General features: G+C 49.2%; 8 protein-coding genes, 4 long non-coding RNA genes and 2 other non-coding genes across 27 annotated transcripts in view; 7 read left to right on the plus strand and 7 right to left on the minus strand.

The window, feature by feature from the left end:
* Positions 1–6,508: 6,508 nt before the first annotated feature.
* On the plus strand, positions 6,509–19,032 carry C5H21orf58 (chromosome 5 C21orf58 homolog). Of its 2 annotated transcripts, XM_074072457.1 has the most exons (10): positions 6,509–6,563; positions 7,124–7,191; positions 8,089–8,149; positions 9,161–9,234; positions 10,571–10,735; positions 13,331–13,442; positions 16,947–17,062; positions 17,189–17,403; positions 17,737–17,801; positions 18,639–19,032. In XM_074072457.1, exons 2-9 carry the CDS (start codon positions 7,132–7,134, stop codon positions 17,780–17,782), a joined length of 849 nt encoding a protein of 282 aa, XP_073928558.1. In that variant the 5' UTR covers positions 6,509–6,563; positions 7,124–7,131; the 3' UTR covers positions 17,783–17,801; positions 18,639–19,032. The 2 variants fall into 2 exon arrangements, with proteins under 2 accessions (XP_073928558.1, XP_073928557.1); XM_074072456.1 differs by having other exon boundaries at positions 17,737–19,032.
* Positions 19,033–21,009: 1,977 nt separating this feature from the next.
* On the minus strand, positions 21,010–28,988 carry Ybey (ybeY metalloendoribonuclease). 2 transcript variants are annotated; one of them, XM_020179897.2, is made up of 5 exons: positions 28,855–28,988; positions 28,214–28,463; positions 26,625–26,753; positions 22,557–22,625; positions 21,010–22,160 (listed from the first exon to the last, which is right to left on the minus strand). In XM_020179897.2, the coding sequence occupies exons 2-5, from the start codon at positions 28,421–28,423 to the stop codon at positions 22,074–22,076; spliced, it is 495 nt and encodes a 164-aa protein (XP_020035486.2). In that variant the 5' UTR covers positions 28,424–28,463; positions 28,855–28,988; the 3' UTR covers positions 21,010–22,073. The 2 variants fall into 2 exon arrangements, with proteins under 2 accessions (XP_020035486.2, XP_020035485.2); XM_020179896.2 differs by lacking the exon at positions 28,855–28,988 and adding an exon at positions 28,590–28,780.
* On the minus strand, positions 27,869–27,962 carry LOC141423702 (small nucleolar RNA SNORA69). The gene has a single exon (XR_012448526.1). It is a non-coding gene; the product is annotated as a small nucleolar RNA SNORA69 (small nucleolar RNA).
* Positions 28,989–29,090: 102 nt separating the features above from the next.
* Positions 29,091–71,388, plus strand: Mcm3ap (minichromosome maintenance complex component 3 associated protein). Its single transcript, XM_020178662.2, has 29 exons — positions 29,091–29,531; positions 30,353–31,677; positions 31,884–32,107; positions 36,109–36,187; positions 36,447–36,591; positions 38,397–38,587; positions 40,109–40,248; positions 41,428–41,625; positions 42,185–42,453; positions 43,561–43,723; positions 45,715–45,875; positions 46,593–46,834; positions 47,196–47,401; positions 48,169–48,269; positions 49,118–49,249; positions 49,617–49,730; positions 50,347–50,499; positions 52,121–52,318; positions 54,230–54,298; positions 54,379–54,513; positions 57,770–57,923; positions 60,687–60,945; positions 61,169–61,266; positions 62,453–62,843; positions 63,203–63,460; positions 63,898–64,027; positions 65,979–66,182; positions 69,684–69,834; positions 71,093–71,388. The coding sequence occupies exons 2-29, from the start codon at positions 30,456–30,458 to the stop codon at positions 71,249–71,251; spliced, it is 5,946 nt and encodes a 1,981-aa protein (XP_020034251.2). The 5' UTR covers positions 29,091–29,531; positions 30,353–30,455; the 3' UTR covers positions 71,252–71,388.
* LOC141423168 (uncharacterized) lies at positions 35,024–82,361 on the minus strand. 4 transcript variants are annotated; one of them, XR_012447810.1, is made up of 5 exons: positions 82,155–82,361; positions 75,087–81,490; positions 71,450–71,713; positions 65,977–71,332; positions 35,024–50,513 (listed from the first exon to the last, which is right to left on the minus strand). It is a non-coding gene; the product is annotated as an uncharacterized lncRNA (long non-coding RNA). The 4 variants fall into 4 exon arrangements; XR_012447809.1 differs by having other exon boundaries at positions 71,450–71,743; XR_012447811.1 differs by lacking the exon at positions 75,087–81,490.
* LOC141423596 (U6 spliceosomal RNA) lies at positions 69,519–69,624 on the minus strand. Its single transcript, XR_012448441.1, has one exon. It is a non-coding gene; the product is annotated as a U6 spliceosomal RNA (small nuclear RNA).
* Positions 72,154–74,209, plus strand: LOC141423169 (uncharacterized). The gene is made up of 2 exons (XR_012447813.1): positions 72,154–73,465; positions 73,751–74,209. It is a non-coding gene; the product is annotated as an uncharacterized lncRNA (long non-coding RNA).
* A 216-nt stretch (positions 82,362–82,577) lies between the features above and the next one.
* Lss (lanosterol synthase) lies at positions 82,578–113,515 on the plus strand. 3 transcript variants are annotated; one of them, XR_002213263.2, is made up of 23 exons: positions 82,578–82,713; positions 82,893–83,061; positions 83,793–83,931; positions 85,213–85,321; positions 86,079–86,200; positions 87,691–87,787; positions 89,878–90,013; positions 90,606–90,714; positions 91,125–91,243; positions 92,149–92,246; positions 92,856–92,883; positions 94,395–94,451; positions 95,055–95,126; positions 96,131–96,181; positions 96,754–96,903; positions 97,504–97,600; positions 98,220–98,325; positions 108,882–108,947; positions 109,453–109,533; positions 110,190–110,360; positions 111,564–111,642; positions 112,229–112,416; positions 112,513–113,515. XR_002213263.2 is itself a non-coding variant. In XM_020178663.2 (22 exons), exons 1-22 carry the CDS (start codon positions 82,700–82,702, stop codon positions 112,358–112,360), a joined length of 2,202 nt encoding a protein of 733 aa, XP_020034252.1. In that variant the 5' UTR covers positions 82,578–82,699; the 3' UTR covers positions 112,361–113,515. The 3 variants fall into 3 exon arrangements, 2 of the variants coding, with proteins under 2 accessions (XP_020034252.1, XP_020034253.1); XM_020178663.2 differs by having other exon boundaries at positions 112,229–113,515; XM_020178664.2 differs by lacking the exon at positions 108,882–108,947 and having other exon boundaries at positions 112,229–113,515.
* A 5,284-nt stretch (positions 113,516–118,799) lies between these two features.
* Spatc1l (spermatogenesis and centriole associated 1 like) lies at positions 118,800–135,277 on the plus strand. The gene is made up of 4 exons (XM_020178667.2): positions 118,800–120,090; positions 127,888–128,235; positions 134,481–134,632; positions 134,847–135,277. The coding sequence occupies exons 1-4, from the start codon at positions 119,889–119,891 to the stop codon at positions 135,171–135,173; spliced, it is 1,029 nt and encodes a 342-aa protein (XP_020034256.1). The 5' UTR covers positions 118,800–119,888; the 3' UTR covers positions 135,174–135,277.
* LOC141423170 (uncharacterized) lies at positions 130,322–142,172 on the minus strand. Its single transcript, XR_012447814.1, has 6 exons — positions 142,103–142,172; positions 137,636–137,807; positions 136,549–136,700; positions 135,399–135,569; positions 134,449–135,191; positions 130,322–133,042 (listed from the first exon to the last, which is right to left on the minus strand). It is a non-coding gene; the product is annotated as an uncharacterized lncRNA (long non-coding RNA).
* On the plus strand, positions 140,592–155,626 carry Ftcd (formimidoyltransferase cyclodeaminase). 2 transcript variants are annotated; one of them, XM_074072459.1, is made up of 14 exons: positions 140,592–140,749; positions 141,541–141,724; positions 142,690–142,818; positions 143,908–143,996; positions 144,106–144,285; positions 145,370–145,507; positions 145,590–145,721; positions 149,813–149,874; positions 150,658–150,787; positions 150,955–151,116; positions 153,668–153,711; positions 153,890–154,028; positions 154,945–155,040; positions 155,243–155,626. In XM_074072459.1, exons 1-14 carry the CDS (start codon positions 140,696–140,698, stop codon positions 155,609–155,611), a joined length of 1,908 nt encoding a protein of 635 aa, XP_073928560.1. In that variant the 5' UTR covers positions 140,592–140,695; the 3' UTR covers positions 155,612–155,626. The 2 variants fall into 2 exon arrangements, with proteins under 2 accessions (XP_073928560.1, XP_020034250.2); XM_020178661.2 differs by having other exon boundaries at positions 155,223–155,450.
* Positions 155,627–161,493: 5,867 nt separating this feature from the next.
* On the minus strand, positions 161,494–189,139 carry Col6a2 (collagen type VI alpha 2 chain). Of its 2 annotated transcripts, none has more exons than XM_020178657.2 (28): positions 188,984–189,139; positions 179,711–179,863; positions 179,024–179,622; positions 178,790–178,810; positions 178,020–178,085; positions 176,648–176,701; positions 176,512–176,556; positions 176,149–176,175; positions 175,909–175,935; positions 175,775–175,819; positions 175,337–175,390; positions 174,793–174,855; positions 174,154–174,216; positions 173,856–173,945; positions 173,221–173,283; positions 172,609–172,671; positions 172,333–172,395; positions 171,841–171,903; positions 171,354–171,404; positions 170,920–170,955; positions 170,519–170,581; positions 169,812–169,874; positions 169,588–169,623; positions 169,287–169,332; positions 169,028–169,180; positions 168,391–168,843; positions 168,250–168,288; positions 161,494–162,547 (listed from the first exon to the last, which is right to left on the minus strand). In XM_020178657.2, exons 2-28 carry the CDS (start codon positions 179,829–179,831, stop codon positions 161,949–161,951), a joined length of 3,066 nt encoding a protein of 1,021 aa, XP_020034246.2. In that variant the 5' UTR covers positions 179,832–179,863; positions 188,984–189,139; the 3' UTR covers positions 161,494–161,948. The 2 variants fall into 2 exon arrangements, with proteins under 2 accessions (XP_020034246.2, XP_073928562.1); XM_074072461.1 differs by lacking the exon at positions 161,494–162,547 and adding an exon at positions 162,572–165,231.
* A 26,564-nt stretch (positions 189,140–215,703) lies between these two features.
* LOC141423171 (uncharacterized) lies at positions 215,704–230,205 on the plus strand. 5 transcript variants are annotated; one of them, XR_012447819.1, is made up of 4 exons: positions 215,704–215,828; positions 226,060–226,333; positions 227,902–228,033; positions 229,819–230,205. It is a non-coding gene; the product is annotated as an uncharacterized lncRNA (long non-coding RNA). The 5 variants fall into 5 exon arrangements; XR_012447818.1 differs by lacking the exon at positions 215,704–215,828 and adding an exon at positions 220,704–220,808; XR_012447816.1 differs by lacking the exon at positions 215,704–215,828 and adding an exon at positions 221,285–224,574.
* Positions 230,206–269,884: 39,679 nt separating this feature from the next.
* Col6a1 (collagen type VI alpha 1 chain) overlaps positions 269,885–280,383 on the minus strand; it is a 22,503-nt gene continuing 12,004 nt past the window's right edge. The window contains exons 21-35 of the mRNA XM_020178658.2: positions 276,686–276,748; positions 276,310–276,372; positions 275,948–275,998; positions 275,716–275,751; positions 275,357–275,419; positions 275,145–275,210; positions 274,664–274,699; positions 274,143–274,179; positions 273,781–273,789; positions 273,194–273,327; positions 272,703–272,812; positions 272,419–272,602; positions 272,137–272,317; positions 271,483–271,512; positions 269,885–271,287 (exon numbers count right to left, since the gene is read on the minus strand). Of these exons, the coding sequence (XP_020034247.1) occupies positions 270,665–271,287; positions 271,483–271,512; positions 272,137–272,317; positions 272,419–272,602; positions 272,703–272,812; positions 273,194–273,327; positions 273,781–273,789; positions 274,143–274,179; positions 274,664–274,699; positions 275,145–275,210; positions 275,357–275,419; positions 275,716–275,751; positions 275,948–275,998; positions 276,310–276,372; positions 276,686–276,748 (1,686 nt within the window). The 3' untranslated portion in view covers positions 269,885–270,664. The remainder of the gene's footprint in view (positions 271,288–271,482; positions 271,513–272,136; positions 272,318–272,418; positions 272,603–272,702; positions 272,813–273,193; positions 273,328–273,780; positions 273,790–274,142; positions 274,180–274,663; positions 274,700–275,144; positions 275,211–275,356; positions 275,420–275,715; positions 275,752–275,947; positions 275,999–276,309; positions 276,373–276,685; positions 276,749–280,383) is intronic.

A 280,383-nucleotide genomic window follows, 5' to 3' on the forward strand; every position in this document is an offset into this window, starting at 1 on the left:
GCTTAGGGATCAAATGGTCACTTGTCTAGTGGCAGGACTAAAAAAGGCTGCCCAGAAGGTGGTTAATTTTGATAAACTCAGGGAGATCCAACAAGAAAAAGAGGAAAATCCAGCTAGCTTTCTGTCCCGACTCACAGAGGCGCTACAACGCTGTACAAAAGTTAACCCTGAAACTCAGGACAGAACAATCATTCTTATGACCCATTTTATCTCCCAGTCAGCCCCAGATATAAGGAAAAAGCTTAAGAGGCTGGAAAATGGTCCTCAGACCCCGCAGGTGGAAATTTTAAATGTGGCCTTCAAGGTCTATAATTACTGAGAAGAACAACAAAGGGCTGATAAGGAAAGGAGAGATAAGGCTTAAATTCCAGATGGTTGGCACAAGACCTCCAACAAAGGCCCCAGACCTCTTAACTCCGGAGGCCAGGGAAAATCCCAAACACCACCGGGCCCATGTTTTCGGTGTGACCTTGAAGGACATTGGGCCCGTGCATGTGCTAAACCCTGCTGCCCCAGGGGACATGTCCTAAATGCAAACAGGAGGGCCACTGGGCGATGGACTGCCCCTCCACCCCTCCAGGTGGAAGGTCTCAGCCCCCCTCACCATCCCTCCTCCCTAACTGATCATTAGGACTGGCAACTGCAGCTGACAACTGATGGAGCCCAGGACTCCCAAGCCCGACAGCCATAACTCTAGGGGACCCCAGGGTAACTGCCCTCATTGAAGGACCAACAAAGATAAAAGATCTCCTGCCTCCCCAAGATCCTGGAAGACAGCAACACATCCACGAAGACCCCTCAGGGTATAGGCAGGAGCCCTATGCCTAGGAACCTGCGTCTCCCCCGCTCACTCTTTATACCTCTCCCCTCCCATTCTTTCCCATCAGTGCCTGCTCTCGCTTTTACTCCTTCCTACATATAGTACACTCCGAGGTTCTCACCTTCCCCCACCCCCCCATCAATCTCCCTCCCTTTTCTTACCTCCTTTACCCATACTTTCTGAACTGGATAGGTGACCTCCACCTCCAAGGCACCTTCTCAGATTTCACTCCTGAAGAAATTCTCGTCCCCTCTCTCCCGAGTGTCGGCTTGTGGGCAACTTCTCTCCCTGACTGGAGATGGCCCCATCACGCAGCTCTCTGTCTTGGGTACCTCGCCCTGTGCGCCTTACTCCTTGTGCTCTCTTCTTTCTTATGACCTGTACCCTTGTGAGCCCCAAACTTCCCCCCTGCCCATGCACCTCATCCTATTCCTACCAGCATAGGGCTTGCTATGAGCACGCCACCTTATGTGAGCTGTGGGGTCACAGACCCTGGACAGGAACCAGTAAAGGTGACAACGCAGGCTATACCTGTTTCAGGAGGCAGGGAAAACCGGTGTGCTGGTCTGAGCTCACATATTACGGTATGTCTGATGAAGGAGGGGTCCAGGATCAAGCATTCCAGAAGGTCCTCCACACCTAGGTACCCAGGTTCCCGAAAACTTATTCTTTCCCACCAGAAAGCCCCTCAAAATTCCCTGCGCCACTCACTCCCCCTTTCTGAAACCCTTCTTGTCCAGATCATTAATACTACCAATCCCGCCCTGGCCTGAGGGTGCTGGATGTGTTTACAGGCTGGGTCCTCTCAGGTCATCGCCAGCCCCCTAAACATTTCCACTTCCTTCTCCCTGAACTGTTCTTTCTCCGGCAACACCACCACCCATACCCTCTCTCAGTCTCCCTTTTTCAGCCGGCACCTCTCTGCCTCAACAGTTCCTCAGGAAAAATTGAGGTGGGAGACCTGCCCCCTCACCAGTGCTTTCACACCATCAAGGTCACAAATCTGCTGCCCTCCTTTTTCTGAAACCCTCTGCTTATGCGGGCAGAGAATATATCCCTGCCTACCCCAAGCCTGGAACAGTATTTGTACTTTGGTATTCCTCGTCCCTGACAGACACTGTCACAGAAGATCAGGCATTACCTATCCCCTCACCACACATTTTCAAGCAAAAAGGGCAATTCAGGCCATTCCCTTGTTGGCTACCCTGGGAATAACAGCTGCCGTGGGGACAGGGGCAACAGGGATGGGGACCTCCATTTACTACTACCCAAAACTCCATAATCAACTAACAAATGACCTCCAAACAGTAGCTGAGTCTATCCTAACCCTACAAAAACAACTTGACTCCCTAGCCTCAGTCATACCAAAAAACCGATGAGGCCTTGAGCTGCTCACAGCCAAAAGGGGTGGTGTCTGCCTGTTCTTACAAGAGGAGTGTTGCTTCTAAGTTAACCAGTCAGGGGTAGTAAGAGACAAAGTTAGACAACTCCAGGAACAGTTAGAAAAGCGGAGAAAGGAGCTGGAGGGCTCCTAGAACCCTCTAGGAAACAGTATTTCACAGTGGTTCTCCTGGCTATTGCCCGTCCTAATGCCTATATTTCTTGCTCTCCTGCTCTTAAGCTTCCTTCCCTGCATCATAGATGGTACAAAGGTTTCTCTTGGACCACATATCTGCCATTACTAATCAAAAGTTTAATCAGTTATACCTCCAGGGGTATCAACCGCTTCAAAGCCACCCAGAAGACCTCTTTGAGGGGCCCTACCACAGCCCCTGGAAGCTGAGGATCTCACCCCACACAACACCCCCTATCAGCAGGAAGCAGCTAAAAGGCCGACACTTCGCCCAGATTCCTGATTCTCAGCCCTTACCCTCATCATTATTAAAGAAAAATAGGGGAATGATAGAACAATAATGTCGCCATTTTGTGAATCAGCGGCCATTTCACCCTCAGGTTTTCGCTTCTTGAGAAATGGAGCCTCCCCAGGCAGCTCCACTCCTAACGGAAAGTCCCACTCTCTAACTTCCTCAAGCCCATGCCTAGCCCAGCATCAGTGCTGTGCCATCTTTCCCTGGCCAGCCTGACACCTCGAGTCTGTTATTAAACCTAAACGTGAGTCTTTCTCATGAGCTTTTTTTTGTGTGTGTGTGTGTGTGTGAGTGGCGTTTTTCCTAACACAATTATATGCTAATACATAAAATTTTTTTAAAAAGGGGGAATTTCTTTCAAAAACAAAAAGAATGTGCTATGAAATTCCAGCTAGTAGGGGGTGGAGATGGGGGGATTGCGGTTCTAGACCAACCCATGCAGAAAGTTAGCAAGAGCTGGCGTGGTGATTCACCGTAAGACAGAAGGATCTCCTGAGGCTGGCCCTGGGCACAAATGTGAGACCCTACCAAAAATAGATGCAAAGAGCACCTGCCTGGCCAGCACCAGAAGGCCCTGTGTTCAAACCCCTACACAACAACAAAACAAATGTGCTGTATTTCCCATCTCTTACCTTTCTGTGAACCTATGATCCTCAAGAAAACCTATTTGAGTCACTCCATGTTGAGTACAAGTGCTGAAATAGAAAGACTACATCTTGCTTATACAGGCCACCATCTGCCAGCATACCATGAGGCCCAAAATGGTAATTTGTGCCAATAAACAATTACACTGTGAATATATCAAATCATATCAGAAATACCAGACACATGCGCTTGTCAGTCATACCAGATGAACTCCTTCACCTGGGACTGTAAAAGAAGGAACACCCCAAAACTGAGACAGGGAAAGCATGCTGACCTATCACCCAGTCCAAGAAAGTTAACCACAAGAAAGAACTCCAGCTGTCTGTCCCTGGGCTGCAGCTCAAAGTGACACAAAACTGCCTGCACCTGGACCTAAGTTTGACAACTCTGCAACCTGAGCATTTCTGCACCGATGGCTCTTAAAACTTCCTATCTGGTCTGTACAGAGACTCCAGTTCATCTGTATAAGCTCTCTGCCTGTGCCTCTAGCACAGCCCTGCAGCCTCTTTAACCCTTCTGTAGCCATTCTATAACATATATATATATAATGCAAATACATAACATGTGGTTACATAGATTACTGTGTGAAGTATGTGTAATCAAGTTAGTAATTAGGATTGGAATGGAATAAAAGAACTGTATTTCCAAGGGGCCACAAATACCAAGTGAAATCAGGAATACTGAGTGAATCAAAGCCAATGAAATTGACATAGCTTGTGGATTTATTGTTAATTCTGACATCGTGGAAAGACACAAATATGTTTGTGTTACTGGCATAGCTTGCTCGTGACACATCCTAAAGCCTTTCACAGCTCTTCTCCTTGCCATAAATAGCATCCCATTTGCTATTAAAGTAAAAAGGACACAGCCCCCTTTGTTTAAAACCTGTGGATGGAACTGCAGGGAGTTATATATATTGACAGTGTGCCTCAGATCCTCCCCATGTGGAAAAGTGAACACCCATAAACCCTGCAACCCGGCCTGGTGGAGATGGATAACATCATCCCCACCCCTCCACCCCTTGTGCCTGCAACTAGGAGACAGCAGCAGGGAAAACCAGAAGGTGCTGATGCAGTCCTGGCCTTTCTCTCAAACGGCCCTTCAGATAAACCTCACTGTTTTCCTCCATTTAAAGTGTTGCGTGGCTTTCTGTTTCTTGCTGTTCCATTCATCTATCCTGTGCCTTTGCTTGAGTACAGCTGGTGGTGGAGGACTGCCTACTACCTCAGACTGTTTCTCAGACTGAAACACTAGTGATGCCTCCCTTACATTGCAGAGTGATGCCAGCTAGTCCTGTACTTCAGTGACGTCCCTGAATCTAAGTGACTACACAGAAATCTTCAGGATGCTCCAGAAATGAGGTCACCTCAAGGAGGAGGCAGATCACAGCAAACATTACTGCTAGGAGCCTCCTGATTCCCAGACTGAAAGTTGAGTGGTTCATGCTAACTGAGGGATGGGCTCCTTAGATGATGGGAGCCAGGAAGACTGCAGGATCAGACTTTCCAAGAACAGCTAGACACCTAGATTTTGCCTGAATCTCTGAATTTTTAGGTATTTAAATACAGGGAGCAGGGGATAAAGGAGAATGAGGCTACATAGTGAGCCCCTGTCTCAAAAAAAATAATAAAAATCTCTAGAAACTCATGCCCACTAGAAAGGAAGGGTCACGAACAAATGGGAACACATCCACATCACACTGTCTGAATGTGTCTTGAGACTGTTGCATCAGGAAGACGCATACTGGTATCTGAACATCGAGATGGGTCTGCTGGTGCCAGCAGTGTCCACAAGGACCCCAGGACACCATCCTCCAGGGACACAAGGGGACTTCCAAGAAGCAGGCAAGCCTGGGCCCTCAGTAGCAAAGGCATATGGGGACACCAATGTCAGCAGTGAGCCTGGCCTTCCATGACCATTGGGAAGATTGCTCCAGCAGACCCAGGCGGAGGAGCTGCGTCTGGAGGACTCTCCTCAGATGGAGGATGGACCTCCACCTCTGCCCTAGTTCCTCCCATGTCTATCTAGGTTTTTAGAATCCATGTGGGTCAGATCAGACCTGCACATAAAACCACAACTGATGAAGTGTGGGTGATGTAAGGACGTGGAAGGCAGTGTTGGGGTCTGGTAGAGGTATGGGGTGTGAGAATCAAGTAAAGTCAGCTCTTTCTTGTCAAAGGAGTTTCTGTAAATGTAGCTATCACTGTGTAAGTGCCAGCTAGCCTCCCAAGTTGCTGCCTGCATGCTTTGTGAAACATTGCTTTACCTTGCAAGGTTCTTGCAGTCAAACAAAGAGCTGGTTATCGCCAGATGTCCTAATCTCAAACTGCTTGCTTAAAGATGAATATTACCCAAAAGAATGCTCTTGCTCTCCCTGCTTCAAGGTCCCCCTTGCTTCATGTGCCCCCTTTTCTAAGTAGACAATTAAGATTATAAACTCAAACCTGTCCATCAGGGTAAGGGGCAGAGTTGTGTTAAGAGATAAAAACCGAGCGGACTTCCTGCTTGGTGTACTCACCTGCCTGACTCTGGTCAGAGGTACACCCTTCTGCAGAAGTAAATTTTGGCTGGACACCAGTGGCTCACGCCTGTAATCCTAGCTACTCAGGAGGCAGAGATCAGGATAGTTGCAATTCAAAGCTAGCCCGGGAAAATAGTTCTTTGAGACCTTATCTCAAAAAACCCTTTACAAAAATTGGGCTGGTGGAGTAGCTCAAAGTGAAGGCCCTGAATTCAAGCACCAGTGCCACAAAAAAAAAAAAAAAGTAAATTTTGCCTTGCCCATCAGTTTTCAAGCATGTGTCTAATTTGTGTTCACAGCAGCACCCTGATACTTTTAACGGGGCAAGCTGGGTCACAAGGGTGTCCACCCTGCTTCAGTGAGCCTACCCCAATTTCATGCCTTCCCCAAGGGGAGGAATTGACTCACATGCCAGTCTGATGCTTAGAGCCCACATGCATGGTCTCCTTCCCCTGTCTTTGTCTGCCCCACACAAAGCCCTCTGTGTGTCCCCAGAATCTCTGCTGAGCTGGAGGGCCTCCGTGGGGGAGTCAGGCACAGCTTCTCTCTGGGATCAGATCACGGCAGAGCTGACCCCACCCACAAGAGTGGCTACTGGTAGCCCCATGTCATGTGAGATGCTGGTCACTGGCTTGTGTGAGTCCCACTGGGTGATCTCAGCCCCAAACCCCTCCTGCCCTGCCCTTGAAGAACTTCCTGAAGCCCTCAGGTAGGGGCCCCTTCCATGTCCTCCCAACTGTCCAGCTGCACTACCTTCTTCCTTTGAGAGTCCCTAGGAGGATGAGGGCACCCCAACTCCCTGGAGGCAGTAGTGGGTGGGGAAGGGGTGAGGGTAGCCTCCCCTTCCATTCTTCTAGGCTCTGTCCCCAGGTGGGTGTTGCCTGGGGGAGTCTGAGGTCTGTCCCCCTGGTCCTGCACTGCCCCTTTGCTTCTCCTTTGAGCCCCGCCTAACCACACCTACAGATCAGTGTTTATGGTAACACCTGCTTGGGGACACAGAGCCCAGGAAGGACTCTCAGTAGAAACCTGGCAACAAGGGGCTGCCCTTCCTCCCAGCCTAGCAACTGTCTCCTGTTGGCTCTGGTACTGCAGTACAGGGAGGAACGTGCTGTCCTCCTGCACACTCTTCTCCTGAGTCCAGTCTCCAGGAGGTACACTGAACCCACTGCCAGGGAACCCAACCATAACACCAGGATGGCTCTCAGATAACTGAGGACCAGGGTAGAGTGTGGGTCTCCAACTTCTGCCCCCTGTGGTCATCTCTCACAGTCCCCACAATGCTGGACTCATCTGTGGCAGACCAGATGACCCGACTTACACTGAGACTCCTGGAACAGGTGAGATAGAACATGCTCACTGCCACATTCAACTCCACAAAGGAGCTCAGCTTTTGGCTTATGAACTGAAAATTAAGATGCTTCACTCATGTCTCCTGCCTCTGCAAATTACCTGCGACAAGCTCCTGCTTCCAAAGCAAACCCTCTCTCTCTTATACTGGAAAAATGTGATTTCTGGGTTTCTTCTTTGTGGTTGTATCAAACCCAGTTGGTTCTGCAGTTTCTGCAGTTGTAGGACAAGCTGTATCCATCTACAGAGGACAGTCCTAGGAAGCTCCCACCACCTCCAGGCTTCAGTGTGTAAAGGGACCTCCCTGCTTTGGAGACATAGCCTGGCACTCCCAGAACAGTCATGCCTGTCTCCTCCACCTTTACAGCCATCTCTGAGGGTCTGGTCTGTGACCAAAATGCCTTTCCTCAAAGGTCACTGAGCATAAGACCCACATGATATTGATGTTTATGCTTGAGTCCTCTGTTCTGCCTGCATAGTTCCTTTTCTGCTGCCTGCCTCTCACTAACATTGTGCCCCAATCCAGGGCCCAGGTGGTGGTGATCAGGACAGCCACTTGCCAAGTGGGAGGTCTCATCTGGACAGTCTGTCCTGCAGTTTTTCTTCAGAAATGTATCTGAAGAAGCCCATCAGAGTCCCCTGCCCCCACCATACCCATCAAAGCCCCCCAGGACCCACCAGAGCTCTCACTTGGGTTTAAGATGGAACATGTGTGTTACATTGAATGCATGCCTAGGACAGTTCCTAAGAGAATAAAGTGACCCAGCTGGCTGTCTACCCACTTCACACACACTTCCTGCCCACTGCACATTGGGCACTCCTAGAGCTTCTGGGATGGCAGCTGGGCAGGGCAGGCCCCACTCATCATTACAATCTCTGTTCTACAGAAGCTGGAGCAAGAGCGAGAGAGAATGGAGGGGGGCTCTGAGGGCCCCCACCTAGTGCCAGGTAATAGCCCTGAGCTGCTCTGACCCACATGGGCAGGCAGGACAACAGTGAGGGAAGACAAGGGTAGTAGCCCCTGGGAACCACCTTCTCTCACATTCAGTGGAAGGGCTTTGTTTTCACCTGTAAAACAACACATCCCCTCCACCTTAGCCTGCACACCTAGAAGGGAGCACTCACATTGCCATTTTGCAGATGAGAAATGGAGGCACAGAGAGGTCAGACAACCACCCCCAGGTTGCTCAGCTGCAAAGTGGTCCCACCCAGATCTGATCACATCCCTCTGATTCCAGAGCCCTAAACTTGCCCTAAGGGTGGGTGGGGGGCTCAGTATTGCCCTAGTGAGTACCTGGTGATAGCATCCAGGTTCAGGGATACCTGGGTAAGGACCTGAGGAGGAATGTGTCTTGTTCTTTGGAACAAGAAGCAGGTGTGGCTGTGGGGCCCCAGAAGCTCCAAAGGTAGCTGGCAGAGCCTGGAGCCCCAAGTCCAGATGGAAAATCGCAAACCAGACCATGTGTAATAACAAACCCAATGGATGCCAATGTCCCTTGGGAGAGCATCTTTCCAGAGCCTCCTCTGGTGCACAGACCTTTCCTCCATGCTCAGTGGGCAGGTCTGTCCTCTCCGGAAGATTGGAATTGGACTTTCAAAGTACCACTGACTCTGTGGAGGCCTCCCCGCTCTCTGAGCCAAAGAGGGTGCAGAGGCACTGGAGTAGCACACTCCTGAGAGGGACCTGCCTCACTGACTTCCAGCTCCTTTCCAGAACCAAGACCCCAACTAAAAACTGAGCCCCCCAAATCACTCCTCCCCACTACGGCCCTTGCCCTCACAGCCACCAGCCCCATCTCCTCCTTCTTTGGGATGAGTATTTGTGGAGGCCTGAGTTCAGGAGGCTCTGAGTCATCCTAAGACCTGGAGGTGCAAGAAGTTGGGGTACTCTGACAGGGAATGCAGTGGTCACTAGCAATGACATGTTCCTCAGAGCAAGTTGTGTCTTCCTCTCTCCAGGACTTGAGAACAGGCTGGACGCTGCCCTACAGAGTGCTCTGAGGAGAAGGAAGGACCTTCTGCAGAGACTCTGGGTAGGGCCTCGCACTCTGCCACAAGCCTGGGCCGAGCTCCCTGTAACTGAATCACAGGCCACCACACTCAGATCTCAGGTCCAGGGAAGGTGCTTCTGGACTCCTGGGTCTGTTTTTCTGTCTGCTAATTGTGTGTGGTAATTGAATTGTGGGCAGCTGAGGGACTTCATGCCTCAACCATGTCCCTACGAAAGTGGGAAAAGTGAGGGTGGGAGGTGCAGCACAGTGAGCTCAGAACAGGCAGAGGTTGCACACATCAGAGTGCAACTGGTGTTGAGTAAGCAGAGTTCTCAGTGCCAGGTGGAACTCTAGGATGAAATCCAGGGGCTTTGTCCAAACTAAATCGTCCAGCAGCAAGAAGTGACCTTGTAGAAGGGCAAATGTGTCAGTGTTACCTACATGTACCCCAGGGACAGAGGTCAGCTCCTTGTGTCAAGTGAGGAGTAGATGTTGAAGAGCAATTTAGACTGTTGACTAGGGGAAAACAACAAGAAAACTTGTTAAAAAATTTTTTTTCATTACTGAGTTTTGGGTGCTCTCCCACTTGAGCCATGCCCCTAACCCTTTTTGCTTTAGCTGTTTTTCAGGTAGGGTCACATTTTTTGCCTGGACCATGAGTCTGATCCCCATGTTTATGTGTCCAGTGTAGCTGTAATGGCAGGCATGCATCACCATGATCAGCTGCTTCATTGAGACAGAGTCTTGCTAACTTTTTGCCTGGGATGACCTCTAACTATGATTTTGTTTTTATTTATTTATATTTGTGGGGGGAGGAGTACTGGGGTTTGAACTCAGGGCCTCAGGCTTACTAGGCAGGCATCCTACCAGTTCAGGCACTTCACCAGCCCCTTATTTATGTATTTATTCATTGCAGTACTGGAGTTTTAACTCAGGGCCTCACACTTGCTAGGCAGTACCCTACCACTTGAGCCACTTTGCCAGCCCTGTTTTGTGGTGAGTTTTTTGAGATAGGGTCTCATGAAATATTTGCCCAGATTGGCTTTGAACCGTGATCCTCCTGATCTATGTCTCCTGAGTAGCTACGGTTACAGGTGTGAGCCACCAGTGCCTGGCTATTTGGTACATTTTTAAAGTAGCAACGCTCTCAAGTGTGCACCACAAGAGGGCCTTTGCTTTGCTTTTGGGCAAAGTTTCAGGGGCTCCATGCTGAGGTGACGGAGGACCTGAGCACACGAGGGCCAAGTGCCTTGGGTAGTAGGGGGAGAGCACAAGAAAGGCATAGAGGTAACAGCCCATCTACCCAGAGAGGTCTGTGTGTGAACTCCAGGTCCTTCTGCTGCCGGCGCATGGCCAGCAGGTTCTGTTGGCCTCACAGGAACAGCAGCTACTGGACGAGCACTCCCAGGCCCATGCCTGGAAGGAGGCACATAGAGGAGCCCTTACACCAGCCCTGCGCAGACAGGTTACCCCTGTGGATGTCCACCCCACTGCCTCCCTGCCCACACCAGCCCCACAGCTGCCAAGGGTCATCCAGCAACCGGTAAGAGGACTCAGGCAAACACAGCAACTGTGGTGGGGATAGGAGGGTCAGAACTGAGACCACATAAGCAGTGTGGAAGGACACTGTGTCACAGCAGGCCATGCTGTCAGGGACCCAACTCACTCCTCTCCCAGGAAGCCCAGGAGTATATGCCAGTGCTCTGAAGAGGCTCCATCTGCTGAAAGCCAACAGCAGTGGCTTTGCTGTCCGGGGCACCATTGGGGCTTTTGTAGGTTCTCTGGTTCTGTCTTTGCAGGCATGCTGAGGGCTAGTTTGGAGGTTGCCAATGCTCAGGACAGATGAGAGGCTGGCCCTCTCACCTCTACCTGCACATCCTAACTGCTGCACTGGAAGGGTTAGGGTAGAAAGCCCTGAACCCTTAGAAGCACAAATTCATTAGCATTCCACAGTGACCAGGGACACTGAAGACCCTAATTCAAGGACAGAGTTAGAAGAGCCACAAGAGTGTACCTCTCGGAGAGTTCCACACAGTGCAGCCTCCAGCACTCTGGGTTGAAAGCAATCAACTTCTTCAACCAAAGTGAATACCTGGTGGCACCCAGAGGAGGTCGTGAGGCCAGGGTGAAGACTCCATGGGAAGTCAGCATGATGGGAGTGCAGACAGCAGGGGAAAAGAGGGGGCAGGTACAGTGGATAGTCCTGAGCAGGTTGGTGACCTGGAAGACATTTATCCTTTGGGCGGAGATGCTAGCAGCAGCATGTGGTAAAGGGATCCATGAGAATAAAGTCCCCTAGAGCCTTTGCCGATGGGCTGTCCGCACAGGGGTTCTGCATACCCTGGCCTGTGCCCCTACATATTGCTCTTACTGGATGCCATCAGAGCCATCGTGCACATGGATTTCAATCTCAGCCCAAAGACACCAAGGTGGTGAACAGGGACTTGGTCACTGATGAACATCTCAGCGGCTAAGCTCAGCCCTGAGGTGGAAGGTCCTGGCAGCCAGGAGAGGCGCAGCCACTCTGACAATGCCTCAGAGCCTCAGGGCTGGCAGCCTGCGGCTTCAGGTGGACTGGGTCCCCTACTCTGTGCAAGCTGCACAACAAGAGCAGTTTCAGTTCATTGTGCGCTGTTTTGTTTGCTGAGAATCAAATCCAGTGCCTAGCACATGCTAGGCAAAACGAATGCTCTACCACCGAGCTACACCCCCAAGTCTGGTTTTATTTTTAAATGTTTGCTTTTGGTTTTTTTTTTTGGGGGGGAGGAGGATTTTGAGACATGGTCTTATTATGTAGTTCAGGCTGGACTCCATCTTACAATCCTCCTGCCTCAGCCTCCTGAGTGATGCTATTACAGGTGTGTGCAATCACTTCCAATCTGGTTTCTTAATGTTTGTGAAAAACAAAGGAATAATACCTTATCACATAGGAAAATAATAAGAAATGCACATTTCAACGTTCATGAAATTCTACTGGGCCAGACTTGCATGTTCACATCTGTCTGTGACCATTTCCTGTTTAACAGGTAGCAAACACTCAGTTGAACTCATGTAGCCCACAAGCACAAACAACTTACTGCCCAAACCTCTGCAGAAAAGGCTTCCAACCCCTGGTCTAGCCATCCTTTCTGTGAACAGAGCAAGAAGGAAAAAGGTCATGCAGGGCTTGAATGTACAGAAGAGGATTAATACAGAAGGTCTTTCTGGTGTTTGCTCAAAATTGTTCCACATTTGCTTTCACTCAGAAGAGAAACAACAAATGACTTCCACAAGTTCCATACATGTCCTATAATACACAATAGAGCTACGGTAACTAGCCAAGTTGGTATCAGTACAAGGTTAGACTGACCAACTGTCAGATTATTCAGCCTTTCATCACACACATATGCCCCTAGACTCTCTATGCCATTTGTCATTGGGGAAATGAAAATGAAAACCATTCTAAATGACTACATTTTATATCTCTGTTAAAATGGCTAAAATTTAAAAGACTAGCCATTCCAAGGTATATCTATTAAAGCAGAATTAATGAAACCAGGAATTATCTTATCCTGCTGAAGACAGGAGACAAGAGAAACTTTAAAAAATACCACATCTTAAGTACACTCAGATGCACACACCTTTCTAGTTAATCATTTAAATTTCTCCTAAGATGGACAATGGATGGAAGGATAGGTGGATGGGTGCATGGGTACATGGGTGATGAGTGGGTGGGTGGATAGATGGGTAGATGGGTGAGTAGTAGATGGGAAGATAGAAGGATAAATCTGTTACCAGATCTGGGTCACTGGGTTTAGGGCCAGAAGTTTCTTGGTCTCATTAGAAAAATAATTTACTCACAGATAGATAAAACTTAAGCAGGAGCAAGTTTATTCATGCAAAGCAAAGTGAAAGTACACTCTCTAAGCAGGATAGCAGGCACCTCATAAATAACTAACTGGCTGCCCTGAGATTCCCAAGATCTCAAGCTTTTATTGAGGTCTATGGACATGGAGGTGATCACTCTTGGAAAACTGGATTTTCTGTCATCAGGTTTCCTAACTCCCTGCCTAACCCCTATGTCAGATGGATAAATGGATGGATGGATGGATGGATGGATGGTACTGCAGAACATGAGCACTAATGATGTACTCCTCAGGTCCCCCAGCCTCCTGCCACCATCATTCAGCAGCTACCTCAGCAGCCACTCATTGCACAGATTCCTCCTCCTCCGGCCTTTACCCCACACAGGTCCGGAAACATTAAGGAAGGTAAGTGCTCTATATTAGTATTGTTGTGGGTTTTTGAAACTGCATACTCAGAGTCAGCTTTTGGCTACTCAACATGAAAATAATTTTAACTTTCAGAAATCCACAGTAGAGTGCATGCTTAGTATGAGGGAGGCCCTCGGTTCAATCCCAAGCACCACAAGAAAAGAAAGAAAGAAAGGAAGGAAGGAAGGAAGGAAGAAAGGAAGGAAGGAAGGAAGTCCTTCATATAAGGACTCTTATATGAAGGATATTTCTGAGAAAAGAAAACAGGTGTAAGAAAGAGGACTGGACTGGAGTTGGAATAATTGTGCTCCAATCCCAACTCATTATTAGCTACACAGCCAGGCACTGGTGGCTCACGCCTGTAATCCCAGTTACTCAGGAGGTAGGGATCAGGAGGGTAGTGGTTTAAAGCCAGCATGGGTAAACAGTTCATGAGACCCTATCTTGAAAATACCCAACACCAAAAAAAGCTGGCAGAGTGGCATGGGGTCCTGAGTTCAAACCCCACGCACCAAAAAATAAAAGGTGCTACTGAGGTAACACAACAATTTGCACATTTTCTTTTCTTTTCTCTCTCTCTCTCTCTCGCTTTTTTTTTTTTTTTTTTTTTTTTTTTTTGAGATGGGGTCTCAATATGTAGCCCAGACTGGCCTCAAACTCTCCATCCTCCTGCCTCTGCCTTCTGAGTATTGGGATTACAGGTGTGTACCACCACATCAGGCCTATTTTTTTTAATTTTAAATTTTAAATTCTTTCTGTCTCTGTCTCTGTCTCTGTCTCTCTCTTCTCTCACCTCTCTCCTCTCTCTCTCTTTCCCCTCCCCCTTTGTATGCTGGCCATTAAACCCAGGGCTTCACATATGCTAAGCAAGTGCTCTACCACTGACTACACTCTGAGCTCCAAGCCCCAAAATAATTTCTGAACAGATATAAAGCATGAATTGTACTTATTTATGGAATGCTATGTAGTTCCTCAACAATGTAGATGTTGTGCAATGTTTAAATATATATCTCCTCAAACACTTAGTACTTCTTTATGATGGAAGCATTCAAAATCTTTTCTCTAGTTACCACATGGACAGCACAGCAGGACTTACTTCTCTGATCCAACTACAGCACCCACCTCTCCCCAGGCCTCCCTGCCTCCTCCTCTCCCCAGTGCCTGGTAACCAGCATTCCACTGGCAGCTTTAGATCAATTTGTTTCATTCCATGTGTCTTTCTGTGCCTGGGGAATTTCACTTAATACAATGGTCTCCAGTTCCATCTACGTTCCCCTAAAATGACAGAATTTGAATGTATTTTTTGGCAGTACTGGCGTCTGAACTTTGGGCCTCACACTTGCTATGCAGGTGCTCTACACTAGAGCCACTCTGTCAGCTCATTCATGTGATGGGTTTTTTTCAAGATAGGGTCTCATGAACTATTTCCCTGGCCTGGCTTCGAACCACAACTCTTCTGATCTCTGCCTCCTGAGTGCTAGGATTACAGGCCTGAGCCACCAGTGCCTGGCAGAATTCTATTTTTTTGGTAGTATTGGGGCTTGAGTTCAGGGCCTCATGCTTGCTATAAAAATTACGTTCTTTTTATGGCAGAATAGCATTCCATCATGTATATGCAGTGCATTGTGTCCATTCATCAGTTGCTGGACACTGAGGCTGATTTCTTGGCTGCTGTGGACAGTGTTGTAGTGGACATGGTGCAATTGGCTCCTCCATGCTCTATTCATCTCCTTTGGGTACAGACCCAGGAGCAGCATTGGTGCATCTGATGGAGGTTCTATATCTTTTTTTGTTTTTGTCGTGAGAGCGTCTCACTATGTAGCTCAGGCTGGCCTGGAACTTGTGATCCTTTGCCTCACTTTCCCTGGTGGTAGGACTACAGGCATGTACCACCATGCCTGGCTACAATTTGATAAGTTTGCATGTGTGTTTATATCCATGAAACCATTACTACAGTCAAAATAGAGACCATCTCCATTATCCCCTAATGTTTCTGGTCCTTTTTAATTTTTTGGTGCTGTAATTTAACCAAGGACATTGTGCATGTTAGTCACATGGTCTACACTGAGCCACACTGCCAGCCCCTCTTCTTAATCAATGAGTAACAGCTCCTTGTATGTATATACCAGCTTGTTACACATTCACCTGCTATTGGACATTTGGGTTGTTTCCTGTTTGGTGTGGTTACAAAAAACAAAAAAGGCTGTCGTAGACATTCATGGACCAGTCTCTCTGTGGACTAGGTTTTCATTTCTCTTGAGTAATACCTAGGAGTGGAAAATCTGAATCATTCCATGGGTATCTGTACCATTTTACACTTTCCCTAGCAGTGGCTCATCACTGTGTGTGGTGGCACATGCCTATAACCCCAGCTACTTGGGAGGCAGAGGCGAGTGAGCTTGAGGCCAGCCTGGATAGCTAGTGAGACCCTGTCTCAGAAAACAGAACAAGAACCAGATGGCTGGGGGCTCAAGTGGTAGAGTGCCTGTAAAGCAATGGAGAAGCCCCACGTACAATGCCTGCAAAGCAGTGGAGAGACCCCGGGTTCAATCCCTAGTACGAAAGGTGGAGGGAACCTCACAAAAAAGACACGTGCAGTTAACTTGATGGAGAAGATACCTGTCTGGATTGACCTGGAAGCCTTTTCTCTTCATCTTATCTCAGGCCATCCTTCCAGAATCATTTCCCATCCTTGCACAAGTGCCTTGTGTTTCTCTCGTTCTTAAGTATGAGCTTTGCCAGGCATTCAAGTCTAGATTGATAGTTGTTTTCTCTCAACATTAAGGACACTTGTGATGACCTTGGGCCCACAGAGAAAACCCAGGATACACAATTCTTTTTTTGTCAGCACTGGGGTTTGAACTCAGGGCCTCATGATTGCTAGACAGGAGCTCCACCACTTGAACCACCATTTTGTTTTGGATTTTTTCGAGATAGGGTCTCCCGAACTATTGCTGGGGCTGGCTTTGAACATGATCCTCTTGATCTCTGTCTCCTGAATAGCTAGAATAACACAGGTGCCCAGCATCTTTTTTATTATTTTTTTTTAAATTTGTGGTAAAAACACATAATATGAAATTACCATTTTTGACTGGGTGTGGTGGGCTGGGGAAATGGCTCGAGTGCTTGCCTAGCAAAGCGAGATGTCCCGAGTTCAAACTCCAGTACCACCAAAAAAAAGAAAAAGAAAAAGAAAAAAGTAAGTACCTTAAACTGGGTATGGTGGCCACCCCTGAAATCCCAGCACTGGGGAGGCCGTGGCAGGAGGATCTCGAGTTCTAGGTCAGCCCAAACTACAGAGAGAGTTCAAGGTCAGCCGGGTTTCACAGTGAGAACCGAATCACTGGTGGCAGCAAGGCCAGTGGCCCAACCTCTTTCCGGCCACCTGTGAGCCGTGCATAAAACATTGACAGGAAGTCCACCTGTGGTCACTGAGTGCACCCGGATGTCTCTGTGTCTATTTCAACAATCTTGAGGTTTGCAATTCTGCTGTCCTTGCAGACATGGTGGAGATGATGCTGATGCAAAACGCACAGATGCACCAGATCATCATGCAGAACATGATGCTCAAAGCGCTGCCTCATGCGTCTGCGCCGGGACCGCGCGCGGCCCCGCAGGTAGGTCAGAGCGAGGACTTGCGCTGCACCCAGAGCTCACCTGCAGCCCCTCCTGCCCCTGCTCGACCTGGTCTACGATGACCAGGCGCGGCTGTCGCGGTCCAGACCCCCATGTGCTCCGTGCAGGACCCGCGGTGGGCGAGCCCTACGGCCCAGCGAGCCGACCGCCGAAAGCCGCCCCCGGTGCACCACCACCACCACTACGCGCCGCTGCAGGCCGGACCCGCGCCTGCCCTCCCTGTCGCCTACTCCGCGTGGCCTCCGCTGGTCGCAGCCACCAGTTTCCTGCCCCCCGTGCGCCCCGTGCCGGGCCCGGCCACCGCTCTGCCTCCCTTTGGCGCGTAAGTTTGGAGCCGGAAGACCAGCGTTCTGGATAGGTGGTGGAAGGGCCCCAGGGTCGGGCTTGCTGCTCCCCATCCCCTGCGGAGGTGCTGCCCACACCCCAGCGGCATGGGGTGTGGAAGGAGCCTGGAAAGACCCTGTGTCTTCCAGAAGTCCAGGTCAGCCCCAGTCTCCAGGCCATGTGGACCCGTGCCATTTTCTGGGAAGCTGACTGTGGCTGGGGTGTTTTGTCCAGCTCAACGACTCTCCCAACCTGAGGCACCCCTATCGTGTGACCCTGTAGGCCCGGCCTGGGCAGGGCACGCCAAGCATCACCCTCGCCTTTTCTCTAGGGCCTCTTTTGAAGGTATGTTGTCCTTCCATGCTCCGGGTGTGTGAGCCCCCTCCTTCCAGCCCGGTAAGCAGAGGGCATTCCATCTTTGATCACCTTCAGGGCCAGTTGGGATAGCCAGGTGAATAACTCACTCAAGTGAAATACCAGATTTCATCAGGAAAAAAATGTAAAGATTAATTCGTTGGGAGCCATAGAGCTTTAGCCACATAAAAAGTAAACATTCCTGGAGTGGGGGAAGGAGAAAGTCAAATTGAGACTGGGGGTGTAGCTCAGTGGTGGAGCCTTGGCCAGCATGTATGAGTCCCTGGGCATGTGCACACACAAAAGGAAAAGTCAAACATAGTAACTGGGGAAAGGTTTGCCACACGTGGAGAGGCCTCCTGGTGTTAAAGTGAAAGAAGCTGCAGTGTACATGAGGTACTCCTTTTGAGCCAAAGTAGCATGCAGCTATCCCTACACCACCAGCTGAAGTAGGTATGGGTTTGCATGCTGCCTGCAGTAGGTTTTTCTGGGAAGTCAAACACAGGCTGAACCCTGGCTCCTGAAGAGCAAGGGAAGGTAGCTTTCTATCTTATCTCTGCCTCCTGACAGTTAGATTTCTTCCTGTATGTACATGCTACCTTCACTCTTGCTTTATGGCTAATTTTTTTTGGGGGTAGACTGTTTCCTTATCGTTCCCCCCCACACACTTTTTTTTGGTACTGGGTCTCACTATGTATCCCAGGCTGGCTTCAAACTCCCTAGTGCTGAGCCCACACTCAGCTATCAATGGTGTTACTTTTAAGTATTATAAGTAAGTTTCACTGCCTTCCTTCAAGGTTAAGTTTGTAAGTTTGTTTCATTTGTTAAATTCCTCCCAAGCAGACCTTCCCTTGTCTTTGTATCCCTGGAACCTTGCAGGTTGAAGGTAGACCCTCTGGCCTCTCCTCTGGCTGACTGGCTCTCAGGCAAGAGGGATGCCCCTTTGGATCAACAGGAAGCAACACCTCCCAGGGAACTTTGGGTGGTGCCCTTTGCTTCCCTCAGAACCATCTGTCAGTGCACCCTGAGTGGGATTTTAGACTCTGCTCTTGCTAGAAGTATGAATTAAAGACCTGTTTCAACATCCTATTTTCACACGTTTTCTTTCTTTCTTTTGGTTTTTTGAGACAGGGTCTCGCTATGTAGCCCAGACTGGCCTGGAACTGGAGAGTCTCCTGCCTCGGCCTCCTAAGGGCTGAGATTACAGCACCACCATGCCTGGCATATGCAAACCTTTTTTTTTTTTTTTTTTTTTTGGTGTACTGGAGTTGAACTCAGGGCCTCAAGCTTGCTAGGCAGGCACCCTACCACTTGAGCCAAGCCCCCAACCCTTTGTTGCTTTGGCTATTTTTCTGCATAGTCTAGTGTTTTTACCTGGGGCTGACCTTAGACTATGATCCTCCTATCTGCCTCCCAGTACCTGGGGGCCTGGAGCCTAATGGGGGGGGGGGGGTAGGAACGTCTCTTGCTCAGGTCGGGAGGGGAGAGGAGAAGGGGCTTTCTTTGCAGGGACTCAGTGCATACAGTGCACACTTGTACCTGAGAGACATTAAAGATAACCTGCAGGAGCGGGTGGCCACCTACAGGTGTGGTAGAACTTTCATCATCAGCTGATTCATGATTTCACATAGGTCTCATCAGGACCCCAGGTTCTTCATGGCACTGAGTGTGAATCTGGAATACATACGGACTAGCAAAGGGCCAAGGACACCAATGCCTCCTGGAGTAGGTCAGGAGAGCCTGCCTCCAGAGACTTGGAACTGGGGCAGTGGGGCCAGGCTCAGACACAGCTGCTCACTCAACCCACAGGCATTGTTTCTCAGATTAGGTCAGAAGGACACTTACTCTATTAAGACACAGTTCTCTATTAAGAACTGGGCATGGTAGTACATGCGGAGGATCTGAGTTCCAGGCCAGCCTGGGATATATAGTGAAATTGTCTCAAAACAAACAAACAAACAAAACCCAAAACTCCTGGGTGCTGGGGGCTCATGCCTGTAATCTCCTGTCTGCTCAGGAGGCAGAGATAAAGAGGATCGCAGTTCCAAACCAGCCCAGGCAGATAGTTCCCAAGATAGGGAACTATTCAAGATAGGTCTTGAAAAAACCCATCACAAAAAAGGGCTGGTGGAGTGGCTCAAAGTGTAGGCCCTCTGAGTTCAAACCCCAGTACTGCCAAAACAACAAAACAAAACAAACAAAGAAAACAAAAAATAAGGCTGAGTGAAGTGGTTTGCATTTGTAATCCCAGGTTATCTGTAATCCCAGGTTATCTGTAATCCCAGCTACTTAAAAGGAGATTGGGAGGATGGCATTTTGAGGCCAGCCTGGGCAAATAGTGAGATCCCTATCTCATGTGGTGTTATGCCTGAGGTCCCAGCTATGTGGGAATTGTAAATAGAAGGAACACAGAACTGTCATTAGGGTGGCCCTGGTAAAAATAAGAGATCCCACCTGAAAAACAAACTAAAATAAACAAGGGCTGGGTGTATGGCTAAGTGCCCAGCAAGCTTGAGGCCCCTAAGTTCAAAACCCAGGACTGCCAAACACACTCACCCACCTCCACACATCAAACAAAAAACATCAAATTGAGAAGAAAAAAGAAAAATCAATAGAAAAACAGGCAACAAATAGGAGCAAAAAAAAAAAAATCTTCACAGCAGAGGAGACAAAGATGAGCCAGTCAGATGATTGTGATGGGGAAGCAGGACAGTCCCAGTGTACACCTGGAACACCCCTGCACAGGGGTCAGAACATAACCAGCTTCCTGTCTCGGACCCTGGGTCACTGGCTTCGGGCTGCTGAGGAGGAAGCACTGGGTATGCCCAATAAAGCTGGATCTCGTGACCCCAAGATCCCCAATCCCCGAGTAATTCTCTATGAAGCCCTACTCTCATAGTCTCCAGGACTCCAACCTCTAATAGCCAACAGGGGGAGCCTCCCTAACACCCAGAGGCAGGGCCTCTTCCTATCTTTTCAGAAGGATTGTGAACCCAAGTTATGGAGTTATGCCCTGTTAGACAGTAAGCAGACAAAAATCTTGCATAGCCAACAATGACTACAGGGACTGGTGGAGTGGCTCAAGTGGTAGACTACCTGTCTAGAAAGCAGGAGGCCCTCAGTTCAAACCCTAGTACCAGTACTACCACCACCACCAGATGCACACACACACAGACTGGAATGTCCTGTCCCACATGGAGAGCCATGGGAGCAGGTCAGGTTAAGAATAGACTACAGTGGGAAAGGCATCTTTACATTTCTAGACAGTTTAATGGATACACAAGTGATCTGAATCACAGTATTACCAGCTTTTGGGCTAATAAGGTTCTGAGCCTGTATCTTACCAGTATGAGCTCCCTACAGAAATCCACCGCACATGCTGCCCTCTCTGGCAGGGTGGGAATCTTGGAGGGGTCAGGGGCCAGCATCCTCCTGACCTGTCCCCCCCAAGGATATGGCCTTCATAAAACCTGCATTTACTCTGGACTCTGGGCTTATTTTAATTTCCAGGGAAATAGGAGCTAGAGATGGAGTGAGATTTCTTCAGCAAGGAGCTTGGGAGCTGGGTGTGTAGGGGGCAGTGGGGAGACTGGACGGACAAAGCAGAAGGTTGGCAGGCAGGGTGGTGGAGAGCCCAGGGCCCAGGAGCTACTGACTTTCCTGCGGTGGTGTCTGCAGTTGATGCCTCACGACAGATGAGGGGCTGCGAGGTGTCTCTGCACGTTCACTGACCTCGTGGGCCAAACACGGTGCACCTGTCACTGACAGGTGTGCTTTTGGATTGGCCACTGTCCTCTTAGGAACAAACAAGGTCACAGAGCTCCTGAGGGTTAGGGCAGGACCCCAGCCCTCTCTAGCCTGCAGATGGGCAGAAGTCCCCCGTCCCCCCACCCCTGGCCTTCATGGAGGGACATGGCACTCTGGCCTGCTCCTTCTATTTCTGGCAGGCTGCAGAGAGTAGACATCCTCTTCAAATCCGAGGAAGATTGGTAGAGGGGCTCTAACTCTCTTGATGGAGACCCCCTCCACAGGTTTCTTCTCCCCAGTAAAGCCTGTGCTGGCATATTACAAACAAAAATCGAGAACCCCCAAGACGCATATGGGGTTTACAAGGATGAAGACAGCCTTCTAAACTGGAAGGGTCTTTTATACTGTAACAAGCTGAGTTCCAGTGGTAGAATTTAGCCTTAGCATGGGCTGGCACCTGTGGCCCCCTGGACCACATAACCAGCACAATTCCATTCTGGGGGGCCCTCCAAGCCCTGACCCTTGGTCCATTGACCCTCTCCTCTGTGTCCTGGAGCGTCAGCAGCATCAGTAGAAGCCTCTGGTCAGGGGCTCAAGCCTGGCTCCAGTGCACCTGCTCAGCTCCTCCAGCACCTGCTTCTCCTGGCAGTACATCTGGAACACAGAGGCACAGGTGCTGGTGGGGTCTTTGGGGGTACCCTCTGGTTGGGGTCGCCTCCTCCCAAAGCCCCTCCCTGCAGCCTGTGACCAGAGCAAAGGCCTGGCGGGCTCAGCCTGATGGTCCCTGCACAGAAGCACCAGCTGCTCCAGGTCTTGTGTGTCTCCACCAGTGCCAGTGCAGTGAGACCTGAAAAGAGCAGCAAGCCGGGGCTGTTCAACTGAATTCCAATACCACCAGGTGGAATAATACTTAAATGTGGTACCTGGGAAGTCCAATATTTGAAAGAATGCCTGTCAGCCTGTTTTACAAAGGACAGGCCAGCTGCCTGGTTCCTGCTTTGGGCTATGGGGATAGCAGCCTGGGGGTGCCTCGTGGGTGCAGGCTCCTACCTTCTGCCACTCGGCCTCTGAATGGTGTGTGAAGCCCAGGAGGTGACAGAGTCCGTGGGTAGCTGTCACCTGTTGGAATAATTAAAAAGCTGGCTCAGGGGATGATCCAACAGGAAGCTACCCCTTCAGGATCACTCCTGAAGTGAAGGAGTGTTAAGATCAACTTGTGGAGTGGAAATATAATGGAGGGGTGAATTTGTTCCAAATGCACTGTGATTTCATTGTGGAATTATCACAATGAAATCCTCTCCTATTATTAATGCAAAAAAAAAAAATACTGAGTTGAATTGTGCCAGGATGCGGGGTACCTGTTCTGGGCAGGAATGAAAGTACTCAGCCCCAGTTCACTTCTGTCTAAGATCAGAACAATCCACAACTCATAGGGTAGTGTGGAGCAGCACTGTCAGGGGCTGGTCATGGGATTGGAGATGGGCAAAGAGGAGCAGCATTGTGGCGTCTGTTTAAGGAGTTAAGAAGTCTCGCTACATCTGCAGTCCCAGGTGGGAGCATTGCTTGGGTGTGAGACAAGGAAATGGACAGAACAGTAAATAATGTTTTAGCTTCTCACTGAGGTCACACAGCATAAAGACAGGGACCATCAGATAAGGCTCTAGGAGTAAGGTCAAAGTAAATAACTGAGTAGCCAGAGGGTCAGAAGAAAATCAATGTAGATAAGACTCTCAAAGATGTAGCCCAAGGCCTGGGTACTGCAATCCCAGCTGAGGCAGGAGGATCATGATTTGGAGGCCAGCCTGGGTAACATAGTGAGCTTGAGGGTGTCCTGGACAATGGAGTGAGAACATCTCCAAACAAACAAACAAACAAACAAACCAATCAACCAATCAAACAACGACAAAAAAGAAGCCCCAAACAAGTATGTCTCACTAAAGATAGAATGGCATGTCTCTATTAAGCGCACACTCAACTCTGTGTGTACTATTTTTTGCTAATAAATCTGCTTAAATCTCACATCTGACTGATCCTTAAATTCTTTTCTGTGGAGGAGTCAAAGACCCTCCCATGGCCTGAATAGAGGTGTCCTTCTGTTCTCTTGGGGATCTCCTTGGGACTCCACTTACCATGTGACAGGTCCAGGAGTTCAAAACCAGGTTGAACAAAGCTTAAGCAGCAAGGAGAGGGGGTGAGTGTAAGAAAGGGAGGGTGGGGTGGGAGGTACAGGTTGGTACTGGACACCCTGAGCTAAGAGGGAAGGGGTTAAGGGTCAACCCTATATCCCAGGCTCAATCCTGGGGAGGAGAAGATTCACTACTGGGGAGACATGAGAGTAAAATAGGGATCAGGGTTCTGGAACATTTTGCTGATGGCTCTGTGTTGAGGCTCCACATAGTGGGGAGGGCGAGGCAGGGCACGGGTAGGGGAGGTGAGATGCAGAGGCTGAGTTGGGAGACCCACTGTGGGCTGTCTCCACCTACAGACAGGGTTGGGCTGAAGTCCACAGGAGAAAGCCCAGAACTGGGGGAGAGGAGTAATGGGGGGGGAGCCCTGTGGCCAAAGTCAGGAACCCTCTGGAGATGGCTGCAGCCTGCCTGGGGCACCACATGGGAGGCTGAGGAGTGGAGTAGGGCAGGGACTATAACCTGTGAAAAGTGTGATCTCCCCTGGAGTGAGGGTGAAGGAGACATCTGATATAGGGAGGGTACAGCTGGAGCCTAGGCCTTAGCAGGGTTGGCCAGGCCTGTGCCCATGAAGATGGGCCCCTAGGAGCAGGCTGGCTCTCCACCAGGGGAAACAGGGAGCCCCCAGAGGAGGGAGTGAAGGGAACAGAATCTTCTGGAGGTGTTTGAATTGAGGGCCTTTTGCTAGGCAAGCGGTTCATCACTTGAGCCACTCCACCAAGCCCTTTTTTGTGCTGGATACAGGGTCTCATTTTTTTGGTGGGGGGAAGCTGGCTGGCCTCCAATCAAAAAGCAATCCTCCTCTGCCTCCCTAGTATAGGATTATAGGTGTGAACCACTTAATGTCTTTGTGACTACTAGATACAACTAAGATTGACATCCAGGTAACACCTGAAACCTACGATTTCCCCACCTTGCTGTAGCTGCCTACCTGATGCTCCCATCAATGTAACTAATAAATGTATTGACTTATGACTTCCCTTTGTTCTTTTGTCTATCCTATGAAACAGGATAGACTTATAAGATGACATGAAAATCATAAAAAAAAAAAAATATGACCAAAAAGCCAGATTCAGGAATTAAGACAGAAGTAGGAAGTAAAACTGAAGTCACTAGAACAACAAGGAATTGCACTGCCTGCATCCCTTCCAGCACCCTCCCCTCCCTCCCTTTTTTCTTTTTGAGAAAGCAAAGATTTATGGGGATGCCATTAAAAGGAGAGACAATACCAGCACAGGAGCACAGCACAGTGCTCTTCCCCTTCTTTTGATGCTGAGCAATTTGGTCTGAAACAGAAGGTATTTCCTTGACTAGAAAGGAATGCCTGAAAAGGTTACACCCATTATCTCCATATTTTGAATAACAGTAGTCCCACCCTAAACCAATTATCTACATTCTTGGTAATTTAGTAAAATGAAGGGGGCAGGGCGTTGCAGATTGGAATCCCCCAGCTCAGAAGATAAAAATGCATCCAGGACAAAGACTGCCATTTTGAGCCTCTTGCTCTCACCTCCTGTGTCAGGGGGTGCTCCTTTTCTCCTTTTCTATTTCTCCCTACTTTGCCCTGTGCTGCTGAATAAATCTTTGCTAACCTTACATTGTGGGTTTCCTTTTTTTCTGAAACCCCTTGAAATGCTTTTCATTATATATTCTAAGGGCCTTGGATTGAGAGGGTCATTGGGGACCTGAGTTGAAGATTTTACCCTTTCTCTTATTTGGGAAAACCCTTCCCAGTGACAACTATAAAACGTCATGGGCTAGACTTAGCCACACATGCCTGTAATCTAGCTACTCAGAAGGCAGAGACTGGAAAGACTGTGGTTCAAGACCAGCTGAGCAAAAATTAGTGAGACCTCATCTCAACAAAAAGTTGGTAGTAGTAGCACAAATAAGCAATCTAACTACACAGAAGGCATCACAGCTCATGCTATCTCTGGGCGAAAAAATGTGAGACCCTATCTGAAAAACAGCTAAAGCAAAAAATGACTGAGGGCATGGTTCAAGTACAGCATTCCTAGCAAGCATGAGGCCCTGAGTTCAAACCCAGTACTGCCAAAAAAGCATTCGTGTAACCTCTTCCATGGTGGAACATGTTGGAGCACTTGATCTTTGTTCTTGGGCTCTCATATTTGGCTCAGAATCAGCTACTTTCACATATTCTTTTTTTTTTGGCAGTGCTGGGGTTTGAACTCAGGGCCTCACACTCTTACCACTTGGGCCACTCTGCCAACTCTTTCTTATGTTCTATACAGTGCAGTTAGTTATTTTACCTTAAAAGGTGTAAAGACCCCAAGGTGTAACCCTGTGTTGAGCCACTTCTATCACTCTCAGGAAGAAAGTTTGCAACTTTCTCCTCTGTATAGCAGTAAGCCCCACCCTGGCCCCAGAGGGTGCAGTCAGGCAAAGGTTACAACCTTCACACTGGTTCTCCTGGAAAGCATAAAGATGCCCAGGCTGTGGCTGTTCTGCCAAAAGAAGGTGTCTCAAAGGCTGGTGGAGTGGTTCAAGTGGTAGAGTACCTGCCTAGCAAGTGTGAGGCCCTGAGTTCAAACCCCAGCACTGCCAAAAAAAACAAAAGTGTCTCGATTGAATCCGTGAACAAGCAGAATATGACTTAATGGCATCCTTCACTAGTCAGTTTTTTATTCCTTTTCCATCAAGCTGAGGAGACAAACCTGAAAGGTTCTGGAGGCTTATATCCTCCTCTCCATTTTGTAAGTTTAGTAAGAATCTCATCTGGCAGGCCTCTGCTGATATCCAGAGATAAAAGCTGAGAAGGCTCATGGGAATTCCTGTTTTTTGAAGGTTGTGCTATGGACTTAATAAGTTGTCCCACAGCAATGCAATGGTACCCGTGGACATTAGTGTGTCCACAGGGTCTCCTCAACCCCACTGTAATGGCAGGACAGGTAACTTCAGCAGCCCCACTTACAGTCAGCATGTCATAGTAGTCTTCGTCTTCTTTGCACTGCTGGAAGATATATTCCACTCCTAGGAAAATGTCTCCCAAATTATAATCCTCTCGAAAATCTGGCTGGGGAAGTTCACCTGCTTTCAGATTCTAAAAATGAAGAAACAGACTTGGAGGACACCGTGTTCAGAAAAGGTAACCCGACCACAGGATCTGGCTGGCTACTGACTGCAGGGCACCATCCAGGGCCTAAGGGGGGTGGCGGTGAATGGATTGCACAGCCACTACACACAAGTGTCCTCAAATGCTTCCATCTTGTTAAATGACTTACTTTCTGTTTCTTTCTCTCTCTCTCTCTTTTTTTTTTTGGCAGTACTGGGGTTTGAACTCAGGGCCTAATGCTTGCTAGGCTTGCTAGGCAGGTGTTCTACCACTTGAGCCACTCTACCAACCCCTTACTTCTATTTCTTTCATCCCTCCCAATGTGGAATCACACAGAATCACAATTTCTAGAGTTATAACAGCACATCAACAATTTTATATTTATTTTTTCTGCTTAGTATTGTGTACTGAACAAAGTCCTTCATTTCTGCAGATGCTTAAAGACCAGTCCCTCAGGTGAGAATTGTTCACACTAAGTCAGTCACCTGTGGTTGGATACTTAGTATGCTGCCATTTTTTTCTTATTACAGGAAACAAAAAGTGAACATTTTAACACATTTACATTACATTTATCATTGTATCATTTTTCCTTTTTTGGATTTACTTCCTGACACTAGTGGATTATTGATATGTGTTTGTTTAAAAGGCTCTCCAAGCACTGCATACTGCCCAATTACTTCAAAAGGACTGCTCCAATTTATGCTGCTACTAACAATGAGCAAAGCCTTGAATTTACATAATGTAGCTATCATATATTTGTTGAAAATATCTACCCTGGTTTCTTTTCACTTTTCCAACCCAAACATATTCATTAGGTCATGCTTAAAATTTTTGTTTTGTAACTCTGAATTGTCCGTGTCAAGTTGTTATGATTTTACCCTCATAAAAGCAAAAATCTAAAACAATCAATGTGGCTTTTTTTTTTTTTTTGTGGAACTCAAATTTGAACTCAGGGCTTCACACTTGCAAAGCAGGTACTATACGGCTTGAGCCACATCTCCAGTCCATTTAGATCTGATTATTTTGGAGATGGAGTCTCATGAACTATTTGCCTGGTCTGGTCTCTAACCTCAATACTCCAGATCTCAGCTAGCTAGGATTACAAGTGTGAGACACTAGCACTGGGTATGACTTTTCTTTCAGCAGGAAAATGGCAGGACTTCCACAAACTGAAGCACTGTGATTGCAATTTGCTTTCAAGCTTAAATTTGAAGAGGTACTTCTTTTAGTTCACCAACAGCAACAAGGGGCAGAGAGTGCAGTCAACTACACCTTTTGGAATTGTAGGCTCTAGGGGTGGGCATGCTCAATGGGGGTGGCTCACACTGCTATCTACTTTTGTGTATTTTTTTAAAATCTCAAAATCAAAATTAAGAACTACGTCTACTATTATCCAGGAAAGGTATTCTGGAGGGAAAGCTTGACAAGAAGAGAAATGTATTTTTTACCTCATGAAATGGGAAAGAAAGCACATCAGTTGGGGTATTTTTCTTTCTGTAGATCCTATTAATGTGCTGAATATTCTTGTTGTCAACATAGACGATCCCCAGGTCAAATCTCTGCACGCCTAAAATACTCCTTACAATCTCCATCTTCCTTCGAAGTGGCACTCTCCTAATTGGAATCGCTCGCTGCAAATTTCTGATCACCAGACTCATTTCAGGGAGAGCACCGCTCTTTCAAATGTTTGGGAGGACCCTGTGTTCAAGTTGAAGACAAGACCCATTAGTACTAGAAAGCGACAAATTCTATACACATGCATACACACGTAAACCACTTTACTTGGTGGGATTTGTTGACAGCTTTGAGGGAATTTTCATTTACCATAGGAAGTCATTAAAATGTTCTCAGCGTGGATAATGGCCATGAGGACATTAAGAAGGCCAGTGGAAGGGGAGGGCCATTAGCGGTGACGGGGTAGACTGCGGCCAGGACTAGGTGTGGGCACCGTGGGTAGGTGGAGTGGAATGGAGGAGGGACGGGGGAGGGGAGGGTGGCGCGGCGTGGGGAGGGAGGCAGCGGTAGATCGGACTTCCGGGCGCTGGCGGCGGCCCACGAGGGAACATAGGCCGACCGCCCAGGCACGTACGGGGGCCCGGAGCGGAGCAGCTGAGCAGAGCAGAAGGGGCCGGGAACCGCGGACGCGCAGGGGGCTGGCCTCCCGCAGGAAGCCGCGCCGCCGTTCGCCTCAGGAGCGGAAGCGGATGCTGCGAACCGGAAGTCGGTCCGCCGCGTTCTCTGCCCGCCGCGTTCTCTTCCCGCCGCGTTCTCTGCCCGCCGCGTTCTCTGCCCGCCGCGCGCAGCGAAAGGCTGCTCCAGCGGCCGGTGCCTGCGCCTTCCGCGCGCCCAGTGCCCAGCGCGGCGGGAGGAGGGTTGGGGCGGCGGAAGGGAGCCGAGGGCAAAGGGCGAAGGCGGCGGAGCGGCGAGGGCCTGGCCTTGCGGCGGGCGCACGGTGAATGCCGGACGGCCCGCCCCATCTCGGCTTCCCCGTCGCTAACGGCGAGGCCTGCTGGGTTCGGCCAAGCTGCCCGAGGTTTCGCCCAGCCCGCCTCTGTCATCCTTTGGGCCAGTTCCTGGGCAGTGACCAGCGCAGTAAAAAGCAGTGCATTTCTAGGCCTGAGAAAAGTATTTCCTGCTCCTGTTACAGGTGAAAAATTAGATGGTAGGAAGCACTGAAACAGTAACCTTTTACAGTGTTACATTGTAATTCTGTGGTCATGGAGACTGGGAGAATCCCGCGAAGTTCCCCTCTTTAAGTCGAAAAGTGTAAGTAACCGCATTCGTTCTTATTACTGAATGACTTTTCCCGAATTTATCAACTAAGTAAAATGATTTGAACTTTTAATTTTTGTTTTTGGCGGCACTGGGGTTTGAACTCAGGGCCTCACACTTGCCAGGCAGGAGCTCTTACCCCTTGAGTCACTCCGCCTGCCCTTTTTTTGTGCTGAGCTTTTCTGAAATAGAGGCTGGATCCGCGATCCTTGTGATTTTTGCCTTCTGGAGTAGCTAGGATTACAGGCGTGAACCATTGTGGCCTGCCGGACTTTTATTTTTATTTATTTATTTTGGTGGGACTGGGGTTTGAATTCAGGGCTTGCCCCCTTGCAAAGAAGGCGCTCTACCGCTTGAACCACACCTCCAGTCCACTTTGCTCTGGTATTTTGGAGATGGGGTGTGTGTGTGGTGTCTCACGAAGAACTTGCCCCAATCTGGCCTTGAATTCACTGGATCTCTGAGCCACTGACGCCTGTCACGACTTTTATGTGAATCTTTTTTTTTTTTTGGTGGTATTGGGGTGTGAACTCAGGGCTGCATACTTGCTAGGCAGGAGCTTTACCCCTTTAGCCACACCCCAACGCCCAACTTTTAATCTTAAAGGATCTGGCTTTTAACTTTCATTACAAAGTAATTTATTTGTATTATCTATCCGTGCCCTCCAACAAGAACCTGTTGGCTCTCAAACTGAGGGTGCTTGATCCTTTGTGTTGGCCGTCTTTAATTATCCTTAAGAATGTAACATGTGATTCAGAGCTTTTATTAGTCTTCTAGCAAGATGTGCTGTGATGATCTGAATTTTTGTCTTTCAGCTTTATCCTGAAGATGAAGGGGAATTCCCTAGATAACAAACTGTTTAAGGAAGAGAACTAGTTTTGTAAAAATATTTATTGCTTTCTAATTATTGGGTAAAAGATGAACCCGGGAAACCCTTTCAGTGGGCAGCAGGCTAGTGCTTTTGCAGTATCTTCTAGTAGTTCTGTAGGTACATTTCAGGCTAAGCCACCATTTCGCTTTGGTCAGCCTTCTCTTTTTGGACAAAACAATACATTATCTGGGAAGAGCCCAGGATTTTCACAGGTACCCAGCTTTGCAGCACCTTCCGGAGTAAGTCAATCCTCTTCAGTGCAAACGTTTGGAGTCACCCAGACCTCAAGTACTGCACTCTTTTCTGGACTTGAACACACTCCTCCTTTTGTAGCTACCTCTGGGCCTTCAAGTTCGTCTGTGCCTAGAAACCCAGGATTTAGTTTTACATCACCCAGCACTGGGATTTTTCCAAGTACTTCCACTTTTGGACCAGAAGCTGGAGAAATAGTGAGCTCTGGTTTTGGGAAAAAAGAATTCAGCTTTAAACCTCTGGAAAATGCAGTATTCAGACCAATACTGGGGTGTGAGTCCGAGCCAGAGAAAACTCAGAGCCAAATTACACCTGGGTTTTTCAAATTTTCCCACCCAATTAGTGGACCTGGAGGCCTGACCTCTTTTTCTTATCCTCATGTGACAAGTAGCTCAGCTACAAATTCAAGTTTTATCTTTTCAAAACCAGTTAATAGTAGTAATTCATCATCTGCTTTTACCCCTGCTTTGCCAAACCAAAATGTAGAGGAAGATAAGCGGGTACCCAAATCAATATTTGGAAGTTCTAGTAGTAGTAGCTTCAGTAGCTTCCCTGTTACATCATCTGGGTCTTTGGGAGAACCCTTCTCAGTTAGCAAAACTGGTGTCCGACAAGGGTGTGAAGATGCTGTTTCCCAGGTGGAGCCACTTCCCAACCTTATGAAAGGACTGAAAAGGAAAGACGACCAGGATCGTTCCCCCAGAAGACATGGCCATGAGGCAGCAGAAGACTCAGACCCTCTATCCAGAGGTGATCATCCTCCAGATAAACGCCCTGTGCGCCTGAATCGACCCCGGGGAGGGACTCTGTTTGGTCGGACAATACAGGATGTCTTCAAAAGCAATAAAGAAGTAGGCCGTCTGGGCAACAAGGATTCCAAAAAAGAAAGTAGTTTTGTGGAGTCTGGGGAAAGTGAACATATGGCAATCCCAGGAGGGAGTCAGTCTGCTCTGGCATCTTCCCGGCTTCCAGGTGTGAATAAAGAGGAAGAAACCCAAAGCAGAGAGAAAAAAGAAGGTGAGTTTTAAAAGTGTACAATCCAGAGTACATCCAGCTGGCAGGTTCTTGGTGAGTCTCCTGAGTGTTAGCTTGATTTTTCTGAAAAGTATTAGAGATTCTAATATAGGGTCTTGGAGCTTTTCCTTTGCTTTCACACAGTTGGTGCTTCCTGTTTCAAATGTTAACATCTGATGGGTTTAGGTGTCTGTTCTCTGAACCCCTAGATTCTCTAAGGGGAACTCCTATACGTCAGAGTAAAAGAAGTGAGAGCACGGACAGTCTTGGAGGCTTGTCTCCCTTGGAAGCCACAGCTATTCAGTGTAAGAACATCCCCGATTACCTCAATGACAGAACCATCCTGGAGAACCACTTCAGCAAAATCGCTAAAGTACAGCGCATATTTACCAGGCGCAGCAAAAAGCTTGCAGTGGTGCATTTTTTTGATCATGTAAGTATTCCCGACTTGCCACTTGTTACCACAAGTTTGAACTTTGTCACTTTTTTTTTCTTTTATTATTCATATGTGCATACAAGGCTTGGGTCATTTCTCCCCCCTGCCCCCACCCCCTCCCTTACCACCCACTCCACCCCCTCCTTCTCCCCCCCACCCCCTCAATACCCAGCAGAAACTATTTTGCCCTTATTTCTAATTAACTTTGTCACTTTTAAACATTTTTTTTCCCCTCTTCCATTGATCTTTGTTTGCTTGAATATGGAGTAAGCACTCAGATATCTCCTTATTAACCTGGAGAGGCTGATGTAGTACTGTTCATTTTGTAACTTGGAGTTGTGAAAGGCTGAGGTCTTTGCAGAATGCAGTGCTCCAAGAAAGCTCTGAGTGGCTCACTTGAGTTTAGTTTCTCTGAAAGGCTTGGAGTGGCTCCATATCCACACTCACTTGTTCAAACTTGAGTTTTCTGATTTTGGTTTTATTTGTTCATAGTACATGTTCGATAAAAACATTCAGACAACATAGAGAAAAAGTGAAATCTCTTATAATCCCATCGCCCAGATAACTTCTGGGTTTGCAGCCTTTCACTGTGCATGTGAAACATTGGTTATAGGGTATACATGCACATGCACTGCACACTTTAGGCAGCGTTATATCTTTATTATTTTTTCTAACTATTTTTTTGGGGAAAATTAAGTTCTATAGGCGTTTATGAAGTAGAAAGCATATTTTCCTTTTTTTTTTTGGGGGGGTGGATTGGGGTTTGAACTCAGAGCTTTGCATTTGCAAACCAGGCACTCTGGCACTATAGTCCATTTTTCTCTGGTTGTTTTGGAGATGGGGGTATTTTTAGAACTATTTGCCTGGGTGATCCTCCCAATTTTGGCCTCAGTGAGCCCACTGATGATCTTCCTGCCTCTACCTTCCCAGTGCTGAGAGTATAGGCATGGGCCACCATGCTCGGCTTATAACTTTTTATAGACATCTCTCTCTTTTTGTTTTTGCTTTTGGTGGTAGTGGGGTTTGAACTTACAGCCTCATGCTTGTCAGGGTCCAGCCAGTGGCTCACACCTATAATCCTAGCTACTCAGGAGGCAGAGATCAGGAGGATCAGGTTTGAAGCACACCTGGGCAAAACCCTATCTCAAAAATACCCAGCAACACAATAAAGGTCTGGCAGAGTGGCTCAAGTGGTAAAGTGCCTGCCTAGCAAATGTGAGGCCCTGAGTCCAAACTCCAGTCCTGCCAAGAGAAAGAGAGTGTCTTGCTGTGTTGCCCAGGTTGGCCTTGAACTCCTGGGCTCAAGCAATTCTCTTTTTGTTTTGGGGTTTGAACTCAGGGCCTCCATGCTTGCCAGGCAGGCACTTTACCACTTGAGCCACTCCATCAGCCCTTCTTTGTGTTGGGTATTTTCAAGATAGGGTCTTAAGAACTATTTCCATAGCTGACTTCAAACCTTGATCCTTCTGTTCTCTGTCTCCTGAGTAGCTAGCATTGCAGGTGTGAGCCATTGGCACTTGGCTTTCAAGCAATATTCTTGTTCTGAATAGCTTGGATTATAGATGTGTGCCTCCATGACTGACTTATCTGAAATCAATAAAAAGTTTCTATTAGAATAAGATTGTTTTTTGGTACTGGGGCTTGAACCCAGGGCCTTGACCATGCTAGGCAAGCATTTCAGCTACATACCCAGCCCTTCTGTTTATATTTTGATAGGGTCTCACCAGCTTTGCCCAGGTGGGCCTTGAACTTTTCTATCCTCCTACCACCTTCTGAGTAGCTTGGGATCCCAGGCATGTTCCACCACATGGGATTGTTAAATGCTATGTGGCACTTTATCCTGTTTACTTGCTTACCTGACTGTTTCTCTATTTTTGGATGTTATTGTGTATATATATTTCTCTCTCTTCTTTTTTTTGTAGTGCTAGGGATTGAACTTGCACTCACCACTGAACTACATCCCCAGCCATTGGCTGCGACAGCATCTCACTATGTTGCTCAGGTGGTCCTGACCTGGAGGTCTTTTTGCCTCAGACTCCCACGTGCTGGGATTATAGGTCTTGCTGATCACCATGCCCAGTACATGTTCATTATCTCAAACAGAAACTCTATAAACATTAAGCAATAACTCTCCTCTCCTCCAGCCTGTGGCTACCTCTAATTTCTGTCAATGGACTTGCCTATTCTAGATATTATATACTTATGGGGTCATAAATATTTGTCTGTTTGTGTAGCTTATTTCATTTAGCATTATTTGAAGGTTTGACTACATTTAGCATGAATCAGAACTTTTTTTCCTTTTATGGATGAGTAATTTTTCATTGTATGGCTGGACCATGTTTCATTATTACATTCTTGTGTTGGTAGATACATGGGTTGTTTCTACCTTTGGCTAGTGTAGATAATTCTGCTCTGATCATTGGTATATTAGTATCTGTTCGTGACCCTGCTTTACATGTTTTGTTTTGTGGGGGGAGGGAGTATTCTTGGGAGTGGAAATATGGTAATCCTCATTTCTAAAATTTAAATTTTTTTGGCTTTTTGAGACAGGGTCTTGCTATGTAGTCCAAGCTGGCCTTGAACTTACTATCCCAGTGCCTCAACTTCCCACATGCTGAGATTATAGGCATGCACCACCACACACAGCAATAATCCTCAATTTAAAAAAAAGTTTGCCTATGTAATGTGTTTATTCCCTCAGGTGAACCATAAATATTTTTATTATAGAACTGATATGAAAATACATTGCCATTGTACATAATTCACTGATTTCCCCCACCCTCAGTTACCCCGTGTGGTGCAATTTTTTTTTTTTTTTTTTTTTTTTAGTGGTATTAGGGTTTTGTCTCAAGCAGGCGACAGTGGAAAGTTGACCATCAATCAGGTGCTAAATGAATTAACTTAGGCAGGAACTAAGTTGCTCATACACACACTTTATTGTAGGGAGTTACAACCTATGCCCGATAGTGCCTCAGCCTTCCCCAAGCTGTGCTAACCTTGCAACATGAATCTTAGTCTGCTGGCGGCTGGCTCCGAACTGGTCCTGGCTAGTTCTCAGTCTCCATAGGCCTCCAGGACGCCCAGGGAATCTGGCGGGCCATGCAGGGTGTCCGGTCCACTTCGTCCAGGGGTTGCTTTCCACCGGTGTGATGCGTGTTGCCGGTCAGGAGGAGGTGGCGTTGGTCTCGTGGGGAGTGGAGTTTAAATATTCACAGTGGGCTTGTTTATCGGCACCAGCTTAGGGTTAGCTGATCTGCATATCAGCACCAGCTGAGGTTTGGCTGATTTGCATATCGGCACCAGCTGGGGGTTGGCTTATTTGCGTATCAGACACCATATGGTATTTGTTTACTTCATAGGGCATACAAGTGCACACAATATTGTTTTCCTATAGGTTTTACAATATATTATATTTTTATATAATTTTTCAATATGTTTAATGCACAGCAAACATAATACTCGTAACAGTTTGAATTCAGGACCTCCTGCTTGCCACCACTTGAGCTACTCCACCAGTCACTAGACATCTTTATAAGGATATCTATGCACATACATGCATAACATGTAGTTGGTCTTGTGATGAATGGTATCCCATGTGTATCACTTTGCATCTGCCTTTGGTGCTTACGTATGACTTGGTAGTCTTTCTGTTTCTGTATATGTAATCAACTGGTGAAATATTCATCTCACCAAATGCCAGGGGCCAAGTTCCTGGATTCTATCTCAGCAAAGTTGTTAATTTTAAAAAGGAAAAAAAAAATAAATAAAAAGGAAAAGAACACATACATGTTTATGAGACAGGTAAAGGAGATGAGGCTGTGGCTGCAAAAGCTAGAGGTAGATGAGGGCAGAACACACGGTGGGAGGAGGCATCACTGTGGTATGGAGGACAGTAGATACTCTTATTTTTGAGTGGTCTGTTCTACTCACTGCATTTGTGTGCCCAGGCTCACGTTCTTTAGTGTCCTCATACTTGGTGGGTACGGACTGTTTTACAGGCATCTGCAGCCCTTGCTAGAAAGAAGGGGAAAGGCTTGCATAAGGATGTGGCTATATCTTGGCACAAGAAGAAAATAAGTGAGTTTTCAATTATTCTTTGCATGATCTAATTCTCTGTGTGCAAGGCCCTTTGACCTGTGAGTTTGAATCCTTTCCCCATGACCAGTGAATGGGGAAGCTGGCTCTTGAGTGGATTCTTATGTCTCATAGTTTTTTCCTTGCATTCTTTTGTAACCCCTGTGACAACTGTAAGAATATTGCGTTCTCAAAAAGAAATTAAGAAGTCCAGTATGAGTTCTGTGTTGTATAAACTGTCTTCTGACTCCTGTGTCCACAGGTCCCAACAAGAAACCCTTTTCCCTGAAGGAGAAGAAACCTGGTGATGGTGAAGCCAGCCAGAGCACAGAGGACTCACCCTTTCGGCACTCTCCTCTTGGCAAGCCTGTTGTGAGGACTGCAGCCAGCAGCCTCCTGAATAAAAGGTAGAACTGGCCTTTCCTACTGGCCACGTTCAGGAAGGAAAAATGTCCTACTGTGACACCTAAGTAGGGATTTGGGGACAGGGGGTGGTGGGACAAGAACTAGTTGCTAGAGATTTTGAGGGGTGAAGGGCAGTGGTCCTTCTGAACCTTGCACCCACAGCCAGCATGAGCAGTGGGGATGATTTGGGACTGCAGGTCTGCACAGGGCTGGTGGTCCTGGCTGGAGAATTGGAGAATGAATTTTCTTCATTTGGACTTGCCAGCTTCAGGGCTGACTTTGTCTCTTTCTCAGATACCCTAGGACCTAGGTTGCTGAGAAGGTCATTTTGGGAGGCTGGCCTTTTCTCCCCCACCCTGGGCATTTTCTTTGTGAGAACCACATCACAAAGCTCCTGTAGCTGGAATGGTTCTCTTAACTGCAGCTGCAGAGGTCCTGGGACTCAGTTCCTGCTCAAGAGGCTGGTCACTTAGTACAGCAGAGCTTCTTTTGCCTGTGCAAAGAGTGCATGCCTCATGGGGTGCATGGAGTGTGCTGGTCATCATCTGCCTCACATGCAGTGGGGGCATGTCTCTTTGCTGGGCTAACTCTGTCCCACATCCCATGAAGTCACTGAAGTCACTTGCAGTTTTACCTGACAAGTAAGTGCACATGCTATAACTTTTCCTCTTAGATGGCCTGACTACAATAACTATACATTCCTAATAATCACATCTGACAGTTTCCAGCATGATTTTCTATGTCTAGCTTACTGCAATAAACCAGGCATTGTCTCTCATGGTAGTGGTATGCTGCCATATGGTGTGAGCGTGGTTGCTTCTCTGTCATGTGGCCACCTGTTTGTCTGGTGAACTGTCCCAGAAGTCTGTCCCTTTGCTTTGTGTTCTAAGACACCTGACTGCCATCACCTTTTCGTGCTCGGCCTGCTTCAACAAGTCTCTGTTTTAATGTCTTCTCATCTTTTGGCCAGCGCTAAAAGATTGTTTTCCTGATTTCTATTTTGTGATTAGCAGCCTAGTTACTGGCTGGCTTTTGCTTTTTCCTCTCCCATTCATCCAGTGTTAGATCCTCTTTGATGCTCAAGTTCATCAAAGAATGTTGGACACCAGCTGCTGAAATAAAGTTAGGTATCACAGCATGTGGTCAATGTTACTCATTTTGGTATTAATTTTTTTTTTTTTTTTTTTTAGTGGGACCGGGGTTTGAATTCAGAGCCTACATCTTGAGCCACTCCCCCAGCCCTATTTTGTGATGGGTTTTTTCGAGATAGGGTCTCTTAAACTATTTGCCCAGGCTGGCTTCGAACGGTGATCCTCCTGATCTCTGCCTCCTCAGTAGCTGGGGTTACGGGTGTGAGCCATGGGTGCCTAGCTCAAATATTGTTTTTAAATAAAAAAAGATGTAATCCCAGCTACTCAGAAGGCTCAGGCAGGAGGTCATCTTGAGCCCAGGAGTTTGAGACCAGTTTGAGCAAAATAGCAAGACCTCAAAGGAGGAAAAAAAAAAGAAAAGAAAAATAAAAGCTGGTGGCGAGCACAAAGTTGTTACATTGTTTATTGGCTTTTAATGATTTTTGAAATATTTCATTCTTTTAAACATTTATTGTTTTTTAATAATTTTGAAATATTTCTTCTAAGAAGTGAGATGAGCTCATTTAAACATCTAAGATAAGTATTTGTAGTCTTCTGTCTCAAAGATTACCAGCTATATGAAGGCTTATCTCATCTTGATGCTTATACTTTATTAGCTTGAGAGAACCAGAAAATGGAAGTAATACAAGGGCTTTAATGTGCTGTTTTCTCGATAGCTCTCCTGTGAAGAAGCCCAGTCTGGTAAAGGCCCACCAGTTTGAGGGAGACCCTTTTGACTCTGGGTCTGAGGGCTCCGAGGGCCTTGGTCCATGTGTGTCACCTCTCAGCACCCTGATAGGGACCACGGCTGAGACATCTGAAGAGAAGTACCGCCTGCTTGACCAGAGAGACCGAATCATGCGGCAAGGTATGGTGTATAGTGTCAGAGCCACCAGGTGGGGAGTGTTCACTTTCCATGGGACTCCACGGCTTTTGAGTCTTTGGGTCTCTGATGTGCCACATCTGATTGTTCTTGTCTGCCAGTCTTCCTGAAGGTGAGTGTTGTATGTCTGTCTACATATGTGGGTAGTGGTGGGAGAATGTGGAACTGTTAACACTGATTGTCAATGGAGAGGGAGTGGGTGTCTGAAAGATAAGTGGGGGGATGCTCCATTTCACACATCATTAGCACCTTTGAAACATTAAAATGTGTGAATGTATTAACTTCAAAAGTATTCAATTAACATTACAAATATACAGTGACCAAAAATAAAAAACATGTAGTCTTTGCAATTTTTTTCTCACTGTATAGCACAGTGTATTTTTTCTCACAATGTAGCACAGGCTGGCCTGGCATATTCTGTCTTCCTGCTTCAGACTTCTGAGTGCTGAGATTATAGACATGTAGCACTATGCCCAGGAGGAGTTTCCTTTTTTATTTTATTTACTTATTTATTTATTTTAATTATTATTTTTTAAACTTGCATAGAATTTAATATCAAAACAATCAAGAAATGGTTATATAAATTATTACATTCTTACTGGAGGAAACATTGTGCAGTCATTAAAAAGTTTATAAAGGTCACATAGCAACAGGAAAAATGCTTATGTCAGAATACTAAATGTTTTTTTTTTAACTTTTAAATTATTTTATTTTATTTTATTCATAAGCTCGAGTTTCCTTTTTTAAAAGCTGGGAGTAATTGGAATGATCAATGATTCCATGACACATATCCTTGCATGGTGATTTTTACATTCTAAATAAACTTACTCTAGGTATTGGAATTTTTCAAAACAAAAGTAAGATGTGTATATTGTGAGTGGTGAAGTTGTTGTATTCCATTTTATTTAAAAGATATATTTGTAACTTTTTTTTTTGTGATACTGGGGCTTGAACTCGGAGCCTACACCTTGAACCACTCCAACCATCGGCACCTGGCTCATTTGTAACCTTTAATTCTGTGGGTAATAGTAGTGGTATACCTAATCAGGACAGGATGGACCTAACTTCCATTAGGTGATTGTGAATACTGAGACAGAATTCTGGAATACTGGTATGTTTTGAATATTTGCATTTAACAAATTTATCCTTTTAGTAGACATTCTGCACCATGATTGTTTATCACTGAGGTCATGATAAGAATTAGAGAATGCTGGCAGTTGCACTCATCTTTGAGGGTGTGTCCCACTGTTAGTCTGCAGTGAAGGTCTGTGACTATTGGAGGGCAATCCTGGTCAGAGTGAGGTGGTCATCTTTGTGAGTTCGATGCCCACTGCCTGATGGGATAGGCCACAAGTCTCTTTCTCTGAGACCCAGAATTTAAAAGATATTTCTTTTTCTTTGTAATCTGTGACTTTTGAAAAAATTATCATTATGAAAATATGCTTTTTTGTATTCTTAGCACTCTTGTGGTACATACATCCTCATCTTTTGCTTGATGTCATTTAGCTCGGGTGAAGAGGACAGATCTGGACAAAGCGAGGACTTTTGTTGGGACATGTCCTGACATGTGTCCTGAGAAGGAGCGGTACATGCGTGAGACCAGGAGCCAGCTGAGTGTGTTTGAAGTGGTCCCGGGTACAGACCAGGTGTAACGCTATGTCTTCTACTGGGCAATTCCACCAGCCTCCATTTCTCCTCTCCTCTCTTCTCTTTCCTCTTCCCTCCCCTCCCCTTCCTTACTTCCCTTCCTTCCTCCCTCCCTCCTTTCTTTTTTCAGTAAAGGGGTTTGAACTCAAGGCCATTTGCTAGCTAGGCAGGTGCTTTAGCATTTGAGCCAAGTCTCCAACCCTTTTTCAAATAGGGTCTTGTGGCGTTGCCTGGGCCAGCCTGGACCATGATTTTCCCATTTACGCCTTCCGTTTAGCTGGAATGACAGGCATGAGACACCACACCCAGCTTATTGATTGAGCTGAGTTCTTGCTAACTTTTTTCCTGGGCTGGCCTTGAACTGCAATCTTTCTGATCTTTGCCTTCCAAGGCTGGAATTATAGGTGTGAGCCACTGTGCCTAGCCTCCTTTTGATTTTTCTTTGGCTAGGACCTAAGCATTAAATTACTGTATCAGACAGCATGACCTTTCCTGAACTTGAATTCAGTACATGTTCCAAGTGGTTTGCTTAGAAATCTGCACTAACCTAGATCCTTTAGCTCTTCAGTTTTGTTTGTGGGCTTCTCTGCCAGGCTGGTAGTTTTACCTGATGCAGGGTCCCTGGCCCAGCAGCAAGTGTTACCTTAGAGGCAGCTCAGGGCTTCTAAATAAGGACAGCAGATACTCAGGGCCCAAGCCTATAGACATCTCTACTTTCCCCTGTGTTCATGAGCCTGCAGCCTCCTTCGGTAGGTGTCCCTTGAGTCACTGGGCCCTGCTTCTGTGCCCGCACTGGTCCTCACTGTCTATCTCCATTTCATTTCCAGTTGTGTAGACTTAACTTGGTGTTTGAGTGTGGCTGAGACATTTTACAATGCTTAAAAGATCTTTACTTTTCACAACTTTATGTTTTGGAGCTGGGTAAGTATGTTTCACTGATACTCCTTCTTGTTACAACACCCTCTTGTCTTAACTCCTTGTTTTATTTGCCAAAATCAAGTTTCTCAATTTAAGTGAAGTCTTTAAATTTTTTGATTGTTAACTTTAACAGAAATTTTTAATTTAAAAAGTATTATTTTCAAGCATCAACCTAGTGTGTATATGTGATTTCCTCCCTATTTTAAGGTCCAGCAACTGTCACACAAGCAACTAGCTTGTTTTTGCTCCATGTTTCCCAGGTGGACCATGCAGCAGCTGTGAAGGAGTACAGCCGGTCCTCTGCTGATCAGGAGGAGCCTCTGCCACATGAGCTGCGGCCCTCAGCTGTCCTCAGCAGGACTATGGACTACCTGGTGACCCAGATCATGGACCAGAAGGATGGTAGCCTGCGGGACTGGTACGACTTCGTGTGGAACCGCACACGGGGCATACGGAAGGTATCAGCTGCCTCCAAGTTAGGAGACTAGGAAATGTGTGTATATTCTAAAGCCACACTGGTAGCTTTTTTCATTTTACTCAGATATTTTCATATGAAACAAAAATACACTTTTTCTTTTTTTTTTTTTGGCAGTATTGGAATTTGAACTCAGGGTCTCACTCTTGCTAGGCAGGTACTCTCAGCACTTGAGCCACTCTGCCAGTCCTTTTCTGTGTTGTTTTTTTTTTTTCCCAGATAGGGTCTTTTGAATTATTTGCCTGGGCTGGCTTTGAACTGTAATCCTCCTATCTCTACAAAAACCCTATTCCTTTTTTTTTTTTTTGTTGACTGGGATTTGAACTCAGGGCTTACTTGCAAATCATGTGCTATCTGGCCTGAGCCACACCCCCAGCCCACAGAACCCTATGAAAATGTGCTTCATGGGGTTTGAGGTCAAGCTGACTGTATAGTTTTCTCACAATTGACTCTGCATGGGAGCATGCCTTTGTGTGTGTAGGAATGTGTGCAAATGAGTGAAGCATGTGTAATGTATAATCTTCCCCCTTGGTTTTGACCAGGACATCACGCAGCAGCACCTCTGTGACCCCTTGACAGTGTCCCTGATTGAGAAGTGCACTCGGTTTCACATCCATTGTGCTCACTTCATGTGTGAGGAGCCCATGTCCTCCTTCGATGCCAAGATCAATAATGAAAACATGACTAAGTGTCTTCAGAGTCTGAAGGAGATGTATCAGGACCTGAGGACCAAGGGTGTCTTCTGTGCCAGTGAAGCTGAGTTCCAGGGCTACAATGTTCTGCTCAATCTCAATAAGGGAGACATCCTGAGGTGAGTTTATAGATTCAGAAGTTGATCTAGGATGTACAGAAAAGCCAGGTTCAACAGAAAAGGCGCATTTAAGATTGAGAGACCCTTGTGTGGACTGTGCAGTTGCCTAGCAGAGTGGGGAGTGGAGCAATGAGGACATGTGCTCTACCAGCACATCTGACATGCACCACTTATGTTCGTTGCTAAGAACTGTTGCTCTTCAATGAGAAACAATGAGTTAGGGATCCTCCTGATGACCTAGGAAGTGAAGCAGGACAGGGAAGCCAGGGTCCCTTATCAGAGTTGTTAGCAATTCACTGCTTCCAGGTAGTTTTGTCAAAGGAGAAAATTGTATGAAATGAAAGGAAAGGTTACTAAAATGAATGAATTTTAAACCTAGTTTGATACATAAGTAGATCTTTATAAAATGAGAAATACAGAATTCTCTGTGCCCATGTTTCCCAAGATTCCCTTATGTTGATTTTTTTGGTTTGTTTTTATTCTTTTTTCAGACAGAGTTTCACTATTTAGCCCCAGCTGGCCTCAAACTCACAGTCCTTTCCCTTTGCCTCTCAGGTGCTAGAATTACAGGGATGTACTACCATAAGCAGCTGAAATTCTTTACTAGCTTAGTGTTTTCTCCAGGAAGCTATTGCAGAATATCTAGATGTGTGATTAATTTTGAGCTTTAAATTAAGCCTTGTAGATAAACTGATTATGGAAAATGGCTGTGTAGTCTTTTCATATAATACAAGCACTTGTTTCCATCCTGAAAAATTCAGTCAAATTGATTTTTTTTAAACACAAAGTTAAATTTCTTGTTTCTTAGACTTCGTTGCTAAACATAGCTAGCAGTCAATTAGCATTACTTTAAAATAACTTTCTGATAATGGATTCTTAAATTGTTGTTTAGATTTATTTACTTTATCATCTCCTTAAAGAAAACATTTGCCTATCCATCCAGACTGAGAGTGGCAACTCTGAAGTTAGGGACCTGTGAATTCATTAATACCTGTGTCCATGCAGACTGTCTTTCTCAGCATTACTTAATTCTAGTTTTCAGATATATTCTTGTGGAAATGTTGTACAACAACAAGTCATACTGTAATCATCTTGTTTCCCTAACAGAGAAGTGCAGCAGTTCCACCCTGATGTTAGAAACTCCCCTGAGGTGGACTTCGCTGTCCAGGCTTTTGCTGCATTGAACAGTAATAATTTTGTGAGATTTTTCAAACTGGTCCAGTCAGCTTCTTATCTGAATGCGTGCCTGTTACACTGTTACTTTAATCAGGTGAGAGAACAGCTGCTAGCAGCATGAGAAAAAAGCGGCTATTACTGTGGTGTTGAAGTACTTCTCTTCTAGAGCTCTTCAGTCAGTTGGCGTCTAACTCATGGAACCACCCTACAAGGGGTTTCTGGTTTTACCTTGCTGGATGAGTTGGCACTGTAATCTCTACCAGGAGATCCTGTGCAGTGGAACTACTATTTTGTGTCTTAGATAAGAAAAATCTTCAGAATGACAAGTTCAGTGCTGTCATCTTTCATGAAAACAAAGAAACCAAAAAGCAGAAATCATGTATCATATGGACAAAATCCCTAACTTTCAAATTCTTAGCATTATTAATCTAAATTGTCGGAGTGAGGCTGATGATGGTAAATTCATTTCAGTAGGAACCTAAGTCCTTTGCTGTGCCCTTGAGTTACAAAGGCAATCTGAAGATTGCTCTCTTACCTAGGGTTTTATATAAACTCTTGGAATTTCTACTCAGTTCATTAGTTTCAGCCCTGTGGAAAATCTTGGGGATGCCAACAAAGCAGCCTCCTAGGTCCCTCACATGTATTAGTCTCAGTGAGATATGACCCGTGCCATGCATCGCTCCTGCGGCATGCCCTCACCTTGCAGACATTGTACTGCCCATCTCATCTAACATCTGATGGGGAGGAGGATGTCTGGAAGATCTCAGGGCCTGCACTTCTGGCTGTGAGTTTAGGTCATTTCTGTTTGGTCATGTACCAAGTCCTCTTGTCAGCAGCAAATAAGCCTATAGTCATATCCCAGGTAAGTTCCCTTGCTGTTGTCAGATTTGACAGTCACCACCAGAACTAAAATTCTGGAACAAATGAAAAGGATTCTAATAACCTGCCATTTGGGAAAGGAAACTCTTTAGAGTTGTTAAATGAAACTTATAGCTGATATTTTTTAAATGATGATTTAATGTTGTTAGAATGTTATCCATTATAAATAACTTGAAACTTTAAAAGAGAAACTTTAGTGTTTTTTCTTTAGAAAAACAGTGTTTTTACTAGCAATGGCCTGCACGGTCCCACTGTCTCAGGCCAGCCTCATCTCTTTGCCCTCCTTGCTTAGCTTCACCTGCAGTGATGCCTCCCTGTCCTCTCAGCTCTCTTCCCCCACAGGATCTTCCCACCAGTTCTCTGCCTTACAAGCCACATGGCCCTGGTGTTCTTACCTCTCCCCATCTTGGCTGGCTGCCACCTTAGGAGGGCCTACTTTGACTCTGCCTGTCAGCATTCCATGTTCCCTGTCACTTACCTTTCTCTCTATTGCACTTAATCACCATTAAATGTATTTTATATACTTCATTGTTTTTAGCACTGGTCACTCCCTAGCATGTCAGCTTCATGGGGATAGGGATTTTTGTTGGTTTTGTCCTCTACTGTACTCTGATCATTAAAAATAGTGCCTGGCATGGAGTGAGCACTCTAGGAGTTGTTGGTTGTTGCACTTGGAGAGGACAAACAAATAGGCACACAGAGGCTTGGTACCTAAACAATTTTTGTTAGAATTTTCATGGGTTTTTTTTGTCTTCTTTTTTTAAGGTACTTGTTAGAATGCTATGAAACAGTTTTGTGTCCCACTACTGTATTTAATTTCATGTCATGCATTTTTCCATGGTGCTCCACAGCCTGATAGCCTAAGTACCTTAGAAGCCTTTGGTTCAGTGTGTACTGCATGGTTTACTTTCATGCCCTTATTGGTGGATGGTTTATTTGGAGTTTTTCTCACAAAGGAGACCGTCATGGCCCATCTTTTCCTTTAGGACTGTTTGCTTATCACTCATTACTGGGCTGCTGCCATTGGGCAGAGAGCCTGTGAGCTCTAAGGTTAAGGTCCATATTGCCAGACTGTTCCAAAGGGACTGAGCTACAGCCAGAGCCTTTGTCCCCGTGTTGGCTGGCTGTGGTCCAGGGACAGATGACTGCTTACATTTGTCTGAGTGTCTCTCTTTGAGACTGCAGTGATTTGGCTTCTCCTTTCAGATTCGTAAGGACGCTCTTCGAGCACTCAACGTTGCATACACTGTGAGCACACAGCGCTCTACTGTCTTTCCCTTGGATGGTGTAGTACGCATGCTACTGTTTAGAGATTGCGAAGAGGCAATAGACTTCCTCAACTACCATGGTCTCACTGTTTCTGATGGGTAAGAGCCAAGACTACATCTGTGGCTTTTCTCTTTCCCTATTAAATTACCAATAGTGAGCTGTAAAGTGCTGGCCTTGCAGAAGGCCCATTCCACATGCTGCCTTCCTATTGTGCAGCTGGGGAATATTCCAAACTCACACACTGGTTGTTGGAGGATTGGGGTTCAGACCACATTCTTTGTGACTCCAAAATCAGTGATTTTCATGAGTTTCAAAGAATCCAAAGATAGGGGTTGGACCTCCCTTTTCTATCCCTTGATGATTGCCTTTGTTGATCAGTATAGTCACTTCTACCTCTTGTGGCTGAGAAGGAGACACAAGTAGGCCAGGCCATAGTGTTCTCTACTTTGAGAGATGAAACTCACAAACCCTTTTCCAGCAGATGGTGCCATTACACTCAGTGGCGAACACCTCCCTCTTGTTGCTCTTTCCTCCAGTCCTGTTGTCAGGAAACTGGGATAGCTTTTGGTGTGTATGGTTCCACATATGGCTGTTAATGCACTGGGTCAGATGCATTAACACCTGACAGGTGATACCTGCTAACAATAGGTATCAGGGCCTTGCTTTCCCTTGTCCTCTGTATCTGGCCTATGTGATACCGGACAGTGTTTGTGCTTTAGCCCAGGGGCTTCTAGCATTGCAGTTGGATTTGAGAAGGCCAAGCTGTCATCTTCCCCAGCTGACACCTCTCTCTGGGCTCTTTGTGGTCTGGGTAGCTGTGTCGAGCTTAATCGGTCTGCATTCCTGGAACCAGAAGGATTATTCAAGGCCAGGAAGTCAGTATTTATTACCAAGAAGCTGATGGTGTCCGTTGGGGAAGTTGTGAATGGAGGGCCATTGCCCCCAGTCCCTCGTCACATCCCTGTGTGCAGCTTCAACTCCCAGAACAAATACATTGGGGAGAGCCTAGCTGCGGAACTGCCTGTCAGCACTCAGAGACTCGGCATGGACGTAGCAGGTGAGTGAAGCTGTACTGCATTTTCCCTCTCAGAAACCTCTTCATAGCTAGAAGCATCTGTCTTGCTTTGGGGCTTGGAGACCTCACTGTTGGCTTGGTGGTCAATTATCTCTCTCTTTGCTTAGACTTGAGACTTTTGAAGTCCTCCTCCAGGCTTTCTGACGTGTACTGTTTCCACAGGAAGCACATGACAACCTTGCTGTATACTTTCAGGAGGGTTTCCATGGTGGTCTCAGGGAGAGCAAGGCAGTGCTAGGGTCAGTGTGGATGGCATGCTATCCCTGCATGGTGATAGCAGCACACATGGTGCTGGTACTAAGCGTCTGTAGCACCCTGTTTTTCCCTGTGTGTTTCCTTCCAGGTGGTGGCAGAACAGAGGAGTGTGGAGCAGAGTTGGATGTGCCACCACCAGGTTTCCTCCCACAGCCTCTTTCTGGCTCCACACCCTTACCTGCTTCTCTGCCTCATGTTCCATCACTGACCCTGGCTGTGGCACCCAACCTCTTCCAGCCCTCCATGCAGCCAGAGCTGCTGCCTCCTAAGCCTGCTCCCAAGTATTCTGATGCGGTAAGGAATCTTCTAGATCAGGGCTCTGAGAAACCCATTGTACACAAATGTCCTTGGCATCCACTTCTTTGTGTGTGGGGTCTTGTGTTGCCTGGTCTCAGGAGAGAAGCCAGAGTGGAGGAAAGAACCTGCCAACAGTCATGACCTCACGTGGCAGAATTGGGGCTGATGCCCCCAGAATAACTGTAGAGCCCCCTTCATCACAGTAGTTAGCTACACTTGAGTGCTTCCCACCACAGCATCACCCTGAGTCCCTGCATGTCTGTTGTGACTGTAATAGCATCTGCTTGTTTGAGACGGGATAGGCTGACCAGGACCTGTGGGATCATGGCAGTGCTGTGCCCACAGAAAAGGACAGCTTTAGGGTTGAGCAGGGTCTGTCTATCACATGAGTAGAAGACTCAGTTGTGTCGTGCTGGCCTCTTGTTTAGGTAATGAGCACTAATTCTATTGGGGGACTAAGGGGCCGTGAGGGGGGACATAAAAAATGGCCACAGAAATTGAGAAAATTCATTGTGGCCAAGAGAAGATGGACAAGGTACTATTGGAACTCTGCAGGGCTGTCATCCAGTAAGCTTTCCCTGGCCCTCCAGAAGGCACTTTCTGTTCTTCAGAGGAGACTTTTCCTGAAGCAACGTGGCAGATCCTGTGCTAGGATAATGCATCTTGTCAGTAGAACCTTCAGATGTGTGCAGTGACAGGTCTCACCCAGGATTTCTGCCCTGGGCATAATCCTTGTTTCAACTTCTGTGCTCATCTCTCCATAGGACCTGGTGCAGGTAGTAGATGAGCTTATCCAGGAGGCTCTTCAGCGGGACTGTGAGGAAGTCGGCACTGCTGGGGCAGCATATGTGGCTGCAGCTTTAGGGTGAGTACACCTGGCACATCATCCTTCCCTTCTGCTTGGCAGTTGTTTGCTCCCTGAGGACCTAAACCTATCCCTAGACCCAAAGTGCCAGTTTCAGCCTAAGTGTTGGCTCAAAGCATAGTTTCTCATATTCCTGACCCTCTATTTTGTATCAGCATGTAATTTCCATTTCCATGCTTTTTAAGCAACATTCAGTTGATTAAAGTTTATAAATGATAATTTTATGTTATATTATTATTATTATTCTGGGGATTGAACCCATGGCCTTACACAAGCCAGGCAGGTGCTCTACCACTTAGCTACATGTATTTAGATTTTTATTCTCCAACCTTGCTATACTTGCTTTTTAGGATTCTTTAGAATTTTCTAATATAAGATCATATCATCTGTGAATATAGTTTTATTTCTTCTCCAGTTTAGATGCTTTTTCTTTTTCTTGCTTAATTGCTCTGGCTATAACTTCCAGTAATATGTTGAAATGGCAAAGTAGGTATCCTTTGTCTTGCTCATGATGTTAGAGGAAGAGCTTTCAGTCTTTTACCACTCAGTGGCTCAGTCTTTTACGCTGTAGTGTTTCATATGTGGTCTTTATCATGTTGAGAAAGTCCTTCTATTCCTAGTTTATTAAGTGTTTATCATGAAATGTTGAATTTTGCTAGATGCTCTTTCTCCATCAATTGAGATGACTGTGTATGTGTGTTTGAACTTCATTCTGTTACTGTGGCTATATTAATTTAATTAGTTTTCATAGGTTGAATTGTGCTTGTATTCTGGAGACAAACCCTACTTGGTAATAGTGTAAGTGGCTTTCTTCTGAGTTTAAATATTATCTGTTTTGCTCTGTCCAGTGTTTCTAATGCTGCCATGGAGGATTTGTTAACAGCTGCAACTACGGGAATTTTGAGGCATGTTGCAGCTGAAGAAGTGGCTAAGGAAAGAGAGCGAAGGGAGGAGGAGAAACGGCAGGCTGAAGAGGAAAGGTGAGTATGTCCTGTCCCTGCAGCAGCACCAGGCTGGCAGTGTGTACACAGGGAGGAACTGGCCCTGGCAACATGCTCCTACTGCTGTCCAGTGCACTGCCATGAAACCTCAGCCAGCCCACCTAGCACCCTCTTATGCTTCTGCCCAGGGAATAGGTGGGGGTCCCCAGCCTAAGTCCCTTCTTCTGAGCATTGGCTCCCTGGCAGGACAGGCGAGGGTCGGGGGAGGGGAGACTGGAGTCAGGGTGGCCTGCCGCCTCAGACAGCATCCCTCTTCCCCATCTGCACAGTTAAGGAGTGAAATAGTAAGCATCCATTGTTTTTATACTTAGTTTTTTGTTTTGTTTTTTCTTCTTTTTACCCATAGGTTGAAACAAGAGAAAGAGCTGGTGTTAACTCAGCTGAGCCAGGGCTTGGCTGCCGAGCTGACAGAACTCATGGTGACAGAGTGTGTGTGGGAAACCTGCTCCCAGGAGTTGAAGTGAGTGAAGTGCTGGTGTTCTGAGGGCCAGGGGTGAGGCTGAAGGGAGGAGGGTTACAAGGTACTATGGTCAAGCTGCTGCAATCTGGGATCGATCTGCACTGAAGTTGAACAAGGAGCATATCTTTCAGATAGCCAAATGGTAGCATGCTGTTCCTATACTCCAGGGAATTGGAGGCAGGAAGGGCCTCCCTTTCAGTCTCCTTCTGTCTTGGACCCTACACTGGATGTGGGATGTGTCTATTAGCAAATTCACTGGTAGAGTCTTCTCCACACCAAGCGCTCTTTCCCTCTCTTTGAGAGGAGGGTCATGCTTTGACTCTGGCTCAAGTGATTCTCCTGCCGCATCGGGTTAAAGGTCTATTTCTGGACTGTTGCTCCTTTGGGCCTATAGACTGGTACCTTGTACCACTTTAGTCCTTTTTCCCTCTTATCTTTCCAAGTGTCTATACTTTTAACTAAAAATGAGTCTTAAAATTTCTCTTTCAGTGGAGAAATAATTACACTCTCACACTTTTTTTTTTTTTTTTGTGGTGCTGAGAATCAAACTCAGAGCCTTGCACATGCTAGGCAGATGAGGTACAGTGTCTCCAACACTTTACTGACCTTTTCCTAGGAGTGCAATGCAGACAGACCAGAGGATTCGCATGGCCCGTTGCTGTGAGGATGTCTGTGCTCACTTGGTAGACTTGTTTCTAGCTGAGGAAATTTTCCAGATTGCAAAGGAGATGCTCCAAGAACTTCAGTGTTTCTGCAAGTATCTGCAGCGGTGAGTCCTGTATTCTTAACAGACAAAATCCACACACAGGCTGTGCTATGGCTCAAGTGGTAGGCAAGGCCCAAAACAAAAAAACCTTTACAGAGAAGTCTTAACAAATTCAACATATATGAGCCATCAGTTCTTTTAGTCAATGATTACAGAAGAGCAGAACATTTTATAGCAATGGATATCTATAATGAACTCTACACAAAGTAGATTATACTTCAAGAAAAATTTGGTTGAGGGGTGTTAGCTGTTCTGTGTTTCAACAAAAATTTCTAGGGTTTCAACAATTATTTATAGTGCTGTTTTATCAGCTGCATTAGATATAGGGAGATGTCTGTGAACATATCAAATTATGGCTGCATACACCAACACTGATGAATTTCGAAAAAATAAGTACAGATACTTTTTGACTTACAGTGTAGTTACTTCCCAATAAATCTGTAAGTTAAAAATGCATTTAATACACCTAACCTACTCAATATCATAGCTTAGCAACATAGTACACTATGGAGTATTGTTTACCTTCGTAATTTCATGTCTGGCTCACTGAGAGCTGCAGCTCTAATGATGTTGAGAGAGTATTGTATAGCATTTCACTAGTATAGGGGATCAAAATTCAAAGATGTATTTCTACTTAATTCTTAATATATTTGCACTATATAAAGATGAAAAAATTATAAGTTGAATTATCATGTTGGAGTCCCTCCATAATGGAGAAAAAAGCAATTAGGGAAATATATGCAAATAGTGCATATTCAAACTAACTAGATTGTTTCAGATTTATATGTAGCTATGTAACCCTAAAGAAGGAAATATGAACATAAACTCAGCATAGTGGTTACTTGGGAGCAAGGGAGGGTACTGGTCACAGCCATGATTTCTCAGAAGGATGGAAGCGCATGGGTGTATGAGTTATTGTTTAATCTGGGCATTTTTGTGTTATGTATGTTGTAAAGGGATTAAGATAGCAGCTTTGATAATAGCAACAGTGTCAAAAGGAACACAGTTGAGAGTATCTCTTCCAGATCAAACCATTGTCCATTCCTCAGAAGTAACAGTTGCTTGTAGAAACTTCTTGTTCTTTTTTTTTGTGGTTGTCAGTAGAGCATATTCCTTACATAATCTAAACATTTCTTTACTCCACCTGATAGGAGCTGGAGGCCCAACCATTGTAACATGTCAGGCTCTTCTTGTTATTATCAGTGGCAGTGTGGCATGTCATGAGTGTGTACCATAAACGACCTTGGTCCCCTGTTGACAGACTTTCACATAGCTCTCTCTGCAGTTATGACAATGCTGCTGTGACTCCCTCATACTGACATTTCACATGCCTGCACACTTGCATGTTATTAGAAGATGCATTTCGGTCAGTGGTGTTTGCTGGGTCAAGGAATCTGTGTATCTTAAATTTGCCAAATTGTCTTTCAGAGATTGTTCAGAGTCAGCTTTTAAACTCAGTAGTTTCAATACTCACCACCTGTTTGTTTCTCAGTTTAAGGACTGTTGCTGGAAAGAACCTAAACAGATTGCCAGATGCCACATTTCCCCATGGACTGTTTGAATTTTTCCCCTGGCATGAGCCTTGAACATACCCATTAATGATATATGTTGGCATGTCCTCCAGGTGGAGGGAAGCTGTTGCAGCCCGGAAGAAACTCAGGCGCCAGATGCGGGCCTTCCCTGCAGCACCCTGCTGTGTGAACGTGAATGATAGGTTGCGGGCACTGGCACCCAGTGCAGAGTGCCCCATTGCTGAGGAGAACCTGGCCAAGGGCCTCCTGGACCTGGGCCATGCAGGGAAAGTAGGCATCTCCTGCACCAGGTCAGTGCTCATCTGTGTCTCCTCAGGGCTCCCTGCCTGACTTGGTTTCACCAAGAGTTAGACAGTATATTTGTGGGGGAAGATGGGTGGAGTTGGAAAGTGAGGGCAGGGGCAGGACTGTGTTTTACTCTTTTGTTTTTTGGCATTACTGTGGTTTGGACTCAAGGTCTTGTGCATGCTAGTCAAGTGCTCTACCACTTGAGCCATGCCCCTCAGCTCTAGGACTGCCTTTTGAAGGTTGTCTTTTCCATGGTCATGGATATATGATTTGCTCCACCTCTGGGAAACGGGGCTCTGATTTCACATGACTTTTCCCATATTGGAAGACTTAGGTCTTGGTGGTAGACTCTGACTTAGAATCACCTGTTCTTCTTCTGGTCTTCCCAGTTTAAGTACATGCCATGTCCATCCTTATTGGTGAAGCCAGAGGTCCACCCCAACCCTCTGCTTTCAGATACTCTGCTTCTGCTGTGCTTTCTTCCCTCCCCATCTTCTGTCTCCTGTGTCACTTGTCAATGTCTCCCTCAGTGAGGTCCTTCCTGTTGGTCCTCCTATTCTCCCTGAACATGTCTAGTTTTGGGGACCCAAATTGTCTAGACATGGACATGATGAGCTTGGCCTTTCTTCTTCAGGCTCGTTGTCAGTGGGCCCCCTTTGTGAGGGGCTTTCAAGGCCACCCTGCCTCCCAGTGGGCAGGCCCTGGGGAAGCAACGTGGCCACAGGAGGTACACCATGCAGGGGTCGTGTTTTTCTTCCTCCTGGTAGTCAAGGATGTTTTCTTTGAGCATCATCTCCATGGGTTTCATCTGACCTATCAGATCTCATGTTTATCTCTGCGTCTGTAAATGGGGGTGATAGTCTAGCTGTTACAGGACATGCTGTGAGCTCAGGGGTTGGGGCACTTTTTCTGAGCTATGGTTGCTATAGCACATGGCATAGACTCCTGGAGCCTGGAGTCACAACTTACTGTCTTTAACTGCCCCCCCACTACCTGTAGTCCCCTTTTCTACCATCACCCCCAGCTTTCTTAGCCCATCCCCGCCCTATTATACCTTCTTCCCCATCCCTAGTGACCTCTCTCCATTTGTCACACTGACAACTTCCCTGATTTGCATCAGCAGCCAGGTTCTTCTTTCCATTGTTCCAGATTCTATCCACTTCCCAGACAGCCTCTGAACCTATTCTTCCCCAGGCTGCCCTTCCTGCTCATAGGATGCCATTCTGTTAGATCATAAGTTATAAGAGGGTCACGTCACACATACACTTCTATAGACTATCCTCAGAATGTACGTAGGGCCTGATCAGTTTTCTCCATTTTTGCCAGTACTTCTCCCTGGATTGTGGCTGTAGTAGCCAGTGTCCTCCATCTCGAGGGCAGAGGTCTTCTGACACCCCATCTGGTTGCAACATGTTCCCATGCTATGCCCCAAGTCTTTACACACATAGACAAACCCCCACTTCTTGGCTGCCCCTCATTGCTCTCCCAAACATGCCAGGCCTGGTGTACATGTGGTCATCCCCATCCCCTGCCACCACTAGAAATCTTTATGTTGGCTGCCCTATTTCCTTAGGCATTTGGTCACATTTCACCCTGCCATAGTTGCCCACAACACTGACATGTCCTGCAACCCATACCAGCCAGTACAGAAGCTGTTCTTTTTCATGAGAGCATGTTCTAGAAGGGCAGGGCTTTTGTCTCTATTGCTCAATCTCCCATGGCCAGCACACAGTGGATAGTTAATAGATATTTGTGAAATGAAGGGGTTCTCTGATCTGTTTGCCAGAAAATGTTTTCTCAGTCTTCTATGTATTTCCCACCAGGAGACACCAGCTAATTGCTTTTCACTCAGAAACATCAGTCAATATGATCAAGCCCCTATAGGCCTAGTGTCACTCTCCCTTTCTTTGTAGGCTGAGGCGGCTCAGAAACAAGACGGCTCACCAGATGAAGGTTCAGCACTTTCACCATCAGCTGCTCAGGTCTGTCAGCCCTGCCATGTGTACTGCTCCTGCTTGGGAGCTCACACACTGGCTCACCCACAGTGGTCTGTCTCTTCCAGCACGGCTGCGTGGGCACCTCTTGACCTGCCATCCTTTGTGGCTGAGCACCTCCCTTTGAGGCGGGAGCGTGTATTTTGGAAACTGGTGCTGGTGTTGCCTGATGGAGAAGAGCAGTTCCCAGGCACTCCTGGAAGGTCAGAGAGGGTTTCCATCCTCAGGGTGTGAATGCTGGTTTAGAGTGGCTCCCTTGAGAACCTGGGGCAGGTGGAACCATGGGTCTGGGTGAGGATGTTCCTCTCGTATGTGCTGGGAACCCTGAAGCATAGGTTTATGTTTTAGTGCTTAAACTTGCGGTCTGTTTTGCTCATGATGTAAAATTAGCACTTCAGAGAAGAAGGGCTTCTTTTGGTGCGGAGGGGCAGTACTGGGGTTGAACTCAGGGCCTCATGCTTGCTAGGCAGGCACTCTTCCATTGAGCCACACCCCCAGCCCTTTTTTGCTTTGAGATAGGGTCTCACTTTATGTCTTGGCCAACCTGGATTGTGATCCTCCTATTTGTGCTTCCTGCATGGCTGGATGACAGGTGTGCAATCACTGCACCCAGCTGTTGGTTGAGATGGGTCTCTTGAACTTTTTTGTCTGGGCTGGCCTTAAACCTCAATCCTCCTATTCTTTGCCTCCCAAGTACCTAGGATATAGGTGTGAGCCACCACACCTAGCAAGAAGTTTTGTTCCCTTGCACTACTGGAGATCAAACTGAGGCTCTTGTGCATGCTAGTCAAGCCCTGTACCACTGAGCTACATCCACAACCCTAAAGTTTATAGTTTACATTGAATTATCTTAACTTTTATTCCATATACTTACCAATAGTCTTAGTCCAAAAGTATTGAAAAGTTGGGTGTTATTTAAAACTATGCTAAGGCATTCCAATTAGTCTACTTCATTTTAGACTCCAGACTCTTGGGGAAGGTAAGTTTTTCTTTGCTATCTGTAGTACCTTTTTTCCCCCTTAGGGAAAGACTTTTGGGATTTCAAAAAAAAAAAAAAAAGACATGGCATTACTTCCTGTAACTAAATAGCTTTCAGAAATCATAATTTTAAAGCAATTGAAGTTACTTTTTTAATAGCTTTACTGAAATGAAATCCATGTACCTTAAGTTTCACCCATTTTAAGTGTAATTTTAGTGATTCACAGGTTATAGTCATAAGTTATATTCACGGGTTTTCACATCATTGCCAGTCTCTTAATTCTAAAATACTTTTTCCAAGCTGGGCTCCCGTGGCTCACTCCTATAATCCTAGCTGCTTGGGAGGCTGAGATCAGGAGGATTGTGGTTAGAGGCCAGCCTAGACAAATAATTTGTGAGACTCCATCTCCAAAATAACCACAGCAAAATGTATTGGAGATAGGCTTAAGCAGTAGAGTGTTTGCTTTGCAGGCACGAAGCCCTAAATTCTAACCCCAGTTCCACCAAAAAAAGTAAATGAGTAAAATACTTTTCCTCCTAAACAGAAGCCCCATTTCCATCAGCAGTTCCTGGCAACTACTAATCTGCTTCCTGTTTCTATGATTTGCTAAGCCAGACATGTTATATAAATGGGATCATGTTTTCTGGGCTCATCCATGTTGAAGCATGTATGAATGCACCATATTTTATTTATCTGTTTATTGATAGGCATTTGGGTTATCTCATTATTTTAGCTCGTTTCCATGGTTTGGCTATTATAAGGCTGCTAGGAGCAATCATATATAAGAATTTGTGTAGACCTATGTTTATAATCTTCTTAGATACCTAGGAATGGAATCACTAGATTGTGTGATAACTCTATGTATGTCTTTGAGTAACTGTTAAACTGTTTCCACAGTGGCTGCACTGTTTTATATGTCTGCCAGTGATGTAGGAGGGCTCCAGGTTCTCAGAACACATTACTTCTGAAGCATTTAATATTGGGATATATGCAGGTTAAGGAAAATGAAAGAGGAAGTGATGAGGTTCTTCTCATAGGACAGCTGAACAATGAAGAGAGTTGTGGCATTTTACAAGTATTTAAATGATAACTCACATATTTATTGTTATTTTGTTGTTATTATTTATGACATGGTGTTGCTGTGTAGCCCAGGCTGGCTTTGAACTCTCCATCCTCCTGCCTTAGCCTCAATGCTGGGATTGCAGGGGTACAGCACCATGCCCAGCTTGGTGGTACCAGCTTTTTAAAATTTTTTTTCTCATTTGTTTAATCTGCACTTCTCTTTTTTTGTGGCACTGGGGTTTGAACTCAGGGCCTCGCCTTGGGGAGAGGTTTTTTTTTTTTTTTCGTCTTTTCTTTTTTGGTGCTGGGATCGAACCCAGGGCTTCACGCATGCTAGGCAAGCGCTGTACCACCGAGCTCTTTTAAGACCAAATCTAGTCATCAGATCCTCCAAGAAGTCTTCCTTGTTTTCCCAAAGCTGAGTCAGGTGTTCTCTCTTTTTTTTTTTGGAACTGGGGATTGAACTCAGGGCCTAATGCATGAGAGGCAAACACTAAACCACTGAGCTATATCCCCAGCCCCAGGTGTTCTCTTTGATACTACTTTGTATCATTCATATCATTTTCTTTTTTTTTAAATTAGCATATAATAGTTGTTACAGGAGATATATTGTAATATTTACCTATGTGCTTACAATGTATTTAGGTTAGATTTACTCCCTCCATCTTTCTCCCTTCTCATCACTTCTCCCCTTCTTAGAACACTTTTTTCAGATTATTGTTGTACTGGGTGTACATTGTGATATTTACCAAAGTTCTTACAATATATCATAGTTGAATTCATCCCCTCCATTCTCATTTATCCCCTCCCCAAACAATTTCAACAGGTTTCATTATTTTTTGCTGGGGGGGGGGGTCAGTTCTGGGGTTTGAATGCAGGGCTTCACACTTGCTAGGCAGGCACTCCACTGCTTGAGCCACTCTGCCAGCCCTGAGGATTCCTCCTTGTAGTGATTCATTTCTTAAAACCACCCCTCTATCTTTTTTTTTTTTTTTTTTTTTATGGGAATGGGGTTTGAACTCAGGGCTTTGCACTTGTGAAGTAGGAACTCCACTGCTTGAGCCACACCTCCAGTCCATTTTGCTCTGGTTATTTTGGAGATAGGGTCTTACAAACTATTTACCTAGGCTGGCCTCAAACTGAGAAGTAGCTAGGATTATAGGTGTGAGCCACTTGCACCAGGCTAAACAGCTATCTTTTGATATGCTAAAAAGTTCATTAGGAAATGTATGTCACTTAGGAATTCTTGAAGTCTCAGGCATGAGGAATTTGATTCTGTAAAATAAGTATTTTAAAGTCCAGGGAGATTTTTTTGTAACTAGGATTGCAGGTGCGAGCTGCCAGCACCCAGCTTTGAAAATCTTTATAGTTCAAATTTAGAATTAGATGCTTCAGGTGCTATTTTCTTTTATCTACAGAATTCTAGCAAATTGGCTGAAGGTCAAGTTCATGGGTGATGATGCCTTGGTAGATGACACATGTAGTAATGCTGGTGAGATGCAGACACTTAGAATTTCCAACGTGCTCAGCAGCAAAGGAGATCAGACAATTTCTGTCAATGTGTGTATAAAGGTGAGTGACAGTCACTTCATTTATTTACCTCCCTGACGGCATTATTTTCACTTACTCTTGAATAACACTGGAATTATATAAATACTATTTATTCTCTAAAATGGTTTTGAAAGACCATAAGAGGCTCAGAAGCAAGTGTCATGTTTGTCCTTTCTTGTATCTTCTTACTTTTTTGGTGGTACTGGGGTTTGAACTCAGTGCCTCACACTTGCTAGGCAGGTGCTTTTACCATTTGAGCCACACTACCACCCCTTTCTTTCATCTTGATGACATCCTCTAGACACTTATTTGGTATAAGGCTCCAGGTTGGACTCCAATAGAGCAGCAATGTGTTAGTTTTCTGTTACTGTAATAAATACCTGAATGATTAACTTATGAAAAGGTTTACCTTTTTTCTCACAGTTTTCACATTTCAGTCTACAACTGGTTGACCTCCTTGTTTTTGGGCCTGTTGTGAGGCAGCACATGGCTGCAAGCAAGTGTCAGAGCAAAACTTCTCACCTTATGACTAGGGAATGGAAGAGAAGAGGGCTGGGATCCTACAGTCCCTTTGAAGGGCATACTTCTGATGACCTAAAGTCTCTGCTAGGCCACATCTCTCTAATGTTCCTCCCAATAGTGCCAAATTGGGGATCAAGCCTTTAACACATGGGCCTTTGGCTGACATTCAAGTTCCAAACAACAGCAAGCAGTGAGCCTTGACCACAGACCTCTTTGAGAACTTGTTGCAAACCCAGAACCATCCTGAGAAATGAATGTGTGCACTTCTGATCTGAGGTGTATCCCCCCCCCATACCCCGCCTAGGGAGTGAATGCAGAGTCTGCATACTAGTCAAACACTGTACCACTGATCTATGTCCCCAGCCTCACCTCACCTGTGATGTTGTGCACATAATTCAGAAGCCCTGAACTCACAGTTTCACAAAATGTATTAACTGTTAAATCTCATATGATTTGCTGATGTCTTTGTTAAAATACTAAAATAGCTTCCTGACACATTAGGTTTTACCAAAGGACTAACTGGTGTTTAATCCTATGCATTTTTTTACCATATCATGTCCAGGCTAGTGAATAGGTTCAGTGTAGTTTTTGTTTTACATTCAAATTGGCCCCAGTTTTTTGTTTTGTATTTTTGGTTTTTTGGTGGGACTGGGGGCTTAGAACACAGGGCTTCATGCTTGCAACACAAGCTCTCTACTGCTTGAGCCACACTGTCTGTCCTGGTCCTAGTTTTTTATTAAAAACTCTAATTTTTGTTCTTTGTAGGTGTTCATATAGTACTGAGCTTAATTGCTCTCTGGGAAGTTTTATGAGAATTTATTTTCCTCATTAGGTTGAAACCTGCATTAATGGATTCTACGTCTCATCATATGCGTTCATAAATGAAAACAGTATGTCCATTTTTATTTACTTGGGCAAGTTCGTTAGTGTCTCTCTGCCACTTTGGCATACACTTACAGGTATTCTTTTCTCTGTTTCATTCTGAAAAATTAAATTGCCCAAGACTGTGCAGCTACTGTGTGGTGGCTATGCTCATTAGACCCTTGAGGATGAGATGAGTTTGTGGAAACAGAGCACTTAGAACAGTGTCTGGCAGGTATCAGGAGCTTACTAAGTGTTGCCATTAGCAGTGACAATGATACTTTTTCTTGGTTTAGTCCCTTGTCTGATAGTGTATGTCTTCTAGTTGCTTCTGAAGGAAGGATGCACAGGAAAATTTTCTGAATCCTTTCCTTTCTGAAAATGCACTTATTTTATCTTCTCATATGTTTCCTAGTTTAGCTAATTTTGTACAATTATAAAGGGAACATTATTTTCCTCCCAGTTTTGCTCCACTGTCACCTAAGCATCCACTGTTGCTGTTGAGATGTCTGAGATGATTCTTGCTCTTTCCTCTGATGCTTCATTTTGTTTCTCTGTCTGAAAATTGTCTTTGATACAGCTGGTGCCAGACTTAACTTGATGTGAGGTCTTACTGGGGCCACATACTGGAAACTTTTTCTTTGTGTACCTGGGCCTCATACTTGCTAGGCATATGCACTTTAAAAATTTTATTTTGAGACAGGGTCTAGCTAAGTTGCCCAGGCTGGTCTCAAACTCACAATCTTCCTGCCTCCGCCCTGAGTAGTTGCGATTACATGTATGCACCACCATGCCTGACTTGGAGAACTCCTGTTTCACTTCTGTGACAGTTTTATATCTTTATGACACCTGCTTTCCTTCTCTTTTTTCTCTTGAGACCCTACTAGACAGACGTTGGTCCTCATCAGTTGGTCCTCTGAGCTTCATAGTCTTTCTATCCTATTTACTATCTAGTCTCTTTATACTGCATTCTGGAAGACTTCCTTGTTATAACATTTATTACTGGATTTATCATTTTCTCTCTTTGAGAAAGGTAGGGCTTTTGGATCTCAGTGTCTGTATGTTCTTAGTGCCATCTGTTTCCTCTGGGTCTCTTTTATGTTGGAGGCTCTTCTCAGATACTTTCCCTGAGGCTGCCTGACCATACCTGTTTTTATACTTGTTCAACGTTCATTGCTAAGATTACTATAATTTGGTTGAACACCATTCTAGTGGAGGCTAAATAATCTGTTGACCAGACTGTTTCTTACTAATTCATGGTCTTACTGATGGAGGATCATCTAGCTGTGTACTTGGAAATCTGTACAAAAAGCAGTGAACATCTGGTGCATGGAGTACTTTGGCTGCTCTTGCTCTGGGACAGACTGTTTACTGCTGGCTCATCCCCGGGTGCTGTTGCAGGTGGTCCATGGCACCTTCAGTGATGGTGCCCTGGATGCTGTGGAGAACCAGAAGGACCTCTTGGGAGCCAGTGGGCTCATGCTGCTACTCCCTCCCCAAGTGAAGAGTGAGGACCTGGCAGAAGAGGACGTGTATAGGCTGTCAGCTTTGCTGCAGCTCAAGCAGCTCCTGCAGGCCAAACCTTTCCAACCTGCCCTTCCACTGGTGGTTCTTGTTCCCAGCTCTAGAGGGGATGCCGTCGGAAAAGAAGTGGAGAATGGTTTGTAAAGGAAGTTTCATTTATGAACCAGCCTTGTTATGAAATGGGTGGAGCTGTGGGTCTGAGGAAGGGAAAGGCAGGCAGTGCAGTGTTGGGAACCCTTGGAACCAAAGCCCCACTGTTGCCTATCTGCTATGGTGTGGGGCAGGGTGGGATCAGCACTGGAGGCCTCAGATGTGCCAGTGAGTGTAATCACATGTGACTTCCTCTGCTTCTCTTAAAGATCTGATGCTGCAGGATTTGGTTTCAGCCAAGCTGATTTCAGATTACACTGTTATTGAGATCCCTGATTCTATTAATGATTTACAAGGCACGATGAAGGTAAGAATTCATTATTGTTAAAGGTCCAACAAAATATTTTAGTTTTTCCCCTTCTGATCTATCTTGAATTTTGTATAGATTGCTCCTTTCAATTTTAATTTTGTGTTTTATACAGATACTTTCTAAAGGTAGAAACAAAATAATAAAAGATAAAATTTTCCCATAGTTCTATCAGCAACAAATTGTTCATGTTAAATTTTTAATTTTGTTTTTATGAATTTACAATAACTATCTTACAACTGAATGCCAGATTTATTTAAATTAATTTTATATGGTGGTATCCTTATAATGTGTAAAGAATACTGAGATTTCCTTAAAAGAAAAGTTTGTGTTGACAGTTACATTTAGGGAAAGAGATGGCAGGAGAAGTAATAGGGCCTGGGGTGCTCAGTGGTAGAGCACTTTCGCATTATGTCTGAGGCCCTGGGTTCTATTCCCATATAAAAACAGTAACTACAGGAAGAGAGATAACTGCAGGCTGTGAGGCATTCCTCATACAGTGAAGCCCCTAGTCCTGGAATGGGAAGATTGGCTCTGTTTCTTAGGATGGTAAGGAAGGTTGTTTTCCTGAGGTCCTGGGCCACTCCACAGGGGATTATGCAGGGCCATTCCTGACTTGGCTGGGACTCTTGGGCCCCTATCTGGTACCCCTCCAGGTGTGTATAGGGTTCTAGAAAGCCAAACACAACTACAGAGGGGGTTTGTGCCTCTCTTTCTGCTGTGACTGAGAGCCTAATGCTTTGGTGGCACCTGTCCCCAGCAGCCATGGGAAGAGTTCCAAGCCCTTTTAGAAAACTACTTTTGAAAATCAGCGTAAGCCAGGCACCAGTGGCTCGTGCGTGTAATCCTAGCTACTCAGGAGGCAGAGATCAGGAGGATCACGGTTCAAAGCCAGCCGGGCAAATAGTTCGAGAACCCCTATTTTTAAAAACCCATTACAGGGAGGGGGTGGGGGCGGGGGGAGAAATGACCCAAGCATTGTATGCACATATGAATAATAAAACAATAAAAAAAAAAGACATTTCCTCAACTATTAAAAAAAAAAACAAAAACCCGTTACAAAATGGGCTGGTAGAGTGGCTCAAGGTATAGGTCCCAGTTCAAGCCCCAGTACCACAAAGAAAAAAAAAAAAAAAAAAATCAGTGTGAATCATTTGACCACATCTCTCCTGTCTTTGTTCCTTAGGTTTCTTGGGCAGTACAGTGGCTGGTCTCCCACTGCCCCAATGCCCTTGACCTTTGCTGTCAGACCCTTATTCAGTACGTGGAAGATGGGGTTGGCCGTGAGTTTAGTGGCCGGTTTTTCCATGACAGAAGAGAGAGGCGCCTGGGCCTCCTGTCTTCCCAGGAGCCCAGTGCCATTGTTGAGCTCTTCAATAGTGTGCTGCAGTTCCTGGCCTCCGTGGTGTCCTCTGAGCAGCTGTGTGACCTGTCCTGGCCTATCACCGAGTTTGCTGAGGCAGGGGGCAGTCAGCTGCTTCCTCACCTGCACTGGAACTCCCCAGAGCACCTGGCCTGGCTAAAGCAGGCTGTGCTTGGGTTCCAGCTTCCAGAGATGGACCTTCCACCCCAAGGGGGTATGTGCTGAGAAAGGAGAAAGGAGTGGAGGGCTGGCCATAGCCAGCTGGGGAATGAGCTGCTCTTCTCTCAGCAGCTGTGGGTCTGCTAAATTCACATCTGAGAACAGACTTCTCAACTATACAGTCACTCTCTCCTACAGAAATAAAGAGTGTTAAGAACATTTTTAGCTAGGCTCGGTGGTGGGTGCCTGTAATACCAGCTCTAGGGAGATAGGGAGGAGGATCACACATTTGAGGACAGTCTGGGATAGCTATTGAGACCCTCTCTCAGAAAACCAAGGGAAAAAAATTAATGTACATTTTCACCTGTTCTTTGGTCAAACCCATAACCAATGAGGTGCTTTCTTTCTCTTTAGCGCCCTGGCTTCCCATGTGCTCCATGATCATTCAGTACGCCTCTCAGATCCCCAGCTCACGCCAGACACAGCCTGTCCTCCAGTCCCAAGTGGAGAGCCTGCTTCACAAAACGTATTGTAGGTGGAAGAGCAAGAGCCCCTCCCTGGGCCAGGAGGCAGGGCCCTCAGTTGCCCAAGTTCCATGGGATGATATCATCTCCTTGTGCATCAATCACAAGTTGAGGGACTGGACACCCCCCCGGCTTCCTCTCACATCAGGTAGTTGAAACTTGGTTCTGGGAAACCATGTCCTTGTAAGACTTCTCTGGTCCACTTTTAGCAACAAGAGGTTCCTTTTTGCTTGGATTCCATGCTTCCTTTCCTTAGAACTTCCCTCTGAGGCCAGTGAGTTGTAGGTGACTTGTGAATATTGGGGAGAGATAAGAAGAGCCTGGATTCCCCTCCTTGAATGGGCCTTCCACACTGGCTGTCAGAGAGTATGCTGTGGTTCTGAGTCATTCCTGGCCCTGCCATGGTTTGGATGTAAGCCTGCCTAGATGGTGAGCAACCTGCAGATACTTGGGCATATCCAGCTCAAGCATGGAAGTCACATTAGTCAGAAGGCTTGTCCTTAGATCAGTTAGTTTAAGCAGATGTCAAGTGGCCAACTGTTGCTCTTTTGATGTTTTTTATCTATTTTTATATTGTTTTCTCAGAGGCACTGAGTGAAGATGGTCAGATATGTGTATATTTTTTTAAACATCATTTGAAGAAATATGATGTTCCTTTGTCGTGGGAACAAGCCAGAGTGCAGACCCAGAAGGAGCTACAGCTGAGTCAGGGACGGTGAGGTTCATGTTTAGTGTGTGTTTCTGTTACTGTACTAAGCCATGTTTTCATCCAAAAGTAAGGACTGGAGTTGCCATTTTTCCTTTTTTTTTTTTTTCGGTGCTGGGGACCAAACTCAGGATCTTGCACTTGCCAGGCAAGCACTCTTCCACTGAGCTAAATCCCCAACCCCCAAAAGTAAGGACTGGAAATTAACATCTGGTACATTTAATCCAGCCCCTGGTGGGCCAATTTTTGACAAACCCCCAAGGCACAGATCATTCATTTCACATGGTAGAAACTGTTTAATAAAAGTTAAGGATGTCTCCCTTCATTTATCAAATGGGGTTGACTCTGAAGTCATAGCCAGCTGGGGGAAAGCAGACAGAAGCTAGCATCGTATTTCACTTACAAACTAAGTGATGTTTTAGCACACACGATCTTGTAAAACCTAAAAAATTTCCAAGTAGGTTTTCTCCCAGGATAAATAGTAGAAATCTGTTGTAATTTACAATAGAAAAGCAAGTGGTCATTTCAGTAGACATTAAAGTGCATTTCTTTTTGATGGGACTGGGGTTTGAACCTAGGGCTTTGTGCTTGCAAAGCAGATGCTCTATTGCTAGTATTACAGGTGTAAGCCGCTGGTGCAAAATGCATTTTTAAAAATATTTATTCCTGATAAAATTTATTGTCAAGTTTGGGTAGAAAAAATGTTTTTAATTTGATAAGGCTACCTACCATAAAGCTACCAAAAAAGAAAGAAAGAAAGAAAGAAAACATGCTTCTTGATGAAACATTAGAGACACCTGAAACCAGAACCAGACTTTGTTGCCTCTGTTGTCACTACTATTGCCTGTTGTCCTGGAAGTCCTGACCATTGCAAGGACATGGGTAGGTATATATATATATATATATATCAAAAGGAAGACTGTCATTTCCAGACAGTACAACTGTCAGTTCAGCAAAGAAACTGGGTAATAACCTACAACCTATAAAAAAGTTTTCACAACATAAACCCATAACGTATGGGCATGAGTGGACAAGGAGAGTTCTAAGCCCCTGTCAAGGGAGTGCTTGGGGTCCTCAATATGCAAAAGAAGCTGACTAAATGAGGTGCAGGCTAGCTTTGTCAATAGGAAGATAACACAGCAGGAAATACATCAGTTCTCAAACCATAAAAACTCAGGGCATTTCTAATGAAAAACCTAGTAGGATTTTCCCTCTGATATTGACAAATTGATTCTAAAATTCATCAGCATAAGAAAATGTGCAATAATTGCCAAGAAAATTTTGAATGCCGCAGAAAGTCCACCTGGTCTGATGTCAAAAACATACTAAAGCTATAGCACTTAAAGCCATGTGGGTATACTGAACAGATGAATGGATCAAAATAGAAAGCCCAGAAATAGTACTGTGCTGTGTGACAAGAGTGCCATGCTAAATTAGTGAAATTACTTGGAAAGGACAGACACTGGCATCTGTTTAGAAAAAAATACATTAGATTCCGTCTTCCACCATATACTAACATTACTTCCAGGTGGATTCAAGAGCTAAATGTGAAGAATAACAATGTTGGCAATATTGGGGCTGGGGTGGGGTGGGGAGAATAGAGGATCTGTTTTTAACCCTGGGATGAGAAGTAAGGCCTGGAGTAGAGAACACCTGAGAGCCCAGCTGCCTCCCTAGAGTGGAAGCATCTGAAATCAGTGGACAGTGTATCTTGATGCTGCTGTGCATGAGGATCACCATACAGTATAAGGGATGCATTCCCTGATTTTTGAGGGAAGCCAGGAAGCAGTCATGGAACTGACATGAGCATGAGCCATCCCAGGAGGACATGCAGGCTTGATGTGTGTGTGTGTACTTAGGGTGAACACATATGTGTAACTGTGTCCCTGTGCATCACATGATGCTGTAGGAATCCTCTCTTTTTTTCTGACCATAAACACTCTAAAACATGTACTTACAGTTTGGGGATAAAGTCTTTTCATCCTTCTGCAAGCAATTTTCCTACTCCGTTGCTTCATCTGCACCATAAAGGGAAGAGAAATGCAGAATGGGGCCGAGAGGGGAGTCTCAGTGCAGAGGATCTGATGAGAGGAGCTTCAGCAGAGGAGCTCCTGGTGCAGTGTCTGTCCAACAGTCTGCTGCTGGAGAAAGAGGAGAACAAGAGGTAAAATCCTTTCCCTTCCCATGCAGGTGTGTTGCTCAGTTGAGTCAAGCCAGGGTGGAGAAAGGCAATGGGTTTTCAAGGGTTATTGTGATGAGACTTTGTTTTAAAAAGAAGGCAGAGGGTGGAGGTGTGGGTCAAGCAGTAGAGGGCCTGCTTCGTAAGTGAAAAGCCCTGAGTTCAACCTCCCATTTCCACCAAAAAAAAAAATCAGAGTCCAACACTTGTAAATTATAAGCTCTTGGAAGACAGGCTGTGTCCTAGATATTATGCTTCTAAATTTTATTATTTTGGAAATTGGCTTCATTGATTGTTTATTATTGAAAGTCTGTGTTAAGTTTTTTAGTGGGAGATGTGTATGGCTAAGTGTACTAGAGGAAGGTGAGTGCTAAATTGTGGCTGGCCACTGGCTTTCTGCCCTTGGTTAGCCTGAGGCTTTGATGGATTGTCCCGTACTGGATGGGCAGGAGCTGGTGCTGGCCCTCCTCTCTGCCTCACTCACTCTGTTGCACACCTTCCCTTGATGGCCTTGTTTACAGTTTTACTGAGAAACAGAACTGGAAAGAAGAGAGTTTGCACAAGTTATCCTCCCAACTCCACCATCTTGCCCAGTTCATAGAGCAGCCTCCTTGTGCCCAGCTCTTCCTTTCTGTCCCCTCTTGTTGCTGACCTTGCTGTAGTCAAGGTCAGGCCTCCCTTTGGGCTAGGATCTCATCTCCCACTCACTCAAAGGCACTCAGCCAGTGGGCACCTTCTCTTGAGTTACTGCCCTCTCCTCTACTAGATCATGCCCATCAGCATACAATGAAGACGAACTGGCACTTCCCCATCATGGCCCCCTTTTGCCCCTCTAGTCACCATCCATGCTTTTGCTCCCATAACAGTAAAGCTCCTCAAAAATACCTATGGCACCTCTCCATCCCTCTTTCCACTCTTAGGCAGCTTGCACACACTCAGATGTGGCCATATTCCCCATCCCTGACAGCAGTCCACACCTTGTCTCTTCCCTCTTTTCTCCTAGGATGCCCCTAGTTCCCTTTCAGAACCTCCCTGCTGGTTCTTCCTCAGCCCCCACGACACCCCCCCTCCTAGCTGGCTCATCTCTGCATCATCTGCACATGCACTCTATGCTTTTATGGATTTTTAAATAATATCAATATTCTGACAACTCCAAATTTATATCTGAGTCCTCCAAACTCCAAGCATCCTACTGCTTCTTACAGTCTTCATTAGAAATCAACCAATGTCTAATACCCACTGCAAAGTTAATATATACCATATCCAAGTCCCAATTTTCCCTCAACCATCCCCTCCTCAATATCCTTCTCTGTTAATGGTAACTCCATCCCTTTAGCCACTGGACAAATGCTTCAAATCATCTCCCAACATCCTGACTATCCACAAATCCTATTGACTGTACTGAAAATACTCAGAATTGAACCATTATGACTACCATGGGTACCATCTGACCAAAGCTTCTGATAGCTTCCTTGTGGATTACTGCAGTAGGCTATAGTCTCAGCTGAACAGTGGGCATCTTTCAGGTATAAAACAGAGGCCATGTTACTTCTTTGCTCACAGCTTTTCAGTTGCTTCCTCTTTCATACGGATTCAAAGGAAAATCGTAGAAGATGGCCCAGGTGCTGTATGATTTGTCCACATTTCCTCTCTGATCTCTGGGTTTGCTATTCTTCTTACTTGGGAGTCCCTACCACTCTGCTCTCTCCCAGGGTTGACCTCACGAACACTCCAGGTCTCTGCTCAAACATCTGCTTCTGTGTTAGGCTATCTGCTTGCACCCATCCTCCCTGTTTCTTTCTCATCTTCATACTATTAGACATTCCTTGTCTGTCTCTCCTTACTAAAGTGCAAGATGCTTGTGTTGGGCCTTGTCTGTTTAGTTTCAGTGATGTAATACTGGTCGTTGGAATGGCACCTCTCATTTGGTGAAAGGGTAAATGAATTCATCATTTCCAAAAAGCCTACCTATGTCTGTGCGTGTAATTTGTGGGGTTTTGTTTTATTTTGATTTTTGGCAGTACTGGGGTTTGAACTCAGAGCCTCATGCTTGCTAGGTAGGTGCTTTACTACTTCTTAAACCACATCTACATCCCTTTTTTGCTTTAGTTTTCTTGATTGGGTCTGTGTTTTTGCCTACAGCTGGCCCTGAATGCAGTCCTCTTCCCTTTGCCTCCCAATAGCTTAGACTGCAGACATGCACCACCATACCTGGCTTGTTGGTTAAGATGGGGTCTTGCTAACTTTTTGCCTGGATTGACCTCTGCCTCCTGAGTACCTGGGATTATAGGCATCCACCAGCACACTTGGCCTCTTCAGTGGTTTTTGAGGGAAGCACTCTAACGCTGAGCTACACCTCTAGCCCATATGTATGTGTATAGCCTTTTGTTGTTGTTGTTCTCATGGGGTCTCTGTTGCCCAGGCTGGGCTCATACTCCTGAGCTGAAGTCATCCTCCCACCTTAGTCTCTACAGATGTGTGCCACTATACCTGACTGCAAATTATTTTTCTTGAAAAGATCAGTGTATGGAGGTAATTCTGGAGTGTATTAGGTGGCTGTGGAATATTATTATTTTTGTAATATTATTTTGAATTAGTAATTTACACATTGAGATAACCTATTGAGAGATCAGTCAAATGCAGAAGATAAGCCAAATGAGAGAATGGTAAATAATGTTAGTAACGCATAGACACAATCTTTGGGGATTAATGCCACCTTTCTCACTAAATCAAAATTAGAAACGGAAAACAGTAAAAAATGTTTTTATTATATATGATAGTTGTACAGGGGGTTTTGTTATGGCGATTTCCTTATACACGTATATTGTACCCTGGTTTGGTTTATTCCCTTCATTATTATTCCTCTTTTCTCACACCCCTTCTTAAAATGAGTTCTACAGGTTTCAGTGTTCCAGATGTATAGAAAGTATATTAACCATATTCACTGTCCTTCACTCTCTTCATTTACCCTCCCCCTGCGGCTAGTGCTCTCCCCTTAACATGACCTATTTTACATTCCTGTCCTTCATTTTTTAAGTGTCTGTTCATTGTTCATTTTTTTTTCTGTGTGTGATACTGGGGTTTGAACTCAGGGCCTCATGCTTGCTAGTCAAGTGCTCTACCACTTGAGCCACTCCACCACCCTGATACTAAATTTTTTAAAAGTACATTTCTGTTTCTCTTTCAAATGTCATAACTTAGTTCTAACCTTAATAAAAAAGCAAAGTCTTTAAAAAATTTAATATATATAATATACATTTATATATACTTATATATTACATATACATAAAGTAATTGATAGTAAACTTTTTGCTTCTTTTTTTTAATATGGAAGACTTCATGAATTTTATGTTACCCTTGCACAGGGGCCATGCTAATCTTCTCTATATTGTTCCAATTTTAGTGTGTGTGCTGCTGAAGCAAGCACTAACTTTTTGTTTCTTAATGCTCATATGTTTCTGATTTTGCGATCACCTGCTGTTTCAGGTTTGAAGATCAACTTCAGCAGTGGTTGTCTCAAGACTCAGGAGCATTTACAGATGCAGCTTCCTTTCCCCTCTACCTTCCTCAGACACTAGTGTCTTTTCCTCAGACTATTGAATCTGTGGTAAAAACATCTACGATAGCTAGCCCACAGGTGAGAACAGAGTTTGTCTGGCATTTACAGAATTAAAGACTGAGAGAATGGAGTTGGGAAACAAAAGTAATGTCTAGATTTGTTATGTGATGTCTTAATAGCCAATATATTAATTAAAATTAGGCCTTAAACTTCATATGTCAGTGTCATAGACACCCCACCATTGTGAAATAAATCAAGAAATGGAACTGAAACATGAGTAAGAACTGAATAAAACCTTTAACCTTGTGTCAGTGTGCAGAAAGGGCATTGAGGATATAACAAAGGGGGTAACAGCAGCTTCTGCTTGTGGAATACAAACTGTCTGGTACTTGGCATCATACAGATTTGGTTCTGGGATTAACTTTCCCTGAGAAAAATTAATGAATGAGAAGGGTAAGCCCACAGAAGTCAAAAGCTTCCCCTGAGAGAGTTGTTTTTTATTCTTTCTTTTTTAAATGGTGCTGAGGATCAACCCAGCACCTTGCGCTTGCTGTGCAAGCATTCTACCACTGAGCAATGCCTCCAGACCTTGGTATTTTGAGGGTCTCAGCATGGAGCTCAGGCTGGCCCTGCCCCTGCCTCCATAGTACTAGGATGACAGGCATATGCTATCATACCTGGCCCAAAGTTGCTTTTTAGAGTCAGATTCGACTGGCTCCAAAGCCTTGGATCTTTTTTTTTTTTTTTTTTTTTTTTTGTGGTACTGGGGCTTGAACTCAGGGCCTCATGCTTGCTAGCCCTGGGTCTTTCTACCTTACTATCCTTTCCTCTGTGGCTAAAGCAGCAGAAATAGAGATTAATCACAGATATGTGCTCTTAGACAAATGAAAGTATGTTCCTGGAGTGGCTTTAGGAAACCCCTCAATAGGGGAGGGAAGCAAATTAAGATGATGTATTGTTTATCAGTTTGGCAGATACCTTTGAAATATTCATATTAGCTGACTTACTAATTTTTTCCTAAAGAAATTGCCAGATATTCACAAGATTAAATGTACAAAAATGTTCACTGGAGCATTGATCATACTGTATAAAAGTGCAAACAAACTGAATGTCCAAAGACGGGAGTCTAGTTAAGCGATTACAGTCTATGTGCAGAGGATACTGGCTCTTATTTTGTATTAGAAAAGGTGGAAGAATGTATGATGGGTGTCAAGAGGGGCAGTCTGTTGAGCCCAACACACCCCAGATGATAACGTGAACCAGATCCAGTGTCTTCACAGAGAATGGGCCATGGTTTATGATATCTCAAAACTATTTCCTTTTTTTATTCACATAGAATGCAAGGACAGAGGAGCAATTGAAGTTCTCAGAAGCAACAGGCACATCTCTGACTGAACGGCTAAAGCACCTGGAAAGGCTGATCCAGAGTTCAAGGGAAGAGGATGTTGCCTCTGAGCTCCATCTTTCTGCACTGCTGGACATGGTAGACATCTGAGCAGCCTGATCATTTGAGATAATCTCTCCAGAAGAGTTTCTTCTTTTACTCAAATTATGTTATTCTCAGATGCATGATGCACTGTTGGAAATATGATTATGAATCATGCAAATAAACCATTTGAATTTCTAATCGGATCCTTCCCAGTTTTCAGAATGAAAGGCTGTTCCCCTTGTATGATGCATTCAGTATTCTTACCTGTTTCATGATTTCCTCTTAGACTTGTCACCAGCCAGCTTATGCTCTGAGGAGGTTTGTAGCTTACATTTCTGTTTGTAACAGGTGACTGACTAATTCTCTCAGCAAAGTTGCAGTTCCTGATGGTGCCAGACATCAGTATTGCAGGGATGAATAAGATATACGACTTCCTGGTTGCCAGGTACACCCAGTTCACATACAGAGGACCAACAGATGAATATATACATAGTTCTCTGAAGATGTACATGGACACGTGTTCCTAGACTGGAAGCAGATAAAGATGGGAGAGTGTACCTGAAAAGTATAAGATGAAAGCCTGAAGGTATCAGTTTGTTGTGGCCAAATGAAAAGAATAGGCCAACAGGGTCAGACCATATTCTGAGTGCCATGAGAACCAGTTGCTGGAGGACATTAGACAGAGAAATACCTGGTTGGTCACATTTTCTCTTAAAAATGGCATGTGGATGGGCACCAGTGGCTCATGCCTGTAATCCTAGCTATTCAGGAGGCAGAGATCAGGAGGATAGCAGTTCAAAGCCAGCCTTGGCAAACAGTTCATGAGACCCTATCTTGAAAACGCATCACAAAAAAAGGGCTGGTACAGTGGCTCAAGGTATAGGCCCTGAGGTCAAACTCCAGCACCGTGAATAAAAAGGCATGTGGAAGTTAGGAAGATGAGAGGCAGGACTCGGGGTGGGGTGGGAGGGTTGCGGTTGTCCAGGTCAAAGAGGAAGGGTATAAGCCTGAGTTTGCTAGCAGTTGGTGTGAGAGAGGGGATGAATTTGAGCCATATCCAGAAAGAGAGGCATAAATAGACTTGGTAACATTGACCACCAATCTTAAACTCTAGTACTAAGCATCTCCCAACTTCTTATAATCCTATAACCCCCCCAGATTCTCCACGAAGACTATTTCATATCTTTTGGTTCTCTTCAAACTACCAACATTATTACATGATGACTTTCTTATTTCACTGAGAAAACAGAAGCACTAAGAAAAGAACTTCTTATCCTACCACCACCAAATCCACCAGCTGATCTTTGCTTCCCCCAAACAAGCACTACTTTTTTTTAGGATATCTTCAGTGATTCACTTCATGTTTCTCAATGGAGAATTTAATGCTACTGGACATGGTGTCATCCCAAAACTAAGGAGTCAGAGGCAGGAGGATCACAAGGTCAGTCTGATAGACTGTCTCAAAAACAAGTTGGGGCATAGCTCAAGTAGTAAAGAAACCCTGGGTTCAGTCCCCAGTACACAAAAAAAACAAAAAGACCCACAGAAATTTAATGTTAGATTTTTCTTTTTTTTAACATAGGGTCTTCATGTATAGCCACCACTCCTTGCTGGCCTAGAATTTATAATCCTGCCTCTGCCTCCCAAGTGCTATGTTTGCTTTGTTTTTTAGGATCTTGCTATGTAGCCCAGGCCTGGAACTGGTAGTGATTCTCCTGACTCCCAAGTGCTGGGATTATAGGCATGAGTCATGTGCCATCATGCCTGGCTTGTGCTACTTTTTAATCTTGATTTTTAGACATTGTTGACTTCCTACAATGAAAGAAGAGTTAGCTCTCGTACTATTTTCCCTGAAATGTGTATCACCCACTCACATATACATACCAACATATCCTTTCCTATCAGTCTCCCTAAACAGTTTAATATTTTGGTTGAAATTTGCATTCTGAGTTCAGCATACTATATGTTTACCATTGGCTGTTAAGCCCTATATTGATTTATGATTATATTTCCTTTAGGTGTAATTTTGATTTTTCCTGGAGTTAATAATTGCCTTGTTTTTCCATTTGTTTGGTTATCTGTGTTCTGTCACTGTTTCACCCGCCAGTACAGTCATGCATATCAGATAAAGTGCTAGCTTCATTTTTTTTTGAAGACCATCCTCTTGGAAGCCCATCTTCCTGCCACAACTTGGACATTTCCTGGATTCTGAGTCATATCTTCTTCCCTGGTTTGCTCCTCATTTTAATGGAACTCATGCTCCAATAGGCTTCTGAGCTCGTGAGTACAAGAGATAGTAATAACTTTAGGCAGTTAGGACAGGGAGCCCCCAGAGCCCCATTTACAAAAAGAGACACATGTAAGCAGAACTCAGAGGCACATGCTGTTTTTCTTCAGGTTAATATTCCACAAAGAGTAAAGTGCCCATGTCTGACCCTATGATATGAACATGGATAGTAACATCATAACATGCTGGCATATGAAGCCAGAGCTTGAGGACACACCCATCCAAACTGGGAACAACCATACACCCCCAAGGCTATAACCAATCTGTTAATGTTGCAGGACAGACCCAAGAGGTACAAGCCCAGTTGACACTATAAATGCTGACCAGCTGGACTTGACCACCAGAAGCACTTCTTCACATCCTTCGCACTCAAGCAATGTAGGCCAGCATCAAGGGACTGTTCCTGTGTGCTCTCCTTGCCAGCCTTCTCACTGCTGTGGTGGGTGACCTCCCTTGGTCACTCCTGATTTCCATGTTGCAGCACTGGTCCACCATGACCAGTACCTTCTAGCTCTGACTACCCCCCACAGTTCAGATGTCTGGCTCCCGAGTCTGGTTACCATGGTTGCCCTTTTCCTGACAGCCCTACTGTGGACCTGAATGCTCCCTGGAGGCTGCTGCCAGGGAGCTCAGTTCTTCACAAGAACCTGCTTTCGGTCAGTGACAATGAGGACCCACTCTTCCTTTGGTGAGCCCTTATGCGTGTAACAATCCCTGCAATAAATGTGTGAACTGAACTTGTGGCTCTGAGTCCTCCTTCACATGTCACTCTCTAAATGTGGTTGAATGGACCACTCTGATTGAGTTCATGCTTTTGTGGGCCTGTTCACTACATCCTAGCCAGAAGAGAAAAAAGGCAGGAAGGGTCCTGAGAGCCTAGGAGACACACACACACATTAGTCATATGCTATCCATACACCCTAGTGACAAGGTGCACTTCTCCAGATAAGGAAATGGGAAAAAAGAAAAGGGGACAGTGTAGGGCAGCCCTGGTTGAGGACTATCTTCTGAGTTTGGGACCCAACCCCTGAGGACTGAGATCAAACCCAATCCTAACCCCACTGACCGTTCATAGCTAAAGAAATGTACATTTCTCATACCTAATTAGCTGGACATACTTAGGTGGACAACACCCTCTTCAACTAAGTAAATATCCCTAGACCAAGTGGAGTCCCTGGCAACCTCTTCAGGACCCCTCCCTCTTCCGTGGGTGCTTTGTCCTTTTGCTTAAGAAACTTCTTGCCTGTGCACTCACTCTCTATGGACTGCATTCTTAGCATTCAGGAGACAAAAGAACTCTGTGTGAACTAGGAACTCTCTGCTGCTGAGCTAGGAGAGCTAAGACCTAGCAGTGCAGTAGACCCCAATCACACAAGATGACTCTGGTTTCACTCTAAACCATATCTAAAATGTCTTTATTTCTACCCTTGTATTTGATTAATCATTTCAGTAGGAGTAACATTTTAAATGGGAAATCATTACCTTGTGCTTTTGCTTTTTTGGTTTCATAAAACTTTTAAGATCATCTCTATCCCTGGTATACTCAAATTTCTCAACAACATACTTAACCTGCTGGCCTTCCCCCAGTCTCTGCCCAATTTATTGAGTACTCACTTCTTTTTCTTTTTCTGAGACAGGGCACTCAGCAATTTTTCTTTTTCTGAGACAGGGTCTCACTATGTAGCCCGGCTGGCTTCAGACTCATAATCCTCCTGCTTCCACCTCCCAAGTGCTGGGATTGCAGTCATGTACCACAATGCCTGGCTTCTTGCAGGCCAGCTGCTCCAGAAGAGTCCTCTTATTACTACCTTAAGCTATGTGGCTAAGTGAAACAGGATTGGGCACCCACACAATTGCAGACTTTCACTCAATCCCTCTGCTTTCAGTGGCACTAAGCTATGCCTCGTGCCCCAAATTTTCACCTACTCTGACTCAATGCTGTGGGCTTCCATCCAGGTAGGGGAAGGAAATCTATGGTCATATTGTTCCTTACACAAGCTTTTCACCAGTTCTTCTAGTTCTGTACCTTCTTGGGGTTTGCTGGCAAGAATGGCCTTTTTCTAATCAAGGTTTTCTTTTTTTGTGATACTGGGGTTTGAACTCAGGGCTTCATGCTTGCAAAGCAGGCTCTCTTATCACTTGAGCCATACCTCCAGTCCAAGAATTGTCTTTTTCTTTGAGGTTTCTATGTTTTTGATTGTGAGTAGGGTTTGGGCAGATGAGCATATTCTTTTAAAGCTACTGTCACTATTTAACTGAACTGTGGTCTGAAGGAGCCTCAGTCACATTATCATAACATAGAATGAAGTAATCACTTCAATTGTATGCCTAACAGAGCGGTACTTAATGCCTTGTACCTGTTATTCAGAATAATTCTGCCATTAGAGAGAAATTCATAGATGTCCTACCAGGTGTTGTTTTTTTTTGGTGGGACTGCAGCAGGGAGGAGGACCAGAAGAGTAACAGACAAGCCTGTGTTCAGATAAAGTAGCAGTGGGGAAGGGATGGCATAGCAGAAATAAAACCTAAAGAATTCAAACATGAAGAAGGTCACATAGCACTGGGGGTAGAAGGGCACTAGCACTAGGGTGACATAGCCCATAGAATTGCATTTAACCATTGTGGTGAACACATGTAAGATTGCTGTTGTACTGATTAACTGTATTGTGTTAAAGTATGAGAAATTGTTGTAATAAGAATTATTAGTTAGTGTGTGTTAGGACTAAGAAACCAAGCCAGAGAATGACAGGACGATATGCAAATGAGCCAACCGTAAGGTGGTGAGGCCGATAACACCAACTACGAGGTCACTACCAAGCATAAGAACCCAAGCCTCACTACCACTTATCGCTCGCCTCTGAAATGCTGGAGACAGCGCTGTCAGAGCCCATCCGGAAGCTCTGACGTAGAGGCAGCCACTGCTTGAGAGCACCACCCCTTCTCTCGACAACAGGGTGTCACTGGCAGACCTGACCTCGAGATCCACCTGGAACTAAGATTGGCTGTAAGGATCCCCCAGAGCTCGGCTGGACTCCCCTTATCGGCTAAGGAAATGTCCCACTGTGAGTGAGGCTTGGAGAAGGCCTGAGTAAGTTCCTGGCTGGCTGGGGTAGTAGAGGATGGGACGTTAGGATCCGTGTGAGAGTGCCATGTGGATTTGTTTCAATAAAATCCTGTTCTCTGAAGTAAGAGTCTCCTGAGGACTGCTTACCCATACTGGCAATGAATCATAAGCGCTTGCAACCACATATGGATTAATCCTTGTTTGTTTTTTTAATTTTATTGCCTTTGTAACCTGCTTGCAAGAGTAGATAAGATGAGACCCCTTTGTTTTCAGGGCTCAGTATGAGTCTGTGTCAGCACAATAAAGTGTTGCTTTCTCACCTCAGACTCCCATGTCTCTATTTGAGTTTCCTGTAACAGAACTAGGGTTTGAGCTCCGGCCTTTATTTCTTTATTGTAAACTCAGTAAGTAGAATGCCTTGTAAACTCAAGAAAAAGACCATTCTTGTCAGCAAACCCCAAGAAGGCACAGAACTAGAAGAACTGGTGAAAAGCTTATGTGAGGAACAATATGGTCATAGATTTCCTTCCCCTACCTGGATGGAAGCCTACAGTATTGGGTCAGAGCAGGTGAGAACTGTGGGCATGAGGCATAGCTTAGTGCCACTGAAAGCAGAGGAACTGAGTGAAATCTACACTTTACACGTCAGATGTGGTCTCTCACTCCAATGCTCCAGAAAGAGACAAGTAATGGTGAAGGGCAGAGAAAGGAGATTCATTACATGGCACCAGCATGTGGTGGGAACAAAGCACTTTAGCACATCTTCCAGGGTATATACATAAGCTTTAGGTTTAAACAGAAAAAGAATTAGGGCTGAGGCATAAAAGTGAGACCCTACTCAAAAAACAACTAAAGCAGAAAGGACCCATGCTTTGGCTCAACTGGTAGAGTACCTTGTTAGCAACTGCAAGGCCCTGAGTTCAAACAGGCCAAAATAGAAAGAAAAAAAAAATAGGGTAGGAAGTAAGAGGAATAAAGAGTCCTAGTCACAGATGCATCCTGGCTGATCATTATCTCAGTCCTGTTTAGGTTCCAGAGAAGTTAGGCTGTCCTCACTTGAGAGGAGCAATCTGGTCAGGGTAAGTTGTTGTGTGACAAATGGTCTGTCCTAAGGAGGCTCTGTTGTTCCTTTCCTTTGGGGCATTTCTTCTATCCACCTTTCCAAAGATATTATCAATCAGTCCTGTTCTTTGGAATTCCAAGGTGGCTTCTAGGTGAATGGCTCAGAGCAAAGACAGATACAAAAACAGAGGCAGGAATGCCAATCTTTTCTCCTGTTTTCAGTTAATTTATGTACCCAAGTAAGGAGTCAATGCTTTTCAGCAAGAGCAGTTTAAGTACCTATTACAGGATGGTCAAATATCATCCAGGCAACAGGGATTTGGTTGGGGAAAGGCATGGAAAGGATTGCTCACATTGTATCTCTCAGTTTGCACATTTTCAGCCAATAAAGAAAAAAAGAAAAAATCTCATAAAGGGAACAAAATTATTAAGTACACGCAAAATTGGAGTTGTATATAATTGTATTTACCTTTGTATCTGAGAGTTCAGATTGCAAAATGCATAATAAGACTCCAAGTATATCATTCTGGTCATTCAATTATACTGAGAAGTTAGATCTTTCTATAGGCAGAGTTTGGTCCTTGTGTCTGAACATTCCAAATACAGGAAAACTCAGAAGTGTCTATGTGCTTTGACTCCAATAGAAACAAGTCACCAGCTGGGTGCCAGAGGCTCATGGCTATTAGGATCTCAGATTGATACCAGCCCAGGCAAATAGTTCACAAGACACCATCTCCAAAACAACCAGAGCAAAATGAACTGGAGGTTTGGCTCAAGCAGTAGAGAGCATTGGCTCTCTATAATCCTAGGTACCTGGAAGGTAGAGATCAGGAGGAAAGCAGTTTGAGGCCACTCTGGGTAAACACTGAGACCCCATTTCAACCAATAAAAAACTGGGCATGGTGGTGTTGGGTCTGGGGGATCAGAAGACAAAAATGAGCCAGTCCCCCCATCCCCAATGAACCCTACATCCTGCAAAGGGACATGTGATTTCACAAGTCATAGCCCCCTGGGGATTCCTCAAAAATGCCACAAAGCCAATAAACAGGAGGCTTTCACAGGACTCTGTATATGTTCCCGCAGAGATATGTCAAAAGACCACTCCACCCCTGACACCTGACTCCCCTTCCCCAAGAAAATGACCAAATAAAAAACCCCTTTACGTAAAGAACAGGGAGCTACCAATTTTCCGGGCTCCCTGTCCATCTCTAGGGGCAGCTTTTCCTTTGTAATAAATCCTACTTTGTGTGCTGACCTTGTTGTCTCATGAGTCAGTCCTCTGCCTCATGAGCCAATTCTTCAGCCAGTGGAGGCAAAAACTCTCGACAATGGCATGTGCCTATTATCCCAGCTATGCAGGAAGTGTAACTAGAAGACATGTTTAACTAGAAACTGTCATTAATCTTTCCTCCCTATGTCTCCTGAGCTACTTCGTCAGTCACAAATTCATTGTTTTGCCACATCCAGTAATCAATTCTTAGTCCCCATTTTCCAATTCCTCTAGAGCCTCAGTTCAGATTAGGTTTTTTTTTTTTTTTAGTACTGGGGTTTAAACTCAGGGCCTACACCCTGACATACTCCACCAGCCCTTTTTTGTGAAGTGTTTTTTCGAGATAGGGTCTCATAGACTATTTGCTGGCTTCGAGCCCCAATCCTCCTGATTTCTGCCTCCTGAGTAGCAAGGATTATAGGTGTGAGCCACCGGCACCTGGCCAGATTAGGTCTTTATTGGCTCCCCTGACTCCACATTTTCTTAGTTTTCCTCCTGTCTGGCCAACCTGCTCTTGACTAGACTGGAGTTGTTCTCCAGGACTCATTCTGGAATTTCTCTCTGCTCATTTGCAATCTCATGATTTCAAATACCACCTGTAAAACAGAGGACTCCCAAAATTCCCTCCCTAGTCTTGTTTTCTCTCCTGAATGCCAGCCTACTGAACATTTCTACTTCAATGTCTAAGAAATATCTACTACAAACATGTTTTCAATTGTAAGTTGAAAATTTCAAGCAAGCCTCATCTATTTTAGTAAATGACACGCAGACAGGCTAGGAACAGAAAAAGTGACCCACCATGGGACTCCTCTTAAGCAAACAGATACCTCCATGGTAGACTTTTTTTTTAATACTCCCCCAGCACCACCCTGAGCCATCTTTAGGGCAATAAGTCCCCTCTAAGTCATAAATACCCTGGCAGTCTTAAATATCCTTGCAAGATAGTGTCCAAAGGGGTGCCTCTGAGTTCAGGCTTGCCTGGTAAAAGAAAGTTCTGCTTGCTCTAGTTTGACCTCTCAGGCAAAGTGCTGTACTCAAGACCTTATGAATATTGGTCACATCTCATACATACAATTAAAGGCCTAAAATTAGCATAAGCATCCATGCAAAAAAAAAAAACCTGTTATGTGATAAGGCTGTGTTAATTAAACCTGTCAGCTACCCTAGCCCTTTCTTTTTTCTTGCCTTACAATTTATGAATTGGTGTTTAAACAAAGAGGTCGATGGTTCTTTGTTACTTGGCAAGAGCCCACTGCTTTTTCTCTTGCGGTGCTTCCTCTTACTTTTTCTTCCCTTGTCTATCAATAAAGTTTTGTGCTGGTGGAGTGGTATCAAGTGATAGAGCACCTGCCTAGGAAGGGTGAGGCCCTGAGTTCAAACCCCTTATCACCAAAAAAATAAATAAAGTTGTTACTGTTTTGCAATTTGTGTCTCTGTCCAGTTCTCTGTTCAGATGACACAAGAACTTGGGATCTTCTGGACATGCCTTCTTAGACCACTCAGTGGTGTAATAATGCCACCATATACACAGTTGTCCAGACCCCAAACCCCAGACTCTTTTGTATTCCACATATTGAACAAGCTGGACTTGGCAGGATACAAGTTGAAACATTTATTATTATGAATGTTCTTAGAAATTTGTCTGTGTGAATTCTCAGATGGATTTTACTTTATTCTTAGATATTAAGGAGTATTATCACTTTACTTATAAAATGTCCAGACAGTAAAATATCAGCTCAAACTCTTCTCAGTTGAAAGCTCTTCTGTCATCTAGCGTTGCCAGATTCAAAGTCTGAGATTCCACGTAGGCTGAACCTCTTACTCCCACTCTTCAAGTTTCTACATGGAGGGAGAAAATTCCAGATGCTTTTTTGCTCCAGGGATGGGGAGTAGCCCATTTGGTTGGTGAATTGGGGAGAAGAGGCAAGGTCAAGTGTGCTGAGGCTCCTATGGGTTTTGGTATCCAGCTGCATGGCACTTGGTGGAGCGGCTCCATGGCCCAGAGATTGCATTGTCCATCTGGGAGTTTAGGAGTAAAGACTTAGTGCTACTTTTTGCTTCTAAGCTTTGTCCTCCAAACCAACTTTTTATCTGTGGAAAAACTGATATTCTGATACCTACCCATCTTATTGCTGGGCCTTCACTTGTCTCTGAACTGGGATAGGAAGAGAAGTGTCCTTGACTGGCCACCTAAAATCGCCATATTCCTTAGAGGGAATGTGTGTGTGTGTCTCCCTCCTCCCTATTTGGCCCCCTGGCTTGCTGTGGTTCATGGCCCTTCAAAGATCATAGAAGTAGAATTTGTGGCTTGGGCAGTCGTAACTTGAGGCAGATGACATGCAGGGCCGCTGCGGGCGTCTGGAGCTGTCTGGGATCTTGCTGTAGTCCCTGGGTGTCAGCAATGCTTCCTTCTGACGGTTCCTCAGCCCTCGGTTTCTGCTGGCATGCGGGGGCTTTTCTGTCGCCCTCCCGTTTTCAGGTGCAGTCAGGGCCTTTCCCCTTTAAGCTTTTCCTGGGCGCCGAGGCTCCAGGGTCGCTGAGTCCTCACGTGGCTGGGGAGGCGCTCTGTCCTCTGTAGTCCCCAGGGGTACAGGACACCCTACGCCGCCGTCTAGCCGAGCCCTAACAGCAAGGCCTGTGTTGGGCTCCCAAGAACACCACCTCATCCCTCACTCCAACTAGCAGGTCGGGCTCAGCCCCCGTCGTGACCCCTCCCCCGACGGGCCCCTCCCCCGACAGGCCTCTCCCCCGTCGGGCCCCTCCCCCGACGGGCCCCTCCCCCGACAGGCCCCTCCCCCGTCGTGACCCCTCCCCCCGACGTGACCCCTCCCCGACAGGCCCCTCCCCCGTCGTGACCCCTCCCCCGACGTGACCCCTCCCCCGTCGGGCCCCTCCCCCGTCGGGCCCCTCCCCCGACGTGACCCCTCCCCCGACGGGCCCTCCCCCGACAGGCCTCTCCCCCGTCGGGCCCCTCCCCCGACGTGACCCCTCCCCCGTCGGGCCCCTCCCCCGACAGGCCCCTCCCCCGACGGGCCCTCCCCCGACGTGACCCCTCCCCCGACGGGCCCCTCCCCCGTCGTGACCCCTCCCCCGACGGGCCCCTCCCCCGACGGGCCCCTCCCCCGACGGGCCCTCCCCCGACGGGCCCCTCCCCCGACCGACCCCTTAACTCCCGTCGCGGCCCCGCCCCGCGACGTGATCTTCCCTCGGGTCGAGGGTCCTCAGTTCCTTCCAGGCTCCTGATGACCGCCGCCCAAGGTCGGACCTCACGACCTCCCCCACTCACCTGAGGCCGCCCCGGCCTCCTCGCGGTTCCTCCTACAGCACTCTTGGCTTCCTCGGTCTACGGCTCTCTCTCCAGCCACCTTTCCTCCCTGCGTTGACCGGGCCATCCTCACAGACACTCGAGACACCCTACCTAAGCGCGCCCCTGTCAGGATATCGCGCGCGCCTCGGTGTCCCGGGGCTTCTGAGGCGATTGGCCCCGCCCCATCCTCAAGCCCCGCCCTAAGACTCAGCTCCCGCCCGCACCTTGGGCCCCGCCCCCATCCCCTCCCGCTCTTTCCCCGCCCAGTCAGGCATCACCCAAGGCCGACCCCGCCCTGAAGGCCCCGCCTCTCGTCGCATGGGGCGTAGTGAGCTCCACCACTGCGATCGCTCAGCGTGGCCCACGCCCACCTGGCGGCGCTCTGATTGGCTGCGCGGGCATCGGCCCACCTGACTGCGCGTCGGCCGAGACGCGCGCTTGCGCGGTGCTCGGTGCGTGCGGGCGGGGTTCCCGGTGCAGGTGTTTGCTGACCGGCCGCCGTGCTCCGCAGACGCGACGCTGTCATGACGGAGGGCACGTGAGTCTCCGGCTCCGGGACCCCCGCGGGTGCTGAGAAGGGACGCGGCGGGGCGGCGGCGGCGGCGGCGGCGGGGAAGGTGCTTGGGCAGACTTACGAGGCGGGCGTGGTCAGTCGACCTGCCTGCCCCGCCTGGACGGAGAGGGCGGGCCGCTGCTCACCCGCGCTGGTCCCCGCAGGTGTCTGCGTCGTCGGGGGGGACCCTATAAAACCGAGCCTGCCACTGACCTCAGCCGCTGGCGGCTCCGCAATGAGCTGGGCCGGCAGACATGGACGTATCACCAAGAGGAGGACGACCCTGGCCGCCAGCAGACGGGGCTGGAGGCCCACTCCCTGGGGCTGGACACCGTGAGTGGCCACAGTCCTGCCCCAGCCTCCCCCCGGGCCTGGGCACGTTAGTTGACAAGAGTTATTTTCTCGTAAAAGCCGGCGGTGACCTGGGCAGTGCGTCCTGCTGGTGGGAGCGAAGGGACCCTTTTGCTTCAGCCTCCTCCTCCCGGGATGCCCGCCTAGGAAACTTGCTTCGCTTTACTTTGAAAGAATTTCAGGCGAATAGAGGCGTTGCGACGGTAGCTGTGGTTTTGCTTTTATTCACGAAAAAGGTGCTTTTGGACCCAGTGTTCTGGTTGTGTGCTTCCACGTCCGCAGTGCAGCTAGCTGTAGAAAGGTCGTTTAAAGGGCTTCTTCCCAAGTCCTAGTCACCAGCCCTGGCCCAACTGCCTCCGGGGGGCGGCGGTGCCGTCATGCGGGCCCTTTCTGAGAAAGCAAGAATTCCAGGGCCAGGTAGGCATCAGCGTCCTGCCCACACCCTGCGGATGCTTGGTTTGAGACATCTTGAGATGTTTTGAAGAAATTTGCAGGTGTGTGGCTGCAGAGTAAAATCAGGAGAACAAGAAATTGTTCTTTTACCTTGGCGAGGTGTGATACTGCCATCAAAGACTTCAAGACTTGATTGAAATGGTTGGAACTTTTAAAGTAATTTAGGTTCACTGTTTTGACTTTGGCTGTGGATGAGGAGGGCTCCTCTGGCTAGGCCGCAAGCACCTTCAATTTTCATTTTTTCCCCCCTCCCTTTGCAGAAGAGTTATTTTAAAGACTTACCCAAAGCTCAAACGGCCCATGAGGGGGCTCTGAATGGAGTCACATTTTACGCAGAGCTGCAGGCTGAGGACGGGCATTGGGCCGGTGATTATGGAGGCCCACTCTTCCTTCTGCCAGGTAGGAGCATGCCACCCTGAGTGGAGGGCCTGGGCAGGGCTAGCTTGGATCATCCTTGGGGGCCTGGCCCTGACTAGTCTAGGCTCTTGGTGAATCAGGTGAAAACCTAGGAGCTCTTGGGAAAAGGGTTGAGGAGGGGTTGCCAGTCAGCCTGCTGCTGTTGCTGGGGAATAAGAGTGAAGGCACAGATAGCTCAGTGTAGGATGATAGGTACTCTGATAAGGAAAGCAGGGATTTCTCTACAGACTGGGACTGAGGGGTGGCTTTTGAATTCTAGTACGAGATTGGGCGGGTATTCTAGGTGGAGGGCCCAGCCTATGCCAAGGTGCTGTAGGTGGCAGGGTGGTAGGCGAGGAACTGATGTCCATGAGAGTGCAATGTGAGCACTGATGTCTGCTGTGAACTCACCCTGAAAGGGTAATTGGGGGAGTTCTGGCAGGGGAAATTCAGGTTCAGACTGGTAATTGGTAGTAGGATTGCAACTGGACATTCTGGACACTGAACTGATTTGGCTGGACAAGAGCATTTTGTATCCTGGGGATGTTTCTCTAAAGAAATATGCAGCCTTATAACATGGGAGATTCTCTCCACACAACAGGACACTTTTCCCCAGTGATTTGTAATCCTACCAAATCAGTGATCTGAATTCCTATGTAAATATGGGTTTGTTTTTGTGGTAAACTCTGCAATGAGGCCCTTCCTATGCCAGGTCTTGGGCACATGGCTGATGGAGCCTCTGTGTGGGAAGTGAGGGTAGATACTAGCCTGAGAGCTCCATGAACTAGAGGACTAAGCCTGGGAATGAAGATTCTTTGTGAATAGTATTGTCTGTTTGCAAAATGATACACATTTGCAGAATGGTACAGGTTTATAAAAAGTTCACAAAACAACAATACAAATAAGCAGTAAGAATCAGGGGTGACCTTTTTGGTCTTTCTTACCTAGCAGAGCAAAGCAAGACCTCGTCTCCCTGTGGGCCCACTGATCTTAAACTGGCTCCTCTTTGGGCTTCAGTGCACTCATGGAAGGCCTCCTCAAGGTTCTATGCAGTGTTTGGTGTTTCTTTGACCCATACTGTGTCATAGGAGCCAGGCATGACTGTGGGCTCTGTAGGGCCTGAGCTGGGAGTCAACTGTGCTGCTGCTGCCCCTCCCTTGACCATGTTCCAAAGTCCCTGGCTGATTCCATGGGAAGCGACCCATGGGGCCAGTAAGAAAGGAGCTTGTGCTTGGCAGTGCTGAATACCTGCTCCTAGTGAGGAATTGCCTTCCTGCTGCACAGGCCTTCTGATCACGTGCCATGTGGCAAACATCCCTCTGCCAGCGGGATACAGAGAGGAAATGGTGCGGTACCTGAGGTCAGTGCAGCTTCCCGACGGCGGCTGGGGCCTGTAAGTATGCCCAACTACAAAAATGAACATGTATGTTCATGCATTGTTTTTTCTGTAGAAGTTCTTGGGTTTCAAAGCAGCCATTGAGAGGTGGGGTGACTACTACAACTGTGGGCCTGGGGTGGGATCAGGGAGAGCCTGGCAGGAGGTGAGTAGGCTGGCAGCTGTGTTCAGGCTGGGCCTTATCATCACATCTGTTGTTGTGAATGGGTTTCATAGTTGATTGAGGGTCTTTTGAGACCCACATGCCAAATTAAAGCTATTGTTGGGTATTTTGTTTTGTTTTTGTTTTTGGTGATACTGGAGTTTGAACTCAGGTCTTTGAGCTTGCTAGGCAGGTGCTCTTTTGCATCCATGCCTCCTGCCCAAGCCATCACTGTTTAAAAATCACTGAGGCAGAAAATTGCCTTTGCCTATGGAGTGTCAGCAGGTGGAGGGGGATGCCCAGAAGCTCCCTGTCTCAACCTGCTTTCCTGGTGTGGCACACACGCTGGGACTGCCCTCACGCAGATACATTGACTCAGGTGAGGGAAGTGAGCAGAGAGGTGGGGCAGGTCTTGCCATGAGGTTTTGGAGCAGCTCAGATGTGGGAGGTGAGTGAACCTTTTTCCTGGGAAAAATTATGCATGCTTCCTGTGTTGTGTCATGTTGGTGGAAGTTATTCTAGCATTCTTTGGCAAACTTCACTGCCAGTGTTGCTTTATTTCTTAGAAATAATGGCAGAGGTCATTTTCCCACCAGTCTCCTGCTCTCATAGGCACATTGAGGACAACTCCACAGTGTTTGGGACTGCGCTTAACTACGTGGCTCTCAGAATCCTGGGTATTGGGCCTGATGATCCTGACCTGGTACGCGCCCGGAACCTTCTTCACAAGAAAGGTACACCCTGTATCCCTGTATGGCATGTGTTAGGTAAAGGGTTTGTGTCATATTGGTATAATGAACTCTTGCAAATGAGAATCAGTTTCACTTTCAGTCAAAACACAGCAAAATACATGAATCAGGGAAGTTGTCAAAGCAGAAATAGGGTGGAAATTGTTTAACTCATTTTTTAAAAAGCAAATTAAAATAACCTGATAACTCTGTTTGCTTTATGAATTGAGACTTAAAAGCAGTGTGCTGATACACTGCTTGTGGGACAGTATGTAGTCTTCCTTCTGGTGGCAGCCCAGCCAGAGGCAGGCAGCCCCAGTGAGAGTTCTGCTTTGCCCATACCATCCACACTTGCCATCCTTTGCACCTGGCTTTCTGACTCTCTCCTTGCCTGTGGACTTTGAAGGTCATTACAGCCCTGGGCAGGTTCTATGACTCCCACAGCTCTGACACTAAAGCACAGCTTGCATTGCTGCCCGGCAAAGCCTTGTATGATTCTCCATGCTGCTTCTCAAAGACTTTATTCATCCTATCTCTACCACCCTGCTGTCTGCTCCATTCTCAAGGACCTCCTGTCAGCTTCTCAAAACCCCTTCCAGGCTCCCATGTACCACATCCTCTCATCCCAATTTCCATCCCTATCCTACTGTCTCAGAAGTTCCTCTTACTGTTTATCTCATTTCTTAAATTCATTTCTTCAGGATTTCTTCCTGACCATGCTAGAGAAAGTGTCTGTACGTAGTCTCATGAGATCTTGCATTTTTCCTTCATGTATTTGTCATTGTGTAATTAATTCATCATCAACCTTTGGTGTCATTGATGCTGAGTTCATCAGGCTCTCCTGATGCCTGCTTAGAGGAATGTGTTTGGGCAGTGTTTTGCTTAGTAGCTTCCTGGGTCTTTTTGACTTTTGCATACTTACAATTCGGGCACAGCCTCCTCATAAAATGTATCCAAGTCAGTGTTGCCATGTGCTGTGCCTGAGACCAGCTGCTGCTTGGAGTGGCTCTGGATGTTGGGCCACTAGTGTCAGATCTGCTCTGGAGTCTGGACCATCATTCCACTTGTGCTGCACTCTGTCAAATAGGAATACACAGCCAGCTGCTTAAGCTCCACCTGAGAGGGAGAAGCCAAGCTTGCCCTTAGACTCCTCTTCGCCTTCTCCAGGCACATGTAGCCATGAGCCATTGTGTGCATCTGGGCCTCTTCCTCCCTGAGCACAAGGTGTTTCCACACCTTCCTAGGTAGCTGTCTTTACCTGATCCTTCCTATTGGAAGGGTCAGCAAACCGCTCTTCTGGAGCTGGGCACATTTGTTCCCCAGAAAGTTGCTGGTTCTGTGCAGTGATTGTGGGGTCCTGGGCAGCTCTGGAACTTACTTCTCATGTGAGGAACGCAGGCAGGCTGCCCTCAGTTCACACAAGAAGGGGCTCAGATGACTTCTGTGGCCAGTCTTTATAGGTAGAGGCAACTGATGTGAGCTTATTCTTTTCACAGGTGGTGCAGTGACCATCCCTTCCTGGGGAAAGTTCTGGCTGGCCATCCTGAATGTTTATAGCTGGGAAGGCCTTAACACTCTGTTCCCCGAGTTGTGGTATGCCTACTTTCTGCTGGTTATTACTGCCTTCCACAGTAGAGTTATGGACCACATGGAGTGAATTAGGCTCCCAGCAGAGGCCCTTCATGCACTGAGTCTTACAGATGTATGGAAAGGGTGTTCTGTTGGGTAGAAGGGAGGGAGGTACCAAGTCAGCCAGAGGGCCCAACTATGTGGCAGGGTTGTGGTGTACTATGGAGCAATTACAGAACCCAGTGTGTAGCACAATAGGAAGCTTGGGCTTTGTGGGGTAGACAACAGATCACAGTTGGTAATTATGAAAATCCTGAGCATATATACGACAAGGGTACTCCCAACCCAGCCTCAGTTGTTAGGCAGTCACTGCCTCTCTCTTTCCCTTCATCTGGTGTGTGGCAAATGTTTAGCAAGTCCTAGATGTCACTTGACCCACAAATATACCTGCATGTGTCTTTAAATTTTGTTTTAAGAGTCAATAGTATTTACCCAGCAGTGTCAATGCTAATTCCTTATTTGCAATCTATGGTCCAGTATCTTTTTATATATTTTTTTATATCTAACGAAAGCTATGGACCTGTCCCCAGAAAACAGTCATATACATATAAGTTTACCCCAGCATTACCCATATTGGGAGGTAAGATCCCTAGAAATACACAAAGCTCAAGCCGAGCTCCTGCTAACCTCTTGGAGTGCTGAGGGGACAGGGTTGAGAGTCCCTGTGGTAGATGACTTCGGTGGGAGAAGGTATGGTATGAAGAGCCGCTCAGGAGAGGATCCTTGAAACAAGGGATAAGGGCTTAACTCTAAAGTCAGGTTGGGTGGTGACAAGTAGAAAGTGTGGCAAATGCTGAGTGACTGGGGATATGGAGGTGCGTGCAGTACGTGTGTGTGTGTGTGTGTTTATGTACAGTGCTGCCGTTGTGTGGGGAAGGGCGGGTGCTGTTACCTGAGGTAGGAAGGTATCCTGGAGCCATTCTGATGTCCTATGGTAACACCATTGACAATTGGCTAGGCTGAATGTGAGACCTGTGTATGGAGCAGGCAGAGAAAGGGCCTGGGAAGGGTTGTCAGCCTGACCACCAGGGCAGGAGGGGTGGAATGCTGGAGGCTGGGGTTGGAGGGGTGTTTGGCCTGTATCCCTACACAGTAGAGCCCTGTTGGTGCTAGGCTGTATAAACACTAGGGTGCTGCTGGTCTTCGCTTGGAATTGGTTGGGGGTGGAATGGAAGGCCAGAAACTCAAACCACCTGGAGCAGCAAATACTACCCAGGGTATAAAAAAATGTCCTTTGGGGGTGGGGCGGGGAGGGGGCCAGGGTGCACGGGGGAGAGGTAGCCCAAACAGTGTATACACATATGAACAAATGTAAAAACAATAAAAAAAAGAAAAAAAATTTTAAAACTGCCCTTTGGAATGAGTGGATGAGCTCTCAAGAGAGTGAAGGTGGCTGAGGCCTGATGCTCACCATCAGGGAACAGGAAGTTATGCTCAGTGTACATGGTTCCATATGATCCTCATGCATGTATGAGGACAGAGGCTCAAAGGGAAAGGGCAGGAAGCAGGCCAGGTCATAATGCCCCAGGAAGCTGAGCCAACATCAGCAGAGAGATCAGAGACCCAGGGTCGGGGAGATTCAGCAGGCGTAAAGTTCTTAAAGCACACTTTAAAAATAAACCTTAATTTTGGCAGTACTGGGGTTTGAACTCAGGGCCTCACACTTGCTGGCAGGCACTCTACCACTTAAGCCACTCTGCCAGCTAATTAAAGATTTCTAATTCCAGAAAAGTTGCAGATAGCCCAGGGTGTTCTGAGACCCTTGCTCCATTTCCCTCTTTTCTTAGGTTACTATCATTCACTTGTTGGCACAAGAGACCACAGTCACCTGGTTTTAGAATAGAAAACATTGACTGAGTAAAAGGGAATGACAGCCCCTAGTGAGGGTGTGCACACAGATGTGGCTACACCCACAGAAGCATGAATGTACCAGCACCATGTAGGCCAGTAGGCATGGCCAGCCACCTGGTGTCCGTGCTTAGGACTGAGGCCCCAGGGCTGGCAGTGAGGCAGAGACTTCTGTCCTGGTGTCTCACTGACGTGCTGTCCTTCAGGCTGTTTCCTGACTGGATGCCGGCGCACCCTTCTACTCTCTGGTGTCATTGCCGGCAGGTCTACCTGCCTATGAGTTACTGCTATGCCACCCGACTGAGTGCTTCGGAGGACCCACTAATTCAGAGTCTCCGCCAGGTGAGCTCTCTGACCACAAGGGACCTGGTCTAGGAAGACAAACAGCACACAGCCTCTGGGGCTGGATCCCCCTGGGATTTAACCATTCATATCTTCACATTGGGGCTCTACAGAGCCTCTGCCTTCTTTTCTCCTGTAGACAAACTAATTTTGTCTAGAGGGACCTGTGTTGTGGGATAGGCAGCTGCCACTGTCCAGTGTTCTAAGGGTCTTGGAGAGTTCATAGGCTGTGGGACATGTATGCCCAAGCAGTCCTGACCTACACTTATAATTATGTCCTTGGGAAGCAGCCCTGAAATGGAGTACAGGATGTATACTGGGCTGTGCCCTTGTGAAGGAGGAGAGGGTAGGCCTGGGGTTCCCAGAGCTGAGGAAGCTCCTCAGAATGGCCTTGTGGCAACTGAGATAGGTTGGGCCTCACACCCTGCAGTGGTTATTCATTTTTTTATCCCCCTTCCCTGGGAAAGGGCATGACCCAAAGCCCTTAGGATTGGTGGTTGGAGGCCTCTCCTTGTTGGAGTCAGGCCATCCTCTGTGTCTTCGAGGCATGTCTGCTGCCCCGCCAGTGGCTCAGGTATACTCTGCTTTCCAGGAGCTCTATGTAGAGGACTATGCCACCATCGACTGGCCTGCACAAAGGAACAACGTATCCCCTGATGATCTGTACACACCGCACTCCTGGCTGCTGCGCGTGGTATATGGTGGGTACCTCCTGAGGGCCAAGAGGGCCTGGGCAGCACGTGGTTTGTGGTATCACTCATTCAGCCCTCATGATTTCTTCCACTTTCCTGTGCTGTCAACGATAATGACCTCCCCTGTGCTTGGCCCTGTGGTGGGAACTGAGGATACACAACCCTGCCTTAGTCCACACCTAGGACCTGTTAAGCTGCATGTCTACTCTCAAGAGGCCCCCAAACACTACCTGAGCAGGCAGGGCAGTAAGAGGTGTGAAACAGCCCTTCATGGGTAAGAAGGAGGAGGTGTAAGAGAGGTAATGTGAGTGGTAGGAGGAAGCCCAAGGAAAAAAAGAGGCCCAATTGCTGTATTGTGTGGTTAAGGCCAGGTGTTCCCCTGGTGTCTAGTGCCCACTGACGTCCTCTGCTATCCACAGCATTCCTCAATCTGTATGAGCGCTTTCATAGCACCAGCTTGCGGCAGAAGGCCATCCAGATGCTGTATGAGCATATCGCCGCTGACGACCGCTTCTCCAAGAGCATCAGCATTGGCCCGGTCAGTGCTCCCACCCCTTTGTTTGTGCGTGGTGCCACCAGGCACAGGTCAGATGCCCCAGGGGCATTTCTGTAAAACTGGTAGTGGAGGTCTTCCTGGAGCCTGGCACATCTCCTTTTGGGATGAGGCCTGGTCTTAGGTTTATAGCTCCCCTGTCCTCATCTCCTGTGCCCTAGAATCAGTGGAGCTGTCTGCCTACACTTAGCTCTCTCTCCTATCCCCACACCTGACTCTCAAGTAGATGTGTCTGGACACCTGCTCCTAGAGGCTACCTTCTGAACTTTCTGGCCAGCTGGGAGGGATGCTTTTCCTCCCGACTCCCCCTCTGTTCCCCTTGCAGGGTTTAGAGGTACCCAGGCGTAGACCTGACAGGGCTTTCAGGTTCCATTCTTACTGTCTCCCACCTGGTTGGGGAACACAAGCCTTTGGCTTGTCCTGCTCTTGCTTTTGCCTTCTGAAGCTATGAGTCTAGAAGAAGTCAGGGTACATACCCTTAGGAACTTCATGATCTGAGGCCATGTGCCGAGTAGTTGGGGCATATTAGCTTGAACAAGTGAACTGGCAGGAACCTAGCAAGTAAGCAGACCTCATAGCTAAGGGGCACTGGGACAGTGGTGGGCTGAGTTGGCAGTCTCCATACTGTGGTTGGTTAGTCCATGAATTCTGTGGATAAACCCAGCTGGCCCGGAGCCTCCTCCCCACTCCTTGTAGGCACTCAGTCTCTCCTCAGCCTCTTCACACCCTAAGCTGACCCATGACCTTGACTGACATCAATCTTGGTAGCAGTCATTTCCTGAGGACACACTTGCTTCAAGAGCACTTAGGAAGCTCCTGTTAGAGTGAAGGTCCCCTGGTCTGGCTCTGGGGCAAGGCTGTGCAGGTCCTGATGGCCATATCTCCCTCAGATCTCAAAAACAATCAACATGCTTGTGCGCTGGACTGCAGATGGACCAGACTCCCCTGCCTTACAGGAGCACATCTCCAGGATCCCAGATTACCTCTGGTGAGTGTGACTGGTATGTGGTTGGGAGGTGGCCCTGAGCACCTATTGCAGACACACAGGCATGGTGCTGGGCCCCCATGCCTCAGCATGTCAGGTGTCTGGGGATAGCTACCATGACCAGGAGAGGGTGTCTTTGAATGGGAAGATTGCTACTTAGCAGGAACTTGGGTGGTTCAGGGAAGCAGAGCCAAGAAACCTGTGGATGGGTAGGGCAGGTTCAAGCTGGTGTGAGGAGGGCCTATAGTCAGAAGGGCTTGTTAGCACCTGGACTGCCCTGAGGTGGGAAGCTGTGTGCATATGGAAGTTGTCTTTCCTCTGGAAGCATGGCATTAGAGGAAGACAGCAGACTTGGCCAGGCTATAGAGCCTTCTGCTGCTCCAGTACATGCCAGCTGGGTCTGAGGCCTGCTGTGTTATCTCCTGTTGAGTGTAGTGGTGTGCCCGTGAGGCCAGCTGGGCACATGAGCCCAGCATTAGGTCTCAATGAGACAGGCATGATGCTCCCAGGGGAGACTTGTGTACTCTCTTGCTCTCTGTTGTGACTCTGGGTTGCTGGCTGAACTTGCAGCTTTCTCCTTGTTCATGATATGTGCTTTTCTCATCCTCACAGGCTGGGCCTTGATGGCATGAAAATGCAGGTAAGGGTCACAGAGTTGAGGCTGCTGGCTTTCTTTGCAGCCATCTCTGCCCTGTATTTTTTTTTAAAAATCTACTTATTTGTTTGTTCGTTTTGTATTTTGAGACAGGGGCTTCCTACATAGTCTGACCTTGAACTTGTGATCCTCTGCCTGATATTGTGAAGTGCTGGGATTATAGGTGTGCACCACCATGCCTGGCTTGCCCCATATTTTTTATCCTTTTGGATTCATTAAGATTCAGAAGTCACAGGTGGGCATGGTGGTTCACACCTGTAATCCCAGCACTTGGGAGGCTGAGACAGGAGGAATGTGCTTGTGGCCAGTTTGGGCTGCATAGTCTGCATAGTGAAATCATGTCTCAAAAAAAAAAAAAAGTAACTCCTTTCTAGTACAAGTCCGGCAGCGCATGAGTAAAGGCCAACTTGCTGTCTAGTTCTGAGCTGTCTACAAGGGACCATGGGTGCCTCCTGGGGTGCCTCAGTCTATGATCTCCATGTGTTTTTATATGTCTGTCTGCAGCCATTGGGCAGAATAGCCTAAATTAGTTCAGACCTAGGTATAGCTCAGACCCTGTAGAAGCCCTCTTGTTGCTGTGATGGGGGGGGGGGGGGCTCTGGTTAGTATGGCTTCTCCTCTGTGCTATTGTTAGGAAGTTCCTCTGGCAGATCACTAGGACCTCTGTATCTTTAGTTTCTGGATCCTGGAGTCACCTTGGGGGTTGTCCTCTGCCTCTAGTCAGTGGGGTGTAACCAGGCAACACAACAGGCTTCCTCTCTGTGTGGCCCAATGGCAAGGGAGAGGGACATGTGTGGATGCTCAGGAAGAGAAGGAAATAGTTTACTGGAGGTAACACACGGTGTATGGTCAGCATCTTTCCAGATCCTTCCTGAGCTCTGGCTTGCAGGTAGACAGCAGATGCTCTGCTTTCTGGGTAGAGGTGTCTGGCTGGGATCTTTGATCCCTGAGGGACCATGGAAGAGCTGAGGGTCTAATTACCCCGTGGGTTTAGAGGCCTCTGAATGGGACTTCTAAAACTCAGTGGAACTTGGCTACCTGCTACTGAACTGGGACCAGAGTGTTGTCTGGGGAACCAGGCTCCCAGGTGGGATTTGAGGTATGGCCTCCCCCACACTGTCAAGACCCCAGTGGTGTCTCAGCTGGGTCCCTGCCATGTCAAGCATACTTGGAAATGGGGAGTATTTCTGGTTGTCCCGTGATTGGGGTTCCCTGCTGTCACGGGGGATGGTGAAGGAGTTCTCAGGGGGTTGTTTAATCCTACATATGTCCAAAGAGAGTTGCTGTCCTGCTGGGGGCCTGTGAAAGCAGGTGGGGCTTCATTACCAACATCTGCCTTCAGAACTCAACATTCTTGTTCTTTCAGGACTTCACTGGGAAAGGGGTGCACAGGGCTCTCAGAGTCTGGGGTGGAGTTATTGGCTGAGTTCCTGACCCCCTCAGATCCTGGGAGGCAGTGGGTGGGGTTGCTATAATGGCCCATCCTTTGCATGTAGGGCACCAACGGCTCACAGATCTGGGACACCTCATTTGCCATCCAAGCTCTGCTGGAGGTATGTGACTCCATCTCCCCCCTGCAGCCTTTGCCTAACCTTCCTGTGCATTTGAGCCACATGTCCACCTTGAGAGATGTGGCACTAGCCTGGCCCCAAACATCTCTGATAATGATGCTGTGTAGGTGCTGGCTCTTCTGGCACCTTGGGAAGTTGAGCCTGCAGAGCTGTTCCAGAGGGAGCCGGCGAGGGTGGTACGTGGGCTGGGTGGACCCAAGGTCTTAGAACTTTAGCTGTTTGTGTGTACATTTTTGAGCATGTGCTAAAGAAGAATGAGGATGTTTCTGTGCTGGTGGGAATGAGGGTAGAAGAATTCTGCGGGTGTTTCTGTACAGCCCAAGGCCTAGGGCTACCTGAGGTGGGGCCTGAGGTTCTCTGTGTAGGTGCTGGTAGAGCAAGTGAGGCACCAGTAACTCTCCAGGGTAGTATTCCACTCCCTTCAATCTTCAGTTATATCTTACTTTTTTCTATCTTTAAAGGTAAGTGCGGCAACAAGCCCTAGAACTTTCTGAAGATGTGTGTCAGTTTCTTATTGAGATAGAGACAGGATGTCACCAGGACAGTGGATGACTGGTTCAGCTGTGCTGTCCTGCTCTCTTCCAGGCAGATGCACACCACAGGCCTGAGTTTTTGTCCTGCCTGCAAAAGGCACATGAGTTCCTGAGGCTCTCACAGGTGAGGCCTGTGTACCTCCTTATGTCTTCTCTGTCCCACTTCTCCTAGCTGGCTTTCTCAGGTTGCCCCTACCCTGCTATGCCCAGCCCTTGTGTTGGACCATCCACCTCATTCATTCCAGGGCAGCTCTTGTCATGGCCTACAGTGGCCGATCACCAGGTAGTGGTTTCTGCTCTTCATGCTGAAGTGGCTATGTACAGAGGGTCAGGGCTGGCCCAGGAGGTGTGTCCCTGAGCCTCAGGGTTGTTCATACCCCAGCACCTTTGATGCATCTCATGCCAGTAGAGTCATTAACAACAGCCTGTGGCCATTTCCTTCTGAGATTGTATGTAGTCATCTACCTGCAAGATCAGCCCACCTTTCCCTCAGTCCAATTGGACACTTCAGCATCTCACTCCTTCCTACTACCCCCCATCTGCATCCCCTGCTCTGTGCCCCATTCTCCTGTGCTAATCTGCTCCTGCCACAGTGACTGCCACCACCATCAGCCTTAGCCTGTCGGAGAGCACCAGACCCCAAGCCACTGACTCCCTCTTATCTGATCTCATGAGGTTGCAGCTTCATCAGGAGTCTCCTGTGGCTGAGGCCCATGTGTATCTAAGGCTGTTGGGGGTCAAGTCTACGCTGCTTCTCCTTCACAGTAGAGCCTGCTTTCTGGCTCCTGTCCAGCACATGCACTGATCGATCAGTGGTGCCTTGGGGAGCAAACTGGATCCTGTTGCACACTCAGACCTATTTGCTCTCTCACTGAGCTGAGCAGGGAAGCTTAGGAGCAGATGGTCCATGGAGCTGGGGTGGGATAGTGGGTTGTTAAGCCCTCTCTGACTGGTCCTATTTCCCGTCAGTGGCAGGGCTATGGATCACATGGGTGATAACCTCCCAGGTGCCTTGCTGCACTCATGGTGGCTGTGGCTGGCAATAGCTGTGCCTCCCAGATGGCAACATGAGGTCCTAAGTGCCATTGTGTCTTTTGCTTTCCACATGTTTCCCCTGGTGCTGCCCAGGTCCCAGATAACCTTCCAGACTATCAGAAGTATTACCGCCAGATGATGAAGGTATGCATTGGCCAACCCGCCTGATCCCCAAGCTCAACTGCTCCTTCCCTTTGAGGGGTGTTTCCCCGTGGTCCTTGGGCTTCTTGCTTTGTAGGTGTCTGTGTGAGAGCCAGTGCCCAAGTCTCTAAAGCTGCCTGTTGTGTGGTGGTCCACCATCCCTCTGGGTAGTCTGCATACTCATGGTCATGCCTCAGGGCAGTTCAGGCATCACTGTACACACACTCTGACTGAACATGAGTCAGAGTGTTAAGGGGAAGATGAAGGAAGAAGTAACTCTGAGCTGACACCAGGCTCTGAGCTCCTAGGTACAGGCCATGGAATGAGGCATGGACACAGCTGCTTGCCTTTTCACAGTGGGTTAGGAGGGTACCTATGCTTCCACTCCCATTCTGTGGTGAGATCTGAGGGTATCCTGTGGGACTGAAGCTCTGGGGGTCCCTATGCCAGAGTCAAGCTCCATCTAGATGTGCCCAACTTGGGTCCCTCTGAGCAGGATGGGTCTCTGTCCTGACTGGCATCTTTGCGGGTAAGGGGCGCTTGTCATTATGGCTGGTCACACTGGCATTCTGCAGGGCGGCTTCTCCTTCAGCACGCTGGACTGTGGCTGGATCGTTGCAGACTGTACATCCGAGGCCTTGAAATCCGTGCTGCTCCTGCAGAAGCAGTGTCCCTCTATCACTGAGCATATCCCCCGAGAGCGGCTCTGCGACGCTGTGGATGTGGTGAGGATCCTACCCTATGCACTTAATGTCCTGCAGATGAGACTGTGCTCACCCCTATCTCAGCAGCCTAAGGGCAGGCTATGGGAGCTCATGCTCAGGCAGCATCAGGGGTTGGGAGACTGAATGCTGGACTGGGCCCTTGAGGCCTTGGTTGACTATGTGTACAGGGTCCTGAGCTATAGGTGCTGGTACCTGGCCCTGCCACAGGGGCCCAGGGGAGGCTGTGTGGTTTCAGAGGCTTCTTTCAGTTCTGGAGGCTCCATGACCTGCTGCATCCATGCTAGACTCTTGCAAGCCTCCAGGAGGGCTAGTGGTCTCTGCTGGGTGTCCGAAGGAAAGTTATCAACTTTCCAGTTTTGTGCAGTCCTTGTAGCATCTCTGATTCTTATATGTTTTAGACTGTGGCGATCTGCACTGCCCTAGCAGTGGCAGTGACTCCTAAGTAGATGAGCCTGTTGGGTGTGTCCCCAGAAGGCTGTGCAAGGCCCTGACTGCTGTGGCCACAGCAGCTGCATTGGGCATCTGAGGGCTTGCTTAGCATAAAAACGAACTTCCTGTCCATTTTCATGTCACTTCTCAGTATGTCCTCTCTGGTTTTAGTTGCTGAACATGAGGAATGCTGATGGAGGGTTTGCCACCTATGAGTCCAAGCGTGGGGGACACTTGTTGGAAATGCTAAATCCCTCAGAGGTCTTCGGTGAGTGGGTTGGCCAGCAATGTGGCAGGCAGGCCAGGCCCAACATGCTGGTAGGTCCATGCTGAGCCCTCCCCGAGCCCTGCATTGTGGATGAAGGACTGTGTTTGTCTCAAGGACCATGGAAGACTTGGGTGGGATTTACATCTAACTTTCTGTCCTCAACCTGGACTGGGTCTCGCTTACCTAAAGGGCCTTGTGCAGTGTGGAGACCGCCACACACCCTGAGTATCCTCATAGAGCCCTGGCATTTACAGGAGCTGTGGAGGTCTATGCTGTGGGATGCTGGGACATGTCTATCACTGATGTTCTGGTCTGGCAGGGCAGGTTCTCTCCTGCCCTTTGAGCACCTGCTCTACCCCTTCTTACTGGTCTCTATCTCATTTCTTGACCTGTCAAACAGTTTTCTGGGGGTGTGATACAGATGTCTGTAGTGCATCCTTAGTCCTGTCCGTACCCTTTCCTCACCCTGTGTAGCACAGGTGGACAGGCCTAGCTCTGCCCCTGCCTGGGTCAGTCTGGGGGGTGGTGTCCAGGTGCAGCCTGTCCGTACTATGGGGCTCTTGCTGGCCCATCGGGCCTGATGCAGGCCCTGGACTGTAGTCCTTCCTTCCCTTTGCAGGGGACATCATGATCGACTATTCATATGTGGAGTGTACTTCGGCAGTGATGCAGGCACTGAAGCTTTTTCATGAGTACTACCCAGAACACAGGGCAGGAGAGATCAGGTAAGGAAGGCTAAGGCCCAGGACACCCTGCTGTGTGGGCACCTCATTTTCTAACACAAGGCCCTGGCAACTTCAGCAGGGCAACTGCAGAGAATGACTTGAGTAAACACTGGAGTGGTTTCAGCTGTCCCCAGATTTGGAAGCGTACATGTGGGGTGAAGACAGTATAGTTGTGACACAAAAATGGGTTATTTTCTACATCTTCTTAATAGTGTTAAAAAATGGGCATACATACTAAGCTCCACCATTGGTGTCCAAGTAAATAGCAGCTGAATATTCTTTACATTGAGAGGCAATGAATGCTCAAAGAAACACTTAGGGTCTTCATGAGGGAATGGCAGCATCAGTTAAGCCCCAGCTCTTCCTGAGCCCCAGGAAGAGACGCTACTTTCTGTCTACTCAGTAGCAGGTTACTGTTGCTTGCTTGAAGCTGTACCTGGGTGGAATCCCCCAGAGCGGACACACATTGCCCCTCATTCAGTTTTGTGTTTGTGAGTTAGAGCCAGGTAGCAACAGTGACCCTGTCTTTGCTCTCAGGCTATTAGTTAAAGGCAGATTAGGATTTTTATAGCTGTGGTTATGAGAGAAACTGGTTTGGAGTTTTCCTTTCTTTCAGTGTCCTTGTCAGGTTCTTCTGTTAAATAAATGCTGGACTCATAACACCAGTGAGAATATTTTATATAGTCTTTGGAAGGACATACAATGTTTGTGCTATTTTCCCTTAAATGTTTAAAAAAATTCACTGGGTTTATTTGGACCCAGAGTTTTCTTAGAGGAAAGATCTTAAATTATTAGCTCAATTTCTTTATAAATATAGGACTGTATAGATTTTGTATCAATTTTGGGAAGTTTTTGCATTTCAACAACTCAGATTAGTCCACAGTTGTTACACTGTCATCTCAAACTGCTCATTTTCCTTCTTATCATACTGATTGTTTGAAAGAAATCATCTTTGTCTTCAGTCCTGCCTAGAATACATTTGCTTATGTCTTAAAATTCAGTTGTTTTTGGCTTCATCCGTTTCTTCTCTTTACTGTTGCTTTTCTAGTTTACGATTTTTCAGGTTTCTTCTCACCCTCAAGACTGTAAGTTTTGAGATATTACTTGCTTAAAATATTTTCTATTTTTCTTGTGTGTTTTTCTCTGGTGATGAGTTATTTAGGATTATGGCACTTCATTTCCAAAAAAATCTGAAGATTTTTCTAGTTGTTTATGCTGTAGGCCCTGGACAGACAGCTACAGATGCAGCCATGCAGGACACTGTGCCTGGTCTTATCACCCAGCCTGGAGTGGCCCTTGATCATGTGCTACCCAGAGCTCCAGTAGTCCTCAGACACACCTACTAAATGGGCCTCTCACTCTTGCTTTCTGCCTGTGTGATCCTGGATAGTCATTTCACCCTGCTTCCTCTCCTTGCCCATGGGACAGAGTGCAGCCTCACTGAGCTGGAAGGAGGAGTGAGACAGATGCCTAGGAAAGCGTATCCCAGCTGATGAACTATGCAGGACCATAGTGAGCAGTTGTGGGCTTCATTGGCATTTCTTTGGTGACTAGTAAGCTAGAATATCCTTTTTGATATTTACAGGTAATTATTTCTCTTCCTTCCCTTCTTCCCTTCCCTTCCTCCTCCTCTTCCCCCCCCTTTCTTTTCTTCCCCTTCTCCTTCCTTCCTTTTCTACTCGTCTTCCTCTTCCCCTCTCCCTGCTCCTTCTCTTCTTTTCTCCTTTGCCTTCTTCTCCTTCTTTTTCTTTGTTGTTTGAGACATGGTTTCACTATGTAGCCCAGGCTGGCTTGGAACTCATGATGCTTCTGGCTCTGCCTCCCAAGTGCTATGATTACAGGTATGCACCACCATGCTTTTGTGACATGTTGGTTCATGTCCTGGCTAATACTTTTACTAGGATGATTTTTCTTCTTGATCTACATGTTTAAGTGTAGTATTTTTTGTATTTTATGTCACAGATATTTTCCCCCCAATTTTTTTGCTGTTTTGTTTTTCTTTTAATTTTGCAAATTAAAGGGAGTTTGAACTTTAATTTTTTTTTTTTTTCTGTATTGAGGTTTGAACTCAGGGCCTTCACGTTGAGCCACTCCAACAGACCTTTTTTTGTGATGGGTGTTTTTTGAGATAGGGTCTTGAGAACTGTTTTGCCCAGGCTGGCTTTGAACCTTGATCCTCCTGAACTCTGCCTCCTGAGTAGCTAGGATTACAGGTGTGAGCCACTAGTGCCCGTCTGAACTTTAATTTTTAAAGTATCAAACATATTAATTTAATGTATTAAAAATTTTAATTTACTTAAGTTTCTGAGATACAGTTTGGGGTTGCCAGTTATTCTAACACTATCTGTAGAATATTTCATTTTTATGACACTAATAATCCTTTTTTAATTTCAAACCTACAGGAAAGTACAAATATAGTAGAAAGCACCCCCATTTATCTCTTACTTATTCCTCAGTTGTGCCATTTTAATGTATTTGCTCATCCTGTTTCCTTTCACATATATTTTTTCTTGAAAGATTTGAGAGTAAGTTGCAGGTATGATATATTTTTACCCTTAAATACATTTAGCATTTCCTAGCAGGGATACTCTTTTATGTAGATAAAAATCCAAATCTTGGTAAAATATTATTTAAAATATTATTTGTCAAAGATCAAATGGCTGTAGCTCTGTGGATTTATTTCTGGGTCTTCTGTTCTATTCGTTGAGTCTGTTTTTTGCCAGTACAATGCTGTTTTTGTTACTGTGGCTCTATAGTATAATTTAAAGTCCAGTATTTTGTGAAACCTCTAGTGTTGCTCTTTTTACTCAGAATCACTTTTGCTAGTTGGGGTCTTTTATGTTTCCATATGAATTTAAGATTGATTTTTCTATTTCTGTGAAGAATGACATGGGATTTTGATGGGAATTTCATTGAATCTATAGATTTTGGAAGTATAGACATTTTCATAATATTAATTCTGATCCATGAATGTGGGAGGCCTTTCCATCTTCTGGTATCTTTTTCACTTTCTTTCTTCAAGGTTTTGTTATCTTTCATTATAGGGTTCTTTTACCTCCTTAGTTAATTTGATTTCTAGTTTTTTATTTTGTTTTTGTTTTGAGGCTATTGTGAATGAAATAGGTTTCCTGATTTCTTTTGCAGCCTGTTGGCATATAGAAAAGCTACTGATTTTTGTTTGTTAATTTTATATCCTGCTACATGGCCAAAAGTATTTATCAGATCCAGGAGTTTTAGGATCTTTTGTTTGGTTTTGGTGGTACTGAGGTTTGAACTCAGAGCTTTGTACTTGTTAGGCAGGTGCTGTACAACATGAGCCACACCTCCAGCCCTTTATGCTTTGTTTACTTTTGAGATAGGATCTTGTGCTTGTACCCAGACTGGAGCGGACCTTGATTCTCCTACTTGTGCTTCCTGTGTAGCTTGGATGACATGTGCTCCCCACCACACCCAGTTTTTTATTGATTGAGCTGGGGTCTTGTGAACTTTTTGCTGGACTGGCAATGAACTGAAATCTTCCTGATCTCTACCTCCTGAGTAGGTAGGATTACAGGTGTGAGCTACCATGCCTGGCTCAGGGTCTCTTAAATATAGAATCATACCATCTGCAAATAAAGATAATTCAACTTCTTCTTTCTCAATTTGAATCCTTTTTATGTCTTTCTCTGCCTTATTGCTTTGGCTAGGAATTCTGATACCATGTTGGGTAAGAATGGGGGACATGGACACCCTTCTCTTCTTTCTGATTTTAGAGGAAATGATTTCAGTGTGTCTTGATCAGTACGATGTTGGCTATAGGTTTGTCATAGACATGCTTCATTATGTTGAGATGTGTTTCTGTTATTCCAAATTTATTCAGAGATTTTATCATGAAAGAATGTTAAATTTGTTCAGATGCTTTTTCTATATCTAATGAGATAATATGATTTTTTGTCCTTGATTTTGTTTCTGTGCTTTATTATATTTATTGATTTGCATGTGTTAAACTGTCCTTGCATCTCTGGACTAAAACCAGCTTGATCATCATGTATGATCTTTCTTCTTTTTTTTTTTTTTGTTGTGTCCTTATTGGGTTTACTGGGTAATGAGGATAATACTGGCTTCACAGAATAAGTTGGCAGTGTTCCTTCTCTTTCTATTTTATGGAATAGTTTGAGGAGGACTGGTGTTCTTTAGAGGTCTGTAAGACTCAGCAATGAATCCACATGGTCCTGGGCTCTTCTTTGTTGGGAGATGATTACTGCCTCAATCATTTCTTGTTATAGATCTGTATCAGTGGTTTATATCCTCTTCTTTCAATTTTGGTAGGTCAAGTGGATCTAGAAATTTGTCCATTTCTTTTAGACATTTCAGTTTTTTGGAATATAAGTTTTTGAAGTATTCCCTAATGATTCTATGGGTTTCATTGGTATTTGTTATATCCCCCTTTTCATCTCTTGATTTTATTTATTTGAGTCTTTTTCTCTCCTCCTTTTGGTCACTTTGGCTAAGGGTTTATCAATCTTATTTATCTTTTCAAAGAGCCAACTTTTTGTTGCAGCAATTCTTTGTAACTTTAAGTCTCTGTTTCGTTAATTTCTGTCCTTGGGGCAACTCCTAAATGTATCGGGAAGTCAGGGGAGCAAAAAGAGCACTGACTTTTGCACTGTCTGGGGAAGGCACTTTGCCACTCTCCTCCTGGACTCAGTGTTTACAGACCCCATCCAGCAGTTCACCTCCCTATGGAGAGGAGGAAGCTGTGAAAGTTTCATGATTCAGAAGGTCTCACCTCTAGGCCCTCAGTACTGACTGAAAACAAACACTTGCCAGGATGCAGCTCCCAGGGATGGGTCTCGGTGCTTCCAGGCCCTGTCTGACAGTTCATCTCCCTGTTGAGGGGAGGAGGCTGTGGAGATCATACGATTCAGAGGGTCTGGGCACAGGGCTCTGACTCACCTAGCAGTCAACACACAGAGCCAGGAGGCAAGCCTTGGAGGCTGAATTCAAACTAGCCATATGCTCATTCCAGGTCTGGAAAATGGGGCCTCCAATCACCTTGGTGCCCTGCTGCTGAGTTCCCTGTGGCTTGAACTTCTCTACAGGACCACTTCAGAGCCTCTCCTTCTCCTCCACCACCTTTTGTGGCTGTCTCCCACCCAGATTCTGTAGCAGGGAGTCCCAAGAACCCCTGAGCCATGAGTGTTCTTTGTTTTCAGACCCCCAGAGAATTTCAGTCTCAAACAATAGACCCACTCTCAATATGGCACCTTGCTGTCACCCTCCAAGTTAAGTGGAACAACAGAATGTCATTCTTTCCTGAGGCTGGCCTTCATACTGGAGCAGTCACTATCTTATAAGTCTCAGCACTGAGTTTAAAGCTTGCAGGAGGTATGGGTTTATCTTGCAGCTAGAATTGCCAGTTTGTCTCCAGGGCCGTCTGTCTTACTTTGCGATGTCCTCTTCAGTTTCCCCTACCCCTCCCAGGAAGCTGGGGATGGACTTGGAACTATTTGCTGATTTTCTTTTGTGACTTGGTGTCTCTATGCCCTTCTGCATTCTGCTGCCTTTCATGATTCCCGATGCTCTTCCTTTATTTCTGTCTTCAGAACAGTCTGCTTGTTACCTGATTCTTCTTATTCCCAGAGTCAAAATGGTAGATACTTCTAATTTGCCATCTTACCTGGCACCTGTACCTGCAACATTTAAAAATTGCCCAGAGCATCTTTTGATTTGCAGAAAAATTGAGAAGTTAGAAAATCCCCTTTCCACCCCTGTTCCCCTAATATTGATATCTTTGATTAAAATTGCACTTTGTTATACTGGGGTTCGAACTCAGGGCCTTGCACCTGCTAGGTGGCTCTACCACTTGAGCCATTTCACCAGCCCTCACATATGCACATTGATGAACCAGTAGTAGTTAATTGTTGTCATCCACAGTCCATAGTTACATTCAGGTTCACTTCTTATGTTGTACACGCTGTGAGTTTTGACAAATGTGCAATGGTGTAGCCTCCATTATGGTATCATACAGGGTAGTTTTACTGTCCTAAAAATCCTCTGTGCTTTTTCTGTTCATTCCCTATCTTCACTTCCCAAACTTCTGACAAACCCTGATCTTTATAGTCTTTTTCAGACTGGCTTCTTGTACTTCTTACATGTTTTCTTGATTTGATGATTCATTTCTTTTTTTTTTTTTTTTTCTCATATTTTTTATGGTGCTGGGGATTGAACCCAGGGTCTCAAGTATGCTAAGCATGAGCTGTACTACTGAGCTACATACCTAGTGACCACCTTGCTGGGGTGGTCACTTGTGCCATTAGCCTTTTCTTGGTATACTCATTCAGCATAGATGACATATTTTTTCCTGTGAACCCAGACTGCTTTACAACTTGCTAAGCATTACAGTGACCTCACATAACCTGACCTTTGTCATCCTTTTAAATAGGTGAAGACTGAATATTGTGCTTCTGCCTGAGCTCTTTAGAAGGGGGAAATCTTCCTGTGAACGTGGGATGGGGCCTTGAAATGCTGAACTCAAAAAGGAATTGAGCTCTGTCTCCACTGTTGCTGCTTCAGCGCTAGGCACAAAAGGGAAAAGCTGTACATCCATTCTGATGAATTGGTGTATTCATTATTACTATTATTATTATTACTATTATTACTATTATTATTATTCTTTGGTGAGACTGGGGTTTGATCAGGGCTTCCCACTTGCAAAGCAGGAGCTCTACTGTTTGAGCCATACCTTCAGTACATTTTGATGTTGTTATTTTGGAGATGGGGTCTCACAAATGGTTTGCCCAACTGGCCTTGAACTGTAATCCTCCTCATCTCAGCCTCCCAAGGAGTTGGAATTATAGGCGTAACCAACCAGTGACCTGTTTGGAATTGGCCTGTTTTTAATTGGATTTTTTTTTCCTGATGCTTGAGTTTTAGAACTTTTTTTGTATATTTTGGATACTAGCCCTTTATCAGATGTGTCTTTTGCAAATGTTTTCTCCCCACTGTGTAGCTTGTCTTATTATTTCAGAGTCATGTTACAATGTCTTGTAGAGCCAAAGTTTTTCATTTTAATAATGTCCAGTTTGTCAATGTTTTCCCTCATTGATCATGTTTTTGGTGTTGTATTTAAAAAGTTACGCCCGGGTGCAGTGGCTTGCACCTTTTATCCAAGCTACTGGGGAGACCAGGAAGATCATGTGTCAAGGCCATGTTGGGCAAACAGCAACAGCCTTATGTGAATCAATAAACTAGGTGTGGTGGCAGTCAGACAGCTGTGATCCCAGCTATAAGGGAAGCCTTGGGTAGGAGAATCAGGTCTGCAGCTGTCCTTAGTAAAAACATAAGACCTCTCTGAAAATAACTAAAGCAAAAAGAGGTAGAGTGCCTGCCTAGCAAGCACCAGGCCCTGAGTTCAAATCCCAGTACTACTCCCACCCAAAAAAAAAAAATGTTGTTGCCAAACCCTAGGTACCTAGAGTTGCCCCATGTTATGTTTTAGGAGCTTTAAAGTTTTACATTTTATATTTAGGCCTATGATTCATTTTGGCTTAATTCTTGTGAAGGGTGTAAAGTCTGTGTGTAGATACATGGTTATGCATGAGGATGTCCAGTTGTCCTGCGGTGTTGAAAAGACCCTCCTCTCTCTATTGAACTGCCTTTGCTTCTTTGTCAAAGATCAGTTGACTGTATTTATTTGAGTGTACTTTTGGATTCTGTTCTGTTTGTTGATCGATTTGTTTATTCTCTTTCCAATACCACACTATCTTGATTACTGTATTATGGTAAGCCTTGAAGTGAGATTCAGTACTTTTACTTTATTCCCTTTCAATAGACTAATAGTGTGTTGGCTATTCTGGGTTTTTGCCTCTCCACATAAATTTTGCAATCAGTATTAATACCCACAAAGGAACTTGCTGGAATTCTGTAGCTCAGGGAATATCTTTGATTTCTTTCATTAGAATTTTATAGTTTGTGTCATGTGGATTTGCATATATTTTGTTAGTTGAAAATGTATTTAATTTTTTAGTTGCTATGTAAATACCATTGTGTTTTTAATGTTCATTGCTGGCCAGAAACCAAGCTACTCTTATACATTAACCTTGTATCCTGCAGCCTATAATCACTTACTAGTTTCAAGGTTGTTTATTGCTATTGATTCTCTGGGATTTTCTTTTTTTTTTGCATTTTAAAAATTATGATATTGTACTGGGAGTACTTTGACATTTACACATGTTCTTACAATATATCATAATTGAATTCACCCCTTCATCGTTCTCCTTCTTTGGGATTTTGGGATTTTATATCATGTGTGAACAAATATAGATTTTACTTCTTCCTTCCCTATCTATATATCTTTTTTTTTTCTTCTTTTTTCTGTCTATTTCCTTGGGTAAGACTTCCAGTGCAGTGTTGAATAGGAGTGGTGAGAGAGGGGGTGTCCTTACCTATTCCTGATCTTAGCAGAAAAGTTCCTTACTATTACAATGTTAGCTGTAGTTTTAGCAGAGGAAATTCCTCTCTTCCTAACTGGCTGAGAGTTTTCATCATGAATGAGTGTTGGATTTTGTCAAATGTTCTTTCTGCATCTATTGGTCTGCATCTTCTTCTTTTTTTTTTTTTTTTTCCTGCATGTGCTCTACCACTGGCTACATTCCCACCTCATCATAAGATTTTCCTTTTTTAGGCTTTTGATACAATGGATTGCATGAATTGATTTTCAGATGAACTAGCCTTGCCACACCTGAGATAAACCCACTTGGTTGTGGTATATAATTCTTTCTATATGTTACTGTGTTTGATTTGATAGTATCTTGTTGAGGATTTTTGTATGTACACTCCTGAGAGATACTGGTCTTTAGTTTTTCGTTCTTATACTGTCTCTATCTGGTTTTGATAGGCAGTAATGCTGGCCTCACAGAATGAGACAGGAAGTGTTTTCTGCTTCTGTTCTCTGGAAGAGATTATAGAAACGAGGTATGAGTTCTTCTTTAAATATTTGGGGGAATTCACCTGTGAACCCATCTGGGCAACTCCTTATTCTAACATTTTGTGAATTTTTTGAGTTTTCTTTATAGGCAGTCATGTGACATTTTCTTATTTTCTGTCCTTGGGTATGTATTTTGTCTTTCTTGTCTTACTGCCTTGGCTGAGCCCTCCAGCACTCTGCTTAGAAGTGGTCGTGGTAGCGTTGTTGTCATTTCCTGATCTTTTCACTGTGGATGCTACTTGGTGAGGTTCATTGTGGCTTCCTTACAGTTTGATGAACTTGTTTCCTAATCTGCTAATGTTTTTCTTCCCTTGGTGGTAAATGGTATTCAATTTTAGCAGATAATTTTCTTCTTCTAGTCGTTATCTGTCTTCTTTATTTGTTTGTAATGTAGAAGATTGATTTTCTAATATTCAGACACCTTTATGTTTCTGAGACAGACCTTAGGATTGGACCGTTTCTGCTGTATTCAATCTCCTAGTGTTAAAATTTATAGTCTTACATCTTGTTCACTGATGAGACAGCCTGACTTCCTACTTCCCCCATCACATCTTCTGTTTCTTGAAATGAGCTAGGACTATTCTCTGCTCTTTCCATTCTAGGAATTGTTAATGAATGCTCTTGATAATTGAGTAGAATTTTATTGTAAAATTCATAGGCCTAGAAGTTTTCTTTCTGGAAAAAGTTTACATTTTTTGACTCATATTTTTAGCACTTTTAGGACTATTTTGGCACTATTTTGAGGCAGTTTTGATTAAAATTCCTGCTAACTTGTTCATTCTGTCTTTAAGTTTTTGAATGTTTTGCATAACGTTTTCTTATTTTTATTTTCCACTACGTGAGTCACATTACTTTGTTGCTAATATTTGAACTTTCACTCTTTGAGTTACCTGTCACTAACAGTTTTACTATACACTTTGCTGTAGTGGAGCACAGCAAGCATTATTTACAGTTTCCTAGATCAGGCCAAGCACAGCTGAGCAGGGTCCTTTCCTTCAATCAAGTGGCCACTCAGGACTGGACCTTTCTATCTGGTGGCTTTGTAAAAGCAAGCAACAGAGAGTCTGCAGAGAGGGAGGCATCTGTCAAGTTTACAAGACAGGTCACAGTGACATTCCACAGGCTCTGCTATAACCCGTCATATAGAAACAAGTCACAGGACTGACAGGATAGCTCAAGCATGGGTACTAGAGGCAGGGTCAGCCTTGTTTAAAATCAGTTGCTCTTCAGAAGTGCAAGCCAGGTTTAGGGTGGGTCTTATTCTCCCAAATTAATCATTTTGTTACTGATTTTTTTTTAATGTAGTTTATTTTATTTGCTCAGATCTGTGTTACTGACATTGTCGTCAGTGGCGCTGATCCTGTTTGGAGCTACATCTTACTCCAGTGTCTGTTTTCTGCTTGTGTTTCTTTCTAGAACTTTGACAATCTGCTTCCTCTTTCCATGTCCTATAGCAGCTTCTTTTCTTCTCCTGTTTAAATATTTATTTTGACCTGTTTTCTAAGGGGGACCATACTAAGGGTGGGATTGGGGTAGGGATTGCAGTCTTGTTGGCATATTCATTGGGCCAACCACACCTGTGTTGCAGAGAGACCCTTAAGCAGGGGCTGAAGTTCTGTCGGCAGAAGCAGAGGGCTGATGGCTCCTGGGAGGGGTGAGTGAGTGAGCATCCATACCCATCTGTCCGGGGAAGTGGGGAGGAATTGGGGAGGGGGTTAGGACATGGGGACGGGGTCTGGGCTCTACCCTTCGTGCAACTTTCTAGGGATGCTCTATATTTGCTGCACCAGCACTTGCTAGGACTTCTTGATAGACCTTGTTCTTTAGCCAATGCCTGGGTTTTCCTTATGCTCAGTGTTTGTGTTATGAGGATTAGTTGAGCTGCAGGTGGGAAGTATCCAGTGGCCTCAGTATGATTGTGCTCCTCCTTGCCATGTGTGTTGATTTCTCTGTGTCTGGCTAGTGGGAGCAGCAGCCATGCCAGGTGGACAGTGCCACACTGCAGGTGGCAGCTGGTTGAAGGCTATGTGAATGCCTCTTTTTACAAAGCCACAGCTCTTGCCCTCTTTGCTCAAGGGTGTCCCAGCACCTGGGCAGAGTGACTGTGCTCAAGCTGGAAGTGAGGACCAAAGCTGAGGCTCTTGTCTGTCTCCCTTTAGCTCCTGGGGAGTTTGCTTCAGCTATGGCACCTGGTTTGGTCTGGAAGCTTTTGCCTGCATGGGACACACCTACCGGGATGGGTGAGTACAATTACTGGCTGCTATCAGTTGAGAGAGTTTGTCACCTTGATGTGCTGTCATGGTGTTTTTTTCCTTTGATGTTTGAGTTTTTAAAACAAATTTTTAAATAGTGGAATAAGATCAGTGTCTCAGAAAATGTGAGTCTCAGGTTAAAACAGACTTTCACTGGCTCATGAGCCTTTGGTAGAGGTTGCCTCACAGTTCTCCAGAGCTCTGGCCCCAGACCCTCCTCACACATGCCTTATCCCAATCCTGAGTAGAAAAGGGTTAGGGTATAAGACACTCACTGGGAAGAGAGGCCTTGGGTCAAAGCCCAGTCTCTAGCTGCCTCACCCAGTGCTTCTGGCTCCATTGGGTGTTGGGGGTGGGGATGGGACCTGCTCCGCACAGCCCCCAACAGCCAGTGTTGATTTTGTCAAGGACTCAGCCCTTCTGGTGTCTCTGACTTGCTAACAAGAGGGTCTGCCTTCAGGCGCCCCAGATGCTTAGCCTGCTGTACAGCAAGGCTATCTACAGCTGCAGAGGATTTCTTTCTATGCCCAGCAGCTCTGGATGGCATGTGTATCTGTTCCCACTTCACATCTGCAAGCCCCTCCCCACTGCCAGGGTGGGATGTTCTCCCTGGAATGGTGTCTTAAGTCTCCTGATCTCTACAGGGTTGCCTGTGCAGAGGTGTCCCGGGCCTGCAATTTCCTGCTGTCCCGGCAGATGGCAGATGGAGGCTGGGGAGAGGACTTTGAGTCCTGTAAGCAGCAACATTACTTGCAGAGTGACCAGTCCCAGGTCCACAACACGTGCTGGGCCCTGATGGGGCTGATGGCTGTCAGGTAGGAGCAATGGGACCCATCCTGTGCCTTGGGTGGGGTAGACCAGGGACACTCATAGCTAGCAGGTAGTCTGGACTGAGTGCGAGAGTAGGAAGAGGTGTTGTGCTGTTGTTCAGCTGCCACTCTGGGAATAGAGGCAGCTCCAGGAGCTATGTGCCCTGTTCCCAGGCTAGGTGGCAAATCGTCCAGCTGAGTACATGACTCTAGAGAGGTTTGCCTCTTAGAAGCGGACCACCCACCAGCACCAGTGTAGGCGGCCAGCACTGGTCAGCAGAGTAAGAGAAGCAGGGGCCTGAGGGAAGCAAGTGAGATGGGGCTGTGGTGGGGAGGCTGCTGTCCAGTGTGGCAGTGATGGCACTGCCTCCGTGGTCAAAGCACAGGGCCCTGTAGCTGTCCTTGACCCTCTTGTGTTCATAGGTGGTGCTGACCCACATGTGTGTACTGGTGCACACACACAGAGATACATGCACACATGTTCATGCACCCCCAGGTGTATGCATTGCCAGATGTATGAAAGACAAATGCACATCCAGGCATATGCACTGCCAAGTATATATACACATAAGTATATGCATACTGGCAGCTGTATACACATACACAGAGAAGCATATACACTTAAAGGTGTATGCACACACATGCACCTGCACACATACCAAGGTATATGTACTACCCCAGCCTGTGCTGGCCATTAAGTCCCCCAGTCAACGTAAGCAGGTGCAGCAAGTCTGAGAGACTCCAAGGGAGGACAGTCAGGTACCTGCGCCTGGCCAGCCCTCTACAACTAAAGCGGACTATGTCAAGCACTCAGTCCTTCTGGTTTCTCACCCTTGCCAGCAAGTGTGTCAGTACATGTGGCTTCTGAGGTCCCCAGTGGACCAGGTGGGCACAAGTCTTCCTCTCCTGGGCAACTGATCAATACCTTATGCCAGGTCTCAGTGGTTAACCACATCTTTAGGAACAGGCCAGTCTGCAGGAGTTGTGCGTCTCACACCCACTCACCTCCATGCTCTGCATGTTCCAGTTCTCAGGGTTCCTGGGAAGAAAATGTTGAGCAAGAGCCTGCAGTTTTCTGGCTGTTCAGGTTCATCCATTGTCACCGTAGTATTCAGTTCTTGTCCTTGCACTCAGCTGTGTGAAGGTGAGAGTAGATGTTTACACCGATGAGCATGTCAAGCACGTTCAAGCTTGTCTCCTCTTCCCCAGGCATCCTGACATTGCAGCTCAGGAGAGAGGAGTCAGGTGTCTGCTTGAGAAGCAGCTCCCCAATGGCGACTGGCCTCAGGTGCGTAAAGGTGGAGGCTCAGTGCTGACCTCTGGGTTGCATACTGGTTTTCATTGTTCTTCCCCCCACCCCCCGACTGTGTTCCTCTTAGGGTGTTTTGGAGATCTGGATGTGTACATTCTGTCAATTGGGCTTGTGCAGGTGATAGGTCTGGGATGGGTTGCCAGGTCCTAGAGTCTTAAGTGTACATTGCTGTTGTGCATGAACTTCTGACTGGGGAAAGGAGAAGCCCATGTAAGACAGACGCTTTGTCATCATGCTTGATGCTGCAAGAGGTCCCTCACTGATGGGAAGTGAAGGTAGCAGTCTCCGCCTGTCCCTATGGCTATGGTTTCTTGGAGGAGTCTGGCAAAAACTGGCATGGTTATGAGAGCTGGAGACTCGGGAAGTTTGCAGCAGATGAGAGTCTGAGCTGAGACACAGACTGAGCAGAAGGGCTGCCTGCCCACACTGCCCTTGTTCTGCTTCATCAGCTCTCCCCAAGCATACTCACCCTGGAGGCAACCCTACAGCCAGGGCCATCGTCCAGGGTCAAGCCCTTCAGCTGCCTGCTGGGGCCTTTATGCTCATTTCTGTGTCCTTCCAGGAGAACATCTCTGGGGTCTTCAACAAGTCCTGTGCCATCAGTTACACAAGCTACAGGAACATCTTCCCCATCTGGACCCTGGGTCGCTTTTCCAAACTTTACCCTGAGAGACGCCTTGCTGGCCACCCTTGAAAACATACCTGCCTGTAATGGTGACTGGCAGCTGGCAGATGTCTTTGCCACACAAGGTCCAGGAGAGACTGAGGTGTCTTGGTTGGATGGTGGGGACCCCCTGTAAACCCTGCCTCAGATTCCAGCCCCTCTACTTTTCTCTACTTTTGCAGGTATGATTCTCGGGAGCAGCCTGGAGGCAGGAACAAGGGTCTTTAGATACTAGATGGTCAGCATAGGTTTAGCGCTGAGAATAGTGTGGTTACCTGGATATGCACAGTGTGTTGCACAGTTCCTGGGCTCAAGGCCTCCACAAGGGAGTGAGGGTGGACGGTTTTCTTGACCAATAACTAAATCCTTGGGAGGGGAGCTGTTGGATCCACTTAACTTTCTGCCTGGTACTGTTGTGGAGCAGGCCCTGGACTGGGCTTCCCGCAGGCTAGCTGCTCCTGCATCTTCTGTTAACTGGGCTCAGAGAGTCATGTTAACCTCATGATGTAGGCATGTATGGGGAATGGCCCATGTGTAGAGTGTGGCCCTTGTTAACTGTGCCCCTAGCAACAGCTGCTGTCTTTGGGAACTTCCAACCATGACCAGATCACTGTACAAAATACAGAAGTTTTCCAAAAAGGAAATGCAAACCCATTTTATACTGAAAATGTTACTAAAAGTTATATATATGTATACATATACATATGTCTATGTGTGTATATATTCTGCTCCTCTCTATCCCTGCTGCCCCCTGGATTGGTGGCAACCCCAGTCTCTCCCTGGCCTACAGTCCTCCCTCAGATAACCAGAGATCTGTGTCCAATGTCCCTCTGATTCTCTCCTCCCCTGCCCAGGACCTGTAGGCCTTTCCTGCTGTGGTGCAGGGTCCAGGGCCTCTCTTGGCCCTCTGTGTGCTGACACTCTCTGGGGCTCTCCTGCCTCATGCCATAGCCTATGCTGTTCCCTTTGCTGACCTCTCATCCTTCTGCCAACATCAGGACAGACAGTGAATTACCAGGCCTGGCCTGGCAGCAGCTGCTGTCCCCAGAACTCCCATCCATGACTGGACCACTGTACAAAATACAAGTTTTCCACAAAGGAAATGTAACCTCACTTTATACTAAAGAAGATGTTACTAAGTCACTTGTATGACCAGCTGCCTTAATAAATAGACTTTTGATCCCATTCGGCAAAAGCATGTCATGCTTGTTCTGTATTGTCTTGAGGAGCAGTCATGCTCTCAGAAAGTCATGTCAGGCTTTCTGAGATTCACTTCCCATGGAATGCGCGGGGATCCTGGCCTCAGTTCAGGCAGGGAGTGAGAACATCTCCAGGCACTGTAGGGAGTGCTTGCCTTAGTGACTAAAACCATGGGCTGTGGCTGGGCGCTGGTAGCTCATACCTGTAATCCTGGCTGCTTGAGAGGATGAGATCAGGAGGATCAAGGTTTGAGGCCAGCTCAGACAAATAGTTCGAGAGACCCTATCTCAAAAATACCCAACACAAAAAAGGGTTGGTGGAGTGGTTCAAATTGTAGAGTGCCTGCCTAGCAAGCATGAGGCCCTGAGTTCAAACCACAGTGCTACTAAATTAATTAATTAATTAAAATAAAACCAGGGGCTGTGTCCTAATTATTAAAGATTTTGAATTCTTTTATTTTAGACTGTGAGGAGCAGATTTTGAACATGTGGAAGATCTCTGTGGAACCATGTTAGATTTGTAAATTTCAGACCCTCTCCCCTCAATGGAAACTTACCTCTAAGAAAATATTTTTTCCTCACTGAAACACCTGTTATTGCTAAGTAGACTTAAATCTTTTTTGGACTTTATTTTTGTTTCAAGTTAGTGCTGTATGCTGTTGTTTTGTCATTCTCTAATTTTTCAGCAAATATGAGTATATGGTCAAATGTAATTAGCTGGGTTTATTTTCATTTCTTCACCTGCAATATCAATTATTTATGGTTGAATTTGTTTACAGTTATAAAATAGAGACAGGGGAAATACAAGCAGGAGTTCAGGTGGTGGGTCAGGGGGTCAGCATGTGGAATTTGTGTGGGCCTCTGGTTAACTTGTTGCCAAGCACTGGTGGCAGGTGCAGTGTGGGGCTCTTGAGTCTGCAGCTGGAGAGGAACCCCTGTGGCTTAGGAGGTGCACAGCTCGCTGAGAGGTCTTATAGGAAAGGGGGTTATTGGTCTTCATTTTCCCCTGGCTCTTCTTCACAGCACCTCTCCACAAGGCCATTACAGGGATAGGCAGCATCCCATAGAAGCAGCCCTCGAAGGTGCCAGTAAGCCAAGGCCAAGGCCAAGGACAGAGTTCTGGAGAGATGGGTGAATTTACCAGGACACTGGGCAGCAGTGCTTGACCTTGTTTCCACAATGACAGTAATCTTCCTGCCTGCCTTTTTTTTTTTTTTTTATGGTATTAAAAAAAATCCTCAAGGCTTCAAGCTGTCTAGACAGGCGTTCTACTAGTTAAGTCATACCCCCAGCTGTTTTTGCTTTAGTTATTTTTCAGATAGAGTCTCAACGTTTTTGCTCAGGGACTGATCTAAACTATGATCCTCTTATTTATGCCTCCTGCATAGCTAGGATGACAGATATGTGCTCCCGTGCCCAGCTTTATTGGTCGAGATGGGGGTCTTGCTATTTTTTTTTTTTTTAACTTGGCTGGCTTCAAACTGCAGTCCTCCCAATCTGGGATTGTTGGCATGAGTCACTGTGCCTGGCCTGTTCTGCCATTTTCTCTTGTGGTTTCTGGTGCTGACTTGGAGACTTCTTTCCTCACTCGGGAGGACAGGAGTGGCATGGATAACTTTAAAATTAACTGTTTAGTGGAAAGAGTTTGTCCATCAGTTTCTGTGATTTCCAGGATTCTTTGGGGCAGTGATGTCCAGAGGGTGTCTGAGGTCCACTCTTGAGACTCAGGGAGGACAGCATGATTTTAGGCAGCCCTGGCTCCTTGTCTTACTTCGTGGAATAGTACCATTTATATGTTGTCTGTAAGAAATTTTAAGTATAAAGAGGTTAAAAGTGAAAGTTCAAATTGGAAGTGGTGACGCATGCTTGTAATCCTAGCTACTTAGGAGACTGAGTCAGGAGGATAGTGAGATTGAGGCCAGCCTGGTCTACACAGTAAAATTCCACCTCAAAATAAATAAATAAACAAATAAATAAAAGTTATTACAAAGCTACAGTAATCAGAGCAGTGCAGTATTGGTGAGAGAATAGACAAATAAATCAGACAAATAGCCCAGAAATACACCTACATAGATGGACTCACTGATCTTTGACGAAGGAGCAAAGGCAACACAAGGGAGAAAGGGCAGTCTGGTGCTGGAATAACTGCAAAAGATAAATCTAAACACAACCATAAACCCTTAACAAAAATTACCTTAGTAGGGGCTGGACATGGTGGCACACATTGTTGTGCACAGGCACACATCGTTGTCCCAGCTACTTGGGAGGTAGAAATTGGGATGATTGTGGTTTGAGGCCAGCCAGGGCATGGTGGAGCACATCTGTTTACCAGCTAGGCAGGAGGACCATGGTCCAAGACTCACCCCAGGCAAAAATGTGAGCCCCTATCTGAAAAATAAGGCTTAAAAAGTATGCTCAAATAGTAGAGTGCTTGGAGGCCCTGAGTTCAATCCCTAGTACCTCCAAAATAAAGAAACAAAAGGAAATTTCTGTTTATGAAAGACAATGACAAAAGAATGAGAAGATAAGCCATGAGCTGGGAGAAAATATTTCCAAAAGATACATCTGATAAAGGACTGTTATCTAAAACAAAACAACCCTTAAAATTCAACACTTAAAAAACAACCTGATTAAAAAATGGGTCAAAGACCTTAGCACAGACCTCATCAAAGAAGATGCACAAATGACAGACAGGCAGCTCTGTGATATATGTCATCAGGGAAATGCCATTTAAAATGAGATATCCCTAATACACCTGTTGGAATGGCCAAATCCAGAACTCTGACAACACCAAATGCTGCCTGAGGACAAGGAGTGTGCCTCATTGCTGGCAGGGATGAAAAATGGTGCAGCCACTCGGAGGACACTTCGTCAAAAACTATAACCATACAATCCAGGTGTCACACTCCTTGGTGTTTACTCAAAAGAAGCTGAAAACTGTTCACAGAAAAACCTGCACATAGATGTTGATGGTAACTTTATTCATAATGGCCCAAACTTGGAAGCAACCAAGATGTCCTTCAGTTGATGAATGGATACACTGGTACCTCCAATGGAATATTATTCAGTGCTAAACAGAAATAGCTGTCAAGCCATGATGACAAGGGAACCTTAAGTGTGTTGGGACTGCATGCTGCACGGTTCCAACTATAAGACATTCTGGACAAGGCAAACTGGAGATGGTAGAAAGATGAGTGGTGCCAGGGGTTGGGGTCAAGTGAGGGATGTGTGGGCGGAGCACAGAGGAATTCTTAGGGCAGTGGAAGTGCTCTGTGATTCTGTAGTGGACACATGCCACTGGATATCTGCTCATACCCACAGAATGCACAGCTCCCCACATAAAAACTGCACTGGGTCAGTGACATGTCAGCGCAGGTCCACTGTGGGGAGGGGGCTTTTATTTTTTAAAGTTTTTATTAATATATGATAGTTATACAGAGGGGTTGTTATGGCATTTCCATATATTCATATGTTGTACCCCGGATTGGTTCATTCCTTCCATTAATTTCCCTGGTGGGGGCTTCCGATTGGGGGAAGCATGTGGGGAGGAGCATGGGTGAGTAGATTCTCTCTTTATTGTTCTTTCGACTCTGCTGTGAGCCTGAAGCTGCTCTGTTTAAAAAGGGCTTTAAAGAGAAAGATGAGGCACAAGGGAATTAGAGAATATTTTAAGCTGAATGAAAACAAAAGTGTGACATCAAAATTTGTGTGTTATGGTTAAAGCATTTGGTGAATAAGTAAGGTAGGCTTAAATGATTTAAGTTCCGTCTTAGGAAGTGTAAAACCCAAATAAATGGAAGGAAGGGAATAAGCCAAGGAAGAAAATAAGTCAAATGCAATAAAAAACCAAACATAAAGGGAATCAGTGAAACCAAGAGTTGGTGCTTTAAAAGATTCACAATAAGGCTGGGGGCGTGGCTCAAGTTGTGAAGCAAGTGCAAGGCCCTAATTCTTTTTTTTTTTTTAAGCATTAACGAGATTAACAAGCCTCTGGTCTCATCAAGTTTAAAAAAGGAAGCAACTGTACCAGATATAAAAAGGGCACTACTCTAGGGATCCTTTGAACACCTTGCTTTCCCAAGATGCTGCACTAGCCTGCCCATCAAACCTGTCCCCTTTTCTGGATCCATAGCTCCTACTTGCCCTGCTTGCTGTGTCCCTGTCAAAGAAACCCATTAATGCTGCTTCCACATTCCTTTGTGTTTTCCTGCCTTGGCTGGATCAACTTGTCCTTGGAGGGGTGACTGCAGATGGATAAGGGAGTGTCGTAAACTACTTAAGGCCAGTATTCCACAACTTGCAAGAATAAACAAGACCCTTGAAAGACAGTTGTTATCAAAATGGGCTGAGAAGGGGTAGAGCAGCTAAGTAGCATTTAAAAAGTTGAATTACAAGTCAGGTGTGATGACACATATCTATAGACATGTACTCTCTGGCTGAGGCAGGAAGATTGTGAGTTGGAAGCCAGCCTGGGCTATATAGCAAGATCCTATCTCAAGGAAAAAAGAAAAATAATTGAATTAGAAATTGCTGCCAGTAATCCCACTCCTAGGGATCTACCCAAAGGAATGTGACTCAGGTTATTCCAAAGGCACCTGCACACCCATGTTTATTGCAGTGCTATTCACAATAGCCAAGCTATGGAAACAGCTAAGATGCCCCGCCACTGACAAGTGGATTAAGAAAATGTGCCATTTATACACAATGGAATTTTACTCAGCCATGAAGAAGAATGAAATCTTGTCATTCACAAGTAAGTGGATGGAACTGGAGAACATCATCTTAAGCAAAGTTAGCCAGGCTCAGAAGGCCAAAAATCGTATGTTCTCCCTCATATGTGGACCTTAGACCTAAAACAAATGCAGTAATATTATTGGACATGGGTCACACGCTAAGGGGAGGACACACACAGGAGGAATAGGGAAAGGTAGGAAACCCAAACTTGAAAGTGTTTGATGTGCCCATTGCAAGGAGCTAATATAGTAACCTTAAAACAACAGAGGTCACTATGGGAAGGTGACCGGGAAGTAGTGAAGAGGTCTGGTAGAGATGAATCAATTCAAGTTGTGATACACATGTGCGTGGAAGCAGTGCTAGGAATCTGTATAGCTATCCTTATCTCAAACTACCAGAAATGCTATGTCTTCCTTATTGCTTATGTTTTCTCTTCAACAAAATTGGAGAAGAGGGAAAACTAGAATAGGTTTGGCCTGGAAGTGAGGGGCTTAGGGGAGAGGGAGGGGGCAGAGGGGAGAGATGGCCCAAACAATGTATGCATATATGAATAAATGAATAAATAAAAAAACAAACAAACAAACAAAAGAAATCGCTGCCAGTAAAGCAAGGCCTTTGAGCTAGAAGAAGCAGCTCACTCACTTCCCTGCAGTGGAAAAGCAGATGCTGGGTGGGCTTCTGGGCAGTCATACTACAACAACTGAGACCAACTCCAGTGGGACTTGAAACACCACTGTTCTCACATGACAGAGGACCTCCTCCATGCCTCAGGCAGTAGCAGATAGTGAGTAATGTGGTGTCACCACTCCAAGTGGTGGATACAGATGTGCTGCCTCCAGCCTTTTTGTGAGAGGGATGTGGTCAGTAGGTGGCCTAAACTTCCATCCCCATCAGAGCTCCCCTCCCCCCAGCTCCCTGGGGCTATGGGGCTGCCCAGGGCTGGTCTCTTCCTCTGTCCTCACTGCCCCTTCCTCAAGGGTGAGCCAGATGCCATGTAGATTCTGGGGGACCCCTTTGACTCTTTGGATTCAAGAAATGGCACTGGGTCCACCTCTCATAAGCACATGCCACAGGAACAGTAGCCCCATATGTCACCCAGGGTGAAGACAGAGTGTCCACTGCAGTCTGAGGACTCCATACAACAGACAATCTCATGCATTCCCACCCACTACAGTATTCTGGCTGCTCCTGGAGGGTGCCCGCAAGGTCTGGCCTTGGGGTCTTGGGTCCTACTGTCCCCACTACTTTGACTGCCTCCTGGGAGCTCAGCACTCCACCTGAAGTTTGGCCCTCCTCCATGTCCCACTACCCTTCCTCATGTCCTTCACACTCAGGATCCCTCTTGCAGTGATTTATAAGGTGTTTGCCTGCATGTTCCATCGCCTCTGATTTCTCTGCTGCATTGCCTGGCCCAGACTGGTCTGCATTTGTCTGGTGTCTGTAGGTCCAGGGCAGATGGATGCTGGTGCCATGGTGCTGCCTCTTTAAGGGTGGCGACATCACAAGGCTGTGGAAGGCCAGGCAGCGTGGAACTCTGTGGTCTTGGGCAGTTTCTTGGGGTCTGTGGGCTCTGTGTTTCCATCTCCATGGGGCCGCAGGCCCACACGTGAGCACCTGAAGACGCCATGGCCGAGGGGAGCGAGCTGATGAGCAGGCTCATGAGCGAGAACGCAGACCTGAAGAAACAGGTGCGCCTCCTGAAGGAAAACCAGATGCTGAAGCGGCTGCTCAGTGAGAGCTGTCAGGAGAGCTGTGGTCGCCCAGGCCGGGAACTCCTCTTCCCCAAGGCCTCCACCTACCCCGAGGCCTGCTCCCCGGGGAATGGAGGTGAGACATAAGCCTGGCCTAGTGAGGGTGACAGAGCCAGGGGACCTCCCTTGCCTTCAGGCCGACTAGCCGACCTGCGGTGTGTCCTAGGGAAGCCTTTCTCCTCTCTCTATCTCCAGTCCATACCTGGAGGATGGGAGGTGTGGGCTACCCACCCTAGCAGGTGGTTGTCAGAGGTGTGTCCAGTGCTGCCAAGTGGCTTAAATCAGGCCCACTGAGGTCAGCTCCGCTGGGCTAGGCTTGGCCCTGCCGTACATGTGTCTTCCCCTCCTGGGATGGTGGCTAACCTGGTTTGTTCATCTCATAGATGTGCACACCATTGTGAGCTCCATGCCTCTGCTGTGTCCCATCCTCTCACTCACCATAGCTCAAAGTAAGTCACAAGGCTGAGTTTGGCTCCCAGTGGCCAGCACCCTCTGGAGAGGGAGGCCCTGACATCACCTCTTGGGGGTGAGAGGGTTGAAGAGACTGTGATGCTGTGATTGTTTTCGCAGATGGTGTCCACTCCAACCTTCTGTGGCTTTTTTACTTTTAGTCCATATGTTTTATTAATCTGCACATAATTACTTATCCTATGGCTTGTTGAAGCAGTAAGTCAGACAACACTTGCCACAATAATATCTGTTGAAGTAGCTGGCCATAAAAACTCCAGCACCACATTCATCTGAAGGCACTCACATGACAGATTTTTCCATTTTCATCCACCTTATTGTATTTCAGGACAGCCATTTGCTTATTTTTTTGGGATAGTGGTATAAGACTTCTTTCTTTCTTAGCACCACTATGAAGTCTCAACACCAGATGAAGGGTGGACTCCTTTTGAATGTTGCAGTCGGGCAAAGTGCGTCTTCCAGTTGCTTCCCAGCAAAGATCAGTGTCTTGCAGATCAGGAGGAATTCCTTCCATATCCTGTATCTTGGCTTTGAATTTTCTATAGTGAGGAGGGTCTTCCCCTTAAGGGTTTTTACAAAAATCCATCTTGGTGGTGCTTCCACTGCAGATGGTAGATCAGAATTTTTTCTCTTTTTTTTTTTTTTTTTAGGGGTGGCGGTGCCGGGGTTTGAACTCAGGGCTTCATGCTTGCAAAACAGGTGCTCTACTGCTGGAGCCACACCTCAAGTCCATTTTGCTCTGGTTATTTCTTTTCCCAAAGCAATCAGATTCACTGTGCTGCATAATATTAGCTAATAATTGCCGAGCATATCTTATTCTTTGGGACACTGGGGCTTGAACTTGGGGTTTACACCCTGAGCCATTCCACCAGCCTTTTTTTTTTAATGGGTTTTTTTAGGGTCTCACAAACTATTTGTCCAGGCTGGCTTCAAACCTCAATCCTCCTAATCTCTGCCTCCTAAGTAGCTAGGATTACAGGCATGAGCCACCGGTGTCCAGCCCAGCTGAACATGTCTTTTTATGCTGGGCTCTGTACTAAGCGTTATTCCTTTTTCTCTTTTCTTGATTTATTAGCATATTATAATTGTATTGGGGATACATTGTGACATTTACAAAGTGCCTTCAATATATCTTAGCTAGATTTACCCCCTCTATCTCTCTCCCCCGTCCCCATTGTTCTTGTTATTTTGCAAATGGAGTCTGTTGAGGTATTTGCCCAGGTTGGCCTCAAACCATGATCCTCCTGATCTCAGCCTCCTAAGTAGCTAGACTTACAAATTATAGATGTGAGCCACTGGTGCTAGCTCTTTTTTTTCTTTTTTGGTAGTACTGAGGTTTGAACTCAAGGTCTTGCACTTGCTAGGCAGGTACTCTACCACCTGAGCCACACACATCGCGTGCCTTGAGTCATACCTCCAGCCCTTATGGCTTTTTTTTTTTTTTTAATTACTGGGGCTTGAACTCAGGGCTACACCTTGAGCCACTCCCATCAGCCCTTTTTTGTGAAGGGTTTTTTTGAGATAGGATCTCACACAACTATTTTTCCAAGCTGGCTTTGAACCATGATCCTCCTGATCTCTGCCTCCTGAGTAGCTAGGATTACAGGTGTGAGCCACTGGGGCCCGACCCTTACAGCTTTTTTTAGAAATAAGAAAAATAGGGTTTGGTTACTTTCTGCAAAATCAGGTAGTTGTCTTAAGGGTTTTTATGAAAAATTTCCTTTTCATGCATAGTAGTATGATTTGGAGTATGGCTGATGGATGTGACCTTGGCCTTTGGTTGGATGGTAGACAGAGCAGAACTCTCAATTACAACTGCTGGAGAATTCCCATGACCCAGTCTCCCACTGGATGTGGTGGTCATGCCACTACCTGGCCAGGGTGGGAACAGACCAGTCCCAGACTACCCAGTCCTCAGTGACATAGGCCTGTACCCTGTGGAGGTAGTCAAACTATGGCCAAGTCCTGTGTGATGCCCTGAAACTCAGCTGCTTACCAGACAAGGCGAGGCTCTGGGGACCTGCATTTGGCGTGGTCACTTCCCAAAGTCCTCTTTGGATGTCTGCTATCATCCTCTAAACACAGCCAGCACTGGAAAGGCATTGTACACCTCAGCTCTGCAGAGAGCCCACTGGGCCCCTGCATGGGGCTGGTGAGTGCAAAGCTCTGGGGTGCCAGGGGACCCTCACCAGGTGTCCACTCCTTCAGTCCCAAGGCGACCCTTGCTGAGGAATCTTGAACAGTCAGGGGCTTCTCACAGGCTTTCAGGGTAGGGGATGGAGATAGTGTCACTGACAAGGCCTAAGAGGATGCAGGACATGTAATGGAGGAACAATCATATTGTCCCTTGTCACACCATTGAGCCATGTTTCATATCCTGCACTGTTGGTGCCAAGTTCTGGGCACTTGGGCCACTGCATTTTGTAGTGGCTGCAGGGCACTTGTCCCTAGGTCTTATTGATGCTGACGCTGTCAGAGGCTGTCTTGTACTGCCTGATGGGGTTCAAAGCAAGGGCTATACTTCCAAACTGTGGCCAGTACCCCCACCCTTGGGCTACTTCCAGGACGCCCAGACCTCAGGCCCCAGCCTGAGGCCACCAAGCTTTCCCAAAGAGCCTTGAGCCCCAGCCGCAGGCATGGGACAAGATCAGTGTGGGGTCAGTGGGTCTTGGGCTTTGGCCAGGTCTGTCAAGTGTCAGGGAGGAGTCAGCTCAGCTCTGGATATGCACAGGAGGGGTCCAGACAGGGCCAGCCTCCTACTTCTGCCATGTCATTCCTCCATGTCTGGGCTAGATGCACGTGTGGGAAGAAGCCTGGGGCTCCTGACAGTACATTCAGTCCTGGCCCCATCTCAGCCACTTGCAGGCACAGGAGAAGGATCATCCCCAGCAGCAGCACAACGTGGGCTTGGGGACTGTCCAGTGCCAAGTGTTTGCACAACAGGTTTTACTTGGAAAGGAATCATTGCAATGGTTTGGATGTTTCCAAGAGTCCCTTATCATCTGTCTTCAAAACAAGATGTGTGCTTCAAAAGCCTGTTTTCTAAGGTATCCAGCAACATGTGCGGTGGTTGACTTAATCCTTAAGGCTCTCCTGTGCCTCCTGGATCCATCCCACCCCACATTTTCCTGCATTTCTCTCCAGAACTTCTGATGGCTGTTCCCAAGTGTAAATGTGTATCTTTCTGGTTTACCTAAACAAGATTATGGTCTCCTGCTACTTGACTTCCCCCTTCACCATCCATGTCTCTATCATTGCCTGTCGGTCCTCTTCTGTGTCTATCCTTGCACTTTAACACTTGATCTTCAGCTGGGCCCCACGATAGGTGACACCATTACTGCTTCTCTGTGACCACAGATGGTGCTATTGTGAGTAGCCACACTCACACCTCTGTGACCTTGTGCCAGGTAAATCCCTGAATGTGGATTCTTTGAGTCAAAGACGGTGTGATTTGGAAATGTTGGAACAGACACCAAATGCTGCAGCATGTGCCCCACTGTAGAGGAGGACACTGTACCAGTATGGTCTCTTCATTCAGCATCACAAACATCCCCATCAGACCGACGAGCAAGGCCTCTCAGGTCCTAACTTCACTTGAGTTTGAGAGCCAGTGACACACACTTTTTTTTTTTCTTGAGACAGGAACTTGCTATGTACCCCAGGCTAGCCTCAAACTCTTGATCCTGCTTCCTCAGCCTCCTGAGTGCTGGCTCCCACAGGCGTGTGCCACCACACCCAGCTGTGACACCTATTCTCAAAAGGAACAGAGGGGCAGCAGCCTCCCTGGCTCTCCTGAGCTGTCCCACTCCTTGCTCTCTTCTGGGTCATCCTGGTCCATTGAGCATCACTGGAGGCTGCTCCCCAGGGCCTGGAGGGCTTATCCAGAGCCCCACGGTCACTGTTGTGGGACTGTCAGCTTGGGGGTCCTCCACTGCTCACCCCATCCTTACTGTTGATGGGTGAATATCAGATGATTGTTGAGTGGTTGCAAGTATTCTCCAAGCACAACCTTCTGTAGCATCAATATATGAGTATCCTTGTGTTATAAATAGATTTTAAAATGGCCACCCAATATTCCAGTCAAATAAACCACAATTTGACGAACTCTCTTCCTTTTGAAATTAAAGTTCTTTTTTCCCCCTGCGGTAAATTACATTGCAAAAAGTTTTTTTTTTTCAATTTAGGGTCATTTCCTTAGGATTAATATTTTTAAAAAGCAGACTCATTTATTCAGAAGGCACAATGGTATTCTTAGCTCTTTATTCTTCCAAATATCCTCAGGGTAGTTTCACACTGCATCGTTAGGGCAGTTATGCTAAGCTATTCTGGCTTGTGAATCTTTTTTAGCTGTTTCTCTCACATGTATCTTTAACATTGTTAGGCTTATAGTCCTAGTAAATGATAATACAAAACAGAGCGATTCTCCAGAGAATAATATTTATTTGGAAATGACAGATAGTTATTGGGCAGTTGTGTCTGAGAATGCTTCCTTCACAAACTTTGGACTTTATCTTCTTGCGAAGGTTGACTTGAGTGAGTGACTCCATCCTTTTCTTTCTGTACTGGGGCTTGAACTCAGGGCCTACACCTCGAGCCACTCCACCAACACTTTTTTTTGTGAAGGTTTTTTCTAGACAGGGTCTCTCGAACTATTTGCCTGGGCCAGCTTCAAACCTTGATCCTCCTAATCTCTGCCTTCTGAGCAGCAAGGATTACTCTGACAACTTCTACCTTCCTTTCACATAAACTGACGGCCACTGTGTGTGACTTGCTGCAGCTGTGGGCGAGGTCCTTATCCACTGCTCCTTCAGAGTGCTCAGGGCTGGCATGCTGAAAGCCGCTATTTTTTGAGCATCTTCCTTTATCCAGCCATTCTACCAAACTATTGTGTTCTGTGTTCCACTTCTTTCTCTTACTTGTTCTCATTCCACGGTTGAAGTGTGCACAAGTGGTCATTCTAAGTGCTCAGAAACTGGTTTCAGCTTGACTTTTGTGGGAGGCAGAGAGGCTATGGCCTGTGCCTGGTGGGCTGTGGGCAGTGACTGATGGCCCATCTGCCCAGGTAGGGAGGGACACACAGGCTGGCCACAGAGGAAGAATCCTCTCAGTTCTTACTTTTGTTTATTCAGTTATTTTTTGCGGTACTGAGTTTGAACTCAGGGCTTCACACTTGCTAGGCAGGTTTAGTTATTTTTAGTTTAGTTATTTTTTCAGGGAGCATCTTGTGGTTTTTCTCAGGCTGGCCTGTCACTGTGATGCTTCTACCCACAGTCTCCCTTATAGTGGAGATCACAGGTATGCACCACCACACCTGGTTTATTGGTTGAGATGGGGGAGTCTTGCTAACTTTTTACCCAGGCTGGTCTCAAACAGTGATTCTCCCAATCTCTGTCTCCTCCAGAGCATCTGGGATTACAGATGTGAGTCACCACGCCCCATCTAGTTCTTATTTTTGAAGAATAAGAAGCCCCTGAGAAAGGGCTCATTTTGTTGATTTTCATGAGCTATTTCTGTGTTGGTGAGGGGCCCTTGGCTTCTCTGTCTAGGGAATCTCATGCTGCTTGGCTGCTAGGTTCTGCAACATTGCTGCCTCTTCCTGTCTGTCTTAGTGTACTCTGATGGGGTTTTATGTGATTTTGTTTTTTTTTTGGACCCTTAATCTACTTCTGTGTGAAGCCAGACCATATTTTTCTTGCTGGAGACTATTTTTGTGGAAATTTGATAACAGAATTGTAACAAATCATTAACCTTAATTAAGCATCTTTTGTTACTACTTTTTCAGTGTTCCCACCTTATTTATATGGTAGGGATTATGAATTGTTGGGGAACTTAAAGGAGCTCATCACAGACTACCTGGACCTACAGCCCTCTGGGGAGTGATTCTAACTTTTACATTTTTCTTCTTTGGTTATTGGCCCATTTAAGTTTTCTATTTCTTTTCTTTTCTTTTCTTTCTTTCTTTCTTTCTTTCTTTCTTTCTTTCTTTCTTTCTCTCTCTCTCTCTCTCTTTCTTTCTCTTTCTTTCTTTCTTTCTTTCTTTCTTTCTTTCTTTCTTTCTTTCTTTCTTTCTTTCTTTCTTTCTTTCTTTCTTTCTTTCTTTCTTTCTTTCTTTCTTTCTTTCTTTCTCTCTCTCTTTCTCTCTCTCTCCCTCCCCTCTCCCTCCCTCCCTCCTCCTTCTCCTCCTCCTCTTCCTTCCTTTATTTTTTGATCAGACTGGGGTTTGAACTCAGGACTTTGCACTTGCAAAAACAAGTGCTCTACCACTTGAACCAACCTCCAGTCCATTTTGCTCTGATTATTTTGGAGATGGATGTCTTGAGAACTATTTGCCGGGGCTGGCCTCCAACTGTAGTCCTCCCAATCTCAGCCTCCCAAGTGCTAGGATTGCAGGCATGAGCCATTGGCACCCGGCTTGTTTTCCTACATCTTACGGAGTCATTTAACAATAATTTCCTGGAAGAGCACTTCTTTTATTGGCATTTCCAGTTGGAGTACAGTTGCACATAATGTTCTTTGGTAGTGTACAGTGGGTGGGGATGGTGAGGCCCTTGAGGACCAATGGCCCCTGCAATGGTAGACAGGAGGTAGCATTTCACTTGTGAATCTTCTTTTGAATGTTTTTTTTTCTTGGAAAACATTTTTAGGGGCCAAATAGTTGGTACCTGCATATGCATTTGTGAAGATACAATTTTTTTATAGGAATTTTTAAAAAACACTGTTTCTCAGTGTTTATTTGCTTTATTGCTAGAATTTATTCCTGACATGGGTGTAGAAAAGGACTTCCTAAGCCACAAAGAAGATACAAGTTACATCTGGCAGGTGTGATGTCTATGCCCCATGGCCATAGGCTGCCCCTGCAGTTGTGGAAAACAAGATAACCAAGCCCACACACCCCACCCTAGATGTCCTCAAAGGACACTGCCTGTGAGCAAGGAGGCACATCCAGAGAGGCTGACCACAGTGGTGCTGGGATCCAGCCAGTGCCTTGCACAAGCTAGCAAATGTTCTACCACGCCCAGCCACAGCTTTGCTTTTATAAGGAAAATGGATAAAAGTTCACTGGATGAGCATGGGCTGAGAAGCAGGTAGATGAACCAGGTGACTCCCAAGTAGCTGGACAGGGATAAATCTCAGAAAGTCATGCTGAATAAGTGTATAGAATTATACCATTTATGGAAAATTAAAAAGGCATGTAGAAGTCAATCCAGTGAGTATGTCGTGAGAACTCAGGCTCTTTGTACCTGAGACCATGAGGCAGGTGCTTTCTCTCCATCAGCAGGGAAAATGACAGCCAGGGCCACAACTGGGGGTTGAATGCAACAGTGTTCACCTGCATGTTTTCTGCACATCTAGGGATGTCTGAGGACCTCCAGCCTGACTTCCTGTCCTTTTCCTCCCACCCCAGGTGCAGATTTTGGAAGGTTTCCCAGTGTCACCGACACACCCTCCCAGCTGCAGACATCCTCCCTGGAAGACCTCCTGTGCTCACATGCACCTCTCTCCAGTGAGGACGAAGCCTCCCCAGGCTGTGCAACCTCCTCCCAGGCACCATTTAAGGCCTTCCTGAATCCCCCTGACCTGTGTGCTCGTGGTGCCGACAGGAAGCTGTCCCCGCTCCTGAGCCCCCTGCAGGACCCACTGACAGAGAAGACACTGCTGGAGCCCAGGGAAATGGTGCGGTCTAAGAAGGTGTGCTTCTCAGAGAGCAGCCTGCCCACCGGGGACAGGAGCAGGAGGAGCTACTACCTCAATGGTATGGTGTGTGGCAGGTGGCCCTGGGTGGAGGAGACACATCTGGGTGACCTGACCACGTCCAGCTTCTCCAGTGGCATTGAATGGGGAGCAGAGCTGGGTTGGGCAGCTCCCTGGCTGTCTGTCCTCACTGTTTAGGAAAACAGAATTGCTTGTCTTGTTGAGTGCAAGAGTTCTTTATATATTCTGGATACAAGTCCTCTGGGGGTATATGTTTTGCAGACATGGCCTTCCACTCAGAGGCTTTCCATTTTCATAATATTTTGGGGGGAGAAAAACTTGAATTTGACAAGCTCAATTTATTGATCTTTTTCTTTAGTAGTTTGAAATTTTTGTGTCCAAGGAAGTCTTTGCCAAATGCAGGGTCACAAAGATTCTCTCCTATATTCCTGTAGAAGCTTTGCAGCTTTTAAAATTCAGGACTGTAGTCAGTTCCAAGTTGTTTTTGTCCACTGTGGTTTGCATGTAGAATCCACTGCCCTAGCACCAATGCCTAAAAGACCCTTCCCACTGAGCCACCTGGGCACCCTGAGCAGCGATTGTCCACCTATATGTGAGTCTGTTTCTGGACCCTCCTTGTGGCTCCATTTATCCATCAGTCAGTCACCTATACTGGATTACTGTGGGTTGATGTAAGACTGTAAGTCAAGTGCCGGCTGTTCTAGGTCCTTCACATTTCCATATAAATTTTCAAATCAGACATTTCTACAGAAATGTCTGTGGGTTAACAGGTCCAGAGAAATGGCCCCTTTGTAATGAGCACTGTGTATCTGTTTATTTAGGTCTGTAACAGTCCTCACCAATGTTTATAGTTCTTTATGTGCAAGTCTTTCCTGTCCATTTTGTGAAGTTTACTTAAGTATTTCATATTTTGGTGCGCTCATAGGTGTTATTTTTACCAATATCAGTTTCTATCACTTGATTCTAGTTCACAATAACAACTGATTTTTGGATATCAACCCATACAATAGTCACTTTTATGTGTCAACTTGACTGGGCCACAGACACCCAAACATTTGGCTACGCATTGCTGCAGGTGTGCCTGTGAGGATGTTTTTGCATGAGATTAACATGTAAATTTCTAGTCTGGGTAAAGGAGATTGCTCTCCCTAGTGTGGTTAGGTCTCATCCAGTCAGCTGGAGGCCTGAATGAGAGATAACTCCTCCTGCCTGGCTGCCTTCAGTCAAGAACCCTCTGTCCGGGTCTCAAGGCTGCTGACCCTTGGATAGGAATTATACCTACTCCATTGGCTGTCCTGGCTTTCAGCTTGTCAACTGCAGCTCTCAGGACTTGTGAGTCTTCATAATCATGTGACCAATTCCTAAAATAAATCCCTCTTCACACACATCTTGTTGGTTCTGATTCTCTAGAAAACCCTTACTCATACAACTTTATATCTTGCAATGCTACTAAATGCATTTATTTCTTCTGGTAGCTGTTTTTTGGTGGATCCTTAGGATTTGGTACATATGCTTGTGTTGTTTGACAGTTCTTATATTTTTAATTCATATGCCTTTATTTCTTTTTCTCATCTTATTGCACTGGTTGGGGCGGTAGACCAATGTTGAGTGGAAGTGGGGACAGCGAACGTCCTCATCTTTTGCTGAGCAGGGGGAAGACTTTCAGTCTGTCACCATGAAGTCTGATGCTAAGGCTTTTGTAGACACCCTTCATCAGGGTGAAGACGCTCCCTTTGATTTTGAGTTTGCTGACTTATCATGAATGGATGTTAGATTTTGTCAAGTGCCTTTTCATCATCTGTTGAAGTAAACTTTTTTTTTTTTCAGTACTGGGGCTTGAACTCAGGGCCTTCACCTTGAGCCACTCCACCAGCCCAATTTTTTGTGATAGGGTTTTTTGAGATAGGGTCTTGTGAACTACTTGCTCTGGCTGACTTGAAACCATGATCCTCCTGATCTCTGCCTTCTGAGTAGCTGGGATTACAGGTGTGAGCCACCTGTGCCCAGCTTATTGAAGCGAACATTTGGTTTTCATTTGTAGTGTGTTAATATGGTATGTTAGTCAGCTTTGCATCATTACAATGAAAACCAGACACAGGCTACTTATGAAATAAAGAGAGGTTTATTTCAGCTCATGATTCTGGAGGTTCACATCCAAGATCAGGTGGTTTCCTGTGTTTGAGCTGCTGGCGAGGATGGTACATCCTGAGCCAGGAAGCAGACAGCCAGAGAGGCCCGGGCTCCCCATGCCCTGTAGGGCAACATCCAATGAGCTAGTGACTTACCACCAGACCCCACTTCTTTCTTAAATTTAAAATTTATTTTTACTAGCATATTATTGTTATACTGGGGGTGCATTGTGACACTTGTAAAAGTTCTTACAAGGTATCTTAGTTAAATTCACCCTATCATTCTCCTTTATCTCCCTGAGAATAGTTTCAACAGGTCTGATTTTTCCATTTTCATAGATGAATACATAATATTCCCACCATATTCGCTGTCCTTCACCCTTTCCTTATATCTTCCCCCTCTCCCACTGGTATCATCCCCCCAGGCAGAACCTGTTTTACCTTCCTGTCCTTTGTTTTTGAAAAAGACAGTTTTGTTTGTTTAAGATACCTAAACAAGGAGTTTCGTTATGACATTTCCATGTATATATGTATTATATCCTGAACTGGTTCATCCCCTCTATTTTTCTCCTTTCTATCTTAGTCCCCTTCTTATGGTGATTTCAACAGGTTTACATATTCTATATTCATTCTCATATAGAAAGTACATCAACCATATTCACCTTTTTAACTTCCTTCTTTTACCCTCCCCTCCTGTTAGTGTTCTCCCTTCAGCTTCAGACTCCACTTCTTAAAGGTCCACAGCACCTTCCAGTACTACCATCCTGGGACCAAGCCTTTGCATTGGGGATACCCATCCAAACTATAGTATATGATTAAACCAACCTTGCATTCTTGAGATAAACCTCATTTGATCATGCTGCATCATATTAAATTAATTGCTAAGCTTTTAGGAATAATTTGTGCAGTTTATAAGAGAATTTGTATGTCTTGTAATGAATGTCAATTTTTGGTTTTGGTATCAGATTGTTGGCCTCAAAGAATGAGATAAAAAAATTTCCCATCCTAATTGTCTGGATGAGTTCCTGCCAAATTTGTTCAATTAATTCATTAAATGTTGGTGGAATTTACTGCTAAAACCACCTGCACCTGGACTTTTATCTGTAAGAATGTTTTCTTCATAAAAATTCCATTTATCAATACAAGGTTATTCAAATGATCTGTTTCTTCATATCTTCTTGAGTGAGCTTGGGTAGTTTGTGTCTTTTAAGGAAGTGGTTCATTTCATCCAGGTAATCAAATATTTTGCATAAAGTTATTCCTAATATTTTCTAATTGTCCCACTGATATCATTAGAGTGGTGTCATCCCTAGTTTCTGATAGCAGTAACTTTTGTCTTCTTTCTGTTTTTCCCTGTTAAGTCTACATAGAGGTGTAGTAATTGTGCTGATTTCTTTCTTCAAAGAATAGTTTTTTGGCTGAATCTTAGAGAGTTTCAGTTGGACTGGGAGTGAGTTTAGAACATCTCAGGTGTAGTGTGGTTAATTTGCGTAGTTAATCCTGTGGGACAGAGGAGGGAGATGGACCCCAATGAGATAAATATAGAAAGGGAAGTATGTACCCTGTATCTGTATGCCTGCATTTGCCCTGTGTGCTTTTGTGCTCTAGGGCTAGTTCTCATTTTATTTCCTGGGTACTTTCTACAGCCTTGCAAAATCTTGGGAAATAATTACAATGAAAACTGTAAACTATTGTTGAAATAAGACTTAAATAAATAGAAAAAAATCTTGTGTTCATGGCTTAGAAAGCTTAATTTTGTTTAACAACCAATATCAATAATAACCAATAGATCAACACAACCCTATCAAAATTATAGCTGGCTTCCTTGCAACAGTTGACAAGCTGAAACTTCAATTCACATGGAGATATAAGGGATCTAGAATAGGTAAAACAATTTTGAAATGGTGAACAAAATTGGAGGGTTCACCCATTCCCATTTCAAAACATACTGTTAACTAATCTACAGTATTCAAGACTGCAGTACTGTCAAAAGGACAGAGATCGTGTCAATGGACAAGAATTAAGAGTCCAGAAATAAGCTCATGCATTTATGCATTTCTCAATTCAGTGGAGAAAGGATAATATTTGACAAATGGCACTGGAGCAAGTAGACACATACATGCAAAGGATGCAGGTGGACCCCTACCTCACTCCACAAGCAAAAATCAAATCAGGAAAGTTAAAAGAGCTCAAACCATAAAACTCCTAGAGAAGAATGTAGGGTTAAATCTTCATGACTTTGGATTTGGCAATGAATTTTTTTTTTTTTTTTTTTTTTGGTTATGGGGTTTGAACTCAGGGCTTCACACTTATGAGGCAGGCACTCTACTGATTGAGCCACTCCTCCAGCCTTGGTAATGAAAAATAGATAACAGACAAATTTTCAAAGGTAAAAACCTTTTGTGCCTCAAAGGGCAGTAGCAGAAAAGTGAAAAGTTACCCTAAAAAATGGGAGAAATACTTGTAAGTCATGTATTTGTTACAGGATTAGTTCCAGAATATATACAATTCAGCAGTAAAAAGACAAGCTAATTAAAAGTTCTGGGCGTGGTGGTACCTGGGCTACATAGTGAGACCTGTCCAAAGAAATACAGGCAAAGGACTTGACTAGCCATTTCTCCAAAGAAGGTACATGAAAAGATGCCCAGTGTCACTAGCCGTCAGCAAAATGCAGATGAGAGCCACAGTGAGGTTCTGTTTTGTCCTGTGATGTGATGTCTAGGATAAAACAGAAGGCTGATAAGTATGTGAGGCAGAGAAATTGCGGCTCCCCTGCACTGCTGATGGGAATGTTAAATGGGGAAGCCACTTATGAAAACGGCTTGGCAGTTCCTCATGAGGTTAAAGAGTTACCTAATGACCCAGAAATCCCTTTCCTGGGTAAATACATCCACACAAAAACTTATATATGCAGCCTCATTCCTAATGGCCTCAGAGTAAAAACAACCCAAATGCCCATGGACTGAGAATGAATAAATAAAATGTAGCATAGCCATATGATAGAGCGTTACTCATCAGGAATGAAGTGTTGACATGTGCTACAAGGATGGACCTTGAATGCTCTGTGCAGAGTGAATGAAGTCAAACAAAGGACACACATGGCGTGGTTCCACTTATGTGAAATGTTCAGAATACATAAACCTACATGGACAGAGGTAGATTGGTGGTTTCCAGGGGCTGGGGGAAAGGAGAATGGGGATTTGTTTGCTTTTGAGGTGATGAGATAGTCTGAAAGTACGAAATGCTGATAGTTGAACAGCTCTGTGAACATACTAAAAACCACAGAATTGCCTCCACTGGAGGTACGAATCTTATAGTATGTGACTTACATTCTTAAAAAATTTTTGAAGTCAACTGGAGAAGCAGGTGCCCCAGCTTGTTCCTATGCTCTTGCAATTTGAAAATTGGGCTGAGAGGAAGGGTGGGGCTTTGGGGCCCCCTGTAGGGACCAGTTATCTTGGGCCTTGCCAGATTCATGGCGTGTTTTACCAACTCTAGGGCAGGTATTTTCTCACTTTGATATCTCTCAAACTCAGATGTGGCTTATTTTTCAAAGAGCACACTTTTTTTTTTTGAAGGGTATTGTGTTGTTTGATGACTTCAATGATGGGGCATTCGGAAGCATGTTTTTCTGGGGGGAAGAGATCCAAGTGTTCCAAGTAGCATCAGGAAAATAATGGAAACAGAATCTCCTGGTAGCCTGTCAGACCAGGGAGGAACAAGCTTTGTCACAGAATAGATATCAGTCAGTCTGCGATGCCAAGGCTGCAGACAGGACAAGCATGGCTAGGCAACACTCCCTACTGTCCTCAGACAGAGGGCATCGAGCCCATCCTGAGCTGGTTTGGTGGTAGGTCAGCATCCCACACCAGCAGGGGAGAGCTCTGCTCTATGCCCAGGGCAGACCCTAGTGACCCTCCTTCCTCACCAGGCTAGCGGCTCACTCCCTTCTACAGCAGTTTACATAATCTCAGGCACAGGAAGGAGCTCTGTGCCAGGGTCCCAAGGAATCACTCTGAGAACAGACAGGAAGGGAAATGTCTCTCTTTAGCTCTGAGTATTGGAGTTTTCTTTTAGATTTGAGTTTACCCTTGGGGAATCAGAGGGGAGCACAGAGGGCTGACCTGGGTCTGTGCCTGCTCGGCCCACTGCACAGAGATCCAGAGCTTTGCCAGCGCTGAGAAGGACGGCCGCATAGTTGGGGAGATCGCTTTCCAGCTGGACCGGCGCATACTGGCCTATGTGTTCCCAGGCGTGACGCGACTCTACGGCTTCACAGTGTCCAACATCCCGGAGAAGATCAAACAGGTGGGTTCCCAGGACAGGGCTGGTGCCTGGGCACATCCCCAGGACTGGCGGGTCCTCGCGGGTGGCATCTACTTGGGTCCAAGCATTGAGTTCCTTGAAGGCTTTTGAAGCCTTGAAGACTTCTCCTTCCTCTAAGCCATCTAGGCAGCTCTGCCCTTCCACCCTACACGCACCTGGGCTGCCAGCCGCGCCTCCATCACCCTGTGCCCTCCAGACCTCCATCAAGTCCCTGGACGGTTCGGTGGACGAGAAGAAGCTGCGTGAGCTGACGCACCGCTACCTGACGCTGACGGCGCGCCTGGAGAAGCTGGGCTACAGCCGCGAGGTGCACCCGGTGTTCAGCGAGTTCCTCATCAACACCTATGGCATCCTGAAGCAGCGGCCCGACCTGCGCGCCAATCCGCTGCACAGCAGCCCGGCTGCGCTGCGCAAGCTGGTCATCGACATCGTGCCGCCCAAGTTTCTGGGCGACTCGCTGCTGCTGCTCAACTGCCTGTGCGAGCTCTCCAAGGAAGACAGCAAGCCGCTCTTCGCCTGGTGAGCTCTCGCCTCGCCCTTCCTGCAATAAACGTGTTTGTTCCAAACCCGGGGGCCGCCGTGCTCCAGCGCGTCCTCCGCAGCGCAGCCGTTCCCGCTGCCCGCCTCTGGGAGAGGCCCGCCGCGCGCTCGCCCTGGGCGCCCAGCGCGCCCTGCAGCCGGGGCCCGCCGCGCACAGCCGCGGGGCTCCTGTCGCCTTATTAAAAGCATGTTTTCTTGTCTGCCTTACCTCTGGCTCTTTGAGGGCGTGGAGAGCGCCTTGGTCTCTGCGGGCCTGCAGGAGGTGACAATAAGTGTTTGCAGCTCTGGAGCTCTGGCGGGGCGCTGGGCTCCTTCCAGGACCGGCAGCCTGTCTTCCCTCAGAGGTTGGTGGGTCATCCACCGAAGCCCCACTCCCTCCCTTGGAAAAAAAAACCCCATCAAGTCCTGTCCCTTGTTGGGTTTCCCCAAATGCAGAGCCGGCTCTGCCCCACAAGCAATAGAAACGCAACAAAACTTGAGAGCTTCGGGACTTTGACAGTAGAGCTGTGGCAGGCTGTGCCCAGCCCAGGGCAGGACATTTCCCAGGGACAGGAATCTAAGAAGAAGCAGCAACATGGGAAGGGGAGCTGGCTCCCTGTGACTGATGGAGGTTACTCAGGGGAACCCAGGAGACCTACAGAGTATGCCTTGGACTGGGGAGGGGGATGCTGGGGAGTTCACCCATCCATTCCTACCCACAGGCACTTCCCTGCATGTGTGGCCCTGCTCCAGAGCCAGCCCTGCTCCAGAGCCAGCCCTGCAGCAAGGGGACACAGCCCTCAGGGAATCAGTGGAAGGGAGTCCAGATTCAAATCCTGGACTGATAATGATGCTCTGAATATTTAGGAGGAGACTGGCTCAGGCGGCCATCACAGCCTGTTCCTGGCACTGTTCTCTGAGCACTGAGGGTGGGGGTCCTGTCTTATCACTAATGGTTCAGAGCCAGAACACGGAGCAACACCTTGTGGGGCACACTTTGGCTGGAAGCCGCATTTAGCTCTGAGACTCCTGTGGGTGCAGGTGGGTCTCAGTCCTGGAGTGGTGGCCAAATGTAATACTAAGCGGAGGAACGCCAGCTAACTTGAGCTCTTGAGAGGCTCTGGCTCAGCGCCGCTGTTGACCCCCTCCTTGGGGAGAAGGGTCACCTTTAGGGGTGGTGAAGTCAGGCAGTGAGCATGACCACATCCGCACTGGGGCTGCACCTGGAGCCAAGCAAAGGGTTACCAGACCCCAGGCCTGGGGCTGCTGCTGCACAGTCTGAACCAGGTAGTTCTCAGATCCATACCCTCAGTGCCAGCAACTGGATGCTTCCTGTGGACCTGAGGCATCCAAGGAATAGGGAAGGGGGATAACAGTACCTGGGATTTGTTTAGTCAGATGTGGTGGGATGATAGACACAGAGACAACTGGCTTGAAAGAAGAGTTGATTGCTCACAGATCTCAGGAGGAGGCATGGCAGACGAGGAGGGTTATGTCACAACATGCAGGACCACATGGGAGAGCACCTGGGCTGTCAGGAGGCAGAAGGAGGGAGAGGCCTTGTGGTGGTTTTCATAGGAAGGAATGGCAGGGCAGGGAGGGGAGTTTGGGCAGGCATAGGATTGGGTAGCCCAACTGCTGGGTGATTGGGGGTCTCTACTGACCAGCACTTTGTCCTGGGTGACTGGGGCAGGGGAACCATTGGCTCAGGGGGTGAGAGTTAAATGAGGAGCAGGCAGGAGATGTAGGCTCTGGGTTGCTTGGATTGCATAATGAAAGAGCGCATTTGCTGTCTCTCAGAATTAGCTCTGGGAAAGGTAGTTTCTAGAACCAGTAAGACCACCAGGATGTTAAAGCCTCATAAAAAAATAGAAAATAAGCATGATTTAATCAAAGGGAGGTCTGGGGAGCAAGGTGGCATTGGACCCCTGGGCTCTAGGCTCTGAGGAGCTGTATTCTAAGGCTTGATCACATACTCCTGTGTGTAGTCAGCTTTCCACCATTGTGACAAAATACCTAAGAACATGAACTTAACTAATTTTGGCTCATGTTTTCAGAGGTTTTTGTCCATGGTGGGCTGGCTGTATCATGGTGGTAGTAGGTGCTGAAGCAAAGAGAGAGCAAGGGGTTGGGAACAGGAGGTACCCTTTGAGCACACGCCCCTAAGCCACCTACTTCCTTCCACTAGGCCCAGCTGCTACAGTTCCCACTGCTTCCCAGTAGACCATTCAGTGATGAACCACCAATGGGTTAATGTACTAATAAGGTCAGAGCCATCATGATTCACTCACCTCCCAAAGTCCCACTTTTGAACACTGCATTGGGGATCAAGCCTTCAACACATGGGCCTTTGCAGACATTCCAGCTCTGACCATAACAGTTCCCCAGAGGGTCTTGGTGTCCCCAGACTCTTGGTCACTCTGAGTTGCCCCAGGGCTCTGGCTACAGTGGTGCCCGCTGGCTTACCCTCATTCACGTAGAGGGTGCTGAGATATCCCTGTGCTGGGGAGACTGCCCAGTGGTCAGGGCTGGGTATCCCCCTCACAGACTCTCTTCCAGGCTGCAGTCACATGAGAAAGCTTCTGGTGGGCTGTGCAGTAGGGAAGGCTGAGTCTGATCTTCATTTTTTCTGATTACACTATAAAAAAGAGAGGAAGCAGGACAGTGGTGTAGGGGTATGTGGGGATTTAAGTAAGTCTTGACAATGGTGCCCAAATTACTGAGTTCTAGGGTGGCACCAGGTTCCGTAGATGGGGAGATGGAGGGGGTACAGGATGGGCCTGGCTTCTTGTGGCCACGGCCCACATTGGAAGAGTGGGGTTGTGCTCCCCTGCCTGGGGGCTGAGTTCTGTGTGAACAATTTGGGGGACCTCTGCATGGGAGATTTGTCTCTTTGCCACACTCATTAATTATCCAGTCATTCATTTATAGACTCCTGGGTATCTGTTCTGTATTTGGGTCAGGTCCCAATGTCCCTTCACTTCTGCTGTTCAGGTTGCTCCAGTTTTGGCGCCCTTTTTGAGGGGTTTGGTGTAGTGCTTGACTTTCTGGCACTACCAGGTGTGCCAGGGGCACATTGTGGGCATTTTCTGACCAGTCCTGGGATGGGGAGTTCTGGATATCTTACTGAAGAATGTTAATGGAAACTCTGATCTGGACACCAGGGGAGACCCTTTATCCTATTGACAGTGGGACCTTCTCAGATCATCTGTTGGGGAGGTAGTGAAGGTGCCTACCAGTTTTCATGATCTCAGAACTGCCCCCGAGAACTGATCCTTGTCTTGTGTTCTCAGCTCTAGTCATGCAGGAGACACAGACCAGCTCCTGCCACAGACTCCTGACTCCTGTCTCTCTCAACGGACAGGTGATACCCCATGCCCCACAGACAGTCTGGGGCCTTGGCCATGGCTTTAGTCACTCTCTGCCATGGGCATGAGGATGAGGTGTGGATAGTCTGTCTGTTGGTCCTCTGCCTCATAGAGCGCAGATGCCCAGGACCTTGGGACCCTAGATTAGTAAATTCAGTCTGCTGTGACCAAGACCAAAGCCAAGGGCTTAGACCACCAATATCTGTTATCTTGCAGACTGGAGGCTAGAAGTCCAAGGTCAAGGTGTCACAGGGCTGGTCCCTCCTTGGCTTGCAGACAGCATCTTCTCCCTGTGTCCTCAGTGTTGTCCCCCTGTGTCTGTTCTGATCGTCATGAGATACAGTCATGTGGGATTCAGGCTCACCCTAGTAACCTCATTTTAACTAAATCACCTGTTTAAAAGTTCCCTTTCCAAATACCTATATATCTCGAGGTCTAGGGCTTCAATATCTGGATTTGGGGGGCTACAGTTCAGTTCACAAGAGACCTGTCCTCTCCCACCTCCAGGCGCACAGCCTTGGCCAGGAGACTGCCTGTCGCTAGCCTCTGAGGATCTCTGGGCCCACCTGGACCCCCCTCCTCCCACAGGGGAGCTGGGGTCCCCAAAGTCCATGGGCATCTCCTTACCAAGGCCCCATGCCCACTCCCAGTACTGCTGTGGGTGACAGCTTCAGCCACAGTGCCCCAAAGTCTGTGTGGGATTCTGCTCCTGGAAGGGGGATGTGATTCATGGGATATTTTAAACAGACACTGTGTGGTCTGTTTAAAAATAAGAACCACAAGAGGGCAAAGGTGTGGAGCTGGGAGCAGGGAGCCAGCCAGGAGCCTGGGACTTATGGCCTGGAGCCAGTGAGCCAGGAGCCAGGAGCCTAACGCCTGGGGCCATGAGTCTGAGCCTGGAGCCATGATCCGTGGGCCTGGAGCCTAGAACCTCTAGGCTGGAGGCTGGAACCATTAGCATGGAGCCTGAATCCAGGAGTCATCAGCCTGGAGCCTGGAGCCTGATGGAGCCTGGAGCCTGGGGTGATGAGCCTGGAGCTGGCCTTCTGAGTGCAACTGGGACTGCTGAACTTCTGAGGAGCTTTGACTGACCTCCAGACCTGGGGCTTCTTCCACCTGCCTGCTTCAGGGAGCATGTGGGCATATGCAGCAAACCACACAACACCAACACCCACACACATGTTCATACCAACATCTGTGCACCCAACCAGCACATGCACACACATTAACCTCCACATATCCTCCCACATAACCAACATCCATAGGTACACACACCAACACCCACCTCTACATACATCAATATCCGCACATGCATGTTCACACAAGCATCCATACACACATCTACTTACTAACATCCATACTTGAACACAGCAGTACCTATCCACATGGTCACGTTAACTAAATCCACAAGCATGCTCACGTACAACATCCACACACACACACACACACCATCTGCATGTGTACATGCATCCTGACGTACATGCACACTGATAGCCCCACTTGCTCCCACGTGCCCTCATATCCACTTATACCCAAACACACCCACACACTTGCACCCACCCTCACGATTCACCCATGTCACATGCACTCCACCCATGTGTACACACACAAGCAGTCTCTCACACACAGATACCTATGTGCACATGCACTCACACTTGTCTTGTTCTCACTGCCCCCTGCCCCTCTCCTGCAGGCCTGAGCTGAGTAGACTTCTGCTGAGGGCAAGGTTCTATGCTGGGCCTCATGCATGGCCTCTCCTCCCCATATCCCTGAGGTCTAGAGCCCTACATGAAGAGACATGGGCTCTGAAGTCACCAGGAAGGCCACTCAGAAGGCAATACAGAGTCACCCAGGTCAACTGGCATCCCTAGGCCAAGCTGGGACTGAGCCCAAGCTGGCCTGACGCCTCTGCCTGGACTTCACCCCTTCAGGGGTCTTTGGCACATGCCCCTTTGGCCTTGGTCATGTGCTTGTTTCTGGGGAGCCCGCCCCCCAGCCTGCGGGGTCACCACCTGCTCTCGCCAGCTCCCTCCTCCCTGTACTTGCTGGTTAATGAGAAACCCAGCTTGGGGAGGCATATAGGTCTTGAGGCCACTGGAAAGCCACTCAGAGTCCCTCTCCTGCTCCTCCAGAGGACATCTGGAACAAGGTGCTGGCCATGTCTCAGCTGGTGGAGTGTGTCCCCAACTTCTCAGAGGGGAACAACCAGGAGGTGAGACCCCTGTGAGACTAGAGAAGCATGCATGGGGGGCTCAGGCGAAGGAGAAGGGAGTGTTTGGTGTGGGAGGAGGCAGAGCCACAGTCCACCTGGCTCCCTCTAAGGCTCCCACCAGCCCCAATGGCGTGGGCTCTGCAGTGACTGACATAGGGGTGAGAGGGACATCAGGGCTGGTGGTGGGCCTGGGGTCTTTGGGGGTGCTCCTGATGAGGTCCTTGGCAAATCACTTGGCCTCAATGAAAATGGGGTTCTGTAAGGACCCAGAGGACTGCTTGAGGTCACAGGGGAGGTCATCTCCATCAGTGACTCATGCCCTACCCCCGCAGCTCCTTATAAGGTACAATTATCAGAGAGGTCAGGCAGTCTTGGAGGACCACAGAGCAGGATTTGGGCCCTGAGCCTCTGCTCAAGGCCTCTTGTGCCCTTCCCACCTCTCGTCACCCCCTTGCTGCAGCCACTCCCCTGAGAGGTCACTACTGCCCTGGCCACCCCCTGTAGGAGTTAGGCTATGGGAGTGGGCCCCAGGCTCACTTCCCCTGGGGAAGTGCCTATTTTTCATTCTTTGCTGGACCCATTCTTGGGCCTGGAGTGCCCATGGCCCCTGCAATAGGGTCTTCCGGTTGTCCTATGCATGTCTTTGGTAGGAGCTCTGCTCTTTGGGGGAACCCTGAACTCCAGCACTGCCTCCTTTAGGCCCATCTCTGTGTGTGAGTGGAGGGACAGCTGCTCCTAAGCTCCTTCCCAGTGGGGCCTGAGGTGGTGCAGCTCTGGGCCTTTGTCTCCAGGTGGTCGATGCCATTTCCCGAGCCATTGCTCAGACCCCAGGTTGTGTGCTGCTGGACGTGGATGCAGGACCCTCCACCAACCGCACCGTCTACACCTTTGTGGGGCAGCCAGAGTGTGTGGTTGAGGGGGCCCTCAGTGCCGCGCGGACGGCCTCACGGCTCATCGACATGAGCAGGCATAGGGGTGAGGCCAGCTTGGGGAGCTGGAGGTGGGTGGTGCCTCCCACGTCTCAGAGTGTCCTGGCTGAGTATGTCTCTTGTCCCCAGGTGTCCTGGGAGCAAGGTGGGTCCTGGCCACAGGTTGGGATGTAGGTCCCAAAGGGCTGGTCGGCAGGCTTCTCCCTTGGAGACTACTGTGGTTGGGGTGGGGTTAGGCTATCCTGGATGTGGCCACATGGTGTACCTGTTGTGGCCCCTGTGGCTACTTGTTCCCAGATCCAGGTCGGGAAGGTCAAGGGAGTCTTCTAGAATGCAGCCCATGGAAACTGGCTGCCCAAGAGGGTGTGGGCACCTACCTTCTTGGATTTAGTGTTCTTGAGATGACTTGCAGTAGCTTACTCACCCCAAATCCTTGACAAGACTGAGCAGGCCCTGGGGGAAGGTAGGGGATGACACTGTGTCCGGAAACCGACCTGTCAACTGCCCCAAAACCAACGCAATGGCGGGGATAGGTACAGTCAAAGGTCAGTGGACACACGGAGCTGATCGAAAGGCCAGGGCCTCCATCAGGCCTCAGAAGGGGGTTCACAGTGTCACAGTGGAGAGCAGATAAGACGATGATCAGGCTGCAGGCAGGGGGACAGGAAGGAGTGAAGGCTGCTGACCCAGCTCCCTCCACCACAGAGCGGTGCTCTGAACATGGTGGGATTCTCTGCTGCCAGGGGAGGGAGGGCTGGCCTAGCTGGAGACTATTGGACACTTTTAGCCTGGCCAGGGCTCACTGAAAGCCAAGCATTGGATCCTTGGAAGGTTGTGTTGTGACTTTTAGGAAGGCAGAAGTTTATGCCAAAGGTGCCAACCTGCTCAGGTCAGGCTGTTTCCCAAGGTCCTAGGGCTTCCTTCTTGCTGGCCATGGGGATGGTCCATGTATGTCTACTGACATAAGCTACACTGGGAGAGTCTGAGTAAGTCCCTGTTCTTCGCCTGTAGGGGAGCACCCTCGAATGGGTGCCCTGGATGTCTGCCCCTTCATCCCGGTGAGGGGTGTCAGCATGGACGACTGTGTGCTCTGTGCCCAGGCTTTTGGTCAGCGGCTGGCGGAGGAGTTGAATGTGCCAGGTGAGTGCCCTGGAGACCCTACTTGGGGGCTCCTCTGAGTCCCATCAGCAAGGGGTTGCCAGCCCCTCCAGCATATCCTGGTTCTCTGCCCTTGACACCTCTTAAAAGTACAGATCAAGCCAGGTGAGGTGGCACACATCTGTAATCACAGCTACTCGGGAGGTAAAAGCTAGAAATTGTGAGTTTGAGGCCAGCTTCTGCAAAGTTAGTGAGACCTTATCTCAAAACCAAACAAAAAACCCCGAAGGGCTGGGGACACAGCTCAAGTGGTAGAGTGCTCAAGGGCTTGGGTCAATCCCCATTATCACAAACAGACACAAAGAAAGTGCAAATCATTATCCAAAAATTGCCCAAGAGCAAATCATCAAATCAGGAAAGCGCTAACAATAATGAAATAAATGCCATCAGAACCCACAACAGAGGGCAGCCTAGCTTGTCTCCCGCCTGTGCTCCTGGGAACTGGGAACAGGCTAGCCACACTGGAAAGCAGTTCACAGAGATGAGTCAAAAGATTTGCAAGATTCATGCCTCCTAAAATAGAGCAACTCCACTTTGGGGAATTGAGCAAATCAAGAAAGTGATATGGGACAAATAGACACAAACTGGGGACAAAGTGGGGGGCTGGTGAGGAGGTCACCACGTGGGAGGTGACCCATGTGGGTAGCACAGGACTGAATCCAGCCAGGCCCTTTTGCCACTTTGAACATAAGCTGATGTCCGAGACTGGGGTCCCTATGTACGGCACAGACGAGGGTCAGTGGAAGACTTTTATTTTCTTTCCTCGATGTACTTTTTGCTGTGGGTAGGTTTATTACACCATGAAATTCATTTTAAAACAAGAATAAGTGTCCTTCCCATATGTCCCTTCATAATTCTTATAAATAGATCCCCTCAAGGATTGAGGGGGCCCCACACTATCCTTGTCAGGACTCCCACACCTATCCCATGAGGTTCTCCCCAGAAAGATGGAGCCAAAGGAGGACTACACCCCACTGAGGCTGGAGGGAGCTGCCCTGCCTTAGTCCCTTGGGGACTGGGGACACCGATCCTCCATCTGCTGAGGGCCTAATTAGCTGGGTTTCCTTGCAGTGTATCTCTACGGTGAGGCGGCAAGGACAGCCAGTCGCCAAACCCTGCCAGCCATTCGGGCTGGGGAGTACGAGGCCCTGCCTGAGAAGGTGAGGCCCCACAGGTGGCTGGGTGTGGGAGGGGGCTTTCCTGCCCTCTCTCCCTGCAGGAGTGGGTGGGCCTGGACCTCCTTCCTCACCCAGGGTAATGTCCTCACAGCTCCAGCAGGCTGAGTGGGCGCCTGACTTTGGCCCCAGTTCCTTCGTTCCCAGCTGGGGTGCCACCGTCACAGGTGCTCGGAAGTTCCTCATCGCCTTCAACATCAATCTGCTCAGTACAAAGGAGCAGGCTCACCGCATTGCCCTCAACCTGCGGGAGCAGGGCCGGGGGAAGGACCAGGCGAGTCCCCCAGGGAATCCTCCAGCAGCCTCTGGGGAGAGGGTCAGGGGCTGAGACCTCAGGCACACGCTAGTGCAGGGAGTGTCAGATGGAGGCACAGAGGGGTGAGGGGGCAGCATGGTCAGATGGGGGCTCAGCCTCTGACTGCTGACTGACCCACCTCTGTGTCCTAGCCCAGGGGGCCAGAAGAGTCAGGGTTCCAGGGTTTCAAGTTGGGGGGCTCTTGCCTTAACAGACATTTTCCATGGAGGTAGACAGGGCCACACTTGCTGTCAAAACATTACAGCGTCTATGTATGACAAGAAAACAGCTATCTTCCAGTCCCAGGTCCCCTAGATATGCCCCAGATACCCCCACATCCCTTATGGTCTCCCAGGTTCCCCCAGAAGTCCCTATAAACCCTTAGGTCCCCTGGGGAGCTTGTCCACCAAGTCTGCATGGCAGTGGTGTCCAGTTTGAGCATCATTGCTGCAGAGACCTGGTCAGACACAGGTGACATAGACACACCTGGTGAATGGAGGTGGGGGACCCTGTACCTGTCTGTCCCCAAGCCTCAGAGACCCAGGTCCTGCCAGGCAGCTGATGTCCTGGGAGCCCAACTTCCTGGCTACGCACCTGCAGACCAGGTGTTCATAAACACAACAAGTACAGTGACCCTCAAGTCCTTCTTCATGTCCTGTCCAGAGGCAAGGTCTAAGACCCTTCCTTATGTGGATTCATACCAAGGACCCAGCGACAGAGAGTGGCTGCTGGGTGATTGAGAATTGGGACCCTGGCTGGCCCCCCACATCAGTGTCCGCAGGCCTCCAGGTCACAGTGTGGGCAGAGCTTAGTTCCTGGTTGGGATGTTCGTCTTGGCCTCTGACCTTTGGGGCCTCAGTTTCCCTGTGATGAATAGGGCTTCATCCTGCCCTTCCTCTGCCAGTGCAGAGAGGGAGAGATTGAGGAGAGCCACTGTTGTCGGCTGTCCTGCTGGGGGACACAGGCATGAGTGTCTCTTAGCAGTAGGCCCCAGGAAGGCTTGGCAGGGGCCAGGCAGGGGTGAGCTTCATAGTCCAGGATGAGAAATGTGTTTTCTTTGCAGCCAGGACGTTTGAAAAAAGTTCAGGGCATCGGCTGGTACCTGGATGAGAAGAACCTGGCTCAGGTGTCCACCAACCTCCTGGACTTTGAGGTCACTGCACTGCATACGGTCTATGAGGAGACCTGCAGAGAAGCGCGGGTAGGTGGGGTAGGTGTCTCAGCCCTCCCTGACCTTCTGGAGTCCCTGTCCCAGACATCGACGCTGCCTGTGCCTCTGGTAGGAACTGAGCCTCCCAGTGGTGGGCTCGCAGCTGGTGGGCCTGGTGCCCCTGAAGGCCCTGCTGGATGCTGCTGCTTTCTACTGCCACAAGGAGAACCTGTTTGTGCTGGAGGAGGAGCACCGAATCAGGCTGGTGGGCCTTGCCCTGGGAGGGAGGGTGAGACGGGTCCCAGGGGAGGAGAGGAGGGTGCGGGCTGCAGCTGCCCTGTGTGGGCAAGGTGATGTTTCAGGAGCTGGTCTGGGTGTTCAAGGCTCCCATCAGCCAGACCCGTCCACATGGCAGGGCCTCCTCAGCCCCAACTCCAGCACTTTTGTTTTATTGACTTGAGTTTAGAGGGAAAGATTTTCATTTCATTGTCATTGTGTGGATCTTTCTGAAATTTTTTTTGTGGCCTATGTTCAGTTCTTGGCCTCTGTCTTCCTTTCTAGCCTCCTGATCAAGCAACTCCCATGAAAGGCATGTGTCCACTGCCAGCCCCCTCCCTCTGGTTCCTTGCAGCCTGGGATCGGCGGTTTATGAATTTGGGCACTTGCATCCATGGCACTAGAGCATCGTCCTCAGATGGCTCTTTTTGAAAGTGGTCTTCTTGTCTTGTGGACATCTTTGCTTTGATCCCTCCAGGCCCTGTTCTGGGGGTGGTGGCCTTCACAGAGGCACCTTTCCATCTTTTCCTCATGCTTTCACGAGAAGCTTTGTTTTTGGTGCATTTTTCTCACAATACAAATGTGACTGGATTTTTCAGAAAGTTTTTGTTTCTTGGCAGCTGTGTTTTATTCGATTTGCATTTACTGACTTAGCAAGTAGGTGAGGGCTTACTTCTTGCATCCTGTGGTTTGGAGGGCGGTGTGTGGGTGTGGTTTCCTTCTGGTGAAGGGAAAGGTTTGGAGTTCTGCTCACTGCCCTTGTCACTGAATATGTTACCTCCGTGTGTGCGTGTGTGTGCGTGTTGCTGGGGACTGAGTCCAGGGCCTGGGGCATGGTAGTGAGCACTCTAACCACTGAGTCACGTCCCCAGCCCTGTTACCTCAATTTTTGATATCAATTTTAGAGTATTCTGACTTCCTGCTATGAAATGAGAAAACAAGAAAAATATGAGAAAATAAGAAAAAAAAATAGTTTTTACTCTCATTTCTTCTTCCTTCCCTAGCTCCCCGATTTTTAAAAAGTACTTTTAGGTTTTTGGTTTTTTTTTTTTGTGGTTAAATTTTTAGGTCAAAATAATACACTTAATTCTTTGGCACTTGTTTACCAATGGTAGACAATGCTCCTGACTCCTGCTGAAGAAATCTGGAGCAGGAGCTTCTGGTCCAGATTTAAATTGTGTTGTCATTTTTACATTCATTTTTGGTGGTACTGATGTTTGAACTAAGGACCTTGTGCTTGCTAGGCAAGTGTTCTATCACTTGGGCCACACACCCCACAGAGTTATTCTTATATTCTTACTCTTTCTGAATCTGTGACATTTACTTCCTATAGCCATATCCTCACCTATCAGACATACCTCACATTCACGGCATTTAATCTTAGCCTTGCGTCTAAGTGAGGTCATACATTTCGTGGAGAGGCCACAGGGCTTCACTATGGGGCTCAGACATGTTTGGGAATGTCCCTCTTGCAAGATGGTTGAACAACTAGAATTCCAAGCCACATGCTTTCTCTGGGAACACCTTCTTCTGAAGGATAGGTCACTGCAGGGAGGTCAAAGGCCAGCATAGCCATTCCAATCCTCTTCTACACAGTTCCCGTCCAAAACTTGTAGGCTCCATTCTTGTTTAGTCCCAACAACATTCTTTTCTGTAATGTTTGGTCCAGGGGTTTGTCCACTTTAGGGACACAGACTGGACGGCAGCCCCTTCTGTCTTTTTGGCATTCTATCCTCTCTCTACTTTCTTTACCCCACTCCCCCAATTTAATGATTTCCTCAGACTGAGCCTCTAAGTTGTTGACAGAGTTTATGGCCAAGTCTATTCTGCTGATGACTGTTAAGATTTTGTGGGTAACTTTTTGTCTGTATGATTTCCTACAGGGGACTTCCCTTACACTCTCTTTCCAGTTTGCCAGTTGTTTGCATGTCCCCATTTACTTTATTATCCTTGGCAAGCACTGTTCTACCCGAGCTGCAGCTCCAGACCCACCTTCCTCTCTCTGCACTCATGTATCATCTTATTATTTTTCTGGACCATTTGAGAGTGGCCCAAACACATTGTGCTCTTTCCCTCTCATGTGTAACACATATAATGATCAAAGTCAGGAAATTGAACACTGACACAATTCTATTATCAGAACTTCAGACTGTAATTAAACCACACAAATGCCTAATAATTTCCATTACAGTTGTGTGTGTGTGTGTGTGTGTGTGTGTGTGGTGCTAGGAAGTGAACCCAGGGCTTCATGTATGCCAGGCAAGTGTTCCACTGAACTGCATCCCAGCCTGCATCATAGCTATTTATTTTCCAATTCAGGATCCAATTCAGCCAACACAACATTTGCTTCTAGATTCTTTTGCTTCCTTTAATCTGACTAGTGTTCCAGTCTTCCTGTTTCTTCATTGACCTTGATGTCCTTTACAATATGGGCTGTTTTGTAAATGTCCTTCCCTGGAACCTGGTCTGGTGTTGCTGGTGACTAGGTGAGGCTGTGTACTCTGGCAGGACACAAGTGATGCCGTGTCCTGCGGCAGCATCAGGAGACCACATGTTGGTGTGCCAACATTGGTCATGTGGTCGGGGTGGTGTCTCCTGATCCTGGCTAGTCACTGCGGTGCTGTGTGGGAGGTACGTTAAGAATACACAAACACAAGTTCCTCCTGAAGTCCCAGCCATAAGGTTTAGCAGCCAGCAGTGATGTTCTGACTTCCCACATGTATTTATACTTCACTGATATGTTTGTTACTGTATTCTGGTCTTAACACACGATTGTATATTCTTTTTCTGAAAGCTCTGGTATCTTCAGTCTTTGCAGTTCTGTTTTTGCAAATTGCTGTTAGTACAGTCTTTCTGTCGGGGTGACTTGCTTCTTCCTGTCTTCGTGATTTTTGACCGTGCGTGCATGCTCTTTGAATTTTATCTGTGGCAATTCTTCAACACCTGGGTTTAAAGTTTTCCCCTCCAAAGAGGGCTTGTGATTGCCTCAGCTACATGTTCAGGGACACTACTACATACTACTACATAGGGCCACTTTAAGCTAAGCCATTTGCTTGGAGTGCTGGAACTACACAGGTAGGGAATTCTGCCAGCCATGGCCCACCCTGTCAGGAGGGCTTGTGACTGGGAATTCCCACGAGAGATTTTCCCTGCATCACTCAGAGGGAAGGGACAACGAAGTTGCCCAACTCTTTCCTTTGGTGGGTGGTTTTCCCTAATTTATCTGTGAGGATGCCACCACTCATGCATGGTTCTCCAGGCTAACCCTACTCTTTGAAGGTCTGAGAGTCCTCCACTCATGAGAAGCTGCTGTTCCAGGATGGACCCAGAGTCAGGGCTAGCAGGCCTTCTGGATTTGCTTTTGGGTTACTTTTGGCTTGAATGTCTTCCTGTGCTCTCTATAGCTTAGCCATGCATTCATGTCTATGTTACAAATTCTGTCTTCCTGACATCTTTTGTCCCAGGATACTTTACCTGATTGCTTGCTGATTCTGCAGCTAACTCCTAGGAGCCATTCTTCACCCATTTCCATGGCCACCTTTGGACATGCCTGGCCTGTGTCCCTCAAGGGCACACGTCACTGTCAACTCTTCCTAGGAAGCAGGCCTGCTCTGCTGAGCAGTGGGGATTTCACTGTTGCTCTGCTTAGCAGTGGGGATTTCACTGTTGCACAGGGTTGAATGGTTTTTGGTAGAATGAATTCTAATCCTACAATTTTATCTTGAATTAAGGTGAAACTCACTTTTCCTCACATTTTATGTTTAGGTGAATCAGGGTTGCACTGTCTGAAAGAATTAAGAGTCTTATCCCCAAAATTAGAATCTTACCAGGGGCTGGCTCATGGTGCCTGTGGGACAGACACATGGCCAGCAAGGTTTCCTTTGCTAGGGAGGCCGGCAACTCCTTTCTCTGGTCTCAGTTTCTCCACTCACAGTGGGTGGGGATATCCCAGTCTGTCAGGGGGCCCGGTCAGCAGTGCTCCTGCAGGGAGCCTCCCAAAAAGGAGAGGCTTATTCTGGGCCTCTGAGGGGGATCCAGCTGGCGTGGGCAGTGGGCTGAGGTGAGATGCCCCCTCTCCAGGTCGTGAACCGGATGGGTTTGGACTCCTTGGCGCCCTTCAACCCTAAGGAGCGGATCATCGAGTGAGGCTGCCAGGCCCTGCCCCGCAGCTGCTCCTCCTCACGAGTCCACGCTCCAGCCCCTCCCCTCTACCCACGCCCCGCCCCTCCAGCCCCTTCCCTCTGCCCATGCCCCGCCCCTCCAACTCCTCCCCTCTACCCACGCCCCGCCCCTCCGTGCCCCGCCCCTCCAGCCCCTTCCCTCTGCCCATGCTCCGCCCCTCCAGTTCCTCCCCTCTGCCCACGCCCCGCCCCTCCGTGCCCCGCCCCTCCAGCCCCTTCCCTCTGCCCATGCCCCGCCCCTCCAACTCCTCCACTCTGCCCACGCCCCGTCCCCATGCCCCGCCCCTTCAGCCCCTTCCCTCTGCCCACGCCCCGCCCCCATGCCCCGCCCCTCCAGCTCCTCCCCTCTGCCCACGCCCCGCCCCTCCGTGCCCCGCCCCTCCAGCTCCTCCCCTCTGCCCACGCCCCGCCCCTCCGTGCCCCGCCCCTCCAGCTCCTCCCCTCTGCCCACGCCCCGCCCCTCCGTGCCCCGCCCCTCCAGCTCCTCCCCTCTGCCCACGCCCCGCCCCTCCGTGCCCCGCCCCTCCAGCTCCTCCCCTCTGCCCACGCCCCGCCCCTCATCCTCATGGCCCTCCCCTCCCCTCTATGCCCCTCCCCTCCTCGGCAGTCCCTGCCTCCCCCCCAGCCCATTCCTGGTGTTGTGTGGGGCCGGGGGTCATGGTGAGACCCCGACAAGCCGGGGACAGCCTGGTGAGGAGGGCAGTGCGCCCCGGGCGGGTCTCTGAGCCTCCCGCACCCCGGCAGGTACCTGGTCCCCGACAGCCCGCCCGGGCAGAGCCTGCTGGACAAGTCCCTGCGCGCCTTCGTCCGCGAGGTGGGCGCCCGCTCGGCGGCGCCCGGGGGCGGCTCGGTGGCGGCGGCCGCTGCGGCCATGGTGAGCGCCGGCCGGGGAGGGGACCCCGAAAGTGCGGGCCCCCAAAGTGCATGAGCCCAAAGCGCGGGCCCCACTGGCTCGGGTCCCCGGAAGGAGGACAGGGCAGGTCCCCCGCTCTTGCTCGGGACCGTTGGCACGCAAAGGGCGCCACAGCTCGGCCCTCGCAGGGCGCGGCGCTGGGCTCCATGGTGGGCCAGATGACCTACGGGCGGCGGCAGTTCGAGCACCTGGACTCCAAGATGCGGCGCCTGATCCCGCCCTTCCACGCGGCCTCGGCCCAGCTGGCCTCGCTGGTGGACGCCGATGCCCAGGCCTTCACCGCCTACCTGGTGAGTGCGCAGACGCCTCCGCCAGCCCCGGACCCAATAGCCACCTGCAGACCCCCAGCGGAGAAGGGGGTCGGGGTGACAGGGCAGGCTGGGCTCACGGGGGGGGGGGGGAACATGGTCCTCGATTTTGGGGGGAGGGCATTGGCTTAGCACCTCCCTCCCACAAGGCTGCTGGAGAGCCAGCCTGGACCACGGGTGACCCCCAGGCACGGGCTATGCAGTCAGTGGCCAGCTGGTGTGGGAGGGAGAGAGCCAGGCACTCCAGGGGCAGGTCCAGTCAAGGGATGTGCCCAGACCCCAGGCCCTCAGACTTAAAGGAAGGAGAGACCCCCCCCCAAAGAAGAGCTCCATTGGAGCAAAGGTCACAGAGGTCTTCACAGAAGAAAAGCTGGTGATTGCCAGTCTCCCAGAGATAGAGAAACTCTTCAGCCATAAGATAAAGAGCTGGAAGGAGAACTGAGAGGTAGAAACATCAGCTTGGAAAATAGCATCCACCCAGGGTGTGTGTGGGAGGACAGGAGAGAAGGGCACAAGTGTGAGAGAGAGAGAGACACACACACACAGAGAAGTTCAGTCAGAGGGACAGAGAGACAGAGAGAAAGAGAAAGAGACAGAGAGTTGGAGAGACAGAGAAAGGTATAGTCAGGGACAGAGAGGTGCAGAGAGAGACAGACACAGAAAGACACAGAGACAGAGTCAGAAAGAGATGCAGAGACAGAGACAGAGAAGAAAGTCAGAGGGACAGGTGTAGAGAGAGACAGAGACAGACACAGGGAGACGGAGACGGACAGAGAGACAGAGATAGACACAGAGACAAAGAGAGGGAGACCCACAGAGGGACAGAGATACAGAGAGATAGAGAGAGATGGAGAGACAAAGAGAGATACAGAGAGAGACAGAGGGAAAGAGAAAGAGACGGAGAGACAGAGACAAAGAGAGACACAGAGAAGGACAGATATGCAGAGAGAGACAAAAAGAAATACATAGTCAGAGGGACAGAGAAAGACAGAGAGAAAGGAACTGAGAGAGAGACTCAGGCAGGAAAGACAGAGACAGGGAGACAGAGACAGAGGGACAGAGGGAGAGACTGAGAGAAAGAGAGGCATTTAAAGAGAAATATCAGCTTAAATATAAATATTAGAAATTTAAGGGCAACCCTAAATTTAGAGATAGAAGTAAAAAGTAAGGGGAATACTTGAAAACATCTGGAGAAGCAGACAAATGAAGACTTACCTACAGGACAGGAAGGAAAAATGAAAACAAACAATGACGGTCTTTGAGAAGACATGAAATGAAACGGTGTGACCAAGAGCACACGTACAAACGTGTGTAAATACTGAGTTGGTTGATGTTCCCTGTGACCACCAAGAAGATGGACATTTGGAAAAAAAGCAAGGAGACATTCCACCAAGTACCTGGGAAATTTCCAGATGGAGTAAAATGCTAGCTTTGTACCCTCCCCATCAAAATAAAAATCAGGAAATAGGACTAACTGGGTGGGCTTGCAGAGGCCACAGACGAGGCTATGTGACGGACAGTTCTGCTCAATGGGGACTCTACTAACTAACACAGACACCCAGGGTGTCTCACTCTTCCTTCGCATCTCAGCCAGGATGCTCATCCCTCTTTACATGGAAGTGCTGTAGTCCCCATGAGGGACACTGCTGGAGAAGGACATTTGTGGGGAGAGCTCCCATGAGTTTGCAGGGAGCACAGAGTGTCTGCTCAGCTCTCGCCCATGGCTGATGGTACGGGTGCTAATGATGAGTTTGGGTGGAGATTTGGCTGAGTCTTCCAAAACCAGAGTGGGCACCTCCCTCAGCCAGCTGCTCCCTGGACTGTCTTCCATGTGGGGAGGGTGTTCTGGAGGCCTGGATCCATAGTATGTACCATACGTGGGGATCTGAATAGAGAAGCATCGTGGACCCTTTTGGGTGAAGTCACAAAGAAGGCTGGGCCGATGGCTGGGCAAGGACAAAGAATGGGGTACTGTGGGCTGGGAGGGCCTGGGGTTTCCAGTTGTGCTCATCCTGCCTCCTGACTCCCCCCACACCAGCCCCCCACCTCCTTGTGTCTAGACTAGGCGTGGCACAGTTGCTTGTGTTATTTGAAATTGATGTTTGCCCTGGAGGAACCTGTTGCTGTAGGAGGGACACTAGGCAGAAATCAGGGGACCTCCCGGGTCCTGTCTTCTTCTCTGGAAACAAGGGCTTGCCTTGTTCTCTCCCTGTACCCCATGTGGGTTTCTGACCACCCATTGTGGGCCCCCTCCACTGGGGGTCCTGATGCCAAGAACTATAAACTACAGACCCCAATGGAAGCACTGTCCCCAAAGAATGCCCTGTGGCCTGCTCCCTGTCAACGACACAGGCCAAGTGGGAAACGCAATCACTGGAGGCTGTGGTGGACACAGCCATCATGCTGCCCCTTAGTTGCCTCCCACGTGTCCCAAGACACAGCCCTTGCTCACTGTCACTCAGGCATAGTTAGGGAACTCAGCCACCCCCTCATGGTCATGTGCCATGTGTTGCTTGATCTTTTTTCCTGGTAGGAGGCAATGAAGCTGCCCAAGAACACACCTGAGGAGAGGGACAGGTAAGCACAGCAGTGGACAGTGGCCCTGCTAGACATGGGGGCCAGGGGCCTGGGCACTGAATGATTGTCGGTTGTCCTACTTGGGCTCCGTGTGCTCAGCCTTTTGGGGAGGGCTGGTCAGGGATGGGGTTAGAGTGTGCCCTGCACCCGGCTCACACTATCCTCCCCTCCCTTTCAGTCGCACAGCTGCCCTGCAGGAGGGGCTGAAGCAGGCCATCGCTGTGCCATTGGCACTCGCAGAGACAGTGTCACCACTGTGGCCTGCGCTTCAGGAGTTGGCCCTGTGTGGGAACCTGGCCTGCCGGTCAGACCTGCAGGTACAAGGAGCTCTGGGGACTTCTTGGCAGCTCATTCTTTTCCAGCAGGGCCCACTCCTTTGTTCCATTTTAAGGTTTTTTTGTTTTGTTTTGTCTTTTGTTGTTTTGAGACAGCGTCTCACCCAGGCTGGTCTTGAACTTGTAATCATCCTGCCTTGGCCTCCCAAGTGCTGGGATTACAGGCATGTACCACCACACCCAGCTATTTTGAGGTCTGGTTCAAGGTTGCACCATAGTCAGGCAGCAACTCAGAACCTTTAGTGCACCTGAGTGCAGAACAGTCCACACATCAGTCCTCCCCTTCTGCTCCCTCCCCCATCCTAGAAAACACCCGAGGCAGTTGGAGGAAGTAGACTAAACTCACCCTGTGCCTAGCATGGGAGGCGGGACAGGAAGGAGCCATGGCTGTATGTCTCCTGCAGCCACACTAGGACATAACTGTCCACAGGCTTTCAGTGTGTGGTCCTGAGGCGCCAGAGCAGTGACCCTCTGTTCCCATATTGCAGATAGACAGCTGCCAATGGTGGGGGCTCAGAACTATGGCTTCACTACTATTTTGTCTTTTAACTGTGGCTGGTGCAGCTTTCTCCAGGCCTTCTGGGGCCACATCTGCTCTGATAAAAGCTCTTATTTTCTGGATTCAGATACAGGCTGAGGTTGTCATCATGGCAGCCTGCTCTGTGTGGGTGGAGTCAGGGTCTCCTGGTGTGGAGAACAAAGCTCCCATTTGGTGCCCTGACCCATCTCTTGCACGGAGCCCTAGGGTGTAGATCCTTGGGGTCGGATGGCTTGCTCAGCCTGGACTGATGAGGAGTGAGGTTTCTGAGAGGTGAAGGGGCTGCTCAGGTCTCTGGCCCAGGCCAGGCCAGGCTGTCATGAGTCCCAGAGCCAGCTCTGCTCCGTTGTGTTTCTGCAGGTGGCGGCCAAAGCCTTGGAGATGGGTGTGTTTGGTGCATACTTCAATGTGCTTATCAACCTGAGAGATGTGACTGATGACGTGTTTAAGGACCAGGTGGGCAGGAGGTGGGCTTCGTGCCAAGCAGGGTATAGGAGCCTGTCTTATCCATCATGAGCAGCGTTGGTTCCTGCTAGCTACCTGCAGTGGACAAGGCCATTGCCCTCTCTCTGGGGCTGCTGGATAGGGTGACCAAGTGTCCACTGGCATGCTTTGACTTTCCCTTTTGTGCCTGTCAGATCCGCCAGCGTGTGTCCAGTCTCCTGCAGGAAGCCAAGACCCAGGCTGCACTGGTGCTGGACAGCCTGGAGACCCGTCAGGAATGACAGCAGCAGAAGACCTCCCTAGATGGCACAATTCCCAGTGGCCCTCACCTACCCTGAGGGACCTAGGTTTCATTTCAGTGGAGCTCAACTGTGACCTCAGCTACGTTAGGATGGGGGTTGAGAGGTGGTGCACCACACAGCTCCATGTGGGGTCAGAGAATGAGACAGAGGTGAATAATAGGGTGAAGAACATGTGTCCAAGGTCTCCTGTCACCCTCTGTCCCCCCGGGCCTGCAGTAAAGATTGAGCACCAAGCCTGTGTAGTGAGTGTGCTTGGGTTTGGGGATAGGGATGAGGGTTGAGTCTTGGACTGGGCACAGGGACAGGGGCCCCCATGGTCTGTGAGCCATGAGGTGATAGCCACAGGCCCAGGGTCCCCAAGTGCAGTGTGTGTGAGGGGGTGGGGGGTGCTGTGCCTGATTCCAGGAGGCTTGGAGCACTGGGGCTCAGCACAGGGTGACATGGTGAAGAACAGCAATCCCACAGGGACCTCCAGTGCACAGGGCCCTCATGTTGGGGAGCACTGAGCAGCTCCTGAGAGCCACAGATAATCTTACTGTGTACTGAATGAGTCCAGTCCCAGCTACCAGGCCACCACCCTTCACTGGAGCTTCTCTCCCTTAGCTGCCCTGCTGTGGCTGCCTCCTCCCTCAGAGTTCTCCATTAATAATTAGAAAGCCCAGCTCACACCTTTCAGAAGTGCCATGCCGTGCAAAACCTAACAAGTATGACTGCACTTGTTAAACAGCAACAGAAATTTTAAAAATGGTGTAGGAGTGCATTTTTCTTAAGCAAGGCAGAAAGCCCAAATGTCTTGAAGGGCAGATTTTACTATCTGAAAATTTAAGACACTTGTTTCTGAAGTGTCATCACCGCAGGGAAGTGGTGGAAATGGACATCCGGCATGAGTTGTGGGGCTTTGGATCCCTGCAAGCAGTCCCTGAGAGCTAGCCAAACGGACAAAGTGCCAGAAAGGCAGGCCCAGCTCTGGGAAGAGCCATGGGCAAGCTTTGTGTGGAAGCTACAGGCACCTCTACTTGGGACTGGACCAAGTTGGCCACAAGACCCAGGAGCACTGCACCCTGCTGGTTCTGAGGGGTGTTTGTGCATTTCTTGTGGCCCATATGGCTAGTTAGAGGTCATGCATACCTCAAAGGGCATGATGGGGTTCCACAGGATGCTTGTGTGTTTGCACAGGCCTCAAGTTGCCAAACTCAGCTATAGGCTCATGCCCAGCTCACACCTCTACAACTAGGAGAAGCATGGAGGCCACAGGATCCTGTCCAGCCAGCTCCCCCTTCCCTGAGCCACTGTCCTGCATGAGGGTAGCCCTTGGCCTTGGTGGCCTGACCCCAGCTGGCCCCAAGTAGGTGAAAGTCCTCTGGGTCCTGATGGGGTAGGACAAGCTGCCCCAGGTTAGTTAAGGGATCCAGCTCTCACTAGCCCTGAACTCCCAGCCAGGCACAGACCCTATGGTCTCTACCATCAGCCTGGACCTTCTGTCCTGCATGTTGACTCCTCTGGGGGTGTGGGACCTATGTGGGGGCCAGGAAGGGAGGAAATTCCATAATGTTCATGCCTGCCAATGTTCTCTGCCACAGTTGCCTCAGGCCACCAGGACCTGCCATGGGGTGCAGGTCCTGGTGGCCTGAGGACTACTAGTGAGGCCACTGGTTCAGGCCTGATGATGGGAATGCCTGGTGGTCAGCCCTGAAGGGGTGTTTGCCACACGTGTGAGACCTGAGCCCCATCCCACACCATCTTGGGTACCTGGCTCCTGTGCGCTGAGCACAGTGATCTGGGGGCCAGGGCTGTCCTTGAGTCTTAGAGATTTCCCACACCTGAGGACAGAGGACACTTGGCACAGAGTTTTGGGACCTGCTCAAGGCCCCAGCTAGGAAGGGGGATGGGAACCTGACCCCAATCCTTGGATGCATGACTCAAGACTCTCTGACACCTGCAGCCACCAGATGGCCCTTGGTGTCATACCTTGCCAGGAGGGGCCAGGCCAGGCCCTGGTGCCCAGAGGGTATTCAGGATAGCAGCTCCTGAATACAGGAGTTCCCCCATCCTTGTGGATACCCTCCATGGCCCATGAGCATCATGGCTGAAGATGCTGGGCTCAGTCCCTGCCCCTGGCCTTGGGCTTCCCCAGGCCATGTCCCTGTGCAGCTTCAGACCCAGCAGTGTGACCACAGGTCTGTCCAGTGCTTCCAGAAGTGGTCCCTGGGCTGTGGGGGCTGGAGCAAGGAGGTGGGCCCTTCCATGGGGGGAGCACAGAGGATGGAGGGACCTGCCTCAGCAGGAGTGACATCCCCTATCATTTCATGGGTCAGGAGGGGCTGGTGTGCTCAGGGAGGGAGGGATTGCACAGTAACCTCCAACTCATCTTCAGACCCACTGTACCCCACCCCAGGTGTCCTTCAGCAACAGGTAGTGCCCAGCGACTGGGCGCTGGGGCAGGCTTGGCTCGGGGTTCTGTGTGGATTTGTTCTGGAAGGTCTGGCTTTAGGCTGCCAGGGCCGAGAGCTCTGTCAGACAGGAGGGAGGAGGTTTTGGGGTCTGGCAGACCCTGTCTTAGCAGCACGCACACTGTTAAAAACAGCAGGAAGAATGTGGCCAGGTTAGTTCTGGGGGCTTTGGGCTCAGCTTTCAGGAAAGACCACTGTGGTGCTGGCTGCAGGGAGGACTCATGGGCCTTGGGACTCCAAGGACTTGAGGATGTGAGGTTGCTAGCTCAGAGCTTCGTGGGGAGCCTTCCAAGGCCAGCACCCTGAGCATGCAGGGGCTGTTTACAGATTGGGGCACAGAGACTGCCAGCGCCTCACCCCACCCCATGGGTCCTTCATCACAGCTGAGTCAGAGCAGCTGATCTCAGAAGCGAGTTCCATCCAGGAGGGGCCGACCTGGGGGAGGCAGATGAGAGGAACCACTAATTCAAGTCCTATGCACCTTCTGTGAGCTTCAAGGCCAACTAAGGGAAGAGAAGTTTGGAGCCTGGACTCGTCCCAGCCACCAGACTGCCTGGCATCTTTGTGATTCAGCCTTGGATGCTGCACAGAAGTGTATCAGAGGACCGGTTTGCCGGTTTCCCAGGCACCACTTCCCCAGGCTCCTCCCCAGGCAGAGCAGACTGGGATGGGCTTTCCAGATCAGGTTCCCGCCCCCAGCCACGTCTCAACCCTGAAACCTGGAAACAGAAGGCCACAGGAGAATGAGGAAGGTTGGACGAAAACCCTTCCCTTTAGCATGTGCAGGAGTGTGTGGGAGGGGTTTTTATGAAGAGGTAACAGATGTGATGGGTCCAAAGCAGGGTGGGGGGTGGGCTCTGTGTGAGAATCTAGCAGCAGAGGTGTGACAAAGCCAGGATCCGGAGAGCACCTGAAAATGTTTCTGTGTGATTCCTTTCTGGTCAAGGACAGGTTTCTTCAAAGCCCTGAGCCGTGCACTACGACAACCCATAGCCCATAGCCCACAGCCACTACGACAGAAGGCACAGAAGTGAGGAGGCATTGACAGGACCGTGACAGTGAGGGAGTTGTGGTTATGTTGGCGAGGGGACATTAAGGGGACATTGGTGGAGGGACATTAGTGAGGGATGTGGCTGGGGAACAGTGATGGGTTGTTGGTCTGGGGATGATGGTGAGGGGATGTTGGTGAGGTGACGTTGGTGAGGGACGTTGGTGAGTAAATAGGAGGAGGGGTGTTGATAGCAGCATGTTGATGGGGGAGACTGTTGAGGGACGCTGGAGTGGGATGTGGTGAGGGGATGGTGGTGAGATGGTGAGGGGATGTGTGCAAGGGTTGGGGAAGTGGGCATGTCGGTGAGTGGTTTTCACGTGGGGATGATGTGTGGACAACATGACCAGGGGATGTTGTTGAGAGGATAGAAAGTGGCTTGGCATGTTGGTGGGGGAGAGGGAGGAGAGCATGATTGTGAGGGGATGTCTATAGGACTTGCTGGAGTAGTCCAGCAATAGTTGATGAGGGATGTTGGTGAATGGAACCCTCTGCCAGACCACTGGTGTCTGAAGTCCCTTCCGGGGAACTGGCTTTCCTACCTTCCCTGAGGCTGCACATATAGGAGCCAGCATCACAGAGGGATGGCTTTTCCCTCCAAAGGGTTCTGGTCATGGTCCTATGGGCTGAGCTCTGATGGGTTGAGAGGCCTCTGTGTCCCTCCATACTCCTGACCCACAAGATTCCTGCTGAGAGCTCGGTGGTCTAGGGTGTCGCTCAGCTTGCAGGGGCTGAGGGGGCTGGTGGGTCTCGCTGGCACCATGCATGGTACTCGTGGGAGGGAGTCTTTCCCTCCAGCTGCAGGCTGGCAGTCAGATGGCAGAGGTGGACTAGCAGCAGGGAGTGAGTCATACCAAGGTGTCAGAGCATAGTGAGATGAACGGCTGCTTTAAATGCGTGTGTCAGCTTCCAAGCCACTGTACACGTCAGAGTGTGACCTTACTGGAAATGGCCTTTGCAAATGTGACCAGTTATGGTGAAGTTGTACTGGAGCAGAGTGGGCCCTGGTCCAACAGGACTAGTGACCTCATAAAAAGGGGAATTTGGTGAAAAGCAGAAGCAGTGGAAAGACTGCGGTGGCCATTCCTCAGTGAGTGTGGAGTGTGGAGAAGCTGCCCACAAAGGACATTGCCAAGTTTCTGCAGGACTACAAGACACAGATCTGTTTCTTGTAAAACATAAATTATTAGGAAACATTACAAATGTATCCAAGACCATTAGTAAGGATTATTAAGTTACAACCTATACCCATCTTTTAGAGAGTATTTTAAGCATACTGAAAGTGTAAGTGTCCAACCAAGTGAGAAATGTGAAGCTTAACAAACTGAAAGAAACCAAGTCTGAAGCAACTCTGTGTGAGGGCCCACCAAAATATACAGAATCCATAAAAGGGAGATAAAGCCAATTTTCCCCCAAAGTACACACTGTCCACAGCTGGTGTACAGGAACACAACAGGGTGAGGCTGGTTTTGATACTAATATTCAGATGAGCTCAGAGAAGAAAACAGGCAGAGCTCTTAACGGTTTCCAGCGAAGTTGTCAGAGGACGGGAGGAGGCCAGCATGGCAGTGAATGGAGGAGAAAGTAGCCTGAGACCAAGAGTCCACCAAGCCCAAGTGATTCTCGACATGGACTAGTGGGTATTGATGGACAGCCATGCTTCAGGCCTGAAGTCCTCAGCAATGGTGATAGAGCTTGGCCGTGGAAGAGTCAACTGGAGAACTCGCACTTGTTTGCTTCATCCAGCTTTTGAGAAACATAATCCCTCACAAATACCCATTTCACTACACTGTGTAAAATATCGCCCAAGGAGAACTCTCTTTTCTTTCACCTCATGCTGTGAATTTTTTAAAAAGCTTAGGAAAAACTTCTACTGTCTTGAAAAAAGAAAAACTGAAAAGGGGAATTTGGACACCGATGAACACTGAACACAGAGTGGACATCTCAGTGGTACTACTGCAAGCCTGGGACTGAAGCAGTGAGGCCTGAGGCTGGGGCAGATCCTTTCCGGCACCAGCAGAGGGCACTGGCCTGCTTGCACTTCACGCCTGGACTGGTGGCCTCTACTACTGTGCTGTACTGAACCCAGAGCCTTGTGTGTGCCAGGCAGACGTTTACCTCTGAGCCTAAGACGATGAACTCCAGGCCACTCAGTCTATGGTACCGAGCTGTGCAGCTAACACAGAGTACAGTGTCTGTCCTGGGGAGTTGACACTTCCATGTGCAACCTGTGGGACTGTGAATGTGAAAGACCAGGTGACCACATATCACCCACACTGCAAAAAGAATGTCTCTGTCTGACTGTCTGTCTTGGACATGCATCACCCACCAATCATCTGTCCATCAAGAAGTGCCCTCCTGCAAACTGTGGGACAGTCTGAGAGTGCCCTGCCCTGGACTGGGCACAGAGGGATTGCTCACTGATCACACAACACTGTTTTCAGTCCAGTGTTGACCAGCCAGGGTGGAGTCCCTGCTGAGGTTGTGCTAAGCACTTGGGGAGGGGAGGGCTGGCCCGGATTGGGGTGCTTGGGAACCCATCAATCCTGGTGAGTGGCATGTGGTCTGAGTGCCCTCTTGTGGCTAGAGGAAACCCAGGCAGTAAGACAAAGGATGGGAGCGGGGCTGTGCCAGGCACAGACATTGGGGAGTTGGAAGCAGCCAGTGGGTTCAAAGCCTTTATTGGGCTGTCGGGTGTATGACACAGGGTTCTCAGGCCTGCTCTCATGAACTCAGGGGAGGGCAGGGAGTACCAGGATCTAGGCAGGACTAGCAAAGGCTGGCAGAAGGCCTTGGGAAGGTGTTGTAGGGTGCGGGGGGAGGAGGCAGGAGGCTGAGGGGCAGAGAGAGCAGGGGAGAGAGCACTGTCCCTGCCACCCCTCCAGGACTATTGAGCATGGTGGGGGCAGGATGGAAAGGCAGGAGGGGCACCCAGGTGAGCTAGAGGTGGGTAGGGGGTCTGGGGCTTGGGGTCCTCCAGTCCTGACCTCCTTGGGAAAGGAGGCTCCTGGTAGTGGGAAGACTGCACCTGAGTGTGCAGTCTGGCTGGGACTGGTGGGACTGGGGTCTGATTAGCACCACAAGAGGTGAAACATGGGCAGGGCAGGCACACCAGCCGGGCTAACAGATCCAGCGGATGAACCTGTCGAAGAAGCTGGGCTGGGCCAGACTATCGAAGTCCTTCTCGCGGAAGATGGCTGCCCTGTCACCCAGGCTGATCTTGGTGAGCACGTCCATGTCCACGTCGCTGCCCACGGCCACTACAGTGGGCACCACGTTCTGCTTGCGCATTGAGTGCACTGACTCTTCCAGGCTGTCGTTGCCTGTGACGCCGTCGGTGAGGAACACGAAGGACAGCTCGGCGTGGCGCCGAGCCCCACCGCGTGAGCTACGCACCACATCGTTGATGGCGTGCACGATGCCCGCGCCCACGTGTGAGAAGGAGTTGAGGTAGGTGGCGCTCTCCAGCGCCTCGTGGATGACCGTCAGGTTGGAGGTCAGCGGAAAGGCCACCTGCTGCTCGCGCTGGCCGCCATACTGCAGCAGGGCCACGCGGGCGTTGAGAGGGTCGTCATCCCTGCGTGCCAGTGTCAGGCGACGTGACACCTCCTCCACGAAGCGCCGCGCCTTGTGGAAGTTCTGCTCGCCCAGCCGCTCGGAGCCGTCCAGCAGGAAGACGATGTCCACGGGCCGCTGTGTGCACTGGGCCACGTACAGCTCTGCAGGGGAGATGCGAGGTGGGTGGGGGGCCAGGCTGGGCTCACCCATGTTTGCGGGCACTCGGCCCACTGGACTCCAGATCGCCCTATTTCACCAGCAGCAGAGCAGCCCTTCCCGGGTCCTGGCCTGTGCTCCATGGTAGTGTGTCCCTATACCCTGAGGACCCACCATAGGCATCCCCAGGTCCTGCCACCAAGAAATGTTCCCAAACTGGAGGGCCACAGACCTGGTCTTCACACCAGGCCCTGGTCATCTCCAGGCCCTCCCTGGTCTGCAAAACCCCTCTTCTTGGCCCAAGAATCAGCTATCCACAAAAGAGCCACCATTTGGCGGGAGGGAGATGGGATCTCATGAAAACCCTATCTCTGATGTTCGCTCTCAAAGAGTCCCACTACCTGGAGCTCCCTGGAGCTGGTTGGGCCACACATCTCCCAGAAATACAAGGAGCCCATGTCCCCTTAGACTCCTGGCTTCAGTATGCAGTGAGCCCAGTACACCACCAAGAGGACCCCTCCCCTATGTTGATGGCCATAGACAGGAGGGACAGTGTGGGGTGGGCTGCAGCTAAAGCCAGGCTGTTCACCACACACATGGACGTCAAAGACTAGGCTGCGTGTGACCTGATCATATACACCCCAGGGAATCACAGCTGGGCTCCTCCACCTGTGGGAGGATACAGGTGTCCAGCTCCTCAGTTCACAGCCCAGGTATTGGGACTCCTGGTGAATCCAATCAAGAACAGAGGCCTGACTCCAGGTGTACATGACCTGAGGCAGGGCCCAGCTTCCAGGGCTCCCACTTCACAGGTGTCTGTGAGAGTTCAGCCCACAGCAAGTAAGACCACCTCTCCACCTGACCAAACTGTGCATTTGCTTTACATGTTTCAGCTTTTATCAATGTTTGACACTTTCTCACTGCCTCTGAGCACAGCCTTGATCCAGGGAGCCAGCCTTCCTTCCTTCCTTCCTCTTTTTCTCTCTCCCTCCCTCCCTCCTTCCCTCCATCATGGGGAATTCAATCTAGGGCCTCATGCATGCTTGGCAAATACTTAAGCACTGCAGTCTTTCTTAATGAGCTTATTAGCGACATAGCTTATTTTGGTGAAAACCACCCCCTAGAACTTGCTTAGAGTGTCTAGTAAGTTCTTGGGGACCCCTGCACTTCTCAAGACTAACAAACATTATCACAAGAATGGAGACAGACACAGTGGGACACTGGCCTGGGAGTTTTCCTCAATGCCTCAGCATCTGCTTTAGATCAGAGGGGCCAATGGAGATGCACAAGTGGCTGAGAGTTTGAAATGCATGGGTTCTGCACCCTTCCCTTCTGTGGGGTCCCTTCTCCTGCCTGTGAAGATCCCCAGCAGAAAGTCTGGCCTGGCTGCCCCGTGCAGTGGGCATGGGAACATGATCCTTCCAGGAGTACAGGTCTCATTCTGAGCAAGAGGAACACAGATGGGAGCAAGGGAGCAGAGGCCCAGCCCAGGATGAGGCTCCTCGGGCTCAGTGCTCGCCTAGGATCTCCCACGCTGGAAGGGGACATCCCTGTGGTTCTTGGCTCAGGTAGCTGAGGGTGGCAAAGGGCCTGCCTGGTGCACACTCCCCTATGGTGCCTCCAGATAGTCTGGAGGCCAGGCCTTGGGTACACAAGACGCCTGGGCCCACTGGCAGGCAGCTCTGGTGGTTTGGCCTAATGGGCTCACACCCATGCAGGCTCAGGTTTGTTATGGCCTGAGGACTACCAGGCCCCCAAGTGCAACTATTTGCCACCCAGCCCTTGTCACCTTCCCATGTGCCCTGTGGCCAAGAGCACATGTCTGTCATCAAACCCAGGGTCAATGCCCATGCTGGAGGGCAGAGCTTGCCTCAGGCTCAACCAGAAGCGGGCAGGGGTGACCTCTCTAGGCACCAGGATTCCATTCCTCCCTCACCTCATTCTACACAGAGCTCAGCTGGATGGGGTGAATAGTGACCCCAAAAGTGCCCATGGGAGCCTGAGATCATCACCTTATAGTCTGGGTACATGGGATTAAGTTAAGAATCTTGAGATGTGGGCATCCTGGATTTAGGACGGGCCTTAAATTCAATGGCTGGGGTCCTTAAATAAGAGGAGGGCTCACAAAGACACAAAGAGGCCACAGGAAGATGAAGGTGACCCTGGAGTGGATGGCGGTACCACCGGGGTCTGGAAAAGGCAGGGAGGAGCCTTCGTCTGAACCTCTGGAGGCAGTGTGGCCCTAAAGACACCTTGAGTTGGGACTTCTGGCCTCCAGTCTGAGAAGGTAAATTCCTGTTGTCTGAGCCCTGGCTCATGCTGGGCGCCCTAGGAAGCTAATAAGCAGGAGAGGAGACAGCGCTGGCTGTCTCTGTGCATGGCGGCCTGAGGCTTCAGCAGAGCATCAGCGCGGTCTCAGGGTCGCCTGTAATGTCCCTGTGCACGAGCTTAAAAGTATCAATGAACAGCTGCATCCAGTCCTGCCGCTCGACCCCTGTGGAGAACTTGGCTCGCTCGGCAGTGTAGACCATGATGGCCACCAACTGAGAGTAGGCAGCTGGGTCCTGTGTGAACTCCGTGGTGTTTAGCAACTGCTGGATCATGGGGATGGTCTTGGGGAAGGTGGGATCTGGACCCTCTTCTGTGCGGAGGAAGGTGACCGGGGGCGCGCCGCCAGGCCTCGGTCCATCTGCAAGGGAGCGTCCAGAGAAGACTTTAAGGGCCTTGGTGGGTGTGAGCAGGCCTCCAGCGCTCCTCTGGCCTGTCCGTGGACAGCAGAGTTAGGACCAAAGTGAGGCGTGGTGACCCTGAGAGATGGGTCAGCCGAGGAGATGCAGATGGGTGCATTGGGCATCTGATCTGGGCAGGAGGCAGGCAGGGGTGGGGCAGCCATCAGCAAGCGACACTCCCAAGGAGGCCCAGCCATGTGGCACTTCGCCTCCACTGACCTGGAGGGAAACCCATTACGAAGCAGCTCTGTCCTAGCCCTACACAGAGGTGTGACCAGATGCTGCAGGCTCCCCAGCTCTAGGCTACAATCTGAGAAAGAGTCAGGCTCCCGAATGTGCCCTTGGAGAAAGCCCACAGCACTAAACTTTACCAGTCCTCAGAGATGTGATCTGCCATAGCCACCGCCTGGCCTCAAGGATCTGACAGTGTCACAGATGCAAACTCTTAGGGAAATCATCTCTCCCTCCCTCCCAGGTTTCTCTCTTTTTCTGTGTCTGTCTTTCTCTCTGTCTCTCTTTTTCTCTATAGCTGTATCTGCCTTTCTCTCCCTCTCTTTTATCTGCCTGTTTCTTGGTCGCTGTCCTCCACCCTCTCTCTCTGGCTCCCAGTCCTGCTGGAGGAGGAGGACCTGGCTTGGTGGACATCTTGGTCAAACTTGCTCTACTCCTTATGGTCACAAAGGAGTCATGGGCAAACCCAGACGCTGGTCGAGGGACCAGCCCCTCTGGCTCTGGTGCCAACCTGGGCACACTCCAGCCTCTGTGTGTCTTGTCTCCACTTGCTGCAGTCTGTCCTTCTGTGTTCAATACTGGTCAACTCTATCCCACAACACCCTCAGTGGTCTCAACACAGTTGATACAGTCCCTTGCCTGGTGCAGGCTTGGGGTAGCCAGGCTCCAAGTGAATAGACTATCTGGCCCAGAAGGTCAGGGCTGGCCAGAACCGGCAGTATGACCTGGCACCGTGTTTGCACCAAAAATGCTGACGAGATGCTCACCCAGGATATCGTTTGTAAAAGCACTTCCTAAGATGACATCTGTGCCATATCCTGGTCACCATGTCTAATTTACCTTCAAATTTTGCATAGGTGAACTTTGCAATTTGAGTAGAGGGGGCTAAGAACACTGGGAAGGAGTGATGGGTCTCCCAGTAGGCTGCTCCATTCTGTGGGGTCCTTATGTTTCAGGGCAGAACAGGGGTTGTAGTTCCCAAGATCCCCATTTCCTTCCTGTTCCTTCGCTGTCACCCTCTGGAGCCAGTTTGTTCCCCAGGGGAACTTGCTCAACTCAAGTGCCTGTCCTGGAGCCCCTGCACCCTAAGGCCAGGATCACTGTGATACAAGCCAGTCATAGAGGTGGAAAGAAAGGAAGATGCAGACCCATACCTCCCACAGATACTTTGCAAATCCTCAGGAAGACACTAGTAAATTAAATCCATCTGTGCACAAAAGAACTGTACACCCTGCGCCAGTGGGGTCTGTATGCAGGCTCACTGAATATTCGAAAACCAATGAGTGACCCATCTTGTCAGCAGCTACAGAAGACTCACATGGCCACACCAATAGGCGTAGAGCATGCATGTGACAAGACCCAGCACCCTCCTTCCCTGACCAAAACTAGGAGAGAGGAACGTCCTAGCAACGTAAAGACAGCAGCAGAGAGCTTCAGTTGGTGCCATACTTATCCAGAGAGCTCAATCAGGAACAAGGCAAGGTTGCTGGGCCGAGGGGTCAACACGGAGCCTCCCGTGGTGCTGGGTGCATGGCATCAGCCTCCCTTGTGTAGACCCTGGCTGGGCACCACCCCCCAACCACTGGGGACCTAGGCCCTGTGGGGCAGGGGCACAGTTTGTGTCATGGCAGACACCACCACTCACAGAAGGCGCCACTCACCTGGGAGCCCCACCGGGACCTCAGGAGCTAGGGTAGCACTGTGGTTGGTGGGTCTCAGTACTGCCCTAGCTCCTCACCTTTGACCCTCAGGCTAGTTTTCTGAGCCCCATGCAGTCTTCCCTAGACGACTGTACAGAGCTGCCAAGAACAGGGAACGACCGCAGTGAGCATTTCTCTGGGAATGTTCTGTCTGAATAGTGTGAGACCCCTGATCCCAAGTTCACATGGCCCCTTCTCTCAGGGGGTTTCAGCACCCATGCACATATCTAATGGCCACCTTATCTTGGGGAGGGGTCGCGGGACAACTGAGAAATTCTGACTTCATGGGCAGATACTGGTGTGAAGCACAGAGCCGAGGACTGCTGCTTGTGGCCCATCTCCACAGTGGTCCCATCCTAGTGTCTCCAGGTTCCCCCAGTTCTCCTGGGAGGAGGCAGGGTTCACTGAGGGGGCACTTGGCTCCCGAGGCTCCCAGGCCCAGTCACTCTGCAGCAGGGACCATGGAGATGGTGACCCTCAGCGAAGCACAAACACCTCCCACCCTTTCCAGCCCCAGGAATGGCAGAGCCTTGGCCTCTAGCACTCCAGCTCCAGCCTCGCACCACGCGGGCCACAAATGCAGCCAGCAGGGTTAGCTTAGCAGCAAGCAAACGGGCCACCATGTGGGTATTGGGGTGCTTGCCTTGGCGTGTCTGACATCAGCCATTTCACCAGGCTTTCCAGGGAGCTGAACAGTCCAGCTGTGTCTCCCCTGCACCCCCCTCCCCTCGCCCATGGTGGGAAGATTTCGAAGCCCATTGATGGGGCTCTCTCAGGGCTGAAATGCCTTTGAGACCCATGACTGACAGCCAAGCACAGCCAAGCCAGCAGCACCTGCTCCAGCAGTGCTGGGTGTTGGCTCAGAGCACCACCCTGTACCCTCAGGAGCTGCTCTTCCTCGTGCTGGAGTCCTGGGGGTGAATCTCCCTAAGGAGATACCTCCACAGTGACCCATGCAGCTTCTCTGCCCAGCCCAGGCTGCTAGGACAGGTAGGACACCGGGGCTGCTCTGCTAGTCTGGGTGGGGGGCTGGGGTACCCGCGTTACCTGTTTGGCAGGGAAGCTCTGGACACACGATCTGGGGGTCTGGAAGAGAGGAAAGAGGCCATGTTCTCATCAGACCTGCTGGGCTCTCAGTGGCTACCTGCTGACCTGCCACGGGTCAGCGTCCATGGTCCCACCACTGACCTGGGCAGAGGACATCTTCCATGTCGTCAATGAACTTCTCAGCCACCAGGTCAGAGAACAGGGTCATATTGCGCACCTGCTGTGGCTTGTCGCAGGCGATGGAATAGAGGTTCTCACTCTCGTGCTTCTTGTGGAACATGTCACCAATGCCGATGGCCGTCACTGTGACATCGCGATCGCACAGCGCCCGCAGGTTGAGGTCATCGTCACGTGGGTCGTGGCGTCCGTCTGTGATGACCACCGCAAACACGCGGGTCTTCTGGCGCCGGCTCTCCTTGATGAGCTTGTTGTAGGCAAACTTGAGGGCAGAGGGCGTCCAGGTGCCGCCAGCAATCCACTCCAGGTTCTTCACGGCCTCCTTGAAGCTGGACAGGGAGTCGATGCGCTCGTCGTCCAGCTGGATGGCCTCGAAGGTGCCCTCGTGGCTGTACTGCACCACGCCCACGCGGATCCCTGCAACAGCCATGCAGTGTGAGGGGAACGCCTGCTGGCCTGCCACCCGCTCCGGAGGTCCCTGACCGGCCACCCTTGAATGCAGGTCTTGGGGAATGTGGTAAACCAAGACTCGTCCTAGAGGGAGAGTCTGGGTTTCAGCCTGACTCGCTGGTCTCCTGCATCCTCCCTGGTTCCCACTGACCCGTCTCTGACTTGGGGTCCCTGGCGATGGTCCCCAGCCTGTTGACCACATTGATGACAAAGTTCTTCTCCAGGGTGAAGTTGGTGTAGCCAATGCTCTCAGAGCTGTCTATGACAAAAACCACGTCCAGGGCACCACAGCGCTTTTCACAATCTGGGGGGACGGCAGGGTCCATAGGTGGGGTGAGTGAGGATCTCTAGAGTTCAGGGAGGGGGCAGTGACCCCTCCTTGGTCATACTCTAAGATCCCCTCAATTTACCGCAGCAGCCGCAGGTCTCCCTCACGTAGGTCATGACATCGCATTCCTGCAACACAGTGAAAGTGGGCTCATCTCCAGGCTTGGAGCACTGCCAGGGCCCTGGTCCTGACACCCACGACATCCACATCCACATTTGGAGTGGAGCTGAGGGAGAAGGTTGGCATCTCTGCCCATCCCTTCCCCCACCTTGGCTTCTGACCCTTCCCACTCCAGTCAACTCTCCCCATTCTCTGCCCTTCTTTTAGGAGGCAGAGGGACATTTCCAAACAAGGACGCTGATTCCACCCCATGTGACACCTACCGTGAGGCCGGGGTCTCCAGGGGGTCCGGGCTCACCCTGGTGGAGGAAGAATGACAGTGAGAGGCAAGAACTGTTGAGTGAGTGACTCCCGGTGCAACCACATAGTGCACACTGACCCAGGGGCCTGCCACGTGCAGAACTTCGAGGCCAGATGTGCAATGCCTGGCTGGCCCAGGGGCTAAGGGCCCAGGGGCTGTGGAGCAAAAGGATGGAGACTGGCTTACCTCAGGTCCTGGGACTCCTCTTGGCCCCCGAGAGCCGGGCTCACCAGGGGGACCAGGGTCGGCCTGTAGGAGGAACAGGACAGGGGGACTCAGTGAAGGCCCTGGATGGGTCCCTTGCTCCCCGTGCCCCATGGCCCCTGCCTGGGAGGTATGATGGGTACAAGCCTGGCCTGCCAGAAAGGGTTGAGGCCTGCAGAGCCCAGAGATGCTCAGAAGATGGAACTGAAGCAGCTCACACTGACCCAAGGTGTTCTCACCCCATGGTCCCCAACCCACCCACGCATCCATCCACCTGCCTATCCATCTACCTATCCATTTACCTATCCATCTACTCACCATCAACTTCTTGCCCATCCCTCCACCCATTCATCCATCTCTCCACCCATTTGTCCACCCCTCCACCCACTTGCCCACCCTGCCATCTGCCTGTCCACCATTCATCAGTCTGTCACTAGGGGATGTGCTGTGTTATCCATCCACCTCATGCCTTGTTGGACACCTGGCCAATGCTGGGGATGTGGAGGTGGAGAGGACTTGGGCCTGACCCCTGCCAATGAGTACCTGCTGGGTGACACTGGCTAAAGGTAGGGTAACTTGAGGGTGGGATGAAGAAGGTCAGAGGAGGCTGGCCATCCTCTTCCAGGGCTAGACTCAAGGATAGCCTTGAGTCTGGCCTAGCAGCCTGGATGGCTGGACAAGATACTCACAGGCTCTCCCTTCTCTCCTTTCCTCCCGGGTGCTCCTTTCAGGCCAAAGTCTCCTCGGCCACCCTGTGACATAGGACACACTGTTAGCCCTGGGCAGAGGGTGTCTTCCCTTTCCCAGCCACCTTCCAGCCTTTAGATGGTCTTGCAGAAAGCAGTGTCTGCAGCTCAGGTCTGGTAAGGACAGAACTGATTGTTTTTTAGGCAAGCCCTGGCTTTTGGTTTGAAAGGGACATGGATATGCAGGTTACCACTACCCAAATTCCAGCTGGGACCCTTGTGGTCTGGCCTGGGGCAGGGACTTGACCACAAAGATGATGTGTGGCATCCAGGCCACAGCAGACATGGCATGCAGACCCCTGACACCAGAGGGAAGAGGCTGGATGGGCAGGGGCCCCACATACCTGGGGGCCTTGGGGGCCAGGCTCGCCTTTTTCTCCCTGTGAAGCAAGCAGAAATCAGACGTGTCACTCAGCCACACAGCCCAGTATCTGGTCCCAGGTGGGGAAGCTGACCATCCACCAGGGCTGGGACCACCCTCACGGTGTCTTAGGCTTAGAATTCATGTGGGATCTCATGCCTACTTCAGGCCAAGGCCATGCGGCCTGTACATTCTGGCCACACTGTCCTCAATGCAGGGTGATGTCTGTGACCACTGAACTACTTGTGTCTCCTGGTGCCAGCTGGACCTGCCTTTGCTCCGAGTGGCGGGTGACCCCTATGCCCTTCCTTTTCCCTGTAGAGGAGGCCTTGAGGGGACAGCTGAGGCCTTCAGGGACCTCCCGACAACATCCAACCCTCTCCTGAGAGGGAGCCCTTGTCCCACACCATGACTCACCGGTGTCCCTCGGGGTCCTGGGTAGCTGAATCCAGGCCTGCCGGGGTCTCCCTGGAGGAGGACGCTGAGTGAGTTTTTGTGAACTGAGGGTGGGGTAGGTGGGGGTGATGCCCAAATGGTGTGGATGTGGAGCTGGGGGCAGATTGGGCTGGACTATGGGCTGGGACCTCAGGGCCAGCCTTGCCTGACCACTTCCAGTTAGAAGGTTGATATGTCACATGGCCCAGAGATGCCACCCACACTGGAGATGACACCCTCAGGTCCTGCCCTGACAAAGACGTGCCATTTCCCACCCAGGGGCGGATGCTGGGGGAGTACCAAAGACAAGTTGCCTGGTTCCCTGTGGCCCCCACATCTAGGGGCTGGGCCTAGATGAGCTGAGAGCAGGACCAGCACCCTCTCAACAGGAGGCTACCCTCCTGTTGGGTCTCCCCATGAGCAGGTGCCCAGGGCCCACATTCCATCCTGCAGGAGTTGGGGGATGTACCTTGGGACCTGGCTGTCCTGAGTCTCCACGGGGTCCAGCATCACCAGGGTCTCCCCGAGATCCCTGAGGACAGGAGAGAAAGTGGGGTTGCCTAGTCACTCGAGAAGGAATTGCACCTGGGAGTCATGTGGCCTGAAGGGCCAGCCCTGACCAGGTGACCAGACTGTCTCAGGTCCCTGTGCTGCCCTGTGGGCATCCTGGAGCTCCTCCTCATGTGAGGTCCTGGCATTGGGGTCTGTCACCCCACCTGGATGGGAGGGGGCTGGGAACCTGCTTCAGGGCAGGAGATGGCTGAGGCTGGGGTGGCCAGAGGTATCTGAGGACAGGTCCTGGTCCCACTGCCTGCATTTGCTGTGGGGGTGGTCACTGGCAGCCAGTCTGTGCTACCCACAGACAGGCACCTGAGGATCTCCCAGGGTGGGGAGTATATGGGAGAGTTGGGGGGACAGGGGACTGACCCTACATCGGTACTCCAGTTATTCTGCTACTGACCTGCTTCCCGGGTTCCCCCAGACCCCCCTGGGGGCCTCTGGGTCCAGGCAATCCTCGGTCTCCCTGAAAAGGAAGGGAACCTGACATCAGCTCTGGGGGTATCAGGAGTCTGAGGGGGGAGCAGACCCATACTGGTCCTATTACCTGGCTTGGCTGGCCTCAGCCCTGTCCACAGGGCCTGATGAGGCCTGCTGGGTGGTGGGTACAACGCCCTCCATCAGGGACTTGGGTACCAGACCTGGACCGCTCTTATGCCCACCCTCCCCTTCCACCTACCTTGGCTCCTTTGTTGCCGACCTCTCCAGCCAGGCCCCTGGGCCCCTCAGGGCCAGGGTCTCCCTGTCAGAAGACAGACCCCGTCAGTCTCCACTGAGGCAGTTACCCAGAGAGACTGTGTGGCTGGGTGTGTGAGGTGGGGGTCAGAGGACTGGGGAGGAAAACCCCAGTTTGTCTAGGGTGATGTTGGAACACTGGCACCCTTCATCCAGCAGTACCCTTGTCCCCACTGTCACCAGCTTCACCCAGCATGGGCAAGGACCCACCCCACCCCAGTCTTTTTGGGAACTGGTGTGGTTTGGATTTGGTACAAAGCCACTTCAATGCCATCCTCGAGAGCCGCAGTGGCCACAGAAGCACATGTCTGCAGTTGGGGCACTGGAGTTGAGCAGTGTGCAGCCCGCCCTGCTGTGCATGGTGTGCCTGGGATGTGCCTTCCAGATGCTCAGGGGGAGCCGAGTGGGGCTCCTACCTACTCCCTGCCCCCGGCCAATGGCAAGGCATCAGGAGTTGGTTCTGGTGGATGAGGATGGGGTCAGCCTTGTGGTGACTCCCCTGTGTAGACTTGGACATGGCCAGGGTCCTTGTGGCTTCTCTACAGGGAAGACTCACCTTCTCCCCCTTGGAGCCATCACTGCCTGGACTGCCCTTAGTTCCAGGGTCTCCCCTGCGCCCCTGCAAGGAACAGGCATGTTGGTGGGGGAGGAACTGCCCAAAGCCTCACAGACTAGGTCTGGACCAGCTGGGGGGCCTTGCTGGCCACGTGGGACCTGACTCTGCCCTAGCCAGGACTCTGTCTTTGGGTTCTGGGGACCCCAAGCCCGGGGCTTCTTCTGGATGGCCTCAGCCCAGACCTGCAGGCTCTGTCCCATGCCCTGCTGCCAGGTCAGCTTTGTCCAGCCAAGGGTTCAGGAACGATGATGGTGAGGTCAGCTTGTAATCCCCGGCCGGTCAGCATTGAGGTGATGTGATTGGGACATGGCTGGAACTGGGAGTCAGCGAGGCCCCTGTGGTCACTTCCTGGCATGGCCTCCTCAGATTGTCCCCTTGAGAGTCAGCCCTGGACTGGGCCCCCACCCCCAGTTGAGCCCTGGGAGAGACCTGCAGGGAGGGCGGGGCCTAGCTCGTGGGGAAAGAGTTCTGCTGGGTCCCAAGGTCTACTCCCCAGGGTCTGGGGGCACCTGTCTCATTCTGGGGTACCTGTCAGGGTCTAGGAGCACCCATCAGGGTTGAGGGCAGTGACTTACAGGCTCGCCTTTGGGTCCTCGGGGCCCAGGCCCACCCTTGGCTCCTTTCACGCCTGGACTTCCTGGGGCTCCATTGTTGCCTTGATATCCCTGTGGAGGAGAGGGGACAATTCAGCAGGAGCAGGTGGCCCACATGTGAGGGTGCCTCCTTGTGTCCCAACAGCACAGGACAGCCTCTGGGTAGGGTGCCCCTGTCACCTGGTAATAGAGGACACTTTGGCACGTGCCATTCCTCCCCATGTATGTGAGGGTAAGGACCCGTGTGGATGGCCATCCTGGGCAAATGCTAGCTACTCACCTTGCTTCCTTTATCCCCGGGTTCTCCTGGGGGTCCCCTGCGTCCTGGGCGGCCAGAATCTCCCTGGAATTGTTTGGGAGAGATAAGCCTCTGTCCCTCCACAGTGGCAGAAGCACAGACCCGGCAGTGGAGCTGGACTGGGTGGGTCTTGAACATGTGCCTCCCTCCATGCTCCCTGTCCCTCTGTGCCCTACTATGCCCTTGGGAGCACCCAGATGCTACATGGGGGAGGGTGGTTGGGCACCAGTTGTGAGACCAGTGCAAGGCCCAGTGCAAGGCCCAGTGCAGGGGCCCTATGTGAGGCACCCATGACTTGTGGTGGGAGGGAGGCAATAGGACAGGGGGTCTCACATCCATGTTCTCAGAGAAAAGCTGTCTTGTGCCCAAGAGTGGTGGACAGTCAGGGGAAAAGGGCCGCCAGGGTCTAAGAGTGCAAGGCCCCATGGATGCCCAGAGCCTTCCTATGCAGGCTCCATGGGCTCACTGTGCACCCAAGGCCCTACTCCTGAGTAGTGTTTTGAGGACAGGCCCTCCCCGCTGGGCTTCTTGGCCAGTCTGTGTCCCTGGAGGCCTGAGCCAGGGCAGCCTATGAGGGTGGTGACCTAGCCTACCCCAGTGCGCATCTTGTCAGGTTCCTACCTTGGCACCTTGGTCTCCTCGCTCGCCTGGGCTTCCAGCTTCCCCTGGGTACCCGTCGGGTCCCTGAGAGAGGTGAGAAGGGCTGGTGTCCTGAGCTCTTGCCCAGCACTGCCCCAGGCGAGCTTTGCCACTAACGTGGGGCCCAGGGAGCAGAGCCTGTCCTCTGGCCCTGGGGCACCACCTGCCCTCGCTGTGAGGCCCTGACCAGCCTCAACCAGCCATGGAGCAGGTCACAGGCACCATGGCTCCAGAACTGCCCATCTCATGGCTATGGGTTCCACCTGGCCTGGGAAGTGACCCTACAGGCCCCCGAGGACTGGTTTAGAAGCTCCCGTGGCAAGAGTGCAGGCTCCTGGTAGTGGGACAGGACCCTCACATTGTGATCACCAACCCCAGCTCAACCCTGGGCTCAGGTCAGGGTCCAGAGGGAGGAGCCAGGCAGGAGTGAGAGTCCAAGTGGCTTGCTTCCAGCCTCACCTGGCTCCCTGATCCCCAAGCTGAGGCTTGATGTGACAAGTGGCAGCAAGCATGTGAAACCACTTACCCGGCTTCCAGGGTCTCCCTTGCAGCCAGGAGGCCCAATGCGGCCCAGTTTGCCCTGAAGGGAAAGGGGAGAAAGAGAGTCAGTGGGGGGTTCTGGGTCCATGGAGGGCAGCGCTGGTGCTGCCTGGGCCACCACACAGCAGAGCTGTGGTGCCTTGGTCAGGGCACACGACTGTGAGGCGATTCCCTGATGGCTATCGTGCATCATCTCTGTGTAGGCAGAGCCGGGACCAGGCCAGGTGCACAAGGTGGGATTTTCCTTCCCACCTGTGTGTATGCTTGTGCATGCCTACATGTGTGCTTACGTGTGCATGTGTTCATGTCCATGCACAAACGTGCATGTGGATGCATTGTGTGCACAAGCGTGCACAGGTTTGTGCATGAGGATGTACGTGTGTGTGCATGGCCAGCGCACTGCTGGGCTGGGGGCTCACTCTACCTTCTGTCCATCAGTTCCATTCTTGCCGGCCAGGCCAGGAGCTCCCTGGAAAGGGAAGGAGAGGGGATCTGTTAGTCTCTATCCTTGTCCCCTCTGCATGGCAGGGTGGTGGGCACCCACTCCTCCAGGCTTACCTTCCGACCGTCGGCTCCAAATTCACCCTGTGCAGGAAGAAAGCAGCGTTAGCTGAATATCCCAGCCATCGCAGACACTGTCAACTCAGGGTTGCAAATTGAAGTGCTCAGGCCAAGAAGAGACTAGAGAGCCCCTGGAAACATGCCCCCCACAGTGGTCCAGATCTGCTCCCAGGAACAGGCGACAGGTGGTTGAGCCCAGTCAGGTGGGGCCAGGTCCTGCTCATAATCAGAATTTACCTTCTCTCCTTTGAAGCCAGGAACACCCTAAGGGCAGAAGGAAAGGACAGGGCATTAGGAATGCCAGGAGGAGATGGGAAGGACAGGCTGCGATTCAGCAGCTGGGTCTTATGGTGCATGGAGATTGGGTGTGGTTCTGGACACAGGCTCAGTGGAGAAGGCTGGATGTGGGATCAGGCTGGACACAGTTTTGGGTGTTCTTCAAACTTTGAGGTGCTTTCTGTCATTGGCGACAGGGGTTGGTGCACTAGGCTGCAAACATCTGCAAGGGTGGGGTGGGAAGCCTGTCCCAGACAGGGCTGGGCCTGGTGCCAGGCCCACACATACCAGCTCCAGCCCTGGGCAAGGCCAGCAGGAACTCACCTTGGGTCCTGGGAATCCAATGGGGCCTTCGATGCCTGGATCTCCCTGTGGAGGAGGAACAAAGAGCCTGTGATGTCATCCCAGCCCTGGGTGTGGGGAGAATAGTCAGGAGTGGGGGAGGAGGTGGGGATCTTACCTGTCGCCCCTTCTGTCCGGGCTCTCCTGGCTCTCCCATGTTGCCCTTGGCACCCTAAAAGTAGAAGACAGAGAAAAGGGTAAATGGAGGCAGGGTAGGAGGTGGGTGGCTGGATCTCTGTCAGCTCCTGAGAGGGAGCATGGCAAAGGCCGCTGGTCCCTCGCTAAGTGGGGACATCTTGAAGTCTGGTCAGTTATTCCTGAGGGTCCCAGCCTAGGTCAGGCCAGGGCTTGTCTCTTTTTACTCTGGGCCCTGACAGACACCTTTTACAAAGCCTCCATGCAAAATGAGACCAGAGTGACTTCTCAGGTGGAGGTGCCTGGCACAGGGCACTCTGTGCCAGGGGCTATAACCACAGCCAATAATGGGCTTGGATTCTTCACTGAGCCAGTGTGTCATTCACAGTGACATAAGTTCCTCTGGAATGGAGCAGGCATGGGTGGCACAAACCAAAGTAACTTTAGAGAGATTAGGGCTTCAGAAAACCACATTAAGGTCAAATTCCCTGGGACTGACTGTATAATCCAGAATCTCACTGAATCAATGTATCTTACAGTTTAAGTGTAAGGAGTGGCAGAGGACAGGGGAGAACTAAGAGGCGAAAGGAGGGAGGAGGGAGGAGAGGTGAGTGGAGCAAGGTGGGCAGAGGATCCCACACTGTCACAGCTGTGTCCTGTTCTGGAGTCCCTGTGGCACACATCCACCACTTGCTGTGGGTGGCCAAGGATGCCTCAAGTAGCAAATTCTTTGTCAGCTGTGGTAGGAGCTTTGCCTGCAGCCAGGACCGGAAGAAGCCAGCGGCGGAGGTGGGGAGAGTTTAGCAGTGGCCTGGAGACATCTCATCCAGACACCTACTGTTCTAGACGCTCTCCTCACGTTTGGGAAGAAAACACAAGGCACTGAGTGATAACTGCCTCTAGGTTATTTAAATGTCTGCTCTCATCTTGTCAGACGTTTCTCCATCTCTGCCTCTCTGTGGTTTGGACAGATGTGACTTGGAGTTTTGGACACTCTGATAGTGAAGTTCAGGAGGGTTTTGTTTTATACAGCCCTGTTGTTAGTAAAATGCCAATTCCCTGCCTCTGACAACTCATCAACGTTGTGTTAGTTGTCACCTACATAATTAACAGTAATGCATCTCGCGTTTTATTTACATATTTGAGCATAAACACTTCACAAAAGTATTTTAGTGGCATATCTTAATAACCTAAAGCAAGTTCTTACTTTTCTCAAAATGCCACCTGAAAGGAGATGGGTAAAATCTGAATTTTAGCTTCTCCAGGGAAGGAAGTGTTGAGACCATTCTTGTCACAACTGGCCTCAAGACAGGTCAGGGGCTTCCCCTCAGTGCAGGCCCCACGGGCCATCTTACCTTCTGTCCACGATAGCCCTTGGGGCCGGAGGGGCCGGTGATCTCCAGGCAGCTCACCTTGTAGCACTGAAAGGAGAAGGCAGAGGTGGGGGAGTCAGCTCACTGGACAAGGCCACAGTGGGATAAAGGCTCAGGGCACCCATAGCCTGGAACTCTCAGAGGGAGCCTCCCAAACACCAGTCTAGACTCGCGGGCCAGGATGAAGGAGCAGACGCACGGGGCTGGACAAACAGTGGTCAAGGTCTTCCAGTCAAATTTTGGAGGAGTGAGACTGAGTTAGACAATGATGGTAGCGAAGGGTCAAAAAGCAATGGCGTGGCTAGCCGCCATCTGTACACAGGGGTCACTCTGCTGTGTGCTTGCGAACAGCCATTCCGGAACAGGGCATGTTCCTGTAGAGGCCTCACTGGGCGGGCACCTCGGGCGTCTGCTCCCCTTTCCCATAGGGACATGGAATGTTATGGCTGTGTGAAGCTGGTGTGAGTTGGACATCGGCCACCAGCCTGGGCATGCGACCCTCAACCTCTCCTCCATGCATGCTTAAAGAGTGACCCTAACACTAAATCCTGGGACCAAAAGCCGGAAGCCCTCTGTCTGACACCTAGGGTGTCAGGCCCTAGGTAGAGCAGGTGAATCACACTCCTTCAGTTTTCTGCTCTGCTCCAACCCTTGGAGCCAGGAGCTGTGGTTGTGCTCCTCTGCTGGGTCATCAGTCTCAGAGGCCAGCGGGCAGCAAGGTCAGGGATGGCCAGAGTGAAAGTGTCACTCACCTCCCCATAGGCTTCGTGTTTCTGCAGAAAAGACGAGAGAGAGACGCAGTTAGCCGAGACGCTTGGGATCCATGTGTTACACCCTGAGTCTGGAGGAGGATCACAGATGCACGGGGACCCGGCCCTGGCCCCCTCAACCTCCTTACTCACAGAGGGGTAAACTGAGGCCTGAAGATGGCCACGCGGTTGGATGGACATTGGCCGCAGAGCTCTGCCCCGCCCAGCAGCACTCACCATGACCTTGATGATACGGTTGATGGTGTCCTGGTCGATCTCGGTGGAGCCTGACTTCATGGTGGCATAGTTGCTTCGGTAGAGCTCATGTGGGGTGTTGGCGATCTCACGCAGGCCCTGCTCGTTCAGGTTCCGGTTGGGGGCCACAGCAAAGAGCCGGATGCCCTCCTCGCGGGCCCGCTCGGCCTGCAGCTTGATGCCCCCGCACGGGCTGCCGGTGACGTGGCCGTCGGTGATGACCACAGAGAAGTTGACCACTCCACGGCCCACATGCTGCCGGATCTCCTGCGTCATGTTGGCCAGTGCGCAGTCGGTGAAGGTGCCACGGCGGAAGGAGCGGATGTTCTGCAGGCTCTTGGTGAAGGAGGCCCGGTCACTGCCCGGAGGGCTGAACACCTCCACCTGGTCCGAGAAGTGCAGGCCGCCGTAGCGCCAGCTCAGGGCCACCTGGTCCAAGTAGAACTCATTCTGCAGCTGGCTGATGAACTGCGGTACAAACTGCTGCATGTGGTACAGCAGGCTGTCCGTGGGGGACTGCATGGTCACGCTCTCCGAGGTGTCCAGTACAAAGTACACGTTGACAGGGCAGTCGGCCTTCTCTGGGGGGACAGGGGACCTGTCAGGGCCTGCCTAGCAGGAGGCCATCACCACCCTGGGCTTCCCAGAGCCCAAGGGTCCCCCAGATACCTGGGCAGTTGTTGTTCCTGTCCACGATGGAGGCATCAGGTGAGACGAGCTGCTGCTGCTGGGTGTACAGGGTCCCCAGGAGCCCGCCCAGCAGGACCATGGAGAAGGGGCACCGGAACATCTTGGCAGCCGTTGTGTGCCCTGAGGTCCTTCCTGCAACAGGAGGAGGGGCCTCTGCAGACAGCCCACACTGCCTGTGTAACTTGCACTTCCCCTGCTCCCCATGGACTATGGACATCCAGTGGGCTCATCTGGGGTGGCTCCCAGCCCCAGCATGTGACCTGGCCAGATCCCTCCTTCACATGGACACTGGTGACGACAGGGAGGCCAGCAATAGACAGACACAGTCATCGCTAGTGTGCCCCTCCCCCTGGGGTGTGACAGGCCTCAAGAAGAGACTGCAGAAACACTGACAAGTAACACGCAGCGTGGGGATGGCGGTGGCCCCGGAGAGAATTCGTCCCAACTTGAACTTCCAAGAAACCATGGAGGTCAGAGAAGGCACCTCCAGATTTCAGGTTTTAAATTATTTCAGTTGGAAAGGTAAGAGGATTCAGAGAACAACAGGTTTGACACTAAAAATAGCAGAATCCGCAACTTAGACAATAAGTGAGCAATTCTGGTGCTTGGAAGAGACAGCGATGGAAACGGTAAGAGCGAGGGTCAGGGAACAGATCCCAGAAAGGAGAACAGGTCCAGTAGACCCCAAAGGAAGAAGACAGGGTGGCCTGGGGACAGGTGATGGAGCCACCTTGAGCTGAACACGAGAGACCCTCATTGCCAGGCAAGGAGAATCAGTTAGGAGAGCTGTGTGAGGGGCACCAACGGGACAGCTGACTGGTAGTGAAAATCCTATATGTGTCTGCACAGGAGGAAGCAGCAGTCACAACAAGGCCCAGGGGCGTCTAAGGGAGACCCACACTGCGTTACTTCAGATACCATGGTTCCTGCAAGCAGCCCCAGTCGCCTCCCCTCCTGATAGTCACATCTGTGTGGTTCTCTCACACACCACATCGCCGATGCACAGTGTGGAGTGATGGTGGATAGCTTCCAAGGCAATGTCACGAAAGACACTGTGCTTTTGCCTGATTGTCTCTGGCGTGGCTCACTAAGGGGGAAGCCAGCTGCCACGTCACATGGACACTCAGTAGCCTTTGGGGAAACCCAGGTGTGTGTGGGAGGACACAAGACCTCTAGCAAACAGGACTTGGGACCAGGTCCTTCAGCCCTAGTCAGCTGACAAGTGGCCTTGGTTCTGACCAGAATTCTGATGGCATCTCATGCAAGACTGCAGGCCAGAACCACTGGGCCAAGTCCTAAATTCCTGACCCAAAAAACTGTGAGATTGCAAAAGCTCCTGATTTTCTTCTGTCAGTGACAAACAATTAGAAACATGAAGGAAGCCAGGCGTGGGGGCCACGACTGTGGTCCCAGCACTTAGGGGGCAGAGGCAGGAGGATGGTGAGTGAGGCCCCAGCTCAAAAAGCAAAACAAAATGGCAGAAAAGTAAAAGGATAAAAAGGAAACATGGAAAAATGCTATTTGTATTGGCAACAAAAACAATATAAATTCAAGGAATAACCCAATGAGATCATGCAGGACTCATGAAAAAAAAATTGAAATTTTTTTTCTGAGGAAGCCAGTGGAGAGACACACCTTGGTTATGGATGAGAAATCACCCAAATTTCTTAAACGGACATTAGGAATATCAGTTATTTCTAGCCAAATCTACAATTTAATTAAAGACTCTAAGAATAATTTTTGTTGGTAAGAGTTGGCAAAAGTTTCACCTGAAGGATAAACAGGAGCAGCTGAGACACGGGGAAAGTGAAGTCACAGTGATTGGGCAGCTGGCTTTGAGCAGGAACAGGCCACAGACTCACCATGATGGGCACAGTGACACAAAGCCCTGAGGAAGTGAGGCGGTGGCCTTGGGACTGGTGTGAGCAGGTGGGACACGGGCTTACCCTGTGCCTCATGGGCACCCAAAAGTGAGCACAAGGCAGGAACCAAGAAGTCTTCTGAAAACAGAAGGGATGGCACAGCAGTGACTACCTCCTGTGACTACTTTGTGCCCATCAGTACCCTACCCGCTACATTAGCCTTGGACAGCGGTATAGGCTCACCCCTTCTCACATATCTCACCCCCTGCCATAGACGAGGAAACCCAGGCCTGTGGAGGTAGCTGGCTCAAGATGATGGTTAATAGCTGAGGTCTGAGTCCAGGTGGTGTGGGTTCAAGTTTGTACTCTGGACATTGGGCTCCCTCATATGGCCATGCTACAGCCAACGCAGCCCGAGCAGAGTGGATGTGATCCAGAGCCAGACAGCTGTCCTCCCAAGGCGGGGCCAAGAGTTCTTTTCCTAAGGTGTAAACGTTTCTAGGTGCATACATTTTTACAGTTATCGTATCTTCTTGCTGTCTGAGCCTTCTCTTAATGCATGATTCTCCTGATTCATATCATCTGATATTACCATAGCCACCCCTGTCCTCTATATCCTTTCCCATCCTTCTCTCTCAACCTATTTGTGCTTTGGATCCAAAGAGAGTCTCTTGTAGAGAGCATGGTGTGGGGTTAGGGTTTTCAGTCCACTCTGCCAGTCTCTGTCCTTTGAGTGGGGAGTTTAACCCATTTACATTTGAAGTGATTATTGACAGTCTTTCATTTTACATTTGTTTTCTCTATGTCTTCTAATTTTTTGTCCCTAACTTTCTGCATAACTGTCTTCTTTTTGTGTTTAGCTAATTTTTGGTGAAATAATTAAATCCTCTTCTCATTTGCTTTATAGTTACATTATTCTCTTTGTGGTTACCAAGGGGATTATTTTTGACATCCTAAAATTGTAACAGCTTAACTTTAAAAATGTACAAAAATTCTGCTCCTTTTTAAATTAATTAATTAATTATTTATTTTTATTCATATGTGCATACAATGCTTGGGTCATTTCTCCCCCCTGCCCCCACCCCCTCCCTTACCACCCACTCCGCCCCCTCTCTCTCCTCCCCACCCCCTCAATACCCAGCAGAAACTATTTTGCCCTTATTTCTAATTTTGTTGTAGAGAGAGTATAAGCAATAATGGAAGGAACAAGGGTTTTTGCTAGTTGAGATAAGGATAGCTATACAGGGCATTGACTCACATTGATTTCCTGTGCGTGGGTGTTACCTTCTAGGTTAATTCTTTTTGATCTCACCTTTTCTCTAGTTCCTGGTCCCCTTTTCCTATTGGCCTCAGTTGCTTTTAAGGTATCTGCTTTAGTTTCTCTGCGTTGAAAACTCTGCTCCTTTAACGACCCTGTCCTCACCCTTTTGGGCTACTGATGTCACAAAATTGCATTTTATATAGTCACCCCTCAGCATCTGAGGGGTTCGTTCCAGGACATCTGTAGGAACTCAAATCTGGTGTTCAAGTCCCTTGCAGGAAATGGTGCAGGGACCTGTAGACTAATTATACACGTATAACTGGAGATTGAACCCAGGGCTCCATCCATACTAGGTGAATGTTCTGCGTCTTCAGCTATGTCCCCAGTCCTTTTGCTTGCATTTTGTTTTTGACCTGCTCCGTTTCCGACCTGGGCCGGTTCACCCTTCCTTAGGCAACCTGGTGGTCCCCCGCTCCCGGGAGGTCACCACATTGATGCCGAACTTAGTGCGGACACCCGATCGGCATAGCGCACTGCAGCCCAGAACTCCTGGACTCAAGTGATCCTCCTGCCTCAGCCTCCCGAGTAGCTAGGACTACAGGCGCTCACCACCACGCCCGGCTGCATTTTGTTTTTGAGATAGAGTCTCACTAACATTGTCTGGCTGGCCCTGGATTTGAGATCTTCCTGCCTCTGCCTCCCAAGTAGCTGGGATTACATGCAGGTGCTACCGCGCCCAGCTCCCACATATTGAATCATTGCTGGATTTCTTTCCCAGAGGCTTTTTTTTGGAACTACTGGGATTTGAACTCAGAGCCTCACACTTGCTAGACAGGCACTCTACCAACTTAAGCCACTCTGCCAGCATCGCTAGATTTCTTTAAATACCTAGCATAATGCACATTCTTTGTAAATAGTTGCTAAACTGTGTTGCATAGAGAGCAGTGACAAAGAGAAAAGTCTGTGCAACATGTTCAGTACAGACGCATTTTTTCCCAAGTATTTTCACCCTGTAGTTGATTGAATTTGTGGATGTGGAAGGTCACATGCTATTCTGAAATGGCTAATATTTTTTAATGCGTTGGTATCTTAACTTATGTACAAACACAGCGTGAAATTACAAACCAGAGCTATCGTAATACTAGCTTCTAGGTCAACCAAACAAACCCTGAGTCTCACTCATTGTTCGGACACCACTAGCTTGCACACTCGCCAGGCGCTTGCCTCCACTGAGATCCTTATCTTTTTAGGGCTTCGGGCTCTGGTCCCTCATCCCTCATTTCAGCCTCAGGACTTTCAGCATTTCCTGTGGGGCAGGTGGAGGGTGGTGAGTCCCCTCGGCTTTGGTTTCCCCCGTGGGACAGTTTTGCTGGATACGCCTGCTTGGCTGACATCTTCAGTGTCAGTACTTTGCACCTGTGCCCCGCCTGCCCTCTGGCCTCACAAGTTTGGTTGGAAATCCTACTCAGGCTCCTCTGTATGTGGTGAGTCCTTCTCTCTAGCTGCTTTCAAGATTCTTTTTTTTTTTCTTGGTGGTACTGGGATTGAACTCAATGCTCTACCACTTGAGCCACAGCCCAGGCTTTTACTTTGTTTTTCAGGTAGGGTTTCTTGCTTTTGCTTAGGCCACCATTGAACCACGATCCTCCTACCTCTGCCTCCTGAGAAGCTGGGATTACAGGCATGCAACACCATGTCTTGCTGTTTTTGAGATAAGGTCTTACTAACTTTTGCGTGGGCAGGCCCTAAACTGCCTCCAGCTCCCTAGTAGCCAGGATTACAGTTATGTGTCACCATAGGCAGGCCCAGATTGTCTTCTGAGTTTGATTATAATGTGTCTTAGTGGATCTCTCTGAATTCATCCCTCACGGAGTCCACTGAGCTTGGTGTTTACATTCGTGTCAGTCATCAGACTTGTGATGTTTTCTTTCACTGCTTTTTCAACTTCTCTTGGCCCCTTTCATTCTCTCTTCCTACAGTGTGTTTGTCGGTCCTTCGATGTTCCCTGGATGTCTTGGGCTCGGTTCACTTCCTCTGCCCTTTTTTCTTTTTGTTCATCAAACTCCTTCTGCCTGCTCAAATCTGCCTTTGCCTCCCCTAGTGAGTTTTTCATTTCAATTACACTTCCACTTCTAGACTTTGCTTTTGCCTCTTTTCAGGCTCCCTGGCTCTCCCTTGGTATTTCCAGTTCCTTCACACATTGTTTCTTCTCATATCCCTTCAGTTCTTTATGAGTCTTTACCATGGCTGCCTTAAAGTCTTTGTCTAGTCAATCCACCCAGGTCTGTTTCACAGACAGTTTCTGTTGGTTTCTTTCCTTTGTTAGGTGAATGTTCTACCACTGAGCTGTACCCCAGCCTTTATTTCTTTCCTGTGATATTTTGTTGACATTTGAATCCATTAATGGGGTAACTGGAAATTGGAGTCCCCTGCTGCCAGGCTTGGGGCTTTTGTTTTTGTCTCCCCGGTACACGTGGTCGCTTATGAATGTGTGACTTCCAGAAGAAGGAGCAGAGAAAAATGAAGGGCAGAAAGGTTCTAGCCTTTAAATGCCCTGGAAGTCACTCAGTCAGAGGAAGAGACTTTCAAACGTATGAGTTCATGCATTTCACAAGACAGGTATCCCAAAACGTATCTGCTCAGACCTCAGTGAGTAAAGTCAAAAGTCAGTAACAGATGGGAAATGGGGATCAAACAACCAATGGATCAAGGGAAAATCCCAAGGGAAGTCAGAAAATGCTTAGAGATGAACGAACGTGAAAACAATGAAGCACAGATCACCAAAACTCACACAGTAAAAGCAGTGCTGAGAGTGCTTATGTTAAAACCAAGACCTGGCAAACCGACAATCCAACTTCACAACCTAAACCCACAGCTGGCAGAGAACAATAAAGATCGAAGCAGAGATAAACAAAACAGAAAGCTGGTTCTTTGACAAGATTAACAAAATTGACAAACCTTTAGCTAGATGGACTAAAAAAAAGAGTTTACTAAAATGAAAAATGAAAGTGGGGACAGACCTAATGGCTTCTATTAAAAACAGAAAGCAGGGCTGGGGCGTAGCTCAGTGGTGGGGCACTTCTGCAGCACATGCCTGGATTTGATCCCCAGCACAAAAATAAGAAGTTCCTTTTGGAACCCACTCCGCCCCCGGAAAATAATAGATGTTGGTGGGGAAATGGAACCGGAACCTTGCGCACGGTTGGTGGGAATGTAAAATGGTGCAGCCACCGTGCAAAACAGGTGGGGGCTCCTCAGAAAATTATTAAGTGGAACTTCCAAATGATCCAGCCATTGCACCTCTGGGTATACATTCAAAAGAACTGAAAGTAGGTTCTCTCTCTCCCCCCACCCCCAAGACAGGGTCTTGCCATATAGCACAGGCTGGCCTTGGATTCAACATCCTCCTGCTGGGAGGGCTGGGATTATAGCTGTGCACCACCATGCCTGGCTGGAAAGCAGAGTCTCAAAGGGACATTTGTACACCTGTGTTTGCAGCACTGTTATTCACTATGCTAAAACATGGGAGCATCCCACGTGTCCAGCAACAGATGGAAAAACAAAATGGGATTTCACCATGGTGGAACATTATTTGGTTTAGAAAGGGAGGATTGTGATATGCTACAACCTGAGAACATCATGAGGAGTGAAACAAGCCAGGTACAAAATGACAAACGTTGACTGATTCTACTTCCATGAGTCACCTAGAGTAATCAAGGTTCATGGAGACAGAAAGTAGAATGGTGGCTGTCAGGGTTCAGGAAGGAGCTGGAGAATCCTTGTTTAATGGTTTCAATTTTGTGAAATAAGAACTTCTGAGGGCCAGAGGAGTGGCTCAAGTGGCAAAGGGGAGGCCCTGAGTTCAAACCCCAGTATTAACCCCCCACCCCCAAGTTCTGGAGCTTGATGGCGGTGATGGTCACATAACAAATGAACGTACTTGACACCACTGAACGGTACAGGGAAAGATGTTATGTATGTTTTACCACAATAAAAAACTGCATTTGTGTGAAGCTCTCAAATCAGTAAAGAATGAACACCCAATAGGAACATGGGGAAGTCACACCCAGGCAAATCGCAATAAAACTACAAACGGCCAGTGGTCAAAGAATGTCCAACTGCAGTAAAAACCAACAACACGCAGCACAGACCCACAAGTCTTCCTTACCCACAGGATGGGCGAACACCAGGGTCTGTCTCTGGTGGGCATCCGACATAGGCTTCTATGGGGCCCCTGGGAGCCAGAGGCCCTGCCCCTGCTCAGGCACCAAAAGGCTGCCCTGGCCTGGGTCTCCCAGTGGGTCTCCATGGAAAGTGCTGTTCCTAACATGACCCTATCCCTGAGGGCAGAGGCTGAGCTCCTGGGCCTGCTTACAAACAGCACCCCACAACCTTTGCCTGTTTGTGGGTGTGCCTAACAACAGAACCCCCTGACATTGCATGAATGTGCAAAAGGTACCCCCTGCCCCGAGGGTCAGCTCACATCACTCAAGTGTGGGGCCGTGTGAAAGGGAAGACCCTAGCCATCCGTGTTTTTCTTGAAATAATCATAACAGCTTTGCTTGCCCCAGCCTTTCAGGCTGTGAACACAGTCTGTCTACACTGTGCGTCAGGAGACCCCCCAGCAGCCCTGCCTGGCAAGAATTGTGGGTGACTGTTCTAAGATGAGAAAACGAGGCACAGGAGGAGGGCAGGTGTGGCCGGCACCCTGTGCTGAGGCCCTGGGAAGATCTCTAGCCTTTTCTCTGGCCGTTCTTTCTCTGTCCTGGATTCCGGGAGCCAAGTCAGAAGGCTCCCCACTGCCCATGACCCCCTCCACCACAGAGTTGCCCATGTTCAGTGGTGATCCACTGTCCCCAGCAGTGTGGACACATCTTGCTCAGTGCAAGAATTCTGCACTCCATGAGATGAGCTGGCCAAGTGGCACGATCCTGGCTTTCTCCTGGACACGGCCTCTCCTCGTCTCCCAAGGCCTGCACTGGCTCCACCACAGCACTTTCAGCAGCAAAGATGGGGGCAGCTAACTGTCCACAAGACCCGTGCATCCTGCAGAGGGGACATACTGCCCCCACATTCAGCCCCTCCAGTCTGGCCTCTGCCCAGGGATCCTGGATGCAAGCCCATTCCCAGCCCCACCTTCCTGATCTCCTTTTGGGAAGACAGACTCCTTTCCTCCAGGGCCCCAAGGGTCTGTTTTGCCTCCCAACCTTTGTGAAAGGAGGAAGGAGGCAGAGCATAAAACCCCAAATGCCTTTTATTTCCCTCTAATTAAGGGTGAGCTAGCTTCCAAGCCAGAAGTATTTGATTGGAAGGAAGACAGCAGGGAGATCTGAGGGTCTCAGGATCCTTTTTTGGTTTCTCTCTGGGCACAGGCTCCATGTCCCCATGTGAGGACCCTGCCAGCCCTGCACACCTTGGGCTCCGGTTCTGTGTTGTTACTATAGGAAGCAGAGGTATCCCTGAAGTTGCTCTCCAGTGCTCTGTGGGTGCTGGGCCCTGCCCCCTCCCTTTCTGGACTGCCTGGGGGAGTCCAGGATGGGAGTGAATCAGAGGGTGACAGAAACTCTTAACTGAGGTTCCCACTTCTCTGTGGCCCCTCAATCAGCCCCTGCTTGATTGAGTGTCCCCCAGCACACTCCAGAGGCAGGGGAATGCTGTAGTGGGGGCAGCCTGGCCTGTCCCTAATGGAGTGCAAGGGCTGTTACCTGGTCTACCCTCCCTCAGGACATCAGAGACCCCTCCTCTGTCTGCAGTGTGCCGTCCAGGTGTCCCAGTCGCTGTTCAAACTCACTGCTTCTTCCATATGCAGAAACACCCTGCCCTTCCGCCTGCCCAAGGGGACACCCTGTGCCCAGCTCCAAGTCAGAGTGGCCTCTTCCACCGGGGCGATTTAGGCTCCTCAACCCTCCAAAGCTGTTGTCCAGGCCAGAGGCTCACCAAACCCACGGGAACTGGCCTTGGGTCTGGCCAAGGTGGGGCACTCGGTGGCCTGGGGAGGTCCTAGCAGTCATCAGGCTGACCCAGGACCCAGCCCAGCTCAGCCCCCCAGGGTCCCAGGGCCCAGGGCGGGACGGGGCCACGGGGAGCCCCTGAGGGGACTGGACCCCCGACGGCGCGGCCCGCGCTTACCTGGCTGCGCGTCTGTCCGAGGGGACTCCGCGTCCTGACGGCCCGAGACACGGGCGCCGAGTGGGCAGGAGGGAGGGGACGCGGACCGACCGCGGAGGGGACGCGGGAGGGGCGGGGGACGGGCCGAGTGGGGAGGCGCCGCCCCTTTGTCCCCCGCCCCGCGGGTGTGAGGCCACCGGGAGGCGCTGTGGCCCCGCGGATGGCAACGCTGGGTGGACGGGTGGGACACGGGCGAGGGGCGCCGGGGGTGGGGGGACGGAGGATCCTGAGGGGACAGGAGGAGGGGGCGGGGCACTGGCCGAGGTCCTCCGCCCACCAAGCCGGGCCCATGGTGTCCCCGGACCTCGCCAAGGGCCTCCCTCACCGGTCCCCACTTGGAGGCTGGGGCTGGGAGGTCGCGCCCTGCACAAGGGGCGTCCCCAGGACCGCCCAGTTAGCAGCTGCCCCCGGGGTGCATGGGGTCCCCCTCTCTCCTAGTGTCCCCCCACCAAGTGTCCCCCCAGCTTCCTCCCCCAAGTGTCGTCCCCCCCCCCGCCCCCTACCCCCTCCCCCCGGCTCGGGCCACGCCTTCTCTGGTTCGTGCGCTGGGACAGAACCAGTGTCCCTGGGTCCCCAGGCCACTCCTCTGGACACTGTGACCTCCCAGGGCTTTGAGGGGATGTGGGGGTTGAAGGGCAGCTCCCTTTGGGAGCAAGGCCAGACCACTGGAACCACTGTGCCTAGGGGGGCAGGGCCTGATGAAGTCCATGAATCACCCATTCCTGTAAGAATGGGGCAGGTGGGTGTGGGTGGGGCCACCCCATATCCCTTCTTGAGCCAAGAAGGTCAGAACAGCCCCTGGGGAGTGCTGTGGTGGGATCCCCACTCCCCAGGAGGACCAGGGCTGCTCCTGAGGGGTATAGGCAGGTCTCTGGGAGAGGCCAGGATGGCCAAGTTCAGAGCAATACTGGAGGAGATCCCAGCAGCCTGCTGGTGAGGACCCAGCTTCCCATAAGCAGTTCAGCAAATCTGTGAATAGCCCCTCCCCTCAGAAGGACAGACCCTTGGACAACCCATCCTAGGAAGAATCCTCTCTGTGGACACCCTGGAGTCTTCAGGGTCTTCCTCCTTCTGCTCACTTAGGCCTGACCACGTGGCTCTTTCCTTTGGTGTCTCGTGGTGGGATGAGAAGGTGGCCAGGCAAGGTCTGTCGGGGAGATCTGTGTCTTCAGTGTGCCCAGCAGTGGTGGTAAGGAGGAAATGCCACCGTGGCAACGGGTTGGAAGCTGCCCTTGCCTGCATTCCAAAAGGACTGCTAGAGTACCCCAGCCCCACACGTGACCCCAGGGCCTCCCACCCACTTACTGTTCCTAGGACCTCTTTACAGCGCCTGGCATCAGTGCCCACCCCATCCTGGACAGCGTCAGCCACTGCTGTCCTCTGCCCCAGTGGCCTCCGATTGGATGGTGGGCGCCTGGAACCCAAGGGCATTAAAGGAGATGGGGTGTGAGTGTGCAGATGGTGTGTGTCACATGAGTGCCTCTGAGTGAATGTGGATGTGCATATGTGTGTGCCATGTATCGTGAATCGGTGTGAGTGTGCACGAGGGTGTGCACGCGAGCTTGAGTCTGTCTGCATGTGTCTGAGTGTGGCAGCCACATCACGGCTCTGAACAAAAGGCTCAGGCCTGCTGTTCTTGGCCTCTGCCCCAGTACTGCTGTGCTGCACCTGCCCTGAGCTCTCTGTCCAGGCTGCTCTCTGGGGAGTGAACACAGGCCCACGTCCACAAGACCCAAATCATTTTAGGGATTACTTTGGTATTACTAGGAATGCTGCAGGCTGAGGCTCCTCCCGCCTTCCTCTCTCCCTCACAGGGGTCCCGCCTGCAGTGTGAATCCCAGTATCTATGGCCACCTCTCCCATGTCCTTCACAGGCACTGCCCAGGTCATGTGTAACCCTATCACGGCACCTGCTTCTCAGAGGACGTGGATTAGCTCAGGAGTGCAGCAGGGGCCTGAGAAATCGGCAGCCAGGTGGCCGTTCATTGGCAGATGAAGAGGACGCTGTACTGGTTGGGGGCACAGATAATCTTTGGCACAAGTCTGATTGTTGAAGCTTCCACTGGGGTGGGCTGGGGAAATGGCCAGGTGAATGGGAACACCTTCCAGTGGGTTTGACAGGACAGTAGGGTAGACTGGTTGTGGCCAAGGTACATTAATGCCCTGCAGAGGGACAACGAGAGACTAAGGAACTTAACCAGCAGTGAGGGGCTCATGTGAGACCAGAGGGCCTCCTTGGTAGCTAAAAGAAAGTCCTACCTTCTCTTGTAATGGCAGTGGCAGTCACCTCACTCAGACGCATTTGAGTGAGTGCCAAGGCTGGTCTGTGTGAAGGTCAGGACCCTGAAGCACAGGCTGGGCATCTGTGGAAGCCAAGGGAGGTGGCTCCATGGACCCCTGGCCCTCAGTTGCTGTAGAGGAACCCATTCCTCCCTCTTCAGCCAGCATTTCCTCTGTGCCAGACGATGCTGCATGCAGGGTGCCTCACTGGAGGCTGCCCAGTGGCTAGGGAGAAAGTCCAGTGTGACCTGATTAGGACCTGCTAGATCTGCTCAGAGAGGAAAGAGGTTCCATGTTGAGCCAGGACCCAGGAGCCTCTGGGATTGGATTTTGAGGGTCATGCAGTGGAAAGGATAGAATTATTGATTGCTGTTCACTTGAGTGACAGGACACTGGGGAAAGGGAAATACTAAGGCAAGGACAGTGGGACTCGTAATCTGAGGGGACAGATGTTGGAGATGGAGTGGTCATCGTGGCCTCACTGTTGGAGAGGGGAGATATGGGGTTAGGTGATGAAAGGAAAATCTGGCTGAAAGACTGGTCTCAGCGGGACCCCTGGGCCAGCAGACACAATGCAGTCACTTCCTTGGATCCTGAGTGTGTAACTGTAATTCATGTACTTAGTGGTTGCAGCAATGGTCTATTGGGTCCAGGCCTGTGTGGGAACAGACAGTGGAGTGAGGAAACCCAGGGTGAAATCATGGATACTGCCCCTCCATGGCCAAGATAGTAAGTATGTCAGTCCGTTTTGTTACTATAACAAAATTCCTGATACAGACTACTTGGTGAAGAAAAAAAGTTTATTTGGCTGCAGTTTTGGAGGTTGAAAGTCCCTTTGGTCTGGCCTCTGATGAGGGTCTCGTGGCAGATGGGAAGAAAGCACAACAGTCATATGTATGCAGGAGGGAGAGAGGTACACCTAACAGAAGGCCAGAGCAATCCAGGGGTGAGGATCCTCTTGCAAGAGCTCAGTGGTCCTGTGAGACACTCCTTAATCCTTTCCAAGGGCAGCTCTCTCAGTGACCTACGGGCCTCTTTCTAGGTCCCACCTCCTGATGGTGTCATCACCATCCCCCATCACCACCACACTGGGGACCAGGTTCCTGACACACAAATCCCTGGAGGATATTCAAATCACATCCAAACCACAGCAGGAAGTCATAACCACACTGCACTCTGGGAAGGAGGCCTCTATTACAGGCCCAATGGTGGTGAGGCCAGCAGCCTGGCTCTGCAGAGACAGTGGATCTGCTGGTGGCTGCAGACCAGTCAGGTTTGCCCCAACACAGTTCCAGTCATGACTGCTGGCAGGTTGTGGCATCATAGCCTGAGGGGTTCCTGATCTCCAGGGAGATATCAGGGGCCTAGTGGTCAGATTTGTACGACATCCCCCCATGCAGACAAATTGCTGCATCCTGTACCTTCTGTTTGAAAGAAGGAAACACAGGGCGCAGGCCTTTCTAGGTTTTGAGGGCTGCATATTCCACTCCAAGAGGACTGCTCTGACCCACTGCTCTGAGGGCTTGGATGCAGGAGCTGCCCAGGCTGGGAGCACACCGCCCTGCCCCTGCAGCCTGGACTGCAGCCCCTGTGTCAGAGTGGGAGAGGCTTTTGATCCCACACATGGGAAGTGGATGATGAGACACAGATATGCTTTGATGCCTGGAAATCTAACAGTGACTGAGATAAGACATAGGGTGTGAGAGGAAGAGCTGTCTATGTTTGGGCTGAAGTGCTGGCCTGCAGGGTTGAGAAGCCATTCCGCCTCCCTCTCTGTCCCCACAGTCTCAGGCTGAGGAGGCCCGAGTGGTTCTTTGTATACAGCCCTCTGTGGCCCTCATGCTCAGGACATCTGTGGGGCCATTCCAGATGCGGGGGGAGCAGGGTTGGAAATGCAGAACCGTTTCAGAAGATGCTTTTCCAGGCCGAGTTTCCTTTGCTCAGTCACAGAGTCAACAGATGAGTAATTCACCCACCCTAGGGCTCTCGACTTTCTCCAGGGACAGCTCAGAAAAGATAGAAAATGTCACAGAACCCACTTCTGTGGATTACTGGCCCTAGTCGGTCGTCTCAATAATCTTACCTGCTTCTTGGGTTTCTGGGGACTTGTAGTTTTGCCTTTTAATTTTATACCATGGAGAGCTGTGAGAACTTGGTGTGGATAGCTATCTACTTTCCCAGTGGGATCCAGGACCAGAGGCCAGGTGCTTGGGCCCAGATGGGGTGAGGATGCCTGGTGGCAGAAAGGTTGGAGATGATTCTTGGAAGGAAGGAGCTGTGAGAATGGGGGTGGGGAAGAAAGTTCTAGGTATTTTAACTTTTTCCCTCAACCACCCTGGGTACATCTAAACTACATGCAGTTAGATTACAAAAACTTCAAAATATTTATGCTTCAACAAGAGCTTCCTCTTTACCAGCTGTGCTGGGTTGAATTGAAAGTCACTTGAGCGTCATGCAACTTAGTTCTGTGCACACTGACAAGCCTGACTGGGATATGAGGATGCCAGGGGAGCACAGCATAAGGCTCCTCTGGAGGGGCAGCCAGGGCCAGGGTCACCATGTCCCCCAGGGCTGAGCAAAACTTTATGTGTATTTTCCTGGGAAGAGAAACCACAGATTTAATTGGCTTCTCATGGCACATGTAACTCCAAAGGTATTTCAGGTTTTCAAAGAACAACAAAACACACAAAGAGCTGTGTTGAAAGGGTTCACTGTTTCTATGGTGACTTAGGGGTCATGACCTTTAATACTGTCAGTACCATGATAACCATCATGACTATCACCTCCACCTCCACCTTCACAGTCAGTACCATCAGCATGCCATTACTCACAACCATCACCACCATCACCTCCATCGTGACCACCATCATCGCCACTATCACCTCCATCAACATCACCATTGTCTCTATCATCACCACCATCACCTCCATCATTACTATCATCACCATCATGACCACCACCATCAACATCACCTTCACCACCACTATCATCCTCACCAATGTCACCACCACCATGACCACCATCCTCACTACCATCATCACCTCCATTAACACCATCATCACCACCATCACTATCAGGACCACTATCATCAACATCAACTTCATCACCACCACCATCCTCACCATCATCACCACCACCATGACCACCATCCTCACTACCATCATCACCTCCATTAACACCACCATCATCACCACCATCATTGCCACTATCACCTCCATCAACATCACCATTGTCTCTATCATCACCATCATGACCACCACCATCAACATCACCTTCACCACCACTATCATCCTCACCATCATCACTACCACCATGACCACCATCCTCACTACCATCATCACCTCCATTAACACCACCATCATCACCACATCACCTACACCTCATACTGCTGTCTCCTACCACTGCCATCACCACCATCCGAAGTAGCTATGTATTTCTCCATAACAAACCACCTCGACATTCTGTTTGCTCTTTTTAAAAACGGGCTGTCACACTGGGAAGTCCACCTGAGCTGGTTATGTGGCAGCCATCAGCTGAATGCTTGGTGAGGGTTGGATGGTCTGGGTCTCAGAAGGGGGGTTGTTGGCCAGGGCACCTTGGTTTCCTTCATCTGGCCTCTTTCAAAAGCTCACTTAGACTTTCTTACATAGTACCACTGTTCTAAGACAGGAAGAACAAAAGCTGCTGAAATCTGGGATTAGAAATTGTATATCATTTGCCACATTTTGTTGGTCAAAACAAATCACAAGCCAGGATTCAGGAAATGGAGATTCCAGCTCTTGCTGGGAAGAGGCACAAAGATACCACCACCACCAGACCCATCACCTTTTCCCCCCCAGGCAGGCACTGACCTTTCAGGGCTGGGGTTGAAGAAAGACACAGTCTCTGTTCCCAAAGGCACCGCACATTGTGCAGTCCATGATGTGCGTGTGATGGTGGACGCTCACCACAAGCTCTTCACTTACACTCACAGTTCTCCTGAGGGGGAAGGGGGTAGGAGTCCGGGTGACAGGGACAGTCCCATCTTGGGGCAGGAGTGCATTGTGCCACCCGCATCCTGTTTGTTAGGTGAGCTTACAATTGCCTTTTTTTGTCTTAAAAATTTTAAATAATTTTTAAATTTTACTAGTGGTTGATATTAAATTGTTATATTTCTAAGTAGACAAGGTATATTGGTTGTGCAAAACTAAAAAGGTACAAAGAGTGTAAGGAAAAAAGTGTTCATGTCCTCCCTGCAGGCTCGAATGGGGGAATCACTTTCAAGGTCCCCATGTGCTAGTGGCAGGCTGCAGCTTCCCAACACAATTCCCCTGCCTGGAAATGTCACATCCTCGTGTGTGTGTGTGTGTGTGTGTGTGTGTGTGTGTGTGTGCGCATGCAGGAGAAGAAAGAAGAAAGAAAGAAGAAAGCAAGAGAGAAACCAGCATCTGGGTAAGCTAATCTCAGAAGTGACATCCTGACATGTTTGCCACAATCCTTTGTTGGAAGTCAGTTATTGGGTCTTCCTCACACTACTCAGTGTCAGGAGCACCAGGAGGCAGGCCTCCTTCGACACCATGTTAGAGGCTGCCTGCGGTCATGCCCTCTGTTATTTTGTGTAGCATGTTCAGTTGGCCATACATTTTCTCAATGTTCATTTGCCTCAACAACTTCTTATTAACCGCCAGTTCTGAAGGACATTTCCCTAGGTAGGAAGCTCAATTTTGATACTTTGAAGATGACATTCCATTGTCTTTTGGCTTCCAGATCTGTGGAAAAGTCTGTTTTTCTTTGAAGCACTGTGTTCTTTCCCCACTCTGTTTTCTTTCAAGGTGTTTTCATGGTCATTGGCTTCCAGCAGTTTTATTATAATGTACCAAGTCTGGTGCTTTTGTATTTAACCTCTTTGTCATATACAGATTTAGTTCTCTGAACCTGTGGTAAGAAATCTTTTATCAGTTTTAGGAAATTTGTGGCTATTAACTCCTCAATTCTGCCTCTGCCCCATTCTGTCCTTATTCTCCTCTGGGCCTTACATTCACGCTCCCCATCTCTTGTGCTCTTTTCTGTCAGTTTTTCTTTGCCCTTTGTTCTGTCCATTTTCTGTTGACTTGCTTTCCAATGAAGTTATTCTCTCTTCTGTTAAACCTATCCACTGAGCAATTAATATTAGTTATTGCATTTTCATTTTTAAAACATTTGTTTTATCTTAAATATAGTTTATGCACCTCTATCTCATTTTGCAATTTCTTAGGGTACTAATGACATTTATTTTAGAGTTCATGTATGATAATCCCCAAATCAGGGCCACCCACGGATCGTTTTCTGTTATTTGTTTTTTTCCCACATAGTTGTACCATCCTATCTCCTGATTTGCCTGGTTTAACTTTTGGGTAAATGTTGGACACTCTCTGTTAAATACAATAGAAGCTCTGTTTAATGTAAACTTCTTTTATATAGGATTTAGTGGTTTTTGGTGGTAGCTAGATAAATTGCCTTTTTCTGACCAGGGATTGACATAATTCACATAAGGAGTGACGGCATTACCAGGTTTTCCCCACCCCACAATATGGCTTTCTAAAGGGCCCGGTTGAGAGCTATGGTCTTTGCCCTGAATTCTAGGTATTGTCAGCCTGGCAGAGCCATGCTTAGCTTTGTTAAAAAATGGATTGATTGAGGTGAATTTTACGTTCACGGTGAAATTTAGTAATTTTTGGTCGACTCACCCCATAGCGTAACCATCACTATGAGTCACTTTGAGAACATTTCCCATCACCCTGTAAGACTTTGCATACCCTTTCCCACCTCCCACCCAGGAAACCAAGGTCCACTTTCTGCCCCTGCAGTTTGTCATTAGGGGCACTTGTACAAGTGGAATCCTGCAGTAGGTGGTCTCTTGTGCCTGGTTCTTTCTCTTGGCTTCATGTTTTTGAGGTTCATTCATGATACAGTGTATGTTAGAAATCCATTACTACCAAGGGACAGTATTTTTTCTTGAAAAAATGCTCTTCAGATTGTTTAATCCTCTGGTTAGTTTCCAGTGCTCTGAGAAAGTAGATTTTTTTTGTGTGTGTGGTAATGGGGATTGAACTCAGGGCCTCACACTTGCTAGGAGGTGATCATCTACCACTTGAGCCACTTCACCAGCCCTGGAAAAGTAGATTTTGATAACTTTGCCAGTAGTGACACTGGTGTTAAGAAGTGAAGGGTTTATGGAGACACCCATTTGATCACTCCTTATAACTGATCCCATGGCTTGCTAAATTCACTTGTTGGTTATCATCACGTGGAATTTTCTATGTTGCCATATTATCTGTGAATAAAGGCAGTTCTGTTTCTTCCTTCCAACATGTGTCACCTGCATGTGTGCACTAATAAAATCTCCAGGAAAACCTCAAAAATCAGCGATGAGCACCTTATCAGATTCTGAATTTGGAGAAAACATCTTTCTGTCTTTTACATTAAATATAATATCCGGTACAGGGTATTTTTGGTGACTGCTTGTGTTGATATTCTTTATTATGTAAAGAAACCTTCAATTCCTAGTTTTCTTAGAGTTCTTTTGTAAGCAAACAAGGCATTTTGTCAGTAGTATTTATTTAGATAATCAACGCTTCATCACTTTTATTCTGTTAATTCTGTGAAAATAGTAAAAAAGTCTTAAAGCAAAATTGCGTTTTGAGGATTAATCTGCTTGCTCATACAGGATTGACACTGCTTCTTCTGAAATGTGTGATAGAATTCTCCAGTGGAGTCCTCTCAGACAGTGAATTTAAACTTCTGTTTCTTGAGTTTATTTCATGTAAGTTGTCTAAATTTATCAGTTATTTCTTTATTGTCCTTTAATATGTTTGTGTACCTTGGCCTAACTTTCCTGTGTGGCTGGCCCTTCTCTCTCTCTGGGATTATGACCAGGTTTGGAGGCCAGTGTGTTTGACACCAGCTCATGGTGACAGGGGTAAGGATGGCGGGACCAGGGCGCACAAGTGACCACTCACTCACAATGGGCAAGACTCTGGAGTCACTCCTGTGTCCTTGTGATGCTGTGGCTCCTGGGCTGTCAGAGGGGCTGTTTACAGCACCTGCACCAGATGAGCCACCCCAGGTGAGGAACTTCACAGGGTGCAGGGTTGGGACAGTGCAACCCCAGGCAGGTTCCCTCAGCTTACTGGGTGAATGTCAACTCTGCTGGGTGGGTGCACATGTATGCTGCTGGCAGTTATGTGAAACCCAGTGCAACTGAACCATGAGGCACACTTAGGTGTCCCAGGTACAGAGAAGAAGACAGAAGTCTATGACTGGCTTAAGAGAGGCCACAGGGGAGAAGATCACATCTCAGGGAGCCAAGCAACATGAATAGAATACTCCTTGTATATCAGGAATGCTACCTGGAAGGGACCCTCGGGCCATCTGGGGAGGGACAGCCATCTCACCTCCTCCAGGTTACGAGTGCCCTCAGCTCCTGCCCCTGCCTAGCCAGCACTCAGGACTCATGTGCCCCTAAATCAGGAAGGGCAGAATAGCAGGTCCTACTGAGGTCCTCTGGGGTCTGGTCCTGACAGTTGTGTAACACCCTGGTTTGCACCCATATTGCCTTCTAGCCCCTCCTCTCTCTGTGGGCCGAAATTCTGGAAGACTCTTAGCAACATGAGCCACAGAAAAGGGTCATTTGCCTTTGAGGAAGATGCTTCCTGGCAGGAAGAAAATGTTAAATTGTCTGGCAAATCAACCCTAAACAGAACCAGGTTTTCTGAGGTCTACCAGCCTTGGGACCCAGAACAAATGAGCTGGGTTGTGGCTGCGCTAGATCTGTGTTTAGAGGGTGAGCACCGCTGTGGGCTGGAAGGGATTTGTGAGTTGTAAGTGGCTTCAAGGAAGTATAGTTCCAGACCAGCACTCAGTGTGGGATTTTTCTGGTGTGGTTTGGCTGAAATGCCAGAGCCCTCTCCATGTCTACTTGGAGCCAGGGACTCCCAGGGCTGCTGCCATCCCCCCATGCCCTGCCTTCCCCTCCCTCCAAGGAGGGAGATGCCCAGCTATGGCTGTACAAGTGATCCTTGCTATGGGCACAGGCTCAGCCACCTTCCTCCCTCACTGCAGTCAATTAAGGTGAGACAGATGACAGGGACCCACCTCTCCCTGGAGCACTGGGACAGGAGCTAAGCATTGCTAGAGCACTGGCAAATACAGTTAAGCTACTTCTAATGTTAGTGATAAACCTTTGTTGTAAGCAACACCTTCATTTTTTTCCTTTGAACAAGCTAAAATGTTGGGAGTTGGGGTGATTTGTCTCCCTAGCTGGCAGCTGTTAGACCATCAGTCAAGTACCCAGTTGGGCTGCCCTCATGCTGACCAGCTGCTCTGAGCACTCCACTGATATCTTGAGGAAGCTACACAGCAACCACAGATGCTTGCTGCCAAAGCAAAGCTCTCTCTCCTGAAGGCATTGCCCAGCTACAACTGATTCAAAGAGCTTGTGCTGGGCTTTTTGTGATCACAGGCCTCACTGAACTCCTGGTGGCCCAGGAGAAGGCCTGTGATTAGGACAAGTAGAGTCCTTCATGAAAATGGTGCAGGCACCTTTGCCACTCCCCCTCTCTGGCTGCATAAGCAGGCTGCTTAGCTCACTTTTCCAGACAGTGAGAAGACACCCCCCCTCCTCGCTGTCCCCTGAGGTTGCAATGTTAGATCCAATGAAAGGCTTCCTTTAAGTGTGTGTGTGACATCTATCACTAGTGAGTGGACTGAGCTGGTAACATGAAGAGAAGAACACGTAGAAGTGGCAGCAGATCTATAGTGGCAGTCACAGAGGTGTCAGTAGTAGTGAAGGTGACAGCAGGAGTGAAGGTGACAGCAGGAGTGAAGGTGGCAGCAGGAGTGAAGGTGACAGCAGCAGTGAAGGTGACAGCAGGAGTGAAGTTGACAGCAGGAGTGAAGGTGACAGCAGCAGTGAAGGTGGCAGCAGCAGTGAAGGTGACAGCAGGAGTGAAGGTGGCAGCAGCAGTGAAGGTGGCAGCAGGAGTGAAGTTGACAGCAGGAGTGAAGGTGACAGCAGTAGTGAAGGTGGCAGCGGGAGTGAAGGTGACAGCGGGAGTGAAGGTGGCAGCGGCAGTGAAGGTGACAGCAGGAGTGAAGGTGGCAGCAGGAGTGAATGTGGCAGCAGTAGTGAAGGTGGCAGCAGCAGTGAAGGTGACAGCAGGAGTGAAGTTGACAGCAGGAGTGAAGGTGACAGCAGTAGTGAAGGTGGCAGCGGGAGTGAAGGTGACAGCGGGAGTGAAGGTGGCAGCGGCAGTGAAGGTGACAGCAGGAGTGAAGGTGGCAGCAGGAGTGAAGGTGGCAGCAGTAGTGAAGGTGGCAGCAGCAGTGAAGGTGACAGCAGGAGTGAAGGTGGCAGCAGCAGTGAAGGTGGCAGCAGCAGTGAAGGTGACAGCAGGAGTGAAGGTGACAGCAGGAGTGAATGTGGCAGCAGCAGTGAAGGTGGCAGCAGCAGTGAAGGTGGCAGCAGCAGTGAAGGTGACAGCAGGAGTGAAGGTGGCAGCAGCAGGAGAGCCAGTAGCAATGAGAGGCAGCAGAAGAGGTCCCGAGTGGGCAGTGCAGAAATGACAGGGCAGAGGCGATAGAGATAATGAGGCCTGGGGACAACTGAAGACGGTCGGCCCTGTCGTTGGAAGAGTCCCAGTGAACTGTCAAGGGCCAAGGACTCAGGCGCCCTAGACTCCAGAACTGTGATACTAGTCACTGTGAAGGTCTGGGGACCCCACCCTCTAGACCTAAGAACTGCAGAGCTGATGGTCCCCAAACCCGAGGCCTGTAGGGGAGCCGTGACACCGGAAGGTGCATCCTCTTGCTGCTGGTGGCCGCTGCTGCCCTCTGCGACTGGAAGCTGAGGATTACAGAGCTGCCAAGTGCCGGGGCCACTGGCTTAGAGCTCAGAGTGTAAGCGTCAGGCTTCTCCAGCTGGAGCAGGAGGTCCCTCGCTGCAGGGCTTGGAGCTGTGAGCCGCTGGGTCTGTCCGTCTAGCCCGCAGGCCTTGGGTGATCAAGGGTGTGGGATTGTCAGAAGTTGTCCTTGCCTGCTCCTGGCTCCTATCCGGGAGGAGCAGAAGGACCCCCGACAGCTGGTTGGTAACCATAGGATATGAAGCAATGCAGGCATGAAAGGCTGTCACCTGCCCTCCTGCCCCCACTGTCTGGCCTAGCCTTGGGCTACAACTCCAGTGCCCTGCATTGCTCTTGTTGGACACTCAAGCCCAGTCTCCCAGGGCTGAATGGCTGCAGCATGACAAAGGGACAGCTTCTTCCTGGAACACGGGCTCTGGCACCTGCACAGTGGACTTGGCTCTCTGTCTACCTCTCAGAGGCTCCCAGTCCATTCTCAGTGCCTGTGTCCTCGGAACTCTGCTCACACTGATGGGGGAACTGAGGCAGGGAGCCCCACTCATTAGCTGTATGACCTGAGGCAAGTCACCTGCTCCTTCCACGCTTCAGTCTCCCTACTTGAGACGTGGGCTAACATGTCATGTGTTTGTCTGTGGTGCTCTGTACCCGTGTGAGGGGACCATGAGTGATGAGGACATCCTCAGCAGCAGTATCAGAAGTAATGTCCACATTGGGCCTTGCAAATGTCCTTAGGGGCTCCTCCCCCCTTGACTCTGACCTCCTCCTGTGGCCATTTTTACATTGTCTGGTTATCAGGGCTGAGTTTGTGCAGCTCACTGCCTCGGGCCTCTCTGCCACCTGGGGTTCCACACTGCTGCTGCTGCCCAGGGAACCGAGGACGGGGCATGCCAGTAGACTCCAGTAGCAGAGATGGGGTGCCTGCCATCTTCTCAGACTCCCACAGCAGAGACCCCAACGCAGGTCTCCCTCCTCCTGCTCAGTGTCTGCGCTTTTCTCCCTAGCCTGGGGAGGGGTCTCTTTCAGGGCTGGGGAAGCTTTGCAGTCTGTCCCTTGCCCTACTCTGGGCAGCTGGCCGCTCGGCTGGCCCTGGAGACTCAATAGGTGGCACAGTTTCCAAAGCCCAGGCCACTGAGCCATGTTCGTCACTCAGAGAGAATGTTCCGAAGGTGGCTGGTCCAGGTGTCTGAGTCAGAACATGTTTGAGGAAGGAATTTGGGCTGCTGGTGAGTAACTGGTAACGGTCAAATGCCCACGTTTTCTGCACAGCAAGACTTCTGTGTCTGAGCTCAGAGCATGCAGACTTTGTACCACAGTGGCGACTAAGAAACTTAGCAGATGGCTTCATCCCTCGTTGCGGATCAGTACTTTCCCCACGACGCCTGGCACTCCACAGTCTCTGTCGGCTCACACCAGCCTCACTCCCCATGAAATCTACCTGTCCTGGGCGTCCAGGACCACATCCACCTCCCTCCTGTGGCAGGTGGAAATCTGTGTGGTCCTTGCCTTTTGCCTCTATGTCATGGTGTAGATATGATTAAGGTCCCTAATCCATTGACATTGGGATGGAGAGGTCCTGGGTGGGTCTGGCCTGGTCACATGGGTTCCCACAGCTCCTCTGGTTGCGGGTGTGGAAGATGTGGTGTGGGGACTGTGGTTTTCTGTTGCTCAGATGGAAGGTCCATGTGGACATAACTGAGTGTGACTCCAGCCCACAGCTGGCCAGGAGACGTGGCCCTACAGTCTCAAGGGGCCCATGTTGACAACAGCTGAAATGAACTTGGAGAGGCCTCTGAGCCCAGGACCAGCCCTGGTGACAGAGCCCCAGACCCTGATCTGCAGGCCATGACTGAGGAATGGGACATTTGTTCTATAACGAGAGAGCCAGCACACTGGCTAGGCCCCAACAGGCCCCACAGCTGCCTTGCCCCACAAGGTGGCCCCCGGCCCCCTCCCTGAGGGTTTAGTTGCTGTGTTATGACCTGGTTTGATGTGTAGGACTTCGCCCTCTTGAGGGCTGGCATCTGCCTGATACCATGCCCGGACTTCTCCATCCAGTGAGAAGCTCCCATGAGGCCTGAGCTGGGAGGTCAGTGGTTGCATGGGCAGGGCAATGTGTCTGCACCGTCCTCCAAGGCAGATGAGGGGACAGGGGAAGAGCACTGCAGGGCACCCCTGTACCGCCAGAGAGTAGGGGCTGCTTTCCAAAGGCAGCGAGGGTGCTGCAGACTGTCTGCAACCTGCCATGTTTCCCCAAAGCGCAGCACCTGGCACGAGGCCTGGGCAGGATGTTGGGAGCCCTGAGTGCTTGCTTCAGAGTTCTGGGATGGACACGAAGAGCTGGTGGGAGCGTCCTGTGTGCATGCGTGTGCGTATGGATGAGTGTGTTGTGTGATTATGTACGTCCCTGTTTGCATGTGTGTTCCTACACATAAGTATGTACTCCTGTGTACATACACACGTGCACTGGGCCCATGTGTGCAGACAAATGCTACTTGTGTACCTGTGGACACGAATACCCACCTGTGTACTGCATGTGTGTGTGCACATGTGTGCCACCCCCACAACACACACCCCCTCCGCATGCACACATGTATACACACATACATGTGACTGCATACGAATGCATGTGCATATATGCATGTGTGCACACAGGTAGGCATGGAATGCATATGTTTGTATGTTCGTGTGTGTGTGTGTGTGTGTAACTGTAGCCAAGGGCTGGGATGAGACCTCCTGGTGTTGGGCTGGCCGTGTGGGAACAGAGCTTTCCCAACACCCCAGCTACATGAGATCAGCTGTGCAGCGGACACATGTCAGGCAGGCCGAGCTGGGGGCTCACAGGAAGCTAGCCCCCTTCTTAAGAGCCCCCAAGGAGGGAACAGGACGTGCCTTTGTGAGTGGTGGGGGCGGCGCTGGCTTCCTCTGAGTCACATGGAAAGACTGTTTCCAATTACAGTCCAGCCAGCACAGAAACTGCCAGTGCGGCCTCGGAGTCTGTGAGCCGGGTGTTCAGAGACTTGCGTACTCCTCAGAGTCCCCTCCACACAGGATCCTGAGAGCGTAGGCCGTACCCAGAAAGGCCGCACTCTGGCCAGAGTTCCAGAGCTGACAGTCACCCTGGTTCTGATTCCCCATTTGGGGCCTTTTGCTTGAACCTTGGGATTTTGTGATAAGTTAGCGGCTCATTGGCCAGGGTCCCTCTGGGGAGCGTGGGGCCATGAGTCCTGGGTTCTTATGCAGCACCCCCCCCAGGGCAAGGTCTTGTTCATCCTCAGCAGTGCCAGGGCACAGTCTTCCTCACTTCCCTACAACTCAGTCAGCGGCAGTTCTGGCCTCCTACCTGAGCACAAGATCAGAGTCTTCTACATTGCCAGAACTCTCTGACCCTGCCCCAGAGCACCTAGGAAGCTCCTACCACCGAGGCTGGGGGCATAGGGCCTCTGCCCAGCCAGGGCCTCAGTCCCCAGGCCCCAGCGTCACCTTGATGTCTCTGGTGGGGCCCCTTGGGCATGGCAGTGGACTCTTGGCCCCAGCATCCTCCATCATGGTGTTTGGATTTCACAGAGGAATTTGGCCCCAGTGTTCCGTGCTGTTGTGTCTAAGACCCAGCTCCTCCTGGCTGCACAGAAGAGACACCACTGTGCTGTTTGTACCACTGAGATTTGGGTGGATTCACCCACTTGTTCATTGGTGACTCTGCCATGAATCCCTCTTACCTCTCAGGCCCGTGTGGTGTCATGCTGCTTCTGCCTAAAGCAACCCTTTGGAATAGCCTCTGGAGGAGTGTACTGATGGTTTCATCAATCTAGAAAGCTTGTATCAGTCCTGGCCTTGAATTTGCTGGGTGACCCAGACTGGCCTCAACTCATGATCCCACTGCCTCTGCCTCCCAATTGTTGGGATTCCAGGCATGCACCACCATGTCTGGCTCTTTCTCATTTTCTTAGTGGTGCCTTTGGAAGAACAGATTCCTTTATCTTTTTTTAAATTACAATATATTCATTATGCTGAGGGGGGAGATTCATAATGACAATTCCAATTAGGCTTATATTGTGCATTAGTTTCATTGCCCCTGTTGTCTGTCTCCTATCCCCCTCCCCAAGATGTTATCTTTGATGAAGCCCAATTTAACAATTTTTATATTTTATGGTTTATCTTTTTGTGTTTTAAGAAATTGTTGCCCAGCCCAAGGTTACAAAAATTTTCCTCTGCATTTTCTTTTAGAGGTCGTACAGTTTTAACTTTCTGTTTAGGCCCATGTCATTTTTGAGTTAATTAACATGTATGACGTCAGGTAAGAATCAAGGTACAGTGCTTTTCCATAGTGATCAAAATTGCTCCAGCACCAGTCGTTGAAAGTTTATTCTTTCCCTATTGAGTTACCTTGACATCTTTTAAAAGCCAACTGGCCATACACCAATGGGCCTGCATGTCCAGCCATGTAAGAAGCACCATACTTCTCATGCCTGAGCTTTCCAGTGAATTTTGAAATCAGTCCTCCAACTTTGTTCTTTTTCAATGTTGTTTTGGCTATTCTAGGTTCTTTGCATTTTCACTCAATTTTAGAACGAGCATGTTGATTTTTTTTTAAAGCATGCTGATATTTTGACCAAAATTGCTTTGAATGTGGACAATTTTGGATGGGGAGAATGTGATTTTAATTCTATTACATTTTCTGATTCATGAACATGATACATTTCTTTAATTATTCAGGTCCCTAATACAGAAGTGTAATTAATTGTCTTGTATATTGATCTTGTATTCTGACTACCAAATCCACACGTCAGTGGTGGCAGGCTTTTGAGGAAAGCAAGGGGCGGGTGGCCACTCTCACCACTTCATTCAACATTGTGTGAGAAGACCTCGCCAAAGCCCAGGTTTTTCTAAGAAGGAGAAATCAAAGTGTATGGATTGGAAAGAAGGAGGTGAGACAACATGAGTGTATCCCTAAACAGCCCCAAGAAATCTACATGCCTCCATCTGCATCCTTTATGAGGCTGAGGCACATCCCGCCATCCCTGATTTCTGATAACTTTTATTGTAAAAAACTGATGGATTTCAACAAATGCCCTTTCTGATTTGTTGAGATGGTCATATTACTCTTAAAAGTCACTCTATTAACATAGTGTTTTTTGCATTGTTTGATTTTTGAATGTTAAATGAATCTAGTATTTCTGGGATATATGTCTTTTGATCGTGATGAAGTTTTAAAAGTGTATTGCTGGATTTTAGTTTGTTGAGGATTTTCTCCTCTGTGCCTATGAGGAATGCTGGCTGCTAGGATTCTTTCTTTATAAAGTGTGGTCTGTTTTGGATACTAGAATAACACTGGCATCCAAAATGAGTTGGAAATTTTACATTTTGAGGAGCTTCCTTAAAACCTAGTAGAATTCTGGGCTTGGGGTTCCATTTTGGAAGGATTTTGATAATTTAATTTTTTTTATGTGTAGATATAGCTAGATTTTCTGCTTTCCTTTTTGGTTCAATTTGTGTCTTTTCATGAGTGTTTCTACTTCTTCTAAGTCATCAGTTTTGGGAGGACAAAATCTTTGTAGTGTACTGTTTCTTTTATGATCTTTGGAACATTGCTTGTTCTAGACTCCTGATTCATTTCTGCTTTTGGTAATTTGTGTTTTTCTCACCTTGATTCATCTATCTAGATGTTTAGCAATTTCATTGATACTTCAACAAATTAGCTTTGGTTTCTTTGATTTTCTCCACTTTGGGATTTGTTTTCTACTTCATCAATAGTCACTCTTTCTGTTTTAAGTTTCCTTCTTCCTACTTAGCATTTGGTTTATGTTTTCTTTTTCTAGATTCTTATCTGGAACCTGCATCTGAAGCTGAGGTTTAGGCCCTAGGCCCATTGGTGAGGTCTGGCCACTCTGCCCTACGCCAAAGAGAGAGACAGTAATGGTGAAGGAAGAGAAAGGAGAGCTGTCACACAGCCCGGGACATACTGTGGGAAGGGGTAGCCCATCTTCAGGGCACAGACTTGAGCTTTTAGGTTTAAATAGAGAAAGACTTTGGGGAGGGGTGAAAGGTGTCATAGGTATTAAACAGTCCTGGTCAATTGATGGCCGGCCTGATTGTTATCTCAGTGCTGGTTTTGGGAGCGGTTCTGGGGAAGTTGTCATGCTCTCGTCACTTGACAGGAGCAGTGTGGTCAGGACAGGCTGTTCCTTTCCTGGAGGAGCTTCCTTTGCTCTCCTTGAAAAGATGTTATCCAGGTTACCCAGTCTGTTTTTCCTGGATTCCAAGGTGGCCGCAGAGAGAATGGCTCAGCGCAAAGACAGATACAAAACAGACAGAGATTCCAAGCTTTTCTCTGCTCTTAGGTAACTCAGGAGTCAGTGCTTTTCAGCAAAAGCAGCTTCTAAGTACCTGCGACATGTCCTTGCTTTAGACGTCTCTTCTCTAACACGGGGCAGAGAGCTATGCATTTCCCTCTAAACACAGCGTTGGCTGTAACACCTATTTTGATATGCAAAAGTACTTTTTCATACAGCAAAAAAGAATTTTCTGATTTTCTTTCAATCTCTTCTTTGACTGAAATGTTATTTAGAAGTGTAAAGCATTTTATTGACTTTTAGGTTCATCCCAGCATCTGTGTGCTGCATCAGTTACTGAGAGAGGCACTGAAATGTCTGCTATAACTGAATTTGTCCATTTCTCCTTTCTGTTTGAAAGTTTTTATTCATGTGTTTGGAAGATTTTTTACTAGAATATCCATTTCAGGTTATGTCCTTTTATAAATCGATATTCTTATTTTTATGAGCACCTTATTTCTCACAATACTGTGTTTTCTGAGTCTACTTCATCTGATATTAGTCTAGTACCCCCAGCTTCCTTATTATTCGTATTTGCATGGCACATTTTTAAAACTTTCTATTTTTATTTATTTGGCTATTTATTTTTGAGACAGGGTCTCACTAGTAGTCCAGGCTGCCTTTGAACTCTTGATCCTCCTGCCTCAGCCTCCTGAGCAAGTGCTGGGGTTACAGGAGAGCCACCACGTGCGGCTCTGTGACTTCACATGTACTTTAATATTGTTGTGTCTTGGATTTTTAGGTACTCTGATATCTCTGTCTTTTAATTAAGATATTTAGGTCCTTTTTATTTGATATAATTGTAGATATACTTGGGATTAAATCTACCAATTTTCTAAATTTTTAAATTCTGTCCTGATTTGTTCCTTACTCTTTTCTTCTCTTTTTCTCCTGCCTTATTTTGAATTAATTGAGCATTTTTTTGGGATAGCAGTTGCCACTTAAGGATGGGAGGCATACTGAGAAGTGTGTCCTTAGGTGAGCACCGCAGACTGTGTTGCACAGATGAAGATGGCTACAGGGTTACCAGGTTACAATCTCGGGGACGGAAGTGTGGCACATGGCCACACTTCATTTAGCACCCTCTGTTTGCTTATTAGTTGTGTCCGCTATGCAAGGGTACGATCGTGTGTTGAGGCTTGGTCCCTGGGTGGCACTATTGGGAGGTGACGGAACTTTAGTGGTGGGAGTGAGGCAGGGGCTTGTGATGGCTTTAGTCAGTGGGACTGTGCCTCCGGGGGTTGTGGGACCCTGTCCCCTTCTCTTTTCCTCTGCTTCCTGGCCCTGAGGTCAGTGCTTTTGCTTTGCCATGTGTTCTCAGAATGGTCTGTTGCCCTCCACAGACCCAGAACCTGAGCCATTCAAGCACAGAGTGAAGCCTCCAAAACTCCTCCCCCTCCTCCTCCTGCCTCTTCATTGGAACTTGGGTTTGAACCCAGGGCTTCGTGCTCACGAGGCAGGTGCTCTATCACTTGAGTCACACATCCAGGCCAACCTTTTTTCTTTATAGGATAGTTATTTCAAGTATTTCATTACAGCAAGGAAAAGCTGACCAATACAGCCTCTCTGTCTTAATTTCTCAATGGCTGTTCTAGAATTTGTAATATACATCTCCTCCATTTCCCACCATGACGGGAAGTGAACCCAGAGCCTATGCACAGGACACCAGGGCTCCACCACTGAGCTACATCCCTGGTCCCTACAATACACACCTTTTCCTTTGTGTGATACCCCGCTCTACATGCAATGAGCCCATGGTGCTGGATTCACACATTTCCCTTCTACCCTGTGTGCTACGGCGGCTGTTCCACACTTTACTCACACACACGCTACCAGCCCCGAGGACATCACCATCCTTGTTTGAAACTGTAATTTTCTGGTGAAGTCATTTTTAAATGGGAAGAAAGTCTCCCGCATTTTCCCACAGTACTGTTGCTTGTGGAGGCTTGGCTTTCCACTAGGTTTTATTTTCCTCCCTGCCAGTCCTTTCTGCTTTCCTTTGTGTGAAATGGCCTGTATTGTATTTTCACTTTTGAAGGTGACTGCCGATTACAGAACCCCAGGCTAATGGAACTTTTGCCACCACCGTGAACATGCGTCTCCACCTCAGGGACTTGCACAGCTGCTGCTGAGCAGACTATCCTGTTCCACGTCGCCATCTTTTCCTCCCGCTGGTTCTCTTACCACAGCTCTCAGTGGCAAGATATCATTGTGATATTCCCGAGTATTTATTTATTTATTTTGTTTATGCCGTTTGGTGTTTGTTGAAGTTCTAGTATCTATAGCTTCATAATTTTCAGCAAATTTGAAAACAATGATCAATTATTCATCAACTATTTCTTGACCCTCCCTCCCTTCCCAGTACTCAAGTGACAGGCATGTCCGGTCCATGGGTCCTGAGAAGGATTTGTGGTGGGCATGAAGGATTCAGGCACATGGCCACAGACTAGACATTCGGAATTGCGTTGATTCACAGGGCAGGTCTGCCTTGCCAAACCTGGCACCAACTTGCACCCAAACCCACACCCATTAGATAAAATGAAAGCTCATCTGGGTTTTTCCCCAATGGCTGTTGTTTTTTTTTCCCCCTTCAATACAGGGGATCGAACTCAGGTCCTCCAGCTTGCTGGGCAAGAGCTCTACCACTTGAGCCACATCTCCAACCCTTTTGTTTGTATTTTGGTTTTGAGACTGGGTTTCACTAACTTTGCCACAGCTGGCCTTGAACTTTTGATCTTCCTGCCTCTCCCTCTCTAGCAGCTGGGATTGCAGGCATGCATTGCCACGTTGGGCCGACAGCTGTGTTTTAGAGGGACAAAGTCAACTTAAGGAGATGTAACCACAATGACCCACTTGAGAGATGAGTGGGGACTCTGCTTTCAAAGATATTGGCGATTATCGAGCAAACCTGCTGCAGACACAGGAATGCCAGGACTCTTGGATCTGCCGAGAGCTCTCATGAGTGGCTGAGAGAGTCAGTCTTTGACGGAAGCCCATCATTCCTAATGTCACTAGGTCAATCCTTGGCATGCTGATTCAATTCAACTTGGTGTATTTTTTAATTTAATTTTTTTGACAGCACTGGGGCTTGAACTCAGGGCTTCACACTTTCTAAGCAGGTGTTTTACCACTTGAGCCACACCTCAGTCCCAATCTGGCATTGTTGATTTTTGGCCCTGTCTGGAGACATCAACCATCTCCGTGCATGCTGGCAGCCACACGTCCTGTGAATTTTCCAATCACTCATTTGTTCATTTATTTATCAGACCTTCAAAAGACAATTATTAAGACCTGCTCTGGGCCAGGCCCTGTGTTGGGCCTGGAGGCCTGTGAAGGGAGAAGATGGACATGTCTCCTGCCCTCTAAGCTCTCCTGTAACTTGTTGACCTTTTGACCCTACACCTATCCTAGGGAGCCGTGCTCTGTGAGCCATTGTCATAACCCCGAGGGCTTGGGCTGCACCGTGGCCTCGCTGGCTATTAGGACAGTGACAGTGGGGGCTCTGGCCACACACTACCATTGGTCTCTGCAACTCTCCATTACTCAATCGTGGATCCTAATGAGCCCAGCTCTGTGACCCTCTTCTGCCTGGGCCCACAGAAGATGCTGGCGTTGAGCCTCTGAGTGGTGGTGCCAATGTGCCTCTCACCAGTGCACTGTGATGGCCCAGGGAGGCAATGACCTTGGGTGGCCACCCAAGCCTTGGGCTCACTTTCTGGTGTCTGTATTTCTCGTGAGTATAGGCCAACAATTATGACTCTGCTCCACTTGGTACTAGAGTCAAGCAAATCAGAAGATGCTGGGTGTTGCAGTTCAGGTTTCTCATGGCTGGAGAGGAAGTGATGGATAAGGAAGGAAGGAAGGCAATGATGAATGCCACAGGACTGGGTTAGAGCATGAGCTGTCAGTGTGAAGTCACCTTTAGCTGCCCCTGCATGCATGGGTGTGCATACATGCGGATGGACTGATGGGCAGAAAGAAAATTACCCAACACAATCTACGGACTGGAGAAGGAAAAGAGTCAGATGTCTGACGTCTACTAGATCCAGAGTTTGAGCAGACTCTATCACCCAGAGGTACAAAATGTCACTGCGGCTGCGTCCTGCAGTGGACGCTGACAAGATCCAGGTAATCAACACACCATGGCCTAATGTCCGGCTCACCATGGGTCCATTCGGTCTCCCAACCTGCTCAGTGGTCATTTTCTCATTCCTGAAGCTGTAATTGCAATTCCTATGAGGGGAAAGGTCAAATAGAAAACTCTGAAGCTGTGGTCAGATTCCTAAAATGTGTTAGCTTCACACCATGTCTACTCAGATCCACCCTGAGGAAACTGGGTGGACCTGGAGCACGGCCATAACTTATAGCAAGTCCAGCTGAGAGTATGGCCACTGTCCCAGGCAAGTTTTGCTGCCAGTACCAGTTAATGAGAGCACAGGTGCGTGGCCAATGGTTCAGTGAAGGCCCTCTTTCTCATTCTGATTAGAAAGACTGTCCAGGCTGGGCGCCGGTTGCTCACGCCTGTAATCCTAGCTACTCAGGAGGCAGAAATCAGGAGAATCACAGCTTGAAGCCAGCCCAGTAAATAGTTCGTGAGACCTTATCTCGAAAATACCCAACATAAAAAATGGGTTGGTGGAGTGGCTTAAGTGGTAGAACACCTGCCTAGCAAGCGCGAGGCCCTGAGTTCAAACCCCAGTACCACCAAAAACAAAAAGAAAGACTGTCTGCAGTCATGGGGTTGGATGAAATAGTCATGGCTTGCCTCAGTTCCTTGAGTCCTCTGTCCTCTGTTAGAATACAGTCCAGATAGCTGAGGACACCACATTGAGGACACCATCACTGACCATGCTGATCAGGCAGGGCGAGCAGGAGGACCCTAGATGAAGCTTGTGAGCCACAGCAGAGGAATATGAGCCCGAGACAGTCTCAGGGCTGGGTGGAGATGGAGGACATGAGCAGGGACAACAAAGGACCGCACATCTGAAATGCTGGTTACAAGGTAGGGTCTGCCCTGTCCTAAGACTACAGGACAGTGAGCAGCCCAGGGCCTCTAAGCCATGGCCCTGCCTACGCCTGTGACCAGGTGAAGGGGGAGGAAGATCCAAGCCTGGTTTGCAGGTGGGACAGCAGCTGCATCCCAGCCACAGCAAGGACATCTCTGATGACAGTGGGAAGCATGGCTTTCCCCATGGGAAACCCTTCAGGCAGTGTCCCTGTGCCTATCAGCCCCGTGTGGAAGACACACGGAAAAGATGCAAACATACAGATTCCTGGGCAGAGAACAACAGCCTGGCTGTCTGGTCAGGGACTGAAGGAAAAGCCCTAGCGGTCAGGAATAAGGTCTCTGGGACAGGGGAGCATGAGAATGGGCACTCAGGAGGGGACACAGTGTGTGAAGACCTGGCCACTTGTTAACGCCCACCAGAAAACATTTGCCACCAAAGAGACCAGAACAACCAGGTGACCAAAGTATTGGCTGGCAGCACTTTCCAGGTGTCCCATCTGTCACCCAGGACTGGTACGGTGGGCAAAAGGACAGAGTGGGCCCAGTGGTAGGGATGGGGCAAGAGCAGCACAGATGTCCACTTCCAAGGCAGACCCTTCCACCTCTGAGTATTGAAATTCTCAGCAACAGAGAGCAACTGTGACCCTTTTATGACACCATTATTCCTCAGAGAGACTGACTGGACACATGATGACAAGTCAGTGGTGTTGGCTGATGACCATCCTGGCTACAGGGGTGCATTATATTAGGTACGGGTCTACCTTTCCTGATGTCGGGGGGCTTACAGAGCACCGGTGCACAAGTGTAGTCTGTAGCCAGGAGACCTGCATCAAGGGAAGTAATGGGCTCCTGACTGCAGGGTCCACTGCTCTGTCACACGCACCATCGTCAGCTAGCTCATAGGAGGCCTGGACAGCTTACTAAAGGTGAAGCTGAACCACCCGCCGGAGACGGGGTTCTCCTTCAGGATGCAGTAGACACAGAGACCTTCGGATGGCACAGTACCCAATAGCAGAATGCCAGAGTCCAGGCATGGGAAGCTGGGCACAGACGTGCCCATCTCTCTGGGCTACCAGGGGATCTTGTGCTTTCTGTCCTGCAACTCTGGGCTGTACAGGGTGGAAGGTCTGGTCCCTTCATGTGAAGTCTCACATGAGTATCAGCTGCCACTAAGTCATCTTGGCCTTGTGTTCTGGGGCCAGGAAGAACAGTCATTGTCTTGGCAGGGTAACTGGCAGAGGAATGCATTTGAATCCGTGTGATTCTCTTGAGTGCCTCCTTTCCTCATCACTCTGTGGATGGACCCTTGGTCCCTCGGGAATTAAGTTTTGGGCCACACCCAGAGAAGCCAGTGAGAACTATTTGGAGATAGCTGCTGTGGGGATTCGGGACAGGGGCAAGGTGGTGGTGGTATTGAGTCAGCTGTGGGGACCAGGGCTGTGGCTCCCTCACTGCACCCTGCCCCAGGCTCCCCGTGAGAATCATGGAGGAGCTGACTCTGGACTGGCACTGGACCTGAGTGGAGACACAGATCCTAGCAGTGCTTGGGCCAGCAAGTGAGGCCACGAAGTGCTCTGCTCGGTGGCGGGGCTGATTGGTTGCTCTTGGTCCTGACCACGTGTTGGCTAGGTCACACTTTGCAGAGGACTTGCCCCTCATGACCAAGGCAGGTCTACTTCTGTGGGCACAGGGCTCCATGAAGGAATGATGGGGATCAAGAATCCACCCCCTCCGTGGGTCTGTCTGTGCTCAGTCCTGCCCTCATCCAACCACCCTCTATCCCCCCATGCCTTGGGCTCCCTCCCCCTCGTCTTTCCTGAGACATCTGCACAGCTCAGCCCATCTTGGCTCTCCTTCTCGGAAGGCCTGACCTAACACCTCGTCTCTTTTTGTTCAGCGGTAGCATTTAAAAAATTAACTGCTGTCATTTTCCCTATCCAGTTTTTGAAATGTCTGTCCAAGTGGCTCATAGCCTACATCAAGTTGGAGCCAAGGTGGGTTCTGTCTGGGACTGCATGCTCCCGTCCACATTCCTCAGCAAGATGAAAGGAGAAAGATTTACCTCCAGATCTAGGGAGAGGGACTGTGAGGCGGAGCCAAGCAGCCTGGGCAGAAGCTGCTGGTAAGGGCAGCTGGTCCAGGAAAAGTCCGGGGATCTCTAGGTCGCAATGCCAAATGCAATCACCCTCAAAAGCAGGAGAGTCTGGGGTGTGTGTGCCCCTGACTGTCCCAAGCCTTAGATCCTGGGTCACCCTCCAGAGGGACCAGACAGTCCTCAGATGGCCCTGCTTGGCTTATCACTCACACAAAGGCTGGGAGGCTGCTGGGCAGGGGCCCAGCTCTCCCTGGCTTCTGGCCTGAGCACATTTTTAGAGAGGGTGGGGAATTTCTAGCCCAGATGCCTTTTGAAAGGACTTGGGGTGGGAGAGTTAAAGACTGCTTTTCAAATTACTATTTTGCCTGAAATTTTCTCCCCAAATTTTACTGAAAACTGAAAAGTAGTGTAAATTACTTTTGTATGCTTTCGTTAAATATATGGTAACACTCAGCAGAACAAGATTGTTTAGAAAACAGAAAGATAGTTCTAGAGTTCTATTGTCCACCCAGGGAGGCCAGAGTGGTTGAAAATTGTCAAGGGTCACACAGTGAAGCAGCTGGGGCAATGACCTCGGTAACTAGGGGTCTTCAGCATCTTGGACATTTTCGTCCAAGGTATGAGATGCGCGAGGCCTTAGCAATCAGCATTGTCACTGGTAAACGTGTAGAGGGGAGCGAACCTCCACAGCACAGCCTGTGTGCACGTCTGCTGGTGGGAGGCCAGGCTCTCAGGGCACCCCCACCCCAGTACCCCACAGGCTTGGCCCACGGTGGAGGTGGCCTGACCATTTGGTGCATCGATGTATGGTGTGCTAGGATGTGTTAGAAAAGTGTCTGTACGGTTAAAGTGCATATTTGGGATTCAAAACTGGGTAGAAATAGGAAATTCTTTGTTTAGAATAAAAATAGAACAAGTCAGCAGGAACAGAACTGATGAAGCTGCCAGTTCCCGGGGCCTGTGGGGTCCCAGACCGTGCGCACAGCTGCCTTCCCCCAGTGGGGCCGCGAGCGGCGTGAGGGGAGGGGAGGGGAGGGGAGGGTAGGAGCCAGGGCCCCTCTTTCTGGTTTTGCCACTAACTCACGGTGTGGCATTCCTCTGTGCCTGTTTCTTGAATTTGCAATGAGAAGAAGGCTGGAATATAGGCACGGTATTTCCCAGTGACCTTCTGTGATTTCTACAAGGAATCCTCAGCTTGCTGTGGAGCAAAGTTTGTGTGAGTTCATTCGTCGTTCCTCCAGGTCTGGGGAGAAGCCTGTTGTATAGTGTGGGAAAAACAGCCCTAGCCTGACCTTGGCCCCTGGGGCTTTGGGTGTGAGGTTGAGGGCTGTGGGGGAGAAGGAGTTAAATGAGGGATCACTTGGGTTTCTGGCTCCCGAGCCTTGCTGAGTTTCCAGCCTTAGGTGTCTGCTGGGAAAATGCAGCTGGGAGCCAGGTGACACACTCTTGTGTGTTTGTTTTTGGTGTTACCAGAGGAACAAGAGGGAAAAATAAGAAATGAAGTTTCCACAAAAATCCAAACTGACTTCAAAAGCATCTGTGTGCACAGAGAGAGGAGACACACCAGCCCCACTCCTACAACACTGTGCTCTGTTCTGCTGGCCGCTGCCCCGCCCAGGCCACGCACATGTACACCCAGACGGGAGGTGGGAGACCGGGTCGGGTATTCCATGCCACTGTCTCAGGGCCAGGAGCTGAGCCACCCCTGAGGTGACTCCCAGCTAGGGTCAGGGAAACACTGCAGTAACTGTCAGCATTAGATCAGGAGTGCATTAAATAAAACCAACCACAGAGAGACACTGGCCTGCCTTACTCAGATGTTATAAATACGAGGGAGGGGTCCCCTCCTTAGCACACTGAACATCAGGAATTAGGACCGGAAAGGAGGGGGCTGTGATCTTAAAAGAAGAGGCGTAGAGCCAGATGCCACAGGCTGGTGGGGCTCCAAGTCCATCCATGGGATCCAACATCAGTGCTTTTTGCCAACCCAGGTCTTCCCAGAGTAGACAAGGCTCCAGGCACTGCCAGTGTGCCCCCTCTTCCCCTTTGCAGAGCAAGGCGAAGCCAGCCTCTGTTTCACCAGGATACGTGCCAGGGGTGGGTCTCAGCTCTTTGCCAGCCAGTCACACTGGGCAGTTGCTCAGTTCTTGTGAACTGTGTTAGTCAGCTTTCTATTGCTGTGACAAAATACCTGAGAAAATCAACTTAAAGGGGGGAAGGTTTAGTTTGGCTCAAGGCTACCGTCTGTGGCCGCTTGGCTCCTTTGCTCTTGGCCTTTGGTGAGGCAGTGAAAACCTGCCCATCTCACGTCAGTTGGGAAGGAATGAGCTTTCTTTCCTTTGCTCACCTTCATTACAAAGCCCTCCTCAAACTGAGCCATGAATCCATCAGTGGATTAATGCATTACTGAGGCCAGAGCCTCATGGTCTACTCCACCCTCCAGAGGACCTGACGCTGACTGCTGCAACATCAGGGACCAGGCCTTCAGCATGGGGGACATCTCAGATCCAAACTGTTACACCATGTGTGCAGTTTACTGCCCTCGGCCTGGAAGGCATGTTCCTACCAGCCCTGCTCAGCTGCCATTGTGAGGCCTCCTGAGGGGGTGTCCTCAAACGACAGGACCCAGGGCCTGGCCTCAGTCCTGTGGAGGGCTGAATGAGCCAGGGTCAGGTAAGGACCTGGGCTGTCCAGTCCTTTGTGCTCCTGGCTGTGCCAAAGGCACCTGGCGATCCTTCTATCCATCCTAGTTGTGAAATTTGTGTAAAATTAATTGCTTTAAGCAGTTAAAATTGTCAGCTCATCATTCCCCTCCACCTGTGCAGAACACTGCTCTTCCCCAGGGGAACCTTGCACCTGTTAAGCGATCCCCCTCCCCAGACTCTGGCAGGCAGCAGTCTGCTGTGTCTTTCCTGTCTCTGGATCTGCTGCTCTGGATGGGTCACACAAGTAGTCACTCCACCTGTGGCTTTCTGTGTCTGGAATCTTCCACTGAGCACAACTCTCCAGGTGTGCTACGTGACAGCATGTATGGGTGCTGAATAGGACTCCACCACACAATGTCCATATTTTTTATCCACTCATAACTGGTGGCTGTCTGGGTTGTTCTGCCTTTGACTGTGTGAGTAATGCCACCATAGCCGGCCTTTCTTTTGAGAGTCACCAGAAGTTAGTGTGAGCAAAGAAGGCACAGGTGGTGACTGGCTGTTTCACCAGGCACTGCTCCTGGACAAGCCACAGGCAGGGTGACAGGACATACATCCAGGGGACTCAGCACCCAGCAGTTGGTACAGACACCCACCTCATGTCCCTGTACTCCCGGCTTCAGTCCAGCCCTGGACTCTGCAGTGCAGTAGGGCTGTGGCCTGCCTGCCCCAGGGATCAGTGACTTTCATGGTGGGGGGAGACAAGGCCTTCTCCTGTGGGTTCAGATGACCTGGATAGGTGTTGGGCTTCTGGCTCCCCTTCCAGGTGAGAGGCTGGCCCACCTGGCCTCTTCCCAAGCACAGTTGGGATCAAGGACCCCTGGGGCTACAGGTTGAAAACACAGGTGCAGGTAGTGCTGCTGTGGGGATTTTGGTGGGCCTTTTATGGTTTACAAGTGAAAAATAGAGAGACAGCCACAGAATTACCACAAAGGAGAAAGCCCCGCGGAGGGCAGCATGTTCTGGGTCCAAGCAAGGGCCTGGGATGCTCAGTCTTGAGGGTCAGGCCTGGGAACATCAGCCCCTCATCCTAAGATAGAGAACTCAGGGCTTCCTGTTCCCCTCTTCTCAGGTTTAATGAGAATTGTGAGTGATGGACACATTTGTGTCTTTCCACAATGTCAGAGTTCATTGAGTCACAACAAATTCACAAATTTCATTGGCCTTAATTCACCAAAAGTACTTAATTTACCAAGTATTATTGGTTTCACTTGGTATTCATGTCCACCTGTTTTTTATTCCCATCACAATTACTAATATGGACTCTCAAATCACACATTTCACTTCACACAATTATATATGTAAATAAAGCTCTAAGTATAATATGTTACAGGATGCAAAGAAAGGGTTAGAGACTGCAGAGTTCCAAAGGCTGTTCTGGAGGCACAGGGAGAGAGCTGGATCAGACACAAGGAAAAGTCTTGGTAGGGATCAGACCAGGGGTTCTGTGAACCACAGGCACAGAGCTGTCAGATGCAGGTCCAGGTAGCAGGCCAGTTCCAGGTCAGTTTGAAGTGGACAGTGTGTCACAGGCAGGAGAAGCTGCACTGGAGCTGGAGCCTCAGACAGAGGCAGAGGTCTTTTGCTTTGGCCATTTTCCCAGATGAGGCCAGGAATGTGTGATGGGTGACTGGGTGGTGGGCCAGTGTGCCTGCCACACTCAGTCTTGGGGTACTCCCTCCTTCACAGTCCCAGGTGAGGAGGTCACATCTGGTGGATTGATAAGCTCAAGTGTCTGATACCATTTGATATATTCACAGGTTTAATTGGCATAAATTAATTATTGTCAGTTTGTGCTGGCAGCCAATGGTTGTTTACTTAAAGAAACAAGTCTTATTTGTATAAATAACTCTTCCTACCTTGGCACTTGTACTCAAAAATGGAGTGAGTCAGGTCAAAACTGTTGCTTTCTAAAATGGAGTAAGTCAGGGCCAGGCACAGTGTGAGAGCTGCTGTTCTGTACAACACAGAGTAACCTAGAGCAGGCCAGCCTGTGTTTCTAGTGAGAATAAACCAGAAATGAACAAATGGCCACTCCTGTTCCTGAAATGCTGGCTGAACTCTCCTTTCCTCTTCTATGGACAGTGCTGGAGAGATGTGGCGAAGGGACTGAGGGGCAGGAATGGGTGCACCTTGTGCTCTTCCATACATCCTGACACAACTGACCACCTGAAAGGTCTAGCAATCCTGCCCCAGGGGCAGTGATGACATCTTGGCATGAACAACTTAAGGTGAGGAAGGATTAATTTTGCCTCACAGTTTCAGAGGTGTCAGTCCATTGTTGAGAAAGAATAGAGAGAGAGAGAGAGAGAGAGAGAGAGAGAGAGAGAGAAAGGAGGGAACTAGGGACTCAATATAAAACTTCTCCCCCAGGACCTACTTCCTCTAGACTGGTCCCACCTAACTGGAGAAAGTTTCTACCCAAAGTTTCTACCACCTCCTAAAATAGTGCCACTGGCTGGGGAACAAGAGTTCAACATGTGTGGGTGATGGTCTGCATACACAGTAGTCCCAACCTGGGGGCCCGTGACGCAGCCAAGCTGACCTTTTCCTGCCAGTGGTTCTGTCCACAAGCCTGTGGTGGACATCTCATATTAAAGCCATAACAGGGACCTGTCTGTCAACTCTGCAGGACTCCTTGCATTTCTTATCCTTCTGTGGAGGTGAGGGTTTTCTCACCCTCCCACTCCACACTCAATGCTCAGGCAACAGCCTTTCTGCAACACCAGATGTGCACGGGGCAGGTGTAGGTGTTGTACACTGGGTAGCTTTGAGTGATGCAGTTCTTCTACAGCAGCCCCTACCTGGGCGCCCATGATGCAGCCAAGCTGATCTTTTCCTGCCAGTGGTTCTGTCCATTCCCCAGGGCTGGCTCAAGGGCTGGCTCAGCTCTCCCTCCATGCTCCATCTGAAATGCACTTTCTGCCATCTGCACCTGTCCCCATCTGAAGACCTGGAGTTGATGCCCACTGAGGATTCCACCTGGCCCATCCAGGTCTGAGTGGCCTCTTCCCACCTTGAGCTGTGCACAGGGTCTGAAGGTGATTCATAAAAGCTCAATAAATGCTCATTTCAGATGGATTGAGCTGTAGCGAGGGACTTCGTACTTGCCCCGCGGGGGCCATCGTCCCACCCTCTGAGTCAGAAGCCGACTTTCCACTGGAAGTTCCCGCAGGACCCAGGCAGCGGGGGTGGCTGTATTCCGTCCAGCGTGATTCACTGTGGTCACCCTGTGACCCACTTTCCACTGTGAGTTTTGGCTCAGTGGATTCCCAGGACACTCCTATTTCACCACAGTCCTCCTCATGCGGAAGCGAGGCTCAGTGAGGCAGACCAGGGAGATACTGAGAGTGAGGACGGTATTTGGGGGTGGCCAGAGTGGGGAGGGGAATGTGGGCCTCGATTCAGTGAGCTCCCTGCCTGTCCCCATCCAGTCTAGTCATTCCTTCATTTCTTCTAGAGCTGCAAGTCAGGAGCAGAGGGAACAGCAGGTGGGTGGGGAGGGTGATGCCCTGAGGGTAGGAAGGTGTGAGGACAAGTCCAGGGCCAGAGCCCAAGTGCCCACTTCTGAGGGGGTGGCTGGCACGACAGGGAGGCCGGGCATTTCCTTTCACAGGGCCATTTAAAAGTGAGTTCTTGAATGTGACATACAAACTTTTTAACAAATATTTTAACCCTTGGGATCCTTTAACCGTCAGAAACCCGAGGGTGAGGCACGTCGGCACCCCAGCGTTTGAAGGCTGTGGTGGGAATATAAGCAGCCCCCTTCAGTCAGCGACACAAAGCGTCCTGTTAGTTTTTCAGAGGTGAGGGCACAGTTCGCATGTACGAGTCTGCTAAGCAAAAGCCGCAGTGCTGTGAGATGCAGAGCAAAGATGAACGACGTGAACACGCAGGCGCCCACACAGACGCTGAAGGCAGGGTGCCTGGGTGAGCACACGCCCTGCATCCTCCATTGCAACCTTCGTTTATTTAATGCTTGCAGTGGAAGCAGAGAGGGAGTGATGTGTCCCTTCCAGATGGTTCTGGTGTGCTGCTCGCCCAGGATTATTCTGGGCTGTACACCCCGCCCAGGGCTTGGACTCTGAAGCCGTGTGCTGGCTTGCGATACCCTCCGGCAGAGCAGATCACCCGAGAGTGAGCGGTTTGCTGCTGTTGGACAGGGCAGTGCCGTCTCTGCCTCAGCCCTCATCGCGGGTAGTGCAGCTTTTCCCAGGGCCCCGTGGCCCTGCTCCCCTAATGTGTCTGAACCTCCACCCCCAAACTCAGGACTGCCTCTTGTAGAACCTGGAGAGAATCTTTGCCGTATGTTCATTGTGAATTTTGAACGAGGCATGTTTTTAACTTCGAAATTTTTCCTTTGATGCTGAAGATGTGCTGGTTCATGTGTAGCCGTTGTGGCCAGACGATAGCAAGACTATATCACTGGCCCCATGAGACAGAGAATTCCAGAAGTAGCCTGGGGCGAGGCCCAGTGCACTTTCACGTGAGGACGTGAGGCACCGAGTTACCTGCCAGGTGTGACAACAGCTCAGTCCTGTCTCCAGGTCCAGCAGGGAAGTACAGCCCAAGGGTAAGGTTCACTCTTTCTAGGAGGGATCCTTGTTCTTCTGAGAGAGAGATGCAAAATGAATATGGCTCAAAAGCAGTCAATGGTACCTCCACTGGGTACCATTGTGGTGAGCAAACAGGCCCAGCTTGGTGGAGACTGGCGTCTTGGCGACAACCTGAGAGACAGGGCAGAATGTTCTCCCTATCACAGCATAAAAGGGACAAGGGGTTGTTTTGAGAACTGGCTGACGTGGTGGAGGAGACGCCCTCTCTTTGTCTGGAACCCTCTTCTCGTCTCTCCAGGTTGTGGAGGTTGAACTCCCTGTGCCCAGTGCCTCCCTCTAGCCTGGGAAGAAGGTGTGATATGGAGGAGGGGCCCCATGATGGGTCAGGCCCCAGGAGTGCCAAGTGGCCCCAAAGGATCCAGTCCTTGGGGAGAGAAGTGGGAGCCAGGCTTCTGGACACAGCAAGGCCCTGGAGCTTGGGGACTTTAGGTGAAGCAAGCCCTGTGGGGCCCGAGGATCTGTGTGCTGCTTGTTGTAACTGTCTACTGTCCTCCAGTCATCAGGACATTTCTGGGCCCAGGGCCCAGGGCCCAGGGCCAAATGGGTTGAGAGTGACCAAAATAGGGGTTCTCACTCTCCACTGTCTGCCTCCATCCTACAGAAGGCAGATGGCTCCTGCCTCAGAGGAATCACAGTCTCCTGGGGTATCAGGCATTAAACAACAAACCAAGCAACTGGTGTGGTGGCCACACTGACCGGTGTGGTGGCACTGAGTGCCCCAGATGTGCTCTACCTATGACCATGTTCTTAACGAGAGCTCGGCAGGAGCACAGAGGCCTTCCTGGAGGACGTGGGCCCCACCTGAGGGCACAGCGGGATATAGGACATGTCTGCTTCCATCCAGTTGTAGCTGAGCCCCTTCCGCTCAGCTCTGCTCCGATGTTGGCTGCTCTTGAGAGAAGCTCTGCAGTGCTGTCTGATCACTTAAGTGTTCCCATCTGTGTGACCAAACTGGGAAGACCGAATTCTAACCATAAATGGAAACATTTGGAAGGGGCCTCAGACCACTGCCAAATGACTAAGCAGTCAACGGGAGAGGGAGAGCCGGCTTGCGGGGCTCAGGGCTGTCAGGACAGCGCCCACACAGTTAGGAGACCTCACGGAAACAGCCTCAGTGGCCGTGCTGCACCCCAGGTTCTCAGCTGAGCTCTCTAGCAAAGGCCAGGCCTGAAGATTTCCAGTTGCTAAAAGGAAATCCCAAGTTCCAGCTCCTTAACGTCAGTTCAAAGTTAACGAGAAAGGACTTTCTTTTCGAAGTTGGCAAACACCAAAGGGAAACCATTCTCACACAGACTTAGCCGTGATATCTTCATGCGTACCGCAAAACCATCAAGTATTAACAGATTTTGCCAACTCAATAAAAACCAGGCAAGAGAGATAATTACTGAGTTTTTAAAAAGCTCTAAATCTTCTGCTGTGCAAACACAGCCTTTCAGTTTAAAATGGTGTTTTCTTTCTTCCTGTTGGTTTTCCATTTCCTTCAACTCTAGAATTCTCTAGCATCATGCTGACATGATCCTACAGTCACACATAAATGAAATGGCTAACCAGTGACCCGAGAAAAGATCACCAAATAGAGAAAACCCTGAGATTTGCAGGAGGGTCACACCTGACTCCTAGTGGGGCGATGGAAGTTGCAGTTAGGTGCCCATCAGGTGTCTGGGTGCCTGCAGTGGGGTGGTGTCTCTGCATGGCGCTTGAACACTGGAAAGGGGGCCCCAGGCTCTGTTCCTGACCTGGACTGCAGCATGGCCTCGCCCAGGACCACCAAGGAGTCTCGAAGTGTCAGGCCCCCTGGAGAATCACAGGAGGCATGGACAGGTGGAGTGCTTCCCTTGCCAAGAGGAGACCCCAGTGCAGGGTGGCCCCCGCTGAGCCACGCTAGGGATGGTCACCAGGTTGGACTTGACCCCAGTAGCATTGTTCCCCATAGGCTGGCAACAGCCACACCCACTGCCCAGCATCCTTCCTGCTAGGTGGAGCCTAGGGCTGGGTTCTGAAGTGATGGTGCCACTTTGGACCTGGCCCATAAACTATCTCCTGTGCCATCTCTGTGATACCTACCATGGCAAAGGACCTGAAGGCAGATGGAGCACAGCCATTGGGTAGAAGGAGCCTGAGTCCTCCAATGACACTATGGAGCTGAGCCTGTTCCCACCTACTTGCTCTGGATTGTGGTGGGAGCCACGCTGGGCCTGTGTGTTCTAGACACTGACTTTACGTCCTGCTCATTGCGTTCGCTCACCTGGACACCCTGAGTGCTCCTTCCGAGCACTGCCTGGTGAGGCTTGTGGCCTCAGAAGTCACTGTGCCCGTTAAATATGAAATTTTGACTGCAGGAACCAACATGGAAGAGATGCTAGAACTTCACGTGAAGATCCAGATCACCAAGGAAATTGGACTCAAACCTGTGATCCAGGCAGGCGGTGCCCAAACTCACAGGCTGCCCGGAACCTGCAGGGGCTACTGTGCTGGAGGGCAGATGGCAGAGCTGGGAACCAGATTCCACCCAGAGAAGGAGAACCCTGGGGCACAGGCAACTGGTGGTCCCTTTGAAGTCCTGCCTAAGGCATTAGAGGGAATGGGTCTGGGCACACAGACCCTGGGGGCAGACTGGCCTCAGGGACAGATTGACCTTAGAGTAAGGACTGATCTCAGGGGGGCAAACTAGCTTCAAGGGACTGACCTCAGGGTGTAGACTGACTCCAGGAACAGACTGGCCTCAGGGGACAACTGACCTTAGGGCTCTGGCTGCTGAGCTGAAGGGCCAAGGGAAAGCGGATAGCCACACCATAGCCCAGGGCAGGTGCTGGTCACTGGCTGGCTTGGATTCAGGTCTGTTGTGTTCCATGCCACAGCTTGTGGCGCTGCCTGTCTGTAGGTAGCGTGAGGGTGTAGGCATCCCACCGTGTTTCCGGCATGAATGGCGGGAGAAGGAAAAGTTACCATCTGCGATGGTATCAAACACTATGTATCACTGTGGAGAAAGCTAAGAAAATGGATAAAAATCACTGCGCAGAATTAAAGATCTGGAGAGTAGAGAAATATATCATGCATGAGTTGGAAAACTCGGTATTTTTAAGCTTAACTTTTCTCAAAATATTAGACTTTTTTATGTTTAGACTTTCTTTTGGTGGTGCTGGGGTTTGAACTCTGGGCCTTGCAATTGCTGCAGGCGCTCTACCACCTGAGCCACTCCCCAGCACTTCTTGCCTTAGTTATTTTTCATATTGGGTCTCATGGTTTTTGCCCTGGGCCAGCCTTGAATTCCGCGATCCTCCTACCTATGCCTATGCATATTGGGATTGTAAGTGTGCTACACTACGAGCAGTTTGTTTATTGAGATGGGGTCTTGCTTTTTGCCTGTGCTGGCCTTGAACTTAAACTGCAGTCCTTCTATCTCCACCTACAAAGTAGCTGTGACTACAGGTGTGAGTCCAGCTAGCTCTTTCTTTCTTTCTCTCTCTCTGTTTCTATAAGAATCTCTAAACTTGATTTTTCTTTTTTGAGACAAGTTCTTGCTGTGTAGCCCAGATTGGCATCACATCCTCCTGCCTCAGCCTTCCAGTGTTGGGATCGTATGGGTGCACCACGACTTTCAGCTGATATTTTCATTTAACATGATCCTAATCAATGTCTTTTTTGTAGACACTGAGAAGCTAATTCTAAAATTTCTATGGAAACCCGAAGGCCTTTGAATAGACAAAATAATACTAACCAAGTTGGGGTCTTAAATCACAATTTTAGGACTTACTATAAAGCTACCGTATTTTAGACTGTGGTGCAGGTATACTACACCAAAGTACACAATATATATGGATGTACACATATGCACACACATGTAAGTCTACCTCTAGATCTACATCTACCCACTCGTGTCACAGTTTACCTGTCGCTCATTTAGTGCAAATTCAAACCAATGAGATACCGCTGCTCACCCACAGAGTGTCTGAAATCAAAGAGACTGACTTAGCCAAAAGTTGGTGAGGTTGTGGAGTGAAGGGTCACCCACGGGCAGGGGGTTTACACAGTGCGGCCACTTGGAAACTGGCCATCGTATAAAGTTACACTTGCTCTCGCCTGATGGTCCACCCATTCCACTCACAGGTATTTTTTTTTCCTTCAGCATCTTCAGTATTTCGTCAAGACGAATGAAGACATAGTCCTCACAACCGTTTGTACAAGGACATTCACTGCAGCTTTGTTCACATGGACAAGAAATCAAGGCCACCAGCAGGAGGTGGATGAACAGTGAGCATGCATCTGCAGGAAGGAGACTGCTCGGTGTAAGATACACAGATCCCAAGATGTTTGCTGAGGGAAGGAAGGAAGCCAGACACAGAGGAGGCTCCGCGGGACCCCGCTTCTGGGAGCCTGGAGCAGGCTGTGCCTGGGAGCAGGTGAGCACCGCAGGGCTTGTGCTGGACGGAACACCAGGCATAAAGTCTCCTTGAGAGACATGTCCCATGGCTTGAGGGGGCTGTGGTCATGGCACGTGCGTTTGTATGGTCACCAAACCATACCCTTAAACACGCACTCTTTCTTCTGTGTAAGCCATGCCTCAATAGCATCGATTATAGAAGATTGTAAAGGGGGCCCTTGTTTGTGGAGTAGGGAGAGGAGTCTCCGTCAGCTGGGCTATAGAACGAGATGCCATAGGTCTCTCATCTTCTCACAGTTCTGGAGCTGGAAGTTCGAGATCAAGGTTTGGTTAGGCCTCTCTCCCTGGCTTGCAGATAGGTGCCTTTTTTCTTCTCTTGCAGTGTGGGGAGATGGAACCCAGGGCCTTGCTCATGCTAGGCTTATACTCTACTACTGAGCTATGAGCTATATCCCCTCCCTTTTCTCTTAAAGCTAGAGTCCTGTCTGGTCAGGCCCATCCCAAGACCCCCATATACCTTACTTACCCCCAAAAGGCACCATCTGCACATATTCAGTTTGGGACCAGTTCCCACCGTGACTGCGGGGGACACCGGCCATTGGCGTGGGGTGAGGTTGAGGTGAGTCACAGCCCCACAGCTGGGCTGCTTTGCCAGAATGCAAAGGCTCCTTTTTTTTTCCCACGAGGACTGTGAGGTTGCAGGGGGAGAAACCAAGATGGGGAAGGGTGGTGTGGGTTGAGGGAAGTTGGGGCAGCAGGCCAAGAAAATGACGGGGTGGTCCCAGCTATTTGGGAAGGAAGGGCAGGCTCGAGGCTGAGAAAGGCTGGGAAGTTTCTCAGAGCCTGCACTTCTGGGGTTCCCACTGGCAGGGATTCTGGACCCAGAAGCTGAGGGGCTGCCAAGCTGGGGACAGCCACCCAGGGACTCGACCTTGGTCGGTGGTGACAGGTCTCACCGTCCCAACTCACGATCCATTCCACGCTTAGAGACTGTAGGAAATGCAGACAGTTTTGTTCATGCAAGATTTAAAAAAAATTTTTTTTGAGTGGGGTTCAGAGAGGCACTGGGGTTTGAACTCAGGGCCTTGTGCTTGCTAGGCGGGCACTCTACCACTTGAGCTGTCCCCAGCCCCCCTGCAAGTTTTATCTATTAATATTTATTGATCAAAAATCCCCAGCACACCTTCACAGAACATGTTTTTAATGATAACTTTAAATTCTATTTTCCAAAACACAAAGACTTTTGAAAAGAGCAGTCCTGTTTTACATTTCCATGAATCTCCTTACCATCTGGTATAATGGGAGACAGCTGGGCTCCCCTCCTGTGCCGGGGGTGTTGCAATAGGTGGTTCTGGGTGAAATCTATGACGCTCTGGGTCCATGTAATGTGTTATTGGAGCAAAGCATTTCGGTGGTCTCAGGTACTGTGATGTTCTTTGTTTTTAAAGGTTTGTTGCAATGTAGGATTTGAAACCAAAGCAATGAACTTTTTTGTACAGAGGGACTGAGCAAAAAAGATAAGTAACATCTTAATATTACTCAAAACTGGCTTTTGTGCTAAGATGGTGGGGATATCTTTCTGTGCAGACGCGGGGTGGAGGTTCCCACAGAACTCCTCCGGGGGACTGCTCTGGAGTCCCTGCACATCACTGGAGGCTCACAGGTCATGCCTGGCTGCCCTGGATTCCAGTCAGGAGGAGGAGGAGGAGAAGGATGGCGGTAGGTGTGTGAACAAATCCCCAGCTCTCCCTTCTTCATCTGTCCTGTCAGAAGCTGGGCCTAACCTTTCCCAGCTCTGCCCAGGGACCTCAGGGCCCCAGCCGCCTTGCCTGGGTGGGGTCCCTGCTGGTTCCCTGTCCCAATTTCTGCACAGCTTCCTCTGCCTGTCCTGACCCTGTCCAGAGTCCCTCAGCTCTGTGCACCCTCCTGGAGGCCAACTAGACCATGCAGTGGACTGTTTGGAGCAGTCATGGTCTCTGAGCCCCTGGCACTCCTGCCCCGTGGACCTTGCTTTGTGCCCATCCTCCACACCATGGCCCAGGGCAGGTGGCCTTGGCCTCCTTTACAGTAAGGCAGTGGAGGCAGGCGAAGCACCAGTGAAACTGTGGAGCTTATCCTGAGGGGCAGCTTGTGGGCAGCCGGCTCTTGTAGGATGCCTGCGTGCCAGCTGCCTGGCAGGCTCTAAGCGGCTCCAGATGTTACCTCTGTGACTCAGAGGTGCTGGGCTGCATTGGGCTGTCTCCAGGGACCCTTCGTGCACACGGGAAGATGGCAGTCCTACAGCCTCTGGGCTCTAAATGTCCTGACCACTGACCTCTGAAATCCCTCTGGACTATCCACAGCCAGTTCCTGGGCAGATCCTTGTGTCCCCTTTGACTCCAGCCATCCTAGGGTGGGGAGGGTGCTAAGGGCCAGGCATTTGGGTTGCAGCCCCAGAGAGGGGCTGCACAGAAGCTGCCAAGACATCTCCAGGCTTGGATGTGTTCCCAAGGAGCCTGAGCTCACAGCTGCCCAGGGCCTGGGAGACTTTTGCTGTTTCAGAGCCTGACTGGGGCACAGCCAGGGTGGACTTGTAAACCAGACTGTCAGGGCTTCTTCCCTCATAGCCGCCAGGCTACATCCAGCTTGGCTAGCCTGTGGCCACCTGTGCAGCATTTGGTGTTTCTGCCAGGTGCAGGCAGAAGTAAAGGGGCCCCGGGCACCGCCCTGCTTCAGTCACGGGTCTCTGTTCCATGTGAGGGACCTGGTGACCCCTGAGTGCATTGTCTGAGAGGGGCTCTGTGTGAGGAGAGGTCCTGGATTCCTTCCTCTCATCCTCATGCACACCTCTGCCTGCCCTCCCCTCAAGCCTGCAATGGCTCCCTGCTGCCACTAGAGCCAGGGTGAGGCATTGCAGGCCGTGTGCCCTGTTTACTGCACCCAGTGGGCCCAGCTGCCTCTTCAGCTGTCACCTGCCTTTCTCCCTGGTGTCCCTTTCTCAGCTCCCCACCCCCACAAATGTGTCCTGTTTTCCTGTTTGTGGAGCAACAGGTGGAACAGCATTTTTGCTGTTTCTTCTCTCAGTTGAGCATCCTCTAACTGGTCTATTTCCAGAGCCACACGGGGCCCAGACTGTGGCTGCTGTGGACCCTCAGCTGAGGTTCTGCCCTCACCTCATGGTCCCCTTGTCAGCCAAGGATGGCAGGGTCATGCTGTGTCCAGGGCCGACCCCTCTGCCTGGACTCCACGTGACTTCCCAGCTCCTGGGGTGGTGTGGAGTTCACAGCAGGAAAGGATCTCTGTTTCTGACCCCTCAGGTGACCTGGCCACACCACTAACAGGAGGGGGAGTTGTACTGCTGTAAGAGGTGCTTAAACTGCTTTTGCTGAAAAGCACTGACTCCTTACTTAGGCCCACGGATTAACTAAAAACTGGAGAAGCTTGGCATCCCTGCCTCCATTTTGTATCTGTCTCTGCTCTAAGCCATTCTCTCTGCAGTCACTTTGCAATCACCTTGGATTCCAGAAAGGACAGAACTGATGACATCTGTATGACAAGGGACTGAAGCTTCCCATAAGGAACAGTGGAGCCCTGCAGGACAGACCACCCTCCAAAAGAGAACAATGACCTGGGATGATGAGGCTACACCGTGGAGGAGGAGCGGTCATCTCAAGGGAACCAGATTGCCCCCCTCAAGTGATGACAGCGCTAACATCTGCGGAACCCCTCTGGGAGACCACACCTGTGACTGGGACTGTTTAACTATGCACACCTTTGTCCCCTGCCCCCAGTTCTTTTGTCTACTGAAACCTATAGCTCACGTCTACACCCCAAAGATGGCTGAAGATGGTCTGAGTGCTCACTCTGCCTGTTCCCACGGCGCGTCCCAGGCCCTCTAATAAACCTCCTTTCTCTGCCTTCACCACGCCTCTTTATTTGGTGTTTAGGGGCAGTGGCCGGACCTGCATATGGAATCTCAGGAGTTTGGGCCTTGGGTGCAAAACTGCCTGCTGTATGTAGGAAGCCTGTCGGGTGTCCATGCCTGCCCTGCTCTAAGGACACTCCCCGGGGAGCCTCTGCTGTGGGCAGAGTTGCCCCTCAGCCTGGAAGGCTGTTGCTCAACAGCATGTTGGGTGACCAGAAACCTTCCTGTGCAGACATGCAGACACAGGCTTGTTGGCTGGCCACATGGTGGGGTGTCCCCTGTGAGAGTGATGTGTCTTCATGCTGAGTGCAGGCTAGGCCTGATCTAGGTCAAATACCAAGTGGACACTGGCACACTGACCTCAAAGTCCCAGGACACTGGGGCCAAAGAGGCTGGGTCACAGGTGGCAGATTTTGTGGGAAGCCAGAGAGGTGCTTGGGTGCAGTAGAGATGAATCCTGCCCCAGGAAAGGACATTGCCCTGAAAAGGGTCATTTTGTGGCCCTGTCCCCTAGCCTCCTGCAGGTGGAGCCTTAAGAACCTGCGGTCTAAAATAACCCAATCATCCATCTTATCCAGTAAAACCTCTGTGAGCCAAGCAAGCATTTCCCTCTGGGATGGATCACCACCAAGAAGGCAATTTGAATTAATCGTTTTTCTGGCTAGAAAGTGTCTATGCTTTAAAAATAAGTATGGAGTCCTCTGAATAACAGATCCATAGGAAGAGTAAAAAGGAAATGAGCAAATCCCCTGTCCACTGGGAGGATGCAACAGAGGATTGTGCAAAGAACAGATCTGACAAAATGTTCCTGGAAGAGACGATTAAAAACTGTAATAAACTCTGAATCTGGCCTCTTGAGCTCCCAGTTCTACTTCTCCTAGAAGTTCCCTGAAGAATAGCTGAAAAAATGTGTCGGGTCAAAGGGGACCTCCACTGCTCCTCACTGCCCCAACCCAGCTGAGTCCTCCCTGGCCTTGGATTCCCTTGTCTGGTTGCACAAGACCCTTTCCCAGCTGGGCCAAGGCCAAGGGTTGTTTAAGGAGGCCTGGGAGGAGGTCTGCGGGGTGTGGCCAGGGCGCCCTGGCTCTGGGCTCCAGGCCGGGGTGCGTGGTCCTTGGCCAGGGCTTCTTCCTGGGAATCTCCCCATGGAGCCAGGAAGCGCTTCAGTAGCTGAGGTGACCTCTCTCATCACAGTCTCCCTGGCTGCCTCTCACGCAGGGCTGTCCTTAGCAATGAGCCTTGAGGAAGAAGAAAGATAGGGAGTCGTGTGTAGAGAAGCTCTCAGAGTCACTGAGTCATGGCAAGTCCAATGTGGGCGTTAGGAGCGTGTATGTGGGGGAAGGGGGTTAGGCAGTCGCTCTACCACTACAGCCACTCCATCAGCCCAATGAGGGGGCTTTAAAAGTAGCTTCAGGCTGGCAGAGTGGCCCAAATGGTAGAGTGCCTGCCTAGCAAGCATGAGGCCCTGAGTTCAAACCCCAGTACCATCAAAAATAAAAAGTCAGTTTCTGGCTGGGTATGGTGGCTCACACATGTAATCTTAGCTACTCAGGAGGTAGAGACTGGGAGGATTGTGGTTCAAGGACAGCCCAGGCAAAAAGTTCAAAAAACTGCATCTCTAGGAGCACCCTGGTCCAGGCCAGCCCAGGCCTAAAAGTGAGACTCTATTATAAAGATAACTAACCCAAAAAGGACTGGTGGAGTGGCTCAAAAGGTACAGCACCTGCCTAGTAAGCACAAAGCCCCGAGTCCAAACCCTAGCACCACCGCCAAAAAAAGAAAAAAGAGCTCCAGAAAGGTGCAGTTTACACACAAGACAATGCTCCAAATGTATAGTTTGAGGCCTTGGCGAATTTATGTTAGCGTGTAACGGTTAGCATAACCAGACTAAACCTCACATCCCTCAAACACTTTGCAGTGAATTGCCTGCCCCAGACCACTGACTCGCACTTTGTAATCGTAGCTTTGCTTTGCTAACTATTTCATATATTTTGCAGAAGACAATGTGTGCTCCTGGCTCCCACGCAGTATCTTTGGGATGCTCCCACAGTTAACTTCTGGAGGTCCACACGTGGACCACCACAGTCTGCGGATGCAGTTCCCTGCTGATGGGCTCTTCCAGCCCAGAAACTGGCTGGTACCAGTTTGGAGTCCGTTTTTGATCAAAGCTGCTATAAACATGCCAAGCTGTTGGTGTCTCTCTGCTCTTGTGAGCCGCACCTCCTCCTCCTTCCTCTGAGACGCTGACTGCTGTCAGTCTAATTCGAGCCGTTCCCATGGGTGTGTAGTGGTGTCTGGTCATAGTTTTAATGCCTTCTTTGTGGAGTGTCTGTTCTAATCATTTCCCTTGTTTTAAAAAAAGTTTTAATTTAAAAGTACTTTTAAAAAGCCCAGAGAAGTTGCAAGACAGTTCAGAGTTCCCATGTTTCCTTCCCCAGCTCCCCAGTGAGATTATCTTCCTCAATGTCAGAGCCAAAACACATCGAAGCCAAGAAACTGACCTTGGTACCCTTGTTTGTGTCTTCTCAGCTTTTACGGCATTTGGAGGTCACAGCTTACAGTTACGTGTGACGGCGACCCTGAGAGGCACACCTGCTCCATCACCCCTAGGGTCTCCTCCACACTCTGTCTTCCCAGTCCTGGCAACATGACCTGCTCTCTAGCTGTGCAGTTTTGTTATTTCAAGAGCATTGTGTAAGTGGAGCCACACAGTATGTGATCTGCTGGGGTCCACTCCTTTCTCCCTGCTCTACACCGGGAGGTCCATCCACGATCCTCCCGAGCAGGGCCACACTGGGCTTTACCACTCACCTGAGCAGGAGCGTTTGCACTCCGGGGATAAACCCTGCCTGGTCTTGGTTTCCCTTCTCTTTCTGTGCTGTATTTCATTTGCTAACATTTGCTGATGGCTTTGCACCTGCGCTCATGAAGAACATTATTTGTGCACAGCTTTCTTCTTTTCTGCTGTCCTTGTCCAGTTTGGGCATCAGGAAATGTCTGACAGGATCACTTGGGAAGTGTCTGACCCCCTTACTATTTTCTGCAAGATGTTAGGTATAACAGGGGTCATTTGCTCTTTCAATGTTTGGTATCATTTGCTAGAAGCCTTCTGAGCCTGGATATTTCTTTTCTGGAAGGCACTTACCTACAAATTCCATTTCTTTAAGAGCGACGGGCCTCTCCAGGTTGCCCATGTCCCCTTCGATGCACTTAGTGGTTTTCAGTTTTTGAGGATTGGGTTCATTCCATCTAAGCTGCTGAGTTTCTGCATGTGGATATATTTGTAGGACTCCATTTTCCTCCTAACGTTAGTGAGGACTGTAATTTTTCTGTCCCTTCCTTTATTACTGAAATTGGTCACTGTCTGCTCTTTTTTGTTTAGTTTTGCTAAAATTTTATCAATTTTAATCATCTTGAAGAGCTAGCTTTTGCGTGCTCTGATTTTCTGTATCGTGTTTTAGTTATTGCTGCTTTTTAAATTTTCTTTCCTTCTGCTTTGTTTGGATTTATTCTGTCTTTTAAAATAGTTTCTTGAAGTGGAAGTTTGGATTATTCTTCTGAGATAGTTCTTCTTTGTAATATGAACACTCAGTGTTACAAATCACCTCCAAGCACTGTGCATAGCACAGATTTTGAAATGTCATATTTGCATTTTAGTTTCAGTTAAATATTGTTTAAAATTTCCTCAAGACTTGCTCATTGTGCGTCATTTGGATGTGTTTAAGCATTTGGAGATGTTCCTGTCATCTGTTAGAATAATTGGTTTAATTCCTGTGTTCTGAGAGCACAGTTTGTGACTCAGTTCTTTTAAATTTAAGGTTTTTGAATGACCCCAGTGTTGTCTGTCTTGGAAAACGTTCCATGTGCACCTGAGATGTGTTTGTGCTCTGCTCTGCTAGGCAGGGTGCTCTGCAAATGCATGCTGCGTCCATCTGTTGGTGGTGAATTCGCTTTCCTACATCCTGGTGGGGAAGAGAAGGGGCTCAGTCTCGCCCTGGAGCTGTGCATATGGCTGTGTCTCCTTCCCCTTCCAGCTCTTTGTGGATCTGCACATCGTGAAGCCGCATTTTCAGAGCCTGCACTCCTAGGGTTGCTGGGTCCTCTTGGTGAATCAATCCTCTAGTCATTGTGCAATTTCCCTTTTTACTTCCAATCATTTTCTTTTCTGTAAAAATCCATTTTCTGTCCTTGTTACACTGCCCTAACAGTCACGTTATCTTTGAAGTTAGTCTCTTGTAGACAGCACACACTTTTTACAAAATCATTGTGACGCTTGCTGTCTTTTCATTTAAGCCACTTACATTTTGTGCAATTCTTGGTGGATTTCAAGTCAAGCTGGCTATTCTGCTATTTGCTTTCTGCAGTTTCCTGTTGTTTTAAATCCTCTGTTTCCTCATTCCTGTCTTTTTTGTGTTGTTGCTGCTGTTCTTTGAATATTTTAAAGCATTTCTCGCTAATTATCTGTTGTGCTGTTGGTTGCACAGCCCTGTAAGATATTTTCTGGCTTTCTGGGGATTGCATACTTAGCCTCTCAGAGTCTTCTCAGAACCAGTGTTTTACCACTTGAGGTGTTGTGCAGACATCTCATCACGACGGACTTCCTGGACCTGTCCTGTGAGTGTCATTGTCCCATGTCTGTGCACCCCGAACACTCCACCCCACAGTACCATGTTCACTTTCAGTCATCAACTGTATTTTAAAGAGCTGAAACAAAGAATCAATTGTATTCCCCAGAACTTGGCATTTCATTCCCAACACTCTGGGTGCCCCTTCTTCTGTCTGAAGGACGTTAGCAGCCGTCCTTCAGGGTCTATTTGCAGCATCAGGCTCTCTCAGTTTCCCTTCCTCTGAGAAAGTCTTCGCTTTTCTTCCTTCCTCAAGGATATTTTTGCTGGACATAAAATTAAGAATTGGGAATTCTTTTTTTTTTCAGCATTTAAGAATATTCCATTTCCTTCTGGCCTCTGTGGTTTCTAATGAGACCCCTGCAGTTGTTCTAATGGCTCTTATATAAGTGATGGGTCCTATTTCTCTGCCCTCCTCGAAGGTATCTTTCTTTATTTCATTTGGTTGTGATGTGTCTGAGGGTGGATTTACTTTGGTCTTTCCTGTCAGTTCACTCAGCTTTGTGAAGCTGAGGAGGACAATAGGTCAGTGTCTGCCTGTAACATTGGCAGACACCTTAGATCTGCCTGTCATGTCTTGGGGGAGGTAACATAAGATTTGCCATAAGTAGATGCAAGAGCCACACAAGGCTAATGTTATCTGTGCGTTTTCCCATGAGTGCCTTGGCCACGTTGATGGAGGCCTAGGTGCACCCTGCAACTCAGGTGGGAGACCAATCCTTGGTCCTTCTGTTCTCTGGCCACTGGGACTACATACGGTGGTTTGAGCACCAAGTTTAGCATGTCCTCTTGTCTCTACTAGCTTTTGAGGAGCCAATGTTAAATGGCTGAAGCCAGAGGCATTGTGTGACCAACTTCTGCTGGACATCTCCAAGTGTGTGCAAGAGGTTAGGATTAGGGTGACTTGAGAATGAGGGGCTGGGCTGGGCTGGGGTGAGGGGAGGGAGTTCAGGAGCTGAGATAAGGGAGAGGGAGACTTCAGACCCCAGGAGTGGGTGGTGATGGAGAAGAGAGCCCGGGGTATCTTGAGGGTCAGAGATCAGCATCCAGAACATCCTGGGAAAGGAAACAGCAGTGGTCTTTGGTGGGTTGGTCCTGGTAGGAAGAGGGCAGCAAAAGTGAAGATGCCACGTGGCCTTGGAGGTGCAGCCCAGTGGCTTTGCTCACAGCTGTGGTCCCCTTAGAGCCCTACACCTTGCCAGGCCTCTCCTCCTTGGTACTGAGGAGTGAGGCTCAGGTCTTAGGTGTGGATTTGGGCCACCATGGGAAGTCACCATGTCATCACCACAAATTCTAGTCACTTTTACCTGAAGCAGGGTCTAAATGGTTGCTCTAGGACATGCTCTATGTTTTGATCAGCATATCAAATGCTGGGCCCCTTGTTGCAGTCACTGGGTCTGCCCCCGGATTGGAGGGCTGATCTCTCCCACTGGTCGTGGACATTTGACAGGTTTTAGCCATGCCAAGCTGTGGCAGTAGGGACAATGCTTGCCTGGAGGACTGACAGAAATAACTATGTTATTCACAGAGTCTGTCCCTGTGACAAAATACTGAGGAAATGAACTTAAAAGAGGAAAGGTTAATTTTGGTTCATAGTTTCAGAAGTCTAAGCCCATTATGGCATGGCTCTGTAGAACAACATGGGGGAGCAAAGTGGTTCACCTCCTGGAGGACAGGTGAGAGAGAGGGAGAGAGCAGGGAGAGAGAGAGAGGAGACAGACAGACAGAGAGAGAGAGAGAGACAGAGAGAGAGAGAAGGGCCAGGTACAAGATACAGTCCCCAAAGCCAAACCCATACGGACCCACTTCCTTAGACAAATATCCATCAGATTCTGAGCCCATCAAAAGATTAACCCATCCATGAGGTCAGAATTCTCATGATCCAACACTTCCCAAAGCCCACTCTGAACATTGCTGCAGTGGGGATTGAGCCTTCAACACACGAGCCTTGGGGACATTTCAGATTCAGACCACAGCATTCTACCCCTGGAGCCCAAAGGCTCATGTCCATCTCAAAAGGAGCATCCGGTCCATGTCCCAGAGTCTGAACAGTTCCAGCACTGCTCAAAAGTCCAAGTCTGAATCTCCTCTGAGATTCAACTGTGACTTTGTGAGTGAAAGCAAGTCACATTGCAATAGACGGTTAACATATCTAGTTCTGAAAGTTAATCCCTAGGAAAACCAGTGTCCAGGGGATGAAGAAAGACTTTATCCAGTGGCTAGAGACTGGAGATGAGCGAGCTTTGCTCACAAATCAGTTTTCCACTGCTGACTCCCCACCTGCTCTCCAAGCACATGCCTTGTGCTGGGGGTTGGGGAGGTCTGAGGACTCCAGGCAGGGCTGTTAGGTAGGCAGACAGGGAGACATGAATAGGACTGAGGAAATTACTGGGGCTACCAGCTTCCGTCCTGAAACCACAGAGGCCCACACAGGGGCCAACGATTAACACATGGCCCTATGGCTTCTTCATGGAGCTCACTCCCCAAATGAAGGCTGGATGCACCTAGAGAGACTAATGACCTCTACATGACCTTCCACTGATGAAGGCTAAGCAGGAAGAGCAGAAAAAGATCAAATGCACAGGTACCAAGCTGGGCACCCAGGGCTCACTCCTGTAATTCTAGCTACTTGAGAGGCTGAGATTGGGAGGATTGTGGTTTGAAGCCAGCCTGGAAATATAGTTCCTGAGACCCGCCCCCCCTCATCTCCAAATAGACCAGAGCAAAATGGACTGGAGGTGTGGTTCAAGTGGTAGAGTGCCTACTTTGCAAAGTCCCAAGTTCAAATTCCAGTCACACCAAAAAGAGAATATAATACTAGTAATAAAGCACAGGTGCCTTCCTTTACCTTCTCAAATGTACAGGTGTGACACCCAGAAGCCCTGCCCTATTGGGTAACACAACCCCAAAACCTGAGGCAATCAGCCATTATCTGAGCTGCCCCCCCCCCACACCTGTCTCTCTTCAGGGCACACTGTCACTTCTAATAAAAGTATCTTTCTTTTCACAATAAAAGTCTCTTGCTGTACCGTACTTCCTTGTGCCTATTTATCCTCCTTTATCCACTGTTGGGTTAGAGCTCTAATTTTAGACCCTGTACCCAAAGGGCAGAGGTTACTGCAACACCATCACACCCAGAGACCACTGTGACTGGTCTAGGTCCTCACCTCCATGAAGGCCTTGCCCATGTGGCGTGGGACCTGGAAGTTCCCTTGAGAGGGAGTGGAGATGGAGGACTCTGGCCCTGACCCCTTGCCAGCCCGGGGTCTCAGGAGAGCCTATCCCTCCCAACAGAGCCTGTGCTTCAGTTTCCTGCAATGTATATTTACATGGCTTCCCAAATTGGGTAAGTATTTACATTTCAGACAAGTCATTGTTAAATATTCCTAAAAAGAATCACTGCATTTCAAGGGAATGAACTTTTTATGGTTATTTGTGCCGATTTTTAAAAAAAAATTATACATTATTTTTATTTATTTTTAAATTTTTATTATATTATTGTTGTAGTAGGGATACATTGTGACATTTACAAAAGTGCTTTCAATATATCTTAGTTAAATTCACCCCCTCCATTATTCTCCTTTATCCCCCCTCCCTGCCTTCTTGGAATAGTTTCAACAGGTCACATTTTTCCATTTTTACACTTGAGAACATAATAATTCCACCACATTCATCCTCCTACACCCTTCCCTATAGGCTCCCTCTCCCACTGGTGCCCCCGCTGCCTCAGACAGGACCTGTTTATATTTGTGCTTATTTTTAAATTGAGACCTACTTTCCAGCATGAAAAAACACAAGGGTGTATGGCTCCACAAACTTTCCCCATTGGCCTCACATCCCACTCCCTGGGCCAGACTTCCCCATCCCAGAAGGTCACATAAACAGAGTTACACAGGACACCCTCTTCCTGAGATTCACCATGTCACCTGCACCCGCAGTCCTTCCTGTGTGCAGTGTCCCTTGCATGGCTGGGTGGGTGTTGGTCTGTTCCGGGTTTTGCTGTCATGAATGCACTAAGGCACCAGTCATGTGGATGTCAGCACTCATCTCTGTTGCATAAATACCTACAAGTAGGGCTATTGCCTGGCAGCCTGGGAGGGGATTCAGGTCCAGTAGACTCTGATGTGGTTTTCTTAACCAACTGGATACTCTTACCTCCATCAGCAGTCTGGGTGTTTGGTTGTTCCATATTCTTCCAACACGTAGCACTGAGGGATGTTTTATTTTAACCATTTTGTGTGGTGTTTGGTGGTATCTCATTGTAGGTTAAATTTACATTTTCCTGTAGACTAAAGATACTACACACTTTTCGATGGCTATAAATCTTTTGGAAAATCTCTTTGTTATCCAAAGAAGTGAATTTAAGAGCTAAGAGACCGATTTCTCACCTTACATTTCTGTAGAGTTCAACACTGGTCTCTTATGTTATGTAAGTTAAACAAATGTTTATGCTGAGCTTTGTACACATGTCCACAGCAGCATTACTCATCAGGGAAAAGGATCCAGAGCAGGGCTGCCATGTTCCTTGGCTTGTGGTCCTTTCCTCTACCTCCAAAGCATCAATGGTGGGTTGTGCACTCTTAACATCTTATCAGTCTGCTCTCTCTTCTCCCTCTTTCATTCAGAAGCGTCTTGCAGTTATGTTGTGCTCACGTGGACAGTGGAGGGCAACCTCCTTTCGTAAGGTGAACTGATCTCAATCTCACATGACCTTCACCTCCAAGACAGGGGATTGCCCGACTACGGTTATGTGTCTGTGTACTCACAAGGGCTTCAAAAGTGAGGGGTAGAGGGCTGGAGTCAGGAAGGCCCAGGGAGACGCTGTTGGCTTTGAGTCAGGGACAAGGCGAGCTGAGGAGAGCAGAGCCTCCAGAGGCTGGAACAGCAGGCAGGGAACTCTCGCTGGGCCTCCAGAAGGAAGGCCCTGCCGACACCCGTGAGACCTGATCTGATACAGACTCCTGACCCCCGAACAGTGAGAAAACAGATTTGTGTGGTTTGTAGTAGTTTTCTGAGGTAATCTGTTAAAATAAAAACCAATCCGGGGTGTGGAAAATGCACCTACATTGGGGTCTTCCCATTTCTCTGCCTGTTTTCTTCTCTTACCTTGCAGTTCTCTTGTCATATGCACAAACACTTAGCATCGTGATGTCTTTGTGTCAGACTGACCCTTTCCTCATCATATAGAATCTTCTTCTGTCACTGGCCAGTTCTTTGTTTAGAAGTTTTCTTTGATGTCAGGACAGCTGTGTTCTCCTGTGTGATATGAGATGTCTTTTGCTGTCTCTTACTTTTGACATACCTACATTGTAGGTGAATGGAGTTTTGTGTATGGTGTATATAAGAACTAAATTACCTCTATTTGCACAATGCATGGTCTTGTAAATAGAAAATTCCAAAGAATCCACAAAACTATCAGAATTAATAAACTAGTTAATAACCAGCGTTACAAGATACAAAACTAATTCGTAAAGATCCGTGTGTATTTCTGTGTGCTAGCAGTGAACAAGTTGAAACACATGTGTAATAGCATCAAATGGAATAAAAAAGGTGCTGGCTGCTCATGCCTACAATAACTCAAATGAAAGCCTTGCTAATAGAACAAAACAAGTTGAAAATAGAGTACCAGTGATTAAAGATAAAGCAGAGGAATTAGATAAATCAGGTAAAGACAAAAAATGGAACATGCAACACCTCTTGACACCATCAAAAGCCCAAACCTACAAATCATGGGTATACAAAAACAAGAAGAGGTACACACTAATGGCACTTCCCTAATCTTGAGAAAGAAAGAGTCTTCCAGGTGCAGGATGTATTTAGAATACGAAACCAGCAGGATCAGAAAAGAAGCACCCTCAGACATACCATAGTTAAAACACTAAATGTACAGAACAAAGAAAGAAAGCTGCAAGAGAGAAGTGATAAGTCACATAGAAAAGCAAAGCCATCAGAATAACAGTAGATTTTGTAACAGAAACTGTAAAAGCAAGGAGGGCATGGAACAGATATATTTCCAAGCCCTGAAAAAAAAGAACTGTCAACTAAATTAAACCATATGTCAAAGCTGTCCTTTCTGAAGGAGAAATAAAAAACTTCCCCTGGTTAAAAAGAAAAAACGAACCCCTCAACTAGCACTGTAGATGGTACTTAAAGGAATCCTACACACAGAAGAGGAAGATAACAACCAAGAAAAAATAAATTCCACTGCACTAGTAGATTGACAAATGAGGATTAAGAAAAAAGCAAACATATATAAAAATAGAACACTATACACCTTTCAATATTAACACTGAATATTAATGGTCTCAATTCTTCAACCAAAAGACACAGAATGGTGCATTGGATTAGAAGCAAGATCTGTTGCCAACAAGAAATGCGTCTCCCTGACAAAGACAAGCACTGGCTGAGGGAGAAAGGATGGGAACAGGTTTTCCCAAGTGAATGGACCCTGGAAACAGCCAACAGTAGCTATACTCATATCCGATAAGACAGACTTCAAATCAAAATTAGTCAGAAGAGACAAAGCAGGTCACTTCATATTAATAGGGGTACACTTCATCAAGAGGTGGTAACAGTTGTATGTTTATTTTTTGCAGTGCTGGGGATCAAACCCAAAGCCTGGTGCATACTAGGCAAACACTCAATCACTGAGCTACATCCCCAGCTCCTCCTTTTTTTGGTGGCACTGAGGTTTGAACTCAGGGCCTCACACTTGCTAGGCAGGCATTCTACCATTTGAGCCACTTGGCCAGCAACAGTAAGCCTATACACACCAAAGAGCACACTGAATTTCATGTACAAATCCTACTGCACTTACAAACACAGACAGACCTGAGCACAGTAATAGTGGGATACTTCAATACCTGACTCTTACCCATAGATAGGTTATCCAGATCCAAATAAAAAATAAACAAAGGGACCTCAGAGTCAACGATGGCATCATCTGCGGAGCATATGTAGATGGTCTACAAAACCCAGCAGTTGTACAACACACATTCTCAGCAGCCTGTGGAACTTTCTCCAAAACAGGTATTTTAGGACAAAAAGCACATCTTAATAAATATGAGAAAATTGAAAAGATAACCCTGTATTCTATCAGATCACAATGGACTAAAACGCGATATCAACAACAAAAGAAACCACAGAAAATATTCCAAGACACAGGGACTGAACAGTACATTATTGAAATGGAGAGGATATCTAAAATTTTCTAGAATCAAATGAAAATGAAAACACAATTTACTAGAATCTTTGGGATACAGCAAAGACAGTGCTCAGGGGAAAGTTTACAGCTATGAGCACCTACATTAAAAAATAAAAACAAAAACAGACCTCAGCTAAATAGCCTAGTGATGCTCACCAAGCTCCTAGGAAAACAAGAACAAGTCAAACCCAGAATTAGTAGTGGAGAGAAATCAGAGCAGAAATCAATGAAATGGAGAGTAAAAAAAAACTACTACACAAAATCAATGAAACAAAAAGTTGGTTCCTTGATAAGATAAATAAGAGTAATAAACCATTAGCCAAACTAATCAAATGAAGCCAGGAAGAGACTCAAATAAAATCAGAACTGAAAAAGGAGTTAATACTACAAATACCAACGACATCCAGAGGATCATTAGGGAACACTTTGAGAGCTTATATTCTAATGAACTGGAAAATCTAGAACAAATAAATCAATTTCCAGATGTACTTGACCTACCAAATCGAAAGAAGGGGATATGAACCAATGATACAGATCCAGAATGATACAATACAGAAAGATTGAGGCAGTAATAGAGTCTCCCAGCAAAGAAGAGCCCAGGACCTCGCGGATTCACTGCTGAATCCTGCAGACCTCCAAGAACTTACACCACTGCTCCTCACACTACCCTGTAAATAGAAAGAGAAGGAGCACTACGAGCTCATCCTATGCAGGAAGCCAGTGTTGTCCTCGTACCAGAACTTGATAAGGAGCCAACAACAACAAAAAGTAAATTATAGACCAATTTTCTTGATGAACTTAGACATAAATTTCTCAATAAAAAACTTGCAAATCAAATTCGACGGCACATTAAAAAGATCACACACCATTGTCAAGCTGGTTTCATTCCAGGGATGCAAGGATGGCTCAAAGCACACAAATCAACGAGCATAAGTCAGCACATGGACAGAATCAAAGACAAAAATCACAGGTCATCTCAACAGATGCAGAAAAGGCCTTTGACAAAACCTAACATTCCTTCATGATAAAAGCCCTGAAGAAACTAGGAACAGAAGGAAAGTACCTCAACACAATAAAGGCCACAAATGACCAGCCTATGGTTAACATCATGCAATTAAAATATGCTAATAGCATGGTGGGCTTTTATGGTATGTCAAAAAACAAAAAACAAAAAAACCCACTCCACTCCTGGTTAAAAAAATAAGAAGAAAAGAAAGAAGAAAAAGAAGTCCCACGGTTTCCCTGAGAACATGTCGAAAGGCCTACAGAAAAGTGTAAAAAACAAACAGGTCATCCCCAGGCCACCCACCACCCACTATGCCCACTGTAGCTACCCCTCTGTGTTCTCCAGGTACTCGGACTTCTACATGTGCAAGTTGGTCTTAAAATGTCTGCTGGTACCTGTTATAACTTGCTCTTCCCTTCAATGGAAAATACAATAGAAAATCTTTCATTTCAATACATGCTTTTTGCTGTTTAAATAATTTAGGAAGTGTAGTAAGCACTGTACCAGGGCTGCGTGGCAGGAAGGAACCCCACACCTCATCTGTCTGCAGTCTGTAGAAGGCAGAAGGAGGTCCAGAAGGAGGGCCTGGATGCAGTGGTGGGAGGGAGTGAGTCCAGGGCAGAGCAAATGTGGGGGTCTCAGACTGATGGAAGGGCAGCTAATGGACTCTGCACTTGAGGGGCCAGCCATCCATGCTGGTGGGTGAGGAAGACAGGGAGCCATTGTGCAATGCAGAGTGCACCAGGGTGAGGGCAAAACACTTATCTTTATTTGTGATGAGTTAGTGTTGCTGAAATAGACAATGAGGAGCATGGTGGTGGGATGTGGTTCTAATGCATGGTCCTGCCCACATTCCTGGAGAAGGGCTGTGGGAGGACAAAGATCCACCTGAAGGGGCTGAGCACAGGAGGAAGGGTCTCCTGGAGGGCAGGCACTGCAGGAAGACTAGCATGGCCTGTAAGCATTTCCTGCTTGGCTGAGGGGGCCCAGCATGTCCAGTGTAGGGGTTGGGGGGCCCTTGGCACAATGCCCACTTGTCTGTAGCCAAGCCACAGGGCTGTGTGGGCACGCACACAAACATGAGCCTGTGCACACAGGGCAGAGAGGGCTACTGAGGCAGGATGGAGATGGTGCAGACACTGCACCTACAGGCAGGACTTGCCTGCTGCTCAGTGGTTCCAGGAAGGGTGCAGTATGGCGGGTCCTGTGTGGGATCCTCAGGCCCACAGGGCACGGAACCATGCCTGGTCACACAGGTATGTGGCTGGATGCCTGGGCCTCAGGTAGACTATTGGTGGAAGTCTCGGAGATGCCAATGGCCACAGAACAACACGGCTGGTGGAGAAGGAGGGGTTGGGGGGTTGGACTCAGTGGATGTGGGCTTTAAGCTGCCCATCTCACCCCGTCCGATTCAGGTTACAGCCTGGATTGCTCACCTGAGTGTGACCCTCTGTGCCTCGTTTTCCCCATCTCTAAGGTAGAGGACAACCACAGCCCCTGCCCCTCATGGCTTTTCTGAGGTCAAGTAAGTAGGCTCCGATTGCTATAGAGGCCTTGGAGCCCAGTCAGGTGTCGGAGGCCTGAGCCCTGACCTGTCAGGCTGTACCCCTGGAAGCCCTCCCTGACCCTGCCTCTGGCTCCTGACTTGACTGCGTTTGGCCCAAGGATGCCTAACAGCTGTGTTACTGGGGAACCATGGACGAGAGGGTGTATGTGCTTGTGAGATGTCCTGGCTCCTTGCAGCAGTGGCCTCAGGAGACATTTCCCTGGGAATGGGGAAGAAACTCTTCCCTGTGCTCAGGGCTGCTGTCCAGCAAACCCTGGCTCCCATGACTGTCCCAGGAGTGTGGCAGGGCTCTGCAGCAGCAGTCCAGCTGTTCTCACTAACCCGAGCAGCAGCCTCTTCACCCACACCCCTCAGCGCTCAGGCCCTGGGCTGCCTCCCCCGCAGTTCTGAGGAAGTCCTCTGCAGATGTACCCTCCTCCTCCGGGGTTTGTCTGGAGCAGCTGACAAGTTCCAGGAACAGATTACTTGCAGTGGGCCTGGCCTGGGCTAGCAAGGGCAGGAGGCAGCTTTCTGTGGGGGAGGGGAGCCCAGCTGAGCTATGGGTTCACCCTGCGTCCTTGGGCTGGCCAGAGGCACCCAAGATGACAACGGCCTCCTCTTGTCTCCAGGAGGCAGGGACATGCACTTGGGCATAACCTGTGGGTAGCATCAGGTTGGCTGCTGGCCCTGACTGCAGCACTGTAGACAGCCCTGTGGGGCTCGCATGCACGATCGCCGTATGTCCTCTGAGAAGCCAGCTGGGGCAACACCAGGGCTTGCATCAGTGTGACAGACGCCTTTAGAGCCCTCACTCCCGTACTTCTGCCAGGCACGGAGGAAGTGTGAGATGCCCCTCCTGGCAGGGTCCCTAGACCTCTGGGTTCACAGAGAGCAATGGAGTTGTTGACTAGCTCACAGCCAAGTGTGGGGATGTATGCTCATAGCATGTCCTGCCCACCCGGCCCCACCTGGCCCCACCTGGCCCATGGGATAGACCCCAACACTCACTGTGAGGGATGCCCAGGCCTCTAGGAACCAAGAGGTTCGAGAGCAGGAAGCAGGGACAGCTCTGTTCCATCTCAGGGATCAAATATGCGTGGGACACTGGCCAGGCTGAGCCCAGTGGGCAACTTCCTCACCACTGTCCCTTCTCTCTTCTACCCATCTCCCGGAAGCCCCACCCAGCCCTGATGGCAGTGAGCTATGGGGTTTGGGATGCACCCCAGTCACAGAGCCACAAGGCCTCAGGCAGTGGAACCTCCACATGCCTGTTTCCCCTAAGATGAGGAATCATTGTAGTGGCCGCCTTGGGTCACTGTGTTGCATTTCAGGATAGTGCTGGCTAAGGCTAGGTGTCACTGCTGCTGTGACCACCCAGAGTTAGTGGCTCAGAGTCAGCGACACCCTGCTCACCGAAGTGAAGCACAGTGGCCACAATGAACCCGGGCATTAGTGCCCAGGAGAAGTCCTTGGCCGCAGCAGGCCGGCCCTGTCTGATGGCCCTGCCCGGGGTCTCTGCCTGCCTGGGTGGAATTGTCTGGCCCTGGACTTTCCAGAAGGGTGATCCTGTGTGTCTGACTTTGTCAACAGGACATTTTCAAGACCCCACACCATGACATGGCCTTCTCGTCTGGTGTTTCCATGGCTGTATGATTGCCACTAAGAGATGTTCCCACCTCACGTCTTCACCTGCGTGTCCCCAGCACATGTCCGTAAACTGGCACCTGGGGAGCTTTAGTCTGGCTTTCTTGCTGGTTGCCCGTGCAGGCTGACTGTGGCGTGGGCGCTCCTCAGCTTTGTGCTCCCTGGGGACAGCACCAGCTTCCCCAGGCCTTCTCTGGCTGCCCACAGTGCCTGGTTGTTCTTTCTGGAGGACTCAGAATCTGAGCGACTCGGCTCTGGGATCCTGGACTGGGGTGAGGGTGGTGAGGCGGGGGACAGAATGCTCTCTCTGCTTCTCTCCTGGTAACTTTCTGTCTGAAATGTTTTGTCTACTGTCAGCACAGAGCTTACCTGACCTACAGTTCTCTACGTTTCAGCTTGTCAGTGTGGTGGATTTTAGGTGTGTTTGATTTTTCCATTTTAAGTTAATGGAATATTGGTCGTTAATGTTTAAAATGAGAGTGTACACTATACAGTTACAGTAATTAGTGACATTAACTTTTTTTTCTTAATGTATTATTTTGGGTTTTCTATTAGTAGCATTTTTCCCTAGTGCTTTTTTTTTTTCAACTTTTAATGGATGTTTTAAATCTGTCTCTCCTCTCGTTTGGAAAATCTGATTGCCTTTCTATTCTGTCAAAGATGACCTTACAACTGATTGTCAGTTAATCACGAGGAGTTTCTACATGTTTGAAGTTACTTGGCATCTAATACCGCTCAAGAAAATGAAGACCTCAGCAGGCTTCTCATGATTATTTCTTTAGCTTTGCCTTGTTAAAAGCCTAAACTTTTCATACAAGAAGATTTGAGCATTCTTCTTGTAACCCACCCCATCTCTCCTGTTGTTTCTCCTGTATGCTCAGTTCATTCTTAGTGAGGCATATGGGGGTTGCCTGCTCAGCTCTCTCAAGGCTTGGTGCAGCAGTGTTGGGAGGGGCCGGAGCACTCAGCCCTGTTCTGTTTCTACTGCTCACTAAGGAGCGTGGCAGAGCAGCCCTGTAAACAACCATCGTCTGTGCTCCCAGATCAGCCTGGGATTAGCCAACACCACGGGGACAGCTCGTTTCTCTCCAGGGTGTCTGGGGTCTCTGCTTTCTCTTTCCAAGGTGTCTGGGGTCTCCGCCAACTTTCTCTCCAGGAAGCCTGGGGTCTCTGCCTTCTCTCCCTCCAGGATGTCTGGGGTTCCTCAAATCCTCCCCCACTCCCAGGGTACCAGGGCGTCTGGGGTCTCTGCTTTTATCTCCAGGGCATCTGGGATCTCTGCCTTCTCTCTCATCTGGGGCCTACCTCATCTCTGTCCAGGGCATCTGGGGTCTCTGCCTTTATCACCAGAGCGTCTAGAGTCTCTGTCTTCTCTCTCCAGGGTGTCCAGGGTCTCCCTCTTCTCTCTCCAGGGCATCTGGCAACTACCCCACATCTCTCCAGGACGTCTGGGATCTCCATCTTCTCTGTCCAGGGCATCTGGTGTCTCTGCCTTCTCTATCCAGGACATCTGGGGTCTCTGCCTTCTCTCTCCAGGGCATCTGGGGTCTCCCCATATCTCTCTAGACACAATCTGCTCAAACTCCTCCCAAACCAAATACTCATCTCTTCCTGGGATCTCCCTAAAGACCTTTGACCCCCACGGCTTCAGTCTGGTGCTCAAAGCCAAGGCTCTGGTCCCTAATCAAGTCCAGGTATGAATGAGCCCCTGGTTAATAAGCTCATTCCTGGACAGTTCCTCTTGTTCTAAGACCTGTAAGAAAGAGGCAAGTGACATCCATCCCCACGCCCAGCAATGGCAGTAGGACAGGAATGGGAAAACCACAGGGTATGCTGTGCTCTAAAAGGAAGGGGAGTCCGCAGCGGGTGTGGCCAGAGCCCCGCTGAACTACCCCCCAGGTCCTTGGTTGAGCTCCCCCTTCTTGAGACCCTTCTCAACCTTGCTGGACCTGCTGTCGCCCTCCATCTTCCCTAAGAAATGACCAGTGTCGGCAGCTGGGTTTGGGCTGCTTCCTTGCCACAGAAGTCCAGGACCCAAAGGCCTCTTACAACTTAGAACCATCTCTGTCCCCTCAGACCAAGCTGCTCTGATTCCTTTAAAAGCATCATGGGGCTCAGATACCAATAGCATCTAAACATGGCCCTTGACTGCCTCGGGTCCCTGCAGGCTGCTATGGGACAGTGGGTTTAAAGTGCTTAGGCTCCACTATTGATTTTTTGAGACAGGGTTTCCCTAAGTAGCCCAGGCTGGCCTGGGACTGGAGGTCCTCCTGCCTCACTCTAGGATTGAAGGTGTGCACCACGACACTATTGAATAAAACCTTAGCTAGGTATAAAATAGGTCGTTAGTGGGAGCCATTTGCCCATGCTTTCTTGATTCTGTTGGCCTTGGTGAGAAATCTGCAGTGAAGTCTCACTGCTCCTTTGTGAGGATCCAGTCCTGTCCCTGACATTCTGCAGTCTCTCTGAGGTGCTAGGTGGGGGTAGGGTGGCGAGATTTGGACTCGGCTCCATGTCTGAGACAAGGGAAGGGACTGGGCTCCTTGAGGCCACACAGAAGGTTGGCCCACAGCCAGGACGAGATTACCCACACCTCCCACCCCAGCTAAGTGCTCTCCTGTGTCCGGCCCTAGCTCCTTGTCACCACAGGCAGCATGCGGGGACCAGCAGGGCTTCCCCAGTGAGCTCTTCCTCCCTAACTGGATGTGCACCATGGATTTCATCATCCTCCCTCTTCCTCCTTCTCTTTCTTGTTGACGATGGAGCATCATGCATTTATTTAAAAATGAAAGCAGACTTTGAAGCCAGGCAGACGTGAGTTTGATTTCAAACTGTCCCTTATCATTGTGTGGTCTTGTCCTGAACAAATGACCCCGTAACTCTGAGTCTTCCTCTCCCCATGGGGCACAGGGAGGTGATGGGGCACACAGCGGACTTGTGACAGGCTACAACCCTGTTGAGGGGGTGCTGACCCAGCGCATCCCTAGCAGGCAGACGTGTCAGGCTTGACTTGCACAACCAGGTGCAAGGGATCCACAGGGATCACTGTGCCTGGCTGCCTCCTTCATTTTCCCAGGGTGTGGAAGATTTATGGGAGGAAGAAGACCAGATCCCCTCCTCGTGGTTCACTGTGTGATTTCATTCCAGAGCCTCCAGTAATATTCCTCAGAAATCCCTGAGTGAGTGAGGGAGCAGAGGCCAGGATGTGGTGCCAATGTTGGAGGGAGGGAGTTTTCTTTAGCACTGGTGTAAATGGTGGTCCCCAAATGGACATTGAGCCCTGCTGTGATTAGGCCTGCTTGCTTCCTTACTACTTAAAAGCAGAATGTTACAAATGTGGATTTAAGAGACATTTTAAATTAATTTTCTTCAGGACAAGGCACGGGCACTGAAGGTCTCTGAAAAGATGATGAATTCACCTAAAACAGCAACTTAGCACCTATGACTATGTGTCTTGATGCCCGGTTGACCCTGGTGGTCTCTGGTATATGATGTTGGTGTTGTGGCCAGCAGAAGCAATACCAACAGAGGTGAGGAGGGTATGTGTCTCAGAGCAAGGGAAGAGACCAAATCTCTTCTTAGGAAAACCCTGGCTGGCCATCCTTTCATCCCACAGATTTCCCTGGAATGAAGGTTGTTGATAAGAAGTGCCAGATGCTAGGTCATGCTTTGAAAAATGTTCCCTGTGATAACCTCACTGGGGTCACATCTGGCCTAGAGGCTGCATGCCAAACACCACATAGCTAGGGCTGAATCTGCAAGTTCACAGCAAGAGGGGAAATACAAAATAGCCTGTTGAACACAGGACACAGAGCTTATTGATCAAGCTATGGGCCTTGCACCGTATCATGGCTGGCTCACCGGTCCACACCAGTTCCTCAGGTCCTCACCAATGTTGGTTTCATCAGCTTTTAAAATTTTAGCTTTATAGTTAGCATGCAGAGGTCTCTGATTGAGGTTTTAGCTGCTGTACCCCTGACGACTAGAGATGTTGATTATCTGTGTGACCCAATGCTATCTTTCTACTTGAATATCTTCTTTTGAAGGTGATTCTTCAAGTCCTTTGCCTATTTTTAATTGAGTTGTCTTTGAGTTGCAGGGTTTCCTGATATTTGTAAGCATGTCACTTCCATGTCTATTTTATTCTTTGTAGATTATCTACTTATTTTCTTAATGACAAATTTTAATGATCAAAAGTTTTTAATATTGAAGTTAAAGTACTGATTGTTCTTTCATGGCTAGTACTTTGGTATATCCTATTTGTCCAAAGGGTGCAAAGACATTCTTTAGGTTTTTTTGTTGCTGTTGTTGAGATTTTACAGTTTTAGCCTTTATAAGTAGGGTCTTTTTTTTGTAGCACTGGGATTTGAACTCAGGGCCTCGTGCTTGTCAGGCAGGCAGTCTATCATTTGAGCCACACTGCCAGGCTTTTTTGCTTTAGTTTATTTTTCAGATAGGGTCTCATGCTATTTGCCCAGGGCCTGCCTCAGACTGGGTCCTCCTACACTGCACTTGGTAAGAGCAGGTCTTTGATGCATCTCAAACTCTGCTGTTGTGAGAGACATCAAGATTCATTTGTGTTCCTAACAGCTAGCCAGATGTTTGAGCAGTTTGTTGAAAAGACTTTCTTCTTCAAGGCTTGGTTTAAAATAAATTGACTGTTCAAGCAGCTCATTTTGGAGCAGTCCTGCTCAGTGATGGATGGATGATAGAGCTTACCCAAGTCTTTAAATGAGATAGTGTAAAAGCTTTGTTGTTCTTTCCATAAATTCAACTAATAGAGCCTTCACATTTTCATGTAAGTTTCAGAATCAAGTTGTAATTTATATTCTAAAAGCCCCTTAGATTTTGGTTGGGATTGTGCAGGATCCATGCAGCAGTCTGGTGAGATGCCACCTGTTTACACCTGCAGTCCACTAACACAGCATGGGTATTCTTGCTCCTCCTCAGCAATGTTGTGGAGTTTTCTGTGAATAGGCCTCCCATGTCTTTGATTGAATTTAGTCCCAGGTGTCATTGACTTCTATGCTATTAGTGTGTAATGCCTCACATCCTGAGTTTCCACTGTCAGCATAATGACCTTGCATACTGACTTTGCATCCTGTTACCTGGCTTAATTTACTTACCGTGTCTACTCTTTGTTCGTGGTTGTTGATGCATTGGGTTTCCTTCACACAATCACGTCCTCATGAACAGAGGTCAATATCTTCCCATCTTTAGAGCTTTTATTTCCTTTTCTGGCCAAGTTCCCTGACCCAGGAACTCCAGTACAGCACTGAAAAGTGCTAAGGGCTCACATCCCTGCCTTGTTCCTAGGTTGGAATCCCCCAGCTTTTCCTTACAAAGTTGTATGCTCACAAGTTGAAGAGGTTATTTCTATTCATGTCCTGATAGTTTTAAAAATCATGAATGCATTTTGAATTTTGTCCCAAAGTTTTAAAATGCACTTAGGTAATCTTACAAGTTTTGTCCTTTAATCTATAAATGTGATGAAATACCTTTCTTGATTTTTAAGTTATGCTCCTGGAGTAAGTCTCATTTGGTTGAGATGGACGTCCTTGGTCTATCACTGCTGGGTTTGCTAACATTTTGTTTTTTTCACTGTGCTCATGAGGAACCTGGTCTTGGTTTTTCCTTAGCTTGTAAGAGTTCAGTTTTGGAGTGGCCGAATGGAATGGACAGGGAGCCATCCCATTTCTGGGTTTTGTGGGAGGGCTTCAGCTACTGCTTTTATGCTCTTGATTGGTTGGTGACCTTTGTCAGCAAAGTCATCTAAACCTGAACTTTTCTTTTTTGGAAAGTCATATTTTCTGTGTAATTATTTTTGGACTGGTTTGGGTAAGGTCTCTCTAGTTTTTTATCCATTTTGGCTAAGCTGTCAAACTTATTGTCAAAAGGTTGTTTGTATTATCCCTCCATTTTAGTAACAGCTTTATGGAGAATTCAGCCACAACAAAAGCCACTTTTTTAAAAGTATGAATTTGGTGGGTTTTAGTATTTTCACAAAGTATGCAGCCATCACCATTTTCCAGTATCAGAGCATCTACGTTACTGCTAAAGGAAACCCCATACCCACAAGCAGTACCCTCCGCCCCACATCGTCCCAGCCTCTGGCAAGCATGAGTCTATTTTCTATCTCTGTGGATTTGCGTATTCGGGACGTTTTATATACTTGGAATCATACCATGGTCTTTTCTGATTGACTTCACTCACTTAGCATAACACGGGCATGGTTCATTCTTGTTGCAGCATAATTCAGTACTTCACTCCTTTTTCATATACCAGTGCACAGATTAATTTTATTGACCCATTCATCACTTGAGCATTTGGGCTGTTCCAATGCTGCTATGAATGTCATATCCACACTTAAACGTGGATGTTTTCAGTTCTCAGGGAGTATGCCTAACTGTGGAACTGCTGGATCACATGGTGACTCTGGGTTTAGCATTTTGAAGAACTGTCAACTGTTTTTTCAAGTGGCCAACTATCTTATGTCCCCATGACAGTGCCCGAGGGTCCCAATTTCCCCACATCCACCTGATATTGTCTTTTTATCACTGACGTCTTTGTGGGTGTGAAGTGGCCTCTCATTGTGGTTTTGACTTACATTTCCCTGATTCCTAATAATGTTGTATTTTCTGTTCGTTGGCCATTTATACATCTTCTTCTTTGGAGAAAAGGCTATTCGGGTTGTTTGCCAGTTTCATAAATGTTTGAATTGTGAGTTGTAAGGGTTCTTCATAGATTGTGGATACTATATTAGATAGATGTATGGTTTCCAAATATTTTACCTCATTCTTTGTGGTTTAAGTATCTTTTTTTTTCCTTTTGGTGGTACTGGGATTTGAACTCAGGGCCTCATGCTTGGTTGGGCAGGTGCTCTACTGTTTAAGCCACACATCCAAGGTTTTAAATACCTTGATTGTGTCCTTTGAGGAATCAAAGCTTAATTTTTAAAATTTATTTGTTTTTACTGGGGATTGAACTCAGGGCCTCATGCTTGCTAGGCAAGTGCTTTACTACTTGAACCTCCAACCCTTTTGTTTTTAGATAGGGGTGTCTCCTGCTAACTTTGCCAAGATGGTCACAAACCATGATCTTTGTGTCTCTACCTCCTGAGTAGCTCCGTTTACAGGTGTGCACCCTACACCTAGCCCTAAAAGTTTTAAATTCTGATTGGGTAAAATTTATTTTTTCTTTTCATTATTTAGGACTTGGTGTCATAACGCCTTGTATAAAAAACGTAATTCAGAACTGGAGGTATGGCTCAAGTGGTAGAACACCTGCTTTGCAAATATGAAGTCCTGAGGTCAAACCTCAGTCCCACCAAATCAAAAACAAAAAAAAACAAAATTTGCTTAAGAATGCTTTGCAATTTCTTTCACCATTTCTTCCTCAATCCCTGTGCTGTCTAGAAGTGTACTGTTTAATTTCCAAATATCTGGGATCTCCCAGATATACTTATTGATTTTTAAGCAGTTGATTCCTTTGTGGCCAGAGAATATGCTCTTCTCTCAATCCTGTTAGTTTCACTGACATTATTTTATGGCACTGACAGTAGTAAGTATTCCTGGGCCTACAAGTTGTTTGACATTGTTTGATGCCACACCATCTTTTTCCATCTAACGTTCACATTCAAATAGTTTGTTGCTTGTGTAATAAACATTTAGTTATTGTGTGACTGTATACTGGTGTTTTTAAATGTCAGATTAAGTTCAATAACTGACTTTTAAGTTTTAAATCTAGTTTGACAATGTCTGCCATCTAATTTATAGGACTTAGGCCATTTGCATGTATTGTGATTACTGATGAGGTTAGGTTTAAAATCTCTTGCCTTGTTATTATTTCATTTCTTTGTTCCTCCTTTCCTGAACTTTAAAGTACAAAATCCAGTATATTTTTGTATTCCATTCCTTCTTCCCTAGTGACTTTTAGCTGTGCCCTTTTGGAGGTTGTTTTATACATATCACATATACTCATTTTATCTGTCTCCTTTGAATCAAACTTTATACCACTTAACTTGTAATATAAAGCCCTGTAAAAGCACATTTTAATTAGTTACCTTTGTTTGTAGTTCAACTGACTTTCAGAAATTAAAAATTCAGAAAATGTTCTTTTCAATGAGCCTCCATGGCCACTGCCTGTGACGCTCCTCACTTTCCTCTGTGCACTTCACCCATGACTGGAGGGGCGCTGCTGGCAGGTGGGGGTCCAGGGTCACGAAACATCACATGATGTGAGGACACCCCACAACAAAGACTGCCTGGTCCAAAGTACATGCAGTAATTGTTCTTACTCAACAATGGATTCATCTGATGCTCTCCTTCTAAAGGTGTGCTTTCTCTTAAGTATGGGTCTCACTTCCCCGCTGTTTGTGTATTTCATTATTTTACTGCATTCTGCATGTTGTGTATAAACGAGTAATAAAGACTGAAGTGTTTTTGTTTTGTTCTTAGTGACTGCAATCTCTTTTCTCTGAATGCTGTAAGGGTGAGGAGTCAATCACTCAGCTTTCTCCTGCTCTGCTTGAGACAGAGAAGTTGCAGTTAAAGCTCAACCAAGATTAGTTCAGCTTCAAGTTCCTGAGACAGGATTTGATCTTGTCAATATTTGGTCTGGACAGGGGTTGGTTGCAATTTCAACTTAAGCAGGCAGGGAATGCATTAACCACAGAAACCATGGACTGAGCAGTCTCTTTCTGCTTGGACATCCTGACCTCCACCATGTTCAAGGCAAAACTTGGAGCGGAGCAGGAGTGCTCAGATTGGGGCTTCATCCTTGTTTTTGTGGCTCTTCCATACTCTCATTTGTCCAAGTATCCCAGTGTATCTCCCAAGGTGCAGCTGGCAGTCCTCTGTCCCCAGGAAGAGCTGTTGTCCATGTCAGGCCAGCTCTGCTCAGACCTCAGGATGGAAGCTGGGAGCTGCCATGGCTCTCATCCACGTGTTTATTTTCCTACTGCCCTCCTCTTATTATTCTTACAGAAATGTACAATTTAAATTTTGTCTGCATTTTTGCTTCCACAAGAATGAAGGTGCTCCTCACCCTGATCCGAAGCCAAACACTACTACATTTGGCAAGTTGCTACTTTCTCTAGTCAGTAGTTTCTAGTCTTGGTTATCTTTCCTTGTGAATATAGAAAGAGTAACCTTATAATTTTAGAGATTTAAGCAGTTCTTTAAAAACAAAAAAAGCAACGCTTTTTCATGCATGGAAGTACACAGAAGCACAAAAATAAGTAAAACTTAGTCATCTTTAACTTCTCTTGCCTTCCTTTCCAGTTGAGAATACTTTACACATAACAAAATGCCCAAATCTTGATTGTGCAGCTTAGTGAACAGTGAACTTCCTGCATTTACATTAACCACCACTCACATCAATATGACATTCCAGCAATATTTTCCCAGTCAATAAACTCTCCCATAGATAAGCATTACTTTGATTTCCAGCACCATAAATTGTCTTTCCTGTTCCTGGGTTTAATAAAACCAGAAGCATCTAACACATTCTCTATTGTGTCTGGCTTCTTTTGTTCAAATAATGCCTGCAAGATTCATCTACATTATGGTGTGTCTTTTTATTCTTTTTCCTTGTTGTATAATATTTGATCTGTGAATTATACTGCAATTTATTTACTCATTATCCAACTGGTAGACAATATAGTTGCTTCATGTGTTTGGCTCATTATTAATAAAGCTACCACAAATGTTCTTTACATTTGTCTTGGTCATTGCACTAATTTTTCTAATTTCACCTATGGTGGACTGATTGTATCATGAGAGGTTCATATGTAGCCTTAGTAGAAACTACTGGTCATACAAATGACAAACCATTTTACCTTCCAGTAAAGTGTAAGTTCGAATCATTTCACATCCTCAGTGACATTTGGTTGTCGGTCTTTTTTAGATTTCTGCCATTCTGCTTTTCCTGCACCATCCTGATGCTCCCATTCTTCTCGTGGATGTGTGGTAGTAGGTATTCACCAGCGTCAATGTGCCAGAACTTTACCTATGTTTCCAGTTTTAATTTTTTCTGTTTTTGGCAGTATTGGGGTTTGAACTCAGGGCTTTGTGCTTGCTGGGCAGGCGCTCTACCCCTTGAGCCACACCTTTGATCCTTTTTGCTCTGGTTACTTTTAAGAGGGTCTTGATTTTCCTTGGACTGGCCTTGACCTCAATCTTCCTACTAATGTTTGTAGACTGTAGTAGCTGGATAACGGGCATGAGGCACAACGCTCAGCTATTGGTTGAGAAGGGGTTCTCACAAACTTTGCCTAGGCTAGCCTCTCACCACCATCCTCCTGATCTCAGCCTCTGGAGGAGCTAGGATTACAGCTGTGAGCCACTGCACTGGCTCCAGTTTTAATTCTTTAAAACACCACTGCATTGCATACCCTTGACCCATACTGTGAGGCCCATATGTCATCAGCACTTCTGCTCAGACCTCAGGACACGTGGCACGGCAGCTTAAAGCTCAAGGGAGCAGAATGTCACAAAAATCTTCAGAACCTGTCCTGCATCACACCGGCTCCCCTCTGTCTCCTCTGACCCACCTGGGTGGGATGAGCTCCTTGGTTTTCCCTTTGCGGCTGCCTTTTAAACGAGGCATGCTAAAGGAGTTTTATGCCTGTCACTGCAGCACAGTGACACAGGGGACAACAGAAGCCACCACGGAGCGGCGCCGCAGGGTCCTCCACCCCTGGGGACCCCGTCCTTTAAGGTCCTGGCATGGAGGCCTGCCACCATCCCCGACCCACCGGCGCCCCGGGGACATCAGGGTGAGGCTCCACTCGGCCACCCGGGTCAACGGCGGCTCACGTGGTCAGCTTTCGGTGTCCGGCCGGGCAAGGGGCCTCGCGATGACGGACGCAAGGTTCTGGACGTTCCGCTGGTCGCCGGGCTGGTGTTCGGTGTGGTGTGCGACGTGACGATGACCCTGGCGTGCGCCACCTCCGGCTCTGGAGTCGCCCCTGAGCCGCTGCTGGGCTCCCAAGTGCGGGGCCACTTGTGGACCCGCCAGCCCCGGCCTCTCCCAGCCGCCCGGCTCAGACACCCGCGGGCTTCATGGGCCGCCATGGGAACACTACGCGCCTGCGCGAAGAGGGAGGAGCCAGGTCAGTGCGGCCTGGGATTGGGTGAGGCGTGAGCACGTGATACCTCTCCAGCCAATGAGATGCAACGATGGGGATTGGGTGAGGCGTGAGCACGTGATACCTCTCCAGCCAATGAGATGCAACGATGGGGGTAAGGATTCGGGAGGCACCGCCCTTCCTGACAGAAGCAGCCCAGCGCCCTGAGCGCCAGGTGGGTCAATGTGTGGCAAGCGAGCTGTTCCCGTGTGATGTGATGTGAGCGGGAGCCCATTGGCGAGAGCCCTGTACTCACGTGGTGTAAGCTGTGATCCCACGTGGCAGTGGCCTGTGTGGAGTCCCTGGGCACGGATGCCATTAGGACCCTGGGCGAGGGGTCTGGAGAAGGACACTGGTTCTGAGGGTCAGGCAGTGAGGGCGGGGAGGCACTGAGTCCGCACCTGGCCTCAGGCTGGGGGACCTTGGAGGTCCCGGTTCTGGGATTCCGTGTTGGAGCCCCTCCTGCCCCGGGGGGCTGCTGAAGACTTTGAGTTTGTGAGAAGCTTGCGTGTGAGACACGGTCATCTCTGCTTGCGTTTCCAGTCCGAGTCCTCCAGCAGGCCAGCCAGGGCTCTCACCTCCCTCTGTGCCCCGGAGCCTCTCATCTTCCTCCACGGGGTGCCGGGACAGGGCTTTGGTTTCTGGAGCTTCCCCAGCATGGGAGGAATGTGAACATCCCAGACCTGGTCAGTGGCTGCTCATTAAAATCTCCTAGGTTCTTTACTGGGCTGCTGGGCCTGGGTTCCAGCCCTGAAGCTCACTTGGGCTGGGCTGGGCCTGGCATCAGAATCTTTTCAAGGCCCCCTTCCCTGCCCCAGCACCGTCCACAGGTGAAGCTGCAAAGAACCTGGGAGCTTGACTGGGCTGGGACTGAGGTCCTCCTGGAGGAGATGTCTCTGTGGTTAGGACCCTGATGGTTCCTGTCCCAGTTTGTGCCTGGATCTCATGGTCATCTCTGCAGTGGGTGGCATGCAGCCTGACACATGGATGGTCCACATGTGCCTGGAGCTTCCTGTTTGAATTGTCCCTTTGTCTCCTGGGGCAGTTCATCCCAGCTGTCCTCAGCCCAGCCCCTTCTACCACAGTAGGAAGTCTGAACAGCACTATCACAGCTGCCTCATGGCCTCTCGTGCCACATTTGGAGGCCATCTGGGAGAAGAGATCAAACGCAAGCCTGAAGGAAAAACTCATTAACCCAACTGGCAGAAGATGAAGAATTCCAAAGACCGCAAGACAGAACCTATGAGAAAGCAGCACGGATCAGAAGTAGTGGGGATCCAACCCAGGGATGCTGTCCTGCAAAGGCAAGATGGTGGACACGGGCACTTTGGGAGCATGAAGTGCAGCATCACTCCCCTGGTCACTTCATATCATGGCCATGGATAGCCACTTGGATCCAGGCTTACTTACTATTGTACTTAGTACACCCAGGCGCTGGCCCTGGGCTTTGCAAAGGTCACTCCAGGCAGCTCTGTGGGCTCTCTCAGTGCCCCCACATCAGAGGCAAGCAAGTGGAGGCACTGAGGCCTGAGTTGGAGCAGGTTGGCTGCAGACCTGTGCTTTTAACTAACCACAGTGCCAAGCTGTGTCACACAATGGTTCAGGGACTAAGGCCAGGAAGGTTTCAAGTTCAAGTGCCTTCACTTGGAATTGGGGCCAGCCCCCCCCCCCCACCGGCAGGGATTTCTGTAATTCACCTGGGTCCAGGGCTTCTCCTGTCTTGGGACCCCTCAGAAGCATTTAGGGAGTGCCTAGACTGGAGCAGGTGGAGGAAACTGGGCTTCTCAAGTCCACTCTGGTCTCCCCAGACTCACACTACCCAGCGCCAGCATTTTTTCCCTTTCTGCCCAGTGACTTCACACTCCTCTCTCCCTGTGGGGTGTACCCACCGCATCATCTCCTTCCTTCAGAGCCCTGTGGCCTTGCAGGGCAGTGAGGGGAGAGGGATTGGACCCTTCAGACCCTGTCTCAGTGTTTGTCAAAGAGTTCATACTAAAAAGTGCACTCGTTCCCCTGGGCACCCCCACCTGAGCCAAGACTCCATTGTGCGGTTTCAGAGTGTCAGCTGGGCATTGGTTTGGTACTTCTGCACTGGTGAAATACAAGTTCAGGACTAGAAGCAGGAAGCTCCACGCCAGTGTCACTTCACCATTTGCGCTCAAGGGACCCAAGACATCTATCTGGGACCATGGTGGCTTCTCCACACCTACGTTGTCTACTCTTCTGGTTGGGTAGGTGGGCAGAGCCTGTACTGTTGACTTGGATGCTGTTGGAATTTTCCTTTCCAGCTAAGCCTGTGAAAATACAGACAAAGCTCCAAAATGCACTTTCTATTGGAGCTGGGTCAGTGAGTTTATGAACTGACATGTTTTTAAAAAATAAAATTTAAGCTGTTTTTTTCTTCTCAAATTCTGAATATGGATTATATCACTTTGGCTTTTTTTCAGCAAACATTTGGCCAAGAGAACCTGAGAAACACATCTCAGCTGGCCATGGATGAGCGGGTTCTGCACCCCCACCCCAGCTCTGTGACAGGACAGCTCCCATATGGAAACAAGACTCTTGCTAGCCGTCTACATGCAGGGTCTCCTTTTCACCAACACTGTGTTTCTTGGCTCTAAGAGCATCTGTGTGGGGAGCCCTGTGAAGAGGGAGGAAGTTGCCAGTGAAATTTGCACACCTGTGACTGATTTTGGAGCTCTTGCAGTCAGTGTCTGAGTTCCCTGGAGAAGGTCACAGATTTAATGAACAAGACCTGCCCTAAGCTTCAGGCAACTGCCACCTGGCTGGACTCAGGGCGAAGGCCATGGGTAGCAGCCTGCCTTGCCCTCTTCAGTGACCCCATGACCCTGCCTGGTCTCCCACAGCCCTTTCCCCTATGCTGCAGATCGAGGCCAAGGGCAGGTCAGGGAGGGTGGTGCTCCTCCTGGTCATGCAGGGCCAGTCATTCCCCTCTCCCTCTGGGGAGAGGAACAGCTGAGCTGTTTTGAGGCCTGGGTTCCAGAGAAGCTGCTGGCTGGAGGCAGATAGCATCTGGTTTATGTAAGAGGCACAGCTCAGACTTAGCCACAAAGAACTGATTTCTTGTGAAGATTGTTTCTCATAATAGTTTATTAGTTTTCTGAGGGAATGTTTTTTCAGGATCAGAAGATTCAACCAAAAGGGGAGTGGGGTTGGGATCTGGTGTCAGTTGTCAACTGCCCCATGCCTGTGCTCTGGACACAAACTTCCTTGTCCTCACAGATCAGCATCAGTGCCTCACTGCCTTGGCTGGCCCCTTGTCTAAATTAAATCCCTTTCTTTTTTTTTTTAACCATTTTCATTTTCATTCATGAAATTTGCAGCCTACAGAGAATATAGAAAATAGACTGAGTTACATCTCAGTTCCTTCTCCCAGGTTTATGGCCATTTGCCCTACATCTTTTTTCGTGACTTTATGGCTAAAAATATATTAGAGTGAATTACAGACATTGTGACACTTCACCAGCAGATACCTGGTGTTCTGCCCCAGTTTCACACCGCTGCTGTACCTAGCCCAACTAAAAGCAGTTCCCCAGCCTCATCTAGTTCCTGGGACACGTTTAAGGCTCCACGTTCTCCAAAACTGTCTTTTACAGTTGCTTTCTTTTCTTCTAAATTTTAAGTGCTGTTCAAGGCTTCTTTCCAGTTCTGTTGTCCCGGATCACACTCAGGATGGGAGGCAAGGGAAGTGAGTGCTCGATGGTAAAGCGCTTGAGAGTTTATGTTATCCTCGAGGCAGTTAGACTTCCTTGTTTTCAGCTTGCTTCCGTACCAGGAAATTTCTTCTTTTTAATTTAATTTCATTGTTCAAATACATAAAACATTGACCTGGCTCAAAAGACCAAAGGTCAAAGAGTACACTGGAGGGGTCGTCCCACTCCTTACAGGAACCCATTTAGTTTCTGCTGAGATCTTTCAGGCAGAGTTCAGTTTTCAGACGTGTATCTGCTTTTCTGCTGGAGCTTGCTGGATGCCTTTCTTCGCTCCTCACAGACCTGGGTTTTCCCTGTGAGGTCTGCTGTTTCAGGCAGCGCTTCACAGTGAGCGGTTCCCAATCCTTGAGGCTCTTGTGTGTGAGTGTGGTGGGCAGTTCAAGGAAGCAGGCTGTGACTTTGTCAGGGCCACCTGTCCCCTCCCCAGGCTGTGCTGCTTTGCTGACGGCAGAGTGAGCTGCTGGGGTTTCTGTCCCCCAGGAATGAAAAGTGACATCTCGGTACACAGTGTGCCTATCTCCTGCTGCAGGTGGTGTGCGTGGAGCCCTGAATTTGTCTTCCCGGGAGGCCCGTTCCCGGCTCTCGCCCTGGTTCTGTGTTCTGGGATTTTCTTTCTCCACTTCTGGAATCTTCATATGAAGATTAACCCATGGTGACAACTTACAGTTGTTTCTTCCTAATTTGAAATTGGCCTTTTACTTTGCTCTTTTTGGGGTGGGGTAGGGTGGGGGTCAGGGATGTTTTGTATTTTAATGTGGTTTAATTTCTCCACACTTCCTCTACTTATGTGGAATCTCAAACAATATTAGGGAGGAATTTCTGTGCCCAGGTTATGAAGCAGTCCACATGCCCCTGTCTCATACTCCCATGGTTTCGTGTTTTATTTTTGGTCTCTGATCCATTTGGAGTTTACCCTATGCACTTTGTTTCCCTAACCATAAGCTGAGTCATGCACCCCATTGCCAACTGCAGGCGCAGCCTTTTCCCTACTTAAACTCCATCATGGCTGTGGGTCTGTCTTTGGGTCTTCTGGTCTCTTCTGTCTGGTCTGCTTACACGCCAGTACTACACTTTTAGCTACGGAAACTTTAGAGTATTTTTAACATCTGCTGGGGAGAGCCCCACACCCCCGCTAATCGTTCCCTGGATTTCCTGACTCTTCCTGTTTATTTTTTCCTATGGGCTTTAGGATAAACTTGTATAAGCCTCTGGTATTTCTGGTTCTGAAGCTAACCTGGGGAGACCCCAGGTCTTCAGGACCTGATTTGCTTGCTACCATTGTTTGGTCACTGTCTCTGTGAAGACTGGTCTCTGTATCCAGCACCTTCATGAACTCCTACTGTTGTTTTCTCCCAGCAGGCAGTAGATAGCTCACCCTTCCTTTCTGGCCTAGTGGAACTGCCTTTAGTGTGCCTCCCATGGGATGATAAACAGGAGGTGATGAGGGTAGGCACCTGATCTCATTCCTAAGTTTGGTGGGAATGCCAAAACTGTGCCCCACAGAGACACCAGTGTTTCTATCGTTCATAAGAATAAGAGGGTGAATCTCTGGATATGTGGAGATGGCCCTAGGATTTCCCCTCGGAAACTTTCAACCTGGAGATGTGAGGCGGGGTCTCAGGAGCAGTGCTATCTTTCCTGCACGGATTGTCTGCTTATATCTCCTGTATCTACGCACTTGATTTTGGTCAGTCATGGAACGCTGTCTTTGCACGGGCTTTCACACATTTTGGCCTAGAGTCGTAGCAATGCCTTAGGATCTGCCTCTGTCTTTCCTCCTTTTAGGATTTGAGCTATGTGTGTGTATGGTTTTGCTTTTCTTGTCTGCATTAGGTTAGCTAGTGAGGTTCTATTGTGGGCTGACTTGTGGCCAGTCTTCACGTCCTCTCTGTGTTCTGGAGAAAGAAAGTCATCCTGGTTGTCCCAGAGCTGGACTTAGGGCACTTCCACCAGGCTCCTCCTCCGGTGCTGGTGCCTCTGCACCCCTGCTCGGCTTTCTCCCAGGTCTGCCTCCAACTGATAGGTGTGTGTGAATCCCGACCTCAGGATGCCCTCTGACCCCTCCAGTCTGCTTCAACAGCTGTAGCTGTGTTGTGCGGTGCATCCACAGTGTCACATTGACACTGTGGATGTGAAGAGAAGCTGTGGTTGTCTATCCTTCCTCCTCGTGCTTGGCCCTAAGCCTGTCCTGTAGGACCAACAATAGGACCGCGATTCCTATTGTTTTACATAAAGCAGCTTTATGGAGACAACTTACACCCAACAAGATGTACATAAGTTTCTCTGAACGTGTGTAACACCTGCCACAGCCAGGAAAATGTCTGTGGCATCCCAGGAAGACCCTGTGCCCCTGTGCCCCTTTCCAGGCATTCCCCTCGTCCCAGGCAGCTGTGATTTCTCTTGACAGGTGGGGTTAGTTTTCCCAGACCTGGGACTTAGCGGCCACACAGCCTACACTGTCATGTGCCTGGTTTCCGTCACTTGGCATGGCAGGGTTCCTGAGGTCCGCCCTCGATGACGCATGTGACAGGAGCCTGTTCCTGTCTGCTGATGAGTGGATGGTTCTGCCTGGTACGTTGTGCCCTGGTGACTGGTCTTCGCCACACAGCGGACACTTGGACTTGTTTCCAGCCCCGGGTTTCAGAAGTGAAGCTGCTGTAAACTCTTCTAAGCCGGTCTTGGTTTAGGCCCGTTTTCATTTTTCTTGCAAAAATACCCAAGAGAGGAATGGCTGGATCATGAGGCAAGCATCTGCTTTGTAGGTTAAGAAGCCACTTTCCAAAGTGCGTGAGCACTTAATAATTCCACCAGGGATGGCAGCAGTGACTGCCACTGGACCCTGTTGGCCCTTCACCCTGGCAAGCTCGCTGACAGCAACCACCCGTGCACGGGGGTGGCACCTTACGTCGGTTTTCCCTGGGAATGAGTGGCTGTCCTTACCGGTTGTCCTGCATTGGGCAGTGCCTACTAGAATCTCTCGTCCAACCTTGTGGGCAAGAGACAAGTATGAGCCCTCGTCAGAGGTACCTGGCATTTTCCTCCTCACCGGGCTCACTGCCGCTTTCCACAGCACAAGGTTTCAGTGTTGGTAATGTGGAGTGTGCAGATTCAAAATTTATGGGTATTGTTTTATGTCCAAGAAACCTCTGTCCACATCATGAAGGCGCGCTGTTCTAGGAGGGGACTAGAGGGCTCGGGAGGCCTGCTGGCCCTGCCGGGCAGCGGGGTGGGGGTGCCTGTTTCCATGGGGTCTGTTTCTGCACACTCAGGGTGAGACGCCAGGGTAGGGTGTGGATGGCAGACTCCTGTCCTTCTCTTCTGGAAAGGATCCTGGCTGTAAAGGGAGAACAAAAATCAGCTAGAAGATACCGAGCCACCGACTTGAGACTACACACACCGTGCCTTGGGCACACACCTGGCTGCTCCTACCTAAGGAGTTTAGGGTCCAGGGGCCTGGACGGAGGAAGGGAGGGTCAGGGTCTTACCGGGAGCCCTTCAAAAGGAGGACGGCCAGTGTGCAGGCTGAGGGGCAAGAAGCTGTCCTGTGTACCCACCTTGGGCTAATGGTCACTGTTTTTTGGCATGAGGGTTGGGGAGAGGAGGGAGAGCAAACAGAAAATATGAGAGTTTGTAGGACTGGGAAGTTAGACAAGGTGCACCTGTTTTCCAACTAACATGACAATTAGCACAGATATAGCTCCTGAAAAGACCAGTGTTATCCATGGTCTCTGGGGTCCTATGCCTGGGCTCAGCTTGGCTGGGGTCTTGCTCGGGGTCTCTTGACTAAGCAAGGTGTTGGGATTCCTTGAAGCCTGGGTCCTTGTGTAGACCCACTGGTTGTTGGTGAATTGTAGCCCCTTTGGGCACAAGGCTGAGTTGCCTTTTTGTGGCTGGCACCTCAGGTTCTTGCACTGGCCCTCCATAAACAGCTCCCAAGAGGGTTTGTTTCTTCAAGACCAGCAGGAGGAACCTCCAACCAATTCTACACGATCTTCTGATTAGGTCTGACCCACCCAGTATCATTTTCCCTTTGATTAACTTCAAGTCAACTGACTGGGAACCTTCATCACATCTACAGATTCTCCCGTGTGATGTAGCACAATGCAGGAGTGACATCCCTTCTCAATGCCACCTCTGGGGGAGGTGATTGTGTAGGGTGTGCACTCCAGGAGTGGAGTCTGGGGTCATACCAATATGAATAAGTAAACTATGTTCTTCCTGTGGAAAGCTGCTGGCTCTTGTGTTAACAGAACATTCATGGGAACATAAGGGAGGGGCGCTCACAGTGTCTGCCCCCCAGGAAGGCAGACCACAGGGAACAGTAAGGGAGAGTCCGGGAGCTGGCTGGAGGGAGGCGGAGGTCAGAGGAGGATGGTGGTAGAGAGGCTGCGTCTGTGCTTAAGGTCAAATTTTTACACACATGACCTGCAGGTTTTACATGTACAGCCCAGAGAAGTCCAGCAAATGCATACCTTTGTCACCCACTCCCAGATAGGCCTCACTCTGACTCCAGAAGTTTCCCCGGTCCTCTCCAGCCGTCCCCACTGGAGGCAATCGGAGGCGTCAAGGCTCCCCCACTGGGCACCTGGGGCTACTCTATTGGTGTCTGTGCCCTGCGTGGTGAGCGATGGCTGCTCACCCTCCCACGATGGGCAGGGGCTTTGGCTGGACTCCTTGCAGAACTGTAGGAGCTGTCGTCTGAGGCAATTCTTGGATATCCCTGTTCAATTCTCATTGCTCTTGGCGATGGGTGCTGGGGGACAGGAAGTGTGCGCTTGGTTTGGAGAGGCTCCCAAGAGGTTCTCAGGTGGTTTTCTCCAGCCAGCAGTGCTGAGGTCCCCGTGGTTCCCATGGCACCGGTGACTGGGTCTGGGTCTGTGGCAGTCAGCCTGGGTGCAGGGAAACCTCTCGCTGTGGGTTAGTGTGTCTCCTCTGAGAGACGCATCCCCCATCTCAGGGGGTCGAAGAACTACCTCCAGGAGCAGCAGGAAGGACAGAGTGGCAATCCTCAGGGACATTGCTTTCCAGAAACAAATGATATGTCTTGTGTTTCCATCGCTGTCCCTAGAAAGCAACTTCTGGTCAGCTGATGTGGCAGACTCTAGCTGGCCACACTTTCCTTTTTCCTCTGTGCCATCTGTCTGCTGTGCCCTGGTCAGCAGTCCTTCATGGAACTTCTTAGGGCATTTGCTCCATGTGCTTCCAGAACCACAATGGAAAGTGCTGCTTCCACACAGCCTCAGCCTGAGACTGCACTAAGAGACCAAATGCAGCACTGGAGAAAAGGGATCTGCTTCACCTCCCACGGGAGGAAAGCCGGTGGCATCACATATAGAAATGCAAACACGGTACAAGAAGATCATCTCAGAGAGGAAACCTGGACAAATGACAAGGACATATTCTCAAACTTGACAAAGATGGCAGGGAGCCACAGCCAAAAGAGGCTGATGGAGGGCCAGCGCTAACCACAGGCCAAGTGGACATAAGTTACCATGGACAGCAGCAGCTCGAACCTAGGAAAGCCAATGGAGAAGCTATGACCTCTGACCCCTCATGGTGATATCAGTTACGAGCCAGATAACCGGGACCCCAGGAGGGTGCTGCATAGATCCCGTGTCCCCAGCACTGGTTAATCCATCCTAGGGCAGCTCCTAGTGACCTGGGAGGAGCCAGGGACTGGCAGGGGCACCATTCCATCTGAGGACTACCCTCTCCGGGAGGGGTGAGATTGTAGCCAGGTACTTCTAAGGTGAAAGCAAGGCCAGGCCCTGCCCCTCAGTTCTGACAAATGGGGTGAGGTGTAGGAATTCCTGACAGGGTCAAATGCCAACACTTCCAGCATGGAAGAAAGGAGGGGGTGAGGACAGGAGCACTGCTCTGATCCTGGTATCAGGCAGTGGAGCTGGCCACCAACTCCGTGGGCTCCCCACCAGCCTATACAGGGAGAAGGACATTTGGAGTCAGAGACATCTTCCCCTCTTAGGGGGAAATTCATGCCTCTGGCTCCCACTGTCCTTCAGGAGGAGGCTGGGCTGGTTTGGGTGACTCTGGACAAAGTGGACAAAGAAACTGTTACCCTGTGAGCTGCTGGGTGAGGGGCAGCTAAGATTGGTAGGATGCAACTACAGTGGGACAGGTGGGAGCTGGTCATGGGCTTAGTCACATGCCCACCCAGCAGGCTTCATTGTGTGTACTCTTGGCCAGTCATGGGTGTGGGGAGGGTCAGGTTGGGGTCTCACTGCCTGGGAGGCAGAGAAGGTCCAGGCAGCTGGCCAGAGCCTTTCTGGCCCAGAAAATCTACTTATTGCTCCAGTTGGATCTTCTGTGATTATTCATGGCAGGGAAGTCCCTGGGGACAAGGCAGGTGTGCACATGGGATGGGGCTGGGGGACTTAGATCCAAGTGGGCCCAGGCTTGGGCAGGAGTGGGCAAGGGTCCTGGCTTGGGGACAGTCAGAGGCAGATCACCACTGACTTGCTGCAGCTTTGGGAAAGTCCTTCACTGTGTCTAAGGTTCTATGGATGAGGGTCCTTGGACATGAAGTTGACTCTAACCCTAACCTATGTGAGGGCTGGGGCCTCCCCTGGGCTCTGAGTAGAGTCTGTGATAGTCAGGCCTTGCTGTCCCCATAGTCCATCTTGCTAGGGTCCCTGGTGACCACCTGGGCATTTGAGGATGGTGGATATGGAGATTAGGCTGTAGCCTGCTCTAAGTTCCTCCACACTGCCATGCCTTTCTCAGAGTGACTTCATCTTACAAAACAGCAATGTGCTCCATTTTGAGAGCAAATGCTGAGTCAGAATGACTTTACATCTTATGTGTGCAAGTGAACAACCACAAACCATGAGGCAGACTTCTACACTTATGACACATGGGTGTATCAGATCAGGGGCACAGTAACAGGTGTGGGTATCAAACCCATATCAGAAAAACAAGGCCCATGAGCTTACGAAACACACTGGACCAAGGAATGATGAAACTCTCCAATCTGGATCATAGAAAGGAGGAGCAGTGGCACACACTCACCTGCCATCAGACCATCCAGGGTGTGTGTCTTGGATCAACAGGCAATGAACTCCCCACTCTGTCCCTGGGGCTTAGCTCTGCATTACTCCTGTTTTACGTGACCCACTCAGATTGCCCCTCTGTCTGGACCTTGTAAACCCTGAACCAGCTGTGTCTTGAGCCAGATCTGCACTTTGACCCCACTGTGATTGTCTTCTCCAGACACCTGCAGTGACTCTACATTTGCACTACCCCAGGCTCTTGCTTTTAGCAAGGCACCTTTGAACCTTGCTTTTCTTAGCCTTTCTCATTGAATCTGTATTTCATTGAGAAGTATAGTGTGTGATCTGACAGTTAACATTAGTAATTAAGATTAGAGCAAAACAACCTGTTTTGTCAATGGCTTGCAGCTATCAAGTGAAATCAGTAGTACTTGGTGAATTAAAGGCAATGGAAATTGACAAAACTTATGAATCATTGTTCAATAAGTTCTGCCATTGTGGAAAGACATAAGTGAGTCCATCGATGTTTACTACATAGCTCACTCATGATAGTGGACCTGCAGGTAGAGAGACCACAGGGGTGTGTTGAGGATCCACCTCCATCAGGACCATGCCTCATGGTCAACCTGAATCCAGTGTGCAGACCTGGGGTGATTGAGAGGGGCCTGGACAGTGGGGAAGGAGGATCGCTGCAGAAGGCAACAGCTCCACCCTCCTCCAGGCCCAGGCTCTGTTCTTACTTCCCACCCTATAGCCTCCCCTTTAGTCCTGCTGGATGTGGTCTGCTGGCTGCAGTGGGCTCACTGGGCTCATAAACATGGCCAAGTGCCTTGGCCCAGCATGTTTACCTGGTGAGAAACCTCAAGCCACCCCTGGCCCTCTGAGGAAGGGACAAAGGTGTTGGGGTGGGGGTGGGGTGACAAGACTCAGGCAGCCCCTCAGGTTCCTCAGCTGTCTGCCCCTCACTCAGCTGTTGGTGTTTCTCTCTCTGACTCTCTCCCCGCTCCTTCCTTCCCTCCATTTCTACTTGGAAGCTTGCTCACCATCAAGCAGAGGGGCCTGGCGTTTTCTTGTAGAAGGCTCTCACGGCTGCCTTGTGTGAGGCACTCCAGTGAGGGTGGCCCTGCACCCCACTCTACATCCCCCTGCCTTCCTCTCTCCCTGTCATTCTCACCTTTTTTCCTCCCCCCCATAAGAGGGGAGGAATAAGCAGTGGGAATCCAGGTCTGTAACAATTGCAAACGTCTTTTGACACGGGACCAGACCTGCTTCTGTCAGTCTCACCCTCCTGTGAACCCCTTCTGAGGCCAGAGGCCCCCTCCTGACCATAGCCCCAAGCCTGGCCTTGCTGGCTGGCTGCTGTCTTACTCTGAGTGACGGTCGATACTTCCAGACATTTTCCAGGTCCTATGGGCTCTCTGCCCTTCTGGATCTCTGGGAATGTTTTAGTATCAAAACTAAAATCCAGATGCTGGTCTTTGGGGTTTAATCTGGTTGAATCCAGCCCATGGAACCCTATTCTGCTCCTAATTTTTAGTCCATGGTATAGGGCCCTCTGGTACATTGCCCACAGATATATCAAGGACTCTGTGTCCCAGTATATTCCTCCCAGACACAGGTAAGCAGTGCCCAAGGGCAGCATCCAGCCAAGGACAGCACCTCTGCCTTCCTGGAGTGGGGTAGAGGGAGGGTGAGGGTATTGGGGTTGGGCATCCACCACTGCTTTCCTCCCTGGGGTGTGGGAAGCGTGGACAGGCAGCAGGGAACAGCCATGGAGAGGAGTGGAAACCTTTATTAGCAGAGATGGCTGGCTTGGACGGGGCTGAGACTGAAACTAACATAGAGGGTCTTCAGTAAGATGTAGCACAGTCACTATTTTTAGGATAAAGCTTCTGGCTGCTTTTGACAGACACATCCATCCAGGCCAGGCCCTGTGTGAATGTGGGGCCCAGAGGGCAGCACCTTTACATGGAGAGCGTGAGGTCAGGAGGCCAAGCTAGCGTCTTCCTGCTGCTCACCTGGAGGCCCCAAGGGCCTGGACCACTTCCAAGCACCTGATGAGGAAGAGCCACCTCCTCAAGGTGTGTGTTTGAGAATACTCTTGCCTTCCATTTTCTGGAAACCAAGCAGTCCGGCACCAGCAGCTCACCTGAACTCATGAGCAGGGTTTGCTTTGACTTAAATCATGGATGAAACGATAAAGAAGATCCTGAAGGATTGGTGTCTAGACGTCAGGAACAGAAAAGGGCGCAGCATGGAACTGATGTCAGCAGCAAGGGAGATGAGATGGACTGGACGTGCGCAGCCCAGGTGCAGAGGGAGGCGAGCAAGGTGGCTGCCATGCTGCATGAATTGAGGGAGGGAGTGGACACAGATGGCAGCTCGGGTGAGTGGCAGAGGACAGCACACAGCTCGGGTGACATCCCAGCCTGTCACACTCTCCCTTAATGCAGTCTAGCTGTTGGGGTTGGCCAGGAAACTCTGGTCACATTTCCTCTTTCTGTTTGGTCATGGGTAGGAGAAGGGAGGCTTGACGAGGTATGCACTGCCCACTAGCCCAACGCCACCTTCCTGGAAACTGTCTGATAGAAGACGCCACGGAGCAGGGCCTGGTAGCTGGGCACACGGAATAGGTGACGCTCGCCAAAGGCCACATCGTACTCTGCCGTCTTGCCTGTGACCAGCACGCGGATGTGGGGCTCGTTCACCTGATGGCCTACCACCACAACAAAGATCTCGATGCCCGCACGCTGGGCCTCCTGCACTGCCTTCTCGATGGCCGCTGCTGTGGCCCCCTGCGAGTTGCCGTCTGAGAACAGGAGCAACCTCTTCTTGGCGGCGCCCGACGAGGTCTCGCGGTAGAAGCGAGTCACGTAGCTCAGTGCGTCGTTGACATCGGTGGCATCGTTGAAGAAGTCCATGCTGTCCACGGTGCTGGCCAGCACCGTGTAGTTCTGCAGGAACTGCAGGGCTGCCCGCCCTGGCTGCTGCTGGCCCTGGCCGCTGTACTCCACCACTGCCACCCGCACCTCCTGGGAGGGGTCTTCCCGCTCCGCCGACAGGAAGCGCTCGGCCAGGCGCTTGGCGAAGAGCTTGGTGGTGTGAAAGTTATGGCTGCCCACGCTGGCGGAGCCATCCAGCAAGATGGTGATGTCAGCCGGAGAGGAGAACGTGACTGTGGGCAGGGGTGGGCAGGTGTGAGCACGAGGCCCGCCAGGTGCAGCTGTGAAGGGCGGGCTAGGGGGCCCCCGAGCTGCACAGAGATGCCAGGGTCGGGGAGGGGAGGGGAGGGGAGGAGAGGAGCTGCCCAGAGCCCTGCAGGGGCCCCTTGTCAGGTACCTGCCCACCCTTTCCAGCCTCAGGTACTCACTTGGACAGGTGTAGTCTGGGCACTTCTTGTCTGTAAAGACAGGACCGTGTGCATGAACCACCATGCCCCTCCCCGGCCCCCAAGGGAATCAACGCTCACCCTGAGCTCTGCTGTCCCACTAGGAGGGATGGGTCCCTTAACTCAGGAATGACAGATGGTCCCCAGGCACCACTTCCTGGTCCTCACTCCAACCCAAGGGGCGGGGTAGGACCTTGGCCTTTTCTGAGAATGAGGAAACCCAGGCTCAGAGGAGAAGTGGTCTGCAGGTCAGGCATGCACAGCCCCACAGCTGGCCATGTGCCCACTGTGAGTGTGGTGATGGTGACTGCCTGCTGACCAGCTGCCTGCACCATGCAGTCGGGTCTGACTGCTGGGCCAAGCCCAATGGACATGCTGTGTGTGTGCCCATGGGAGTCAGTTGGGGTCTTGGCCCCATGTGAGTGTGAGTGAACACCCCTACACTGCCCTGCTAAGCTCAGGGCTGGGACAGAAGCCACCCTGGTCAGTGCCACATGGCCTGGCTATAACATCTCTCTAGGTGAGAGATACAGGCAGCTTCTGGGGGCCGTTTTCCTTGGACCAAGGGTCCCAGGGAGCTGAGGGCACGTGTCCATGATGGCCTGGACATGTGCCCTCCACCCAGCCCACACACACCTATACAGATCTGGGCCGTGATATTCTTCAGGAAGGCATCATCCAGCAACTCTGCATAGTTCTCCTTCACCAGTGAGATGCCCAGCCGGCCTTGGGGCAACAGGCCTTGGCAGGAGATGACGTTGAGCTGATCTGAGCCCGCGACAAAGCCAAACACGTCTTTGATGCCCACGGAGACCACCTGGGGATGACAGGTCTCATAGGTAGGCCTCAAGCCTGTGCCCTGCGCCTCCCCAGGGGGAGGCGCCTGTGTCTGCAGGTGTGATGCGGATAGCTTCCCACCTGGATGTCAGGGCCGCAGAGCACGCTGAGGGGCGTGGTGTCTCTCTGCGTGTCTGAGCGTCCGTCCGTGATGACCAGGGCAACGCGGTTGTTCTGGGTGGGTGGCAGCAGCCGGTCCCGGGTGTATTGGAGCGCCTCCCCCGTGAACGTGCCACCTGCCATCCACTGCAGCTTCTTGACGGCTCTGTGTAGCGAGGGGACAGCCACGCCAGGGTCAGGGTCTGGACCAGGGGTAGGACCAGGCCTGCTTGGGGTCTGGGGGTGAGGGTGGGGAGCCCACTCACTCCTTGAACTCCTGGGCATTGCGGATGTTGGGGCTCCTCATGTCCACATGCTCCTGCATCTGGTTGTGGCTGTACTGCACCATGCCCGCATGGGACTGCCCTGGCTCAAACTGGAGAGCGATGTGGTCAGCCCACCACCCAGAGGCCCGGCTCTCATGCCTCCCCAAGGGCCCCTCCACAGCAGCCCTGGACCTTGGCCTGCCTGTTATGTGGGGCCCCTGGAAAGGGCTCCCCTGGGTCCACACAGACCCCACATGAAGCCTCCCTCATTTTATCTTCTAGGGATGAGTTCTGGAACCACTGGCAGGACTTAGGCCCATGCCCTGGGGCCCAGGATGGGCACTGCTCCATGTCCATGCCACCTGCTAGGGGCCAGTGGCCTCACCAGGTGGGCTGGGGGCCAGGACCAGCCGGTATTTGTGTGATGAGTGGGGACTCCAGGGAGGCTCAGCTCTCTGCCCACCATGTCTTCACCAGGCACAGGTGCTCACCTTGACCAGCTCGTCCTTGCTCAGACGGTCAATGACCCTGATAATAAAGTCCTTGGCGATCTCAAAGTTCTGCAAGCCAATACTCTCAGAGCTGTCCAGTACAAAGAGGATGTCGATGGGGCCACACTTGCACTCTGTGGGATGGGAAGGATCAGCGTTCAGGGCCTCCTCTGGGATGACCTCCATGATTCATGGTTCAGCCCCACCCCACGCTAAGGATCTGATCACCCCTCCTCTGGCTCCTCAGGCGGAGGACTTGTTAGGTTGATGGCCTTCGGCCAGGTCCAGTGACAGCTGCTCCCTGCTGCCCCTTGATCCCAACCTGGGTCCCATAGGGAGAATGGACAGGCCAGGCCCAGGGGTCTGGTTGTTACTTGAGGTCCTAGAGAAAGAAGACTGGGACACAGCTCCCTGGGCCTATGTGGCCCCAGGGGCGCTCTGTGGACAAATGGGGCAGATGGCCAAGGAGCTAGCGAGACACACGTGACTGCTGCTGTGCAAATGCAGAGACAAGGACGTAGTTCCATCCACCATGGGAGCCATTCCCACCACATGGAAATTGCTGAGAGTGAAGAGACAGCACTCACCGCAGCAGGCTGGGGACAAAGGGGAGAGAAGAGCGAATCAGACAATAATGAGAGACAGACAGGCAGACGACAGCTCCGACTGCAAGCTGCCCCCTTGCCACCAGGCTCCCCAGTAGTTGCCCTGCTGCCCAGTGCTGCCCAGGCTCTCAGCCTGCCAGGGCACCAGCTATCTCAGGGGATGAGTAGCCCAGCCCCAGCCCACCCCTGTGTGAGGCCATGCCACCTGTCGGGTCAAGCCTGGGCACTGTCTGACCATCTTCCCCTTTGCCCCACTTGGAGTTCACAGAGAGCCTTCTGGAGCAGAAAGGTGGGCACTGGGGCTGGTGTGGACTTTCTTGTCACTCGAAGGTCAGGGTACTCACAGCACATTTTCATGATGATGTCCAAAATCTCACATTCCTGGGGAGGGAGAGGCAGAGGCTGAGTCTGGATCTGGGCTGGGGACCTCCTGGGCACCCCTGGAGCCACTGAAGGGCTGGGTTTGGGCAGGGGGTTCTCACATCCTAGGGTGTGCCTGGCTCTACCCACTACACCCTTGCCACCAGGGCACAGCTCCTGATGTGGTCACCAGTGTATGGCTATCATGTATCCTCTATGGTCATGTGTCCTCTCACCTAATCCCTGTGGTCTTCATGTGTTCCCCATTGTCATCGAGTATCCCCCACCTCTGGAATGTCACCTCTGGTCATTCCGGAGGCCATGTACTCTATGGTCATCATGTGCCCCCCCATAGTCACCACGTGTCCCCTGTGGTCATCACATGGCCCTAGAGGCCCGAGTGCGAGGCACCTCCTCCCTCAGTCACCCCAATGTTATGGAGCTTCCACCAACAGCCTTCCATGGGGTCCTGGCCCCCAGAGGACGTTTGCAGATAACTACTTACATCAGGCCCGGGTGGTCCCACGTGTCCTGGGGGTCCCTGTTAGAGCAACAACAGACAAGGGCTCTGAGCAGAAGGCACCCACCTGATGATTCCTGAGCCATAGGTCCTCTGGGAGCCCAGCAGGGGCCTCAGGCAACCGCACTCCAGTGGACCCCTTAGCCCCAGTCTCATCTGACCACCCCACCCTGGTCATCCCCACCTTCCCACAGGGCAAAGAATATTCTCTGCAGGTTTGATGGCCTGATGAACAGATCTGGGTCCTCACCAGGCACTGGCCCCAGGACCCTCTGGCTACCCTGGATGTGGCTTTTACCATCCTTGGACAGTCAGCCCGCACCCTGGTGACCGGCCTCTCCCCAGTGACCCACACTGTTTCGGTGATTCCACCTGCTCTCCTGCAGAGCCCCATCCTCTCTCTCCCTGTCCCTCGTCTCCCCCGGCCCTCTGTACCCTCCACCCACCCAGCTGCCATATCACCCACCTGGGGGCCTTCTGGGCCTCGGTACCCCTTCGCCCCTTTAACCCCACGGGGTGAAACATCAGTGTTCTGGAAGGAAACAGCAAGGTGTCAACAGGCACAGCCAAGTGCACCACACCACCCTGAGCTCTCGGGGTACAAAGAGTGCATCCTCCCAGTGTGTGACGTGGGGTTCACACCCGGGTGGCTCTGTCCCACTGCCCCATATCACTTACATCCTCTCCAGGGTCCCCAGCTTCACCCTCGTCTCCCTTGAGGCCAGGGTAGCCTTTGGTGCCCTGTGGGTGACAGAACACGAAGGTTGGTGAAATCGTGGGGTGAGGGAGAAGCAGAGAAGGTGGGTGTGAGTGTGGCTGGCCTGTGTCTGAGGCCAGTAGGGTGACCCTGGGACCCTGTGTGTGTTGTATGTGTGTTCATTCAGTGCCTGAGCTCATGTGCAATGTGTGTGCTGTGGGCACTGAGCTTGCACGTGCGTGGGACATGCACGTGAATGTGTGGACATGTGTGCATGCATGCTCCGAGTGTGAGCACACAAACCTGCAGACAGGCAGATGCAGGGTAGGGGTGTACTCACGTTTAGCCCTGGGGGGCCCCTGTTGCCTGGATATCCCTGTGGGTGAAAAGCAGGACACTTACACCATGGTCAGACATGGGAAGGCATCCAGGTGGTGACTGCAGATGGGGGTGGACCACAAGACTGGCAGAGGTCAGATGGCTCTGGCCCTCCCTGTCCTCTCCAGTGTCCAGGTGACCAGAGAGATGCAGGGGAAGTTTTGTGGGTACACAGGGAGGCTTGAGACACTCACGGGGAAGCCTGGGAAGCCCTCAGTGCCGTTTCCGGGGGGACCGTCTTCACCCTGGGGAAGCGGAGTAGAGCTCCTGTCACCATATGAGACACTACCATGATACACAGGGGACAGTGCAGGCACAGGACGGCAGCACCTCAAGGGCCCTTCCTGTCAGCCTGGAAGAGAGGCTGTCCTAGGGGTTCACTCCTTCTGGACTGGACCTCAGAGCAGGAGGTATCAGCTGAGGTGTCTGCTGCTTAGGAGTTTACTTCGGGCACTGGCTGTTCGGTCACTAGGCTGGCTCAGGGCAGGGCCAGGGCCTCCTAGGGCCTCTGACCACCCAGCACTGGCCAGGCAGGGGTCTCCTAGGGAATACTCACCCGTTCACCCATCAGCCCTGGGTCTCCAGGGGGCCCGGCAGGTCCTGGGGCACCTCTGAGACCCTAAAGAGAGGAAGGGGTGACAACTAGGTCACAGACAGTGCAGGTGTGGGGGCTCCCATAGGGAGTCAGGCCCTGTCAGGGCAGGGAGAGGGCAGAATGGGAGCTGGGACCCTGTGGGGCCAGGGAGGGGCCTTCTGAATGGGCAGGGGCAGGGAGAGGTTTTCTGGGTGAGCAGGGGCAGGAAGGGGCCTCCTGGATGAGCAAGCGGATAGGGCAGGGTCTTCTGGATTGGCAGGGCAGGATCTTCCAGGTGGGCAGGAGAGAGAGGGGCCTCCTGGGTGTGGGGACAGGGCAGTACAGGGCAGGCACTCACCTCAGGTCCTGGAGGACCCTCATCACCGCGGTATCCTTTAGGTCCAATTGGGCCAGCCTCACCCTGAGAAATGGAGAAACCTGTGGGACCCCAGTTCACTGACCCCTGGTCTTGCTCTGTGAGTTGAGGGTCCCAGATCATAAGGCACCACTGCATACAGGGAGACCTCATCCAGGGGCCTGGGCCAGGCTTGACCACTTTCAGGCTCCAGAGGGCAGTAGCTGGACCCTCAGGGCCCCTCTGCAGGTGGGCTGGGGCTGCTGGCACTGGGTGAGATTATGTCGGTTCCCCACTGTGTCCCTGCAGTCTCCTTATTATAGCCTTCTCTTGGGGTCCTTAGAGGACAGGGTGAGTAGACCGCTCTCTCCTGCTCAAAGCTGGCTGCAGTGGCCACATGGACCTTGATCTCCCAGTAAAGCCCATGTGGGCTGTGCTGGACTCCATCTGCAGTGGACACCTCTTGCCCAAGTCTTCAGCCTCTTTCTCACCAGACACCCAACCATACAGCTGAGGGGACAAACCCAGCTGGTTTGTTTCTGATGCAGGACCACCTGGTCAGCTCCCCCAAAGTGCTCTCTGGTCTACACCTGGCCTGCTGCCCCCAGGCTCCCAGTGCTGCATTTGGCCTAAGCCTGGTTCATGGGCCTGACCCTTGGGCCCCCAAGTTGTGTGCTAGGCCACCTCAGTCTCCACCACATCTCACAAGCCTTTCTCACAGTATGGGGCCAGAGTTTCAAGGGCTGTCCCCTAAGCTTCACTTTCCCAGAGCCATCCCCAGGCATGACCCACTGTCCTCTGGGCTGGCTGGGTCCCCTAGCACCTTAACAACACAGCCAGCAGAGAAAGGAAGCACGCACCAGTCACCACGGAGCTGCTGGGTCAGAGGACTGTCCACTGGCCCCAGCATTAGGTCAATGCACCCCAACAAGGCCTTGCTTGGTTGGCCTCCTCTTGCAGCATTTACAGCCTCCCCCTAAAAGCTCACTCCATGAGCCAGATCCATCTCCATGGCCTCTGCCAGTCACAGAAGCATCAGCAGTGTCCGTCCCTGCCTGGACCACATACACATCTGGCTCCGGCCACCAGGCCTGTGGGCCAGGTAACTTCTCCCTTTGCACACATCACCAGACTTTGAACATGTCACCAGGCTTTGCACACAGCCTCGAGGAAGACCAGCAGCTCTCCCAACTTGTGGCTCACAGGGGACAAGTATGCCCTTGAGACCCTGCGTTGGGGTATGGAAGAGGGGGATCATCCAAAAGGCCCTGTGTGCCCTGGGCAGGCAAGTGAGTGGTAGGAGGTTTCATCTAGGGGAGGTGTGTCAGGTCCCCTCCAGCAAACTGAGAGAAAAGGGACTGAGGCTGGGCATTGTCCTCAAAGCAGGCAGCCCGTTGATGGACGTTTCCAGGCAGCCCTGAGGGCCCTGGTAGGTGACTCTGGGGTCTTACCAGAAGTAGAGGCCACATAAAATGTGGGTGGAGGAAGGGTGAAGCTGGGAAGGGTCAACAAAAGGAAGTTATAATTTTTGCCCCATTTTCTGGATTTCTCAGCTTTTTCTTGGGATTTGTTTGGGAAAGTGGACATTTCTCAAGAAACTTCTCTCCTTCTGTAGCAGTGCAGCCATCTGCTCTATGTCTCTGGTGTGTCAAAACACAAATGTGTTCTGTACTGTGATGGCCTCTCATGACTCCTGGGTGTGGGTCTATCCTCGAGGGATCAGGATTGAAATGGCTACCCTCTTCTGCATCTGATCTCATGCCCAGAGAATCACCAGCCCCTACCCGCCCCCGCAAGGCTGGGCGCAGGTCCACCTGTCCACAAAATACACCACGGTGGGGGTGTGGGTGACAATCTGAAACTCCACTACCCACGTGGCACGGGAAAGCTCCCAAACATCCCAGGGGATGGGATGGCCCAGCCTGGTGCTAACCACTACTGGGGAAGATAAGGATGTAGGGCATACACAGAAAGTCCAGAGAGTTAGAGAGAGATTTAAATATGACGAAGGTGCCTTTCGTCACAGGAAAGGCGGCAGCTGACTTGCTGTTCACAGAAAGTGCAGTCGACACTCCTCACCTCTTGCCGTGACAAATGAGAGCCAAAGCATGAAAATACGAGGATGACCAAATAGAGTAGCAAAACAGCAAAACATCACAGGCAGTGAAAACACAGAGGGCAAAATTAGAAAGATGTCTGTGTTGTGGGTAAAATGTCATATACATCAAACTGAGAAACAGAATCCAATGGAAAACCAAGCACTCCAACAACCAGAAAGAACATTCCTGCAGGCCCAGAACCCCAAAAAGGACACCTGGCCTGTCCACAAGTGCCACCCTAACTGAGACAGGCGAGACTGTTACCAAGGAGCAGAAACACACTTTTGAAGTTTACAGTATCTCAAGTTAGCAAAAGTGTGGATACAGTCTATTTTATGCTCTTGAGGGAGGAAGAAGGTTGGGACTACTTTGAAGAATTTTTTATCAAATATTAAAATACACATGCACTGTTTATCCAAGAAATCCTGTGCTAAGAATTTACCTTCCGGATTTGGCGTTGGCGATATCTCAAGATGGATGGATGATAAATGATGGGTTATGGGTGAGTGGACAGGTGGGTGGATGAACGGATGTTAGAGACATGATGAATGAGTGAAGGGATGGATGGATTTATGGAGGATGGGTAGATGATAGATGGACAGACCACTGACAGATGATGAATGGATGAATGAATGAATGTCACTTGACAGATAAGTGGGTGACTGGACAGACATATGGATGGCAGAGACAGACAAGCTGCCAAGCCAACAGATATTGGTATTTATTAAAGTATTTTCTTCTGGGAAGCAAAATACGGGGGACAATCTGCATATGTGTTAATGGACACTGGAGAGGTAACTCAGTGAGTCTACACAGCAGTGTCATGGCTGAACCGGACACCCACAAGGACAATCAGTCTTACACTGACCAGTGTGATGCATTTTGGGAGAACCTCAGGTCTACACTCACTCACACTCACACTTGTCATGAGACACTTTTTTGAAGGATTCTAGAGCAAACTAAATATCAGAAGAAACTGAAAGCCAGTGACTGCGGTGGGAGAGGAAGGCCTCTGCCGTGCTGGGAGCCTCTCTCCTGCAGCAGCTGCCTTGGCTGGGGAGCAGTGTGACTTCTCTTATTTAAAGCAAAACAAGTGAGGCAGCCTCTGGGTTTTGTTTTGTTTGGGGGGGGGGTAGTCTTGGCACAGCCTTATTTCATTTAGGAGACTTACTTCATTCATCTTCCTTTATCGCCAAGAAACAGAACTGAAAAAACACCTTTGCCTCTTGTGGCTGCTGCTTCCTTCTTACTTTTTAAATTCTTTGTTGCAAACTACAATTCCAAATTTCTATCTATAAGAAAAGCCTCCTCAAACAGGAAGCCATGTGTCAAACCCGGGGCCTTACCTGCCCATGCCCTCAGGCCTCCACAGGAGGCCTGTCTCCCAGAACCCTGCCTGTATGACTCACTGACACATATGCTCCTGACAGACATGGCCAGCAGCCAGCCTCCTGGCTGACTAAGCACATCTGGGCACCATGCTGAGGCCATAGCTTCTTCCACAGCCCTCCTATATGGGGCACCTTCTTCTTCCCACCCACCCATCCACACACCTGCTCTTGGACCCCCACATTGGGAGCCTGGGCCAGGGCCTAGAGGACA

Source organism: Castor canadensis, chromosome 5 (genome assembly GCF_047511655.1).
Source record: "Castor canadensis chromosome 5, mCasCan1.hap1v2, whole genome shotgun sequence".
Lineage (NCBI taxonomy): Eukaryota > Metazoa > Chordata > Mammalia > Rodentia > Castoridae > Castor > Castor canadensis.

Excerpts from the sequence above, each read along its gene's own strand:
- C5H21orf58 (XM_074072456.1), top strand. The coding sequence starts at position 7,132 with ATGCTGGACTCATCTGTGGCAGACCAGATGACCCGACTTACACTGAGA. Across the intron at positions 7,192-8,088 it reads CACTGAGACTCCTGGAACAG|AAGCTGGAGCAAGAGCGAGA; the intron begins GTGAGATAGAAC and ends TCTGTTCTACAG. Across the intron at positions 17,063-17,188 it reads GACCGCGCGCGGCCCCGCAG|GACCCGCGGTGGGCGAGCCC; the intron begins GTAGGTCAGAGC and ends TGCTCCGTGCAG.
- Ybey (XM_020179897.2), bottom strand. The coding sequence starts at position 28,423 with ATGAGTCTGGTGATCAGAAATTTGCAGCGAGCGATTCCAATTAGGAGA. Across the intron at positions 26,754-28,213 it reads TTTCTTTCCCATTTCATGAG|AATCTGAAAGCAGGTGAACT; the intron begins GTAAAAAATACA and ends CTTCATTTTTAG. Across the intron at positions 22,626-26,624 it reads ACTACTATGACATGCTGACT|GTGACAGCTACCCACGGACT; the intron begins GTAAGTGGGGCT and ends TTATTCCAACAG.
- Mcm3ap (XM_020178662.2), top strand. The coding sequence starts at position 30,456 with ATGAACCCGGGAAACCCTTTCAGTGGGCAGCAGGCTAGTGCTTTTGCA. Across the intron at positions 45,876-46,592 it reads GGTCTCACTGTTTCTGATGG|CTGTGTCGAGCTTAATCGGT; the intron begins GTAAGAGCCAAG and ends TGGTCTGGGTAG. Across the intron at positions 49,731-50,346 it reads ACCTGCTCCCAGGAGTTGAA|GAGTGCAATGCAGACAGACC; the intron begins GTGAGTGAAGTG and ends ACCTTTTCCTAG.
- Lss (XM_020178663.2), top strand. Across the intron at positions 96,904-97,503 it reads TCTGCGACGCTGTGGATGTG|TTGCTGAACATGAGGAATGC; the intron begins GTGAGGATCCTA and ends CTCTGGTTTTAG. Across the intron at positions 97,601-98,219 it reads AAATCCCTCAGAGGTCTTCG|GGGACATCATGATCGACTAT; the intron begins GTGAGTGGGTTG and ends TTCCCTTTGCAG.
- Spatc1l (XM_020178667.2), top strand. The coding sequence starts at position 119,889 with ATGGCCGAGGGGAGCGAGCTGATGAGCAGGCTCATGAGCGAGAACGCA. Across the intron at positions 120,091-127,887 it reads CTGCTCCCCGGGGAATGGAG|GTGCAGATTTTGGAAGGTTT; the intron begins GTGAGACATAAG and ends CTCCCACCCCAG. Across the intron at positions 134,633-134,846 it reads TCCCGGAGAAGATCAAACAG|ACCTCCATCAAGTCCCTGGA; the intron begins GTGGGTTCCCAG and ends TGTGCCCTCCAG.
- Ftcd (XM_074072459.1), top strand. The coding sequence starts at position 140,696 with ATGTCTCAGCTGGTGGAGTGTGTCCCCAACTTCTCAGAGGGGAACAAC. Across the intron at positions 142,819-143,907 it reads GGAGGAGTTGAATGTGCCAG|TGTATCTCTACGGTGAGGCG; the intron begins GTGAGTGCCCTG and ends GTTTCCTTGCAG. Across the intron at positions 145,722-149,812 it reads AGGAGCACCGAATCAGGCTG|GTCGTGAACCGGATGGGTTT; the intron begins GTGGGCCTTGCC and ends CCCCCTCTCCAG.
- Col6a2 (XM_020178657.2), bottom strand. The coding sequence starts at position 179,831 with ATGTTCCGGTGCCCCTTCTCCATGGTCCTGCTGGGCGGGCTCCTGGGG. Across the intron at positions 176,557-176,647 it reads CCGGACAGAAGGGGCGACAG|GGAGATCCAGGCATCGAAGG; the intron begins GTAAGATCCCCA and ends CCTCCTCCACAG. Across the intron at positions 173,284-173,855 it reads GAGGACCCAAAGGCGAGCCT|GGGCGCAGGGGAGACCCTGG; the intron begins GTAAGTCACTGC and ends TGTTCCTTGCAG.